The following is a 241,112-nucleotide window of genomic DNA, read 5'->3' on the forward strand; positions in this document are numbered from 1 at the left end:
CCTGATCTCTCTTTTGACGAACATATCAAGACTGTTTCAAGGACAGATTTTTTTCCATCTACGTAACATTGCAAAAATCAGAAACTTTCTGTCCAAAAATAATGCAGAAAAAATAATCCATGCTTTTGTTACTTCTAGGTTAGACTACTGCAATGCTCTACTTTCCGGCTACCCGGGATAAAGCACTAAATAAACTTCAGTTAGTGCTAAATATGGCTGCTAGAATCCTGACTAGAACCAATTTTTAAAATCATATTACTACAGTACTAGCCTCCCTACTCCTGTCAAGGCAAGGGCTGATTTCAATGTTTTACTGCTAACCTACAAAGCATTACATGGGCTTGCTCCTACCTATCTCTCTGATTTGGTCCTGCCGTACATACCTACACGTATGCTACGGTCACAAGACGCAGGCCTCCTAATTGTCCCTAGAATTTCTAAGCAAACAGCTGGAGGCAGGGATTTCTCCTATAGAGCTCCATTTTTATGGAATGGTCTGCCTACCCATGTGAGAGATGCAAACTTGGTCTCAACCTTTAAGTCTTTACTGAAGACCCATCTCTTCAGTGGGTCATATGATTGAGTGCAGTCTGGCCCAGGAGTGTGAAGGCTCTGGAGCAACGAACTGCCCTTGCTGTCTTTGCCTTGCCAGTTCCCCTCTTTCCACTGGGATTCTCTGCCTCTAACCCCTGTCTGGGTTGGCGCCCCCACCTTGGGTTGTGCCGTGGCGGAGATCTTTGTGGGCTATACTCGGCCATGTCTCAGGATGGTAAGTTGGTGGTTGAAGATATCCCTCTAGTGGTGTGGGGGCTGTGCTTTGGAAAAGTGGGTGGGGTTATATCCTTCCTGTTTGGCTCTGTCTGGGGGTATCATCAGATGGGGACACAGTGTCTCCTGACCCCTCCTGTCTCAGCCTCCAGTATTTATGCTGCAGTAGTTTATGTGTCGGGGGGCTAGTGTCAGTTTGTTATATCTGGAGTACTTCTCCTGTCTTATCCGGTGTCCAGTGTGAATTTAAGTATGCTCTCTCTAATTCTCTCTTTTTCTCTTTCTTTCTCTCTCTCGAAGGACCTGAGCCATAGGACCATGCCTCAGGACTACCTGGCATGATGACTCCTTGCTGTTCCCAGTCCACCTGGCCCTGCTGCTGCTCCAGTTTCAACTGTTCTGCCTGCGGCTATGGAATCCTGACCTGTTCACCGGACATGCTACCTGTCCCAGACCTATTATTTGACCATGCTGGTCATTTATGAACATTTTAACATCTTGGCCATGTTCTGTTATAATCTCCACCTGGCACAGCCAGAAGAGGACGGGCCACCCCCCATAGCCTGGTTCCTCTCTAGGTTTCTTCCGAGGTTTTGTCCTTTCAAGGGAGTTTTTCCTAGCCAACATGCTTCAACACCTGCATTGCTTGCTGTCTGGGGTTTTAGGCTGGGTTTCTGTACAGCACTTTGAGACATCAGCTGATGTACGAAGGGGTATATAAATACAATTGATTTCATTTGATTTGATTTGATTAGATGTTGATGTTGTTGTGGTCACTGTAGTAGTAGATGTTAATGTTGTTGATGTCAATGTATTGGTAGTTGTTTATGTTGTTGATGTCACTGTAGTAGTAGTTGTTGATGTCAATGTAGTAGTAATTGTTGATGTCACTGTACCAGTAGTAGTTGATGTTGATGTCACTGTACTAGTAGTTGATGTCACCCAAGTAGTCCTTGTTGATGTTATTGATGTCATTGTAGTAGTTGTTGTTGATGTTGGTGTCACTGTAGTAGTAGTAGTTGATGTTGATGTCACTGTAGTAGTAGTTGTTGATGTCACTGTAGTAGTAGTTGTTCATGTTACTGTAGTAGTAGATATTGATGTGACTGAACTAGTAGTTGATGTCACCCGAGTAGTCCTTGTTGATGTTATTGATGTCATTGTAGTAGTTGTTGTTGATGTTTATGTCACTGTAGTAGTAGTTGATGTCACTGTAGTAGTAGTTTATGTCACTGTAGTAGTAGCTGTTGATGTTGATGTCACTGTAGTAGTAGTTGTTGATGTTGTTGATGTCACTGTAGTGGTAGTTGTTGATGTTGTTAATGTCACTGTAGTGGTAGGTGTTGATATTTGTTGATGTCACTGAAGTAGTTTTTGAATTTGATGTCACTGTAGTAGTAATTTTTTATGTTGATGTCACTGTAGTAGTAGTAGTTGTTGTTGATGTTACTGTAGTAGTAGTTGTTGATGTTGATGTCACTGTAGTAGTAGTTGTTGTTGATGTTACTGTCGTAGTACATGTTGATGTCACTGTAGTAGTAGTTGTTGATTTCACTGTAGTAGTAGTAGTTGTTGTTGATGTTACTGTAGTAGTTGTTGTTGATGTTACTGTCGTAGTACATGTTGATGTCACTGTCGAAGGAGTTTTTGATGTTGATGTCACTGTAGAAGTAGTTGTTGATGTTGATGTCACTGTAGTAGTAGTTTGTTGATGTCACTGTAGTTGTAGTTGTTGTTCATGTTACTGAAGTAGTAGATGTTGATGTCACCCTAGTAGTCCTTGTTGATGTTACTGATGTCACTGTAGTAGTTGTTATTGATGTCACTGTAGTAAGAGTTGTTGATGTTGCTGATGTCACTATAGTAGTTGTTGTTGATGTTGTTGATGTCACTGTAGTAGTAGTTGATGTCACTGTAGTAAGAGTTGTTGATGTTGCTGATGTCACTATAGTAGTAGTTGTTGATGTTGTTGATGTCACTGTAGTAGTAGTTGTTGATGTTGTTGATGTCACTGTAGTAGTAGTTGTTGATGTTGTTGATGTCACTGTAGTAGTAGTTGTTGATGTTTTTGATGTCACTGTAGTAGTAGTTGTTGATGTTGTTTATGTCACTATAGTAGTGTTGATGTCACTGTAGTAGTAGTTCATGTTACTGCAGTACATTACATTACATTACATTTAAGTCATTTAGCAGACGCTCTTATCCAGAGCGACTTACAAATTGGTGCATTCACCTTATTACATCCAGTGGAACAGCCACTTTACAATAGTGCATCTAAATCTTTTAAGGGGGGTGAGAAGGATTACTTTATCCTATCCTAGGTATTCCTTAAAGAGGTGGGGTTTCAGGTGTCTCCGGAAGGTGGTGATTGACTCCGCTGTCCTGGCGTCGTGAGGGAGTTTGTTCCACCATTGGGGGCCAGAGCAGCGAACAGTTTTGACTGGGCTGAGCGGGAACTGTACTTCCTCAGTGGTAGGGAGGCGAGCAGGCCAGAGGTGGATGAACGCAGTGCCCTTGTTTGGGTGTAGGGCCTGATCAGAGCCTGGAGGTATTGAGGTGCCGTTCCCCTCACAGCTCCGTGGCGAGCACCATGGTCTTGTAGCGGATGCGAGCTTCAACTGGAAGCCAGTGGAGAGAGCGGAGGAGCGGGGTGACGTGAGAGAACTTGGGAAGGTTGAACACCAGACGGGCTGCGGCGTTCTGGATGAGTTGTAGGGGTTTAATGGCACATGCAGGGAGCCCAGCCAACAGCGAGTTGCAGTAATCCAGACGGGAGATGACAAGTGCCTGGATTAGGACCTGCGCCGCTTCCTGTGTGAGGCAGTGTCGTATCACGGCAGTAGTTGTTGATGTCACTGTAGTAGCAGTTGTTGATGTCACTGTAGTAGTATTTGTTCATGTTGTTGATGTCACTGTAGTATTAGGTGTAGATGTTGTTGATGTCACTGTAGTGGTAGTTGTTGATGTCACTGAAGTAGTCTTTGATGTTGATGTCACTGTTGTAGTAGTTGTTGATGTTGATGTCACTGCAGTAATAGTAGTTGATGTTGATGTCACTGCAGTAGTTGTTGACGTTACTGTAGTGGTAGTTGTTGATGTCACAGTAGTAGTAGTTGTTGATGTCACTTTAGTAGTAGTTGATGTCACTGTAGTAAGAGTTGTTGATGTTGCTGATGTCACTGTCGTATTATGTGTAGATGTTGTTGATGTCACTGTAGTAGTAGTTGTTGTTGATGTTACTGTAGTAGTAGTTGTTGATGTTACTGTAGTAGTAGTTGTTGATGTCACTGTAGTAGTAGTTGATGTCACCCTAGTAGTAGTTGTTGTTGATGTTTATGTCACTGTAGTAGTAATTGATGTCACTGTTGTAGTGTTGATGTCACTGTAGTAGTAGTTCATGTCACTGCAGTAGTAGTTCATGTCACTGTAGTAAGAGTTGTTGATGTTGTTGATGTCACTGTAGTAGTAGTTGATGTCACCCTAGTAGTAGTTGTTGATGTTACTGTAGTAGTAGTTGATGTCACCCTAGTAGTAGTTGTTGTTGATGTTTATGTCACTGTAGTAGTAGTTGATATCACTGTAGTAGCAGTTGTTGATGTTGTTGATGTCACTGTAGTAGTATTTGTTCATGTTGTTGATGTCACTGTAGTATTAGGTGTAGATGTTGTTGATGTCACTGTAGTGGTAGTTGTTGATGTTGTTGATGTCACTGTAGTATTAGGTGTAGATGTTGTTGATGTCACTATAGTGGTAGTTGTTGATGTTGTTGATGTCACTGTAGTAAGAGTTGTTGATGTTGCTGATGTCACTATACTAGTAGTTGTTGATGTTGTTGATGTCACTGTAGTAGTAGTTGTTGATGTTGATGTCACTGTTGTAGTAGTAGTTGATGTTGATGTCACTGTAGTAGTTGTTGACATTACTGTAGTAGTAGTTGTTGATGTCACTGTAGTAGCAGTAGTAGACATTGATGTTGTTGATGTCACTGTAGTAGTAGTTGATATCACTGTTGTAGTGTTGATGTCACTGTAGTAGTAGTTCATGTCACTGCAGTAGTTGTTGATGTCACTGTAGTAGCAGTTGTTGATGTCACTGTAGTAGTATTTGTTCATGTTGTTGATGTCACTGTAGTATTAGGTGTAGATGTTGTTGATGTCACTGTAGTGGTAGTTGTTGATGTTGTTGATGTCACTGAAGTGGTCTTTGATGTTGATGTCACTGTTGTAGTAGTTGATGTTACTGTAGTAGTAGTTGTTGATGTTACTGTAGTAGTAGTTGTTGATGTCACTGTAGTAGCAGTAGTAGTTGTTGATGTTGTTGATGTCACTGTATTAGTAGTTGATGTCACCCTAGTAGTAGTTGTTGTTGATGTTTATGTCACTGTAGTAGTAGTTGATGTCACTGTTGTAGTGTTGATGTCACTGTAGTAGTAGTTCATGTCACTGCAGTAGTAGTTGATGTCACTGTAGTAGCAGTTGTTGATGTCACTGTAGTAGTATTTGTTCATGTTGTTGATGTCACTGTAGTGGTAGTTGTTGATGTTACTGTAGTAGTAGTTGTTGATGTCACTGTAGTAGCAGTAGTAGTTGTTGATGTTGTTGATGTCACTGTATTAGTAGTTGATGTCACCCTAGTAGTAGTTGTTGTTGATGTTTATGTCACTGTAGTAGTAGTTGATGTCACTGTTGTAGTGTTGATGTCACTGTAGTAGTAGTTCATGTCACTGCAGTAGTAGTTGATGTCACTGTAGTAGCAGTTGTTGATGTCACTGTAGTAGTGTTTGTTCATGTTGTTGATGTCACTGTAGTGGTAGTTGTTGATGTTGTTGATGTCACTGAAGTAGTCTTTGATGTTGATGTCACTGCAGTAGTTGTTGACGTTACTGTAATGGTAGTTGTTGATGTCACAGTACTAGTAGTTGTTGATGTCACTTTAGTAAGAGTTGTTGATGATGCTGATGTCACTGTCGTATTATGTGTAGATGTTGTTGATGTCACTGTAGTAGTAGTTGTTGTTGATGTTACTGTAGTAGTAGTTGTTGATGTCACTGTAGTAGCAGTAGTAGACGTTGATGTTGTTGATGTCACTGTAGTAGTAGTTGATGTCACCCTAGTAGTAGTTGTTGTTGATGTTTGTGTCACTGTAGTAGTAGTTGTTGTTGATGTTTATGTCACTGTAGTAGTAGTTGATGTCACTGTAGTAGTGTTGATGTCACTGTAGTAGTAGTTGATATCACTGCAGTAGTTGTTGATGTCACTGTAGTAGCAGTTGTTGATGTCACTGTAATAGTATTTGTTCATGTTGTTGATGTCACTGTAGTATTAGGTGTAGATGTTGTTGATGTCACTGTAGTAGTAGTTGATGTCACTGTAAAAGAGTTGTTGATGTTGTTGATGTCACTGAAGTAGTCTTTGATGTTGATGTCACTGTTGTAGTAGTTGTTGATGTTGATGTCACTGCAGTAGTAGTAGTTGTTGTTGATGTCACAGTAGTGGTAGTTGATGTCACTGTAGTAAGAGTTGTTGATGTTGTTGATGTCACTGTAGTAGTATTTGTTCATGTTGTTGGTGTCACTGTAGTATTAGATGTAGATGTTGTTGATGTCACTGTAGTAGTAGTTGATGTCACTGTAGTAAGAGTTGTTGATGTTGCTGATGTCACTATACTAGTAGTTGTTGATGTTGTTGATGTCACTGTAGTAGTAGTTGTTGATGTTGTTGATGTCACTGTAGTAGTAGTCGTTGATGTCACTGTAGTAGTTGTTGATGTTACTGTAGTAGTTGTTGACGTTACTGTAATAGTAGTTGTTGATGTCACTGTAGTAGTAGTAGTTGATGTTGATGTCAATGTAAATGACTTAAATGTAAATGTAAATGTAGTTGTTGATGTTGATGTCACTGTTGTAGTAGTAGTTGATGTTGATGTCACTGTAGTAGTAGTTGATGTCACCCTAGTAGTAGTTGTTGTTGATGTTTGTGTCACTGTAGTAGTAGTTGATGTCACTGTAGTAGTGTTGATGTCACTGTAGTAGTAGTTGATGTCACTGCAGTAGTAGTTGATGTCACTGTAGTAGTAGTTGATATCACTGCACTGTTGATGTCACTGTAGTAGCAGTTGTTGATGTTGTTGATGTCACTGTAGTAGTAGTTGTTGATGTCACTGTAGTAGCAGTTGTTGATGTCACTGTAGTATTTGTTCATGTTGTTGATGTCACTGTAGTGGTAGTTGTTGATGTTGTTGATGTCGCTGAAGTAGTCTTTGATGTTGATGTCACTGTAGTAGCAGTTGTTGATGTCACTGTAGTATTTGTTCATGTTGTTGATGTCACTGTAGTATTAGGTGTAGATGTTGTTGATGTCACTGTAGTATTAGGTGTAGATGTTGTTGATGTCACTGTAGTGGTAGTTGTTGATGTTGTTGATGTCGCTGAAGTAGTCTTTGATGTTGATGTCACTGTTGTAGTAGTTGTTGATGTTGATGTCACTGCAGTAATAGTAGTTGATGTTACTGTAGTAGTAGTTGTTGTTGATGTTACTGTAGTAGTAGTTGGTGTCACTGTAGTAAGAGTTGTTGATGTTGTTGATGTCACTGTAGTAGTAGTTGTTGATGTTACTGTAGTAGTAGTTGTTGTTGATGTTACTGTAGTAGTTGTTGTTGATGTCACTGTAGTAGCAGTAGTAGTTGTTGATGTTGTTGATGTCACTGTAGTAGTAGTTGATGTCACCCTAGTAGTAGTTGTTGTTGATGTTTATGTCACTGTAGTAGTAGTTGATGTCACTGTTGTAGTGTTGATGTCACTGTAGTAGTAGTTCATGACACTGCAGTAGTAGTTTATGTCACTGTAGTAGTAGTTGATATCACTGCAGTAGTTGTTGATGTCACTGTAGTAGCAGTTGTTGATGTTGTTGATGTCAATGCAGTATTAGGTGTAGATGTTGTTGATGTCACTGTAGTGGTAGTTGTTGATGTTGTTGATGTCACTGTAGTAGTAGTTGTTGATGTCACTGTAGTAGTTGTTGATGTCACTGTAGTATTAGGTGTAGATGTTGTTGATGTCACTGTAGTGGTAGTTGTTGATGTTGTTGATGTCGCTGAAGTAGTCTTTGATGTTGATGTCACTGTAGTAGTAGTTGTTGATGTCACTGTAGTGGTAGTTGTTGATGTTGTTGATGTCGCTGAAGTAGTCTTTGATGTTGATGTCACTGTAGTAGCAGTTGTTGATGTCACTGTAGTATTTGTTCATGTTGTTGATGTCACTGTAGTATTAGGTGTAGATGTTGTTGATGTCACTGTAGTGGTAGTTGTTGATGTTGTTGATGTCGCTGAAGTAGTCTTTGATGTTGATGTCACTGTTGTAGTAGTTGTTGATGTTGATGTCACTGCAGTAGTATTAGTTGATGTTGATGTCACAGTAGTAGTAGTTGTTGATGTCACTTTAGTAGTAGTTGGTGTCACTGTAGTAAGAGTTGTTGATGTTGTTGATGTCACTGTAGTAGTAGTTGTTGATGTTACTGTAGTAGTAGTTGTTGTTGATGTTACTGTAGTAGTTGTTGTTGATGTCACTGTAGTAGCAGTAGTAGTTGTTGATGTTGTTGATGTCACTGTAGTAGTAGTTGATGTCACCCTAGTAGTAGTTGTTGTTGATGTTTATGTCACTGTAGTAGTAGTTGATGTCACTGTTGTAGTGTTGATGTCACTGTAGTAGTAGTTCATGACACTGCAGTAGTAGTTTATGTCACTGTAGTAGTAGTTGATATCACTGCAGTAGTTGTTGATGTCACTGTAGTAGCAGTTGTTGATGTTGTTGATGTCAATGCAGTATTAGGTGTAGATGTTGTTGATGTCACTGTAGTGGTAGTTGTTGATGTTGTTGATGTCACTGTAGTAGTAGTTGTTGATGTCACTGTAGTAGTTGTTGATGTCACTGTAGTATTAGGTGTAGATGTTGATGTCACTGCAGTAGTAGTAGTTGTTGTTGATGTCACAGTAGTGGTAGTTGATGTCACTGTAGTAAGAGTTGTTGATGTTGTTGATGTCACTGTAGTAGTATTTGTTCATGTTGTTGGTGTCACTGTAGTATTAGGTGTAGATGTTGTTGATGTCACTGTAGTAGTAGTTGATGTCACTGTAGTAAGAGTTGTTGATGTTGCTGATGTCACTATACTAGTAGTTGTTGATGTTGTTGATGTCACTGTAGTAGTAGTTGTTGATGTTGTTGATGTCACTGTAGTAGTAGTTGTTGATGTCACTGTAGTAGTTGTTGATGTTACTGTAGTAGTTGTTGACGTTACTGTAATAGTAGTTGTTGATGTCACTGTAGTAGTAGTAGTTGATGTTGATGTCAATGTAAATGACTTAAATGTAAATGTAAATGTAGTTGTTGATGTTGATGTCACTGTTGTAGTAGTAGTTGATGTTGATGTCACTGTAGTAGTAGTTGATGTCACCCTAGTAGTAGTTGTTGTTGATGTTTGTGTCACTGTAGTAGTAGTTGATGTCACTGTAGTAGTGTTGATGTCACTGTAGTAGTAGTTGATGTCACTGCAGTAGTAGTTGATGTCACTGTAGTAGTAGTTGATATCACTGCACTGTTGATGTCACTGTAGTAGTAGTTGTTGATGTCACTGTAGTAGTTGTTGATGTCACTGTAGTATTAGGTGTAGATGTTGTTGATGTCACTGTAGTGGTAGTTGTTGATGTTGTTGATGTCTCTGAAGTAGTCTTTGATGTTGATGTCACTGTAGTAGTAGTTGTTGATGTCACTGTAGTGGTAGTTGTTGATGTTGTTGATGTCGCTGAAGTAGTCTTTGATGTTGATGTCACTGTTGTAGTAGTTGTTGATGTTGATGTCACTGCAGTAGTAGTAGTTGATGTTGATGTCACAGTAGTAGTAGTTGTTGATGTCACTTTAGTAGTAGTTGATGTCACTGTAGTAAGAGTTGTTAATGTTGTTGATGTCACTGTAGTAGTAGTTGTTGATGTTACTGTAGTAGTTGTTGTTGTTGATGTTACTGTAGTAGTTGTTGATGTTGTTGATGTCACTGTAGTAGTAGTTGATGTCACCCTAGTAGTAGTTGTTGTTGATGTTTATGTCACTGTAGTAGTAGTTGATGTCACTGTTGTAGTGTTGATGTCACTGTAGTAGTAGTTCATGACACTGCAGTAGTAGTTTATGTCACTGTAGTAGTAGTTGATATCACTGCAGTAGTTGTTGATGTCACTGTAGTAGCAGTTGTTGATGTTGTTGATGTCAATGCAGTATTAGGTGTAGATGTTGTTGATGTCACTGTAGTGGTAGTTGTTGATGTTGTTGATGTCACTGTAGTAGTAGTTGTTGATGTCACTGTAGTAGTTGTTGATGTCACTGTAGTAGTACTTGTTCATGTTGTTGATGTCACTGTAGTATTAGGTGTAGATGTTGTTGATGTCACTGTAGTGGTAGTTGTTGATGTCGCTGAAGTAGTCTTTGATGTTGATGTCACTGTTGTAGTAGTTGTTGATGTTGATGTCACTGCAGTAGTAGTAGTTGATGTCACAGTAGTAGTAGTTGTTGATGTCACTTTAGTAGTAGTTGGTGTCACTGTAGTAAGAGTTGTTGATGTTGTTGATGTCACTGCAGTAATAGTAGTTGATGTTACTGTAGTAGTAGTTGTTGTTGATGTTACTGTAGTAGTTGTTGTTGATGTCACTGTAGTAGCAGTAGTAGTTGTTGATGTTGTTGATGTCACTGTAGTAGTAGTTGATGTCACTGTAGTAGTTGTTGTTGATGTCACTGTAGTAGCAGTAGTAGTTGTTGATGTTGTTGATGTCACTGTAGTAGTAGTTGATGTTACTGTAGTAGTTGTTGTTGATGTCACTGTAGTAGCAGTAGTAGTTGTTGATGTTGTTGATGTCACTGTAGTAGTAGTTGATGTCACCCTAGTAGTAGTTGTTGTTGATGTTTATGTCACTGTAGTAGTAGTTGATGTCACTGTTGTAGTGTTGATGTCACTGTAGTAGTAGTTCATGTCACTGCAGTAGTAGTTTATGTCACTGTAGTAGTAGTTGATATCACTGCAGTAGTTGTTGATGTCACTGTAGTAGCAGTTGTTGATGTTGTTGATGTCAATGCAGTATTAGGTGTAGATGTTGTTGATGTCACTGTAGTGGTAGTTGTTGATGTTGTTGATGTCACTGTAGTAGTAGTTGTTGATGTCACTGTAGTAGTTGTTGATGTCACTGTAGTATTAGGTGTAGATGTTGTTGATGTCACTGTAGTGGTAGTTGTTGATGTCGCTGAAGTAGTCTTTGATGTTGATGTCACTGTTGTAGTAGTTGTTGATGTTGATGTCACTGCAGTAGTAGTAGTTGTTGTTGATGTCACAGTAGTGGTAGTTGATGTCACTGTAGTAAGAGTTGTTGATGTTGTTGATGTCACTGTAGTAGTATTTGTTCATGTTGTTGGTGTCACTGTAGTATTAGGTGTAGATGTTGTTGATGTCACTGTAGTAGTAGTTGATGTCACTGTAGTAAGAGTTGTTGATGTTGCTGATGTCACTATACTAGTAGTTGTTGATGTTGTTGATGTCACTGTAGTAGTAGTTGTTGATGTTGTTGATGTCACTGTAGTAGTAGTTGTTGATGTCACTGTAGTAGTTGTTGATGTTACTGTAGTAGTTGTTGACGTTACTGTAATAGTAGTTGTTGATGTCACTGTAGTAGTAGTAGTTGATGTTGATGTCAATGTAAATGACTTAAATGTAAATGTAAATGTAGTTGTTGATGTTGATGTCACTGTTGTAGTAGTAGTTGATGTTGATGTCACTGTAGTAGTAGTTGATGTCACCCTAGTAGTAGTTGTTGTTGATGTTTGTGTCACTGTAGTAGTAGTTGATGTCACTGTAGTAGTGTTGATGTCACTGTAGTAGTAGTTGATGTCACTGCAGTAGTAGTTGATGTCACTGTAGTAGTAGTTGATATCACTGCACTGTTGATGTCACTGTAGTAGTAGTTGTTGATGTCACTGTAGTAGTTGTTGATGTCACTGTAGTATTAGGTGTAGATGTTGTTGATGTCACTGTAGTGGTAGTTGTTGATGTTGTTGATGTCGCTGAAGTAGTCTTTGATGTTGATGTCACTGTAGTAGTAGTTGTTGATGTCACTGTAGTGGTAGTTGTTGATGTTGTTGATGTCGCTGAAGTAGTCTTTGATGTTGATGTCACTGTTGTAGTAGTTGTTGATGTTGATGTCACTGCAGTAGTAGTAGTTGATGTTGATGTCACAGTAGTAGTAGTTGTTGATGTCACTTTAGTAGTAGTTGATGTCACTGTAGTAAGAGTTGTTAATGTTGTTGATGTCACTGTAGTAGTAGTTGTTGATGTTACTGTAGTAGTTGTTGTTGTTGATGTTACTGTAGTAGTTGTTGATGTTGTTGATGTCACTGTAGTAGTAGTTGATGTCACCTAGTAGTAGTTGTTGTTGATGTTTATGTCACTGTAGTAGTAGTTGATGTCACTGTTGTAGTGTTGATGTCACTGTAGTAGTAGTTCATGACACTGCAGTAGTAGTTTATGTCACTGTAGTAGTAGTTGATATCACTGCAGTAGTTGTTGATGTCACTGTAGTAGCAGTTGTTGATGTTGTTGATGTCAATGCAGTATTAGGTGTAGATGTTGTTGATGTCACTGTAGTGGTAGTTGTTGATGTTGTTGATGTCACTGTAGTAGTAGTTGTTGATGTCACTGTAGTAGTTGTTGATGTCACTGTAGTAGTACTTGTTCATGTTGTTGATGTCACTGTAGTATTAGGTGTAGATGTTGTTGATGTCACTGTAGTGGTAGTTGTTGATGTCGCTGAAGTAGTCTTTGATGTTGATGTCACTGTTGTAGTAGTTGTTGATGTTGATGTCACTGCAGTAGTAGTAGTTGATGTCACAGTAGTAGTAGTTGTTGATGTCACTTTAGTAGTAGTTGGTGTCACTGTAGTAAGAGTTGTTGATGTTGTTGATGTCACTGTAGTAGTAGTTGTTGATGTTACTGTAGTAGTAGTTGTTGTTGATGTTACTGTAGTAGTTGTTGTTGATGTCACTGTAGTAGCAGTAGTAGTTGTTGATGTTGTTGATGTCACTGTAGTAGTAGTTGATGTCACTGTAGTAGTTGTTGTTGATGTCACTGTAGTAGCAGTAGTAGTTGTTGATGTTGTTGATGTCACTGTAGTAGTAGTTGATGTTACTGTAGTAGTTGTTGTTGATGTCACTGTAGTAGCAGTAGTAGTTGTTGATGTTGTTGATGTCACTGTAGTAGTAGTTGATGTCACCCTAGTAGTAGTTGTTGTTGATGTTTATGTCACTGTAGTAGTAGTTGATGTCACTGTTGTAGTGTTGATGTCACTGTAGTAGTAGTTCATGTCACTGCAGTAGTAGTTTATGTCACTGTAGTAGTAGTTGATATCACTGCAGTAGTTGTTGATGTCACTGTAGTAGCAGTTGTTGATGTTGTTGATGTCAATGCAGTATTAGGTGTAGATGTTGTTGATGTCACTGTAGTGGTAGTTGTTGATGTTGTTGATGTCACTGTAGTAGTAGTTGTTGATGTCACTGTAGTAGTTGTTGATGTCACTGTAGTAGTTGTTGACGTTACTGTAATAGTAGTTGTTGATGTCACTGTAGTAGTAGTTGTTGATGTTGATGTCACTGTTGTAGTAGTAGTTGATGTTGATGTCACTGTAGTAGTTGTTGACGTTACTGTAGTGGTAGTTGTTGATGTCACAGTAGAAGTAGTTGTTGATGTCACTGTAGTTGTAGTTGATGTCACTGTAGTAAGAGTTGTTGATGTTGCTGATGTCACTATAGTAGTAGTTGTTGATGTTGTTGTTGTCACTGTAGTAGTAGTTGTTGATGTTGTTGATGTCACTGTAGTAGTAGTTTTTGATGTTGTTGATGTCACTATAGTAGTAGTTGTTTATGTCACTGTTGTAGTAGTTGTTGATGTTGCTGATGTCACTATAGTAGTAGTTGTTGATGTTGTTGATGTCACTGTAGGAGTAGTTGTTGATGTCACTGTAGTAGTTGTTGTTGTCACTGTAGTAGCAGTTGTTGATGTTGTTGATGTCACTGTTGTAGTAGTTGTTGATGTTGTTGATGTTACTGTAGTAGTAGTTGTTGTTGATGTTACTGTAGTAGTAGTTGTTGATGTTGTTGATGTTACTGTAGTAGTAGTTGTTGATGTTGTTGATGTTACTATAGTAGTAGTTGTTGATGTTACTGTAGTAGTAGTTGTTGATGTTGTTGATGTTACTGTAGTAGTAGTTGTTGATGTTGTTGATGTTACTATAGTAGTAGTTGTTGATGTTACTGTAGTAGTAGTTGTTGTTGATGTTACTGTAGTAGTAGTTGTTGATGTCACTGTAGTAGTTGTTGACATTACTGTAGTAGTAGTTGTTGATGTCACTGTAGTAGCAGTAGTAGACGTTGATGTTGTTGATGTCACTGTAGTAGTAGTTGATGTCACCCTAGTAGTAGTTGTTGTTGATGTTTATGTCACTGTAGTAGTAGTTGATGTCACTGTAGTAGTGTTGATGTCACTGTAGTAGTAGTACTAGTAGTTGATGTCACCCTAGTAGTAGTTGTTGTTGATGTTTATGTCACTGTAGTAGTAGTTGATGTCACTGTAGTAGTGTTGATGTCACTGTAGTAGTAGTTCATGTCACTGCAGTAGTAGTTGATGTCACTGTAGTAGTAGTTTTTGATGTTGTTGATGTCACTATAGTAGTAGTTGTTTATGTCACTGTTGTAGTAGTTGTTGATGTTGCTGATGTCACTATAGTAGTAGTTGTTGATGTTGTTGATGTCACTGTAGGAGTAGTTGTTGATGTCACTGTAGTAGTTGTTGTTGTCACTGTAGTAGCAGTTGTTGATGTTGTTGATGTCACTGTTGTAGTAGTTGTTGATGTTGTTGATGTTACTGTAGTAGTAGTTGTTGTTGATGTTACTGTAGTAGTAGTTGTTGATGTTGTTGATGTTACTGTAGTAGTAGTTGTTGATGTTGTTGATGTTACTATAGTAGTAGTTGTTGATGTTACTGTAGTAGTAGTTGTTGATGTTGTTGATGTTACTGTAGTAGTAGTTGTTGATGTTGTTGATGTTACTATAGTAGTAGTTGTTGATGTTACTGTAGTAGTAGTTGTTGTTGATGTTACTGTAGTAGTAGTTGTTGATGTCACTGTAGTAGTTGTTGACATTACTGTAGTAGTAGTTGTTGATGTCACTGTAGTAGCAGTAGTAGACGTTGATGTTGTTGATGTCACTGTAGTAGTAGTTGATGTCACCCTAGTAGTAGTTGTTGTTGATGTTTATGTCACTGTAGTAGTAGTTGATGTCACTGTAGTAGTGTTGATGTCACTGTAGTAGTAGTACTAGTAGTTGATGTCACCCTAGTAGTAGTTGTTGTTGATGTTTATGTCACTGTAGTAGTAGTTGATGTCACTGTAGTAGTGTTGATGTCACTGTAGTAGTAGTTCATGTCACTGCAGTAGTAGTTGATGTCACTGTAGTAGTAGTTGATATCACTGCAGTAGTTGTTGATGTCACTGTAGTAGCAGTTGTTGATGTTGTTGATGTCACTGTAGTAGTATTTGTTCATGTTGTTGATGTCACTGTAGTATTAGGTGTAGATGTTGTTGATGTCACTGTAGTAGCAGTTGTTGATGTTGCTGATGTCACTATAGTAGTAGTTGTTGATGTTGTTGATGTCACTGTACTAGTAGTAGTTGATGTTGATGTCACTGTAGTAGTAGTAGTTGATGTTGATGTCACTGTAGTGGTAGTTGTTGATGTCACAGTAGTAGTAGTTGTTGATGTCACTTTAGTAGTAGCTGATGTCACTGTAGTAAGAGTTGTTGATGTTGCTGATGTCACTCTAGTAGTAGTTGTTGATGTTGTTGATGTCACTGTAGTAGTAGTTGTTGATGTTGTTGATGTCACTGTAGTAGTAGTTGTTGATGTTGTTGATGTCACTATAGTAGTAGTTGTTTATGTCACTGTAGTAGTATTTGTTCATGTTGTTGATGTCACTGTAGTATTAGGTGTAGATGTTGTTGATGTCACTGTAGTAGCAGTTGTTGATGTTGCTGATGTCACTATAGTAGTAGTTGTTGATGTTGTTGATGTCACTGTACTAGTAGTAGTTGATGTTGATGTCACTGTAGTAGTAGTAGTTGATGTTGATGTCACCGTAGTAGTTGTTGACGTTACTGTAGTGGTAGTTGTTGATGTTGTTGATGTCACTGTACTAGTAGTAGTTGATGTTGATGTCACTATAGTAGTAGTTGTTGATGTTGTTGATGTCACTGTAGTAGTAGTTGTTGATGTTGTTGATGTCACTTTAGTAGTAGTTGTTGATGTTGTTGATGTCACTGTAGTAGTAGTAGTTGATGTTGATGTCACTATAGTAGTAGTTGTTGATGTTGTTGATGTCACTGTAGTAGTAGTTGTTGATGTCACTGTCGTAGTAGTTGTTGATGTTGTTGATGTCACTGTAGTAGTAGTTGTTGATGTTGTTGATGTCACTGTAGTAAGAGTTGTTGATGTTGCTGATGTCACTATAGTAGTAGTTGTTGATGTCACTGTCGTAGTAGTTGTTGATGTTGTTGATGTCACTGTACTAGTAGTAGTTGATGTTGATGTCACCGTAGTAGTTGTTGACGTTACTGTAGTGGTAGTTGTTGATGTCACAGTAGTAGTAGTTGTTGATGTCACTTTAGTAGTAGTTGTTGATGTCACTGTAGTAAGAGTTGTTGATGTTGCTGATGTCACTATAGTAGTAGTTGTTGATGTCACTGTCGTAGTAGTTGTTGATGTTGTTGATGTCACTATAGTAGTAGTTGGTGATGTCACTGTAGTAAGAGTCGTTAATGTTGCTGATGTCACTATAGTAGTAGTTGTTGATGTTGTTGATGTCACTGTAGTAGTAGTTGTTGATGTCACTGTCGTAGTAGTTGTTGATGTTGCTGATGTCACTATAGTAGTAGTTGATGTCACTGTAGTAAGAGTTGTTGATGTTGTTGATGTCACTGTAGTAGTAGTTGTTGATGTTGCTGATGTCACTATAGTGGTAGTTGTTGATGTCACTGTAGTAGTAGTTGTTTATGTTGCTGATGTCACTATAGTGGTAGTTGTTGATGTTGGTGATGTCACTGTAGTAGTAGTTGTTGATGTCACTGTAGTAGTAGTTGATGATGTTGTTGATGTCACTGTAGTAGTAGTTGTTGATGTTGCTGATGTCACTATAGTGGTAGTTGTTGATGTCACTGTAGTAGTAGTTGTTTATGTTGCTGATGTCACTATAGTGGTAGTTGTTGATGTTGGTGATGTCACTGTAGTAGTAGTTGTTGATGTCACTGTAGTAGTAGTTGATGATGTTGTTGATGTCACTGTAGTAGTAGTTGTTGATGTTGTTGATGTCACTGTAGAAGTAGTAGTAGTTGTTGATGTCACTGTAGTAGTAGTTGTTGATGTTGTTGATGTCACTGTAGTAGTAGTAGTAGTTGTTGATGTCACTGTAGTAGTGGTAGTAGTTGTTGATGTCAGTGTAGTAGTAGTAGTAGTTGTTGATGTTGTTGATGTCACTGTAGTAGTAGTTGTTGATGTTGTTGATGTCACTTTAGTAGTAGTTGTTGATGTTGTTGATGTCACTGTAGTAGTAGTTGTTGATGTCACTGTCGTAGTAGTTGTTGATGTTGCTGATGTCACTATAGTAGTAGTTGATGTCACTGTAGTAGTAGTTGTTGATGTTGTTGATGTCACTGTAGTGGTAGTTGTTGATGTTGCTGATGTCACTATAGTGGTAGTTGTTGATGTCACTGTAGTAGTAGTTGTTGATGTTGCTGATGTCACTATAGTGGTAGTTGTTGATGTCACTGTAGTAGTAGTTGTTTATGTTGCTGATGTCACTATAGTGGTAGTTGTTGATGTTGGTGATGTCACTGTAGTAGTACTTGTTGATGTTGTTGATGTCACTGTAGTAGTAGTTGATGTCACTGTAGTAAGAGTTATTGATGTTGCTGATGTCACTATAGTAGTAGTTGTTGATGTTGTTGATGTCACTTTAGTAGTAGTTGTTGATGTTGTTGATGTCACTGTAGTAGTAGTTGTTGATGTCACTGTCGTAGTAGTTGTTGTTGATGTTACTGTAGTAGTTGTTGATGTCACTGTAGTAAGAGTTATTGATGTTGCTGATGTCACTATAGTAGTAGTTGATGTCACTGTAGTAGTAGTTGATGTCACTGTAGTAAGAGTTATTGATGTTGCTGATGTCACTATAGTAGTAGTTGATGTCACTGTAGTAAGAGTTATTGATGTTGCTGATGTCACTATAGTAGTAGTTGATGTCACTGTAGTAGTAGTTATTGATGTTGCTGATGTCACTATAGTAGTACTTGTTGATGTTGTTGATGTCACTGTAGTAGTAGTTGATGTCACTGTAGTAAGAGTTATTGATGTTGCTGATGTCACTATAGTAGTAGTTGTTGATGTTGTTGATGTCACTTTAGTAGTAGTTGTTGATGTTGTTGATGTCACTGTAGTAGTAGTAGTAGTAGTTGTTGATGTCACTGTAGTAGTAGTAGTAGTTGTTGATGTCACTGTAGTAGTAGTAGTAGTTGTTGATGTCACTGTAGTAGTAGTAGTAGTTGTTGATGTCACTGTCGTAGTAGTTGTTGATGTTGTTGATGTCACTGTAGTAGTAGTAGTAGTAGTTGTTGATGTCACTGTAGTAGTAGTAGTAGTTGTTGATGTCACTGTCGTAGTAGTAGTAGTTGTTGATGTCACTGTAGTAATTTTAGTCGTAGTTGTTGATGTTGTTGATGTCACTATAGTAGTAGTTGTTGATGTCACTGTAGTAATTTTAGTCGTAGTTGTTGATGTTGTTGATGTCACTGTAGTAGTAGTAGTAGTTGTTGTTGATGTCACTGTAGTAGTAGTAGTAGTTGTTGTTGTGGTTGTCTGGACTTCGCTTTGAACAGCCCAGGCAGGATTTCCAGAGAGAGAGACAGAGAGACTTACACGTGTCTGTTTGAATCCCCTTCTCGGGCGTCTCATTTCAGGAGCACTGTAACTAGATGCCTCCTGGTCGTGGAACACAAAGTACTTGACTGAGGGCCAGAGCTGCATCTCATCTCCTTCTCCCCCATGCTCTCCCCCCTCCATCCCTCCATCCCCCCACCTGACTGTTTCAGGTTACACCTCATCCCCTCCCTCACTGTTTCCCTGAGAAGTGGGAGGCAGGTAAGTTACTCTCAGGTGTGTGTGTGAGTGTATGTGTTCGCTTGTATCTGTGTATGTGTGTGTGTGTGTGTGTGTGTGTGTGTGTGTGTGTGTGTGTGTGTGTGTGTGTGTGTGTGTGTGTGTGTGTGTGTGTGTGTGTGTGTGTGTGTGTGTGTGTGTGTGTGTGTGTGTGTGTGTGTGTGTGTGTGTGTGTGTGTGTGTGTATAGGAGGGAGTATGTGAGTCAGACAGGTGAGCTACTCTCAGGTGTATGTGGGCTGGGCTCGCAGTGTATTCTGATTGGGTGAGCTGAGGTGTGGAGGAGGCTGCCTTTCAACCACTGATCGCCAGAAGTACTCATCTGATAAAGCCCTGCCTGCCTGCCTGCCTGCCTGCCCATCTCTAGCTCCACGGCTGCCAGGGTCACTCCACCCCACCCTGGAGGTCAAATGGTTAGTTACAGACCCCCTTAGACACAATGCTGTGGGCAGGGCAGGAGGAGGAAGAGAGGGAGCCACGGAGTTCTGTGTGCAGGGTAGAGGAGGTGGAGTGGTGCTGGCATCTCTAGTTTTCATCACTCACTCACTCGCAAGTCAGTCACACTCTAACTATAGCCCCCAGGCTCACCCAAGCTGTCTCTGCCTCCCTCCCTCCCATTCTCTCTCTCTCTCTCAATTAAATTCTTTGGGTTTTATTGGTATGGGAAACATATGTTTAAATTGACAAAACAAGTGAAATAGATAATAAGCCAAAGTAAAATAAACAATAAAAGATTAACAATAAACATTACACTCCCAAAAGTTCCAAAGGAATAAAGACATTTCAAATGTCATTTTATGTCTATATACAGTGTTGTAACGATATGCAAATAGTTAAAGTACAAAAGGGAAAATAATTAAACATAAATATGGGTTGTATTTACAATGGGGTTTGTTCTCCACTGGTTGCCCTTTTCTTGCGGCAACAGGTCACACATCTTGTGATGGCACACTGCGGTATTTCACCCAATAGATATGGGAGTTTATCAAAATTGGACTTGTTTTCAAATTATTTGTGGGTCTGTGTAATCTGAGGGAAATATGTGTCTCTAATATGGTCATACATTCGGCAGGAGGTTAGGAAGTGCAGCTCAGTTTCCACCTCATTTTGTGGGCAGTGTGCAGATAGCCTGTCTTCTCTTGAGAGCCATGTCTGCCTACGGTGGCACCTCTCAACAGCAAGGCTGTGCTCATTGAGTCTGTACATCAAAGCTATCCTTCATCTTGGTTACACACAGTGGTCAGCTATTCTGACACTGTGTACTCTCTGTTAAGGGCCAAATAGGATTCTAGTTTGCTTTGTATTTTTGTTCATTCTTCTTCCCATGTGTCAAGTAATTATCTTTTTGTTTTCTCATGATTTGGTTTGGTCTAATTGTGATGCAGGCCCCGAAGCAAGCTGGTCCTGGGGCTCTGTTCACAAACACAGACCCACAGAACCCCAGGACCAGCTTGCTTAGGGGCCTCTTCTCCAGGTTCATCTCTCTGTAGGTGATTGCTTTGTTAAGGAAGGTTTGGGAATCGCTTCCTTTTAGGTGGTTGTAGAATTTAACAGCTCTTTTCTGTATTTTGATCATTAGCGGATATCGGCATGCATTATTTGGTGTTTAAAGTTGTACACAGAGGATATTTTTACAGAATTATGCATGAAGAGTCTCAATTTGGTGTTTGTCCTATTTTGTGAATTCTTGGTTGGTAAGTGGTTCAGTACTCAGAACCATAAATGGCAAGGGGTTCTATAACTGATTCAAGTATTTTTTGCCAGATCCTAATTTGGTTTGTTGAATTTTATGTTTGTTTTGATTGCATAGAAGGCCCTTCTTGCCTTGTCTTGCCTTGTCTCTCAGATCGTTCACAGCTTTGTGGAAGTTACCTGTGGCGCTGATCTCTCTCTCTCTCTCTCTTTCGCTCTCTCTCTCTCTCTCTTGCTTTCTCTCTCTCTCTCTCTCTCTCTCTCTCTCTCTCTCTCTCTCTCTCTCTCTCTCTCTCTCTCTCTCTCTCTCTCTCTCTCTCTCTCTCTCTCTCTCTCTCTCTCTCTCTCTCTCTCTCTCTCTCTCTCTCTCTCTCTCTCTTTCTCCCTCTCTCTCTCTCTCTTCTCCCTCTTTCTCTCTCTTTCTCTTTCTCTTTCTCCCTCTCGTTCTCTCTCTCCTTCTCCCTCTCCTTCTCTCTCTCCTTCTCCCTCTCTCTCTCTTTCTCCTTCTCCCTCTCTTTCTCTCTCTTTCTCTCTCTTTCTCTCTCTTTCTCTCTCTCTTTCTTCCTATTTCTCTATCTCTGCCTCTGTCTTTATTTCTATCTTCTTTCAACCTCTCACTGTCTTCCTTTCCCCCCAGATTGCCTTCAATCCTCACAACCCTCACCTTGCACCACTCGGAGGATCAACACATTATTCTGTCCCCCCTGGAATTGTTGACCAGGCCAATCCCGGTTCCCCCCAGGGTGTGTTCTAAGTACAGGACCCTGGACCCAGTAACATTTCCACTGAGCTGACCTTTGCTGCGGCCATTGACTGAGGACTGACACGCTTGAAGAAAGTGCTGCTCACTGTGCCACACACTTAGAGAGGAGCAAACACACTGATGCACACTTTGAAGGAACAGACTCTCTCAAACACACACATACGCATGCAGGCACTCAAGCACACACGCGCACACGTGCGCACGCACACACACGCACGCACACACACACACACACACACACACACACACACACACACACACACACACACACACACACACACACACACACACACACACACACACACACACACACACACACACACACACACACACACACACACACACACACACACACACACACACACACACACACACACAAATCAGAGAGTGAAGCAAAGGCCACATCATCAAGGCCATAAAACAACATCAAACTCCGGTGAATAGGTAAGCATTGGTCAGGTACAGTCCACTGTGATAATAACATGGTAAGAGCCCACCCTAAGCCAGGTCAATCAACCTCTCTACCTCCACACTCTGTGTGACACCTGTTCCAAATAAAGATAATTGGTCAATTTAGCATAATTGAGTTCTGCTACGCTCTCTGAAATCAAGACATTGTGGTCAGCCATTGGGTGTAAATTTGTTGATGGGCTTCTTACTTTGTTTTGTCCCAAGTAGAACACTGATTTTCTCTATAACCTGACCCCAGGTCATCTCATTTAGCAGCATGTTGAACTCCTTTTGAACGTGGCATGATGAAATGTACTTATTTCACCCCTGCTTTGTTTTCATCTTTATTCTGTTAGACCTGCTTCTGACTTGCATCATACTTGATTAGTTTCTGTCTGCAGGCTGTTTGTTTGGCTCTCAAAGAAAACAATGTTACTTATTCTGAGCACAGAGCAACTAGCTCCCAGGGACAACTCTCTGTCATCAGATAGACTCACAATACTCATATAGACAAACAAACACACTCCTGAGCCTCATTTACAGAAATACTGACTCAGCTCTGATAACTCCTAAATCCCAGTGTGTGTGCGAGAGAGAGAGAGAGAAAGAGAGAGAGAGAGAGAGAGAGAGTGAGAATCTACTGCACTGCATCGCCAATGAACTGTAGAATCAGAAATCATTTGAGAGAGACAGAGAGTTAAAAGTAGCACAGTTCATAGTTCCCAGTGTACAATGTAAACAAACATGGGTAGAGGACAGTAAGTAGGCAGTAGTAACCAACCCAAGGTCCATATAAAACACCAACCCGTGGTGTCACTGCAACAACAGAATTACCCCATGGGTTAACGTTTTAATTACGCCATATGGTTCCGTATCTTAGCTGTCAGTCAAACTCCACAAATGTGAAACTAAAACTTCATTCATTACGGTTAGGGTTAAGGTTAGGGTTAAGGTTAAGGTTAAGGTTAGGGTTAAGGTTAAGTTTAGGATTAAGGTTAGGGTTAAGGTTAAGGATAAGGTTAAGGTTAAGGTTAGGGTTAGGATTAAGGTTAGGGTTAAGGTTAAGTTTAAGGTTAGGGTTAGGGTTAGGGTTAGGGTTAGGGTTAGGGTTAGGGTTAAGGTTAGGGTTAGGGTTAGGGTTAGGGTTAGGGTTAGGGTTAGGGTTAGGGTTAGGGTTAGGGTTAGGGTTAAGGTTAGGATTAAGGTTAAGGTTAAGGTTAGGGTTAAGGTTAGGGCTAGGGTTAGGGTTAAGGTTAGGGTTAAGGTTAAGGTTAGGGTTAGGGTTAGGGTTAAGGTTAGGGTTAAGGTTAAGGTTAGGGTTAGGGTTAGGGTTAGGGTTAAGGTTAGGGTTAAGGTTAGGGTTAGGGTTAGGGTTAGGGTTAAGGTTAGGGTTAAGGTTAGGGTTAAGGTTAGGGTTAGGATTAAGGTTAGGGTTAAGGTTAAGGTTAAGGTTAGGGTTAAGGTTAGGGTTAAGGTTAAGGTTAAGGTTAGGGTTAAGGTTAAGGTTAAGGTTAGGGTTAAGGTTAAGGTTAGGGTTAAGGTTAAGGTTAAGGTTAGGGTTAGGATTAAGGTTAGGGTTAAGGTTAAGGTTAAGGTTAGGGTTAAGGTTAGGGTTAAGGTTAGGGTTAGGGTTAGGGTTAAGGTTAGGGTTAGGGTTATGTTAGGGATTGGGTAAAAAAACAATAACAACAAAAATGAGTGCATGGCACTGGGATTGAACACAGACCCTTGAAGCCAGTGTCTTCGGCTTAACTCCCACCCACAACTGCTAGCAAGCAGCAAGCCTACTAGATGGTAATAGGTGTTGACGTTGCCTCTAGTGGACGGTATGGCCTACACATTTAGCCAGGTCCAAAACTAGTCTGGTACCTGCAGAATTGACACCTCCTGACGCATTCCATAAGAAAATGGGCTTGCAACAGAGGCTTGTTGTGGTTTTACCACCGGCTCTTATCACCTTCTCCCTGTCTATCTGCTATCCCTCCGACCATCATGCCAGTGTTCCAAAAGGAGCATGGCCATGCATGTGAGTGCTCCTGAGAGTGGCGGGAGGACCTAACACTGAACTAACCATCAAGCCTGCCCTCCTGATTCCTCCATCCTCCTCTGCCACCCTCCCTCTTTTTTATCAGAACTATTATCTCTGAACAGGAAGCCAAACCGCCAGCGGCTCAGGTGTTACCTGTTTTGGTTCTGATCCGTTACCCTGGTCACCTGTTACCTCTCTCTGACTACACACACACACACACACACACACACACACACACACACACACACACACACACACACACACACACACACACACACACACACACACACACACACACACACACACACACACACACACACGTATGTACATACGTACATACATACATACATACATACATACATACATACATACATACATACATACATACATACATACATACATACATACATACATACATACATACATACACAACACAAACAAACAAACAAACATACAGCTTTGTTCACTGATCCTGGCAGTCTGATGGATAGGTCTGATGAAGTCATATCACACATGACTAGGAGAAGGGAGGTGAAACTGTAGACTGTGCTAATTAGCTGACTGGATGAAGAGAGATAGCGATAGAGGGAGAAAGAGAGAGGGATAAGTCACGGAAGGAGAAGGAGAGAGGGATAAGAGATAGAAGGAGAAAGAGAGAGGGATAAGAGATGGAAGGAGAAGGAGAGAGGGATAAGAGATAGAAGGAGAAAGAGAGAGGGATAAGAGATAGAAGGAGAAAGAGAGAGGGATAAGTCACGGAAGGAGAAGGAGAGAGGGATAAGAGATGGAAGGAGAAAGAGAGAGGGATAAGTCACGGAAGGAGAAGGAGAGAGGGATAAGAGATGGAAGGAGAAGGAGAGAGGGATAAGAGATGGAAGGAGAAGGAGAGAGGGATAAGAGATGGAAGGAGAAGGAGTGAGGGTTAAGACATGGAAGGAGAGAGGGATGAGGAAAGATTGCAAATCAAAAGTAGGGAAGCTTTATTGACAGTGTTGGTTATTTATTCTCATGAAGGGTGATGGGAAATTGAAGAATAACATACTCTTTTGCCAAGAGCTAACACCACACACACACACACACACACACACACACACACACACACACACACACACACACACACACACACACACACACACACACACACACACACACACACACACACACACACACACACACACACATCGGTCCAGATATTCTAGTGTTTAAGGCCAAACCCTGTCGGATGGAGGTAAGTCAATCCCGGAGGGGGGGGTAAGTCTAGCCTATGGTGGGATAGGTGAGAGAGTGGGGATTGTTTTTCAGGCTCCTGGGGACTTTGTGATTGGCATGGCACCACACTGCCCACCCAACTTCAACAGTCTCAGGTAACCACACTCTCATGGGCCACATAATCACCCTGCTCTGTCTCTCTGTCTGCCTCCACAGGGACCATCTGGAGGAGAGAGAAAGAGAAATAGGTAGACACACAACTCTCTTATGTCCACCCGATCATACATTTTCTTCCACACCCAAAAACAAACACAGGCAGACACATTATACACACCTATCCTGATGACATAAATCCTTTGAGAAGGCAAGGTAACACACAAACACACACATATCTGAGGATCCCCGCTCTTTGTTGCCATAGTGACATTGTGATTGACACCCTAATCTCTGTGATTATCAGCTCACTGTGGTAACAGAGACACCTCTAATCCCATAATAATCTTTCAGTCAGCACAAGAGTATCCAGACCTTTGACTCTATAGGACTATAGGTACTAATGAGCACTCTGAAAAATCTCCAACTCTTTGGGTCCATTGAAGACAACCAGAATAATCAGCATGATTTCATCAAAATTACCAATGATACTTGTGACGTGTCCATGTATTTTCAGTTGGAGGTTTGAATTTTCTAAGAGCTTTGTTATTGTGTTAATTGATTGGTACTGTAGAGAAGCATTGGTCAACAGTCTCCCCCATTGATTATGATCAATATCAGTCTGAAAGGTAATTCCCCTCCACTATAATATGCTTTATTGATTGTTTAATTCATTGGATGGGCATGAGAGTGATGCTCATGTCTTGTTCTTACTATTGTCCACTCTTGTCACCCCAGAGGAAATTAGACTGGTTTTACTGTTGTGTACTCATCCATCCATCCGTCCGTCCATACGTTCATCCGTTCATCCGTCCGTCTGTCCATCCACCCCCTTTCACCTCTCCTCAACCAGGGCAACTCCAGGCTTAGGTTTCTAGTTAAAAGCTGTTCTTTTTCTACGAGGAACTCGGGGTCTTTTGTTGGTGAAGTGACAACTGTCTCCCTCCGAATAACTGCAGTGAGATGTGCCCAGCAGGGGTCCCAGCCCAGGAAGACAATGGATGTCACGACTTCCCCGAAAAAGACACTGGTTCTTGCACTCTGAATTTAACCCATTTTTGAGTGGCACAATTTGCCATTGTAAAGTGGAATAGATTATGTGTGATTTCTTTGTTGAGGAGAAGGCTCACCACTGAGAGTTGGCATCCAATGCAAAAATGAAATAGTGGTCAACATGGGGTGGAATATACTGTATAGCACCTACACTCAAAAGGCGAACCGCAGTCCGGATCTGGACCCAGAACGGAGTCGTTGCGGGCCGCAGGTTCCAACTAAACAGTTATTTATTTTTATTTAGGAACTGTCAGCCTCGAACCCTGGTATCATATGAAAAGACATAAGACGTGGCAAAATATCTAGAATTAGCTGATATATATACAGAGTGACTTGCAGAGCAATTAGCATTTATTGCCTTGTTCAAGTGCACATCTGAAGTTTTTTCACCCAAAACCTTTCAATTACTGGCACAACGCTCTTAACCACCAGGCTACCTGCATGTATCCCAGGAATGTAGTTCTACAGAGCAGCTCTTTTTGTCTATGTGTGTGTTTGAGTGCTTGCCTGAATCAGACATCTCTGTATCTTTGTCTCTGGTAGAGAAAGGGAAGCTACAATTCACTCTTATTAAGGGACCTATGCAGCCTTGGGCAGACAGAGAGGCCTGTCGCTCTCCTTTTGTTTTCAGGGGGAAATAATCAAGCCCAGAGTTTTAGCCTTCCCTTTGTGTAGAAACCAGAGAGCCAGAGAACTTGTCTCCTGCATATGAAGAGTTTCGTTCCAAAATGCTACATCCGCCAATTTCTCATATTTGTGTTTTTTCTTCAGAAATGATTGCAAAATTGTTTAGCTGGAATGGACTGTTCATATTTGACTGTACTATGTGGTTGTCACACCTAGCTATCTTAATCTTCAGAGGAATTTGTAACTGTAAATCACTGTGGATAAGACAATCTCCTAATTGACTCAAATGTACATTTTTTCCATACAGATCTCATATTACTGTATTGATTCATAATGTTGTATACATATATACAATACCAGTCAAAAGTTGGGACGCACCTCAAAGCGTGGACCAACTGTCAGGTGTCTTCATCGACATGTTCAACCTCTCCCTGACCCAGGCTGTAATACCTACATGTTTCAAGCAGACCACCATAGACCCTGTGCCCAAGGAAGCGAAAGTAACCTGCCTAAATAATTACCGCCCAGTAGCACTGATGTCGGTAGCCATGAAGTGCTTTGAAAGGCTGGTCATGGCTCACATCAACAGCATCCTGCCGGACACCCTATAGCCATCCCTATTCGCATACCGCCCCAACAGATCCACAGATGACGCAATCTCAATCGCACTCCACACTGCCCTTTCTCACCTGGACAAACGGAACACCTATGTCAGAATGCTGTTCATCGACTACAGCTCAGCGTTCAACACCATAGTGCCCACGAAGCTCATCACTAAGCTAAGGACTCTGGGACTCTCTTTGCAACTGGATCCTGGACTTCCTGACGGGCCGCCCCCAGGTAGTAAGAGTAGGCAATAACATGTCTGCCACGCTGATCCTTAACACTGGGGCCCCTCAGGAGTGTGTACTTAGTCCCCTCCTGCATTCCCTGTTCACCCACGACTGCATGGCCAAACACAACTCCAACACCATCATTAAGTTTGCTGACGACACAACAGTGATAGATAGGCCTGATCACCGACAACGATGAGACAGCCTATAGGGAGGAGGTCAGAGACCTGGACGTGTGGTGCAAGGACAACAATCTCTCCCTCAATGTGAGCAAGACAAAGGAGCTGATCGTAGACTACAGGAAAAGGCGTGCCGAACAGGCCCCCATTAACATCAACGGGACAGTCGTGAAGAGGGCACGACAAAACCTTTTCCCCCTCAGGAGACTGAAAAGATTTGGCATGGGCCCCCAGATCCTCAAAAGGTTCTACAGCTGCACCATCGAGAGCATCCTGACCGGATGCATCACCGCCTGTTATGGAAACTGCTCTGTATCTGACCGTAAGGTGCTACAGAGGGTAGTGCGAACGGCCCAGTAAATGGGGCCAAGCTTCCTGCATCCAGGACCTATATAACGGTACCGTTGTCTAGGACCAAAAGGCTCCTCAACAGCTTCTACCACCAAGCCATTAGACTGCTGAACAAATAATAAAAATTGCCACCGTTCAATTTACATTGACCCCCCTTGTATACTGTTGCTACTCACTGTTTGTTTGTTACCTATGCACAGACACTTCTCCCCCACCTACATGTACAGATTACCTCAACTAGCCTGTACCTGCACACTGACTCGGTACCGGTGCCCCCTGTATATAGCCTTGTTATTGTGTTACTTTTTATCCTTACTTTTTGTTTTAGCCTACCTGGTAAATATTGTCTTCTTCTTGAGCTGCACTGTTGGTTAATGGCTTGTAAGTAAGCATTTCTACACTTGTTGTATTCGGCACATCTGGCAAATAAAGTTTGATTTGATTTGACCTACTCATTCAAGGGTTTTCTTTATTTGTACTATTTTCTACATTGAAGAATAATAGTGAAGACATCCAAACAATGAAATAACATATGGAATCATGTAGTAACCAAAAAAGTGTTCAACAAATCAAAATGTATTTTACATTTTAATTTCTTCAAAGTAGCCACCCTTTGCCTTGATGACTGCTTTGCATACTCTTGTAATTCTCTCAACCAGCTTCACCTGGAATGCTTTTCCAACAGCCTTGAAGGAGTTCCCACATATGCTGAGCACTTCACTTCTTTTCCTTCACTCTGCGGTCCAACTCATCCCAAACCATCTCAATTGACTTGAGTTCAGGTCATCTGCAGCAGCACTCCATCACTTTCCTTCTTGGTCAAATAGCCCTTACACCGCCTGGAGGTGTGATGGGTCATTGTCCTGTTGAAAACAAATGAAAGTACCCCTAAGCGCAAACCAGATGGTATAACATATCGCTGCAGAATGCCGTGGTAGCCATGCTGGTTAAGCGTGTATTGAATTCACCAGCAAAGCACCCCCACCCCATCACACCTCCTCCTCCATGCTTCACGGTGGGAACCACACATGCAGAGATCATCCATTCACCTTCTCTGCTTCTCACAAATACACAGCGGGTTGGAACCAAAAATGTCAAATTTGGATTGCCTGACCTTCATGTCTTAAAGTAATGGTAGACTGCCTGCCATTTCTCTTTGCTTATTTGAGCTGTTCTTACCATAATATAGACATTTATCAAATAGAGGTATTTTCTGTATAACACCCCCACCTTGTCACAACACAACTGATTGGCTTAAACGCATTAAGAAAGTTCCACAAAAACTTACACAAATGAACTTTTAACAAGGCACACCTGTTAATTGAAATGCATTCCAGGTGACTACCTCATGGAGCTGGTTGAGAGAATGCCAAGAGTGTGCAAAGCTGTTATCAAAGCAAAGGGTGGCTACTTAAAAAATATGAAATATTAAATCTATAAATATAAAATATTTTCATTAGTTGAACACTTTATATATATATATATATATATATATATACAATACCAGTCAAAAGTTTGGACACACCTACTCATTCAAGCTTATTTCTTTAATTTTACTATGTTCTACATTGTAGAATACTATGAAAGCTTGTGGGACAAGTGTTACTTTTTGAAACAGGTGTGCCAAGCTTGTAGCGTCATAACCAAGACTCGAGGCTGTAATCGCTGACAAAGGTGCTTCAACAAAGTACTGAATAAAGGGTCTGAATACGTACATAAATGTGATATTTCAGTTTTTTATTTAATACATTTGCAAACATTTCTAAAAACCTGTTCTTGCTTTGTCGTTATGGGGTATTTTGTGTAGATTGATGAGGGAAAAAACACAGTTTAATTCATTTTAGGATAAGGCTGTAACCTAACAAAATGTGGAAAAATTCAAGTGGTCTGAATACTTTCTGAATGCACTGTATGTGAGTGTGTGCAGTATTTGTCTGTTATGATGCCTGTTCAATTGACATGGCGTGATGTTAACACCGGTATAATTCTCCAGGTTATACAGGTTGTATCAGGTTCCAGTCTTCTCCACTTACAATATGTTGCCCAGAGGACGGCACAGTGCATGGTTTCATATTCAACTCTATCAATCACAGGTAATTATGTTCTCACAAGCACGCACACACACATACACACACACGCACGCGCACACACACGGGTCAGGCATGAAAACAGAAGGTGCATGTCAACCCTCTGCTTTCTCCACACTGTTGTACTTGTTCACACTTCCTGTCACAAACTTTCTTACACAGAACTTGTTTAAAAGCAAAAGTTCTGCCGTGTTATTTCGAAGTACCTGAGTGTAAGGATAAGGTGAGTGAACGTGAATTAAGGAAATATAATTACAATCCTCTGTACCCTCCTGCCATTGTGTCAAATCTTAAGAGGTTTTAATTGTTCTGTCTCCACCACAAAGACAGTGTGGCTACAACAAGTCTGAGAGGGAAAGGCGCTGTACTCCGTCTTGTTGTTGAATAAATTGAGCAAAAGATGAAATGAATAGACAGACAGAGCAATATCAAGAGTAGGGATGTCTGGTTCTCATGTATTCGTATATCTACTCAGTGTACAGATATTGAAGGTGGATATGAAGAGTTTTATTCAAAAATGCAATATATACATTTTCAGAAGTTTTGGAAAATTTGCACTATCAACTGTGGGACCTTATATAGACAGGTTTGTGCCTTTCCAAATCATGTCCAATCAATTGAATTTACCACAGGTGGACTCCAATCAAGTTGTATAAACATCTCAAGGATGATCAATGGGAACAGGATGCACCTGAGCTCAATTTCGAGTCTCATAGCAAAGGCTCTGAATACTTATGTAAATAAGGTATTTCTGTTTTTTATTTTTAATAAATTAGCAAACATTTCTAAAAATCTGTTTTCGTTTTGTCATTATGGGATATTGTGTGTAGATTGATGAATATTTTTATTTATTTAATCAATTTTAGAACAAGGCTGTAATGTAAGAAAATGAGGAAAATTTAAGGGGTCTGAATACTTTCTGAATGCACCATAGATACATAAACAAAAGCACATATGCAAATACGCATGTATATGACCAGATCTGATGGACATCAAGACATTCTCTCCTGTTCAGAACTCAAGGATAATTTACTTTGGACTCAAATGTACAGGACCACTCACTGAGACTCTCTGCTCCTCTCCTAGGGGGTTTTCTGAGAAACAGGACTAGCTGATCTTAGATCAGCACTGCACACTCAGATAAAAAGACAGATGTGGGAAGAAATTGAAATGCTTCAAAGCCAAGCATCTGCTGAGGGGAAAGATTCCTCGCTTTTTATAAGACTCAGATCTTCACAACTCATCCCCTCTCATTCATCCCCTGCATCATTTCCAAGACAGATTTATTCACCCTTCACCCCCCATTGTGTGTGTGTGTGTGTGTGTGTGTGTGTGTGTGTGTGTGTGTGTGTGTGTGTGTGTGTGTGTGTGTGTGTGTGTGTGTGTGTGTGTGTGTGTGTGTGTGTGTGTGTGTGTGTGTGTGTGTGTGTGTGTGTGTGTGTGCGTGTGCGTGTGAGTGTGTTACGGGGTAGTGGCTGTCACCCTTGATAAGGGGAGGCGGAAAATCAATCACCTCAATTGACAGCCATGTAAGTGATACTAGAAGACTGTCATTGGCAATCTCTCTCTCTCTCTGTCTTTCTGTCTTTCTCTCTCTCTCTCTCTGTCTTTCTCTCCCTCTCTGTCTCTCTCTCTCTCTCTCTCTCTCTCTCTCTCTCTCTCTCTCTCTCTCTCTCTCTCTCTCTCTCTCTCTCTCTCTCTCTCTCTCTCTCTCTCTCTCTCTCTGTCTCTCTCTCTCTCTCTGTCTCTCTCTCTCTGTCTTTCTCTCTGTCTTTCTCTCTGTCTCTCTCTCTCTGTCTTTCTCTCTCTCTCTGTATCTCTGTCTTTCTCTCTGTCTCTCTCTCTGTCTTTCTCTCTCTGTCTCTCTCTCTGTCTTTCTCTCTCTGTCTTTCTCTCTCTCTGTCTCTGTCTTTCTCTCTGTCTCTCTCTCTCTCTCTGTCTTTCTCTCTCTCTCTGTCTCTCTATCTTTCTCTCTGTCTCTCTCTCTATCTCTCTCTCTGTCTTTCTCTCTCTCTCTCTCTCTCTGTCTTTCTCTCTCTCTCTGTCTCTCTGTCTTTCTCTCTGTCTCTCTCTGTCTCTCTCTCTGTCTTTATCTCTCTCTCTCTCTCTCTGTCTTTCTCTCTCTCTCTCTCTGTCTTTCTCTCTCTCTCTGTCTCTCTGTCTTTCTCTCTGTCTCTCTCTCTGTCTCTCTCTGTCTTTCTCTCTCTCTCTCTCTCTCTGTCTCTCTCTCTCTCTCTGTCTCTCTCTCTCTCTCTCTCTCTCTCTCTGTCTCTCTCTCTGTCTCTCTCTCTGTCTTTCTCTCTCTCTCTGTCTTTCTTTCTCTGTCTACCTTTGTCTTTCTCTCTGTCTCTCTTTGTCTTCCTCTGTCTCTCTCTCTCTCTGTCTCTGTCACTCTGTCTCTGTCTCTCTCTCTGTCTGTCTTTCTCTCTCTGTCTTTCTCTCTGTCTTTCTCTCTCTGTCTCTGTCTTTCCCTCTGTCTCTGTCTCTGTCTCTGTCGTCTCTCTCTCTCTCTCTCTCTCTCTCTCTCTCTCTCTCTCTCTCTCTCTCTCTCTGTCTGCCATTGGCTCTTATATCTGTCACCAGCTGTATGTGACGCTAACACACAAACGCATGCACAGACGCACAGTCGCTCACACACACACGCACACGCACACGGCACCTGCTATAGACCCGGCAGGATTAGCGTGTTGTATAAGTTGTTTATGTCACAGTGTCCTTCTCATTATGCTACCAAGCATGTGTGTGCGTGAATGCATGTGCGTGTTGGAAGGGTGAGGGGGGCACCAAAGCCGTAGAGAGTACTTGGCAGAGTCTCCCTCTCGCTTCATCGCTCCTTCCCAAATCCTATTTGGCAGTGCCAGGCATTCTCTCCCTGGGATCTCCACAGCTCCGGTCTCCAAACGCAGCTTTAAGCCCCTCTCCTGGCTCCCACACTGGGCTTGGAGAGGAGAGAGACGGGGCGCCCAGAACCACCGCCAACGACACAGACACACACCTATTATCATTACGCTGCTACATGCTCTTTCCATGTACACTTACACATGACCTCATTCACATAATCACTAAGTTTCACAAAGTGTCTAAAACCCACATTCATAAAGTCACTCGCTCAATCACAAAGTCAACAAGGTTCGCGCACATACATGTACACTCACTCGCTCATTCACATCTCTTTTGTTTATTTTAAATACAGTCATTTGATTCGGCTCGACAGTTTATGTGTGCCACGGCTGAGTATTTTGTTCTGATGGATGTTTACTGACTTTCAACACTGCTGGATCCACGATAAGGAGCGATGAATTAGAAAATCTGAAGGGTGCATGTTCAACAACACACCACTAGATGACGGCACACACTCATATTTCATCCTGAACGATTCCTCTAATGCAGGGATCATCCACTCGATTCATGCGTGGGCCGATTTTTTCTTGTGGGGATGGTCAGGGGGCAGGTACAGGCCAGGTCGACAGGTAGCCTAGCAGTTATGAGCGTCAGGCCACCAGTCCGCTAAAATGACAAGATTGTAAAAATAATTACAAATATTTTGTGGAGTGCAAACAGATATAATGTATGACTGAAACATGATCATATCAAACCTGGCTTACATTTGTACATGATCACATGTCTCTCTAGTACACTTGGAAACATATTTCTTGAATTAAAATCAGATTTCCTGGTGTTTTTACAGTCGATTATGCCCAACAATTGTTACTTTTTAAAAAACTTGGTCAACCGCAGAACATCATTGGCTGAAGTGCTATCCCTCTGTCCTCCTGTGACAATCTACCTTTCTGGCCCTAAACTGTCTGGTAACACAAGTGAGTCCCTGCATGCTCTTTTACCAAGGCCACTGTCCACAGTGTTTATTCATCATCCTCAGCCAGATATGCTCCCTGGGGTGGTGGAAGTAGACCTACACCTGTCACTACTCTCTAATGAACTGATATTAAACTACCCCAGGCTACATTTAGTACCAGTGGAAAACGCGCAGCACAGGAAAAATCGTTTTAGATCCCACTACCATCTTATTTCCACTGTGAATCAAAACAATGTATGGTTGGGCTAGTGACCTAGTGGCTTAGCCTACATGTTGGGAATAAGCTAAAACACTGATACAGCGTCAGATATATTTCAATTTCCCTAGATTAAGGTTTGGATTGGGGTTAGGTTAATCTGATGTTAGATCTGTTATACAAAACAGCTTCTATCACTGTTGCCTTCACATTTCCTCTCTCTCAGATAGATTCAGTCATGGGAAAGTAAACACCAATCTGAAATGTAGGAGTGAAGCAGACCAGAGTAACCTACCCTGAACTACCCACAGCAGCCACTGCTCCACCAGAACAGAGTAACCTACCCTGAACTACCCACAGCAGCCACTGCTCTACCAGACCAGAGTAACCTACCCTGAACTACCCACAGAAGCCACTGCTCCACCAGACCAGAGTAACCTACCCTGAACTACCCACAGAAGCCACTGCTCCACCAGACCAGAGTAACCTACCCTGAACTACCCACAGAAGCCACTGCTCCACCAGACCAGAGTAACCTACCCTGAACTACCCACAGCAGCCACTGCTCCACCAGAACAGAGTAACCTACCCTGAACTACCCACAGCAGCCACTGCTCTACCAGAACAGAGTAACCTACCCTGAACTACCCACAGAAGCCACTGCTCCACCAGACCAGAGTAACCTACCCTGAACTACCCACAGAAGCCACTGCTCCACCAGACCAGAGTAACCTACCCTGAACTACCCACAGAAGCCACTGCTCCACCAGACCAGAGTAACCTACCCTGAACTACCCACAGAAGCCACTGCTCCACCAGACCAGAGTAACCTACCCTGAACTACCCACAGAAGCCACTGCTCCACCAGACCAGAGTAACCTACCCTGAACTACCCACAGCAGCCACTGCTCCACCAGACCAGAGTAACCTACCCTGAACTACCCACAGAAGCCACTGCTCCACCAGACCAGAGTAACCTACCCTGAACTACCCACAGAAGCCACTGCTCCACCAGACCAGAGTAACCTACCCTGAACTACCCACAGCAGCCACTGCTACACCAGACCAGAGTAACCTACCCTGAACTACCCACAGAAGCCACTGCTCCACCAGACCAGAGTAACCTACCCTGAACTACCCACAGAAGCCACTGCTCCACCAGACCATAGTAACCTACCCTGAACTACCCACAGAAGCCACTGCTCCACCAGACCAGAGTAACCTACCCTGAACTACCCACAGAAGCCACTGCTCCACCAGACCAGAGTAACCTACCCTGAACTACCCACAGAAGCCATTGCTCCACCAGACCAGAGTAACCTACCCTGAACTACCCACAGAAGCCATTGCTATCACTTCCTGTGATGTTGGTTACCCAGTGGCCTATTTACTGCTGGTCTCTCATGCGCTGTGACCTGCACCCCCTCAATTAGACAGCTAGCGGGCAGAGGAGCATTAGCGCTGACCCATTTCCTCCAGTCAACTGGAGCTATGGTGAGCAGTCATCTATGAGATAACCAAGGCAACAACCAAAAGTACAAACACTCCTCCTTGCTATTCATTGGGCCAAACATGAGACCAAACCATTCCATTCTATCTGGCCACCTTGCAGTCCAAACCTAGAACTCAGTTGGGGAACTGGTTTTAGCATGAGTTAATCTTGGTGCTCTGGGGACAAATGAATGAATGGTAACCCGCCCTCAGTTATACATTCAACACAAAACAATGGCAGCAATACATTTCAAAACCACAACACAACATAGCCTATGTGACTTGTAATACTCGATTAATACTCGATTAATAATTAACAGCGACAGCCAGTGCTAGCACATAAGCGCTGGAAGTGCTGGATCCCTATGCATTATTAATAGCATCGATGCTAATTGAAAGTCTTAACTCCACAAATGAAATGTCTGGAGCAGACAATCAGACACCCTGGTATTCTGCAGCCAATGAATCTTATTCTGATGGGAGAAGAGGCTATTTTTAATTTGTCTTTCCATATGCTCAGCTCAACAAATACATAGTCATGGGAGTAAGGTGAGAATTGAGTTCTTGTTTACACTCTGAGTAATCCTGGCAAGCAATGTGTTATGTCAGGCTGTACGCTAGACTAGAGCAATTCAAATGTACTATCTCAATGACAGGCCTAATACATGCATTGTTATGTTTACTTATGGATGAAATAATGCGTGATAGCCTCTCTTCCTCTCTTACACTTAAGGCCATAATTGTTTTGTCTGTTGATGTGAGAGCTCTCTCTCTCTCTCTCTCTCTCTCTCTCTCTCTCTCTCTCTCTCAGTCTTGAAATTATTAACATTTAAGTTGCCAACAATTACCACATTTGCAGTGTATTGCATATTATTGTAAATCTATCGATGGGGTGAAATCATAGGGGACTTTTTGCCAAACATTAGTGTCCACGAGGCTGGGGTTTAAAGAGCGTGGGGGTAGGGGAATCTTCATTTTCAAAACAGCAGTGGAGGAAAAAGTACCTCATTTTCAAACTGGAGTAAAAGTAAAGATCCCTTAAAAGAAAATGACTCAAGTAAAAGTGAAAGTTATCCAGTAAAATACTTATTGGGGTAAAAGTATAAAATTATTTTTTTCTAAATATACTTATGTATCAAAAGTAGAAGTATACATTTAAAATGTATTATATTAAGCAAATCAGATACCACAATTTTTTGTTTTTTAAAATTACGGCCAGCCATGGGCACAGTTCAACACTCAGACATAATTTACAAACTAAGCATTTGTGTTTAGTGAGTCTGCCAGATCAGAGGCAGTAGGGATGACCGGGGATGTTCTCTTGATAAGTGCATGAATTAGACCATTTTCCTGTCCTGCTAAGCATTCAAAATGTAACAAGTACTTTTTGGTTTCAGGGAAAAGGAGTAAAAAGTACATTATTTTCTTTCGGAATGTAGTGGAGTAAAAGTGAAAGTAGTCAAATATATAAATAGTAAAGTAAAGCACAGACACCCCCAAAAAACGACTTAAGTAGTACTTCAAAATATTTGTACTTATGTACTTTACACCACTGGAAAGCAGGTTACGGAAGCATGTGGTAGTACACAGGGGAATGTCTCCTAAAATTACACAATTTTTTACACAAACTTCAGCTGAAGGGAAACCAACCCAGCCAGCAAAATGCTAATTCATATCATAAAAAATGTATGTAGACTAAACCTGAAAGAGATGGATTTTAGGCCTATATCAATTATTGATAAAAAATCTTCAAATAGAATATGACTATGAGACCGCAGCCGGCAGATTGAAAATCACTGCATGAATTCCCTTTCCCAGAAATGGAAAGGGGTTTAGGCTATATCAAAGACTGTACTGTATTTCTAACAATGTCCTCAATGTTTGAAGGCAGGCGCAATCAGGTGGGACCATTCTAGCCAATGAGAGGGCAGATACGTGTGTGAACAACAGGCACAACTAATATCTCTTTCATACACAGACCAAAATCCTACTAATGAATATATCTGAAAGGGGTAGAGGCGTAAAAAACATGGAGAAATAAAAGACACCTACAGACCTAATCACTCAGAATATCAAAATACAGGTATCAGGTCTGTGCGAATGGGTTTTTCATTAACACGTGTAATGTTTAACACTTCCTGAATTTGAACTGGAAACAGCCCCCATGGTTTAACAACATCCCCCACCTCCCTCCAGATTTGCCAGTTACCACTGATACAGATCCCTTGCCTTTTTAATCTAAAATACCCCATAATGACAAAGCGAAAACAGGTTTTTATAATTTTTTGCAAATGTATATACAAAAAAAAACAGAAATACCTTCTTCACATACAATAAGTATTCAGACCCTTTGCTATGAGACTGGAAGTTGAGCTCAGGTGCATCTGGTTTCCATTGATCATCCTTGAGGTCCCTATCTACATACCGTCCTCTACAACTGAGGACGGGACAGCAGTGGAGAAGGTGGAAAGTTCCTCCGCGTACACATCACAGACAAACTGAAATGGTCCACCCACACAGCCAGTCTGGTGAAGAAGGCACAACAGCAGGTGAAGAAGGCACAACAGGCGCAACAGTGCCTCTTCAACATCAGGAGTCTGAAGAAATTTGTCTTGTCACCTAAAACCCTCACAAACGTACAATTCAGAGCATCCTATCGGGCTGTATCACCGCCTGGTACGGCAACTGCACCGCCCACAACCGAAAGACTCTCCTTTCCCCCGCATCACCGGGGGAAAACTACGTGCCCTCCAGGACACCTACAGCACCCGATGTCACAGGAAGGCCAAAAAGATCATCAAGGACAACAACCACCCGAGCCACTGCCTGTTCACACCGCTACCATCCAGAAGGCGAGGTCAGTACAGGTGCATCAAAGCTGGGACCGAGAGACTGATAAACAGCTTCTATCTCAAGGCTGTTAAACAGCCATTACTAACACAAAGAGGCTGCTGCCTACATACACTCGAAATCATTGGCCACTTTAATAAATGGATCACTAGTCACTTTAATAATGTTTACATTTCTTGCATAACTCATCTCATATGTATATACTGTATTCTATACCATCTATTGCATCTTGCCAATGTCGCTTGGTCATCGCTTATCCATATATTTATATGTACATATTCTTATTCCATCCCTTTACTTAGATTTGTGTGTATTAGGTAGTTGTTGTGGAATTGTTAGATTACTTGTTAGATATTACTGCACTATCGGAAATAGAAGCACAAGCATTTCGCTACACTCGCATTAACATCTGCTACCAGTAAAATTAGATTTGATTTGATTTTATATCTCCCTCCTTCTCCCCTCAGTCTCTTTTACATTCATCTCATCTCCCTTTCACTTTCCATTCTTCCTTGTCCTCCCTATCTCTTCCTCTCTCTCTTCCCTTCATCTACACAGAACAATACATTATTAAGCCTTCAGGGCTTTTACATTGGGTGTGGTTGGCAGCAGGTGTATCAGTTGATGATTCCCACCAGGAGCAAAGACACATACGTAGAAATATAATATTAGTATCCTGGTCACTTCAACAACAAAAACACTTATTCTCACACATACACGCACACACACACACACACACACACACACACACACACACACACACACACACACACACACACACACACACACACACACACACACACACACACACACACACACACACACACACACACACACACATGGGTCGGACACAGGGGACAGTAGAGAGAGAAATTGGGGAGAAGGAGAGAAAGACGGAGCGAGGGAGGAGCCAGAGACAGTGGAGCAACAGGGGGAGGAGATAGAGACAGGGTTGCGACAGGGGCCAAGGAAAGAAGAAAATGAAACAAAGCAAGGGGGAAGTGGGTGTGTGTTTCAGGATGTTAACATTGAAAGACTTCAAAGTATACATACATCATGTATAGTATTGTACCTGTAGATGATATGTTTGAGAGTGAGAGACAGTGGCTTTGGGAAAACAACAGCAGATGTGAAATACATTCACCAAACAGAGAACCATAAAACATGTGTAGACTCCATTTAAAGCTCTAAAACATTTCTCTTAGCCAGTCAAACACCAGATATATAATCCTATTCATCCTTGACTCTAGGAAGCCATGCTAACTCTCTATGCTGTATATATGAAAGGGGTAAACCTGCAAGAAAGTGGTAAATAGGGGGCTGTTTGAAAGGGGTCATTATAAACATTGCTGTTTGAAAGGGGTCATATAAACATTGCTGTTTGAAAGGGGTAATTATAAACATTGCTGTTTGAAAGGGGTCATTATAAACATTGCTGTTTGAAAGGGGTCATTATAAACATTGCCTTGTATTTTTTACAGGTAATATACCACATCTTCTGAAATGGGTATAGGTTGTTTTTTCCTGAAGTTGCCAGAATGCCAGGGGCGTTACTAGGATTTGAAAACATTCAGGGATTAGCCCAAATCCAGTAGGGGCATTTTCGACCAAATGTCAACAGCTAAATGCATGAATTTGGTGCACCATGAGATGAACATTGAGCGATTAGAACATTGAGAGATGAGATTTTTGGGAGGTAACTTGCACCTTCCCACCTGCCACAGCAGACACTGCCAGTACTCAATTAAAGTTGTAATTGTGGGTCTCTATACTCTGGAACACTCTCTACTCTGGAACACTCTCTACTCTGGAACACTCTAAACTTTGGAACACTTTCTACTCTGGAAAACTCTATACTCTGGAAACCTCTCTACTCTGGAAACCTCTACTTTGGAACACACTCTACTCTGGAACACACTCTACTCTGGAACACTCTCTACTCTGGAACACTCTAAACTTTGGAACACTTTCTACTCTGGAAAACTCTATACTCTGGAACCCTCTCTACTCTGGAACACTCTAAACTCTGGAACACTCTCTACTCTGGAAAACTCTAAACTCTGGAACACTCTCTACTCTGGAACACTCTCCACTCTGGAACACTCTCTACTCTGGAACTGTGACGAATTCTGCCGAAGCCAGGCTTTCTTATTTTTTATATTTGATTTTTATTTTACCCCTTTTTCTCCCCAATTTCGTGGTATCCAATTGTTTTTAGTATCTACTATCTTGTCTCATCGCTACAACTCCCGTACGGGCTTGGGAGAGACGAAGGTTGAAAGTCATGCGTCCTCCGATACACAACCCAACCAAGCCGCACTGCTTCTTAACACAGCGCGCATCCAACCCGCACCAATGTGTCGGAGGAAACACTGTGCACCTGGCAACCTTGGTTAGCGCGCACTGCACCCGGCCCGCCACAGGAGTCGCTGGTGTGCGTCGCCCCACGGACCTCCCGGTTGCGGCCGGTTACGACAGAGCCTGGGCGCGAACCCAGAGTCTCTGATGGCACAGCTGGAGCTGCAGTACAGCACCCTAAACCACTGCGCCACCCGCGAGACCTCACGTCACCGGCTTTCTAGCTACCGCCGATCCACTTTCATTTTCCATTTGTTTCGTCTTTGTTTCACTCACCTGTTTACAATCCCACAATCACCTGTTCATTATTTAACCCTCTGTTCCCCTCATGGTTTTTGTGAGTGATTGTTTATTTTGTATTTTCGGTCTGTCATGATGTGCGTGTATTTGTTACTTTGTATATTCTCATTTTTGAGGAAAGTATGTTTGATTACTCATATCTGCTGTCCTGTACCTGGCTCTCTTCAGCAGTTACACCTAGGAACCATTGCAGGAACACTCTCTAGTCTGGAACACTCTCTACTCTGGAACACTCTCTACTCTGGAACACTCTCTACTCTGAAATAGTCTGAAATTACAATGCAAAAAATAAATCCTATGTGTAGCACCTTTAACATCTCGAAAATGCAACAACAATAGGAAGTAAGTAGCTAAGTGAATAACAAGAGTAATAAACATGAAAAATTGAAAGAAAAGCACATTTTTTTGTCCATTAAAATAACATCAAATTGATCAGAAATACAGTGTAGACATTGCTAATGTTGTAAATGACTATCGTAGCTGGAAACGGAATAATATATTTAATGGTGTCACGCCTTGGTCATTGTATTTTGTGTTTTCGTTATATATTTGGTCAGGCCAGGGTGTGACATGGGTTTATGTTATTGTATTTTCGTATTGGGGTTTGTAGTATTTGGGATCGCGGCTGATTAGGGGTGTTGTATAGGCTTGGCTGCCTGAGGCGGTTCTCAATCAGAGTCAGGTGATTCTCGTTGTCTCTGATTGGGAACCGTATTTAGGTAGCCTGGTTTCGCTTTGTATTTCGTGGGTGATTGTTCCTGTCTCTGTGTAGTTTCACCAGATAGGCTGTAATTAGATTTCACGTTCCGTTTGTTGTTTTGTATTTTGTAATTAGTTTTTTCATGTGTCGCTTTTGTCATTAAAGTCATGAGTAACCACCACGCTGCATTTTGGTCCGACTCTCTTTCTACAAACGAAGAACGCCGCTACAAATGGAATATCTACATAGGCGTACAGAGGCCCATTATCAGCAACCATCATACCTTTGTTCCAATGACACGTTGTGTTAGCTAATCCAAGATTACCATTTTAAAAGGCTAAACAATCATTAGAAAATCATGTTGCACAGCTGAAAACTGTTGTTCCTAATAAAGAAGCAATAAAACTGGCCTTCTTGAGACTAGTTGAGTATCTGGACCATCAGCATTTGTGGGTTCGATTACAAACTCAAAATTGCCAGAAACAAATAACTTTCTACTGAAACTCTGCAGTCTTCCACTAACCTCATTGCAACTCCCCTCCAAGTCTCCGACCACTACCTTGTATCCTTTTCCCTCTCGCTCTCATCCAACACTTCCCACACTGCCCCTACTCGGATGGTATCGCGCCGTCCCAATCTTCGCTCTCTCTCCCCCGCTACTCTCTCCTCTTCCATCCTATCTTCTCTTCCCTCTGCTCAAACTTTCTCCAACCTATCTCCTGATTCTGCCTCCTCAACCCTCCTCTCCTCCCTTACTGCATCCTTTGACTCCCTATGTCCCCTATCCTCCAGGCCGGCTCGGTCCTCCCCTCCCGCTCCGTGGCTCGACGACTCATTGCGAGCTCACAGAACAGGGCTCCGGGCAGCCGAGCGGAAATGGAGGAAAACTCGCCTCCCTGCGGACCTGGCATCCTTTCACTCCCTCCTCTCTACATTTTCCTCCTCTGTCTCTGCTGCTAAAGCCACTTTCTACCATTCTAAATTCCAAGCATCTGCCTCTAACCCTAGGAAGCTCTTTGCCACCTTCTCCTCCCTCCTGAATCCTCCCCCCTCCCTCCTCCCTCTCTGCAGATGACTTCGTCAACCATTTTGAAAAGAAGGTCGATGACATCCGATCCTCGTTTGCTAAGTCAAACGACACCGCTGGTTCTGCTCACACTGCCCTACCCTATGCTCTGACCTCTTTCTCCCCTCTCTCTCCAGATGAAATCTCGCGTCTTGTGACGGCCGGCCGCCCAACAACCTGCCCGCTTGACCCTATCCCCTCCTCTCTTCTCCAGACCATTTCCGGAGACCTTCTCCCTTACCTTACCTCGCTCATCAACTCATCCCTGACCGCTGGCTACGTCCCTCCCGTCTTCAAGAGAGCGAGAGTTGCACCCCTTCTGAAAAAACCTACACTCGATCCCTCCGATGTCAACAACTACAGACCAGTATCCCTTCTCTCTTTTCTCTCCAAAACTCTTGAGCGTGCCGTCCTTGGCCAGCTCTACCGCTATCTCTCTCAGAATGACCTTCTTGATCCAAATCAGTCAGGTTTCAAGACTAGTCATTCAACTGAGACTGCTCTTCTCTGTATCACGGAGGCGCTCCGCACTGCTAAAGCTAACTCTCTCTCCTCTGCTCTCATCCTTCTAGACCTATCGGCTGCCTTCGATACTGTGAACCATCAGATCCTCCTCTCCACCCTCTCCGAGTTGGGCATCTCCGGCGCGGCCCACGCTTGGATTGCGTCCTACCTGACAGGTCGCTCCTACCAGGTGGCGTGGCGAGAATCTGTCTCCTCACCACGCGCTCTCACCACTGGTGTCCCCCAGGGCTCTGTTCTAGGCCCTCTCTTATTCTCGCTATACACCAAGTCACTTGGCTCTGTCATAACCTCACATGGTCTCTCCTATCATTGCTATGCAGACGACACACAATTAATCTTCTCCTTTCCCCTTCTGATGACCAGGTGGCGAATCGCATCTCTGCATGTCTGGCAGACATATCAGTGTGGATGACGGATCACCACCTCAAGCTGAACCTCAGCAAGACGGAGCTCCTCTTCCTCCCGGGGAAGGACTGCCCGTTCCATGATCTCGCCATCACGGTTGACAACTCCATTGTGTCCTCCTCCCAGAGCGCTAAGAACCTTGGCGTGATCCTGGACAACACCCTGACGTTCTCAACTAACATCAAGGCGGTGTCCCGTTCCTGTAGGTTCATGCTCTACAACATCCGCAGAGTACGACCCTGCCTCACACAGGAAGCGGCGCAGGTCCTAATCCAGGCACTTGTCATCTCCCGTCTTGATTACTGCAACTCGCTGTTGGCTGGGCTCCCTGCCTGTGCCATTAAACCCCTACAACTCATCCAGAACGCCGCAGCCTGTCTGGTGTTCAACCTTCCCAAGTTCTCTCACGTCACCCCGCTCCTCCGCTCTCTCCACTGGCTTCCAGTTGAAGCTCGCATCCGCTACAAGACCATGGTGCTCGCCTACGGAGCTGTGAGGGGAACGGCACCTCAGTACCTCCAGGCTCTGATCAGGCCCTACACCCAAACAAGGGCACTGCGTTCATCCACCTCTGGCCTGCTCGCCTCCCTACCACTGAGGAAGTACAGTTCCCGCTCAGCCCAGTCAAAACTGTTCGCTGCTCTGGCCCCCCAATGGTGGAACAAACTCCCTCACGACGCCAGGACAGCGGAGTCAATCACCACCTTCCGGAGACACCTGAAACCCCACCTCTTCAAGGAATACCTAGGATAGGGTAAGTAAGGGTAAGTAATCCTTCTCACCCCCCCCAACAAGATTTAGATGCAAGTGGCTGTTCCACTGGTTGTCATAAGGTGTATGCACCAATTTGTAAGTCGCTCTGGATAAGAGCGTCTGCTAAATGACGTAAATGTAAATGAAATGTAAATGTCTATTCTTGTGCTGAGAAATGAAGGCTATTCCATGCGAGAAATTGCCAAGAAACTGAACATCTTATACAACGCTGTGTACTACTCCCTTACAGAACAGCGCAAACTGGCTCTAACCAGAATATAAATAGGAGTAGGAAGCCCCGGTGCACAACTGAGCAAGAGGACATTAGAGTGTCTAGTTAGAGTGTCTACATTAGAGTGTCTAGTTTGAGAAACAGACGCCTCACAATTCCTCAACTAGCAGCTTCATTAAATAGTACCCGCAAAACACCTGTCTCAATGTCAACAGTGAAGCGACGACTCCGGGATGCTGGCCTTCTAGGCAGAGTTGCAAAAAAAAAGACATATCTCAGACTGGCCAATAAAAATAAAATATTAAAATGGGCAAAAGAACACAGACACTGGACAGAGGAACTCTGTCTAGAAGGCCAGAATCCCGGAGTCGCCCCTTCACGGTTGATGTTGAGACTGGTGTTTTGCGGGTACTATTTAATGAAGCTCAACAGTTTCCCGAGTGTATCAAGAATGGTCCTCCACCCAAAGGACATCCAGCCAACTTGACACAACTGTGGGAAGCTGGAGTCAACATGGGCCAGAATCCCTGTGGAATGCTTTTGACACCTCGTAGAGTCCATGCCCCAATGAATTGAGGGTGCAACTCAATATTAGGAAGGTGAGAGAGAGAGCCTCAAATATCACATTAATTTCTACATATCCACTGTATACATGAAATGGGGCAAAGTTTGTTCCTGTTTTAGCAATGTCTTTGGTCATATTCGTGTGGGTCAAACAAACCTCCCTAATGGTTGGTTGACAGTAGAACATCCCACAATGCAGGTGATGGCAGTATGAAGTTGGTGCAGAGCAAGTGCAGAAACTTGCAGTCGACTGAAGTCAAAACGTCTTGACCTTTAATCTCCCAAGTGGCGCAGCAGTCTAAGGCACTGCATCACAGTGTTAGAGGTGTCAATACAGACCCTGGTTCAATCCTGGGCTGTATCAAAACTGTGATCGGGAGTCTCATAGGGAGGCGTACAATTGGTCCAACATTATCCATCTTAGGGGAGGGTGGTCATTGTAAATACAAATGTATTCTTAACTGACTTGCCTAGTTAAATAAAGGTGAAACAATCACATGATTTTTGTAAAGTTCATGCAGTCAACATCTAGGCACAAATCAAATAATTGTATCCACATAATGCAACACATTTTGGAAGGCTGTGGGTGACCAAACAGTGATACACTTGAACATGCCCATTGACAAACAAAAGTACTGTAAGGGGTCGAAGGGTCAAGGGACTTGAGTGGTCCACTGAGTTGTAAAATCTCGACCAATCACAGCAGGCACTACATCACTCCAGGTGCTTCTTGCAGTGACTGCTATTGCCTAGCGCAGTATACTGTATTGTTTAAATTATTGCACAGCGCAAGTGATGTGTGGTTATGGAAACTCATCAGACTGAAATGTAATAAAATAAAATAAAATCTATAAAATAAATGTTGACCATCAAAAGGTATGGGGATGGATCAAAAACACCTGGGGCTAATGCCCTGGGAGCCCAGACCTAACGACACCAATGAATAATGCCACGTGCATCCACTTTTTTGTAACAGCCTAAACATTACGAAACTTCTATTTCGATCACATAAGCCTCACATAATTCGACACGATAGACCATACAAAAAAGGTCTTATCTCACGCGAACAGATTTTGGGTGGAGTAAATTGCCTCTTCCTCTCTCGAATAAACCGTTATGTCGCATACAGATTCATTTTCATTGAAATCAGCATGGGGTGAAAGAAATTGCACTACGCAGGCGCAGTATTCTGACGTATGGAGGCAAACAGCTATTCGTATGTGCACCATAACAGAGCAAAAAGAGAGCGGGACTGGAGGGAAAGACATATGAAAATATATTTATAGTAAGGAAAAGATGAAGAAAAAACACAAAGGGTAACCAGTGAAAATAAGCTCTTCAAGCATTTTCAATTATCAGTTTAGGAAACTTTTATTCGTTGTGAAAAAAGGGACATTCCCGAAAACGATTGCCGCGTTCATGTGCTAGTCGGAACTTGTTAACTGGCTGTATTTCTACATGTGCACGTTCAACCAGGTTGCAAGTCGAAAATGTCAGAGTTTCCCAGTTCCGACTAACGCGTGAACGCAGCATAAGCAGCAAGAATAGCTGCATCACATTACTCCGTTGCATGGCTGTCCAAAATGACATGAAAATCAAAACAGCCAACTGAAAGACCGCTGCTTTCTCGCGCTCATATAGATGGATAGACAGAGCGCTCGTGAGCGATGGATGAGTGGATAGAGATGAACATTGGGTAGCGTCGGTAAAGATCCAAGGAGACTGGAAAGTGGACAGTAAATAATTGCAAACGGGGAGCTGTCAAAATAATGGATTTTAACGTGCTACGGAATCTCATCAGCAGATACGTAAGTAGAGGATCGATCAACGCCGCAATGTTACATTGTATTCCGGTAACATCTGCAGCTAACGTTCTGTTACATATTCGTTACATATTAACTAACATCACAACACTGTTCACTTTTTGAAACACAGACGTGGGTTGTTTAGGCCGGAAAACATGTGATCAAAGGTTTGTCACAGCAAAACGGCAGTGGAAATGGACTCCCGCCAGGCTTCGGTACTTTGTTTTCGAGCTGAATTTCGGCAGTGCCAGAAAGGTCCAGATGTATTGGAAGAGTGTGAGGAATTGAGATCAACTTGGCTGGTCGTTTTCTTTCCCAGAGGCCAGAAACAACACACCTGATATAATTGTCTAATCAACTTACTCTTTATGTAAACCAGGTGTGTTGGTGCAGGGCAAGAAAGAAACCATTCAAGTAATTTATCAGTTCAAGAGGCTTTATTGGCATGGGAACATATACATTGCCAACACAAATGAAACAATATACAAAAGTGAAATAAACTATCAAAATGAACAGTAACTAGACTAAAGACATTACAAATGTCATATTATGTATATATACACAGTGTTGTAATGATGAGCACATGGCTAAAGTACAAAAGGGAAAATAAATATATACATATGGGTTGTATTTACAATGGTGTTTGTTCACTGGTTGCCCTTTTCTTGTGGCAACAGGTCACAAATCCTGCTACTGTGATTGCACACTTAGCTATTTCACCCAATAGATATGAGTTGATCAAAATCAGGATTGTTTAAGAATTCTTTGTGGATCTGAGGGAAACATGTGTCTCCAATATGGTCATACATTTGGCAGGAGGTTAGGAAGTGCAGCTCAGTTTCCACCTCGTTTTGTTCTTGAGAGTCAGGTCTGCCTATGGTGGCCTTTGTCAATAGCAAGGCTATGCTCACTGAGTCTGTACAGACAGTAGTCAAAGCTTTCCTTAAGTCAAATTAAATTTTATTTGTCACATACACATGGTTAGCAGATGTTAATGCGAGTGTCGCGAAATGCTTGTACCTCTAGTTCCAACCATGCAGTAATATCTAACAAGTAATCTAACCTAACAATTTCACAATAACTACCTTATATACACAAGTGTAAAGGAATGAATAAGAATATATACATAAAAATATATGAATGAGTGTTGGCCGAACGGCATAGGCAAGATGCAGTAGATGGTATAGAGTACAGTATATACATATGAGATGAGTAATGTAGGGTATGTAAATATTATATAAAGCGGCATTGTTTAAAGTGACTAGTGATACATTTATTACATCAATTTTTCCATTATTAAAGTGGCTAGAGTTGAGTCAGTATGTTGGCAGCAGCCACTCAATGTTAGTGATGGCTGTTTAACAGTCTGATGGCCTTGAGATAGAAGCTGTTTTTCAGTCTCTCGGTCCCCGCTTTCATGCACCTGTACTGACCTCGCCTTCTGGATGATAGCGGGGTGAACAGGCAGTGGCTCGGGTGGTTGTGGTCCTCTATGATCTTTTTGGCCTTCCTGTGACATCGGATAGTGTAGGTGTCCTGGGGGGCAGGTAGTTTGCCCCCGGTGATGCATTGTGCAGACCTCACTACCCTCTGGAGAGCCTTATGGTTATGGATGCAGCAATTGCCGTACCAGGCGGTGATACAGCCCGACAGGATGCTCTCGATTGTGCATCTGTAAAAGTTTGTGAGTGTTTTTGGGTCAAACTGTGAGTCAGTTTGGGTCAGTCACAGTGGTCAGGTATTTCTGCCGCTGTGTACTCTCTGTTTAGGGCCAAATAGCATTCTAGTTTACTCTGTTTTTTTTGTTTTGTTAATTCTTTCCAATATGTCAAGTAATTCTCTTTTTTTTCTCATGATTTGGTGATTTGGTTGGGTCTAATTGTGTTGTTGTCTTGGGGCTCAGTGGGATCTGTTTGTGTTTGTGAACAGAGCCCCAGGACCAGCTTACTTAGGGGACTCTTCTCCAGGTTCATCTCTCTGTATAGGTGATTGCTTTTTTATGGAAGGTTTGGGAATCGCTTCCTTTTTAGGTGGTTGTAGAATTTAACAACTCTTTTCTGGATTTTGATAATTAGCGGGTATCGGCCTAATTCTGCTCTGCGTGCATTATTTGGTGTTTTGCGTCATACACAGAGGATATTTTTGCAGAATCTTGCATGCGGTCTCAATTTGGTGTTTGTCCTGTTTTGTGAATTCTTGGTTGGTGAGCAGACATCACAACCACAAAGGGCAATTGGTTCTAGAACTGATTCAATAATTTTTAGCCAGATCCTAATTGGTACTTCAAATGTTATGTTCCTTTTGATGGCATAGAAGGTCCAGGTGTGAGAATCTTTGCAGAAGATCTAGGTGCTGCTGTAGGTCCTCCTTGGTTGGTGACAGAAGCACCAGATCATCAGTAGACATTTGACTTCAGATTCTAGTCGGGTGAGGCCGGGTGCTGCAGACTGTTCTAGTGCCCTCACCAATTCGCTGATATATATATGTTGAAGACATATGGCCCTGTGGGAAGACATGTTTTTTTTGCAAATTTTAACCACACACTTGGTGTTTGTGTACATGGATTTTATAATGTCGTATGCTTTTTCCCCAACACCATTTTCCATCAATTTGTATAGCAGACCCTCATGCCAAATTGAGTCTAAGCTTTTTTGAAATCAACAAAGCATGAGAAGACTTTGCTTTTGTTTTGGTTTGTTTGTTGGTCAATTAGGGTGTGCAGGGTGAATACGTGGTCTGTCGTACGATAATTTGGTGAAAAGACAATTTGACATTTGCTCAGTACATTGTTTTCACTGATCAAATGTACAAGTCTGCTGTTAATAAAAATGCAGAGGATTTTCCCAAGGTTGTTGTTGGCGCATATCCCACGGTAGTTATTGGGGTCAAATTTGTCTCAACTTTTGTGGTTTGGGGTGATCAGTCCTTGGTTCCAAATATTGGGGAAGATGCCAGAGCTAAAGATGATGTTAGTTTTTTTTAGTATAGCCAATTGTAATTTGTTGTCTGTATATTTGATCATTTCATTGAGGATACCATCAACACAACAGTCATTTTTGGGATGGAGGGTTTTTATTTTGTCCTGTAGTTCATTCAAGGTAATTGGAGAATCCATTGGGTTCTGGTAATCTTTATCTCTCTCTTGCTCTCCTTCACATACACACACACACATGCACAATTTTGACATGGAAACAGACAGTTACCAAAGAGACCAACTAAAAGAGTGAGCATGATTAAAGGCCAACTGCTCTGCTTTTAAATGGCCTATGAGGCATCAATATGAGTCAGAAACAAACATTTTAGTGTCAAAATTGACTACAAAGTGTTTTGTCCAAAACTGAGTTTTGTGAGTTCGTCACAATTTACTGGAGGGTTTGGTACAACAGGGTTCTGCAACCTTTTCTTGTCCAGGGACCCCCTCCCAGGAAAACTGGTGACACAGCTAACCCCATCATACGTTAGCAAAAATATTTGTTTCTTGTCTTGTGTTATCATTAGGTGAATGATAATGGCAAGTAGAAGTAATCATTATTTTAAAATGAATAGATTTGGTTGATAGTTTTTCACTATTTGGAAGAGGAATTGAAAACTCTAACATTAGCTAGAAAGGTAACTCCAAACACATGTTCACTATGAGCAGCTGTTTAGTTTAGGTTAGCCATGTTTTGGCAAAAACTTACCAGCGGCACTTGCCGCACTGGTAGCCTTTTCACTGGTGCTTTTCCAAAGCCTATGTCAGATACTTGAGTGAGTGTGATTGGCTCAATTGAAATAAAACATATTTTTCCACTTTTTAAAAATGATTATCTTTGCTCCAAGAGTATGTTTTTTCTTCCACTCTGGTCGTTGTGGGGGAGCGCAGGGGCTGATTGGGGGCTGATAAGCAACCTTGGTTGCTGGGTGGGATTGGAAGGGGTGGGAGGTGTGTGTCCCCCCCCCCTCCCCACCCAGGCAGGTGGGAAACATGGTTTCTGGGTGGAGAGGTAGGATGTGGGTGGGTGGATGGGGTCTAAGGAGGGGGGGCTGTAATGGATTATCTTTGTATACATTTCTTTGATTGTTTTTGTACCTGTAACCCCCTCGCCCCCTATGAGTTTCTCTCTTGAGAAAGTAAATCAAAAGTTGGTCACCAAGAAATAAAACTCAGTTGTATCCCAACTGCTACTTGTCAGTATTCAAAAACCCATTCGCGAGCAACTCATGCCCCACCGTGACCTGTTTTGTAGCATGATTCCTTATGAAACACTGCCAGACAGATGCACACTAGATAGTGAGAAAGTTGTCAAAATCTTAACAGCACTGAAGCACACACGTTGCCACTCGCCGGTGACTTGATAAGATGACTGCAGCCTGGCTGCTCAATGTGCTTGCTAGCTACTACTTGCTAGCTTCACTGACAAACACAGAGTTGGAAATTAGCTAGCTAACAAGTGATTTTGGGCACTGATAAACAGTGTGTAGCTTGTGATTTATTTTTTATAGTTTGACAGCTTGCAGATGATGACGTTTTAGACATGTTATTGTTCTCAGGAATCAGTCCTGAGCACGCAGCCAGACTTTCCTGACTCAGTAGACTATATGCAGTGCACTGAATAGTTTTTCATCCACATTTTTTTACTTGAGATAATACTACACCAAACATCTTAGCTGGATTTAGAATTGCAACACTAAGACCTCAGCATAAACGTCTAAATCTATTACAGATTTCTTGATTTGTATTACATTAATTCAGATTATTTTACTGTGTTGTTGCTAAGGTGACTCAGGAGGGACAAACAACTGTACTTGTCGGGGTACAATATACAAACATAACACACCCAAGACAATATATATATATATATATGCCATTTAGCTGACGCTTTTATCCAAAGCGACTTACAGTCATGTGTGCATACATTCTACGTATGGGTGGTCCCGGGAATTGAACCCACTACCCTGGCGTTACAAGCGCCATGCTCTACCAACTGAGCCACAGAAGGAAGACAACTCTTGTGTTTAGCTTCAGTCATGGACCCTAGCATTTCTTAATGAGCAATCCTTAAAACAAGGCCAAATCAGGAAGTGCAGTCACCCTTTTGTGTGTGTGAGAGAGAGGCAGATATCAGGAAGGAAAGTCACACAGAAAATTACATCAATTTGATGTATAATCAATGGGCTGAACAGGAGCAGAGCAGGAAATGGCTGTGCTGAGTGTTGATGACCATGAGTTACAGTATTACCGGTAAGAGCACTAATGTCACTGTCATTAACACAGTCTGCTATCTGCACAGAAAGGAAGCAGCTGGACGCTAATGAGAGAGGGTAACCGTGATACGAAGCAGGCCGCTGACTTTGTCTCAAATTATAACCTACACAGTACACTACCTTTTTTTAAATGACATTTTCTTACAGAGTTCAAAGATAAAATAGTAATCATATAGTGCATCTACTTCTGACCAGAGCCATGCAGTAGCCTATGCGGTGAACTATAGGGCATAGGGTTTAGACTAGATATTAGAGGTTGTACGATTAATCGGTATGGTCGGTTAATTAGGGCCGATTTAAAGTTTTCATAACAATCGGAAATTGGTATTTTTGGGCGCCAATTTTGCTGATTAAAAAATATATATATATATATATACAGTGGGGCAAAAAAAGTATTTAGTCAGCCACCAATTGTGCAAGTTCTCCCACTTAAAAAGATGAGAGAGGCCTGTAATTTTCATCATAGGTACACTTCAACTATGACAGACAAAATGAGAAAATAAATCCAGAAAATCACATTGTAGAATTTTCTATGAATTTATTTGCAAATTATGGTGGAAAATGAGTATTTGGTCACCTACAAACAAGCAAGATTTCTGTCTCTCACAGACCTGTAACTTCTTCTTTAAGAGGCTCCTCTGTCCTCCACTCGTTACCTATATTAATGGCACCTGTTTGAACTTGTTATCAGTATAAAAGACACCTGTCCACAACCTCAAACAGTCACACTCCAAACTCCACTATGGCCAAGACCAAAGAGCTGTCAAAGGACACCAGAAACAAAATTGTAGACCTACACCAGGCTGGGAAGACTGAATCTGCAATAGGTAAGCAGCTTGGTTTGAAGAAATCAACTGTGGGAGCAATTATTAGGAAATGGAAGACATACAAGACCACTGATAATCTCCCTCGATCTGGGGCTAAACGCAAGATCTCACCCCGTGGGGTCAAAAGGATCACAAGAATGGTGAGCAAAAATCCCAGAACCACACGGGGGGACCTAGTGAATGACCTGCAGAGAGCTGGGACCAAAGTAACAAAGCCTACCATCAGTAACACACTACGCTGCCAGGGACTCAAATCCTGCAGTGCCAGACGTGTCCCCCTGTTTAAGCCAGTATATGTCCAGGCCTGTCTGAAGTTTGCTAGATAGCATTTGGATGATCCAGAAGAAGATTGCACAATTGGTGGCTGACTAAATACTTTTTTGCCCCACTGTATATATATATTTTAAATAACTTTATTTAACGAGGCATGTCAGTTAAGAACACATTCTTATTTTCAATTACGGCCTAGGAACGGTGGGTTAACTACCTTGTTCAGGGGCAGAACGACAGATTTTCAACTTGTCAGCACGGTGGATCCAATCTTGGAACCTTACAGTTAACTAGTCTAACGCACTAACCACCTGATTACATTGCACTCCACGAGGAGCCTGCCTGTTACGCGAATGCAGTAGAAGCCAAGGTAAGTTGCTAGCTAGCATTAAACTTAGCTTATAAAAAACAATCAATCAATCATAATCACTAGTTATAACTACAAATGGTTGATGATATTACTAGTTTATCTAGCGTGTCCTGCATTGCATATAATCAATGCAATGCTGGGGGATGATTTAACAAAAGCGCATTTGCGAAAAAAAGCACAATCGTTGGACGACTGTACCTAACCATTATTAACACCAATGCCTTTTTAAAATCAATACACAGAAGTATATATTTTTAAACCTGCATATTTAGCTAAAACGAAATCCAGGTTAGCAGGCAATATTGACCAGGTGAAATTGTGTCACTTCTCTTGCGTTCATTGCACGCAGAGTCAGGGTATAGGCAAACTGAATTGGTCCACTCACACAGACAGCATCGTGAAGAAGGCGCAGCAGCGCCTCTTCAACCTCAGGAGGCTGAAGAAATTCGGCTTGTCACCAAAAGCACTCACAAACTTCTACAGATGCACAATCGAGAGCATCCTGGCGGGCTGTATCGCCGCCTGGTACGGCAACTGCTCCGCCCACAACAGTAAGGCTCTCCAGAGGGTAGTGAGGTCTGCACAATGCATCACCGGGGGCAAACTACCTGCCCTCCAGGACACCTACACCACCCGATGTTACAGGAAGGCCATAAAAATCATCAAGGACAACAACCACCCAAGCCACTGCCTGTTCACCCCGCTATCATCCAGAAGGCGAGGTCAGTACAGGTGCATCAAAGCTGGGACCGAGAGACTGAAAAACAGCTTCTATCTCAAGGCCTTCAGACTGTTAAACAGCCACCACTAACATTGAGTGGCTGCTGCCAACTCACTGACACTGACTCAACTCCAGCTACTTTAATAATGGGAATTGATGGGAAATTATGTAGAATATATCACTAGCCACTTTAAACAATGCTACCTAATATAATGTTTACATACCCTACATTATTCATCTCATATGCATACGTATATACTGTACTCTATATCATCTACTGCATCCTTATGTAATACATGTATCATTAGTCACTTTAACTATGCCACTTTGTTTACATACTCATCTCATATGTATATACTGTAGTCGATACCATCTACTGTATCTTGCCTATGCTGCTCTGTACCATCACTCATTCATATATCTTTATGTACATATTCTTTATCCCCTTACACTGTGTATAAGACAGTAGTTTTGGAATTGTTAGTTAGATTACTTGTTGGTTATTACTGCATTGTCGGAACTAGAAGCACAAGCATTTCGCTACACTCGCATTAACATCTGCTAACCATGTGTATGTGACAAATAAAATTTGATTTGATTTGAGTTTGGGCAGCCTGGCTCATTGCGAACAAATTCGGCAGAATTTTACGTAATTATGACATAACATTGAAGGTTGTGCAATGTAACAGCAATATTTAGACTTAGGGATGCCACCCGTTAGATGAAATATGGAATGGTTCCGTGTTTCACTGAAAGAAAAAAAAAATTGTTTTCGAAATGATAGTTTCCGTATTTCACCATATTAATGACCTAAGGTTTGTATTTCTGTGTGCTATGTTATAATTAAGTCTATGATTTGATAGAGCAGTCTGACTGAGCGATGGTAGGCAGCAGCAGGCTCGTAAGCATTCATTCAAACAGCACTTGTTGTGCATTTTGCCAGCAGCTCTTCGCAAGCACAGCGCTGTTTTTGACTTCAAGCCTAATGGCTGGTGTAACCGATGTGAAATGGCTAGCTAGTTAGCGGGGTGCGCGCTAATAGTGTTTCAAACGTCACTCGCTCTGAGACTTGGAGTAGTTATTCCCGTTGCTCTGCAAGGGCCGCGGCTTTTGTGGAGCGGTTGGTAACGCTGCTTCGAGTGTGGCTGTTGTCAATGTGTTCCTGGTTCGAGCCCAGGTAGGAGCAAGGAGCGGGACGGAAGCTATACTGTTACACTGACAATACTAAAGTGCCTATAAGAACATCCAATAGTCAAAGGTATATGAAATAAAAATGGTATAGAGATAAATATTCCTATAAATACTATATTAACTACAACCAAAAACCTCTTACATTGGAATATTGAAGTCTCATGTTAAAAGGAACCACCAACTTTCATATGTTCTCATGTTCTGAGCAAGGAACTCAAACGTTAGCACTTTTACTTTTCCAACACTTTGTTTTTGCATTATTTAAACCAAATTGAATATGTTTCATTATTTATTTGAGGCTAAATAGATTTTTATTGATGTATTATATTAAGTTAAAATAAGTGTTCATTCAGTATTCTTGTAATTGTCATTATTACAAATAAATAAATAAAAATCGGCAGCGGCTTTTTTGGTCCTCCAATAATCGGTATCGGTATCGGCGTTGAAAAATCATAATCGGTCGACCTCTACTAGATATGGTCCTAATGAGAGAAGGGAACAGTGATAGGAGGCTGACCTCTCAGGCTCTCTGAACATACAGTGCAACCTCCATTAAAACCTGCCTACACTGGGTGTCTATCTTTGTTTTGTAGAGTGTGTGTGTGGACGGCAGCTTGACTGATGCCCTGCTGGGTGTGATGTCAGGGGAAATAAGATTCACTAGTGAGAGGAGGTCACAGAGCTCACCTCTCATCCCTCACTTCATCCCTCACCCTGCCCCCTCTCCCTCTCTTCAGTTTTATATCACCATGGCAACATGAAGTTGAAGTGGTGATCCATCCATCCATTCTTCTCTTAGCTTGTTCTCCTAGGCTACAGGTATACACTCTAGGTAGGTGTTAATAACTTCTTATGGCTGCAGGGGCAGTATTGAGTAGCTTGGATGAAAGGTGCCCAGAGGTGCCCAGAGTAAACTGCCTGCTCCTCAGTCCCAGTTGCTAATATATGCATATTATTATTCATTTTGGATAGAAAACACTCTGAAGTTTCTAAAATGACTTAAATGTAAATGTAAATGTAAAACTGTTTGAATGATGTCTGTGAGTATACAGAACTCATATGGCAGGCAAAACCTGAGAAGAAATCCAAACAGGAAGTGGGAAATCTGAGGTTGGTCGATTTTCAGCCCATCACCTATTGAATACACAGTGGGATATTGGTTATGTTGCACTTCCTAAGGCTTCCACTAGATGTCAATCGTCTTTAGAAACTTCTTTGAGGATTGTATTGTGAAGTAGGACAGAATGAGAGAGAGGAATGAGTCAGAGGTCTGCCAGCAGTCATGCGCTGGTCACGTGCATTTCACATGAGAGGTATCTCCCGTTCCTTTGCCTTTCTGAACACAAAGGAATTCTCCGGTTGGAATATTATTGAAGTTTTATGTTAAAAACATCCTAAAGATTGATTCCATACATCGTTTGACATGTTTCTACAAACTTTTTGACATTTCGTCTGCAACTAGGGAACGCGCTTCATGACTATGGATTTGTTTACCAAACGTGCTAACAAAAGTAGCTCTTTGGACATAAATGATGGACATTATCGAACTAAATCAAACATTTAATGTGGAACTGGGATTCCTGGGAGTGCATTCTGATGAAGATCTATAATGAATATGTATAATGCTATTTATGACTAATGTTGACTACCCAAAATGGTGGATATCTTTTTGGCTGCTTTGTTGTCTGAAAGCTGTACTCAGATTATTGCATGGTTTGCTTTTTCCGTAAAAAAAAAAGAAATCTGACACAGCGGTTGCATTAAGGAGAAGTTTATCTCTAATTCCATGTACAACAGTTGTATTGTCATTAACATTTATAATGAGTATTTCTGTAAATAGATGTGGCTCTCTGCACAATCACCGGATATTTGTGAACTTGTGAACAACGCGCCAATGTATACTGAGATTGTTTTATATAAATATGCACTTTATCAAACAAAACATATATGTATTGTGTAACATGAACGGTGACCTAACAATCCTATTTGAAATCGGACACTTTGGTAGGATTAACAACAAAATTACCTTTAAAATGCTATAAGATACATGAATGTTTGAGGAATTTTAATTATGAGATTTCTGTTGTTTGAATTTGGCGCTCTGGTCTTTCATATGCTGTTGTCATATCAATCCCGTTAATGGGATTGCAGCCCTAAGAAGATTTAAAGGTCAACTAGAGACTGTACGGCTAGTTGTTTACTATGTCTTGTTAACTTATTGATGTTTTACATTATTGTCATGTAGCAGATGCTCTTACCCAGAGCTGTCACGCCTTGGTCATAGTGTTTTGTGTTTTCGTTATATATTTGGTCAGGCCAGGGTGTGACATGGGTTTAATGCTGTGTTTCGTATTGGGGGTTTTGTAGGTATTGGGATTGCGGCTGAGTAGGGGTGTAGCATAGGTTGGCTGCCTGAGGCGGTTCTCAATCAGAGTCAGGTGATTCTCGTTGTCTCTGATTGGGAACCGTATTTAGGTAGCCTGGGTTTCGCTTTGTATTTCGTGGGTGATTGTTCCTGTCTCTGTGTAGTGTTCACCAGATAGGCTGTAATAGGTTTCACGTTCCGTTTGTTGTTTTTGTATTTATTAGTTATTTCATGTATCGTTCCGTTTTTCTTCATTAAAGACATGAGTAACCACCATTTCGGTCCGACTCTCTTTCTACAAACGAAGAACGCCGTTACAAGAGCAACTTACAGGAGTAATCAGGGTTAAGTGCCTTGCTCAAGGCCGCATCATCAGATGTTTTTCACGAGGTTGGCTCGGGGATTCAAAACCAGTGAACTTTCGGTTACTGGCCCAATGCTCTTAACGACTTGGCTCCCTGCCACTGTAGTTTTGGGCATTTCCATGTAAAAGGACCCATGAGCACCAACATGATTTTTATAGGAGCATATCAAATTGGGTGTCAAATGAAAGCTAAGAGTCTAAACAGATGGAAAAGGGGTCTTAGGAAACATCGACCAGGAAAAAGTTTTAAAAGGTACCAGAAATAGGGTTGCACATTTTGGGGAATATTCAGAGGTGGAAATATATGGGAATTAACGGGAATATATGGGAAATATATGCAAATGAATATTAATACCATTTTTAAATGTAGATGTTTTTTGCATTGGATATATTTACTATATCATATGGAGTCGGAAACATAAACCTTTTAACTTATCATAAGTAGACATAATTGCAAAGGATGAAATCCTTCCAATAGAAATCAAAAATACAATTTAGTTATGAATTGAACTTTAATTAAATGAGTTGACTCTTCACATGGGATGATTTCACTGAACAACAAAAGAAAGGCAATATTGAATGATCCCCAATGATCCATCGCATCTCCCCAAAACATTTTCAACATAGATCTGTAAAATGATAGTCTATAAATTAAAGCTTTGGTGGTCTTCCTCTCAGGCTTCAATGTCTTCTCTCTGGACCTCCTCAATGTCCACCTCTTGAACATCAGACTGAGGCCTCATCTTCACTGTCACTTTCCAACCTTGTTGAGGATGGCTTGTTGTCAGGCTCAAAAAGCGGCGGCTGATGATGGTGGGATTTGGAGGATGATGGAGGCAACAGGGGAAAGAGCCTCAGATCCACAAAGTCCCTTCCACCTGGTGGCTGATGAGTTGTGTTGGCACGACTGCCATATTGCATCTCCATCCCAAATCCCTTGCTTGGATGTGTACTTCTCCAGACTGCCAAGAACCTTGCCCTCATCCAGGCCAAGGTGGCGAGACACTGTAGTGAGTGATGAAACCATAGGCCTTGTTGATCTCTGACCCAGACAGGATGCTCTTGCTAGCATACTTGGGGTCCAACATGTACGCTGTGGCGTGTATGGGCTTCAGTCAGAAGTCTTCATGCTCTTTGATGTATTTCAGAACTGCAGTTTCCTCTGCTTGGAGCAACAGTGAAGTGGCCAGGGCAGTACAGATTTCTTCTCTTACATCTACAAGCAGAGTCTGAACATCAGACAGGATGTCATTGTCTCCCTCAATCCTTGCAATGGCTACTGCTATAGGTTTCAGGAGTTTCAAGCTGTTTACCACTCTCTCCCAAAATATATCATCCTGGAGGATCCTCTTGATGGGGCTGTCCATATCGGCAGACTGATATGGCCATTTCTTGGAGAGAATCTTTCCCCTCCAGGAGACTGTCAAACATGATGACAACACCACCCCAACGGGTGTTGCTGGGCGGAGCGTATCCACTGTTTTCAGTGCCATGATATCCTTGAGGAGCAGCTTAATGCATGAGCAGCACAGCCAATGGGTGTGATGTGAGGGTAGGACTCCTCCACTTTAGACCAAGCAGCCTTCATGTTCGCAGCATTGTCTTTCACCAGTGCAAATGCCTTCTATAAGTTTATGAAACATTGCATTGTGCCTTGTAATTCTGTTACCATAACTCCACTTAGGTGTAAGATATTTTCTAACATCTCTCCCTCATGAGGGAGGACAATACAAGTTAATAGAAGTAACAATTAATGGTAGACCTACCAATTAGTTATTTTGATTTTACTGATGTCAATTTTGTTTACTAATTATTAAGTGATTAAAACTTGGAATTCCATTACAAAATTGGTAACCAAAAAATCTGTAACGGAATTACTGAATCTGAATTGGCTACAATGGGAAATCATAAAAATCACTCACCACAGTCACCTGCTAGTGTCCTCCCTTCCACTGGCATACTGTTATGTTCAGCTCATAACTGTTTTCTTTGTCTTTCTGTTGTCTGGTGGTCAAACCAAGACAGTTGACGGTGAATCCCAATCACCCCTCCTCGCCCCTACGTGTTGCTGACAAAACGCAGAGGGTGACTTCAGAGTGGCAATTGTGCATATGGCAGAGGTGTGCGTGAACGTGCAAATGGAGGGGCGAGGGGAAGGGAGTGATTTGGGATTCACTCTGTCTGGACAACCCCTCCCTATCTCTCCCTCTTTCCATCTCTCTTTCTTGGCCTTTCTCTCTCTCTCTCTCTCTACAGTCGTGGCCAAGTTTTGAGAATGACACAAATATTAATTTCCACCAAGTTTGCTGCTTCAGTGTATAGATATTTTTGTCAGATGTTACTATGGAATACGGAAGTATATTTACAAGCATTTCAATGTGTGTCAAAGGCTTTTATTGACAATTACATGAAGTTGATGCAGAGTTAATATTTGCAGTGTTGACCCTTCTTTTTCAAGACCTCTGCAATCTGCCCTGGCATGCTGTCAATTAACTTCTGGGCCATTCTTGCATAATCAATGCTTGGAGTTTGTCAGAATTTGTGGGTTTTTGTTTGTCCACCCGCCTCTTGGGGATTGACCACAAGTTCTCAATGGGATTAAGGTCTGGGGAGTTTCCTGGCCATGGACCCAAAATATCGATGTTTTGTTCCCCGAGCCACTTAGTTATCACTTTTGCCTTATGTCAAGGTGCGCCATCACCAAACTGTTCCTGGATGGTTGGGAGAAGTTGCTATCAGAGGATGTGTTGGTACCATTCTTTATTCATGGCTGTGTTTTAAGGAAAATTGTGAGTGAGCCCACTCCCTTGGCTGAGAAGCAACCCCACATATGAATGGTCTTAGGGTGCTTTACTGTTGGCATGACACAGGACTGATGGTAGCGCTCACTTTTTTCCGGATGTCCTAAACAATCGGAAAGGGGATTCATTTGAGAATTATTTTACCCCAGTCCTCAGTAGTCCAATCCCTGTACCTTTTGCAGAATATCAGTCTGTCCCTGATGTTTTTCCTGGAGAGAAGTGGCTTCTTTGCTGCCCTTCTTGACACCTGGCCATCCTCCAAAAGTCTTCACCTCACTGTGTGTGCAGATGCACTCACTCCTGCCTGCTGCCATTCCTGAGCAAGCTTTGTACTGGTGGTGCCCCGATCCCGCAGCTAAACCAACTTTAAGAGACGGTCCTCGCGATTGCTGGATTTTCGTGGGCGCCCTGAAGCCTTCTTCACAACAATTGAACCGCTCTCCTTGAAGTTCTTGATGATCCGGTAAATGGTTGATTTAGGTGCAATCTTACTGGCAGCAATATCCTTGCCTGTGAAGCCCTTTTTGTGCAAAGCAATCATGACGGCACGTGTTTCCTTGCAGGTAACCATGGTTGACAGAGGAAGAACAATGATTCCAAGCACCACCCTCCTTTTGAAGCTTTCAGTCTGTTATTCGAACTCAATCAGCATGACAGAGTGATCTCCAGCCTTGTCCTCGTCAACACTCACACTTGTGTTAACGAGAGAATCACTGACATGATGTCAGCTGGTCCTTTTGTGGCAGGGCTGAAATGCAGTGGAAATGTTTTTTTTGGGGTTCACTTAATTTGCATGGCAAAGAGGGACTTTGCAATTAATAGCAATTCATCCGATCACTCTCCATAATATTCTGGAGCATATGCAAATTGCCATCATACAAACTGAGGCAGCAGACTTTGTGAAAATTAATATTTGTGTCATTCTCTAAACTTTTGGCAATGACTGTAGTTAATGTCATCTCTCCCAGCTCTTACTGACACCTACCCATGAGCCCCCTCTCTTTCAATTTACTGTAACCAGCATCCTCATCCACTGAGCTCCGACCGACTCTGGACGTCCATGGACATTGAAAGTAGAGGTCGACCGATTAATCGGGGTGGCCGATTAATTAGGGCCGATTTCAAGTTTTCATAACAATCGGAAATCGGTAATTTTGGACGCCGATTCTTTTATTTATATATCTTAATTTTTTTACACCTTTTATTTCATCTTTATTTAAATAGGCAAGTCAGTTAAGAACACATTCTTATTTTCAATGACGGCCTAGGAACGGTGGGTTAACTGCCTTGTTCAGGGGCAGAACGACAGATTTTTACCTTGTCAGCTCAGGGATTCAATCTTGCAACCTTACGGTTAACTAGTCCAACACTCTAACCACCTGCCTCACGAGGTGCCTGCCTGTTACGCGAATGAAGTAAGAAGTCAAGGTAAGTTGCTAGCTAGCATTAAACTTAATCAATCATAATCACTAGTTATAACTACACATGGTTGATGATATCACTAGTTTATCTAGCATGTCCTGCGTTGCATATAATCGATGCAGTGCGCATTTGCAAAAAAGGACTGTCGTTGCTCCAACGTGTACCTAACCATAAACATCAATGCCTTTCTTAAAATCAATACACAGAAGTATATATTTTTAAACCTGCATATTTAGCTCAAAGAAATCCAGGTTAGCAGGCAATGTTATACAGGTGTAATTGTGTCACTTCTCTTGCGTTCATTGCATGCAGAGTCAGGGTATATGCAACAGTTTGGGCCATCTGGCTCATTGCAAACTAATTTGCCAGAATTTTACATAATTATGACATAACATTGAAGGTTGTGCAATGTAACCGGAATATTTAGACTGATGGATGCCACCCGTTAGATAAAATACGGTATTTCACTGAAAGAATAAATGTTTTGTTTTCGAGATGATAGTTTCTGGATTCGACCATATTAATGACCTAAGGCTCATATTTCTCTGTGTTATTATGTTATAATTAAGTCTATGATTTGATAGAACAGTCTGACTGAGCGATGGTGGGCACCAGCAGGCTCATAAGCATTCATTCAAACAGCACTTTCGTGTGTTTTGCCAGCAGCTCTGCTGTTTATGAAATCAAGCTTATCAACCCCCGAGATTAGGCTGGTGTAACCGATGTGAAATGGCTAGCTAGTTAGTGGGGTGCGCCCTAATAGCTTTTCAAACGTCACTCACTCTGAGACTTGGAGTAGTTGTTCCCCTTGCTCTGCATGGGTAACGCTGCTTCGAGGGTGGCTGTTGTTGATGTGTTCCTGGTTCGAGCCCAGGTAGGAGCGAGGAGAGGGACGGAAGCAATACTGTTACACTGGCAATACTAAAGTGCCTATAAGAACATCCAATCATCAAAGGTCAATGAAATACAAATGGTATGGAGAGTGATAGTCCTTTAATAACTACAACCTAAAACTTCTTACCTGGGAATATTGAAGACTCATGTTAAAAGGAACCACCAGCTTTCATATGTTCTCATGTTCTGAGCAAGGAACTTAAACGTTAGCTTACATGGCATATATTGCACTTTTACTTTCTTTTCCAACACTTTGTTTTTGCATTATTTAAACCAAATTGAACATGTTTCATTATTTATTTGAGGCAAATGTTATTTTTATTGATGTACTATATTAAGTTAAAATAAGTGTTCATCCAGTATTGTTGTAAAATGTATTACAAATACATCGGCATTGGCTTTTATTGCCCCCCCCTCGGTATCGGTATCGGCGTTGAAAAATCATAATCGGTCAACCTCTAGGAAATATAGTCAAGACTTTGACAAGGTTATAAATAATGTAAAAGAATCCTCCATTTGCAGCAATTACAGCCTTGCAGACCTTTGGCATTCTAGTTGTCAATTTGTTGAGGTAATCTGAAGAGATTTCACCCCATGCTTCCTGAAGCACCTCCCACAAGTTGCATTGGCTTGATGGGCACTTCTTACATACCATGCGGTCAAGCTGCTTCCACAACAGCTCAATAGGGTTGCGATCCGGTGACTGTGCTGGCTACTCCATTACAGACAGAATACCAGCTGACTGCTTCTTCCCTAAATAGTTCTTACGTAGTTTGGAGCTGTGCTTTGGGCCATTGTCCTGTTGTAGGAGGATATTGCCTCCAATTAAGCGCCGTCCACAGGGCATGGCGTTGCAAAATGGAGTGATAGCCTTCCTTCTTCAAGATCCCTTCTACCCTGTACAAATCTCAAAATGTACCACCACCAAAGCACAACAATGTCTACACTGTATTTCTGATCAATGATGTCATTTTAAAATGGACCCAAAAAAACTGGACATTTCTAAGTGACCCCAAACTTTTGAATGGTAGTCTAGAATAGGTTCCGACTTGGTCCAGTCCAGTCCGTCTGTGGACGTTAACATCAAGGCCGGGGTGGACTGACCAAATTTCAACTACTTTCAAGTATGTTTTCATGGAAAACAAGGACATTTCTAAGTGATTCCAAACTGTTAAACGGTAGTGTACGTTTCACAAGTTTGGATAGTACAGTCAATACAATACTGTGGTACAGTAAAGTATTGTACTGTACTATACTGTACTGAACTCGCTTGTACTCTACTGTATTACACTGTACTGAACTCTGTCCTGCTCTGCTCTTCTGTGCTGGTCTGTATTGTACTGTACTGCACTCTACTGTGCTCTGCCCTGTGATGTCCAAACGTGTAAAACATGAGACATTCATATCCATAATTATGCATTTATGTGTAGTACAGATCAGGGAACCATTATGTAATTTTGTTACCGGGTGTAAATCCACTTCAATTACTTTAGTTCAGTAACCAGTGGAGGAGAGGAGTGCAGAAGCTTTATAGAGGCTTGGTTGGGTTTAGTGTGACATTTATTCACTTTATTCCAGGTGCCAGGCTGTGGTCAGGCGTTAGCGGCAGCTAGTGATGAAAGGGAAATTTCAGCTCTGTGTTAGCGCCAATGCTAACCTGGCAGAGGGCTAAAGGCAATCTATTCCTGTCTCTGCTCCCTCTCCCTGGGGCTGAGCCCCTGTGAAGAGAGGGGGTGGTGTAAAACCTAGCTGCCATTCTTTAGGGGCAGAGTGTATGTGAGGGGGCAGTGTGGGATTAAGTGTTTTATTCATCTAGACTTTACAGTTAAAACAAAGGACTTGATGTTTGCCTCTTTGCAGTTCTGTCCATCTAAGTCATGCCTGGTGTTTATAGCAGGTCTACATTGATATTGATGTTATGTGCTGTTTCCTTTCTGTCTGTTTGCCATTAGTGAGTCTTGTTTCTCATTCCTTCACCTCCTGTAATAGAAATGGACCTCCTTTGATGTAGAAAGAATATCAGGTCCTGTCCTACCTTTTACTACACTCGCTCTTTGTAAGGCTCAACTCTTTCTCTCTCCTCTGTTCCTCTCTGGTGGACCCATGCTGTGTTGCCATGACGATGAATGATATATCAGTGGTGGCAGCGTGAGTGTGACTGCAGAGAGATCGGACTGCGTGGTGGTATAGCTGCTCAGACAGACAGACATGTCTGAGCGGTGCTGCTCATCTCTCCCAGTTTTCTATAGAAGACATTGACCAACTTTGAGCGTTCCATTTGTCTTTGAGCATTTCATTTTTTGTATTTTTAAAATTTTATTTCACCTTTATTTAACCAGGTAGGCAAGTTGAGAACAAGTTCTCATTTACAATTGCGACCTGGCCAAGATAAAGCAAAGCAGTTCGACACAAACAACGACACAGTTACATATGGAGTAAAACAAACATACAGTCAATAATACAGTATAAACAAGTCTATATACGATGTGAGCAAATGAGGTGAGATAAGGGAGATAAAGGCAAAAAAGGCCATGGTGGCAAAGTAAATACAAAATAGCAAGTAAAACACTGGAATGGTAGATTTGCAGTGGAAGAATGTGCAAAGTAGAAATAAAAATAATGGGGTGCAAAGGAGCAAAATAAATAAATAAATACATTAAATACAGTAGGGAAAGAGGTAGTTGTTTGGGCTAAATTATAGGTGGGCTAGGTACAGGTGCAGTAATCTTTGAGCTGCTCTGACAGTTGGTGCTTTAAGCTAGTGAGGGAGATAAGTGTTTCCAGTTTCAGAGATTTTTGTAGTTCCTTCCAATCATTGGCAGCAGAGAACTGGAAGGAGAGGCGGCCAAAGAAATAATTGGTTTTGGGGGTGACTAGAGAGATATACCTGCTGGAGCGTGTGCTACAGGTGGGAGATGCTATGGTGACCAGCGAGCTGAGATAAGGGGGGACTTTACCTAGCAGGGTCTTGTAGATGACATGGAGCCAGTGGGTTTGGCGACGAGTATGAAGCGAGGGCCAGCCAACGAGAGCGTACATGTCGCAATGGTGGGTAGCATATGGGGCTTTGGTGACAAAATGGATTGCACTGTGATAGACTTCATCCAATTTGTTGAGTAGGGTATTGGAGGCTATTTTGTAAATGACATCGCAGAAGTTGAGGATTGGTAGGATGGTCAGTTTTACAAGGGTATGCTTGGCAGCATGAGTGAAGGATGCTTTGTTGCGAAAAAGGAAGCCAATTCTAGATTTAACTTTGGATTGGAGATGTTTGATATGGGTCTGGAAGGAGAGTTTACAGTCTAACCAGACACCTAAGTATTTGTAGTTGTCCACGTATTCTAAGTCAGAGCCGTCCAGAGTAGTGATGTTGGACTGGCGGGCAGGTGCAGGTAGCGATCGGTTGAAGAGCATGCATTTAGTTTTACTTGTATTTAAGAGCAATTGGAGGCCACGGAAGGAGAGTTGTATATGGCATTGAAGCTATCAGAGAAGTAGTTGGTGAACCAGGCGAGGCAATCATTTGAGAAACCAAGGCTGTCGAGTCTGCCGATGAGGATGTAGTGATTGACAGAGTCGAAAGCCTTGGCCAGATCAATGAATACGGCTGCACAGTAATGTTTCTTATCGATGGCTGTTAAGATATCGTTTAGGACTTTGAGCGTGGCTGAGGTGCACCCATGACCAGCTCTGAAACCAGATTGCATAGCAGAGAAGGTATGGTGAGATTCGAAATGTTCGGTAATCTGTTTGTTGACTTGGCTTTCGAAGACCTTAGAAAGGCATGGTAGGATAGATATAGGTCTGTAACAGTTTGGGTCAAGAGTGTCCCCCCCTTTGAAGAGGGGGATGACTGCAGCTGCTTTCCAATCTTTGGGAATCTCAGACGACACGAAAGAGAGGTTGAACAGGCTAGTAATAGGGGTGGCAACAATTTCGGCAGATAATTTTAGAAAGAAAGGGTCCAGATTGTCTAGTCCGGCTGATTTATAGGGGTCCAGATTTTGCAGCTCTTTCAGAACATCAGCTGAACTGATTTGGGAGAAGGAGAAATGGGGAAGGCTTGGGCGAGTTGCTGTGAGGGTGCAGTGCTGTTGACCGGGGTAGGAGTAGCCAGGTGGAAAGCATGGTCAGCCGTAGAAAAATGCTTATTGAAATTCTCAATTATGGTGGATTTATCAGTGGTGACAGTTTTTTTGAGCATTCCATTTGCTGTTCTCTGTTTGTTTGTTTCATTCCGTGTCTGATATTCTACATCCTGATTGCATATTTGTGTGCGTCTAAACATATATGTGTGTGCCTGCGTGGTTGTGCGTTTGCATTTGCCGTGTGTTTGTGTGCGAAATAACACTGGTCTGTAATAAAAGTCCTTAGTTAAGGTGAGGCTCAGAACAGAGTGGTGGATATTTAATCTGGATGTTAATGGGGGATACCTGCTCAACAATTTCTGTGGTGCTGCAGGGCAGCACTGGGATAGCGGAGGACGACTGATCAATTAAAGGGAATACTTCAGAGGAGCTCGGCGATACCATTTGTATGTCTCTCTGTCCAGTAAGAAGGAAGTTAGAGGTAGTTTCGTGAGCCAATGTTTCTAGCAGACACCCATAGACTTCCAGTAATTGTGCTAATGCTAGTTATCAATTGCGCTAGCGTTAGCTAGCTACTTCCTTCAAACTGCATTCAGAGACACGAAGATGGTTTCCACGAGTTCATCTGACTCTGGGGAAGAAGATTAAGGGCCTTTTATTACACACTATAACATCTTTAGTGTCTGGAAGCCCTGCTGGGGGCAATGTAGAGGAGGTTCCTGTTGACGCTGATCTAAGGTCAGTTTAGTGTTTTAATGATTAAGGTTAAGAGGATTTGAGGAAGGGGAAGCTGATCCTACAGTAGATCTGATCCTAGGAGGGGAGCTGTGAGTCGGGGTCTTATTTGATCTCTTATGGATGATCCCATCCATGTCACGTCAGATTATGACGACATGACTTGTGGTGGGATACAGCGTTGATGTAACACCATCTTTATATAGAGACGGACCTCTTTAGTTTGATTAATAATACACGTCAAAACAATATGGCCGACCGGCCAACACACTCTCTCTGTCCGTAGGTCTCTTCTCATCAGCATAGAAAGTTGTAGAACGTGGCTGTTTGACACGGATCAGAACGGATTACTGATCAGACTGTAAAGCTATTATTCTCTCCCTCTCTTCCTCTCCCACAGTCACATTTGCAGAATGTGACAGGAAGGAGATGGAGAGGAGAGAATGGGATAGGAATGGAGGAGAGGAAATGGAGGATAATATTATTGTATGGACGCTGGATCTGAACTTAAATACAGCACACACTGCACTGCACTAGTCCTTCATACACAGAGGTGGTGTTACAGCCAACCTCTATATTATTCAACTCACACAAACACACCCACTGGGGAGTTATAGCCAGCATGTGGTTTTGAAGTTATTTTCTAATATCCCACCACATGTTGCCTTACTCGGGATGCGCGCACACACACACACATGCACACACACACACACACACACACACACACACACACACACACACACACACACACACACACACACACACACACACACACACACACACACACACACACACACACACACACACACACACACACTCTCTTTTGCGCTCTCTCTCTCTCTCTTTTTCCTCTCTCTTTTGCGCTCTCTCTCTCTTTCTTTTGCGCTCTCTCTCTCTCTTTCCCCTCTCTCTCTTTTGCACTCTCTCTCTCTCTCTTTCACCTCTCTCTCTTTTGCGCTCTCTCTCTCTTTCCTCTCTCTGGTGCTCTCTCTCTCTTTTGCGCTCTCTCTCTCTTTTGCGCTCTCTCTCTTTCGCCTCTCTCTTTTGAGCTCTCTCTCTTTTGCGCTCTCTCTCTTGCGCTCTCGTTCTCTTTTGCGCTCTCTCTCTTTTGCCTCTCTCTCTTGTGCACTCACTCTCTCTCTCTCTTTTGCACACTCTCTTGCTCTCTTGCCTCTCCTTCTCTGGGTCATGCCTCTCTTCTTGGGTTGCGCTCTCTCTCTCTCTTTCGCTCTTGCGCTCTCTCTTTTGCGCTCTCTCTTTTGCCTCTCTCTCTTTTGCTCTCTCTCTCTCTTGCACTCTCTCTTTTGCGCTCTCTCTCTTGCGCTCTCTCTCTTTGCGCTCTCTCTCTATTTTGCACTCTCTCTCTCTCTTTTGCGCTCTCTCTCTTTTGCTCTCTCTCTCTCTTTTGCGCTCTCTCTCTTTTGCGCTCTCTCTCTTTTGCGCTCTCTCTCTCTCTCTTTCCTCTCTCTCTGGTGCGCTCTCTCTCTCTTTTGCGCTCTCTCTCTCTTTTGCGCTCTCTCTCTTTCGCCTCTCTCTCTTTTGAGCTCTCTCTTTTGCGCTCTCTCTCTTGCGCTCTCGTTCTCTTTTGCGCTCTCTCTCTTTTGCCTCTCTCTCTTGTGCACTCACTCTCTCTCTCTCTCTTTTGCACACTCTCTTGCTCTCTTGCCTCTCCTTCTCTGGGTCATGCCTCTCTTCTTGGGTTGCGCTCTCTCTCTCTCTTTCGCTCTTTTGCGCTCTCTCTTTTGCGCTCTCTCTTTTGCCTCTCTCTCTTTTGCTCTCTCTCTCTCTTGCACTCTCTCTTTTGCGCTCTCTCTCTTGCGCTCTCTCTCTTTTGCACTCTCTCTCTATTTTGCACTCTCTCTCTCTCTTTTGCGCTCTCTCTCTCTTTTGCGCTCTCTCTTTTTTGCGCTCTCTCTCTCTTTTGCTCACTCTCTCTCTCTTTTGCACTCTCTCTCTTTTGCGCTCTCTCTTTTGCCTCTCTCTCTTGTGCACTCACTCTCTCTCTCTCTTTTGCACACTCTCTTGCTCTCTTGCCTCTCCTTCTCTGGGTCATGCCTCTCTTCTTGGGTTGCGCGCTCTCTCTCTCTTTCGCTCTTTTGCGCTCTCTCTTTTGCTCTCTCTCTCTCTTGCACTCTCTCTTTTGCGCTCTCTCTCTTGCGCTCTCTCTCTTTTGCGCTCTCTCTCTATTTTGCACTCTCTCTCTCTCTTTTGCGCTCTCTCTCTCTTTTGCTCTCTCTCTCTCTTTTGCGCTCTCTCTCTTTTGCGCTCTCTCTCTTTTGCGCTCTCTCTCTCTCTCTTTCCTCTCTCTCTGGTGCGCTCTCTCTCTCTTTTGCGCTCTCTCTCTCTTTTGCGCTTTCTCTCTTTCGCCTCTCTCTCTTTTGAGCTCTCTCTCTTTTGCGCTCTCTCTCTTGCGCTCTCGTTCTCTTTTGCGCTCTCTCTCTTTTGCCTCTCTCTTGTGCACTCACTCTCTCTCTCTCTTTTTGCACACTCTCTTGCTCTCTTGCCTCTCCTTCTCTGGGTCATGCCTCTCTTCTTGGGTTGCGCTCTCTCTCTCTCTTTCGCTCTTGCGCTCTCTCTTTTGCACTCTCTCTTTTGCCTCTCTCTCTTTTGCTCTCTCTCTCTCTTGCACTCTCTCTTTTGCGCTCTCTCTCTTGCGCTCTCTCTCTTTGCGCTCTCTCTCTATTTTGCACTCTCTCTCTCTCTTTTGCGCTCTCTTTCTCTTTTGCGCTCTCTCTTTTTTTTTGCGCTCTCTCTCTCTTTTTGCTCTCTCTCTCTCTCTTTTGCGCTCTCTCTTTTTGCGCTCTCTCTTTGCCTCTCTCTCTTGTGCACTCACTCAAACTCTCTCTCTTTTGCACACTCTCTTGCTCTCTTGCCTCTCCTTCTCTGGGTCATGCCTCTCTTCTTGGGTTGCGCGCTCTCTCTCTCTTTCGCTCTTTTGCGCTCTCTCTTTTGCTCTCTCTCTCTCTTGCACTCTCTCTTTTGCGCTCTCTCTCTTGCGCTCTCTCTCTTTTGCGCTCTCTCTCTATTTTGCACTCTCTCTCTCTCTTTTGCGCTCTCTCTCTCTTTTGCGCTCTCTCTTTTGCGCTCTCTCTCTTTTTGCTCTCTCTTTTGCGCTCTCTCTCTTTTGCGCTCTCTCTCTTGCACTCTCTCTCTCTCTTGCGCTCTCTCTCTCTTTTGCGCTCTCTCTCTTTTGCGCTCTCTCTCTTGCACTCTCTCTCTCTCTTGCGCTCTCTCTCTCTTTTGCGCTCTCTCTCTCTTTTGCGCTCTCTCTCTTTTGCACTCTCTCCCTCTTTTGCGCTCTCTCTCTCTCTTTTGCCTCTCCTTCTTTTGCGCTCTCTCTCTTTTGCGCTGCTCTCTCTCTTTTCTCTCTCTCTCTTGTGCACTCACTCTCTCTCTCTCTTTTGCACACTCTCTCTTGCTCTCTTGCCTCTCCTTCTCTGGGTCATGCCTCTCTTCTTGGGTTTTGGAGCGGCCGTCTGCTGACACTCTCTGTTGGCTAAGTGTCTATTTATAACCAGATGCCAAATGCCTGGTCTGGGCAGTGGTCTGGGCAGTGGTCTGGGCAGTGGGCTGGGCAGTGGGCTGGGCAGTGGGCTGGGCAGTGGGCTGGGCTGGTCTGCGGCATCATGTAATGGACTCTACCACTGGGATACACACAGCTCAGAGGCAGCGATGGTATCAAAAGTTTAAAACATATCAACCTATTATGGTCTCATTCATAGATCAGACCATAGAATTATAATTTTATTGTTGAATGTAATCTATGGCAGAGAAATGTGAGTTCTCACTGTGCTTTCTTTTGGTCGATCAGATCAGCTGGTTTATATTAGTCATTACAGTCAAGATGTTGTGAGAATCAGTGAGCATGGATAATGTAATTGGTTTCAGATAACTAAAGTCACTGAGATGCTTGTTCTAGTATTTGTTATTGGATAGTTGAAGGGTTATTGGGCTCCCGAGTGGTGTAGCAAGTGTTTCAGAGCCACCCAGTGTGCAGGGCTCTGCCTAACCAGGGAGGAAGCTCCCTGTGTGGGAGAGATCAGAGTATGGGCTGCTGCACAATGGGCACTACACCAAGACACAATCTGTCTCTCTCAATTCAATTTAAGAGCTTTATTGGCATGAAAAACATATGTTTACATTGCCAAAGCAAGTGAAATATATAATAAACTAAAGTGAAATAAACTTACATTTAACAGTAAACATTACACTCACAAAAGTTCCAAAATAATAAAGACATTTCAAATGTCATTATGTCTATATACAGTGTTGTAATGATGTGCAAATAGTTAAAGTACAAAGGAGAAATAAATAAACATAAATATGGGTTGTATTTACAATGGTGTTTGTTCTTTACTGGTTGCCCTTTTCTTGGGGCAACAGGTCACACATCTTGCTGCTGTGATGGCACACATTGGTATTTCACCCAGTAGATATGGGAGTTTATCAAAATCGGGGTTTGTTTTCGAATTCTTTGGGTCTGTGTAATCTGAGGGAAATATGTGTCTCTAATATGGTCATACATTGGGCAGAAGGTTAGGAAGTGCAGCTCAGTTTCCACCTTATTTTGTGGGCTGTGTGGATATAGCCTGTCTTATTTTGAGCGGCCGCCATAGGCAGATATGGCTTTCTCAACAACAAGGCTATGCTCACTGAGTCTGCACATAGTCAAAGATTTCCTTCATTTTGGGTCAGTCACAGTGGTCAGGTATTCTGCCACTGTGTAGTCTCTGTTTAGAGCCAAATAGCATTCTACATTTGCTCTGTGTTTTTGCTAATTCTTTCCAATGTGGCAAGTAATTATCTTTTTGTTTTCTCATGATTTGGTTTGGTCTAATTGTGTTGCTGTCCTGGGGCTCTGTGGGGTCTGTTTGTGTTTGTGAATAGAGCCCCAGGACCAGTTTGCTTAGGGAACTCTTCTCCAGGTTAATTTCTCTGTAGGTGATTGCTTTGTTATGGAAGGTTTGGGAATTGCTTCCTTTTAGGTGATTGTAGAATTTAACAGCTCTTTTCTGGATTTTGATAATTAGTGGGTATCGGCCTAATTCTGTTGTGCATGCATTATTTGGTGTTTTACGTTGTACACAGAGGATATTTTAGAAGAAATCTGCATGCAGAGTCTCAATTTGATGTTTATCCCATTTTGTGAATTCTTGGTTGGTGAGCGGACCCCAGACCTCACAGCCATAAATGGCAATGGGTTCTATAACTGATTCAAGTATTTTTAGCCAGATCCTAATTGATATTTCAAATGTTATGTTCCTTTTGATGGCATAGAAGGCCCTTCTTGCCTTGTCTTTCAGATCGTTCACAGCTTTGTGGAAGTTACTTGTGGCGCTGATGTTTAGGCAGGGGTATGTATAGTTTTTGTGTGCTCTAGGGAATTTGTATTCGTGGTCCTGGCAACTGGATATTTTTTGGAACACCATTATTTTTGTCTTACTTTCTTAGGTTGTCTGCTTGCAATTTTTAGACTTGATAGGGAAGCTGAGAGATAAAATATACTGTTTAGGTTTTCTACTGCCAAGTTTACACCTTCACTATTACAGTGAAACCTTTTGTTCAGGAAATTGTCTAGAAGGTATTTCATTTGTTGTCTAATTGTGTAGATTTCCACACTATTTTCCATCTACAGCATTTCTTAATATTATTCAGTTCCTTTGGCTTTGATGCCTCATGCTTGAGCGTAACTCTGTGCAAGTAGAGTGTGATTTTGCTGTGATCTGATAAGGGTGTCAGTGGACTGACTGTGAACGCGAGACTCTGGGTTGAGGTCAGTGATAAAGTAGTCTACAGTACTACTGCCAAGAGATGAGCTATAGGTGTACCTACCATAGGAGTCCCCTCAAAGCCTACCATTGACTATGTACATACCCGGCGTCCGACACAGCTGCAGGAGTTGTGACCCGTTTTTGTTGGTTATCTTGTGGTAGTTGTGTCTAGAGGGACATATGTGGGAGGGAATGCTGTCACCTCCAGGTAGGTGTTTGTCCCTCTGTGTGCTGAGGGTGTCGGGTTCTGGCATTTAGGTACATGTCCCTGAGTCTGGAAATTGTTGATCTCCCCTTCAAGGATGTAGAAGCTGGGATTCTATTGGGGGGATGTAAACTCAGCAAAAAAAAAAAGAAATGTCCCTTTTACAGGACCCTGTCAAAGATCATTTGTAAAAATCCAAATAACTTCACAGATCTTCATTGTAAAGGGTTTAAACACTGTTTCCCATAATTGTTCAATGAACAATGAACAATTAATATACATGCACATGTGGAAAGGTTGTTAAGACACTAACAGCTTACAGACGGTAGGTAATTAACTTGTTGCGTCGTGAATACAGCCTCAAGCTCATTACCATAACGCAACGTTAACTATTCATGAAAATCGCAAATGAAATGAAATTAATCTATTTGCTCTCAAGCTTAGCCTTTTGTTAACAACACTGTCATCTCAGATTTTCAAAATATGCTTATAATATAATATAATATATGCCTACAAATACGTCACAATGCTGCAGACAACTTGGAGAAACGATAGAAAGGCAGGCTCATTCGTGGCACTTTCACAGCCATATAAGGAGACAATGGAAAACAGAGCCTCAAAAATCCTGCTCATTTCCTGTTTGAGGTTGCATCTTGGTTTCGCCTGTAAGATCAGTTCTGGGGCACCCACAGATAATATCATTGCAGTTTTGAAAACGTCAGAGTGTTTTCTTTCCAAAGCTGTCAATTATATGCATAGTCGAGCATCTTTTTGTGACAAAATATTGCGCTTAAAACGGGCACGTTTTTTTATCCAATAATGAAATTAGCGCCCCCCTAGCTTCAACTGGTTAAGGTCACAGTTAAGAAAACTTAGGACACTAAAGGGGCCTTTCTACCAACTCTGAGAAACACCAAAAGAAAGATGCCCAGGGTCCCTGCTCATCTGCATGAATGTGCCTTAGGCATGCTGCAAGGAGGCATGAGGACTGCATATGTGGCCAGAGCGATAAATTGCATTGTCTGTACTGTGAGACGCCTAAGACAGCGCTACAGGGAGACAGGACGGACAGCTGATCATCCTCGCAGTGGCAGACCACGTGTAACACCTGCACAGGATTGGTAAATCCGAACAATAAATCCGAACAATCCCTCCATCAATGCTCAGACTGTCCGCAATAGACTGAGAGAGGCTGGACTGAGGGCTTGTAGGCCTGTTGTAAGGCAGGTCCTCACCAGACATCACCGGCAACAATGTCGCCTATGGGCACAAACCCACCGTTATTGAACCAGACAGGACTGGCAAAAGTGCTCTTCACTGACGAGTTGCGGTTTTGTCTCACCAGGGGTGATGGTCGGATTCGCGTTTATTGTCGAAGGAATGAGCATTACACCGAAGCCTGTACTCTGGAGTGGGATCGATTTGGAGGTGGAGGGTCTGTCATGGTCTTGGGCGGTGTGTCACAGCATCATCGGACTGAGCTTGTTTCAGGGTGAAAGTATTTTCATGGTAGCAGGATGGCAATAACCACTTGTGTGTTGGGGAAAGAGGAATACGCTTTTTCAATCATGCCTTTAGTGCTGTGGCCACTCTTTCCTTATGGGCACTCAGGGAATTTGTGCCTGTGTGAATTAAGATGTGACTGGAGTACCCTAGTCTGTCCTCTGACAACAGCTCCAGGGCATGCCTAGTGTTTGTCCTCTGACAACAGCTCCAGGGCATGCCTAGTGTTTGTCCTCTGACAACAGCTCCAGGGCATGCCTAGTGTTTGTCTACTGACAACAGCTCCAGGACATGCCTAGTGTTTGTCCTCTGACAACAGCTCCAGGGCATGCCTAGTGTTTGTCCTCTGACAACAGCTCCAGGGCATGCCTAGTGTTTGTCTACTGACAACAGCTCCAGGGCATGCCTAGTGTTTGTCCTCTGACAACAGCTCCAGGGCATGCCTAGTGTTTGTCTACTGACAACAGCTCCAGGGCATGCCTAGTGTTTGGCCTCTGACAACAGCTCCAGGACATGCCTAGTGTTTGTCTACTGACAACAGCTCCAGGACATGCCTAGTGTTTGTCCTCTGACAACAGCTCCAGGGCATGCCTAGTGTTTGTCTACTGACAACAGCTCCAGGGCATGCCTAGTGTTTGTCCTCTGACAACAGCTCCAGGGCATGCCTAGTGTTTGTCTACTGACAACAGCTCCAGGGCATGCCTAGTGTTTGTCTACTGACAACAGCTCCAGGGCATGCCTAGTGTTTGTCTACTGACAACAGCTCCAGGGCATGCCTAGTGTTTGTCTACTGACAACAGCTCCAGGGCATGCCTAGTGTTTGTCTACTGACAACAGCTCCAGGGCATGCCTAGTGTTTGTCTACTGACAACAGCTCCAGGGCATGCCTAGTGTTTGTCTACTGACAACAGCTCCAGGGCATGCCTAGTGTTTGTCTACTGACAACAGCTCCAGGGCATGTCTAGTGTTTGTCTACTGACAACAGCTCCAGGGCATGCCTAGTGTTTGTCCTCTGACAACAGCTCCAGGGCATGCCTAGTGTTTGTCCTCTGATAACAGCTCCAGGGCATGCCTAGTGTTTGTCCTCTGATAACAGCTCCAGGGCATGCCTAGTGTTTGTCCTCTGATAACAGCTCCAGGGCATGCCTAGTGTTTGTCTACTGACAACAGCTCCAGGGCATGCCTAGTGTTTGTCATCTGATAACAGCTCCAGGGCATGCCTAGTGTTTGTCCTCTGATAACAGCTCCAGGGCATGTCTAGTGTTTGTCTACTGACAACAGCTCCAGGGCATGCCTAGTGTTTGTCCTCTGATAACAGCTCCAGGGCATGCCTAGTGTTTGTCTACTGACAACAGCTCCAGGGCATGCCTAGTGTTTGTCTTCTGATAACAGCTCCAGGGCATGCCTAGTGTTTGTCCTCTGATAACAGCTCCAGGGCATGCCTAGTGTTTGTCCTCTGACAACAGCTCCAGGGCATGCCTAGTGTTTGTCTACTGACAACAGCTCCGGGGCATGCCTAGTGTTTGTCTACTGACAACAGCTCCAGGGCATGCCTAGTGTTTGTCCTCTGATAACAGCTCCAGGGCATGCCTAGTGTTTGTCCTCTGATAACAGCTCCAGGGCATGCCTAGTGTTTGTCTACTGACAACAGCTCCAGGACATGCCTAGTCTTTGTCTACTGACAACAGCTCCAGGGCATGCCTAGTGTTTGTCTACTGACAACAGCTCCAGGACATGCCTAGTGTTTGTCTACTGACAACAGCTCCAGGGCATGCCTAGTGTTTGTCTACTGACAACAGCTCCAGGGCATGCCTAGTGTTTGTCTACTGACAACAGCTCCAGGGCATGCCTAGTGTTTGTCTACTGACAACAGCTCCAGGGCATGCCTAGTGTTTCTCTACTGACAACAGCTCCAGGGCATGCCTAGTGTTTGTCTACTGACAACAGCTCCAGGGCATGCCTAGTGTTTGTCCTCTGACAACAGCTCCAGGGCATGCCTAGTGTTTGTCTACTGACAACAGCTCCAGGGCATGCCTAGTGTTTATCCTCTGATAACAGCTCCAGGGCATGCCTAGTGTTTGTCCTCTGACAACAGCTCCAGGGCATGCCTAGTGTTTGTCTACTGACAACAGCTCCAGGGCATGCCTAGTGTTTATCCTCTGATAACAGCTCCAGGGCATGCCTAGTGTTTGTCCTCTGACAACAGCTCCAGGGCATGCCTAGTGTTTGTCTACTGACAACAGCTCCGGGGCATGCCTAGTGTTTGTCTTCTGACAACAGCTCCAGGGCATGCCTAGTGTTTGTCCTCTGATAACAGCTCCAGGGCATGCCTAGTGTTTGTCCTCTGATAACAGCTCCAGGGCATGCCTAGTGTTTGTCCTCTGATAACAGCTCCAGGGCATGCCTAGTGTTTGTCCTCTGATAACAGCTCCAGGGCATGCCTAGTGTTTGTCCTCTGATAACAGCTCCAGGGCATGCCTAGTGTTTGTCCTCTGATAACAGCTCCAGGGCATGCCTAGTGTTTGTCCTCTGATAACAGCTCCAGGGCATGCCTAGTGTTTGTCCTCTGATAACAGCTCCAGGGCATGCCTAGTGTTTGTCCTCTGATAACAGCTCCAGGGCATGCCTAGTGTTTGTCTACTGACAACAGCTCCAGGGCATGCCTAATGTTTGTCTACTGACAACAGCTCCAGGGCATGCCTAGTGTTTGTCTACTGACAACAGCTCCAGGGCATGCCTAGTGTTTGTCTACTGACAACAGCTCCAGGGCATGCCTAGTGTTTGTCTACTGACAACAGCTCCAGGGCATGCCTAGTGTTTGTCTACTGACAACAGCTCCAGGGCATGCCTAGTGTTTCTCTACTGACAACAGCTCCAGGGCATGCCTAGTGTTTGTCTACTGACAACAGCTCCAGGGCATGCCTAGTGTTTGTCCTCTGACAACAGCTCCAGGGCATGCCTAGTGTTTGTCTACTGACAACAGCTCCAGGGCATGCCTAGTGTTTATCCTCTGATAACAGCTCCAGGGCATGCCTAGTGTTTGTCCTCTGACAACAGCTCCAGGGCATGCCTAGTGTTTGTCCTCTGATAACAGCTCCAGGGCATGCCTAGTGTTTGTCTACTGACAACAGCTCCAGGGCATGCCTAGTGTTTGTCTACTGACAACAGCTCCAGGGCATGCCTAGTGTTTGTCCTCTGATAACAGCTCCAGGGCATGCCTAGTGTTTGTCCTCTGATAACAGCTCCAGGGCATGCCTAGTGTTTGTCCTCTGATAACAGCTCCAGGGCATGCCTAGTGTTTGTCCTCTGATAACAGCTCCAGGGCATGCCTAGTGTTTGTCCTCTGATAACAGCTCCAGGGCATGCCTAGTGTTTGTCCTCTGATAACAGCTCCAGGGCATGCCTAGTGTTTGTCCTCTGATAACAGCTCCAGGGCATGCCTAGTGTTTGTCCTCTGATAACAGCTCCAGGGCATGCCTAGTGTTTGTCCTCTGACAACAGCTCCAGGGCATGCCTAGTGTTTGTCCTCTGACAACAGCTCCAGGGCATGCCTAGTGTTTGTCTACTGACAACAGCTCCAGGGCATGCCTAGTGTTTGTCCTCTGACAACAGCTCCAGGGCATGCCTAGTGTTTGTCCTCTGACAACAGCTCCAGGACATGCCTAGTGTTTGTCCTCTGACAACAGCTCCAGGGCATGCCTAGTGTTTGTCTACTGACAACAGCTCCAGGGCATGCCTAGTGTTTGTCCTCTGACAACAGCTCCAGGGCATGCCTAGTGTTTGTCTACTGACAACAGCTCCAGGGCATGCCTAGTGTTTGTCTACTGACAACAGCTCCAGGGCATGCCTAGTGTTTGTCCTCTGATAACAGCTCCAGGGCATGCCTAGTGTTTGTCTACTGACAACAGCTCCAGGGCATGCCTAGTGTTTGTCTACTGACAACAGCTCCAGGGCATGCCTAGTGTTTGTCTACTGACAACAGCTCCAGGGCATGCCTAGTGTTTGTCCTCTGATAACAGCTCCAGGGCATGCCTAGTGTTTGTCCTCTGATAACAGCTCCAGGGCATGCCTAGTGTTTGTCCTCTGACAACAGCTCCAGGACATGCCTAGTGTTTGTCCTCTGATAACAGCTCCAGGGCATGCCTAGTGTTTGTCCTCTGATAACAGCTCCAGGGCATGCCTAGTGTTTGTCCTCTGATAACAGCTCCAGGGCATGCCTAGTGTTTGTCTACTGACAACAGCTCCAGGACATGCCTAGTGTTTGTCTACTGACAACAGCTCCAGGGCATGCCTAGTGTTTGTCTACTGACAACAGCTCCAGGGCATGCCTAGTGTTTGTCTACTGACAACAGCTCCAGGGCATGCCTAGTGTTTGCCTACTGACAACAGCTCCAGGGCATGCCTAGTGTTTCTCTACTGACAACAGCTCCAGGGCATGCCTAGTGTTTGTCTACTGACAACAGCTCCAGGGCATGCCTAGTGTTTGTCCTCTGACAACAGCTCCAGGGCATGCCTAGTGTTTGTCTACTGACAACAGCTCCAGGGCATGCCTAGTGTTTATCCTCTGATAACAGCTCCAGGGCATGCCTAGTGTTTGTCCTCTGACAACAGCTCCAGGGCATGCCTAGTGTTTGTCTACTGACAACAGCTCCAGGGCATGCCTAGTGTTTATCCTCTGATAACAGCTCCAGGGCATGCCTAGTGTTTATCCTCTGACAACAGCTCCAGGGCATGCCTAGTGTTTGTCTACTGACAACAGCTCCAGGGCATGCCTAGTGTTTGTCCTCTGACAACAGCTCCAGGGCATGCCTAGTGTTTGTCCTCTGACAACAGCTCCAGGGCATGCCTAGTGTTTGTCCTCTGACAACAGCTCCAGGGCATGCCTAGTGTTTGTCCTCTGACAACAGCTCCAGGGCATGCCTAGTGTTTGTCCTCTGATAACAGCTCCAGGGCATGCCTAGTGTTTGTCCTCTGATAACAGCTCCAGGGCATGCCTAGTGTTTGTCCTCTGACAACAGCTCCAGGGCATGCCTAGTGTTTGTCCTCTGATAACAGCTCCAGGGCATGCCTAGTGTTTGTCCTCTGATAACAGCTCCAGGGCATGCCTAGTGTTTGTCCTCTGACAACAGCTCCAGGGCATGCCTAGTGTTTGTCCTCTGACAACAGCTCCAGGGCATGCCTAGTGTTTGTCTACTGACAACAGCTCCAGGGCATGCCTAGTGTTTGTCCTCTGATAACAGCTCCAGGGCATGCCTAGTGTTTGTCCTCTGACAACAGCTCCAGGGCATGCCTAGTGTTTGTCCTCTGACAACAGCTCCAGGGCATGCCTAGTGTTTGTCTACTGACAACAGCTCCAGGGCATGCCTAGTGTTTGTCCTCTGACAACAGCTCCAGGGCATGCCTAGTGTTTGTCTACTGACAACAGCTCCAGGGCATGCCTAGTGTTTGTCTACTGACAACAGCTCCAGGGCATGCCTAGTGTTTGTCTACTGACAACAGCTCCAGGGCATGCCTAGTGTTTGTCCTCTGATAACAGCTCCAGGGCATGCCTAGTGTTTGTCTACTGACAACAGCTCCAGGGCATGCCTAGTGTTTGTCTACTGACAACAGCTCCAGGGCATGCCTAGTGTTTGTCTACTGACAACAGCTCCAGGGCATGCCTAGTGTTTGTCCTCTGATAACAGCTCCAGGACATGCCTAGTGTTTGTCCTCTGATAACAGTTCCAGGACATGCCTAGTGTTTGTGCACCAGAGTTTGGCCACTTAGTGTTTGGGCAAAAAGTTTATCCTTTTGAATGCATTTGCCATTTGAGTCAATGAGGAGCACAATCTCTGGCTCGGTGGATGGGGGGAGATTGTCGTCAGGAGGGCTATTGGGGGAGCTGACAGGGGGGCTGTTGGGGGTCTGTTGGGTTGGTGAGTCCTGTGTTGTCTGTCCAGTTGAGGTGGGCTGTTCTGCTGGCTTGTCTTGGGGAGTGTCCTGCTCTCTGTCACATCTCAGCTTTGTCACCTCCTTCAGTGCCATGTGTGCCTCTTTAAGCTCTCTCAGACAGCCGTCCTTCTCCACCTTCTGCCCTCCGGGTCTTGTTGGTGGGTGGAGGGGTGTTGTACTGGTCCATTTCATGGTTTTGTTCTGCCTGGATTGTGTGGACTAGCTCTCTGAGCTCCACCATGTCTCTCTCCACCTCTGTGAATTTGTCCCTCAGTGATGGAGGTGCAGTGCAGTTGTAGGACCTTGTGTTCAGTGATGGGGGGGGCGGGGGGGGGGTGACTATCCTCGTCTGCAGGACAGTTTGGAGAGGTGTGATCAGACTCACTCAGGATGGGGGAGTCGTCACGTAGCTTCAGACTAAATATTACTGTTGTGTGTTGGATGGTGTTTTTTCTCTTGATAGTCCTTGGTAGAACATGTCCAGTATGGAAATATTGTCCAAAATTTAACATTTCAGAGTAAAAAAATCACAGTATGAAAACTCAAACCAACTTTATTCTTCCTAGAGGATCAATACAGATGCATCAGACAACGACATTTCACACAAGCACTGAATCTCCTCCTACTCATCTGAACAAACATAGTATCTTTGTTGCTAGGCAGGAAACAAAGTGATACGGGCCATAAACTTTCTCCCTTAACATGACCTGACCTCAACCCCCTTCATCACTAATCCATGTCTCTCTCCCCTGACCAATGCCTGCCACGGGATCACTTCCCTACACTCAGCACAATTCAAGCTTTATTGCACACAATATATACCTCCTTCCTACAGATAACCATTAACTTCTGGTGTAGACCCTCTAAACCTAAACACTCAATAGGATACCTGATAATGAACCCTATCCCAAGTTTAGGAGTTAGTATCCATCAGTCCCCCGTTTTTGAACATTTCACTCCATACTGTTCAACATTACATTAAACTTATAAATGGACAAACATGAACAAAATATAAAACATAATTAACATTCACAGTGAGGTTTACAAACTCTGAGACTCATGGCCTCTTCTATGATCACACGAGTCTTTCCATTTCTCAGAACACTGAAAATAACATGTCCACTGGAGCTGTTGACTTCTTCCTCTTTCTCCTTCTGGTTCCTAAGAGAGTGATAGCACAAGATTGTAAAAGCAACGCCAAACACAAAACATAACAGTATGAACAATGTGGTAAGCTATGCATCATTATATATGAATGAAAACCTAAAGATTGATAACATGACAATTCCCACTCTCTACTCACCTGACTATGCCTTCAGGATACTTTTCTGCTGAGTTTGTGCCAAAAAATGATAGCCCTAAAAAGCCTCCTCATGCTTTCGCCCTGTCTTCCCTGTCTGACCACAGGATCCAAGAGGTGTTCCCAAGCCAGGTCATCCTCACTTTGCTCCCCATCTCCTTCTTTGTCACTTGATAGGCAGGCCACCTGATAGGCAGGTCACCTGATAGGCAAGTGCGTATCCCTAATCTACACTACATCCTCTTGAGGTAACTCAGCACTGTATATGCTTTCACATCGATGCCTCCAGAATGTTGTCCAGAGTACAATTACCCCAACATCTATCCTTTCATATGATGCATTAACCAATAAAGCCCGACCTAACTTTGATGTTTAAAGTTCCCAAACCCAACCCATCTGCATGTCTACAGTGGAATCTAGTGTCGCTCTCTCTAGCTCTGCTTCCTCTGTCATGGCGTCTTCAAGCTCACCCATTATGCACCTGGACCTCACTTCACGTGAGACCTATGCACCCACCGAGGAGAGACATGACGATCTTTACCGCTGCAGGTGCTGTAAGCAGTACTCTGTGTGGAACAGACCAACATTGTCCCAACACCCCAGCCTGGTGTATCTTGATGTACACTCAATCTCCAGAATTCAGTCACGCCCTCTGTTATCTCCTGCTCCTCATGTGCCGCTTCCACCTGGGAATATACACATTGCAACGTATGGGTCATTTCCTGACAACAGACTCTCCCCTTAGCCCAGATCACTAATCAGTGGCGTGAATAACAGCCCCCGGTATTCCCAGCGTTCGCCCAGTTACCAAGCCATGTGGCAGGAGTCCTCATAAAATATGCCAACAATGCTACTAAAGTAACCCCTGCTACTACTAACAAGACTATAGCCTCCTTCAATTACTGTCCCTACAGCGACGGCCGTGAGAATAACTACTGCATGGAATCTGTCAAGTGTTCGCCGGCTGTTAGAAATTGGCAAAGAGGTGAATGAGTTTGAAGAATATCCGAGTCACAGGTTTCTTGAAAGTTCACCATAGTGTCTGAAATGCCAATACAATCTCTGCTACTCTCACCACGATCTGGGTACTCTCACCGCGTTCAATTTAACTTCATAATAGTCCCTATATTGTGCAGTTAGCTGTCCTCCCTACAAGCCATCTCCTGTAACAATATACCTAGTCTCTGAGAATGATACCGTTCTATCAACACAACCTTAGTTTATGAGCACCCACAGATCTCCACCCCAGTCACATTGGATCACACTTAACAGCCCTATGCAAACATTTTCTCAAACACAGACCTCGTGCACCTCGCCTCCTGCTACAGATACATTTGCACATATCATTCCATCTAACCCATAACACACTAGTCACTGCTCTTAATGCACCTCTACAGTTATAAACCCACTAAAACATTCTCAAATCAATTAGTCAATATACATCAGTCCCTCCTCTGGAACAATGATCACTTATGTTCCACAAAACCTAAAAACATATTGACTTGAAAATGAAAGAGATAAAGTACATGTTTAATGATTTCACACCACCCTTGATGCGACTAAAACTGGGGAAAGCAGCGTCCATCCGCTCTGTTCTATACCCATGTGATGCTGGTCTCCCTGCGGTCTCCTCATATTCATCATTGGGTGTTAACGCAAAACACAGACTAATGCAATTAATTGTACCGTATCATATAAAAATTCTGATGACATGGTAAAATAAAAAACCTTCATGGTTGACCTATCATCCAGTGAGTTCTCTAATAACCTCCCTGTTGGAGGACACTTAAAGATAAGGTTTCTAAAGCCCCCCTAGGCCTAATACATTTGAGCAGTGCACCCACCCCTCAACGTTTGAGAGCAACTCTCTCTCGCTGTATCCAATTCATAACTAAAACATTTGATCAATTATCCAACCCAAATTTAGAATGACAGTCTTAAATACTTTACTTTGAGTCTGACTCGAAGTCAAGTCTCTCATCCTAGCACACCTCATCCCGGTTAGAATGTACATTTATAAATGGGACCTTTTTAGTGCCGGTAATAACTCTTCTCATTACACAGCCTGTTTTCAGATCAGTATCTCAATGCATACTTAGTCGAAATTGTTTGCAGTGTGTAGACCTTATTACATTCCACATTTTTTTAGCATCTAAGACAAATGTCAACAAGCATAACAACATACTGTTAAACCCATTTTCAAACTTAGTTCAATCTCCCTAATTTTACTGGCGACCTCTCAGAAGAGTTACCAGATCAGGGAGTTAGTACCCTAACCCATCAGGGAATCCCAACACTCCAGTAGACCCAATCTGGTGAAATTTCTATCGCAAGAAAAACAAAAATGTTATCAGCGAAACACATATCACAATCCATTTGGAGTAACTGTCATCCCTTATTAACATTGTTACGTAAGCCTCTAGGAAGAGGGAACTCAATTCAGTAAATAAAGACAGTAAATACTACGGGTTATGTATGCCCGCAGGCCTCTTGCCTAAGCACCCCCTAGGTGTCTTCGCCTTCCCCCCTGGGAAGAATACAAACTACTTCACAACAAAAACTGAGAAAAAACAAACTCAGGACATTAAAGAAGCTCTCTCTCTCCGAGCAACAAACTAACACAGAACATAACAATCAGCTCTCTCAGCAACAACTAACATAGTACATATCAAATGTCTTTCTGAGAACCAACCAACATGATATAACCCTCAGCTCTCTTCTGAGCAACAGAACACTGGCTTACATAGCTGGAGAAGAGGTCTAATGGGATACAGCTGTATCCTGACATGGGGGGGGGGGGTCACCTCCAATTAGCAATGTGGCCAACCAATCAGCTGCTTGGAGGGAATTTCAGGAAGCCATTTTCCTGAAACACACACATACAAACAAAACCACAACACAGGAACTGGGGAACTTAACAACATATATTTTTCCTTTTTATATACAGACTGAACAAAATACATTTATATATTTACCCAAAGACCAGGGCCCTCTCTTATTGCTACCGTTACTACAGACGTATCTTGTTCAAACATTCATACACACACACTCGTGCACACACACCCCGCGGCCTCACTGTGACTGGGCTTCCAACCTCTTTACGGGTCTGGCCAATACACCATTACACTAGGGTTTTACCCTCTACAGCAGGGGTGTCAAAGTCAAATGGACGGAGGGCCAAATAAAAAATTTAGCTACAAGCCGAGGGCCGGACTGTTCGAATGTTCATTGAAAAAATTTTAAATGACGCATATAGTCTAGTGAACCTAATTGAACCTACTGAAAACCTAACAAATATATTCCAATATGATCAGATAAATAAAGCAATATTTTCTTATGGCTCTGTCAGTAATCTTTAATTTTCAACAGACACAAAAGACAAATTTCCTTTATATAAAAATCCCCATAACATGAACATTAAATGAAAGAAACCGGTATTCAAGGCACCATCAGTAGCCTATATTTTCTATTTTAGCAAAAGTGGGCTAAATTTACTTCAAAGAAAAAAACAATAATAGCAATTTTCTATCATCCACTCAACTGAAATATTTTTAAAATATAATTGGATTGAAATACAATAAAATAAAGTGCAAAAATCTATTAATCAAAAACAACACTTTGTTTAAGGAGAAGTAACATGCAGTGAAAACAAATATTAAACTTTAAAACTTGAACTGAGTAAAAACTCTAAATATGTGATTGCACAGTAATGTTCACTTGTTTGAGGTTGAGGGTGATACTTGGTGGTGTCCCATCTTTTCCACAAGTTCATCAATGTTCGGGGTAAGGCTCTGAGCTGAGGAAATCCTCAGAATTGAGTGGAGGTGTTCAGCAGTAAGTCGACTTCTGTGTGATGTTTTGTTCAAGTTCATCAAAGAAAACAGTTGTTCACACAGGTATGTGCTGCCAAACATAGACAACGTTTGAGCAGCCTGGATGCGCAGCTGGGGCATTGTGTCGGGAGGAAACGGGCGAACTCCGCAGCACCCACTGCCGCATATTTTGCCCTCAGTGCATCATTGCATTGGAGGTCAATCAACTCCATTTGGAGGTTTGGTGGTGAGCTTTCCACGTCAACAGCAAATGGGTTACCGAGCAGTTCCAACCTGCTTTTTTGTGCTTCAAAGTCAGCAAATCGGCGTCGAAAGTCAGCGGCAAGCATACCTATTTTATCAGCCAACTGTGCGCTCGGGAACGCACTGGTAGAGAGCTTCTCTTTCATGGTCTGGCAGCTGGGAAAGTGGCTCAAATTTTCTTTCCGCATCTGCGTCTCCCACAGAGTCAGTTTGGTTTTAAATGCCTTCACTGTACTGTACATATCAGAGATGACACGATCCCGACCCTGCAGCTGCAAGTTCATTGCATTCAGATGACTCGTAATGTCACACAGAAAAGCCATTTCACACAGAAACATTTCGTCTCGGAGTTGTGTTGTGTCTTTCCCTTTGCTGTCCAAGAACAGACAAATCTCCTCACGAAGCTCGAAACATCTTTGAAGCACCTTTCCCTGGCTTAGCCATCGCACCTCTGTGTGATAAGGCAAATCACCATGCTCCGTTTCTAACTCCGTCAGAAATGCCTTGAACTGGCGGTGATTCAAACCTTTGGCTCTGATAAAGTTAACTGTGCGCGTGATGATGCTCATTACATGCTCCATTTTCAAGGCTTTACCGCACAACGCTTCCTGGTGTATGATACAATGATAAGCTGTCAGCTCACCTGTCGCGTTTTCCTCTTGCATCTTTTCCCGTATCTTCGCCACCAGTCCGCTCCTGTGTCCACACATCGAAGGTGCTCCGTCGGTTGTCAAACCCACGAGTTTTTCCCAAGGCAGCTCCATCTCATTTACACATCTTGACACCTCTTCATACAAATCATGCCCCGTAGTTGTGCCATGCATAGGACGTAAAGCCAAAAACTCCTCTGTCACGCTTAGGCTGGAGTCCACTCCGCGGATGAAAATTGACAACTGGGCAATGTCAGAAATGTCGGTGCTCTCATCCACAGCCAAGGAATATGCAATGAAATCTTTTCCCTTTTTCACAAGCTGCTCTTTTAGATTGATGGACAACTGGTCTACTCTCTCGGCAATGGTGTTTCTGCTCAGACTCACATTTAAAAAGAGTTGCCTTTTTTCTGGGCAAACTTCGTCACAAACTTTAATCATGCAGTTTTTGATGAAATCCCCCTCCGTAAATGGCCGGGCTGATTTAGCGATCTCTTCTGCCAAAATAAAACTGGCCTTGACAGCAGCCTGGCCTTGTGATTTGGCTTTTTTGAACAGAGCCTGTCGAGATTTGAGGCCTCGTTTTAATTCCTCTGCCTTTTGTAGCCTTTGTTCCATGTCCATATTCTTGTTTTTGTCCGCGTGTTTCGTTTCATAATGTCGTCTCAGATTATACTCTTTCAGTACCGCCACACTTTCTCCACACAGAAGACACACAGGTTTTCCAGCTACCTCCGTGAACAAATACTCCGACTCCCACCTTGTTTGAAACCCCGGTTCTCAGTGTCCACCTTCCGTTTTGCCATTTTTGATGGGTATCTGAAAGTTAATTTTACTGTGATGCTGACAACTGCTGTGCCAATAAATATTGAAATGAAGCAGCCTACTGCTCGGTGCGTCACCGTTGCATTGTGGGAAATGTAGTATTGGTGCGTGTAAAAGATCTGCGGGCTGCCGGCTTGCTGCGGTCTGCGGGCCGGTTCTAATAATAAATCAAGATCATCCCAGGGGCCGTAAAAAACCTTCTCGCGGGCCGGATGTGGCCCGCGGGCCTTGACTCTGACATATGTGCTCTACAGGAACTATCCTGCTCTGGACTTACTCTGGTTCTAAGAGATTTAGGTATGGAATTTTGATTTGATTTTAATGTTGAGGTTAGTATCCTGTATAAACTTGCATTTTGTTCGCAAGGACTTATCTATCTAATTATTTTTTTGCAGAAGATCTCTTGAGCTCACTCTCACTCTCACTCTCACTCACCCTGTGTATTCTATAGAATCACAGTGGTAAAGGCACAGCTGCTATCTGAAGCAACTTTTTCACTTCTGTTTCTTGAGAATCTTGTGGGAGGTAGTTTAATTCAGGGTAGCTCAACTTCCTTATAAAACCTGGATCATGTGTTCTGTAGGAAATGTTTTTACTGACACTACTGCTGAACATGAACTTGTTCAATAAGAATGTACATTTTAAATCAAAACATTTGCTACAATTTTGCTACAACGTGTTATTCCCTCTTATTGTCTCTCCTCACTTTCTGTCTCTCTCTCTCACGCTCTGTTTCTCTCCTCACTTTCTGTCTCTCTCTCTCTCTCGCTCTCTGTGTCTCTCCTCACTTTCTGTCTCTCTCTCTCTCGCTCTCTGTGTCTCTCCTCACTTTCTGTCTCTCTCTCTCTCTCGCTCTCTGTGTCTCTCCTCACTTTCTGTCTCTCTCTCTCACGCTCTGTGTCTCTCCTCACTTTCTGTCTCTCTCTCTCTCTCTCTCGCTCTCTGTGTCTCTCCTCACTTTCTGTCTCTCTCTCTCTCGCTCTCTGTGTCTCCTCACTTTCTGTCTCTCTCTCTCTCGCTCTCTGTGTCTCTCCTCACTTTCTGTCTCTCGCTCTCTGTGTCTCTCCTCACTTTCTGTCTCTCTCTCTCTTGCTCTCTGTGTCTCTCCTCACTTTCTGTCTCTCTCTCGCTCTCTGTGTCTCTCCTCACTTTCTGTCTCTCTCTCTCTCTCTCGCTCTCTGTGTCTCTCCTCACTTTCTGTCTCTCTCTCGCTCTCTGTGTCTCTCCTCACTTTCTGTCTCTCTCTCTTGCTCTCTGTGTCTCTCCTCACTTTCTGTCTCTCTCTCTTGCTCTCTGTGTCTCTCCTCACTTTCTGTCTCTCTCTCTTGCTGTCTGTGTCTCTCCTCACTTTCTGTCTCTCTCTCTCTCTTGCTCTCTGTTTCTCGCTCTCTGTGTCCCCCCCTTTCTCTCTAACAGTGTGCGGGGGAGGAGTATTGGGTGGACAGTCGTACGGTTTACATCTGTCACAAAGAACCCCCACCGGCGGCCGAGGCCTACATCCCTCAACGTTACCCTGACAACCGCATCGTCTCCTCCAAGGTGAGCAGGTGTCATGGCAACCAAGCCGTCAGCACAACAACCACGTCATTTAGCCCTTACAACCAAGCATGTTGTGCTCTTGTGACAGTATGTCATCTATGATTAGCAACCTCTTAATGTGGGTGACAACCATAGATATCTGCTACTGCTCGAGGTTCGTTAGCAGTTTCTATGAGGAACTGTCATTGTTGACATCAATTTTGGATTCATTTAAGAAAGAAAAGACACACACTGGTTTAAAGTGTTATCCCTTCTCTTTAGAAAACATGTTGATAATGTGGGTAATGTCAGTGGAAGCTGCTGAGGGGAGGACGGCTCATTATAATATCTGGAACGGCGCGAATGGCATCAAACACCTGGAAACCATGTATTTGGTGTATTTGATTGAATTCCTCTGATTCCGCTTCAGCCATTACCACAAGCCCGTCCTCCCCAATTAAGGTGCCACCAACCTCCTATGGTGTGTGTTCTCTCTACCAGTACACCTTATGGAACTTTATCCCCAAGAACCTGTTTGAACAGTTCAGAAGAATCGCCAACTTCTACTTTCTGCTAATCTTCCTGGTCCAGGTGAGAATATGCCATCTCTCTGTTTGATCTGAACACCAGGGCCGTTTTATTATACATAATGTTTCATATTATCTATTATACATATGGTGTTTCATATTATCAGTTAAACACGTAGTCTATGTGAAGTGAATGGTAGTTAATTGTTTGGCTTGGAATGGCTTATGGTCATGGTCCACGTTGGATATGATAGGAGCCTTCCAGTCCCATCCAGTAGCCGGAGGAGATGATGAACAGTAAGAGGAGGGGACTGGTTGGCGGTGGTCCATCTCTGTACCACAGAGAACCTGAATGACTGATAATCAGCTGGTTCTCTTCCTCTCTCCTCAGCTCATCATAGACACGCCCACCAGCCCTGTCACCAGCGGACTGCCTCTCTTCTTTGTCATCACTGTCACCGCCATTAAACAGGTAGGCGAGACACAGACACACACACATCCTCTGGTCATTGGTGTTGGTAAATCTAGGGAAGCCTTCCTCCACTGTGTTCCGGTAGTGACAGCAGATGTGATGATAGCAGTGATGCATGAACCACACCTGGCTTATAAAGCCCAGGCCTTATACAATCATTATTCTAAAACATGACATGTTATGTAGAGGCCATGGAAACAGGTCACCATGCTGACGGAATATACCACTAATTAGATACCAGCGATGACCGTATCTCTCTCTCTGTGTGCTCCATTTTTCTCTCTGTGTGTGTGCTCCATTTCTCCCCACAATCCCGCATGCCCTTTCCTCCTTGTATCTCTCAACCCACTCTGTCCTCCCCTTCTCTCCTCCAGGGTTATGAAGACTGGCTGAGACACAAGGCAGACTGCAGTATAAATGAGTGTCCTGTGGACATGGTGCAGCAGGGGACGGTGGTGAGGACACAGAGCTCCAAGCTACGGGTACTACTACCCTATTAATGGCTCTTCTACTCTCCAGTCTACTACACATTATTATGACGCCTTTGGGCCTCATTGGCTGGTGTTTCTCTATTCTGACCAAGCATTTTCATTCATGTTCAGATAAGAGCCTTTAGCTGTAATAGCTGTAGTATGTGAGTATAATGGCTAGTATGAGAGCTCATCCTTCTTCATTATATTATTATTCATGTAACAAAATGAACAGTGATTATTTTGTATACTGAATAATACCCCTAGTTATATAACATTTGAACATTTATATCATAGCCACGGCTATCATCTTTGATCATATTGAAATGAAATCCGTTCCTGAGACCTTTTTAAGGCCGTTCTCTATGGGAACGTGCGTGCGTTCGTCTGCAATGCCATAGCTAGCGTCCCAGAGAAGATCAACGTTCCCCCTACAGTACCATCCCAAACATTCCTGTTGTGATTACTCTGGTCCCATACAGAGAAAAGGATTTGCCTTTCCAGACAGAGATTAAATATCAATATGACTGATATGCCGGGTCGCTATTACCCTGTTGTCTTCTGTGATGTCAGGCTGGACTAGGGTCAGAACCACTATATTACCATAGAATTAGGAATTCGAATTGAATAGGATTTGTATGGGTGTTACTGTAATATCCATAGTTGTATTTGAGTGTATGTCGGCACGTGTTGCCATAGCCATACTGTCCACTGAAACGTGTCCTGACTATGAAAGACATTCCTCATCCACACACACACACATACAGTTGAAGTTGGAAGTTTACATACACTTAGGTTGGAGTTATTAAAACTCGTTTTTCAACCGCTCCACAAATTTCTTGTTCACAATCTATAGTTTTGGCAAGGTGTTTAGGACTTCTACTTTGTGCATGACACAAGTAATATTTCCTAAAATTGTTTACAGACAGATTATTTCACTTATAATTCACTGTTTCACAATTCCAGTGGGTCAGAAGTTTACATACACTAAGTTGACTGTGCCTTTAAACAGCTTGGAAGTTTCCAGAAAATGATGTCATGGCTTTAGACGCTTCTGATAGGCTAATTGACATAATTTGATTCAATTGGAGGTGTACCTGTGAATATATTTCAAGGCCTACCTTCAAACTCAGTGCCTCTTTGCTTGACATCATGGGAAAATCAAAAGAAATCAGTCAAGACCTCAGAAAAAAAATGTAGACCTCCACAAGTTGGGTTCATCCTTGGGAGCAATTTCCAAACACCTGAAGGTACCACGTTCATCTGTACAATTAATAGTACGCAAATATAAACACCATGGGACCACACAGCTGTCATAACGCTCAGGAAGGAGACACATTCAGTCTCCTAGAGATGAACATACTTTGGTGCGAAAAGTGCAAATCAATCCCAGAACAACAGTAAAGGACCTTGTGAAGATGCTGGAGGAAACCGGTAAATAAGTATCTATATCCACAGTAAAACGAGTCCTATATCAACGTAACATGAAAGTCCGCTCTGCAGGGAAGAAACCATGGCTCCAAAACCGCCATAAAAAAGCTAGGCTACGGTTTGCAACTGCACATGGGGACAAAGATGGTACTTTTTGGAGAAATGTCCTCTGGTCTGATGAAACAAAAATAGAACTGTTTTGCCATAATGACCATTGCTATGTTTGGAGGAAAAAGGGGGAGGCTTGCAAGCCGAATATTTTATTTTACCTTTATTTAACTAGGCAAGTCAGTTAAGAACAAATTCTTATTTTCAATGACGGTCTAGGAACAGTGGGTTAACTGCCTTGTTCAGGGGCAGAACGACAGATTTTTACCTTGTTGGTTCGGGGATTCGATCTTGCAACATTCCAGTTACTAGTCCAACTCCTCCCCCCCAAGAACACCATCCCGACCGTGAAGCACGGATGGCAGCATCATTTTGTGGAGGTGCTTTGCTGCAGGAGGGACTGGTGTACTTCACAAGATGGCGTCATGAGGCAGAAGAATTATGTGGATATATTCACGTAACATCTCAAGACATCAGTCAGCTAGTTAAAGCTTGGTCACGAATGGGTCTTCCAAATGGACAATTACTCCAAGCATACTTTCAAAGTTGTGGCAAAATGGCTTAAGGGACAACAAAGTCAAGGTATTGGAGTGGCCATCACAATGCCCTGACCTCAATCCCATAGATCATTTGTGGGCAGAACTGATAAAGCCTGCGCGTGAGGCCTACAAACCTGACTCAGTTACACCAGCTCTGTCAGAAGGAATGGGCTAAAATTCACCCAACTTATTGTGGGAAGCTTGTGGAAGGCTACCCAAAACGTTTGACCCAAGTTAAACAATTTAAAGGCAATGCTACTCAATACTAATTGAGTGTATGTAAACTTCTGAACCACTGGGAATGTGATGAAAGAAATAAAAGCTGAAATAAATCATTCTCTCTACTATTATTCTGACATTTCACATTCTTAAAATAAAGTGGTGATCCTAACTGATCTAAGACAGGGAATTCTAACCAGGATTAAATGTCAGGAATTGTGAAACACCTTTGCCAACTACATTTAAACTCAGTTTATGTAAACCTCCGACTTCAACTGTACATGCACATTCTACCGATGTTCCTCACCGATGGTCCCCTGACTCAAACAGAGTGGATTGTGGGGAAAAGAGGAATAGTAAAGAAGATATTAATCGTAGCTATAGAGAGTGTATGTGCAGTACAGTGGTGTGTACGGTCACCGTAGAGATGGGATTTATAGGCAGTTCAGCTGCTCCACTTGCATAATCCCACTGTTACGCAACAACTCAATCCCCAGGAAGAAAGGAGTGGGAAAAATCTGAAAGTGTGATTGTGCGCGAGGCATGTGTGTTTCCTGTAGGAGAACTGCTAATTATTTCTGGCTCTACAGCAGCACCTCTGTGTTTGTTTACAATGGCATGGTGTTTATCACATTTAAATTATATCCCATCCCCCAAATAGTGCAAACATTTGCACTATTTGGCCCACCCACTGGGTAGTCTGGCTCACCCACTCAGATTGAGCAATTTTTTTTTATTAAAAGTGTTCCAAACGGGACATTATTTGTCTTTTTACCTAAACATGCAAACACCATCAGATTGAATTCCTTGCAAGCAGTTAGTCAGATTTTATTAAATTTAACAGAACAGATGAACTGGAATGACATTCACTCTCACGGGATGGGTTGACAAAAAGAACTAACTAAACCACACAAAAAAAATTCTCTGCACATTTTTTCAAAATGTGTAAAATTGCAGGAAGTTAGCCGCTCTAGCCCCACCCACACCAAAAAAAAGCCCACCCACCAATGAATTTGGCTATATCACTGGGTAGTCCACTCCATTTAGATCAGGTCAACAGTAGTGAACAAGGGAATAGTGTGTGATTTTAGGACCCAGCCTGTATTTCTTGAGTCTAAACTGATGATGTGGTTGACCTGTCAGGTGGGGGACGTTGTCATGGTGAGGGAGGACGAGACGTTCCCCTGTGACCTCATCCTCCTTTCATCCAGCCGCGGTGACGGAACCTGCTACGTCACCACTACCAGCCTTGATGGAGAGTCTAGCCACAAGGTATGTGCACACACACACTCACATACTGTTACGCACACACACACGTACACTGCTGGGATTCACCCCTGAATTATTCTAGCATGCTCTCTGATCAAACATGACTTCTAAGTGATTCATCTCTCTCCCCCCTACTATGCTGTGTCAGACCTACTATGCTGTACCAGACACCATGGCCTTTAAGACAGAGCAGGAGGTGGACTCTCTACATGCGACTATTGAATGTGAACAACCACAACCTGACCTCTACAAGTGAGTGACACTCAATGTGTGACACACACAGAATCATTGAGTGACCTGTTTGTTTGTTGAAAATTGCATACATTTTATTTTTCCCATTTAGATTTGTGGGGCGCATCAATATCTATAAGGAAAGAGAGGATCCCATAGCCAGGTAAGACCAGCACCCCCCTCTTTCATTCCTAAATAATCTTTGCCATGGATAGTAAAGCTTTTTCTTTTTGACTTTTTATCTTGTTTCTTTTCTCATTTTAGACCGCTGGGAGCTGAGAACCTTCTCCTCAGAGGAGCTACCCTGAAGAACACAGGACATATTTATGGTAACACACACACTGTTCTGTGTTTGAAGTTATATCTATGGTTATATTTGTGTGTGAGTCGGCACGTGTTGCAATAGCCATACCGTCCACCGAAACGTGTCCTCCTGACTATGAAATACATTCTTCACACACACACACACACACACACACACACACACACACACACACACACACACACACACACACACACACACACACACACACACACACACACACACACACACACACACACGCGCACACACACACACACACACACACACACTGTTCTGCGTCTGTAGTGATGGTAACCCCTGGTTGTTGTTCCCTCAGCTGTAGCCATTTACACAGGCATGGACACCAAGATGGCGCTTAACTACCAGTCCAAATCCCAGAAACGCTCAGCTGTGGAAAAGTAAGATCTATTCCCATACCTTCCCCTCTTTGTGTCTGGTTGCTCTGGTGTGGCTAGAACTACCTGTCTGATGAAGGATAGCAGGAGTTAGAATAGTAGCAGGACTTAGAATAGTAGCAGGACTTAGAATAGTAGCAGGAATAGTAGACTCTGTTATTACATAAAGTCTGCTTGATTAAATTCCATTTGATCTCATTCAAAGCCATTTGATCTCATGTGTGTGTGTGTGTGTGTGTGTGTGTGTGTGTGTGTGTGTGTGTGTGTGTGTGTGTGTGTGTGTGTGTGTGTGTGTGTGTGTGTGTGTGTGTGTGTGTGTGTGTGTGTGTGTGTGTGTGTGTGTGTGTGTGTGTGTGTGTGTGTGTGTGTGTGTGTGTGTGATGCTCTATTGACAATTATTTTACATACAGTTCTGGAGAATCGATCTGCATTTAGCTCCTCTAAACCTCTCCTCCCTCTACCTCCCTCCAGGTCTATGAATGCGTTCCTAATCGTGTATCTGTGCATCCTGATCAGTAAAGCGGTCATTAACACGGTTCTGAAGTATGCGTGGCAGTGGTCTGCTGACCACGATGAACCCTGGTACAACCACAGGACCGAGATCGACAGAGAACGCCATGTGGTTAGTCCCCCAAACCACTACACTACCCACAAAGCAAGCTGTCATAGCAAAATTAATAATCAGGTCACTCCCTATTTAATGTTTACTGACTCTGATAAAGCCTCTTCTCTGTCTCTAACTATCCTTTCGTTCTCGTTCTCCCCTTCTCTCTCTTCCTACATCCTCCTCCTCCCTGCCTCTACCCCTCCCTCCATCTTCTCTGTCTCTAACTATCCTTTCGTTCTCGTTCTCCCCTTCTCTCTCTTCCTACATCCTCCTCCTCCCTGCCTCTACCCCTCCCTCCATCTTCTCTGCTCTCTCTCAGGTGATCAGGGCGTTCACAGACTTCCTGGCCTTCATGGTGTTGTTTAACTACATCATCCCAGTCTCCATGTACGTTACCGTGGAGATGCAGAAGTTCCTGGGTTCTTACTTCATAGTCTGGGACAAGGATATGTATGATGAGGAGCTGGGGGTGGGGGCTCAGGTCAACACATCTGACCTCAACGAAGAGCTTGGACAGGTACACACACTCACACATCTTCTGAACATCTAGATATACTAGACTCACTTGTGTCCACACACACGCACACACACATTTATACTGCAGGTAGAGTACACAAATACACACACTCCAAAAACTGAGTTTAGGGCTTGTATCCATAAAGCATCTCAGAAAATATATTTTAAATCCTGTAAACCTGTTTTTAAGACAACAACAAAAACTCCCAGCTTTTAGGATGAAACACTGTTCAGACGAACTCTGAGCCAGGAGTCAAATCAACTCAGAAACGTTTATCTCAGCTGGTAGTCACAACAGTTTGAGGTACCGCAAAGGAAAGATACTGATGATACTTATTAACATTGTTGCAAATGACGGGGAATAACCAATCATGAGGAAGCCTCGCCAGGTGTAAACTCTATAGCACGCTTCAGGCTTTGTTTTTACCAATTCTGATGGTTGTTAAAATTTGAATTTTGACAATATGACCGTTATATCAACACACACGTCACTCCCGTTTAACAACTCTAAATCACTTTGGCACAGTCAGCCCCAAGCCACTCACCGGTAATGTTGCATACAATGTTTGAAAGGTCTGTCATTTTCATCAAAGACAATCAAAGTTAATATAAGGCCTAGATGTCTTCAACTACCCAATGTATAGGTATGCCTAATTTAGGCTTCTTTTTTCATGTGATATTGCACTCCAAAGGGATAACTTAAAATAACAGCATAATGTAGTTAGTTAAATAATTGAAAGGAAAACATATGAAATAGGTCTTATGTGAAATCATTGTCAAAGGCACAAATGATGCTGTTTCATGTAGATCTAGATTATTTGTGGATTGATTCTTTAGAATTATCAAAACATTCTTTCGACAACTCCAAAGCTATTGCATGTGGTGCAGGAACCACTGACTCGCTGCATTTTTCCATTATTAAGACACCTGCTGGTAACTCTTAACTGGTTAGGACAGCTCATGAAGTCTCCTAAATATCTGTCGACTCTGTGTGACTATTATGAATAAAGGGGCTTCGTGCATAGCTTTTGTTTTTTCCCGTAGGAGTAAAATGTCTCTTCTCACAACGGATGACCAATTTTCTACTCTGAGACGCTTTGTGAATACGGGCCTAGGTCAGCATCTAAAGAGAACTTCTGCTTCTGTCTGTGTGTGCAGGTAGAGTATGTGTTTACTGATAAGACGGGAACGTTGACGGAGAACAACATGGAGTTTATAGAGTGCTGTGTGGACGGGCACGTGTATATCCCCCACGTCATCTGTAACGGACAGATCCTCAGTGCTGCTTCCAGCATAGACATGATCGACTCTTCTCCTGGAGGATACCGCAGGGTAAGACTGTGTGTACCAGTGTGTACCAGTGTGTAGCAGTGTGTACCAGTGTGTAATAGTGTGTCTGTGTTCCTGTGTGTGTCAGGAGCACGAGGACCTGTTCTTCCGGGCTCTGTGTCTGTGCCACACGGTGCAGGTGAAGGAGGAGGAGACAGTGGACAGCATCAAGAGAGGGATCCACCTGGGAAAGCCCACCTCCTTCTACATATCATCCTCTCCTGATGAGGTGGCTCTGGTGGAGGGCATGAAGAGGTAACACACAAACCAGTGGTGGTTGGTGCCGTTTAAGATGAGGGAGGATATTGGGTGACTGTCATTCATATGCCATTCACTCAGTTCAATGTAACATTGCTAGGTTTAGTCTACTAGGTAATACTACAATTTTCACTGTACCCATTATAAGGTTGCTATAACCTAGACTATGAATGAATGTTTACAACGTTGGGCCACAGGTCGAGATGATAATTTTGAGTGCATCTAGCTGATCTAGGGTGGAATCATTAGTCCAACAGTTGCAAATTAGAGTTTTTATTGGGCAAATGCAGGTATGTTTATCCCAGTTTCTTTTCATTTAAGATTTTTTTTTCAAGAGAATCGGTGGAATTAATACACCCCTGATCACACGCAAACAGTTCAGTTTCATAGCAGTCACATACAAACAGCATCATCACTTTGCTTGTTGTACAGTGTATATATAATTCCTTCGTGCAACTCTCTATGTGCTCTCCTCTCACCTTTTCCCTTCACTTGTGGATTTCAGTGCACAACACATAAGCTGTCTGGGATCAGGCGAAAAAAATCTTTCCAAGCCAAACCTTCATATCATGACCGCTAACCACTACACACAGCCTACATCGTTGTCACGTCATAGTCTACGAGAACTAACACGTTAGTAAACCCACTACGTTCATGCAGTATAGTGTACAGTCAGAAAGCAGTTTAGCAGTTACACCGGCGGGCCCCAGTGGTGTTGGGTGGTCCTTTGCATGGGGTGACGTAAGTTTCCTTTAACAATCAGTCTTCCAGATAGATGACACAGGAACCTTGGTATAAAACTCTTTAGTAATAAAATGCAATTGCAGACAGAGTTTCACATACAGAATACCTCAGTAGTCTATAGTAAAGATCTGTTTGGTGAAACGAGATAAAGCTCATTATACTAGTGGGTGTGACAACCTACCATCAATCATACCTTAGCATTGTTGCACTGGATTAGCTGCAAAGTAACTAAGATGAGAAAAGCATGTCTAGACTGTGGTTTCTCACTCTGCTATTTCGGCCTTGAGGCTGTGTGACAATCAGCAGGTGCAGACAATTCTCAGCCTGAGAACTAAAGCAGTACATCTCCATTTACTCAGTACAATTCCATCATTGAGCATTGCAAGCATACAAAGGTTATCATATATATATATATATACATACATACATACATACATACATACATACATACATACATACATACATACATACATACAGTGGGGCAAAAAAAGTATTTAGTCAGCCACCAATTGTGCAAGTTCTCCCACTTAAAAAGATGAGAGAGGCCTGTAATTTTCATCATAGGTACACTTCAACTATGACAGACAAAATGAGGGAAACAATTCCAGAAAATCACATTGTAGGATTTTTTATTAATTCATTTGCAAATTATGGTGGAAAATAAGTATTTGGTCAATAACAAAAGTTTCTCAATACTTTGTTATATACCCTTTGGTGGCAATGACAGAGGTCAAACGTTTTCTGTAAGTCTTCACAAGGTTTTCACACACTGTTGCTGGTATCTTGGCCCATTCCTCCATGCAGATCTCCTCTAGAGCAGTGATGTTTTGGGGCTGTTGCTGGGCAACGCGGACTTTCAACTCCCTCCAAAGATTTTCTATGGGGTTGAGATCTGGAGACTGGCTAGGCCACTCCAGGACCTTGAAATGCTTCTTACGAAGCCACTCCTTCGTTGCCCGAGCGGTGTGTTTGGGATCATTGTCATGCTGAAAGACCCAGCCACGTTTCATCTTCAATGCCCTTGCTGATGGAAGGAGGTTTTCACTCAAAATCTCACGATACATGGCCCTATTCATTCTTTGCTTTACAGGGATCAGTCTCCTTGTCCCTTTGCAGAAAAACAGCCCCAAAGCATGATGTTTCCACCCCCATGCTTCACAGTAGGTATGGTGTTCTTTGGATGCAACTCAGCATTCTTTGTCCTCCAAACACGACGAGTTGAGCTTTTACCAAAAAGTTATATTTTGGTTTCATCTGACCATATGACATTCTCCCAATCTTTTTCTGGATCATCCAAATGCTCTCTAGCAAACTTCAGACGGGCCTGGACATGTACTGGCTTAAGCAGGGGTACACATCTGGCACTGCAGGATTTGAGTCCCTGGTGGTGTAGTGTGTTACTGATGGTAGGCTTTGTTACTTTGGTCCCAGCTCTCTGCAGGTCATTCACTAGGTCCCCCTGTGTGGTTCTGGTATTTTTGCTCACCGTTCTTGTGATAATTTTGAACCCCACAGGGTGAAATCTTGCGTGGAGCCCCAGATCGAGGGAGATTATCAGTGGTCTTGTATGTCTTCCATTTCCTAATAATTGCTCCCACAGTTGATTTCTTCAAACCAAGCTGCTTACCTATTGCAGATTCAGTCTTCCCAGCCTGGTGCAGGTCAACAATTTTGTTTCTGGTGTCCTTTGACAGCTCTTTGGTCTTGGCCATAGTGGAGTTTGGAGTGTGACCGTTTGAGGTTGTGGACAGGTGCCATTAATACAGGTAACAAGTGGAGGACAGAGGAGCCTCTTAAAGAAGAAGTTACAGGTCTGTGAGAGCCAGAAATCTTGCTTGTTTGTAGGTGACCAAATACTTATTTTCCACCATAATTTGCAAATAAATTCATTAAAAATCCTACAATGTGATTTTCTGGATTTTTTTTTCTAATTTTGTCTGTCATAGTTCAAGTGTACCTATGATGAAAATTACAAAAATTGCCTCTCTCATCTATTTTAGTGGGAGAACTTGCACAATTGGTGGCTGACTAAATACTTTTTTGCCCCACTGTATGTATATATATATACAGTAATCAAGGCATTGGTGTAATGTACTCAGAGGAGGACAGATGTCCTCCAGCTGCACAATGGTGCTAACTTACAGAGTGTAGACTTTCATTGCAAAACAGTGTTTTTAATCAATTATTTGGTGACGTACATATATTTAGTTTTATCTAAAAAGGATAACCTTTTTAAATTTTTGTTTCACTTTTTATTTTTATGAAATTCACTGAGGAGGATAGTTCTCCCCTTCCTCTAAGGAGCCTCAATTGACACACACACACACACACACACACACACACACACACACACACTGAAGGACACATACACACACACACACAATACATGCACACATATAACAATACACATACACTTAGTTATACACAGACTAGTCCAGGGTTGTCACCAACTATTTTTGCACTGCAGGGCGCATTCAGACCTCACAATGTTCTTTGCACTTAAAATTGATTAAATTCCAAAATCGCTTTTGGAATTTCCAATTCTCCATGACTGTCTAGCTTTCGTTTCAATGACTTTTAGCAAGCTGGACAGAGTGACACCCTGCACTAGGCAATACACACATAGCGATAAACAAGAACGCAAATAGTCATTATTTTTCTCACACCCATTCACGCATGTACACACACACTGTACACACGCACTTAGTCATGCTCTTTCTATCTCACATGTAAGAACACATGCTCACATTTACAACTCCATGGTCTCTGGTCATGGTGGTGGGTCTGTTTAGGGTGCAGCTGATCACGCTATTGTACTGGACTCTGTTATAGTGGCCCTGTTGTAACGACCTCAATGCTGTACTGGATGGGTGTCTACTGTCAAGCTGATATACACTACCAATAATATAATAATAATAATAATATAATAATATAATAATAATAATAATTATAATAATATATGCCATTTAGCTGACGCTTTTATCCAAAGCGACTTACAGTCATGTGTGCATACATTCTACGTATGGGTGGTCCCGGGAATCGAACCCACTACCCTGGCGTTACAAGCGCCATGCTCTACCAACTGAGCCACAGAAGGACCACCAGTCAAAAGTTTGGACACACCTACTAATTCCAGGGTTTTTCTTTACTTTTACTATTGTCTACGTTGTAGAATAATAGTGAATACATCAAAACTACGAAATAACACATGGAATCATGTAGTAACCAAAAAAGTGTTAAAACGCATCTAAATATGATTTATATTTGAGAATCTTCAAAGTAGCCACCCTTTGCCTTGATGACAGCTTTGCAGACACTTGGCATTCTCTCAACCAGCTTCATGAGGTAGTCACCTGGAATGCATTTCAATTAACAGGTGTGCCTTGTTAAATGTTCATTTGCGGAATTTCTTTCCATCTTACTGCGTTTGAGCAAATCAGTTGTGTTGTGACAAGGTAGAGGGGTATACAGAAGATAGCACTATTTGGTAAAAGACCAAGTCCGTATTATGGCAAGAACAGTTCAAATAAGCAAAGAGAAACGACAGTCCATCATTACTTTAAGACATGAAGGTCAGTCAATCCAGAAAATGTTAAGAACTTTGAAAGCTTCTTCAAGTGCAGTCACAAAAACCATCAAGCGCTATGATGAAACTGGCTCTCATGAGGACCGCCACAGAAAAGGAAGACACCGAGTTACCTCTGCTGCAGAGGAAAAGTTCATCAGTTACCAGCCTCAGAGATTGCAGCCCAAATAAACTCTTCACTGAGTTCAAGTAACAAACACATCTCAACATGGTCGAATTGCTGCAAAGGAACCACCACTAAAGAACACCAATAAGAAGAAGATACTTGCTGGGCCAAAAAACACGAGCAACGGACATTAGACCGGTGGAAATCTGTCCTTTGGTCTGATGAGTCCAAATTTGAGATTTTTGATTCCAACCACCGTGTCTTTGTGAGACGCACAGTGGGTGAACGGATGGTTTCCGCATGTGTAGTTTCCACTGGGACGCATGGAGGAAGAGGTGTCATGGTGTGTGGGTCCTTTGCTGGTGACACTGTCAGTGATTTATTTAGAATATTTTGGTTACTACATGTTTCCATATGTGTTATTTCATAGTGTTGATGTCTTCACTATTATTCTACAATGTAGAAAATAGTAAAAATAGCCAAAAACCCTTGAATGAGTAGATGTGTCCAAACTTTTGACTGGTACAAAGAGTGTGTGTGTGTATCTCCTTCTAACCTACAGAACATTCTCTTCCCTCTCTACATTTTCACGCATACACACATTCTCTCTCAGGTTGGGGTACACCTATCTGAGACTCAAAGACAGTCATATGGAAATACTCAATAAGGACGATGAGATTGAAAGGTAGGGCTTTGCTCAGAACATAATTCCTGATTGTTCCATCTTTTATTTTGGAGTTGCGTATTTCACAGCTTCCTATGAAACCATAGAGTATTCATGTTTAAGTTATGCATGCATAACCCAAGTTATTAATTGATTCCACATAATTGAAGTTCATTCTGACCATATTGCTGGCAATTGGCAAATCCTATGTGCTTTGGCTTGTGTGCAGGATGTCTGTAAACATTTTAGCAAGAATTCAACTTCCTTATACTAAGACACCACTGCCAAGAAAAATGCATGTGAAACCCCAGTGAAAAGACACAGAGGTGTGTGGGAACAGAAGACTCCAGAATTGGTGGATTTATCAAGGGTTTAATTAGCCGGTCCCACAGGGACCACTTATATAATATCAGTATCGACATCCCTCTCTGCAGTGGGCCGTCTATGAAATGTCAATTTTAAGAGAGAACGAAGGAGGAAGAAAGAGAGGGAGATGCAAAGTAATGGGAGGGAAAGAGGAGGATGATTCATCTACTATAATGACTTTTAATTTGACTATTCTGTTTTTGTCACTAGCCCCTCTTATTGCTGTGTACATTATTAGAGAATGTCCTGTGTATTATGTCTGGTACTAAGGGAGTTGTCTCCACCTGTGTGTGTTCCAGGTTTGAGCTGCTTCACGTGCTCAACTTTGACTCTGTCAGGAGGAGAATGAGCGTCATTGTCAAGTCTAGCTCTGGTAACACACACTCTTACAAACACCATCTTATTTACATAATAATGGATAGAAACTCAGATTCAGATGTATACAATTAAACCTACAGTTGAAGTCGGAAGTTTTTACATACACCTTAGCCAATTACATTTAAACTCAGTTTTTCACAATTCCTGACATTTAATCCTAGTACAAATTCCGTGTCTTAGGTCAGTTAGGATCACCACTTTATTTTAAGAATGTGAAATGTTAGAATAATAGTAGAGAGAATGATTTATTTCAGCTTTTATTTATTTAATTACATTCCCAGTAGGTCAGAAGTGTACATACACTCAATTAGTATTTGGTAGCATTGCCTTTAAATTGTTTAACTTGGGTCAAACATTTCAGGTAGCCTTCCACAAGCTTCCCACAATAAGTTGGGTGAATTTTGGCCCATTCCTTCTGACAGAGCTGGTATAACTGAGTCAGGTTTGCTCGCACATGCTTTTTCAGTTCTGCCCACACATTTTCTATGGGATTGAGGTCAGGGCTTTGTGATGGCCACTCCAAAACCTTGACTTTGTTGTCCTTAAGGGGTCAATGTCCATTTGGAAGACCCATTGCGACCAAGGTTTAACTTCCTGACTGATGTCCTGAGATGTTGCTTCAATATATCCACATAATTGTCCTTCTCATGATGCCATCTATTTTGTGAAGTGCACCAATCCCTCCTGCAGCAAAGCACATCCATAACATGAGGCTGCCACCCCCGTGCTTCACGGTTGGGATGGTGTTCTTCGGCTTGCAAGCCTCCCCCTTTTTCCTCCAAACATAACGATGGTCATTATGGCCGAACAGTTCTATTTTTGTTTCATCAGACTATAGGACATTTCTCCAATAAGTACAATCTTTGTCCCCATGTGCAGTTGCAAACCGTAGTCTAGCTTTTTTATGGTGGTTTTGTAGCAGTGGCTTCTTCCTTGCCGAGCAGCCTTTCAGGTTATGTCGATATAGGACTCGTTTTACTGTGGATATAGACACTTTTGTACCTGTTTCCTCCAGCATCTTCAAAAGGTCCTTTGCTGTTGTTCTGGGATTGATTTGTACTTTTTGCACCAAAGTACATTCATCTCTGGGAGACAGAACGAGTCTCCTTCCTGAGCGGTATGACGGCTGCGTGGTCCCATGGTGTTTATACTTGTGTACTATTGTTTGTACAAATGAACGTGGTACCTTCAGGCGTTTGGAAATTGCTGCCAATTGATGAACCAGACTTGTGGAGGTCTACAATTTTTTTTCTGATGTCTTGGCTGAATTCTTTTGATTTTCCCATGATGGCAAGCATAGGCACTTAGTTTGAAGGTAGGCCTTTGAAATACATCCACAGGTACACCTCCAATTGACTCAAATTATGTCAATTAGCCTATCAGAAGCTTCTAAAGCCATGACATAATTTTCTGGAATTCTGACCCACTGAAATTGTGATACAGTGTATTATTAGTGAAATAATCTGTCTGTAAACAATTGTTGTAAAAATGACTTGTGTCATGCACAAAGTAGATGTCCTAACCGACTTGCCAAAACTATAGTTTGTTGACAAGACATTTTTGGAGTGGTTGAAAAGCGAGCTTTAATGACTCCAACCTAAGTGTATGTAAACTTCCGACTTCAACTGTGTGTGTTTATGTGTCCTCAGGGGAGTACCTGTTGTTCTGTAAAGGGGCAGACACCTCCATCTTTCCCAGGGTGGTGTCAGGGAAGGTGGAGCAGGTGAGGGCACGGGTGGAGCAGAATGCTGTGGTAAGTCTATACACAAGTGTACACACACACACACACACACACACACACACACACACACACACACACACACACACACACACACACACACACACACACACACACACACACACACACACACACACACACGCAGTCTCTATATAGCATCTTTTCTTTATACTGAGCAAAAATATAAACAGAACATGAAACAAACACTTTACATGAGCTGAAATAAAAGATCCCAGAAATGTTCCATATGCACAAAAAACTTATTTCTCTCAGACTTTGTGCAAAAATGTGTTTACACCCGTTAGTGAGCATTTCTCCAAGATAATCCATCCACCTGACAGATGTGGAATATTAAGAAGCTGATTAAACAGCATGATCATTTAAGAGGTGCCCCTCTAAAATGTGCTGTTTTGTCACACAAAACAATGCCACAGATGTCTCAAGTTTTGAGGGAGCATGCAATTGGCATGCTGACTGCAGGAACACCACCAGATAATTTAATGTTCATTTCTCGACCATAAACTCCAATGTATTTTTAGAGAATTTGGCAGTACGTCCAACCGGCCTCGCAACTGCAAACCATGTGTAACCACACCAGCCCAGGACCTCCACATCCGGGTTCTTCACCTGTGGAATTGTCTGAGACAGCTGATGAAACTGTGTGTTTGCACAACTGAAGAATTTCTGCACAAACTGTCAGAAACAGTCTCTGTGAAGCTCATCTGCGTGCTTGTCGTCCTCACCAGGGTCTTGACCAGACTGCAGTTTGGCGTCGTAACCGTCTTCAGTGGGTAAATTCTCACCTTCGATGGCCACAGGCTCACTGGAGAAGTGTGCTCTTCACGGATAAATCCCCGTTTCAAACATACTGGCCAGTGTGGGTCGTGTGGGCGAGCGGTTTGCTTTTGTCAATGTTGTGAACAGGGTACCTCATGGTGGCGGGGGGTCATGGTATGGGCAGGCATAAGCTACGGACAATGAACACAATTGCATTTTATCAATAGTCATTTCAATGCACAGAGATACCGTGATGAAATTCCACCGCCATCACGTTTCAGCATGATAATGCCCAGCCACATGTCACAAGGATCTGTACACAACTCCTGGAAGCTGAAAATGTCCCACTTCTTCCATAGCCTGCATACTCACAAGACATGTCACACATTGAGCATGTTTGGGATGCTCTGGATCGACGTGTATGACAGCATCTTCCAATTCCCACCAATATCCAGCAACTTTGCACAGCCATTGAAGAGGATTGGGACAACATTCCACTGGCCACAATCAGCAACCTGATCAAATCTATGCGAAGATGTGTGGCGCTGCATGAGGCAAATGGTAGTCACACCTATCTGTGACCAACAGATGCGTATCTGTATTCCAAATCATGTGAAATCCATAGATTGGAACCAAATGAATGTATTTAAATTAACTTATACGAACTGTAAATCAGTCAAATCTTTGAAATTGTTGCATGTATATTTTTGTTAAGACACCAAAACCCTTAATCGCACACCGTAGCCCTAATACTTCTAATATGCCTATACCGTAACCAAAACTCCAGATATATATCTTGAGTCTCACAACCTTAAATCATATATCTGCTATGGTCATAGTAATGTGGCTGCTATTACCTTCAAGGGGCAATTCACTGTTGAAGCAATAGAATTGCACTCAAAGCCAATAGTTTTCATAAAAAGCTGAGGGATGGGGCTGGAGAAATGTAACCACTCTCAAATTCATAAACCGCCGTGGATGCAAGGACTGACTATGATATGAAAGTACAGCTTTATTTATTGTTTTGTGGCTATACAGTATGTTTACATTTACTTTGTTTACAAACATTGGAGTAAAACAAGCTTATGTTGGGTTCTGATGGGGTATGACAGTTGAACTTAGCTCATGAGGCATTTATAAGCGGTGGTGGGAAAAGTACCACATTTGTCATACTTGAGTAAAAGTGAAGATGCCTTAATAGATGGCTCAAGTGAATGTGAAAGTCACCCAGTAAAATACTACTTGAGTCAAAGTTTTAAAGTATTTGGTTTTAAATATACTTGAGTATCATAAGTAAAATTCCTTATGTTCAGCAAACCAGTCTACACCAATTAAAATAAAATAAAATGAACATGTATGGGAACATGTATGGTGTAAAAAGTCCATTCTTTTCTTTCGGAATGTAGTGAAGTAAAAGTTGTCAAAACCATAAATAGTAGAGGAAAGTACAGATACCCAAAAAACAACTTAGATATAAACAATGGTGTAAAGTACATAAGTTATGCTGTTCAAGAATAGGTCCAGAAATGGATGTAGCAACTGCAGATTGCCCCTTATAACAGGTATAATCTTAATTTCTTTCACTCAACTGAGTCTCTTGTTTACCTCTGTCAGGAGGGCTTACGGACCCTGTGTGTGGCCTACAGAAGTCTGTCCCCAGCGGAGTACGAGGAGGCATGTCATCAGCTGAGCGACGCCAAGCTGGCCCTGAAGGACAGGGAGCAACGGCTGGCGCAAGCCTATGACCTCATTGAGAGGGACTTCACCCTGCTGGGGGCTACGGCCGTGGAGGACAGGTAGGGGGGGGTTGGAGATACGAGTTGGTGAGAGAGGGAGGATGGGGAAGGAATGAGAGGAAGATGGAAAGCAGGAGTTGTGAAGAAAAAGGGAGCGGGAGAGAGGGAAAGGAGATGGAGATTCAGGGAAAAACAGCAGGAGGGGAGAGGGGGAAAGAGTGGGCAAAAGTAAGAGAGTGGGTAAAAGAAGTGAGAGAGAGGAGAGAGGGAAAGAGTGGGTAAAAGTAAGAGAGTAGGTAAACGAAGTGAGAGAGAGGAGTGAGGGAAAGAGTGGGCAAAAGTAAGAGAGTGGGTAAAAGAAGTGAGAGAGAGGAGAGAGGGAAAGAGTGGGTAAAAGTAAGAGAGTAGGTAAAAGAAGTGAGAGAGAGGAGTGAGGGAAAGAGTGGGCAAAAGTAAGAGAGTGGGTAAAAGAAGTGAGAGAGAGGAGAGAGGGAAAGAGTGGGTAAAAGTAAGAGAGTAGGTAAAAGAAGTGAGAGAGAGGAGAGAGGGAAAGAGTGGGTGAAAGTAAGAGAGTGGGTAAAAGAAGTGAGAGAGAGGAGAGAGGGAAAGAGTGGGTAAAATAAGTGAGAGAGAGGAGAGAGGGAAAGAGTGGGTAAAAGTAAGAGAGTGGGTGAAAGAAGTGAGAGAGAGGAGAGAGGGAAAGAGTGGGTAAAAGTAAGAGAGTGGGTAAAAGAAGTGAGAGAGAGGAGTGAGGGAAAGAGTGGGTAAAAGTAAGAGAGTGGGTAAAAGAAGTGAGAGAGGAGAGAGGGAAACAGTGGGTAAAAGTAAGAGAGTAGGTAAAAGAAGTGAGAGAGAGGAGAGAGGGAAAGAGTGGGTGAAAGTAAGAGAGTGGGTGAAAGAAGTGAGAGAGAGGAGAGAGGGAAAGAGTGGGTAAAAGTAAGAGAGTGGGTAAAAGAAGTGAGAGAGAGGAGAGAGGGAAAGAGTGGGTAAAAGTAAGAGAGTGGGTAAAAGAAGTGAGAGAGAGGAGTGAGGGAAAGAGTGGGTAAAAGTAAGAGAGTGGGTAAAAGAAGTGAGAGAGAGGAGAGAGGGAAAGAGTGGGTAAAAGAAGTAAGAGAGAGGAGAGAGGGAAAGAGTGGGTAAAAGTAAGAGAGTAGGTAAAAGAAGTGAGAGAGAGGAGAGAGGGAAAGAGTGGGTAAAAGTAAGAGAGTGGGTGAAAGAAGTGAGAGAGAGGAGAGAGGGAAAGAGTGGGTAAAAGTAAGAGAGTGGATAAAAGAAGTGAGAGAGAGGAGTGAGGGAAAGAGTGGGTAAAAGTAAGAGAGTAGGTAAAAGAAGTGAGAGAGAGGAGAGAGGAAAAGAGTGGGTAAAAGAAGTGAGTGGATAAAAGTAAGAGAGTGGGTAAAAGTAAGAGAGTGGGTAAAAGTAAGAGAGTGGGTAAAAGAAGTGAGAGAGAGGAGAGAGGGAAAGAGTGGGTAAAAGAAGTAAGAGAGAGGAGAGAGGGAAAGAGTGGGTAAAAGTAAGAGAGTAGGTAAAAGAAGTGAGAGAGAGGAGAGAGGGAAAGAGTGGGTAAAAGTAAGAGAGTGGGTGAAAGAAGTGAGAGAGAGGAGAGAGGGAAAGAGTGGGTAAAAGTAAGAGAGTGGGTAAAAGAAGTGAGAGAGAGGAGTGAGGGAAAGAGTGGGTAAAAGTAAGAGAGTAGGTAAAAGAAGTGAGAGAGAGGAGAGAGGGAAAGAGTGGGTAAAAGTAAGAGAGTGGGTAAAAGAAGTGAGAGAGAGGAGAGAGGGAAAGAGTGGGTGAAAGTAAGAGAGTGGGTAAAAGAAGTGAGAGAGAGGAGAGAGGGAAAGAGTGGGTAAAAGAAGTGAGAGAGAGGAGAGAGGGAAAGAGTGGGTAAAAGAAGTGAGAGAGAGGAGAGAGGGAAAGAGTGGGTAAAAGTAAGAGAGTGGGTGAAAGAAGTGAGAGAGAGGAGAGAGGGAAAGAGTGGGTAAAAGTAAGAGAGTGGGTAAAAGAAGTGAGAGAGAGGAGTGAGGGAAAGAGTGGGTAAAAGTAAGAGAGTGGGTAAAAGAAGTGAGAGAGGAGAGAGGGAAACAGTGGGTAAAAGTAAGAGAGTAGGTAAAAGAAGTGAGAGAGAGGAGAGAGGGAAAGAGTGGGTGAAAGTAAGAGAGTGGGTAAAAGAAGTGAGAGAGAGGAGTGAGGGAAAGAGTGGGTAAAAGTAAGAGAGTAGGTAAAAGAAGTGAGAGAGAGGAGAGAGGGAAAGAGTGGGTAAAAGTAAGAGAGTGGGTAAAAGAAGTGAGAGAGAGGAGAGAGGGAAAGAGTGGGTGAAAGTAAGAGAGTGGGTAAAAGAAGTGAGAGAGAGGAGAGAGGGAAAGAGTGGGTAAAAGAAGTGAGAGAGAGGAGAGAGGGAAAGAGTGGGTAAAAGTAAGAGAGTGGGTGAAAGAAGTGAGAGAGAGGAGAGAGGGAAAGAGTGGGTAAAAGTAAGAGAGTGGGTAAAAGAAGTGAGAGAGAGGAGAGAGGGAAAGAGTGGGTGAAAGTAAGAGAGTGGGTAAAAGAAGTGAGAGAGAGGAGAGAGGGAAAGAGTGGGTAAAAGAAGTTAGAGAGAGGAGAGAGGGAAAGAGTGGGTAAAAGTAAGAGAGTGGGTGAAAGAAGTGAGAGAGAGGAGAGAGGGAAAGAGTGGGTAAAAGTAAGAGAGTGGGTAAAAGAAGTGAGAGAGAGGAGTGAGGGAAAGAGTGGGTAAAAGTAAGAGAGTGGGTAAAAGAAGTGAGAGAGGAGAGAGGGAAACAGTGGGTAAAAGTAAGAGAGTAGGTAAAAGAAGTGAGAGAGAGGAGAGAGGGAAAGAGTGGGTGAAAGTAAGAGAGTGGGTAAAAGAAGTGAGAGAGAGGAGTGAGGGAAAGAGTGGGTAAAAGTAAGAGAGTGGGTAAAAGAAGTGAGAGAGAGGAGAGAGGGAAAGAGTGGGTAAAATAAGTAAGAGAGAGGAGAGAGGGAAAGAGTGGGTAAAAGTAAGAGAGTAGGTAAAATAAGTGAGAGAGAGGAGAGAGGGAAAGAGTGGGTAAAAGTAAGAGAGTAGGTAAAAGAAGTGAGAGAGAGGAGAGAGGGAAAGAGTGGGTAAAAGTAAGAGAGTGGGTGAAAGAAGTGAGAGAGAGGAGAGAGGGAAAGAGTGGGTAAAAGTAAGAGAGTGGGTAAAAGAAGTGAGAGAGAGGAGTGAGGGAAAGAGTGGGTAAAAGTAAGAGAGTAGGTAAAAGAAGTGAGAGAGAGGAGAGAGGAAAAGAGTGGGTAAAAGAAGTGAGTGGATAAAAGTAAGAGAGTGGGTAAAAGTAAGAGAGTGGGTAAAAGTAAGAGAGTGGGTAAAAGAAGCGAGAGATGTAAAAGGGAGATTTATCATCATGGATTTCCTGATTGATGACCACTTGTTTTCCTAATCGACTAGCCCTGATGTATGATACACATTGACCTGGCCTTGTATAGATTAGTCATCAATAACCGGACTGAGTTGATCATTGTGTTAACTGGCCGAGGAGACTTATTGACTACAGTAGTTCTCAATGACCACAAAGGAAATACTCTAACTCCTTCTCGGCCTTGATTGTTTTTACAATGGTGTGGAATCAATGTACAATTTTTAATCAGGAGGTTTTCTCTTGAATTGATATAGCTATATGTTATATTTTTAAATAATAAATATAAAGCGAATAGGGTGAAAACGAATATTGTTGATCAATAATGTCATAATGTCTATCTTGCGTACTTTGAAACGTCCATACAGCCTATTGTGACGTGTAATTCTACCAACCTATTGACTGCTGTGCAGGCTCCAGGAGAAGGCAGCAGACACCATCGAGTCTCTCCAAAAGGCTGGGATGAAGGTATGGGTGCTGACGGGGGACAAGATGGAGACCGCGGCAGCTACGTGCTACGCTAGCAAGCTGTTCCGCCGCTCCACACAGATACTGGAGCTGACCAAGAAACGCACCGAGGAACAGAGTCTACATGACGTTCTGTTTGACCTGAGCAGGACTGTACTCAGACAACGCTCCCTGTCAGGGTAGGCTGCACATTTTGTGTTCCTATGTTTTGTTTGTGTATATTCACGGTATGTCTGTGTCTCTGTGTGTTATCGTCTGTATCTGTGTGTATTTCCCCAGGCTGTCTGTGGAATGTCAGGACTATGGTCTGATCATCGACGGGGCCACCCTGTCTGCTGTGCTGAAGCCCAGTCCAGAGAGCTCTGGCTCGGGGAACTACAGAGAGATCTTCCTGGAGATCTCTAGGAACTGCAGTGCCGTGCTCTGCTGCCGCATGGCGCCCCTACAGAAAGCACAGGTTGGTCTAATGTCACTTCCTGTTTCACATGGGAAACCAGTGAGAGAGAGTGGTTAGTTAGTTAGCCTGTTGAGTCATTGTGGAAAAAATGGTCTTCTACTATAATGACATGGTTAGGCAAGAGGTGAACTGTCAAGCGATTTTTAAAATGCATCTTAGTCTGTACCATATAGCAGTATTATTTTGGTATTTAATGAGTTGTGGTATGACTGTTGTCTGTCCAGATTGTGAAGCTTATCAAAGCATCTAAGGAGCACCCCATCACTCTGGCTATTGGTGACGGAGCCAACGATGTCAGCATGATTCTCGAGGCACACGTGGGCATCGGTGAGCTCATCTCTCTGATTGGCAAGCTCTTGGGTCTACTCTGATTGGTGGGAACCATCAGCTAGCACTCATTTATATTCTATGATTGGTGGGAGTCATTAGGTCCCAGACATCTCATTGGTGTCAAAACAGACACTAGATATTTAACAAAGACCTATTAGTATGAATGTTTTCCATCAATCAATAAATCCCTTTCTGTCTTCTAAGGCATCATGGGTAAGGAGGGTCGCCAGGCGGCGAGGAACAGTGACTACGCCATCCCAAAGTTCAAACACCTGAAGAAGATGCTGTTGGTGCACGGACACTTCTACTACATCCGCATCGCTGAGCTGGTGCAGTACTTCTTCTACAAGGTGAGCTTTACTACAAACACCAATCCTGGGCATTTACTGGGCACACAGTTCAATTGTTTAGTATTGAATGACACAACCTGGGACTTTGACACGAACTCAGCCTGGTACCTGTCCCAGAAGAGAGAGCCATTGGTTAGCCAAATGTCAAGGCACGAAGCTGCAAGCAGCTGAATGAGGATACAATGCTTAGTCCTCCCTTTCTCACTTTGTTTCTCCCACTCTCTCGCTCTCCAGAATGTGTGCTTCATCTTCCCTCAGTTCCTCTATCAGTTCTTCTGTGGATTCTCTCAGCAGGTAGGTGCTCAGAATCATCCAAAATGACGGTTGCCTGTAACGGTTGCCCGTCATGGTTGCCTGTTTTGTCATGTGTGGTCTGTATCTTTCTGACTGTGCTCTTTGTGTCCCTGTGCAGCCACTGTACGACACAGCCTACCTGACGCTGTACAACATCAGCTTCACCTCGCTGCCCATCCTCCTCTACAGCCTCATAGAGAAACACATCAGCATAGAGATGCTCAAGAGAGATCCCACTCTGTACAGGTCAGAGGAACATCCCACTAAAACTGTTTTGAAAGACAAGATAATTCCCACACAGAAAAAAAGGTTTGAACCAATTATATTGTTTTTGTTTGAAACATTCCTCTTTATCCCCCCCTCCCATCTCCCGCTCTCTTTCCGTCTCAGGGACGTAGCTAAGAACGCTCTGCTGCGCTGGCCCGTGTTCCTCTACTGGACGTGCCTGGGCTTGTTCAACGCCTGTATCTTCTTCTTTGGTGCCTACTTCCTGTTCGACAACACCACCTTCACCAGTAACGGACAGGTGAGCCCTGGCAACCGTCTCCCCTGCAACCGGGGCAGAGCGCCGTTGTCAAGGACCAGTTGACATGTTGCCCTTAACCACAGATCGAGGATCAGATGACCAAACCCCAAATCATAAGCATTGACCATTAGCTGGGTGGCATTTTGAGATTCACTCACAGTGATGGTTGATAGAACACCCATCCATCTACATGTGATTGTCCCATAACACCAGACGTTGAAACGGGAGTAATACAATGTGGTCAGGTTCAGGTTATCTATGGGTAAGTTAAGGTCAGGTTGTGGTTCATTTGTGTTCGGAGTGCAGACGGAATCTCAGTGGTCTTCTTTAGCTTGACAACCATCAGGACTCCATTCATATGGACACTGCAATAGCATCTTTCTCTGTACTGTTGATTTATGTCATATTAACTGTTGGTCCTGTTTTTAAGTTGAAACATCCTGGAATCCATTTACTCTTTGTCCTGATTATTTTCTCTTCTTCTTCCTCCTCTCTGCTTCTACTTTATTTGACTTTTCTTCCTGTTCCTCAGCTTATGACCACCAACACACAGATGGTAAGCCTGTCTCTCTCCCTCTCTCTCTCTCTGTCTCTCTTATCTATCGTGTTCTTTAAGCTTCTGTTGGTTTTTAGTTATGAGTTTAGCTTTGAGCTTTACCGTTTCATTCCGAAACATCCGTCCATCCCCACCTCCGACATCCACCTCATTCTGCCTGTAGTTGTTTAGTTCCACATCTCTAGAGCGCATCTACCCAGTCCAACACCTGACCTCACTAGCTCCACTCTACTAATATAGATACACTAGTCACTCCCCCACATTATCCTTTATCTGTTGGTAGTATATTTAATTGTGTGTGTGTGTGTGTGTGTGTGTGTGTGTGTGTGTGTGTGTGTGTGTGTGTGTGTGTGTGTGTGTGTGTGTGTGTGTGTGTGTGTGTGTGTGTGTGTGTGTGTGTGTGTGTGTGTGTGTGTGTGTGTGTGTGTGTGTGTGTGTGTGTGTGTGTGTGAGTGCATATGTGCTCAGTAGTTGTACGTCATAGACGATGCATTTTGTCAAAAAAGCAGACACTCTGCTGTTCATTCTAGCTGCACTGTCTTGGAAGGTGCCCTCTTTCACCCAAGCAATGTATGTTCACATTGTCTAGTATTTGTAGAAGATATATTTATTGTACAGAGATACATTTCTAGTTGTCAAGCTCCTTGGGTAGGGACATGATTATGTTGATTAGGCAAGTGAGAGGAGGAGGAGGGGATAGTCAGGGATGACAATATGGGGGTTCCAACTCCTCCACTATGCTAATGAAACACATCCTTTCTCACTCTACCTCTTCCTACATCTCTCTTGATCTCTCTGATTACGTCTCGCTCCATCTCTTTCTCTATGGCGTTCTCCTTCTCTCCAAACTCTCCCTCTTGCTCTCCCTCTCTTCATCTGACTCTCCCTCAATCCATCTTGCTCTCCTGTCTCCCGCACTCTTCCTCCTGATCCTTCCCGATGGCAGCTTTGACAGTCATCTGTGTGGAGAGACCACACACACAGAGAGGGGGATGACTAAGGAACAAATGCGTTGGTTTACTCTATTTTTAGCACTATATTTTGCATCCTGCTTTTGCTTTCAAGGTTATTTACCATAATTGGTCTCATTATGCATACAGTGCCTTGGGAAAGTATTCAGACCCCTTGACGTTTTCCAAATTTTGTTATGTTACAGCCTTATTCTAAAATGGATTAAATAAATAAAAATATCAGCAATCTACACAATTACCCCATAACGACAAAGCGAAAACAGATGTGTAAAAATTGATTTAAAAAATGGATAATATTCAGACCCTTTGCTATGAGACTCAAAATTGATCTGGGGAAGGGTACCAAAACATTTCTGCAGCATTGAAGATCCCTAAGAACACAGTGGCCTCCATCATTCTTAAATGGAAGTTTGGAACCACCAAGACTCTTCCGAGAGCTGACCGCCCGGCCAAACTGAGCAATCACGCTGATAGAGCGCTAGATAACCAACTCTGCAGCACTCCACCAATCAGGCCTTCATGGTAGACGTAAGCCACTCCTCAGTAACAGGCACATGACAGCCCGCTTTGAGTTTGCTAAAAGGCACCTAAAGAGTCTCAGACCATGAGAAACAAGATTCTCTGGTCTGATGAAACCAAGATTGAACTCTTTGGCCTGAATGCCAAGCGTCACGTCTGGAGGAAACCTGGCACCATCCCTACGGTGAAGCATGGTGGTGGAAGCATCATGCTGTGGGTGTTTTCTTCAGTGGCAGGGACTGGGGGACTGGGAGACTACTCAGGATCGAGGGAAAGATGAACTGCGTAAAGTACAGAGATCTTTGATGAGAACCTGCTCCAGAGCACTCAGGACAATCAGACTGGGGTGAAGGTTAACTTTCCAACAGGACAACAACCTTAAGCACACAGCCAAGACAGCGCGGGAGTGGATTCAGGATAAGTCTCAATATCCTTGAGTGGCCCAGCCAGAGCCCGGACTTGAACCCGATCGAACATGTCTGGAGAGACCTGAAAATAGCTGTGCAGCAGTGCTCCCCATCCAACCTTACAGAGCTTGAGAGGATCTGCAGAGAAGAATGGGAGAAACTCCCCAAATACAGGTGTGCCAAGCTTGTAGAATCATACCCAAGAAGACTTGACTCTGTAATCGCTGTTTTCAAAGGTGCTTCAACAAAGTACTGAGTAAAGGGTCTGAAATAGTTATGTAAATGTGATATTTCAGTTTTTTTCTTCATAATTGGGTATTGTGTGTAGTTTAAAGGAAAACAACAATTTAATCCATTTTAGAAAAGGCTGTAACGTAACAAGATGTGGACGAAGTCACAAGAAGAACACACATGTTCTATAGGATTGAGGTCAGGGCTTTGTGATTGCCACTCCAATACCTTGACTTTGTTGTCCTTAAGCCATTTTCCACAACTTTGCAAGTATGCTTGGGGTCATTGTACATTTGGAAGACCCATTTGCGAACAAGGTTTAACTTCCTCTTGAGATGTTGCTTCAATATATCCACATCATTTTCCTGCCTCATGATGCCATCTATTTTGTGAAGTACACCAGACCCTCCTGCAGCAAAACACCCCCACAACATGATGCTGCCACCCCCGTGCTTCACGGTTGGGATGGTGTTCTTCGGCTTGCAAGCTTCCCCCTTTTTCCTCCAAACATAACAATGGTCTTTATGGCCAAACAGTTCGATTTTTGTTTCATCAGACCAGAGGATATTTCTCCAAAAAGTTAAATCTTTGTCCCCATGTGCAGTTGCAAACCGTAGTCTAGCTTTTTTATGGCAGTTTTTGAGCAGTGGCTTCTTCCTTGCTGAGTGGACTTTCAGGTTATGTCGATATAGGACTCGTTTTACTGTGGATATAGACACTTTTGTACCTGTTTCCTCCAGCATCTTCACAAGGTCCATTGCTGGGATTGATTTGCACTTTTCGCACCAAAGTATGTTCATCTCTAGGAGACTGAATGCGTCTCCTTCCTGAACGGTATGACGGCTGCGTTGTCCCATGGTGTTTATACTTGTGTACTATTGTTTGTACGGATGAACGTGGTACCTTCAGGCGTTTGGAAATTGCTCCCAAGGATGAACCCAACTTGTGGAGGTCTACAACTTTTTTTCTGAGGTCTTGGCTGATTTCTTTTGATTTTCCCATGATGTCAAGCAAAGAGGCACTGAGTTTGAAGGTAGGCCTTGAAATACATCCAGAGGTACACCTCCAATTGACTCAAATTATGTCAATTAGCCTATCAGAAGCTTCTAAAGCCATGACATACTTTTCTGGAATTTTCCAAGCTGTTTAAAGGCACAGTCAACTTAGTGTATGTAAACTCCCGACCCAGTGGAAATGTGATACAGTGAATTATAAGTGAAATAATCTGTCTGTAAACAATTGTTGCAAAAATTACATGCACAAAGTAGATGTCCTCAGTGACTTGCCAAAACTATAGTTTGTTAACAAGAAATTTGTGGAGTGGTTGAAAAACGACTTTTAATGAAGCCAACCTAAGTGTATGTAAACTTCAGACTTCAACTGTGTGTGTGTGTATATATATATATACATATATATATCGTCCAAAATAATAATTATATGCGTGCGTGCATACTGCACCAGTCAGAAGTTTGGACACATACTCATTCAAGGGTTTTTGTCTATTTTTACTATTGTCTACGTTGTAGAATAATAGTGAAGACATCAAAACTTTGAAATAACACATGGAATCATGTAGTAACCAAAAAAGTGTTAAACAAATCAAAATATATTTTAGATTCTTCAAAGTAGCCACCCTTTGCCTTGATGACAGCTTTGCACACTCTTGGCATTCTCTCCACCAACTTCACCAGGAATAATTTTTCAATTTTTTTTTTCAATTTTTCATTTTTCAACAGTCTTGAAGGAGTTCCTACATATGCTGAGCATATGCTGCTTTTACTTCACTCTGCGGTCCAACTCATCCCAAACCATCTCAACCGGGTTGAGGTCCGGTGATTGTGGAGGCCAGGTCATCTGTTGCAGCACTCAATTACTTTCAATCTTGGTCAAACAGCCCTTGCACAGCCTGGAGGTGTGTTGGGTCATTGTCGTGTTGAAAAACAAATGCTAGTCCCACTAAGCTCAAACCAGATGGCATGGCGTATCGCTGCAGAATGCTGTGATAGCCATGCTGGTTACGTGTTCCTTGAATTGTAAATAAATCACCGACAGTGTCACCAGCAAAGCACCATCACAACATCTCCATGCGTCACGGTGGGAACTACACATGCTGAGATCATTCCTTCAACTTCCCTGCATCTCACAAAGACACGGAGGTTGGAACCAAAAATCTCAAATTTGGACTCATCAGACCAAAGAACAGATTTCCACCGGTCTAATGTCTGTTGCTCGTGTTTTTTGGCCCAGCAAGTATCTTCTTCTTATTGGTGTTCTTTAGTGGTGGTTTCTTTGCAGCAATTCGACCATGTTGAGATGTGTCTGTTACTTGAACTCAGTAAAGCATTTATTTGGGCTGCAATTTCTGAGGCTGGTAACTCTAATGACCTTATCCTCTGCAGCAGAAGTAACTCTAGGTCTTCCTTTCCTGTGGCGGTCCTCATGAGAGCCAGTTTCATCATAGCGCTTGATGGTTTTTGCGACTGCACTTGAAGAAACTTTAAAAGTTGTTAATGTTCCGGATTGACTGACCTTCAGGCTATCTTCTGTTTACCAACCTTACCTTGTCACAACACAACTGATTGACTCAAACAAATTCATTTGTGGAATTTATTTATTTATTAACTTTTAACAAAGCACACCTGTTAATTGAAATGCATTCCAGGTGACTACCTCGTGAAGCTGGTTGAGAGAATACCAAGAGTGTGCAAAGCTGTCATCAAAACAAAAGGTGGCTACTTATAAAAATATAAAATATTATAATTGAACACTTTTTTTGATTAATACATTATTCCATGTGTTAATTCATAGTTTTGGTGTCTTCACTATTATTGTACAATGTAGAAAATAGTCAAAATAAAATAAAAACCTTGAATGAGTAGGTGTGTCCAAACTTTTGAGTGTGTGTGTATGTTTATATGCATGTTTTCGTTGTTTTGCCTTGTAGCGTAAAATAGCAATAGTCTGCTGTACCGGTATTTTTCATCCTATGGCTTGTTCTCCATCTTTTAAATAATGAGCCAACATGTTTTCAGCACTGTTATTCCCATAACTAATCCCAACAGATGTTCTCATGCTTTCTCTTGTCTCTCTGCAGCAGACAGAGCAATATGTTTGGAACATCAAATCGCAAAATAAAATTGCATTATCGAATCACAATATATACAGTGGATATCATAAGTATTCACTTCCCTTGAATTCTTTTGTTGCGTTACAAAGTGGGATTGAAATGGATTTAATTGTGATGTTTTGTCACTGATCTACACAAAATAGTCAATGTCAAATTAATCAAATAGGACACATTTTTTTGTTGCATAAGTATTCACCACTGTCACGTTCTGTCCATTGTTCGTATGTGTTTTCCTTGTTTTAGTGTTGGTCAGGACGTGAGCTGGGTGGCATTCTATATTGTGTGTCTGGTTTGTCTATTTCTATGTTTGGCCTGATATGGTTCTCAATCAGAGGCAGGTGTTAGTCATTGTCTCTGATTGGGAACCATATTTAGGTAGCCTGTTTTGTGTTGGGTTTTGTGGGTGATTGTTCCTGTCTCTGTGTTTTGCACCAGATGGGGCTGTTTTTGGTTTTCCACGTTTATTGTTTTGTAGTGTTCATGTTTATCCGTTTTTATTAAACATGAGTCAATATAACCACGCTGCGTTTTGGTCCTCCTCTACTTCACCACAGGAAAACCCTGACAACCACCTTAAATGGCCTAAAATAGGTGCAGTAATAAAAACGTGCTTAACAAATCACATAATAAATTGCATTGGCTCACACTGTGTGCAATAATAGGGGTTAAAATGTTTTAATGACTACACCATCTCTGTACCCCACACAATCTATTAATTACACTTTGGATGGTGTATCAATACACCCAGTCACTACAAAGATACAGGAGTCCTTCCTTAACTGAGTTGCCGGAGAGAACGGAAACCGGTCAGGGTTTTCATTAGGAGGCCAATGGGGCAAAGAAATTAACTTTTTATCCTAAATACCAAGTGTTATGTTTGGGGCAATTCCTACATATCGCGCTAGGTTTCACTCTCCACATTTTCAAGCATGGGGGAAGGGAAAGGAGATACCTAGTCAGTTGCACAACTGAATGCATTCAACCGCAATGTGTTTTCTGCAATCCAACTCCTCTGAATCGGAGAGATGCGGGGGGCTGCCTTAATTAACGTCCATGTCGTCGTTGCCTGGGGAGAAGTTGTTGGGGGTTAATTGCCTAGCTCAAGGGCAGAACAGCATATTTTTCTACCTTGCCGCCTCTATTAATGGCCCAACGCTCTTAACCACTAGGCTACCTGCCCCCCTGTTGGTGACTGCATCATGTTATGGCTATGCTTGTCATTGGCAAGGACTGGAGTTTTTCAGGATAAAATGAAACCAAATGGAGCTAAGCACAGGAAAACCTGGTTGTCTGCTTTCCACCAAACAATGGAAGAATAATTCACCTTTCAGCAGGACAATAACGTACAACACAAGGCCAACTATCAATCAATCTATCAAATTGTTTTACAAATCCCTTTTTACATCAGCAGATGTCATAAAGTGCTATACAGAAACCCAGCCTAAAATCCTAAACAGCAAGCAATGCCGATGTAGAAGCGCGGTGGCTAGGAAAAACTCCATAGAAAGGCGGGAACCAAGTAAGAAAACTAAAGAGGAACCAGCCCTGAGGGGTGGCCAGTCCTCTTCTGGCTGTGCCGGGTGGAGATTTATAAGACTACATGGCCATTTAATGCCAGATCGTTCTTCAAGATGTTCAAACCATCATAGATGACCAGCAGGGTCAAATAATAAACAGTGGTTGTAGAGGGTGTAACAGGTCAGCACCTCGGGAGTGAATGTCAGTTGGCTTTTAATAGTCGAGCACTGAGGTTGAGACAGCCGGTGCAGTCGAGAGAGAGTCAAACAGTAGGCCCTGGACAAGGTAGGACGTCCGGTGAACAGGTCAGGGTTCCCTAGCCGCAGGCAGAACTGTTGAAACTGGAGCAGCAGCACGACCAGGTGGACTGGGGAAAGCCAGGAGTCGTCAGGCATTATCCTAGGGCTCCGGTCCTCTAGGAGGGGGAGAGAATTAGAGGGAGCATACTTAAATTCACAAAGGACACCAGATAAAACAGGAGAATTACACCAGATATAACAGACTGATCCCGGCACAGGCTATGGCAGCATAGATGCTGGAGATTGAGACCGGTGGGTCGGGGGACACTGTGGCCTGTCCGACGATACCCCAGGACAGGGCCAACCAGGCATGATATAACCCCAGCCACTTTGCCAAAGCACAGCCCCCACACCACTAGAGGGATATCAACAGACCACCAACTTACTATCCTGAGACAAGGCTGAGTATAGCCCACAAAGATCTCCACCGCACGAGACCAAGAAGGCACAAAACTGGACAGAAAGATCACGTCTGTGACTCAACCCACTCAAGTGACGCACCCCTCCTAGGGACGGCATGGAAGAGCACTAGTAAGCTAGTGACTCAGCCCCCGTAATAGGGTCAGAGGCAGAGAATCCCAGTGGAGAGAGAGGAGCCGGCCAGGCAGATACAGCAAGGAAAATATATACTGCAGTTGCTTACCAAGAAGATTGTGAATGTTCCTGAGTGACCGAGTTACAGTTTGTTCTTGAATCTGCTTCAAAATATATGGCTAGAAAATGGCAGTCTAGCAATGATTAATGACCAATTTGACAGAGCTGGAATAATTTTGAAAAGAATAATGGGCAAATATTGTACAATTCAGGTGTGCAAAGCTCTTAGAGACTTACCCAGAAAGTCCGTTGCTAGTCCCAGCACCAAAATGCAGGTGAAATTGACATTGCTTGTTTAAGTGTCAAACGTTACAGGGTTTAGGGTTGTAATACAGTAATTATAGATGGTGCTCTGTGTTGAATAATGGTTTTAAAGAAGTCAATGGTTTCAACCGATGTCTCCCTGCAAAACAGATATTTTATCTCAATGGGATTCTGTATGTAGATAAAGGATGAAATGCAGCGTGATGATGTACTGTAGCAGACTGTTCCTCCTCTCTCTGTTCTCTAGATGTTTGGAAACTGGACCTTCGGGACTCTCGTCTTCACTGTGCTGGTGTTTACTGTCACGCTCAAGGTGGGTTAGTGTATGTGAGTGTTTTGTGAATCTGATAATAGTGGATTCCATAATCCCTTTGCACGTGTGAATAGCCTATGTGTGAGAGAAAATTGATCCATTAGACTTGCTCATCGGTCGTTAGAGCCGTGTGCCCTGCAGGCATGGCGATTGATAATGTGTGTGTGCCCTGCAGACGTGGCGATTGATAATGTGTGTGTATCCTGTGTGCCCTGCAGGCGTGGCGATTGATAATGTGTGTGTATCCTGTGTGTTACAGCTTGCCTTGGACACACACCACTGGACCTGGATCAACCACTTTGTCATCTGGGGCTCCCTGCTTTTCTATGTCATCTTCTCACTGCTCTGGGGAGGCATCATCTGGTACGCCTCTCATTCTTACAACTAACTGATTCTTACGCTGTACATTATTAGTATCACTTAAACAGAAATAAAATAACTAGATGTCCTCTCTCCCTCTAGGCCCTTCCTGAACTACCAGAGAATGTACTATGTGTTCATGCAGATGTTGTCCAGCGGTCCGGCCTGGCTCGGCATCATCCTTCTCATCACGATCAGCCTGCTGCCTGATGTGGTCAAGAAGGTCCTCTGCAGGACCCTGTGGCCCACCGCCACCGAACGCGCACAGGTAGGAAGGACCGCAACTTGACCACATAAATAGGAGTGTACCAGTGAATTAAAGGGTTATTCGTCTTCAGAAACAATATGTTCAGTAGATAAGTACTGTAGGCCTACCTGTAAAATCACCTAAATGTATCCAGGTATAGCTCCCTCTGATATGCCAGACAACTCATGGTACTAAAACTCTAATTTCAAAGATTTTACTGAGTTACATATAAGAAAATCATTCAATTGAAATTAATTTATTATGCCCTAATCTATGGATTTCACATGACTGGGAATACAGATATGCATCTGTTGGTCACAGATAACTTAAAATAAAGTTAGACTGATTTTCTGTTCCACTTCCTATCTGGTGTGACCACTATTTGGCTCCTGCAGCGCAACACATCTCCTTAGCATTGAGTTGATCAGGCGTTTTATTGTGGCCTGTGGATTGTTATCCCACTTCTCTTCAATGTCTATGCGAGGTTGTTGGATATTGGCGGGAACTAGAACACACTGTCATACACGTCGATCCAGCGCATTCCAAACACGTTTCAGGGTGACATGTCTGGTGAGTATGCAGGCCATGGAAGAACTGGGACATTTTCACCTTCCAGGAATTGTGTACAGATCCTTGCGACATGGGGCTGTGCATCATCATGCTGAAACATGAGGTGATGGCGGCAGATGAATGGCACGACAATGGGCCTCAGGATCTCGTCACGGTATCTCTGTGCATTCAAATTGCCATTGATAAAATGCAATTATGTTCATTGTCCGTAGCTTATGCTTGTCTATACCATAGTCCCACCGCCACCATAGGGCACTCTGTTTAAAACGTTGACATCAGCAAACCGCTCACTCACATGACGCCGTACACGCTGTCTGCCATCTGCCCACTACAGTTGAAACCGGGATTCATCTGTGAAGACTTCTCCAGCATGCCAGTGGCCATCGGAGTTGAGCATTTGCCCACTGAAGTTGGTTAGGATGCCGAACTACAGTCAGGTCAAGACCCTGATGAGAATGACCAGCACGCAGATGAGCTTCCCTTTCTGACAGTTTGTGCAGAAATTCAGTTGTCCAAAGTGTAATCAGCTGTCCGGGTGGCTGGTCTCAGACAATCCCACAGTTGAAGAAGCCAGATGTGAAACTCCTGGTCTGGCTTAGTTACACGTGGTCTGCGGTTGTGAGGCTGGTTAAATGTTCTGCCAAATTCTCTAAAACCATGTTAGAGGCAGCTTATGGTAGAGAAATGAACATGCAATTTTCTGGCAACAGCTCTGGTGGACATTCCTGCAGTCAGCATGCCAATTGCATGCTCCCTTAAAACTTGAGACGTCTGTGGCATTGTGGTGTTTGACAAAACTGCACATTTTAAAGGGCCTTTTATTGTCCCCAGCACAAGGTGCACCTATGTAATGATCATGCTGCTTAATCAGTTTCTTGATATGCCACACCTGCCAGGTGGATGGATTATCTTGACAAAGGAGAAATGCTCACTAATAGGGATGTAAACACATTTTTGCATAAAATCTGAGAGAAATCAGGTTTCTGTGTGTTTAGAAAATGTGTATTTCAGGTCATTAAACATGGGACCAACACTTTACATGTTGCGTTTATATTTTTGTTCAGTGTAGATTGACCCTCTGTTAACCCACACTGTATTGCTAAAACTCCTCCACCTTTCACCACCTATTATTACTACTTCCTGTCACAATTGCATAGATGTGAGAAATGTGGCAAAGATTCCACCAAGCCTATCAGAAGGCAAGGTGAAGCAAATATCACATTGCTTATACCTATCCAATGCTTTCAGATCTGTAGCTAAATCTGACTGATTCCTTTCTACTTTTCTCTTCCCTCTCTGCCTCTGCCTTGCTTCCTAATCGCCCCCCTTCAATCTCTCCTGTCTGTCTCTATCTTTCTCCTCACCCCACCCCTCCCTCTGTCTCCCTCCGCCCTCTGACCCCATCACCCTGGGCAATGGCAGTCCAATCGCTCGTGCCTTACCGTGGAGCTATCCACCATCTTCGTGCTCACTCAGTCCGACAGCAGATTGAGTTTCTGATTGGCCGAGAGACTGCAGAAGAGGAGGAGGTGACTCTTTTTAAACACTTTCGTCAATGTCACGTCAGTGTTCCACCGTCATTGAGTTACATCAGTTTCAACATTTAGCTCCCAACTTTCCAACGTCAATCACAATAGTGTTCCCATCCAGGGCTTCCATTTCTATGTCAAACAATTGAACTCAAGTGCCAGACAATACTGACATTCATACGGCTAAATATGCTACTGCTGATCAAGCTGATAACAAGCTCTAATCACTGATTTCATAACCTTATTAACCTATCACTAGCCTTCTGTTAGCATCTCGCTAGCTTTACAACCTCACCCAATACCATACTCAGCCTGTCATTCTCATCATGTTCCCCTATGGATGCTATTCAAATGTAGCACAGTATGTATTGTATATGCATGTGTAAAATGTACGTTGATGTGTTATTCCATCCAAATGCTAACTTGCTAGCATGTGTGGCACACCGACGCTAGACTAATCGTCCGTGATAACAGACAGATTATTGCTAGCAGTACGCTGGGAAGGGCTATCATCATGATAGTTACAGTGTAGTGGATCACCGCATGTCTTCTATTCGGAGCCGCCTCCTGGTTCCTGACCCCTTCTCACCCTTACTGTTTGCCCACAGAGGGTGAGGGCTGATGGCGTGCACGAGGGGAGTGTGTCCCCGGCCACGGGCCCGGACCCCAGTCCTGTTGCTGGTGGTGGAGGCAGTGAGAGTGACATGCTTTGCCCTGCTAGGACCTGTGAGGGGGAAAGAGGAGGTGAAGGCGTGCGAGCTGCCAGGACTTATGACTCCATGATGTCACACAACCCTAACTACCTTCTCAGCCAGCCCCTAGACCACGCCCCCTCAGATGGTGAGGGCTGTTACGGTAACTGTGGGGTACATCTTGGTGGGTGATGGTTTACGCTTTGTGATTGGGGACATTTCATTTCCTGGTAGAGGCTCTTCACTGCTAGCTGGTTTTGGACAAATCACAACCATGGAATTAAACGCATGGGGCCTTCTGGGTGGTTTCTGTGTGATGATTCTCTTCGAGTGCTTTAGAGTGGTTAGCCTGGAAGATCAGGGTGACTGGCTTGGGCTGGTACTGTATTGTAAACTCACTTGGGATACAGAGGCATTTTCTGGCTTTCCTTCTGTCTTGCTGAGAGATGCTCTTTGGTAGCCTAATTTGCTCTTAACTGACTTGCCTCGTTAAATAAAGATTAAATAAATAAATAATAATAATAATAAAAGGTACATTTATTTTTATTGGATCACTCACATGCTGTCTGCATCAACACAGGTTTCAGAGGCAATGCCACACATGCATTTTGTGCAAATAAATACATTTGGTATCTTAAACATGGAGATAAGGTTAAATACCATCAACTGGTATTAACATCACTGAAAACAGTGGCATTGATGATTATTATTGAATACATTTGATTGAATAAAATCCCCAGGGCACATCAGTGTACTTTTGACCTCTGGTGTTGGAAGATGGTACAGCATGTATGTTAATCTTTCATTTTTATTGCATGCTAATCACCTGAATGTGAATTGAACATGAAACAGACCAGGGTATTTTCAGCAGGTCTTACCACTTCCTCTCTCTATCCCCTCCTTCCCTCTCTCCAGGACATTGACAAGCTGTTGCAGAGCAGTGTAGCAGAGTTGACCCCCGTGTCCTCTCGCCCTTCTGGCCCCTCCTCCAAACGGAAGAGCACTGACACCTCCCACCTTCACCTTGGGGTTCCAGGGCCCGAACACTCCACAGGTCTGAGTTCTTCCCCCACAAACTGGTATTGTTCCACTGGGCTGATGGGGGTGGGGCAGACCTCCGCACCCTCAGCCTCTACGTGCCCCGTAAACTCAGGCTGGCTTTGCCTACTACCCACCAGGGCCAGAGACCTCTGTGTGACACAGACAGACACACACACAAACACAGGCTGATGTGTGAGCATACACAACGATGTGCACACACACAGAGACCAAAATGTGACCTAAACCTACAAATAATATGGATTTGTGTTCCACTCATAAACAATGCATACACAAACGCTCACTAATTCTCACATACTCCTCGAACATGAAACATTTACCATGTGCATTGTCAGCCATTCGGAAGCGGATACGATTTGAGGCTTCCACATGCTTCAATTCGGCTGGCGCCTTGCCGAGAATGTAACGAGTGCGCTTGCATACTCCCTTAAGACTTTCACTTGAAAAATCAATACAAAATGTATGTCCATTTTGAGATGCCGTAGCCAGCATACAATTCCTCAAAATAGTCAGAATTAATCTAAGAACTCGTGAAATTTTGACGCTTTTGCCAATGAGATCTTAGTTGCCAATTTACATCTAACTAAGATGTTTGGTGCAGTATTTATCAATGGAAAAAATGTGCATGAAAATTAGTTGTCACGTTGAATGACAACAAAGACTTTATTGAAGAATCCCTACTGGTGACCAATCACCGAACTTCGGCTACCGACTTCGGCTTGTGTCCCTGAACAGCTGCAAAAACTCTTCCCGAAGTCCAAAAGGATAAAAATGTCAGAAAATGTCATTGTAATATATGCACAAACTCTTACGAACTGTTTCGGCTGGGAAGCATGCGGACGCCTTTGACCTCCAAGTTGCCTCCAATTGGTCCTGTCATAGTTCTATTTCAGTCTGGTCCTGATCCCAGTCCACACCACTACTCTACTACTCTGCTATTCTATTCTACTACTTTACTACCCTATTCTACTCTACTACACTACTCTATTACTCTACTCTTCTGCTACTTTATTCTACTCTACTACTCTATACTCTATTCTACTCTACTATACTCTATTCTACTACTCTATTCTTCTACTCTGCTACTATACTCTATTATACTACTGCTATACTCTATTCTTCTACTCTACTGCTATACTCTATTCTTCTACTCTAATAGTATACTCTATACTAATCTACTCTATTCTTCTACTCTACTACTATACTCTATTCTACTCTACTACTATACTCTATTCTACTCTACTACTATACTAATCTACTCTATTCTTCTACTCTACTACTATACTCTATTCTTCTACTCTAATAGTATACTCTATTCTACTCTACTACTATACTAATCTACTCTATTCTTTTACTCTACTACTCTTCTTCTACTCTACTAATTTACTCTACTCTACTAATCTACTCTATTCTACTACTATACTGTATTCTACTCTACTAATCTACTCTATTATACTACTATACTGTATTCTACTCTACTACTCTACGGATCTACTCTACTCTACGAATCAATTCTACTCTACTAATCTACTCTATTCTGCTCTACTAATCTACTCTACTCTATTCTACTACTATACTCTATTCTACTCTACTACTATACTCTATTCTACTCAACTACTCTGTTAATCTACTCTAATAATCTACTCTAGTCTACTCTTCTTTACTATGATAATCTATTCTACCCCACCACCCTACTTTATACTACTCTACTCTTCATGTGAAAATAGTTGAATCGAAAAGGTAAACTCTCACTGAACAAAATGAGAAATTCTGTATTTGAATGTCCGTCTCTTCTACACATTGAAATCGTACTTTGTCACTATATCAAATTGACCTTTTCTGTTTCTATTTTATTTACTGTGTTTCTCTTCTTTTTAACTTTCTTTACTGTTTCTCCATTTTTCTCCTTTTGTTGAAATAACTGGTGTTGCTTTGCAAAATGTTCTGGGGAGAAAGACCTTTGTTATTCTGTTCGTGTGTGTGTCACGGTTTCCATTAGCCGGCAATTGCCAAGCTTTTGACCCAAAATTTTTTTCAAGAAAAGCCCATAAGTTAATAAAGCTGTTCCAAGCAAAAATGAGCAGGATTTTAAAAAATCACATTGCAAAATAATGCTTTTTAATCATTGACGTTAATACCGGTTGATGGAAATACATTTGATCATCATGCGTATTGGTCTATAGGTTAATTTGTATAATATAGTGGAATTAAATTCACCTGTGTATTTTTGTTAGTCATCATGTATCATTTATCCAACACAACTATCACATGTGCACAGCATACAGAGCCTATTTTGAGGGGGATTTGTCCTGCAGCTCCTCAGCTGGTTGCTGCTGCAGTAAAACATGTGCTTTTATAAACCCATTCATTGCACAACAATTCTAAATGAAATCATATGTTGGAAAAAAAAGAAAGAGCTACTATTTTTATTTCTCAACTGGTAATTGAAGCGCGACTCCCATTCACCATTCAAGTGCAGGCAACATGCTATCAGCGCATCACCCACCACTTTACAATGTGAGCTTGGAGGCAGTATGCATTTTGAAAACATACTTCATTGTTTGAAACCTGAATATTTTATTTCATTTTCAGAGGCATGTCTTACCTTGCTTCAAAGTAGCCTGTAGGCAAAATCCAAACATGGTAACATGGAGGAAATTAAGTTATCCTATTAATTTATCCTACAATTTCTACAGTTCTGCATACCAGTTATGCTTTTTATGTAAGTATTTTCATGGAACAGGATAACTTAAAACCTTGTTGTTTTTCAAAATCATTTTCACATGGTTAATCATAAAAATGTAAATTAAAATTATCTAAAAGTCATAATGGAAGACCACTAGCCTGGACACATTGATACGCCGTGATTAGCGACTAAAGAAATGAGCAAATGGAACTCATAGCCTATAGGCCAAAGCAGCAGTAGGCCTTTAAACTTCCATTGCTCTTTCACACGAAGATTGGTGATTATCGAGGCGGCGACTGTTGGAAACACTTTTCAAAAAGTTTACTGTGAGGAACTATAGTTTTAATATATCATTATTTTCATTACATGTTAAAAAAAACATTTCCTACATTTCCTGCACAGCAGGCCTGGTACTTCTATGTACAGAGAAACCAGAAACCAGACTCCCTCAACATTATCAGGACAGAGAAACCAGACACATGCTCAGGCGCGTGCTCCCTCAACATTATCAGGACAGAGAAACCAGACACATGCTCAGGCGCGTGCTCCCTCAACATTATCAGGACAGAGAAACCAGACACATGCTCAGGCGCGTGCTCCCTCAACATTATCAGGACAGAGAAACCAGACACATGCTCAGGAGTGTGCTCCCTCAACATTATCAGGACAGAGAAACCAGACACATGCTCATTGCGCACATGGAGCACTCCAAATAAACAACAATGCATATATTGACAAATCTCATAAATGATGGTTATGAAATAAACCAAAACTTGTTTCTCACAAGTATAGCAGGTTGTGAACTCTGCAAACAATGTTTCCACTCTGAGAATGAGAATGGTAAATGACTGTAAGTAATACAATCATTAACAGAAATTAATGTAAACCAATTATGAGGATTATCGGTACTTTTACTACTGGTGACATATGTAATGGGAAATGTAACAATTCACACAGTGAAACAATGAATGCTCAAGAATTGGCGGGAGACAGCTGAGCGATTCTGGAGAGAGACTCACCTATATCTTCGCCCCTTGTCTCAACATTTTAAATTATACTCAAGACACGATCTTCTCACATTTTATATGCTTTTGACTGACAGCTGCAACTCAATAATAATCAGCTAGGCCTATTTTCAAGTGTGCTGCCCAAATTGCCGGCTTCCCAAATAGGCGTAGTCTAGGCCTATGAGCTTGTGATCTGAAATAATCCACAGCAATTTTTTAAAAGAAGCTAATGTTTCCGGCACCACATTTTCCTAACAGAAACCAGGAACAACTCCCTAGGAAGAAGCCTAGAGAGGAACCAGGCTCTAAGGGTTGGCCAGTCCTCTTCTGGCTGTGCCGGGTGGAGATTATAACAGAGAGAGGGTCCAAAACAGCAGGTCCGGGACAATGTCGCACGTGTGGTGAACCGGTCATGGTTCTATAAAACCTTCCACATCTATCAGTATATTTATAACCCATTCATAATCTTCCATAATATCCCCTAGTCCGCAGTGCACCTGTGTACATTTGAAAGCATTGAAAAGGTGTATGTAGTATGGTGAAAATTCCACCAAGCCTTTCAAGGGACAAGATGGAGCTACTAGCATAGATGTACACAAGGGCCTAGGGGATGGGAGGTTAGTGGTCCATTTGGGATTGGGCAAGAGGGGATAGAAAAAGATCAGAAGAGTTATGTAGAATACAAGCCACCCTGCCTTAATCCACAATCTCTCATCTCACTGGTATAGATGTGCCGCCAACTGGAGCTGTGCAACTTGTTCAGTGGCCGGTGAGTGTGGGAACTGGCCTGACCTGTGTGTGTGATGGAGCATTTTCCATTTCTCCATGTGCCCTCACTCTTATTGTCAGTGTACTTTTCTTTCTCTTCATCGTTTATCTCTCTCACCCCCCCTGCATAGTGGAGGTGTCCTAATACCCATAAAACCTAGCGGTCAAATAGGGAAATGGTTCCAATCGTTTTTCCACCATTCATTTCTCCCATATGGGGACATATAGTCTTACCCTGGCATGATGTTTTGATAACCATGTAAATCTCTCTGACAGACAAGGTGACTTGTATCGATATATTTGGCTCCATTTACTTTGATTCGAAAATGCTAATTAGCATCAAAATAGGCATGTAAGACTATAAATCCCGACAAGCTCTTGCACGTCATCTCTAGCTGACACCTTTGCTAACAGGTTTTGTCCATTTAAAACTTGCACAAGACCGTTCACAGAATTGTCAATTTAATGAAATGTTGCCAATTTATTCATTACAAATTTAGTTAACATGAGGTAGTTAATCTACTTTGATTCAGTAGTCTTGTCCAGATCATCATGACATTGGTAGTTCTTTATGATAGCTGCTAATGTGGCTAACTAGTGTTTCATTTTTGGAGGTTAATTTACAGGCCAATATATTGATGTCACCTTGTCTGAGAGAGATTTACACAGTTATCAAAACATCCCGCCAGGGTAAGCCTACGCCAAACACAGCGCTTACTTGAAGTGTTTCTAAAATCCCCTATGGGAAAAATGATTGGAACCATTTCCTTGTTTGACCGCTAGGTTTTATGGGTATTATGAATCATACTGTAGTACTCTATAAACTCTTTCTACTCACTCAGGCCACCATGTGGCCATACACTGTAACAGCACTCTGTTTGGGTCAGACAGAAAGCTATGGTAGCTATGCCCTGCACACAGGCTGATGGGGTTATTTCATGGATGTTTCAATGACTGGTCAGTGTTGCTTGTGTTATGTTTGTTATGTTTGTTGTCTAAAGATGATGTATTCTCTGTTATGCAAAGGTTCTTGTCTGTATTCCTAGTATGATGTCTTTATCGCATTGTGTTATGACTATTTATACATGTTTGATTATCAAATTAGGTATTTTATATGGTATATTATGAATGTAGGTTGTTTATCATGTATGGATGTAAATTCAACTAATAGAGGTATCTATGTATAAATGGGGTATGGTTTGGAGGCTTGAATCGAAAAGCGGTGTCACAAACAAATCCATCTTTCTAGAATGTCATATAAATTATATAAATGACAGATAGTTTGCCACATCCTCTATATAGTAGATTGTAAGATTGTGATTTAATGAATATATTTTCCACATTTCTAACATGTAAAAGTATGAGGTGAAACGTCTGCCTTTGTCCAAAGCTCGTCTGTGGTGTAAGTGAGCGACTGAAATTCATTGGATCGTCAGCATCTTTGTATGTTTATATGTCTGCTGAGTGCTGATACACACACACACACACACACACACACACACACACACACACACACACACACACACACACACAAATATCTATAGGCCTGTATATCTTCTGTCACAACTCTCTCCTTTTGGGGATTTTGTTAAAGGTCAGAGTTCAGGTTTTTTGTTTGTTTGTGTTATGACTAGAAGCCTTCGGTTGGGCTTACTGACATGGATTGCAAAGGTGTTCTCGTGCATGTCATATAGCCACTGTAAAGAGTATTTGGTCATGTTTTTATGGAAGTCATGCATTGTCTGATGTTCTTATCATTACTACAGGCTAGCCAAAATACAATGTAGCTGGAACACTAAGGCACCTGGTTATGAGGAGAGTATTCACTGTTTCTTACTCATTGGATGAGAGGTCAAATCATCACGTTGTCACTTATTATTATTATTATTAGTAGTAGTATTATTACAATTATCCATGTTATTGAAAATATATATCAATCAAAATATATTCTATTGATACTTTTGTATCCAGGGGAGAAGATTCTATTTTAACTCTATTTATTTAGATATTGCTTTCGTTTTTGGAACAGACAAAATTAAAAAGTAGACCCACAGAATAAACACACTGAAGACTACAGCACTTTGTACACCTCAGATCCCTCAAAACAAGGTTTACTACTGTAAGTGCACTGAGTTTTATAAATCGGCTAGTCACCCACAGAGATTACATTTCTACAAGTCACTCAACTCCTAAACTCTTTCTATTTAACTTTTTTGTTTTAAATATCATAGTGAGAGTAAAAGTATGACCAACTTGATTAGTCAATGAAGATTTGGGACTTCTGTCTCTCTCTCTCTCTCTCTCTCTCTCATTGGTTAACCACACCAGCCTTGTGACTGTTGCTGACCAGAATGTCCACTGCTTTTATAAACGTTATTATCAGCACAACTTTAGGTGCTCTCACCATACTGCTCCTGGACTACTGTACTGTGCCCTCAAAGGCAAACGGTATTCTGCGTAACATACAAACCTACATTGTTTGTATCCGTGAGCAGTTTTCGAGCTTGTTTTTCTACAAAGATTGAAAATTAATTTTGTTTACATTTTGCCAGCCTATCTGTAGCGAATGAGGACAATGCTCTGTACTGTATTTCTGCTTGTAATAAATACATTGTTTAACACACCGGTTTATCAGACTCCATCCTGTCATCCTGTATGTCACAGTAGCTGCATTCTTATTGGAGGATATATATGACCTGGCTAGGTTGAGCGGGCCCAGTGTTCTGGCCCAGTGCACCACAGTAATGTGTTGTAATGGCACAGGATGGCCACATGGTTGTGATGGAGGACAGCTAATCTCAGAGCCCACATAGAAAACAACCACAAATAATGAATGATAACAGCAAGTGATAACCATCATGCTGTTAATGAGGATGAGGTAAACCTTAATGTTCTTCTCTTACATTTTCTCTACCCCTCCCCCCTCACTCTCTTCATCTATTGCAGTCATGTCCTTTCTCAGAGCTGCAGGTAGACTTTAAATCAAACTGACCTCTCCTTGTTGTGACTGCAGCCAAGCCTCAGTCCTATCAGTTGTGTGTGTGATGTGTATGAGTCTGCAAAAATCTGACTTGGCGGCAATCCCCCTCCTCTCCCCTCCTCTCTCGGTCTGCATTGTGTGTGTGCATGTTGAGAGTGCATGCAGTGCATCTGTGAGCCAGCCCCCTCTTTTCCTCCTCTCCAGTGCCAACATCCTCCACTCTGCATCTCTCTGTCACTGCAGCTGGGGACATCTGCTTCCATCGCAGCTTCAGCATCCTCCCCATCCCCTCTGTAGTCAGCATCCTATCTCTTCTCTAAAACATTACTCTCTTCTCTCCTTTATGCAGCACCCCTCTCTCCACTCACATCCTCCACACCATCTGTAGTGCGAGCCAGCCAGGCAAGCCCCCCCCACCCCCAATAGCATCCTTACCCTGGGCTAGTGACTGTGCAGTCTCCCCCCTCTTGCCTCTTCTCCCCTGGGATAAGCAGCTACGCCAGTCCCTCTCTCCCTCCACCACAGCATCGGCTGTCTGAAGTACCAGGGAGACAGGCAAGCAGTCTCAATCTCTCTCCAGCCACGGCGTCCCTTTTCTGGTTAACAGGACTCCCGTTCCCCCTCCTGAGGATGATCCTGTGGATGAAGACGGAGGAGATGGCTCTAGGAACGATGCTGGAGAGTCTCCGACTGGTCACCCAAAACATAGGTGTGTATCAACAGCATCGCTAACAATAGAAATCTGAGTAACATACAGGAGGTACTGTTGTTAAAAAAATATTTTTCTGAAATGTAAAGCCAAAACGTAGGTAACAAGAGCATGACCAGCCAAAACCTAGGTAACAAGAGCATGACCAGCCAAAACGTAGGTAACAAGAGCATGACCAGCCAAAACGTAGGTAACAAGAGCATGACCAGCCAAAACCTAGGTAACAAGAGCATGACCAGCCAAAACCTAGGTAACAAGAGCATGACCAGCCAAAACCTAGGTAACAAGAGCATGACCAGCCAAAACCTAGGTAACAAGAGCATGACCAGCCAAAACCTAGGTAACAAGAGCATGACCAGCCAAAACCTAGGTAACAAGAGCATGACCAGCCAAAACCTAGGTAACAAGAACATGCTCATTTTAAACACGTCTGAGAAGATAGTGTCGCCTTACCCAACAGTATGACTATTAAAACATTGCTATATGTGGCGTAGTTGTACACTAATTGGTTTGTATGTTATCCTTGTCAATGACCGACCCATCACTGGTATGGGAGGACACTTAGCTATGTTCTGTGAAGCTGTGTTTTGGAGCTGAAAGGTAACGTGTTTGTGTGTATGCAGTGTGGTATTGAGTCATCGGCACCTCTGCAGGGGGATGTAACTCTGGAATTGGCTTGGTTTTTCCTGCCTGTTGTCATGGGGTGACGTCATGTCTTTACATTTATTTGTTTTAGAGTGTCAGTACACGTGCAGCTCTAGAATACTTTGGTTGATAAGTTTAGATCAAATTATAGAAGATAGACACAGAGGATTTTCTCTAACATAACCACCACCATACCTGTTGTATTACATGGTTACTACTGTATTACAATAACCATGTCATATAGGACTCAAACATGGGTGTAAACAGAAGATTGTAATTCTGTTTCTTTCACCACTATCCTGAAGTTAACAGTAAATGTGTAGGTCTGTAACAGGAGACCAGGTGGCCCAGAACATGCTACTTCACGTCTATATCTCTCATCATCTCTCCTGACTTCGAGTTACACACAACATCTCCTCTGTCACTGACATTCCTTCCTACCGTAGCCATGTTTTTACTATATGTCATGTATGTGTAAAATGGTTTTGGTCATAATGTATATCCATCATACATTTCTACTGTCTTGGTGCAGGTTTACACACAGATTGCAAACATGAACTGTTGCTGTGAGTGTTCTACGCCTGGTTGTCATGGAGTTTTGTGAGTTTAAAAGGTGGTGGGCTATATCAGTTGTGCATTTTATGTGTATTATGGACAACATGTACTTACATATACATAATATCAGGTATTATCTATTAGATATGATCCTCCCTAGCCACAGGATATACTTATTAGATATGATCCTCCCTAGCCACAGGATATACTTATTAGATATGATCCTCCCTAGCCACAGGATATACTTATTAGACAGCCAATAATCCTCTCAATCCATCTCATCCTATTAATGTGACTCCTGCTGGACTGGCCTTCTATTGAGTTACACATCTATGGCTTGATCCCACACACGCACGCAAACAAAGGCGTCCTCTAACACACACACACACACACACACAGGCTCAATATCAGCTTTAGGCCCAGGGGGACTGCTCTCCAGTGTTGATATTGACCATATGGATTTTGGTCAGGCAGACTTAGAGAAGTGGTATATCAATCTGTAACTGTCAATATAGAAATAACAGTTACCAAGGCAACACCAGTGTCAATGTTTTGGCTGTCTGCTCTTTAGAATCATACAAGCTTTTGAGATATTATTCAGAGGGGCTGTAGTTTGTGTGTAGTAGCATGGGCATGAGTAATCTAGTACTACTCTAGTACTCGAACGGATGTCAAAGCTCCACCTATAAACAAAATCACATAGGCCTGTAGGCTACAACTATTTGGTGGAATGTTGCTTGCAGTGTTCAACGTGGAATTGTTCATGCATTTGGAAAAATCCAAAGAACAGGCAGCATAAACTAAATCAAACGTCAGTATATCAAAAACAACACATTTTGGTTTGTAACCCTGAAAGAATTGTCTTTCAACTCGCCAAAATGAGCCTCATTTCAAATGATCACTCTGTAAATAACTGTTCTAGGCATGAGATGTGCATGCATCACTTCTCACTGGCAACTTTTTTCATTTGGAAAAATATTCTGTCATGTTATATTACATGTTATTTTTACTATAAAATAGTTGTGTTGACTGTGGGCTCGGGAAATGTGTGTCTTTCTGCTAAATTAACAAAACAAAGCTATGACATTGCACAGCCATAGCTTTTACTAGAAAGCTCCACTGCTGAGGGTACTGCCTTTTTCAAGATTGCGTTCCACGATATAATATGACCAGTTGATATTACGGTTTCAATAAATGTCATCTTAAATAGTACTTAATTTATTTATGGACTGAATATACAGTACCAGTCAAAAGTTTGGACACACCTACTCATTCAAGGGTTTTTCTTTCTTTTTTATTATTTTCTACATTGTAGAATAATAGTGAATAGATCAAAACTATGAAATAACACATATGGAATCATGTAGTAACCAAAATAGTGTTAAACAAAATCAAAAAATATATTTATATTTAAGATTCTTCAAAGTAGCCACCCTTTGCCTTGACGAAGTGCTGAGCACTTGTTGGCTGCATTTCCTTCCAACTCATACCAAAACATCTCAACTGGGTTGAGGTCAGGTGATTGTGGAGGCCAGGTCTGATGCAGCACTCCATCACTCTCCTTCTTGGTCAAATAGCCCTTACACAGCCTGGAGGTGTGTTGGGTCATTGTCCTACTGAAAAACAAACGATAGTCCCACTAAGCCCGAACCAGATAGGAATGTGTATCGCTGCAGAATGCTGTGACAGCCATGCTGGTTAAGTGTGCCTTGAATTCTAAATAAATCACAGCATTGTCACCAGAAAAGCACCATCACACCTCTCCCTGCACGCTTCACAGTGGGAACCACACATGCGGAGATCATCCATTCACCTACTCTGCGTCTTGCAATGGCACGGTGGTTGGAAAATTTGGTCTGATGAGTCCAAATTTGATACAGCCTGGATTCGGACCAAGGTGTCTGTAGTGATGCCTCTAGCACTGAGATGCAGTACCTTAGAAGCTTAATGAAGTAGTCACCTGGACTGTGGTGTGTGTTGTATGGTGTTGGTGTGTGTGTGTTGTAGGGTGGGTGTGTGGGGGGGGTATGTGTGTGTGGGGGTATGTGTGTGGGGGGTGTGTGTGTGTGTGTGCTGTAAGGTGTGTGTGTGCTGTAAGGTGTGGGTGTGTGTGTGTTGTAAGGTGTGGGTGTGTGTGTGTTGTACGGTGTGGGTGTGTGTTGTGTTGGTGTGTGTTGTAGGGTGTGTGTGTGTGTTGTAGGGTGTGTGTGTTGTACAGTGTGTGGGTGTGTTGGAGGGTGTGTGTGTGTTTAGGTATAGTGTGTGTGTTTAGGTATTGTGTGTGTGTGTGTGTGTGTGTGTGTGTGTGTGTGTGTGTGTGTGTGTGTGTGTGTGTGTGTGTGTGTGTGTGTGTGTGTGTGTGTGTGATGGACATTATGGAACAAAACAATGATTTATTGTGGAACTAAGACTCCTTGCACTGCCTTCTGATGAAGATATTCAAAAGTAAGTGAATATTTATCGTGTTTTTTGTAGCTTCTGTTGACGCCAAAATGGCAGCTATTTCTTTGGGTTCTGAGCGCCGTTCTCAGATTATTCTTTTTCCGTAAAGTTTTTTTGAACTCTGACACAGCGGTTGCATAGAGGATACGTTTATCTTTAATTCTGTGAATAACACTTGCATCTTTTAGCAATATTTATTGTGAGTATTTCTGCAAAATCACAGAGTGTTTTGGAATCAAAACATTACCGCATGTATCGCGCCAATGTAAACTGAGATTTTTTATATATATATATATATATATATATGCACATTATTGAACAAAACACACAATACATGTATAACATGATGTCCTATGAGTGTCATCTGATGGAGATAATCAAAGGTTAGTGATTCATTTTATCTATGTTTATGCTTTTGTGACTGTGAAAAATCGCTGTGTGTTTTTGAATTTGGTGGTCATCTAACATAAATATATGTTGTGCTTTCTAAAGAATATTTTTTTCAGCTGAATGGGAGGGGGTGTTCCCTTTAGGGAACTCCTTGTGCCCCCTAGCCCCAAGTGACTAGTGATAAATGTATTACATCCCATTTTTAATTATTAAAGTGGCTAGAGATTTGAGCCAGTATGTAGGCATCAGCCACTCAATGTTAGTGAATAGCTGTTTTTCAGTCTCTTGGCCCCAGCTTTGATGCACCTGTACTGACCTCGCCTCATGGATGATAGCGGGGTGAACAGGCAGTGGCATGGGTGTATGTTGTCCTTGATGATCTTTTTGGCCTTCCTGTGACATTGGGTAGTGTAGGTATCCTGGAGGGCAGGTAGTTTGCCCTCAGTGATGCGTTGTGCAGACCTCACTACCCTCTGGAGAGCCTTACGGTTGTGGGTGGAGCAGTTGCCGTACCAGGTGGTGATACAGTCGGACAGGATGCTCTCGATTGTGCATCTGTAAAAGTTTGTGAGTGTATTTGGTGACAAGCCAAATTTCTTCAGCCTCCTGAGGTTGAAGAGGCGCTGCTGCGCCTTCTTCACGATGCTGTCTGTGTGGGTGGACCAATTCAGGTTGTCTGTGATGTGTACGCCGAGGAACTTAAAACTTACTACCCTCTCCACTACTGTCCCATCGATGTGGATAGGGGGGTGCTCCCTCTGCTGTTTCTTGAAATCCACAATCATCTCCTTAGTTTTGTTGACGTGGGTGTGAGGTTATTTTCCTGACACCACACTCCGAGGGCCCTCACCTCCTCCCTGTAGGCCGTCTCGTCGTTGTTGGTAATCAAGCCTACCACTGTAGTGTCGTCCGCAAACTTGATGATTGAGTTAGAGGCGTGCGTGGCCACGCAGTCGTGGGTGAACAGGGAGAACAGGAGAGGGCTCAGAACGCACCCTTGTGGGGCCCCAGTGTTGAGGATCAGCGGGGTGGAGATGTTATTACCTACCCTCACCACCTGGGGGCGGCCCGTCAGGAAGTCCAGTACCCAGTTGCACAGGGCGGGGTCAAGACCCAGGGTCTCGAGCTTGATGACGAGTTTGGAGGGTACTATGGTGTTAAATGCTGAGCTGTAGTCGATGAACAGTATTCTCACATAGGTATTCCTCTTGTCCAGGTGGGTTAGGGCAGTGTGCAGTGTGGTTGAGATTACATCGTCTGTGGACCTATTTGGGCGGTAAGCAAATTGGAGTGGGTCTAGGGTGTCAGGTAGGGTGGAGGTGATATGGTCATTGACTTGTCTCTCAAAGCACTTCATGATGACGGAAGTGAGTGCTACGGGGAGGTAGTCGTTTAGCTCATTTACCTTAGCTTTCTTGGGAACAGGAACAATGGTGGCCCTCTTGAAGCATGTGGGAACAGCAGACTGGGATAAGGATTGATTGAATATGTCCGTAAACACACCAGCCAGCTGGTCTGCGCATGCTCTGAGGGCGCGGCTGGGGATGCCGTCTGGGCCTGCAGCCTTGCGAGGGTTAACACGTTTAAATGTTTTACTCACGTCGGCTGCAGTGAAGGAGAGTCCGCATGGTTGGTAGTGGGCCGTGTCAGTGGCACTGTATTGTCTTCAAAGCGGGCAGAAAGGTTATTTAGTCTGGCTGGGAGCAAGACATCCTGGTCTGTGACAGGGCTGGTTTTCTTTTTGTAGTCCGTGATTGACTGTAGACCCTGCCACATACCTCTTGTGTCTGAGCTGTTGAATTGCGACTCTACTTTGTCTCTATACTGACGCTTAGCTTGTTTGATTGCCTTGCGGAGGGAATAGTTACACTGTTTGTATTCGGTCATGTTTCCGGTCACCTTGCCCTGATTAAAAGCAGTGGTTCGCACTTTCAGTTTCACGCGAATAGTGCCATCAATCCACGGTTTCTGGTTTGGGAATTGCAGGTTTGGGGATTGCGTTGTCTATGGACCTATTGGGGTGGCTGTGGGGAAGGAGAGCCCACAGGTTTTGGTAGCGGGCCGTGTCGGTGGCACTATATTGTCCTCAAAGCAAGCAAAGAAGTTGTTTAGTTTGTCTGGGAGCAAGACATCAGGGTTTTCTTTTTGTAGTCCATGATTGACTGAATACCCTGCCACATACCTCTCGTGAGCCGTTGAATTCCGACTCTACTTTGTCTCTATACTGACCCTTAGCTTGTTTGATTGCCTTGCGGAGGGAACAACTACGCTGTTTGTATTCGGTCATATTTCCAGTCACCTTGCCCTGATTAAAAATAGTCACCGTGGGTACAACATCACCAATGTACTTGCTAATAAATTCGCTCACTAAATCAGCATAAACATCCATGTTGTTGTTCCACGCTATCCGGAACATATCCCAGTCCACGTGATCGAAGCAATTTTGAAGTGTGGAATCAGATTGGTCGGACCTGAGCAGGGGGTTTCCGGTTTTAGTTTCTGTCTATAGGATGGGAGCAACAAAATGGAGTCGTGGTCGGATTTGCCGAAAGGAGGGCGGGGGAGGGCTTTGTATGCTGTTTGTGTGTGTGTGTGTGTGTGTGTGTGTGTGTGTGTGTGTGTGTGTGTGTGTGTGTGTGTGTGTGTGTGTGTGTGTGTGTGTGTGTGTGTGTGTGTGTGTGTGTGTGTGTGTGTGTGTGAGACTACAGTGCGAGGCTAGACTGCGTGTATAACCTTGCCTTGCTGTAATGTATTCAGTGTCTTGTATGCTCTGTGTGTGTGTGTGTTTTGTATGCTCTGTGTGTGTGTGTGTGTGTGTGTGTGTGTGTGTGTGTGTGTGTGTGTGTGTGTGTGTGTGTGTGTGTGTGTGTGTGTGTGTGTGTGTGTGTGTGTGTGTGTGTGTGTGTGTGTGTGTGTTTTATGCTCTGAGTGTGTGTTTTGTATTCTCTGTGTGTGTGTGTGTGTGGTTTTTATGCTCTGTGTGTGTGTTTTGTATTCATTTTTAGATTTTTTATTTGACCTTTTATTTAACTAGGCAAGTCCGTTAAGAACAAATTCTTATTTATAATGATGGCCAAGGAACAGTTGGTTAACTGCCTTGTTCAGGGGCACTATTGGTTAGAGCCTGTAAGTAAGCATTTCACTGTAAGGCCTACACCTGTTGTATTCGGCACACGTGAGAAATAAACTTTGATTTGATTTGAGAACAACAGATTTTTACGTTGTTAGCTCAGGGATTCGATCTTGCAACCTTTCGGTTACTTGTCCAACGCTAGGCTACCTGCCGCCCCAATTGTGCGTGTGTGTGTGTTTTGTATGCTCTGCGTGTGTTTTGTATGCTCTGCGTGTGTGTTTTGTGTGCTGTGGGTGTGTGTTTTGTATGGTGCGTGTGTTTTGTATGCCGTGTGTGTTTTGCATGCCGTGTGTGTGTGCTCTTTGTGTGTTTTGTGTGCTCTGTGTGTGCTGTGTGTGCTTTGTGTGTTTTGTGAGTTTTGTATGCCGTGTGTGTGTTTTGTATGCCGTGTGTGTTTTGTATGCCGTGTGTGTGTGCTCTGTGTGTGCTGTGGGTGTGTGTTTTGTATGGTGCGTGTGTTTTCTATGCCGTGTGTGTTTTGTATGCCGTGTGTGTTTTCTATGCCGTGTGTGTTTTCTATGCCGTGTGTGTTTTGTATGCCGTGTGTGTTTTCTATGCCGTGTGTGTTTTCTATGCCGTGTGTGTTTTCTATGCCGTGTGTGTTTTGTATGCCTTGTGTGTTTTCTATGCCGTGTGTGTTTTGTATGCCGTGTGTGTTTTGTATGGTGCGTGTGTTTTCTATGCCGTGTGTGTTTTCTATGCCGTGTGTGTTTTGTATGCCGTGTGTGTTTTGTATTCAGTGTGTGTGTGTGTGTGTGTGTGTGTGTGTGTGTGTGTGTGTGTGTGTGTGTGTGTGTGTGTGTGTGTGTGTTTTTTTTTATGCAGTGTGTGTGTGTTTTATATGCAGTGTGTGTGTGTGTGTTTTGTATGCCGTGTGTCTGTTTTGTATGCAGTATGTGTGTGTGTGTGTGTGTGTGTGTGTGTGTGTGTGTGTGTGTGTGTGTGTGTGTGTGTGTGTGTGTGTGTGTGTGTGTGTGTGTGTGTGTGTGTGTGTGTGTGTGTGTGTGTGTGTGTGTGTGTGTGTGTGTCTGTGATGTGATGGTAGATACTGAGGAATCAGTCATGGACAGGTGAGAGATTCACCCCTATTAGCCCCCAGGTTCTTCCATACCTTATTTCCTGGGCCAAGACTGGCTCACATAGAGGAATACTTGGCTGTGTGTTTCTCTAGGGTGGGCAATTCCAATCCTCGATGGCCTGATTGACTCCAAAAATCACCTAATCATGATCTTCAGTTTAGAATGACATGTGATTAATTAGCTGTGTTTGCTAGGGATGGAGAAGAAGTGTGACACCAATCAGGCCCTCGAGGACTGGAGTTGCCCACCCCTGTACTAGCTAGACAATTCACCTGTCTCTCTGGTTTTTGATGAGATGTCTTGTTTTTATCTCTCTTTTTGTGGTCTGTTGTTAGGGAGAATGTGACTTCCCTCTGGCCATCAGAGAGAAATCGTGCCAACATTCACAGAGAGTTGGGAGGGAGGGAGTGGGGGAGAGAGACCTACAGCAGCAACTAGATCTTCTGCACAGATTCTCAGACCTGGGCCCTGACAGTAAATCTCAGTAAGACAAAAATAATGGTCTTCCAAAAAAGGTCCAGTTGCCAGGACTACAAATGATATCTAGACACCATTGCCCTAGAGCACTCACAACTATACATACCTCAGCCTAAACATCAGAGCCACAGACAGACCTGGCTCTCAAGAGAATACAGGCTATGCGCCCACAAAATTAGCTGTAAACTGAGCTGCACTTCCTAACCTCCTGCCAAATGTATGACCATATCAGAGACATTTCCCTCAGATTACACAGATCCACAAAGAATTTGAAAACAAACAACATTTTTATAATCTCTCATATCTACTGGGTGAAATACCACAATGCAATCACAGCAGCAAGATTTGTGACCTGTTGCCACAAGAAAAGGGCAACCAGTCAAGAACAAACATCATTGTAAATACAACCCATATTTATGCTTATTTATTTTCCCTTTTGTACTTTAACTATTTGCACATAATGTGACATTTGAAATGTCTTTTATTCTTTTGGAACTTTTGTGAGTTATGTTTACTGTACATTTTTTTTGTTTATTTCACTTTTGTTTATCGTCTTCTTCACTTGCTTTGGCAATGTTAACATATGTTTCCCATGCCAATAAAGCCCCTTGAGTTATAATGTTGTAACATGATCTGAAACCAGTCAAGAATGTTGTAAACCCCATGAGCAGAACTATTAACTAGAATTACTAAGCGTTTCACTGTCATGCACAAAATCAACCATTATTCAGATGGACACCGTAATAAACCAGATTAGTGACCCTAATATAAAAAACAGACGAAACAGTGCCACCATGTCTATGGCCCACTATGTGTAGACTAAACTGCACAGTTCTCATATCACCCATTATGCCCATTGCTGCTAGAGGCTGGCAAACTGCTTATCCATCTGCCTGTACAGGCTTGTACAGACGGGCACCTTCTACCCAGAGCTTTGAGGGCAGCTGTGCTTCCTGTTGGATGGCACCAGGTAACTCCTCCTAAACCTGGGTAGAAATCCTAGCTCCGTTATAGCAGGCTTTACTACCGGTCTGTCGCTATAGGGCTATCCAAAGCTTCACACACACGCACCTACGGCGCATGCCCACTGGCCCACCTACGCACACGTATGCGTGCACGGGCGCTCGAACAATCACGCACAGCGATGCCACCTCTCTGTCTCATGATCTACACAGCATATTCCAATAGATAATGCCCAGTCAGTGTTTATGTGATCTAGATGTGTCAGTGTGGATGTGGATTGACTAGAAGTAGGTCAAATCAGCCAGTTAGGAAATCGAGGTGAGGACAGAAGTGATTGCTGCCCAACATCTCTGCCCCCTCTATGCTGATTACAACACTTTATATTCCTGATGAGCTGAGAGTCTATCTGCAGCGAGATGCAGTTTAGATCAGAAATCACATAAAGAGCAATCTGAGCTCAATCAGCAAGGTCAGTGCTGTCTGCAGCTTGAGTTGAATTGTACAGTGCAGAACACACAGTATCGCTCTCTCTCGCTCTCTGTCCCCCCTCCAACAGGGAGTGTCTTTGACAATCTTCCTGGTTTGCTGGTTGCATGATTTGAGCCAGCTTGAAAACCCAGCAAGGTCAGCTTTGACTCCTGTATCTGTGGTTTATGACCAGCAGGGATGCCAGGAGCCTATGCTTGTTTCAGATCAGTGTTTCTCAACTAATTCCTAGTTGACTGCCAGGGTGTGCATATTTTCATTCTAACCCGGGATTCTGTGTGTGCAGAAGAGAGACAGCAGATTTGAGGAGGTTGAGAATGAGGGGTGAAGCTCACCTACATGACAAACGAGGGCTGCGGGAGGGAGGGAAGAGGTGTATGGAGTAGAGGTGTGATGGAGAGACAACAGTGGTGGTGTCTTGTCTATCCTTCTCTACAATGTTCTCATCAGTATGGGAGAGAGGCACTCCTCTCACCTTTTCACAGCCTACAGTAGCAGCCACAGTCTGTTAACCTGCCTGCCTGTTGACTATCACCGCATCTCTGCACACTAACCTATTCCAAGCTTATATGCCTAAACGAGGTAGACACTAAACGGCTGCCATTTTTCCTCGTGATCTATTTACAGCAAGAGATGGAGAGTCTGCCAATATAAACCAGCTCCCTCACTCAATGACTAGCCACTACACTCATCTAGATTTAAATCCTCTAGCAGTCCAGAGCTTTCATTGAACTATTGAGCCATGTGTGATTGCTGGCATATCTGATTTGTGTTTGCATTTAAAAACGTTTAGAACGGTACACCATGGAACAAGGGATAGACTTGAGAGAGATTAGTGGTAGAAGCAATGGCTGATATAATTAGCCCCAGCAGAAGGGGATTTGTGCTTAAACGGCTGCCCTCTCTTTCTACCCCTCCTCTTCTCTCCTCCTCTCCCTCTGTTCTTCCCCCTCTCTCTCTCTCTCTTTCTCTCTCCTTTAAGTGTTTATGCTTCACTCTAGCTCGGTCGTGATGAGGAGTGTGTGAGCGTGTGTGTGTTCAGTGTCGGGCCCACTGCACTTTCTGAAATCAGTCTTGGCTGAGGCATGAGTGACAGACGAGGACTTGGGGCTCGGCTCTGCTTGGATTGAACTGGACTCCTGTTTCTGGCTGACTTATCTCTACACTATGCATTCACACCTCTACACACAGCCTGCATGTGAGTGTGTGCTGAATCACTCCTCTGAGTGATAGTACATTGCAACTGAATCGGACCAGAACCAGTAACTTACCTCTTGGAGTGTGTACCGGCGCGGTCTAACTGGGTCCGGGTCGGGGTACCTCTGGATGTGTGGGAGCAGCGCGGTCCATAATGTCTGTCCATGAGTTTCTGCGGGAGGGGGCAGGCGAGGTGCCCTCCCGGATCATGAACAGACTGAGTCAGATGATCCAGAGCCTGGACATCTCTGGACTTTCCTCCCCCTTCACCCCCGAAGCCAGCCGAAGGAACTCCTGGAGGGACTGGAACGGTAGGAGAGAATGTGTTGTGAGGGATGGAGGGGAAGGAATGTGGGGTGAGGTTAAGGCGGGGGTTGTTCCGTGGGTCCTTTCCTCTAGGGATGAGGTTCTGGAAGGATTTTTTTAGGGCAGTGAGCCCAGATCATCACACACAAGGTTTCCTGTGGGCTTCTCTGCTCCATACTGGGGGGTGTACACTCGCTCGTGCAGGCACAGAGTACAAACCCAAAAGTAACTCTGGGACCCATTTTAAAGGTATAAAAGAAGGCAGCCAAGCAGTAGTCTCATCAGATAGACAATACACAGTAGTCTCATCAGATGGACAATACACAGTAGTCTCATCAGATGGACAATACACAGTAGTCTCATCAGATAGACAATACACAGTAGTCTCATCAGATGGACAATACACAGTAGTCTCATTAGTTGGACAATACACAGTAGTCTCATCAGATGGACAATACACAGTAGTCTCATCAGATGGACAATACACAGTAGTCTCATCAGATGGACAATACACAGTAGTCTCATCAGATGGACAATACACAGTAGTCTCATCAGATGGACAATACACAGTAGTCTCATCAGATGGACAATACACAGTAGTCTCATCAGATGGACAATACACAGTAGTCTCATCAGATGGACAATACACAGTAGTCTCATCAGATGGACAAAACACAGTAGACTCATCAGATGGACAATACACAGTAGACTGAGCAGTTGCTGTAGTTGCAGCAGTAAAGGTTGTTGTAGCAGTGACTCAGAAGTGATACATCACAATTAGGGAGATCATTAGCATAGCACAGCACAGTGTTAGAAGCAATACAAGTAAGCTATTGTGAGGGCATTTTTATAGTAGTTGCACAGTGGGGGGTAGTTTATTAAAGTGCATGCTGTAGCGTTAGCAATAGCATCAGTAGAGGAACTCCAGAGTCTGGTCTTCAGACAGGGGGAGACATGCTGAGGAAGCCCGGGAGGAGCCCTCTGAGGTGGGGTAGCAGCAGTGTGGAAAAGCTACCTCTGGTGCCACTGAGATCGTGTGAGTCAGTCATTGGTTCAGCTCTGGGCTTAGGTGTGTGTGTGTGTGTGTGTGTGTGTGTGTGTGTGTGTGTGTGTGTGTGTGTGTGTGTGTGTGTGTGTGTGTGTGTGTGTGTGTGTGTGTGTGTGTGTGTGTGTGTGTGTGTGTGTGTGTGTGTGTGTGTGTGTGTGTGTGTGTGTGTGTGTGTGTGTGTGTGTGTGTGTGTGTGTGTGTGAGACTACAGTGCGAGGCTAGACTGCGTGTATAACCTTGCCTTGCTGTAATGTATTCAGCCTTGCTCCATGACTCTTGTTTATGTGTGCCAGTCTATTTCTCCATGAAGGTCTTGCAGACATTTAGCCCTAAGTGACTGAGTCTGGATCTCACTAAATGTCACTGTTCATTGCAACCTCTTGCTCTGCCTAGTACTCAACGTTATGGGCTGTATGAAATGGAAGGGGCTGATGTATGGCTAGTGTGTACTGTACTTCTGCATGTCTCCTATCTCTTCTAAAAAAATCTCCCCCACTCCCAGCAGCTCTGTTAAACCCATTATCTGGGAGTGAAAGCCAGACCTTATGTTTACCCCCTGAAATGGCTCCCTGGGTTTCTGAGCGCACTGTTGCAGGGTAAAGGGACAAATACTGTTGTCACCTCGCTTTCCTTCCAAGGTTCATCAACAAAGTAAGACTTTGCCCATAATGAGTCTCTCTCTCTCTCTTTATCGCTGACTAAAGGTTGTCAAATGTCAGGCTTTTCTACACAAGTATTGACAGGTATCTGTTGCAACCTCACTCCACACAAACTGTACTGATTGGTCTATTTGTATCCATCATTAAATACTCATATCACTCTTATTGAATAGTGCTGCATAAGTGTGGTATTCTTTCTCTCTCTCTCATTTTCTCCCTCCCTCTTCACCCTTCATTATTGACTCTTCATTATTGACTCTTCATTATTCATTACTTCATTATTCACTCGTCATTATTGACTCTTCATCATTCATTACTTCATTATTCACTCTTCATTATTCATTACTTCCTTATTCATTACTTCATTATTCACTCTTCATTACTTCATTATTCACTCTTCATTACTTCATTATTCACTCTTCATTACTTCATTATTCATTACTTCCTTATTCATTACTTCATTATTCACTCTTCATTACTTCATTATTCACTCTTCATTACTTCATTATTCATTACTTCCTTATTCATTACTTCATTATTCACTCTTTATTACTTCATTATTCACTCTTCATTATTCATTACTTCATTATTCACTCTTCATGATTCACTCTTCATTATTCACTCTTCATTACTTCATTATTCACTCTTCATTACTTCCTTATTCATTACTTCATCACTCTTCATTATTCACTCTTCATTACTTCATTATTCATTACTTCATCACTCTTCATTATTCACTCTTCATTATTCATTACTTCATTATTCACTCTTCATGATTCACTCTTCATTATTCACTCTTCATTATTCATTACTTCATTATTCACTCTTCATTACTTCATTATTCACTCTTCATTATTCATTACTTCATTATTCACTCTTCAATACTTCATTATTCATTACTTCATTATTCACTCTTCATTATTCACTCTTCATTATTCATTACTTCATTATTCACTCTTCAATACTTCATTACTTCATTATTCACTCTTCATTATTCATTACTTCATTATTCACTCTTCATTATTCACTCTTCATTATTCATTACTTCATTATTCACTCTTCAATACTTCATTACTTCATTATTCACTCTTCATTATTCATTACTTCATTATTCACTCTTCATTATTCATTTCTTCCTTATTCATTACTTCATTATTCACTCTTCATTACTTCATTATTCACGCTTCATTACATCATTATTCATTACTTCATTATTCACTCTTCATTATTCACTCTTCATTACTTCATTATTCATTACTTCATTACTTCATCATTCATTACTTCATTACTTCATTACTTCATCATGCATTACTTCATTATTCACTCTTCATTATTCACTCTTCATTATTCATTATTTCCTTATTAATTACTTCATTATTCACTCTTCATTACTTCATTATTCATGCTTCATTACTTCATTATTCATTACTTCATTATTCACTCTTCATTATTCACTCTTCATTACTTCATTATTCATTACTTCATTATTCACTCTTCATTACTTCATTATTCACACTTCATTACTTCATTATTCATTACTTCATTATTCACTCTTCATTATTCACTCTTCATTACTTCATTATTCATTACTTCATTACTTCATTATTCATTACTTCATTCCTTCATCATTCATTACTTCATTATTCACTCTTCATTATTCACTCTTCATTACTTCATTACTTCATTACTTCATTATTCACTCTTCATTATTCACACTTCATTACTTCATTCCAAAGCTTAAATACCTTCGTAGTCCACCACACTCCTCTTTCCTCTTCTCTCCCCTCTCTCTCTCCTCAGAAAGTGGAAGCATCTGAGCAGTATAACTCTTGTGGCATACATGTCTCTGGCTTTATGCCCAACACACTAATAACCTTAACCACCCTCAGGTCAGCGAAAGCAAACACACGCGTCTCACACACAAACATTCATATGGTTGTATAGCATTTGACACCTAACTGTTTTACTGCTACAGCACCTGTATATAGGGCCAGATAATAGTCTGATCATTGAAATAAAATGGGTAAGAATGGTCTAATTTGTGGTAGAATGGCATCATTCCACATGCCATCTATCAATAGGGTCAGAATAACTATATTTAGTCAGAACTGTCTCTGTCATTGAGAGGTAAACGTAAGAATCAGGTCTTTCAGTGGTTTTGTAAGAATGAAGTCTTTGAGTGAGATAGTGGAGATAGTTAGTTAGAATAGACTCTTTCTTTGAATGGTGCTGTTGGAATGCAGTGTGTGAATGGTTAACTGGTGAATGGTGCTGTTAGAATCCAGTGTGTGAATGGTTAAATGGTGAATGGTGCTGTTAGAATGCAGTGTGTGAATGGTTAACTGGTGAATGGTGCTGTTAGAATGCAGTGTGTGAATGGTTAACTGGTGAATGGTGCTGTTAGAATGCAGTGTGTGAATGGTTAAATGGTAAATGGTGCTGTTAGAATGCAGTGTGTGAATGGTTAACTGGTGAATGGTGCTGTTAGAATGCAGTGTGTGAATGGTTAACTGGTGAATGGTGCTGTTAGAATCCAGTGTGTGAATGGTTAAATGGTGAATGGTGCTGTTAGAATGCAGTGTGTGAATGGTTAACTGGTGAATGGTGCTGTTAGAATGCAGTGTGTGAATGGTTAACTGGTGAATGGTGCTGTTAGAATGCAGTGTGTGAATGGTTAACTGGTGAATGGTGCTGTTAGAATGCAGTGTGTGAATAGTTAAATGGGACTAGGGTTTTGAATAGAGTCTTTGTCCTGCTGGTCCTGATTAGCTGAGATAAGGTAGGACAGGACGGTAGGCAGGACAGGAGGAGAGGCCATGCTCTGTTAGTGCAGGTGAATGAGGACATAGAAATGAGCCCTGGGCCTTTATTCACAAAGTCTCAGAGTAAGAGTTCTGTTCTAGGATCAATTTGGCATTTCAGACCATAATGAATAAGATAATTGGGCCTGTTGCTAGATCCTAGCACTCCTACTCTAAGATACTTTGTAAATACAAGCCCAGAGCTGTGATCCCTGTGTACCTGCGCTGACTTGGGTAGGGGGACTAGTATACACATGTCCAGGTATGAGTGTTTCAGGCATATAACTACAATTACAAATACTATGTATATGGTTTCAGATGCAGAGGCAGACCCAGTTTAGCTCATGTAACAGATGACATGGAATGTCATATCCTGAGGTAAACACACATGAGTTACATGGGCAGGTATAGGAGAAAATGGTCATGAGCAGGGAGGGTCAGCTATTGTCCTGTAGTGTAGTGGTTAGAGGAGGTAACCTGAGGTGGGAAGAGGAAGTCAGGGCAGGGTAATGCCTGAGTGACATGCTGCAGGCTATAAATCACCGACAGCCTGAGAGCGAAGAGGGAGGGAGTGTGGGAATGAGAGCAGGAGGGCAGGGGTAAAGAGTGGTAGGGCGGAGGTAGAGATAGCGAGGGAGCGACACAGAGGGAATGCAGCAGTCCTGCCTGAACTGAGCTGCATGGAACTGGACCTAAAGGAGCGGAGACAGAGATTCTTGGAAGAGGGGAAGGGGAGTGGGGGAACTACAGGAGAGGACGGGAGAGAGGTGTCAGAACAAGGAGGAGAGGAGGAGGAAGAGTGTGAGGTAGAGTTGGACTCAGGACTGTGTGTAAAGGGGGAGTCAGAGCGGAGTGTAGGACAGATGGGGCTAGACTCAGGGGAACGAATAGAGGGACAGAAGGAGCAGGAGGATCATTGGCTTAACATGGAGGGACAGCTAGAGTGTTTACCTGGACGTCAGGGAGAGTTAGAGTTAGGTTTGGACTCAAGGTTGACAGGGGAGAGCATGGAGGAATCACACATGAAGGAACTATCAGATGTATATTCATGGGAAAAGATGAAGAGAGGGACAGAGATAGATAAAAGGGTAGAGGTAGAGGGGGAGAGGGAGAGGGTGGAAACTCTCATATGGAAGGGAGGAGAGACTGAGGACAAAAGTATGGAGGAAGAGTTGAAGTTGTGTTTAAGGCCGGTGATGGAGAAAAGAGGGATGTCTGTTCGTATTTCCCTGGAGGAGGTGGAGAGATACTACCGTTTCTCCCGTTGCTGCTACTGGCTACAAAGTGAGTGTTCGAGCATAGCTCTCTCTCTCTCTCTGATGCTCTCTCTCTCTCTCTTGCTCTCTTTCCCTCTCCCCATCTGTCTTACTTACCAATTCTCTTTCCCTATCTATCTTTCTTTCTCATCAACTAAATCTCTCTCCCTATCTGTCTCGATCCCTCTCTATTTCAGTCTTTTATGCGAGGGTTCTATCTTCTCTCCCCCATTTAATGTGAATCCCCCTCTACAGACTGGCTTGTTGGTCTGTATTGTAGATGATAATGAAATGGCCGGATGTATTTTCTATCCACTGTGGCCATTGAAATCCACTGTTGACATTCAACATTTCCTTTAGTATTATCTCAAAGTTTTCAATGGGCTGCATTTCAAATCAAGTTAAAGAAATATATATATATATTTTTTGTGCAAACAAATACTTTGAGTCATATATATATATATATAAATATATAATTGAAGTCGGAAGTTTACATACACTTAGGTTGTAGTCATTAAAACTAGTTTTTTAACCACTCCACAAATTTCTTGTTAACAAACTATAGTTTTGGCAAGTCGGTGCATGACACAAGTAATTCTTCCAACAATTGTTTACAGACAGATTATTTAACTTATAATTCACTGTATCACAATTCCAATGGGTCAGACGTTTACATACACTAAGTTGACTGTGCCTTTAAACAGCTTGGAAATTTCCAGAAAATGATGTCATGGTTTTAGAAGTTTCTGATAGGCTAATTGACATCATTTGAATCAATTGGAGGGATACCTGTGGATGTATTTCAAGGCCTACCTTCAAACTCAGTGCCTCTTTGCTTGACATCATGGGAAAATCAGAAGAAAATAATTGTAGACCTCCACAAGTCTGGTTCATCCTTGGGAGCAATTTCCAAACGTCTTAAGGTACCACATTCATCTGTACAAACAATAGTACGCAAGTATAAACACCATGGGACCACGTAGCCATCATACCGCTCAGGAAGGAGACACTTTCAGTCTCCTAAAAATGAATGTACTTTGGTGCGAAAAGTGCAAATCAATCCCAGAACAACAGCAAAGGACCTTGTGAAGATGCGGGAGGAAACAGGTACAAAAGTATCTATATCCACAGTCAAACAAGTCCTATATTGACATAACCTGAGAGGCCGCTCAGCAAGGAAGAAGCCACTGCTCCAAAACCACCATAAAAAAGCCAGACTACAGTTTGCAACTGCACTTGGGGACAAAGATCATAGGAGACATTTTGAGAAATGTCCTTTGGTCTGATGAAACAAAAATGTAACTGTTTGGCCACAATGACCATCGTTATGTTTGGAGGAAAAAGGGGGGGGGCTTGTAAGTTGAAGAACACCATGAAGCACGGGGGTGGCAGCATCATGTTGTAGGGGTGCTTTGCTGCAGGAGGGACTGGTGCACTTCACAAAATAGATGGCATCATGAGAAGGAATGGTATGTGGATATATTGAAGCAACATCTCAAGACATCAGTTACAAACTTGGTCACAAATGGGTCTTCCAAATGGACAATGACCCAAGCATACTTCTAAAGTTGTGGCAAAATAGCTTAAGGACAACAAAATCAAGGTATTGGAGTGGCCATCACAAAGCCCTGACCTCGATCCCATAGAACTTTTGTGGGCAGAACTGAAAAAGCATGTGCGAGCAAGGAGGCCTACAAACCTGACTCAGTTACACCAGCTCTGTCAGGAGGAATGGGCCAAAATTCACCCAACATATTGTGGGAATCTTGTGGAAGGCTACCTGCAACGTTTGACTCAAGTTAAACAATTTAAAGGCAATGCTACCAAATACTAATTGAGTGTATGTAAACTTCTGACCGACTGGGAATGTGGTGAAAGAAATAAAAGCGGAAATAAATAATTCGCTCTACTATTATTCTGACATTTTAGATTCTTAAAATAAAGTGGTGATCCCAACTGACCTAAAACAGGGAATTTTTACTAGGATTGAATGTCAGGAATTGTGAAAAACTGAGTTTAAATGTATTTGGCTAAGGGGTATGTAAATGTCTGACTTCAACTGTACCCCATTCCGAATAGGATGCATAGCTTTTGACCAGAGCCCTATAAGGGATCAAAAGTAGTGCACTATATGGGTGATAGTGTGTGAGAATAGGATTTTGAGACGGAGCCATGGTGCTGTAAAATATCTACACGAGGAAGCCAAAGAAAAAGGAACAGGATCAAGAGAACTGAATATGAATCAATTTGACTATACAGAAGAGGAACCAGATGCTGTGTTGGATGAGCTTCTCTATATCTTTGTCATCATATAGTGAGTTAGCATGGCTGCTCAGGGATTAGTAGGATGATGCCTTTGGTGTTGGACTGGCAAAGATAAATGTTTTAGAGCTTTAAATTGAGTTCACATGTTTTATGGCTCTCTGTTTGGTGGATGACCCCATAAGGACTGTATTTCACATCTGGTGTTTACCCAAGCTACTAGTATTTACTCTAGGTAATGAGTTTTTGGTGATGGTGTACAGTAAAAGGTTAAAGACTAACAGAAACGTGTCTTTCACTCTCAAATACATCATCTACAGATACAAGACGATACAGTGCATTCGGAAAGTATTCAGACCTCTTGACTTTTTCCATTTTTTTTTAAAGTTACAGCCTTATTCTGAAATATATATATTTTTATTGTCATTCTATACACAATACCTCATAATGACATAGCGGGGGACTTTTGGAAATTATTACAAATAAAAAACGGATGCTTTATTTACATAAGTATTCAGACCCTTTGCTATGAGACTAGAAAATTAGCTCAGGTGCATCCTGTTTCCATTGATTATCCTTGATGTATCTACAACTTGATTGGAGTCCACCTTTGGTAAATTCAATGGATTGGACATGATTTGGAAAGGCACACACCCGTCTATGTAAGGTCCCACAGTTGACAGTGGATGTCAGAACAAAAACAATCTGCGAGGTCAATGGAATTGTCCATAGAACTCTGAGACAGGATTGTGTCAAGACACAGATCTGAGGAAGGGTAATTTCTGCAGCATTGAAGGTCCCCAAGAACACAGTGGCCTTCATCATTCTTAAATGGAAGAAGTTTGGAACCACCAAGGCCCTTTCTAGAGCTGGCCGCCCGGCCAAACTGAGCAATCAGGGTAGTAGGGCCTTGGTCAGGGACTTGACCAAGAACCTGATGGTCACTCTGACAGAGCTCCAGAGTTCCTTCGTGGAGATGGGAGAACTTTGCTGAATGACAACCATCTCTGCAGCACTCCACCAATCAGGCCTTTATGGTAGAGTGGCCAGATGTAAGCCACTCCTCAGTCAAAGGCACATGACAGCCCGCTTGGAGTTTGTCAAAAGTCACCTAAAGACTCTCAGATCACGAGAAACAAGATTCTCTGGTCTGCTGGAACCAGTATTGAACTCTTTGGCCTGAATACCAAGCGTCACGTCTGGAGGAAACCTGGCACCATCCCTATGGTGAAGCATGGTGGTGGCAACATCATGCTGTGGGGATGTTTTTCAGTGGCAGAGACTGAGAGTCTAGTCAGGATCGAGGAAAGATGAACGAAGCAAAGTACAGCAATATCCTTGATGAAAACCTGCACCCATGACTGTGTGGCCACACAGGCCTCCAACTCAATCATTAAGTTTGCAGACGACACAACATTAGTAGGCCTGGTTACCAACAATGATGAGACAGCCTACAGGGAGGAGGTGAGGGCCCGGAGTGGTGCCAGGAAAGAAACCTCTCATGCGACGTCAACAAAACAAAAGAGCTGATCGTGGCCTTCAGGAAACAGCAGAGGGAGCACGAACGGCCCTATCCACATTGACAGGACCGCAGTGGAGAAGGTGGTAGGTTCAAGTTCCTCGGCATACACATCATTGACGATCTGAAATGGTCCACCCACACAGACGGTGTGGTGAAAAAGGCGCAGCAGCGCCTCTTCAACCTCAGGAGGCTGAAGAAATGTGTCTTGGCCCCTAAACCCTCACAAACTACCTGTACAGGTGCATCAAAGCTGGGACCGAGAGACTGAAAAACTGCTTCTACCCGGTTACGCAACCCTGCACTATAGAAGCTGCTGCCCTATATACATAGACTTGGAATCCCTGGCCACTTTAGTAAGGGATCACAAGTCACTTAATGTTTAAATAATGTTTACATACTGCTTTACTCATCTCATGTACTGTATTTTAGTCAATGCCACTCCGACATTGCTCAATCTAATATTTATATATTTCCATTATTTTACTTTAGATGTGTGTGTATTGTTGCGAATTGTTTTTAGATTACTACTGCCCTGTCGGAGCTAGGAACAGAAGCATTTCACTACACCCGCAGTAAGATCTGCCAAATGTTGTGTATGTGACCAATACAATTTGATTTGATTTTGAATGCTCAGGACCTCAGACTGGATCTAAAGTACACATTCTTACTTTAGACCCAGGACAACAACCCTAAGCACACAGCCAAGACAACGCAGTAGTGGCTTCGGGACATGTCTCTGAATGTCCTTGACTGGCCCAGCCAGAGCCTGGACTTGAACCCGATCGAACATCTCTGGAGATAGCAGTACAGCGATGCTCCCCATCCAACCTGACAGAGCTTGAGAGGATCTGCAGAGAAGAATGGGAGAAACTCCCAGCTTGTGCCAAGCTTGTAGTGTCATACCCAAGAAGACTCAAGGCTGTAATCACTGTTGAAGGTGCTTCAAAAAAGTACTGAGTAAAGGGTCTGAATACTTATGTAAATGTGATTTTTCAGTTTTTTTTATTTGTAATACATTTGTAAAATAAAATCCAAAAACCTGTTTTTGCTTTGTCATTATGGGGTATTGTGTGTAGATTGATGAGGGGGGAAACTATTTCATCCATTTTAGAATATGGCTGTAATGTAACAAAAATGTAAGGTTTCTGAATGCTTTCCGAATGCACTGTACATAATGTATTTACTGTAGCTCACAATACTTCTTATATATCCAAAGCGGCCTCAAAAACAGCATTTAGCAGAAATCCACTCTTTTTGCATCCCTTGCTATGTCATTGTGACATCATTACCGATATTGGCAGACGTTTCTAGAGGCAGAGAGAAAGATAGAGGTCCCAGATCTCTCTAATGGTTTCTGTATCCACAGATAGATAATATTTCTACGTATGTGTCTTTGCTCCTGGTGGGAATCATCAACTGATACACCTGCTGCCAACCACACCCATTGTAAAGGCCCTGAAGGCTTAGTAATGTATTGTTCTGTGTAGATGAAGGGAAGAGAGAGAGGAAGAGATAGGGAGGACAAGGAAGAAAGGGAGATGAGGTAAATGGGAAAAAAAGAGTGAGGGGAGGAGGAGGGAGAGATGATACCTCTGTGGGATCTGCCAGGGGTGTGATGGGTGTGTGTTGGTTATGTGAGAGGGTGCCATGCTCACTGTGTGAGTGCCCCTGAGCAGTCGGTGCATAAATGAAAGCTGTTACGTCTGTCTGTGTGATATTGTCAGCAGCTGCTTGACTAACGCTAAGACTGTCCAATCACCTCAGGGCATAAGTAACCAATATTGCCAGGGAAGAAACCCTATATCACAGAAAGTGACAATCACATGGGTGTATACAGTACTTAGTTAACGATTTTCAATCTTGTGAGTTTCCCGCATAACTTCTGTTGTTCCTGTTCCCCTAGTCTCTACTCTCCTCAGCTCAGGTTGCAGCTTTGAAGTCTCATGATGAAAGGAAGAAGCTTACGTCTCTCTCCAATGATCAATCGCTTAATACCATCAACATCTGTTAGCAGCCACTGAGCCACACAGTGGACAGAGTCACCTGTCTGGGTGGGGTGATCGGCTCATATAGCAGCAACAGGAACCCTGCTTTAGATCAATAGTCATTTACATGTACCCAGTAGAATTGACCCAGAGAAAAAGTAGCTCTGACCTCTCAGCTCTGCTTCCTGTTGGGATAGTGAGATGGAGTGTCTAGACCGAACAGTAGTAGGTGATGGTTCTAGTGGGATCTGTACGGTGTGAGAGAGGTTATAGGTCTCTGATCTCTACTTATCGTTCCTATGTGTTAGTGTGTTTGGGGTGCTGTGTAGATTAATGTGCTATAGATTAGTATAATCTCTGTGGGTCGACTGGCCTGCAGTCACCTGCCACCCTAAACACGGGCATATGTGCTGCTCTCTCTGTAATGTCACAAAGCATTATGTGCACATGCACATACAGTACCTTTGTGATGTCACTGAACAGGCTTTTTTTAATCTCCACTCAGCGCATAACTGAATACAATTGCACTAGAATTGTTTATTTTTTTAATTATTTTATTATTCTATTGATATTTTTTGTATGTTTTAGCCTTTTCTTGTTGATACCTGTGTTTTGTGAGACATGTTTGATGTAGCAATGTAAGTTGTGGATTTTCGTATTATGAATAAAAATGTATTAAAAAATAAATAATTGATCTTCACTTTTCATTATGTCACAGACCTGTTTACCGGTAACCATGCGCTGTTCTCTTTGTGATATCACCTATCTTATATTTTCAGCATGGGACTCTGCTCTTCTGTGACATCACAAACCTTTCACATTCTTAACCAAAGCATTCAACTGTCTTTATGGTGTCACTTTGTTTACATTTGCATCTAAACGTTTACATTATAATGGCGACATAGTGTTGATGTCTTCACTATTATTAGACAAAGTAGAAAATAGTCCAAAATAAAGAGAAACCCTTGAATGAGTAGGTGTGTCCAAACATTTGACTGGTACTGTATGTGCATGTGGACCTATGCATGACAAATAGACACTCAGCCCAGCTAATCGATGGCCTGCGCCACACAAAAGACACAAGGCGTACACTATAACACAACCAGCATGCTAGATTGTCTATATGTTTCAATATTTTGCTTAATATTTCAATATATACTGTGTGCGAGTGTTTGCATGTGTGTGTGCATGTGTGCATGTGTGTATGAAAGAGAGCTCTGTGCAGTGCTGCCCAGAGGCCAAGGCTGTCACTTGAAAGGTCCCCTCATGGCCAAACAAAGAGCCCTGTTGGGAAAGGGGGGAATGAGAATCTCCACAGCAGAGCTTCAATATTTGTGGTGTTTGTATGTAAGGGGAGTGTCTGTAGAGACAGAGTGTGAAACAGACAGTGACAGACATGACAGTGTGTGTTTTAGGATAAGGCTGAAACGACCGTCTACACTATCAGTAGTACCTAGAGGAGGTGAGCCTGGCTCAGCATGGCCCTGAACCAAGTGTCCCTGCTCTGTCACGACGTCAGCAACCTGTGGCTGAAGCTCCAGCACAGGACAGGTACTGGTTGGTCTTAATGTCTGTCTTTCGGTTGGTTGGTTGTCTGTCTCTGTCTACCAGTGTACATGTTACTTACAGTAGACAATGGACATTGTTGAAGTGACATGCTGTTTTGGTGCTGTAATAATATTGACGTAGACTGTCTGTGCTGTACTAATGCTGACCTGACACTACTGGTTTTGTTTTTGTGAATAATGTAACATGTCAGTTTGGGGCATGTCTGCTCTAACCACTAAGCTACCTGCCACCCCTAGCATGTAGGATGGTCATCTGAATCAGGGTTCATTTGGCAGCTGGGGTAAAAGAGGAGCGATTACGATAGAGGAAACCAAGTCAAGATGTAACTTTAACACAGTTAAAGTCAGATGTTTACATGCACCTTAGCCAAATACATTTAAACTCAGTTTATCACAATTCCTGACATTTAATTAGAGTAAAACGTCCCTGTCTTCGGTCAGTTAGGATCACCACTTTATTTTAAGAATGTGAAATGTCAGAATAATAGTTGAGAGAATCATTTATTTTGTTGTGGCTATTTTGCCACAACTTTGGAAGTATGCTTTTGGTCATTGTCCATTTGGAAGACCCATTTGCAACCAAGCTGTAACTTCCTGACTGATGTCTTGAGATGTTGCTTCAATATATCCACATAATTTTCCTTCCTCGTGATGCCATCTATTTTGTGAAGTGCACCAGCCCCTCCTGCAGCAAAGCACCCCCACAACATGATACTGCCACCCCTGTGCTTCACGGTTGGGATGGTGTTCTTCAGCTTACAAGCTTCCCCTTTTTCCTCCAAACATAACGATGGTCATTATGGCCAAACAGTTCTATTTTTGTTTCATCAGACCAGAGGACATTTCTCAAAAAAGTACGATCTTTGTCCCCATGTGCGGGTGCAAACCGTAGCCTGGCATTTTTAGGGCGGTTTTGGAGCTGTGGTGTCTTCCCTGCAGAGTGGCCTTTCATGTTACGTTGATATAGGACTCGTTTTACTGTGGATATAGATACATTTGTACCTGTTTCCTCCAGCATCTTCACGAGGTCCTTTGCTGTTGTTCTGGGATTGATTTGCACTTTTCGCACCAAAGTACGTTCATCTCTAGGAGACAAAACGCGTATCCCTCCTGAGAGGTATGACGGCTACATGGTCCCGTGGTGTTTAAACTTGCGTACTATTGTATGTACAGATGAACGTGGTACCGTCAGGCGTTTGGAAATTGCTCCCAAGGATGAACCAAACTTGTGGAGGTCTACAAATGTTTTCCTCAGATCTTGGCAGATTTATTTTCAATACACCTCCAATTAACTCAAATTATGTAAATTAGAATTTTCCAAGCTGTTTAAAGCCACAGTCAACTTAGTGTATGTAAACTTCTGACCCACTGGAATTGTGAAACAGTGAATTATAAGTGAAATAATCTGTCTGTAAACAATTGTTGGAAATTACTTGTCATGCACAAAGTAGATGTCCTAACCAACTTGCCAAAACTATAGTTTGTTAACAAGAAATGTGTGGAGTGGTTGAAAAATTAGTTTTAAAGACTCCAACCTAAGTGTATGTAAACTTCCGACTTCAACTGTATCAAAGCCACAGGCTGAGAGAAGGACAGTGTACCATCTAGCCATACTCCCAAGTACGAGGTGACTACCTCAAGCTCTAAACCCTCAGAGGTAGTAATCACACCTGTGGGGAGAGGGGCATTATTCTTACCAAACCACATTACCTTTGTTTTGGAGGTGTTCAGAGCAAGGTTAAGGGTAGAGAAAGCTTGTTGGACACTAAGAAAGCTTTGTTGTAGATCATTTAACACAAAATACGGGGAGGGGCCAGCTGAGTATAAGACTGTAACGTCTGCATATAAATGAATGAGAGAGCTTCCTACTGCCTGAGCTATATTGTTGATGTAAATTGCTAACCTCTTTGAGAGAGGTGGTTAGCAAACCAGGCCAAAGACCCCTCAGAGACACCAATACTCCTTAGCTGCCCCACAAGACGTATCAAAAGCTTTGGCCGAGTTAATAAATATAGCAGCACAACATTGCCTAGAATCAAGAGCAATGGTGACATCATTGAGGACCTTCAAAGGTTACAGTGACACATCCATAACCTGAGCAGAGACCAGATTGCATACCAGAGAGAATACTATAGACATCAAGAAAGCCAGTCAGTAGACTATTGACAAGTTTTTCCAACACTTTTGATCAACAGGGCAAAATAGAAATAGGCCTAAAGCAGTTAGGATCAGCTTGATCTCCCCCTTTAAATAAAGAATGAACCGTGGCTGCCTTCCAAGCAATGGGAACCTCCACAGAGAGGAGAGACAGGTTAACAAGGTCAGAGAGAGGCTTGGTGATGATAGGAGCAGCAACCTTAAAGAAAAAAGGGTCTAAAATCTGACCCAGATGTTTTTTGGGGGTCAAGTTTAAGGAGCTCCTTTAGCACCTCGGACTCAGTGACCGCCTGCAGAGAGAAACTTTGTAGTGGGGCAGTGGAAAAGAGGGAGAAGCTCCGCGGATAGTCACATTAGAAGGGGTGGGAGATGAGGAAATGTTGGATAGGCAAGGAGGCATGGCTGAGTCAAATGGGAATCCTGACTTAATAAAGTGGTGATTAAAGAGCTCAGCCATTTGCTTCTTGTCAGTAACAACCACATCGTCAACTTTAAGGGACGTGGGCAGCTGTGAGGAGGAGGGTTTGTGTTGACATAGTGTTGAAGTGACAGGAACACACCCAGGAAGCTCAGAGAAAAGTGAATATTACTCTCTGTAGATCATCCCTTTAGCTCATTGGGGAAGAAGGGATGTGATGAAGGGAGATGGAGAGACAGACATGCTCCTAGACATTCTCTACCTCAGAACATTTTACTGTGAGAGTGTTGCGTAACAGCAGTGCTCCTTTACGTTGAAACTGATGTCCTGTCCCGAAAGGAAGGCTTGGCCACTGAATAATTCAAGAGAGGAGAGAGTGGTTATCTCTGGTTAGTGGTCTGACATGACATCCGTGAGATAAACAGTGTTGTGGCCCTAGGAAGTCTGCCAGGTTCGTTTCTAACGTTACATTTACATTTGAGTCATTTAAGAGTTAGCGTCTGCTAAATATCTTTCTATCTGTGTCTGTGGTCTGTGTGTGTGTAATATAATCCTATAGTTTGTAGAGCATCACTGTGGCTTTCTGTTCCATCGATCTGTTGTGCTCTGTACTGTTAGGCCCTCAGTCTCAACAGTAGGACTTTTGCCAGACTCCCACTGTATTGGCACTACCTGCATAAAGAGAACTGCTTGATCCCACTGTATAACTAACTATCTGTAGCTGTTTAGAAATGGATGCAGACAAACCTATTTTTGTGACTGGCTGTGAGCATGGGAGTATAGTATGTTCTGTATGTAACCATCTTGTTTGAGTTCCTACGATCCATGCTATTAATGTATGTCATCCAGGGACAGGATGTGAACACACATACGCACAGGCACACTTTATTGTAATACTCTTATCAATGATTTATTTATACATTATACAGTTGCAACCTACTAGCATACCAAACTAGAGCTATTTGTACACAGTTACAGAGACTAGAGACTCCTGGTCAATAGTTCAGCTCAACTGCTCTTCTGGTAAATCATTGATACCGATTCAACCCCAAACCCCTCACAGCAAAGTCAGCACAAGTACGGTATAATCCTCAGAGTGAGGTGGATTATACTGTATAATATAGAAATAAATCATTGATAGAGTATTATGCTACCAGATCTCCTTATTATTACAAATGGACAACAGAAATATTAGCCCACATCCTGTGAACTGGACATATACCGCATATTAGTTATAGAGGCAGTACACACCTTCAGGTACTACAGAACAATAACGATACCAGTGGCGGCTGCTGATGGGAGGACGGCTCATAATATTGTCTGGAACGGAGTAAATGGAATGGCACCATGTGTTTTGTATTTGATACCACTCCACTGATGCCGCTCCAGCCATTACCACGAGCCTGTCCTCCCCAATTAAGCTGCCACCAACCTCCTGTGATTGAAAGAAGTCTGTTCCGCTTTTAGGAAATTGCATTTCTAGGTAGAAATATGCTGACTGAAGAATGGGCGATTTGGGGTTGCGTCAGTGTCTCTGAGCTACTTTTGTTCCTGTGTACCAGCAATGATTACGAACCTACTGTAGCCATTCCCTCCCTGCTGACCTGGGCCTCTGAGTCAAAGCAGCATGTCTTGTCACCCCATCTCCACCTTCACTGCCCGGCTGGGGCTTCCTGGCTGGGGCTGCCTGGCTGGGGCTGCCTGGCTGGGTCTGCCTGGCTGGGGCTGCCTGGCTGGGGCTGCCTGGCTGGGTCTGCCTGGCTGGGTCTGCCTGGCTGGGGCTGCCTGGCTGGGGCTGCCTGGCTGGGTCTGCCTGGCTGGGTCTGCCTGGCTGGGGCTGCCTGGCTGGGGCTGCCTGGCTGGGGCTGCCCTGGATGGGTCTGCCTGGCTTTGGCTACCTGTCCGGGGCTACCGGGCTACCTAGCTGGGGCTATGCTGAGCCCTGCAAGGGAGGCCCATTATCAAATGATTTGAATACCAATGATGGGAGTTCGTGGGGGGATAGAGCTGGGAAGGCAGTGAATGGCTGTGGCTTTTATCTGAAAACTTGTTTCATTAATGGTGGGTCAGGACCCAAAGCATTTGTAGCATTCTGCTCTCTGGTCTGCGTTTCAGATTATTATTTGTTCACTATTCTGCACGTCTGTACTCCTCATAACGTCTATACAGGCTGTAATAACTTAAGGTTCTGTTTTTGTGTGAGTATGTCTAGCTCTTTCATACTTTTGCGATGGTTCTTTCATTCAATGCGATATGTTTTGTCCTGACTGTGACTCTGACTGTGTTGTTGCTCTGCTGCTCCTCCAGATGAGATCATGCAGCAGGAGAGCAGTCCCCTCTGTGCCATCGACATCACCCCTGACCTCAGGAAGCAGTTTGCCTACCTCTCAGGTAACACTTCCTGTCTATGTCTCTGCCTGTCTGCTTGCCATAATACAGATGTCTGCTATAACAGGACTGTACTGTTCTTCTACCTGATATAGTTCAGATGAACTGTCTGCTTCACCCCTCAGATTTGCCATTCAAATTTCTTCTCTCCTGTTTTCCTGCTCAACATTTTTTTCATCCGTTTTAGTCCAGCTAAGTCCAACACTGGGGCTCATTTTCTTCACGACTCTGTGTTTGTTTAGTGTGTATTTACATACGTGTTTATCAGTTTCTGTTGCGTATGAGCCAAATATAGAGTTTCTGTTTTTCCAGTTGTCTTGTCAATTCAGTGTGTCTGTACTGCATGCATACTAGAAGCTTTACGGAAATCAACTAGGCTTGTGAGCAGACTTCCACAAATGTTACTTAATTGAAAAACAAAATGGATAATATAACGGATATTATTTTGGCATTGATTCCTTCACCACTGCATTCACCTCATTGAATAGATTACCCCCCCCCCCCACCCCCAACACACACACACTTTCCCCCCTCTCTGTCCCCCTCTATGTTCTGCATGGAAGGTCACCTTGGGGACTGTTCTCTGCCTGTCGGCATCCATTTTGCGGAAAGGTTGCCTCTTCTCAGATGCAGGAGAGTCAAAACAGACAGTGAAACGATGACCGAGCATTTGCTGTTGCTATGGTGATAATAGAAGAGGGAAAAGCAGACATTGATATTCTCATCACATGGGCTAATAGTACAGCTGCTCACAGGCATGTGTGTTTGTGTGGCTATTTCCCCCATTTTCGAGGTGTATGTCGGTGTGTGTTTAAATACTGCAGAAGATACCCGTCTTTCTCGCCCTCCTCTCTCTCTTTTTGCCGTGTGTTGTGTTCTTTCTTTCTCACTTGAACCTATCGCCTTATCAAAACAGTCTGGTTTGCCAGTTCCACTGGCGCCCTCTTGTGGTAATCATTGTTGAAGTCGTGTCAAGCCAATTACAAAGGAATGTGACTGAGTCTTCTCAGTTCCAGTGAACTCTCTGTTCTTAACTCTTCTATGTCTCTTTCCCAGGGGGCCGAGGGCAGAACGGCAGCCCCATCATTGTGTTCCCAGAGTTTCCTGCATTCGGAGAAATCCAGGAGAGGGAGTTCCACAACGTGCTCACATACCTGACCAGCATCCCCAGGTGAGATTCTACATACCACATACACACCATTGCTTCTTCAGACACTTCCTGAGTCCGAGCTCCCTACATGTATTATTCCCATGGTAACCAGTCAGATCAGTCTATTTTACAGGAAGGGAATTAAGGAGAGGCAGATGAATATTGAACATGCTAGGAGGAATTTAGGAGAAATCAGATGAATGTAGAATTTGGTAACATCTACTGCAGCTTAAACTTATTTTTGTGTGTGTAAGATTATAAATGCTTTATTAGCAATATAAACCATTATATAGACAATAGATAGACACACACACAAATCGATGGCATCAGACCTGCTCAGACCTACGTTCCCACCGCTTCCATTTACAGTGCTTGTAAGACTACTTCATATGACCTCAAATTGCGCTGTTTTGTTTCTCTCTGTAGCCCATATTTTTTTCAATATTTAAATAATAACGCATTTGATTCATCCACAAATTTGGTGTCATGTATAATAAATTCTGAACATAGTTTGTATTTGATGAAGCGTAGATGTTCGTTAACTGTCGTTCATTATGTTTCAACACTCCCTCCTTCTTGTGGCAATAAAGAGTTCTTTTTTGGTCTTGGTTCCGAACGTTTTTTTTTTTTCTAAGAGATTGTCAGTTGGTTAGGCTTTCTGCAAGGTTTTTATATCTTAGCTATCATATGAGTATCATTTTCTGAATTCCCTCAACATTGCTCTGATGTCCAAAAGATTTCAGATGGAAATTTTGTGATTTAAAACTTTTAAGTTACATGTATTTGAACATGTCTACATTGTCATATTGTTATAGGGTTCTTAACTATGAAGTGAATGGTATTAAATCAAATCAAAGTTTATTTGTCACGTGTGCCGAATACTAACAGTGAAATGCTTACTTACAGGCTCTAACCAATAGTGCAAAAAAGGTGTTAGGTGAACAATAGGTAAATAAAGAAATAAAACAACAGTAAAAAGACAGGCTATATACAGTAGCGAGGCTATAAAAGTAGCGAGGCTACATACAGTCACCGGTTAGTCAGGCTGATTGAGGTTGTATGTACATGTAGACATGGTTAAAGTGACTATGCATATATGATGAACAGAGAGTAGCAGTAGCGTAAAAAGAGAGGTTGGCGGATGGTGGGACACAATGCAGATAGCCCGGTTAGCCAATGTGCGGGAGCACTGGTTGGTCGGGCCAATTGAGGTAGTATGTACATGAATGTATAGTTAAAGTGACTATGCATATATTATAAACAGAGAGTAGCAGCAGCGTAAAAAGAGGGTCTGGGGGGAGGTGGGCACACAATGCAAATAGTCCGGGTAACCATTTGATTACCTGTTCAGGAGTCTTATGGCTTGGGGGTAAAAACTGTTGAGAAGCCCTTTGGTCCTTGACTTGGTGTTCCGGTACCACTTGCCATGCTTTAGTAGAGAGAACAGTCTGACTGGGGTGGCTGGGGTCTTTGACAATTTTTGGGGCCTTCCTCTGACACCGCCTGGTGTAGAGGTCCTGGATGGCAGAGCTTAGCCCGAGTGATGTACTGGGCCGTACGCACTACCCTCTGTAGTGCCTTGCGGTCAGAGGCCGAGCAATTGCCATACCAGGCAGTGATGCAACCAGCCAGGATGCTCTCAATGTTGCAGCTGTAGAACCTTTTGAGGATCTCAGGACCCATGCCATATCTTTTTAGTTTCCTGAGGGGGAAAATGCTTTGTCGTGCCCTCTTCACGACTGTCTTGGTTTGTTTGGACCATTCTAGTTTGTTGTTGATGTGGACACCGAGGAACTTTAAACTCTCAACCTGCTCCACTACAGCCCCGTTGATGAGAATGGGGGTGTGCTTGGTCCTCCTTTTCCTGTAGTCCACAATCATCTCCTTAGTCTTGGCTACGTTGAGGGATAGGTTGTTATTCTGGTACCACACGGCCAGGTCTCTGACCTCCTCCCTATAGGCTGTCTCAGTGTTGTCGGTGATCAGGCCTACCACAGTTGTGTCGTCTGCAAACTTAATGATGGTGTTGGAGTCGTGTTTGGCCATGCAGTCGTGGGGGAACAGGGAGTACAGGAGGGGACTGAGCACGCACCCCTGTGGAGCTCCAGTGTTGAGGATCAGCGTGGCAGATGTGTTGCTACTTACCCTCACCACCTGGGGGCGGCCCGTCAGGAAGTCCAGGATCCAGTTGCAGAGGGAGGTATTTAGTCCCAGGATCCTTAGCTTAGTGATGAGCTTTGAGGGGACTATGGTGTTGAACGCTGAAAACAGACACGTTAAAAGATTCTGGGACCATAAACTTCCTTGTTCACCATACAACAGGGAGTAGGACACCCTGTTGCTGGAGTGCTGCAGACACTTCATGTTTTAACTGACCTGGAAGAACAATTGTGTTGAATTTAGGCAATCCCTGAACTGATCACTTGGCTCAGTTGGTCAGGTTTGGCGCCTAGTTGGAACAAAATCATGCAGTACTGCAGCACTCCAGGAACAGGGTTTCCTACCCCTGCCATACAACATTGTTTATATTGAAGGTTCAGCTCATGGTATACCACATATTTTCAGTGCAAACCAAGAGTGTTATCCTCAGCTCTTATTGACTGCTGTATAGATATAGCCAGCAGGTGTCACTGGAGGGTCATATGCACTGCATGCTGCTTGTAGAACCCTTTAACCACTGATCTCCCCCAATCCTAACCTCAACCATTGGGAGGTATTGTCTTCTTAGTCTTGTGTTTAGTGTGTCAGTGAGAGTGTTATGTAAATGGAGGGGTCTGGGCTGTCCCCTGTAGCGTAGCCTAGTGGTTAGAGCGTTGGACTAGTAACCGGAAGGTTGCAAGTTCAAACCCCCGAGCTGACATGGTACAAATCTGTCGTTCTGCCCCTGAACAGGCAGTTAACCCACTGTTCCTAGGCCGTCATTGAAAATAAGAATTTGTTCTTAACTGACTTGCCTAGTTAAATAAAGGTAAAATAAATAAAATAAAAATGTAAAAAGAGAAGGAGGAGAAGAGATCTCAATGCATTCCCCTAATTAGCTGGCCAATGCAATAACCCCAGCCTGTAATCATATTACTGCAGAATGTCTTTGTGTACTGAGAGACTGGTGATGGGGGAGGGGGGGAGAATAAATGACCCCCCCCCCATCTTCTCAATATCCTCCTCACAGGGATTTCTGTCATCCCCTCCCTCTTTTTTCCCCCGTCTTCCTTTTCTCTTCTCATCCTTTGCCCCATTCTCTCTGTTTCTCCAGATACCCTTCCTTCCTTGTATAGCTATTTTCTCACTCATTCTTCTCTTCCTCACTCCATCCTTGTCTGTTGAGGCATGTAGTGGGTCTAAAATAGAAACTGCAGTGGTCCTGACTGTTTAAGTTTGAATAACGCATGCAGACAGCTGAGCTGCAGTACATGCGTGTGAATACACCAGCCAACAGAGAAGCTCTTACACCTACTCCTGCACCTAATCGTGGCGTACAGGGTTGAAACCACTTACACACCTGGTTCACCTATTCACATACAGGGTTGAAACCACTTACACACCAGGTTCACATATTCACATACAGGGTTGAAACCACTTACACACCTGGTTCACATATTCACATACAGGTTTGAAACCACTTACACACCTGGTCCACATATTCACATCACATTCTAAACTGGTGTAGAAGAGCTGTGTTGCAACCCCTGCATGGCTTCCTTCCTGTGACTCTTTGAGGTCACTGCTGACATCACAACCTTACAAAAAGTCAAAGTTGAGCTGATAGAAAGGGCCTGAGGCTAAAGCTGCTCAGAGCAGACGGACAGATGGCCAGGAATTCCTCAGGGCGGTTTTGTGTGTGTGTGTGTCTTGACCTTGAATACAGAACTATTCAATATGTTCCACTTCAATTTCAACCAGAATACATTTTGATAAATATATATATTCATGAAAATCATTTAAAATTAAGGTTTTTGGAGGGGGACTGCGGGTGCATAAAATTCCACAGTTTCAAATTCCTTTTGAAGGCATTCCCAATTTTGAGTTAATTTTCCTGGAGGCATGGAATTTATCCGTATCCTAATCCCTTTTTCGCCTCCGGTGGGAAAAGCCTGTTTACGCTGCGAATCGCCAAACACTCACTAAATTAATTAGCAGCCTGTGTCCTTGGGCAGACCAGGTTTCTCTCTCGCTCTTGCTCTCTCCAATCCTCTATCTGGGTCTAGTTCAGAGTGGCTGCAGGTTGAGGTAGAACCTTGACAGGAGGATTTGAGAGTGACTGAAACTTGAAGAGCTCTTTTAAGAGCTTTTTTTAATCTGTTTTTAATTTGATTTACAGCCTGCCTGGCTTCAGGCAGTTAGAAGGGGTGGAGTATGGCATAGAGGGGGAGCGTAGGGTGTGTGTGTGTGTGTGTGTGTGTGTGTGTGTGTGTGTGTGTGTGTGTGTGTGTGTGTGTGTGTGTGTGTGTGTGTGTGTGTGTGTGTGTGTGTGTGTGTGTGTGTGTGTGTGTGTGTGTGTGTGTGTGTGTGTGTGTGTGTGTGTGTGTGTGTGTGTGCTTGTGCGCGCCCGTGCAGAAATGGTGTTTTAAGCAATCCCATTCCACAACACAGCTAGCAGGGGTTCCACCAGCATCAGACAACCGCCGCAAGAAATCAAATTATTTAGACTCCTTCACAAATCAATTATAAACTCCACCATGAATATTTAAATTAATCTAATTTCACATTCATTATTGCTCAATATGTTTCTGTGTCCATTCAGCTGTGCGAGTGTGTGTTGCAGAAACTGCTTGTATGGCAGAAACAATCATATCCTAGAAGTGGTGAATTAATTCCTCTGTATATAGATCACCCTTTCTGGCAGTTTTTTAAATCTGAACCCTGAAATTGTACATACTTTTGATTAGTGAATGTGGACACCCCTTCAAATTAGTGGATCGGCTATTACCGCCACACCTGTTGCCGACAGGTGTATAAAATCGAGGACACCGCCATGCAATCTCCATCGACAAACACTGGCAGTAGAATGGCCTTACTGAAGAGCTCAGTGACAACATGGCAGCGTCATAGGATGCCACCTTTACAACAAGTTTGTTTGTCAAATGTCTGCCCTGCTAGAGCTGCCCCGGTCAACTGTAGGTGCTGTTATTGTGAAGTGGAAACGTCTAGAAGCAACAACGGCTCAGCCGAGAAGTCGTTGTCAGGTGAAAATTGTCAGTCCTCGGTTCCAACAGTCACTACCAAGTTCCAAACTGCTTCTGGAAGCAACGTCAGTACAATAACTGTTATCAGGAGCATCATGAAATGGGTTTCCATGGCCGAGCAGTCGCACACAAGCCTAAGATCACCATGCACAATGCCAAGCATTGGCTGGAGTGGTGTAAAGCTCGCCGCCATTAGTAGCCGAAGCACGTTCTCTGGGAATTATTATTATCTATTATTTATTGAACCTTTATTTAACTAGGCAAGTCAGTTAAAGAACAAATTCTTATTTATAATGACGGCCTACCCCAGCCAAACCCGGAAGATGCTGGGCCAATTGTGTGCCGCCCTATGGGACTCCCAAATATGGCCAGATGTGATACAGCCTGGATACAAGCCAGAGACTGTAGTGACGCCTCTTGAACTGAGATGCAGTGCCTTAGACCGCTGCGCCACTCGGGTTGGTAACGCTACCTGCCCCAATACATAGTACCAACTGTCAAGTTTGGTGGAGGAGGAATAATGGTTTGGGGCTGTTTTTCATGGTTCAGGCTAGGCCCTTTAGTTCCAGTCAAGGGAAATCTTAATGCTACAGCATACAATGATATTCTAGACAATTCTGTGCTTCCAACTTTGTGGCAACAGTTTTTGGAAGGCCCTTTCCTGTTTCAGCATGACAATGCCCCCGTGCACAAAGCAAGGTCCATACATAAGTGGTTTGTCGAGAACGGTGTGGAAGAACTTGACTGGCCTGCACAGAGCCCTGACCTCAACCCCACCGACTGCGAGCCAGGCCTAATCGCTCAACATCAGTGCCCGACCTCACTAATGCTCTTGTGGCTGAATAGAAGCAAGTCCCCTCAGCAATGTTCCAACATCTAGTGGAAAGCCTTCCCAGAAGAGTGGAGATTGTTATAGCAGGGAAGGGGAGGCCAATTCCATATTAATGCCCATAATTTTGGAATGAGATGTTCGACGAGCAGGTGTCCATGTACTTTTGGCCATACTTGTGTATGTGATTCTTTGTGTTCTGAGACTAAGTAGCAAGCCTAGTTTATTACAATCTATACTCTCTCTCTATGCCCGACTTTCCCTCCTCTCTCTCTCTCTCCCCCTCTCTTCCTCTCATACTGTCTTTCAGTATTAATCACTAAACCAGTTCAGTCCTCATAAAGGTCCCAGTACTAGACCATCTCTCTTCCTTTTCTCTCTCCTTCTTTTTCATCCTTCCCTCCTCCTCCATCCCTCTCTCTCCCCTCCTCCTTCTCTGCTGCTAAAAAAGAACCGGTCTGCTCTTTTGAACGCTTGAGCAGGTGGGAGGGAGGGAGAGAATGCAGCCCCCCTCCTCTCCATCAGCTCATCCCCTCCCTCACATCCCCAGGTCTGCTGACTGGCCCCCGGGGCTGTCTGTCACCTCTTGGCCAAGCTAGGATTGGCTAGTGGCATGGCAGTTCCTGGCACATCATTGGTTGATCAGTGCAGTGGCAGTGGCTGGTTTCTGTGACTGTCTTGCTCTCCCTCCAACACAACACAGGCAGATCTGACTCTCAGGCATCTATTTTCCTCTCTTCTCTCCAGTTTCAATATGGAATTATTTATCCCTTTTTCTTTATTGGAGGATTTGGAATAGCAGAGTTGTTGTCGTGTGAGTAGGAGTGGAGACATTCTGTTCATCAGTTTGCTGTGACCAGGCAGTGTGTGTGTGTTTTGCTGCTGAGGTGTGAGTATTTGTGTCACCTCTAGAAGGTGTGTGTATAGTTGATTCTTCTGACTGGCTACATGTGGGATTGACTTTGATTCCTCTACCTGAACCCCTCTCATAAGACTACAGCGGTTTTAGGACGCTGGTCTTACAACTCTTTATCTGTGTGGATTGGACCAGTATCTTGAAGGTGTGTATAGTTGAACTAACCATAGGACAGGGTTTTTAAAGCAGCTTTACCTTGCCTGTACATAAGTGCACCAAGCTGAGGGTAGGTCTTTACTCAGGCCCGACTGATAGATACATTTTTACATTTAACATTTTAATATTTATTAGATGCTCTTTTCCGGAGACAGTAGATTGTATACATTTCATACTTGTCCCCCAGTGGGAATTGAACCCACAACCCTGTCATTGCAAGCGCCATGCTCTACCAACTGAGCAGCATGGGACATCCAGTACTAGACATACTAGTGACACTCATCTCTATCCTCTCTCACCATTGTGGTTCCCTGTTCATTTATTCTCTGGTCATGTCCAGTCCCTGTGGTCCTACTGAACCTTTATTCCCCTCTCTCCAGTCTCCATCTGCGGTCTTGTTATGGTCATGTGTGCAGTGGGGTCAGGTATTAGTGGTTGTGTTGACCGGGATCCCATCTCTTTTTTCCAGTCTGTCTGCGGCAGGAGTGGGTTTTATCCTGGTCATTGACCGGCGGCAGGACCGATGGGCGGCCGTCAAGGGGACCCTGCTCCGCATTGCAGTAAGTAAACGAGCGTGTGTGTGTGTCTGGCTCTATAAGGGGGAGTCTGTCTTTTGTGTCTATGCATCTGTGTGTGTGAAATACATTTCTTTAATCATGTGTTGAGTGGAGCACCAGTTTTGTGAGGCCTCATCCTTACACTGTCAGCCCGAGGGCAGAGGGGGTTTGGCAGACAAGAGGTGTCAGAACAACCCCTCCTCTTCTCAGAGCTCCACATCTGTGCCACAAAGTAGGGATTAATATCACAACTGCCCTAGGGGGCAGATATGAATTATCCCCCCACCCCCACCTACACATACACATAAACACACACAGGCACCAGCCTATTCAGCCCACCAGCCTATACTCCCCTGCCGTAGGGGCAGAACAAACAGCCAAAACAAAGAGGACAAGAGAGCAATGAGAGAAGTGTTCTCCCCACATTACAACAAAGCATGCTGGAAGGATATGACAATGAGTGTCTTTTCAGTTTCACACTGGAAACCATGTTTTGATGAATACTGTATAGAACATTTGTAGACTTTAATGGATAAAGATGGAAAGAAATATTAGGTCTGTGTGTTTCCCATGCTGTGGTAGTGATGAGGTAGCTGTTGTATCTCTCTCCAACCCACTAAACTCTCTCTCCTCATTTCACACTCTTTATTTCAGCTACTATCTCTTTGTTCACATCTTCCTTCATCCCTTCTCTCTCTCTCTTCATTTATGTCACTTTACAACGATAGTTTCTCTTAATTCGACCAGTTTCTCAGAGCTGGAAAAAAATCCTGCAGCAACAAAAATGTGAATTATTATGTGGATTGTAAATAAAGAGCGACAGCCTTTCGTTATTTAGTCTCGTGCTAGTGACCATAACTGATTTCAAATGTGAGTTGGTATCGGGGTGTGGTTTGATGTGGGTGTCTTGTGTGTTCACAGGTGGTAAGAGTTAGCCAAAATATTTAGGCAATTAGTTTCAGCCGGCTGGTGTGGCAAAGTTGGTTTGTCTTTGGATAGCCTATCTCTGGGTATAGTTAGGGACAGTCAATAAATAACACAATGTAAATGGTACAATATGTTCATGTTGCACATATTTTAGTTGTCTCATTAAATGCTTTCAATATTTGTATATGAATTTCTACAATTTATAGTTGGTTTGAGGTTTTTAAGTCATTTAAATTTGGAGCTATTGACCTTTTAAAATATTGTCCCATATACATTATTTAATTTACTGATGGTCCCTAACTAGCCCCATAGGGAAATCAAATGTCACACGAAATTGACCATGGGCATTACAATCGGGGCATGTGCAGCTACTCACCGAATTGATTGGGTGCTGCCAGGTGTGGGTGCTGCCAGGTGTGGGTGCTGCCAGGTATGGGCATGTGGGCAGGATTAAAATATTCCCAACCTAGGAAAACTGTTATGGTACCCTTCATTCTGTTACGGGAACCTTTCATTCTGTTACGGGAACCCTTCATTCTGTTACGGGAACCCTTCATTCTGTTATGGGAACCCTTCATTCTGTTATGGTACCCTTCATTCTGTTACGGGAACCCTTCATTCTGTTACGGGAACCCTTCATTCTGTTATGGGAACCCTTCATTCTGTTACGGTACTCTTCATTCTGTTACGGGAACCCTTCATTCTGTTACGGGAACCCTTCATTCTGTTACGGGAACCCTTCATTCTGTTACGGGAACCCTTCATTCTGTTACGGGAACCCTTCATTCTGTTATGGGAACCCTTCATTCTGTTACGGGAACCCTTCATTCTGTTACGGGAACCCTTCATTCTGTTATGGGAACCCTTCATTCTGTTACGGGAACCCTTCATTCTGTTACGGGAACCCTTCATTCTGTTACGGGAACCCTTCATTCTGTTACGGTGCCCTTCATTCTGTTACGGGAACCCTTCATTCTGTTACGGGAACCCTTCATTCTGTTACGGGAACCCTTCATTCTGTTACGGGAACCCTTCATTCTGTTACGGGCGCCCTTCATTCTGTTACGGTACCCTTCATTCTGTTACGGGAACCCTTCATTCTGTTACGGGAACCCTTCATTCTGTTACGGGAACCCTTCATTCTGTTACGGGAACCCTTCATTCTGTTACGGTACCCTTCATTCTGTTACGGGAACCCTTCATTCTGTTACGGAACCCTTCATTCTGTTACGGGAACCCTTCATTCTGTTACGGGAACCCTTCATTCTGTTACGGGAACCCTTCATTCTGTTACGGTACCCTTCATTCTGTTACGGTACCCTTCATTCTGTTACGGGAACTCTTCATTCTGTTACGGGAACCCTTCATTCTGTTACGGGAACCCTTCATTCTGTTACGGTACCCTTCATTCTGTTACGGGAACCCTTCAATTCTGTTACGGGAACCCTTCATTCTGTTACGGGAAGCCTTCATTCTGTTACGGGAACCCTTCATTCTGTTACGGGAACCCTTCATTCTGTTACGGGAACCCTTCATTCTGTTACGGGAACCCTTCATTCTGTTACGGTACCCTTCATTCTGTTACGGGAACCCTTCATTCTGTTACGGGAACCCTTCATTCTGTTATGGGTACCCTTCATTCTGTTACGGTACCCTTCATGCTGTTACGGGAACCCTTCATTCTGTTATGGGTACCCTTCATTCTGTTACGGGAACCCTTCATTCTGTTATGGGTACCCTTCATTCTGTTACGGGAACCCTTCATTCTGTTACGGTACCCTTCATTCTGTTACATACCTTTTTTTCCTATCATCTCGTAAATCACAGTTTTGAGTGAGACTGACTGACCAAAATTATCCTATTCGAACTTTGTAGTCAATTTTGACATTAGAATAAATGTTTGACTTATATTGATGCAACAGCCTGTTTTCAAAAAGAGAAGTTGCTTTTTAGGGGCGGTCGCTCTTTAATGGACATTTGTGTAGGGGTTGTTACGATAAATCAAGTCTGACATTTTAAAGAGGAAATGACCAACTTTAGAAGCCTTTTTAAACCTCGAATACACTACATTTAGCATTTTGCTAAATTCTTTGTGACAACAGAGTGATCAAACTAAGATCGACGTGTTGGTAGTTTAGCAACAAAACCAACGTGTGTGGCAATGCAGACAGGGTTGGCTTAGATTGTTCATAACAGGTCAACTATATTTCGTCTCCAAATGTTTGTTGAAAACAAACACATTTGCACAATGATCACTTGTCACTCAAATACATCGTTACAGTTGTTGGTTAGCTAACTAGCACATTTTTGCCATATTAGCATAGACTTGGCATCAGTTAAACACCTCAAAACAAGACAAGACATCAATAACAAAATACAAGGAGCTGAAACGAGCCACCTACGATTCCCCACGTCATCTTCTTGTCATTGTTGCCAGATATGACTGTTCAGAATCATACCAACTCACGCCTTGCAGCCACATCAACGCGTGCGCATATAGCAGATCTGTATATCACCCCTTATCTTTCCATTGCTCTATCCCTTAGGCCTTTGTGGTTCAGAATGAGGAGAATGTGTAAAAGGAGGATAAAAAAATGAAAAGATGATCGAGGGAGTCTTTTCTCTCTTTCTCTTCCTCTTAGAAAACACTGCCTGTTGTTTCCTCTCCAGTCACAACTCACTGTTTCCTGCTTGATGAATACAGTGTGTGAGCTGTGAGGGATATTCTCTCTGCTTTGGTGATTAGCTTTCAAAGTGTGTTTGTTTATTTGTGCTGAGTTGATACATGGTTTGAGCACTTTCTGGTTCGTCCATTAATAGCACAGGATTTCCAATGGCTTTATCTTTGAATCATTGATTTGAATCAATACCTATATCCTAAGTGCTGTTTAACCCCTGCAGCGTAGCCTAGTGGTTAGAGCTTTGGACTAGTAACCGGAAGGTTGCGAGTTCAAACCCCCGAGCTGACAAGGTACAAATCTGTCGTTCTGCCCCTGACCAGGCAGTTAACCCACTGTTCCCAGGCCGTCATTGAAAATAAGAATGTGTTCTTAACTGAATAAATAAAGGTAAAATAAATAAAAAATAAAAATTTAATTTAATTAAATATGGCTGCATTCTTGGTTTCAGCACCACAGTTATGTGGACAGCTGTCCACACAGCTGTCTCACACACACAGAGGGGAAATAAGTAGAGGTCTATGGGTTCTCAGTTATTGACACGAAAGCCTCATCATAGAGTTTCACTGAACTGAAGAGAATGTGTGGGAGACAGATGATTTCCTAGACAGAGGAAGATATATAGAGAGATGAATATGAACCCCCAGACTCCACTGGGACCTGGAATGCTCCCTCCCTCATTTCAAATTGAATCAAGCTTTATTAATCCCACAAGGGGGGGACATTACAGCCTGACAGACTGGTAATGGGAGGCACTCAGTCACCGCCAGAACAGTCGCCTGTTCGGGATAGTTTCACCGCGCTGCTAAATGCCGCACACACAGGCCGTGTAATGAACAGTAGTGAATGCTGGCATGAGTTGAGCCGGTACTATCACAACTATTGAAGACCTAATGATAAATCATATGAAGATAAACAACACAAATGTGTGTTAACAGGTACTGAGTTGGAGCCTGGACTGTGAAGGGGGGGTTGTCTCACATTAGTCATTGTATAGCCTCAACTATCATTCACCTCTTTGTTGTGGCTTTGTGGGTATATGTACAGTGAGGGAAAAAATTATTTGATCCCCTGCTTATTTTGTAGGTTTGCCCACTGACAAAAAATGATCAGTCTATAATTTTAATGGTAGGTTTATTTGAACAGTGAGAGACAGAATAGCAACAAATAAATCCAGAAAAACGCATGTCAAAAATGTTATAAATTGATTTGCATTTTAATGAGGCAAATAAGTATTTGACCCCCCCAATCAAAGAGATTTCTGGCTCCAAGGTGTCTTTTATACAGGTAACGAGCTGAGATTAGGAGCACACTCTTAAAGGGAGTGCTCCTAATCTCAGTTTGTTACCTGTATAAAAGACACCTGTCCACAGAAGCAATCAATCAGATTCCAAACTCTCCACCATGGCCAAGACCTTTGAGCTCTCCAAGGATGTCAGGGACAAGATTGTAGACCTACACAAGACTGGAATGGGCTACAAGACCATCGCCAAGCAGCTTGGTGAGAAGGTGACAACAGTTGATGGTCCTTCTGTAGCTCAGTTGGTAGAGCATGGCGCTTGTAACGCCAGGGTAGTGGGTAGAGCATGGCGCTTGTAACGCCAGGGTAGTGGGTTCGATCCCCGGGACCACCCATACGTAGAATGTATGCACACATGACTGTAAGTCGCTTTGGATAAAAGTGTCTGCTAAATGGCATATATATATATTGATGCGATTATTCGCAAATGGAAGAAACACAAAAGAACTGTCAATCTCCCTCGGCCTGGGGCTCCATGCAAGATCTCACCTCGTGGAGATGCAATGATCATGAGAACAGTGAGGAATCAGCCTAGAACTACACGGGAGGATCTTGTCAATGATCTCAAGGCAGCTGGGACCATAGTCACCAAGAAAACGATTGGTAACACACGACGCCGTGGCGGACTGAAATCCTGCAGCGCCTGCAAGGTCCCCCTGCTCAAGAAAGCACATACAGTGGGGCAAAAAAGTATTTAGTCAGCCACCAATTGTGCAAGTTCTCCCACTTAAAAAGATGAGATGCCTGTCATTTTCATCATAGGTACACTTCAACTATGACAGACAAAATGTATACTTATTTTCCACCATAATTTGAAAATAAATTCATAAAAAATCCTACAATGTGATTTTCTGGATTTTTTTTCTCAATTTGTCTATGATGACAATTACAGGCCAATTACAGAACTTGCACAATTGGTGGCTGACTAAATACTTTTTTGCCCCACTGTACATGCCCGTCTGAAGTTTGCCAATGAACATCTGAATGATTCAGAGGACAACTGGGTGAAAGTGTTGTGGTCAGATGAGATCAAAATGGAGCTCTTTGGCATCACCAACTCGCCGAATTTGGAGGAGGAGGAATGCTGCCTATGACCCCAAGAACACCATCCTCACCGTCAAACATGGAGGTGGAGACATTATGCTTTGGGGTGTTTTTCTGCTAAAGGGACAGGACAACTTCACCGCATCAAAGGGACGATGGACGGGGCCATGTACTGTCAAATCTTGGGTGAGAACCTCCTTCCCTCAGCCAGGGCATTGAAAATGTGTCATGGATGGGTATTCCAGCATGACAATGACTCAAAGACACACGGCCAAGGCAACAAAGGAGTGGCTCAGGAAGAAGCACATTAAGGTCCTGGAGTGGCCTAGCCAGTCTCCAGACTTTAATCCCATAGAAAATCTGTGGAGTGAGCTGAAGGTTTGAGTTGCCAAACGTCAGCCTCGAAACCTTAATGATCTGCAAAGAGGAGTGGGACAAAATCCCTCCTGAGATGTGTGCAAACCTTGGTGGCCAACTACAAGAAACATCTGACTCTGATTGCCAAACAAGGGTTTTGCCACCAAGTACTAAGTCATGTTTTGCAGAGGGGTCAAATACTTATTTCCCTCATTAAAATGCAAATAAATTTATAGCATTTTTGACATGCGCTTTTCTGGATTTTTTTGTTGCTATCCTGTCTCTCACTGTTCAAATAAACCTACCATTAAAAGTATAGACTGATCATTTCTTTGTCAGTGGGCAAACATACAAAATCAGCAGAGGATCAAATACTTTTTTTCCTCACTGTATCCAATGTTTTTGTTTGCGTGTGTGTGGGTGTGTACATCTTTGTGTATACTGTGGTTTTCAGACTGGGGGAGAAAGCAGCAGTTGTTTATGGTGTGGTCCCTAATTAAAAACCTATAGAGTTACTGTGGTTTCACTCACTCCCAAGAGACATACTGTCTACACTGTGTGTGTGTGTGTGTGTGTGTGTGTGTGTGTGTGTGTGTGTGTGTGTGTGTGTGTGTGTGTCTGTCTGTCTGTCTGTCTGTCTGTCTGTCTGTCTGTCTGTCTGTCTGTCTGTCTGTCTGTCTGTCTGTCTGTCTGTCTGTCTGTCTGTCTGTCTGTCTGTCTGTCTGTCTGTCTGTCTGTCTGTCTGTCTGTCTGTCTGTCTGTCTGTCTACTGTTTTCGACCAGAACCCGTGGGCTATGACCACAAGTCCAGTCAGAAGGTTACGGTCGAACGGTTACAACTCTCATCTGGGAGTCAGACTTGTTCCTTATATATACTGTCTCCAAAATCCACCCAACCACCTTTTACGAACCAACTTCTACTGATTTCCATTACATTAATTTCTTCCTCTTCCTTGCTTGTCTCCATTGGATGTTTGGGTTTTGAAGGGTATGTTGCTAGTGAATGGCCAGTCCCTTTCATAGTGACTGTCCTGCAATGTCAGAGGTCATTAAGAGCTCTCTCTAGTTGGGCTGCAGAGAGGAACAGTTTATTGATTCATTAATTCCATTAAGTTTGTGTATTCCCTACTGGTTGTTTGTTAATGAGGCAGATTCTTAGATCTGTCATTTCTGCTTAGGCCAGCGTTCTGTCTCTCTCCAATCAATCAAACCTGTGTGTGCGTGTGTGTGCACTACATTAGCTTACGCATTAATTCAGTAATGGGAGTTTGTTTCCACCGCCGGCTAAAGCCATAATATTGATCTTGATGTGTCTTTATGTGTACAGTTTGAGTCTTACCTCACCAGAACTAGCTTCAGGGATGTACACTGTATGCTAATTTAGCTCCTGATTATAATGTCTGGGGGTCTGCGTTTTAATAGTCCCTGTCTGTCAGCTTTATTCTACCCTTAAAGTGTGTGTGTGTGTGTGTGTGTGTGTGTGTGTGTGTGTGTGTGTGTGTGTGTGTGTGTGTGTGTGTGTGTGTGTGTGTGTACAGGATGTCTCTTGCTAGTGGGTTGTCTAGACTGAGAGCTATGGTGGTTGCTGTCTGCTCCTGTATTTTTGAAGTCCTCCCAGTTCTCTCTTGAAGTCCATCCATCCTTCTCTTCTCCCCTCTCCCCTACCTTTCCTCCCCTCTCACTGTGTGTAGGGTTCGTTCCCAGGGAACCTGCAGTTAGTTCTGGTATTGAGGCCCACCACCTTATTCCAGAGGACACTCTCAGACATCTTGTTCAAGTTCAACAAGGATGAGTTCAAGATGAAGGTGCCGGTAGGTACAGACAGCAGTCTACAGACGCGCACATATTCATAGACTGACTTTTGTATTATTGTCATTACTTCACTGTTACGTTTTTCTATCCTAAATTGTTGCGTGTGTAGATGATTATGCTGAGTTCTGTGACTGAGCTCCACTCCTACATAGACCGGACACAACTGACTACTGAGCTGGGAGGAACCCAGGAGTACTGCCACGAGAAGTGGATCTCACACCGCACCGTGAGTATACACAAACACACACACACACACACACACACACACACACACACACACACACACACACACACACACACACACACACACACACACACACACACACACACACACACACACACACACACACACACACACAGTGCACACTGCAACAAATGCTGCAACAATGGCGCTGAAAGAGATGGTCGCCTCGCTTCAGGTTCTTAGGAACCTGTGCAGTAATTTGTTTTTTGAATGCATTATTTCTTACATTGTTTGCCCAGAAAATCTCAAGTGTTATTACATACAGCCGGGAAGAACTACTGGATATAAAAGCGACGTCAATTTACCAACATTACGACCAGGAATACAACTGTCCCGAAACGGATCCTGTGTTCAGACCTCCAGCCTGGACATGGGATCTTATCCCAGAGGCCGACGGAGCGGCCTACTGGTCAGACTTAGAAGGCGACATCCACAGCTTCCAAGCATATTACTCGCCAATGTCCAATCTCTAGACAACAAGGAGGATGAGATTAGGGATGGAGTTGCCTTCCAGAGAGTCATCAGAGATTGTAACATTCTCTGTTTCACGGAAACATGGCTCACTTGGGATATGTTGTCAGTCGGTACAGCCACCCGGTTTCTTCACACATCTCACCGACACCTAAAAGCATCTCTCTGGTAAGAAGGGTGGGGGTGTATGCCTTATGATTAACGACTCATAGTGTAATCATAACAACATACAGGAACTCAAGTCCTTTTATTTTTATTTATTTAGTATTTTTTCAACTTTATTTAACCAGGTAGGCCAGTTGAGAACAAATTCTCATTTACAAATGTGACCTGGCCAATAAAGCAAAGCAGTGCGACAAAAACAACAACACAGAGTTACACATGAACAAACAAACTTTTGTTCACCTGACCTAGAATTCCTTACAATCAAATGCCGACCGCATTATCTACCAAGAGAATTCTCTTTGATTATAGTCACAGATGTGTATATCCCCCCCAACCTGAAAGAACTTCACTGGACTCTATGTAGACTGGAAACCATATATCCTGAGGCAGCATTTATTGTAGCTGGAGATTTTAAAAAAATATTTAAAAAAGCTAATCTGAGAACAAGGCTTCCTAAATTCTATCAGCATATCAAATGCGCGACACGAGCTGGTAGCATTCTGGATCATTGCTACTCTAACTTCCGCGATGCATACAAAGCCCTCCCCTGTCCTCCCTTCGGCAAATCTGACCATGACTCAATTTTGTTGCTCCCAGCCTATAGACAGAAACTAAAACAGGAAACGGCCGTGTTCAGGTCTATCCAACGCTGGTCTGACGAATCGGATTCCACGCTTCTAGATTGCTTCGATCACGTGGACTGGGATATGTTCCGGGTAGCCTCAGACAACAACATTGACGTCTACGCTGACTCAGTGAGCGAGTTTATTAGCAAGTGCATCAGTGATGTTGTACCCACTGTGACTATTAATACCTTCCCTAACCAGAAACCATGGATTGATGGCAGCATTCGCGCAAAACTGAAAGTGTGAACCACCACTTTTAATCATGGCGAGGTGACTGGAAACATGAATGAATACAAACAGTGTAGCTATTCCCTCTGCAAGGCAATCAAGCAAGCAAAGCGTCAGTATAGAGACAAAGTAGAGACACAATTCAAACGTATGTGGCAGGGTCTAGGGTCAATCACGGATTACAAAATGAAAACCAGTCCCGTCACGGATATCAACGTCTTGCTCACAGACAAATTAAACAACTTCTTTGCTCGCTTTGAGGACAATACAGTGCCACTGACACGGCCCACTACCAAAGCCTGTGGGCTCTCCATCAACGTGGCTAACATGAGTAAAACATTTAAACGTGTTAACCCTCGCAAGGCTGCCGGCCCAGCTGGCTGGTGTGTTTACGGACATATTCAATCAATCCCTATCCCCGTCTACTCTGCCCACATGCTTGAAGATGGCCACTATTGTTCCTTTTACCGAGAAAGCTAAGGTAACTGAGCTAAATGACTATCGCCCCATAGCACTCACTTCTGTCATCATGAAGTGCGTTGAGAGAATAGTCAAGGATCATATTACCTCCACCCTACCTGATACCCTAGACCCACTCCAATTTGCTTACCACCCCAATAGGTCCACAGACGACGCCATCACACTGCACACTGCCCTATCCTATCTCGACAAGAGGAATACCTATGTAAGAATGCTGTTCATTGACTACAGCTGAGCTGTGCAACTGGGTCCTGGACTTTCTGACAGGCCGCCCCCAGGTGGTAAGGGTAGGAAACAACATCTCCACCCCGCTGATCCTCAACACATGGGGCCCCACAAGGGTGTGTTCTCAGCCCTCTCCTGTAACCATGACTGACTGCGTGGCCATGCACGCTTCCAACTCAATCATCAAGTTTGCAGACGACACTACAGTGGTAGTGATTACCAACAACGGTGAGACGGCCAACAGGGAGGAGGTGAGGGCCGTCTGAGTGTGGAGTCAGGAAAGTAATCTATCACTCAACATCAACAAAACAAAACAAAGGAGATGATCGTGGACTTCAGGAATCAGCAGAGGGAGCATCCCCCTCATCCACATTGACGGGACAGTAGTGGAGAAGGTGGAAAGTTTTAAGTTCATCGGCATACACATCACGGACAAACTGAAATGGTCCACCCACACAGACAGTGTGGTGACGAAGGTGCAACAGCGCCTCTTCAACCTCAGGAGGCTGAAGAAATTTGGCTTGTCACCTAAAACACTCACAAACTTTTACAGATACACAATCGAGAGCATCCTGTCGGGCTGTATCACCACCTGGTACGACAACTGCTCCACCCGCCACGGCAAGGCTCTCCAGAGGGTGGTGCGGTCTGCACAACGCATCACCAGAGGCAGACTACCTGGCCTCCAGGACAGTTACAGCACCTGATGTCACAGGAAGGCCAAAAAGATCATCAAGGACAACAACCACCTGAGCCACTGCCTGTCCACCCCGCTACCATCCAGAAGGCGAGGTCAGTACAGGTGCATCAAAGCGGGGACCGAGAGACTGAAAAACAGATATCTCAAGGCCATCAGACTGTTAAACAGCCATCACTAAGATAGTGGCTGCTGCCAACATACAGACTCAAATCTCTGGCCACTTTAATAAATGGATTTAATAACGATATCACTAGTCACTTTAAATAACGCCACTTTAATAATGTCTACATATCCTACATTTTTTAAAGAACATTTTATTTCACCTTTATTTAACCAGGTAGGCTAATTGAGAAATAGTTCGCATTTACAACTGCAACCTGGCCAAGATAAAGCACAGCAGTTCAACACATACAACAACATTACTCATCTCATATGTATATACTGTATTCTATACCATCTACTACATCTTGCCTATGCCGCACGGCCATCTCTCATCTATATATTTATATATACATACTCTTATTCATCCCTTTATGTTTGTGTGATTTAAGGTGGTTATTGTGAACTTGTTAGATATTACAGCACTGTCGGAACTAGAAGCACAAGCATTTCACTACACTCGCATTAACAACTGCTAACCATGTGTATGTGACCAATAAAATGTGATTTGATTTGCAAAGAAGACCTAGTTAAGCTCCAGCTGGCCCAGAACAGAGTCGCACCTCTTCCTTTTCATTGTAATCAGAGGGTTAGTATTAATTATATGCATGCCAGTCTCTCTTGGCTAAGAGTTGAGGAAGACTGACTGAGTCAGTCAGTTGAGGAAGACTGACTACACACACACACACACACACACACACACACACACACACACACACACACACACACACACACACACACACACACACACACACACACACACACACACACACACACACACACACACACACACACACACACACACACACACACACACACACACAGACACACACACACACACACACACTACATGTTTTTAAATGTAAATTGTAAAGTATTTTGTCTGTAATGTATGTTTCGTTATGTGTCGGACCCCAGTAAGACTAGCTGTTGCCATTGACGTTGGCCAGCGCATGTGAGCGGAGATGAGTGGTTGTAAAATCCCGCTCATCGTTAATGGAGAGGTGCAGCACACCGCTCTGGCCCTCCATGTCCTTTCCTACCACTCCGCTAAAAACCGCTCCGCTCACATGAAGAAAAAATTCCCTCTCCAAATTCGCTCCATTCATTAAAATCACAATTGAACCAACAACCATCTATTTTTGTGACTACCTGGATCTACCATTTTGTGTTTAAGTATTGAAACCAAACCATATGGATAAGAATGTTTATTTGAATATACATGAAAAGGTGAATGTAAGAAGTGAGCATCATTTCAAATAGGCGACATGTCATATTAAACAGCATATTAATAGGTCAGGAGCCAGACAGGGAGCCTAAAATAATTATTTCGGCTAAATTGTTTCAATTATTTCAAGGCTTACAAATAAATCAATTGTGCATTTGCAAGTGCGACACAATAGGCTGGTAGGGACATAATGCGCTCAGCATTTAAACATTTAGTTGTATTAAACAATTCTCTAAATGCTCATATATGCTGTGACCTACTTAGAATTAAATACAAATTAAAACAAAAAATGACTTATTAGTGCCTTTGAATACATTTTTAGAAAGTTTGGCCAGTCTGTGGTGTCAGGCTCATGCGATGGTGCCTGGAGAGTCAGCCAGCAGAGGAGAATATCCTCTTCACACTTGCAGAGCCACTGGGGATGATAAACACCCTTTTGGCCAATCTTGCCAGGCTGGGCAGAGATGCAGAGTCGTTTTATTTTTCTTAGGTATTCTTTAGGTATTTTTCTAAAGGTTTTTAGGCAAAATAACCTAATCAAAACGGAAAGCTCCTTGAACATGGGAAAATGCCAGGCCTATTGGGCCTAAATCAATTATGGCTTATTGTATGGATAATATAACAAAAATGAGCAAAACATTTAAGAGATCAGATTTTTTGTTTAGAAATACTTTGCTACTATGACACAGTTATCTACCCACCTCGTTCCTTTCTTTTAGCATGTGCACATAGTATGTAGACCGTCATCAAATCAAATCACATTTGTTTATATAGACCTTCTTACATCAGCTGATATCTCAAAGTGCTGTACAGAAACCCAGCCTAAAACTGCAAACAGCAAGCAATGCAGGTGTAGAAGCACGGTGGCTAGGAAAAACTCCCTAGAAAGGCCAAAACCTAGGAATAAACCTAGAGAGGAACCAGGCCACGAGGGGTGGCCAGTCCTTTTCTGGCTATGCCGGGTAGAGATTATCACAGAACATGGCCAAGATGTTAAAATGTTCATAAATGACCAGCATGGTCAAATAATAATAATCACAGTAGTTGTCGAGGGTGCAGCAAGTCATCACCTCAGGAGTAAATGTCAGTTCGATTTTCATAGCCGATCATTAAGAGTATCTCTACCGCTCCTGCTTTCTCTAGAGAGTTGAAAACAGCAGGTCTGGGACAGGTAGCACGTCCGGTGAACAGGTCAGGGTTCCATAGCCGCAGGCAGAACAGTTGAAACTGGAGCAGCAGCACGGCCAGTCATCATGCCAGGTAGTCTTGAGGCATGGTCCTAGGGCTCAGGTCCTCCGAGAGAGAGAAAGAAAGAGAGAAAGAGAGAATTAGAGAGAGCATACTTAAATTCACACAGGACACCGGATAAGACAGGAGAAGTACTCCAGATAACAAACTGACCCTCGCCCCCCGACACATAAACTACTGCAGCATAAATACTGGAGGCTGAGACAGGAGGGGTCAGGAGACACTGTGGTCCCATCCGATGATACCCCCGGACAGGGCCAAACAGTAAGGATATAACTCCACCCACTTTTCCAAAGCACAGCCCCCACACCACTAGAGGGATATCTTCAACCACCAACTTACCATCCTGAGACAAGGCTGAGTATAGCCCTCAAAGATCTCCGCCACAACACAACCCAAGGGGGGGTGCCAACCCAGAAAGGAAGATCACGTCAGTGACTCAACCCACTCAAGTGACGCACCCCTCCTAGGGATGGCATGGAAGAGCACCAGTAAGTCAGTGACTCAGCCCCTGTAATAGGGTTAGAGGCAGAGAATCCCAACGGAGAGAGGGGAACCGTCCAGGCAGAGACAGCAAGGGCGGTTCGTTGCTCCAGTGCCTTTCCATTCACCTTCACACTCCTGGGCTAGACTACACTCAATCGTATGACCCACTGAAGAGATGAGTCTTCACTAAAGACTTAAAGGTTTAGACCGAGTCTGCATCTCTCACATTGGTTGGCAGACCATTCCATAAAAATGGAGCTCTATAGGAGAAAGCCCTGCCTCCCGCTGTTTGCTTAGAAATTCTAGGGACAATTAGGAGGCCTGCATCTTGTGACCGTAGCGTACGTGTAGGTATGCACGGCAGGACCAAATCAGAGAGATAGGTAGGAGCAAGCCCATGTAATGCTTTGTAGGTTAGCAGTAAAACCTTGAAATCAGCCCTTGCCTTAACAGGAAGCCAGTGTAGGGAGGCTAGCACTGGAGTAATATGATAAAATTTTGGGGTTCTAGTCAGGATTCTAGCAGCCGTATTTAGCATTAACGGAAGTTTATTTAGTGCTTTATCCGGGTAGTCGGGAAGTAGAGCATTGCAGTAGTCTAACCTAGAAGTGACAAAAGCATGGATTAATTTTTCTGCAACATTCTCGGACAGAAAGTTTCTGATTTTTGCAATGTTACGTAGATGGAAAAAAGCTGTCCTTGAAACAGTCTTGATATGTTCGTCAAAAGAGAGATCAGGGTCCAGAGTAACGCAGAGGTCCTTCACAGTTTTATTTGAGACGACTGTACAACCATCCAGATTAATTGTCAGATTCAACAAGATTCAACAGAAGATCTCTTTGTTTCTAGGGACCTAAAACAAGCATCTCTGTTTTGTCCGTTTAAAAGTAGAAAGTTTGCAGCCATCCACTTCCTTATGTCTGAAACACAGGCTTCTAGCGAGTGCAATTTTGGGGCTTCACCATGTTTCATTGAAATGTATAGCTGTGTGTCGTCCGCATAGCAGTGAAAGTTACATTATGTTACATACATTATGTTTTCGAATGACATCAAAAAACAGTCATGGTTTTTTGGGATAAGTGTCTTTTCAGATTCCACAATGATTCTTTAGTTGTGGACATTAAATCACCACACTCCCTCTCTTGCTCTTGGTCCTCATCTTTGTAAGTCACCTTGATTTAGCAACTGGGTGTTTAATCAGTTTCTTTATGAAAATATTTAGTGAACTCTATGACAGTAGCTAAAGGACGGGGCTATAGCAGCACACAAATAGACTACAAATGCATGCTGAGGCGGGCATGCCCTGAGCTCATGAAGTGTGTGCGCTACTCAAGTGAAATTGGAGCTGGACAAGAAGGCCAAAACTCCCCGCTCCGTTCCAGCTCCGCTCACATACTCTGGCGTCGACTAATGGGGATCCTAATAAATGAAACACACAGAGGTAACCATCCAGCAAACACACAGTGAATACACAGCATAAACACCAGAACCATGGCCCAGTTTCCTAGTGTTGGACTAATATCCTTTTTCCCAGTCAAGCTATGCATGTTACTTTCTAACAATGTACTATATTCATCTGTGTGAAGGCCATTGAGGGCTTTGCTCTGATGGTAAAGAGAACAGCTCAGATCCTGCAGTCGTTTGGGACAGAGCTAGCAGAGACCGAACTACCCAATGACATCCAGGCTACCAGCAACCTACTGGGGACACACATCAACAAGAAGAGCAAGATGAAGGTACAGAGCAGGCACACACGCACACACGCACACACACGCACACACACGCACGCACACGCACGCACACGCACGTACACACACACACGCATGCACGCACACGCGCGCACACACACGCATGCGCACGCATATACATGCACGCACACGCGCGTACACGCACACGCGCGGACACACGCACACACACACACGCGCGCACGCACACACACCTCCAGAAAGATGAATACACAAAATAACATGATGGGTTAAATCTAAGTAAATCATTGTCTTGTCCCACACCACTGATATCAGAGTGCTGGTGTTGGCGTGTGTATTTGATTCCCCTGATGTGTTTGTGTCTCCAGGAGGATCTGCTGGTGGCTTTAGGACAGGGCAGCAGACTGTTGGAGAGTATTAATGAGCCAGTGGTCAGAGACCCAGACCACAACATGAACCAGGACGAACTGGAGAACCTGGCCACCGTACAGAGGTTAGAACACACACTGGGAACCTTGAACATAAGGGTTAGAAGACGCACTGGGAAACTTGAACATAAGGGTTAGAACACACACTGGGAAACTTGAACATAAGGGTTAGAACACACACTGGGAAACTTGAACATAAGGGTTAGAACACACACTGGGAAACTTGAACATAAGGGTTAGAACACACACTGGGAACCTAGAACATAAGGGTTAGAAGACACACTGGGAACCTAGAACACTGGGGTTAGAATACACACTGGGAACCTAGAACACTGGGGTTAGAATACACACTGGGAACCTAGAACACTGGGGTTAGAATACACACTGGGAACCTAGAACACTGAGGTAGAACACCCACTGGGAACCTAGAACATTGGGTTTAGAACACACTCAGGGCACCTAGAACACTTGGTTCATAGATGCACAGGAAATATAGAACACTGGAGGACTTGATGAATGCAAGAGGTGAGAACACATAACAGCTTTTGCTCCTCACCATGATAAGGACTGGCAGTGTTTGGTCCTCTGAGGTCAGAAGGAATATTTTGGAGAACACTGCTGACAGAGAAGACAAAACAGGCTGGCATCTTTCACATTCAACTCAGTAGAGTGAGCAAAACACACAGAGGAATAGAAGAAAATGTCTCATGTCTCCTCTTTTCTAATATTCTCTCCCTCTTTATCTCAATCTTTCCCTATCCATTCAACCCATCTCTCTCTTTCACCCCCTCTGCTCCATCTCTCCCTCTCTCTCTCTCTCTCTTACCCTTTCACCATCTTTCCCTCCCCATCTCTCTCCTCCCCTCTCCTCTATCCATCTTCTCTCCTCTCCCTCCACCCCCTCTCCTCTTCCTCCACCCCCTCTCCTCTCCCTCTATCCCTCTCCTCAATCAGACTGCTTTCCCAGTTGAATGAGACAGAACGGGCTTTTGATGAGTTCTGGGAGAGACATAAGACCAAGCTGGAGCAATGTCTGCTACTCCGTCACTTTGAACACAACTACAGAGAGGTGAGTGGGACATCACATGACTCCACACACCTGACTTCTGTACACCATGGGTAACATACACTAGTTACAGTACCTGAGAGCAATACGCCAGAGAGCAACATACACCTTACAAACTAAGTAGATCTCTGAAGCAATTACACCCCTGATCCTGGTACACCTATGGGGCATTGACACGGCCACCTGTGTGTGTGTGTGTGTGTGTGTGTGTGTGTGTGTGTGTGTGTGTGTGTGTGTGTGTGTGTGTGTGTGTGTGTGTGTGTGTGTGTGTGTGTGTGTGTGTGTGTGTGTGTGTGTGTGTGTGTGTGTGTGTGTGTGTGTGTGTGTGTGTGTGTGTGTGTGTGTGTGCATGTCACACCTGATCTTTGTACACCATGTCTGTGTGTGCATCTACAACCAGATCTGAGTATACATTGTGTGTATGTCATACCAAATGTCATTACATTGGTCTGTATGTGTCCAACCTGTGTGTGTTCTAACTGCTGTCCTACTGTTCCAGGTAAGGTGTCTGCTGGACCAGGTGGCACAGAGATTGACAGCTTTCTCGGAGGTGGGGATAAGCCCCGCCCACGCTGATCACATCTTCCGCGAGCTGAGCAGCCACGAGGAGAGAGTCTGTGTAAGTAAACAAACACACTGATAGACATGTATTATCCAGAGTACGTATATAAATCAATAATGTTGCATCTCTCTTTTATCTTTCCATCTCTCTCTCTCCCTCGTACCCCATTCTCTTCCTTTCTCTCTCTCTCCCCCTTTCCCTCTGTAGGAGGTACTGGACCGAGCCCAGGCTCTGGCCCGTGAGGGTGACGAGTTGATTCAGAACACCCACTATGCTGAGGACTCCATCCAGCCCAAATGCATTGAGCTCCGAACCGTGAACGAGGAACTGAGCACTTACCTGAGAGCAAAGAAAGACCACTTACTCAGAGCTATAGAGCTGCACCACAGCCTGGAGAGGGTGAGAGGGACATAAACACACACACATACAACTACCGTTCAAATGTCCTTGTTTTTGAAAGATTATTTTTTTCTTAACCATTAAAAATAACATCAAATTGATCAGAAATACAGTGTAGACATTGTTAATGTTGTAAATTACTATTGTAGCTGGAAACGGCTGATTTTTTATGGAATATCTACATAGGCGTACAGAGGCCCATTATCAGCAACCATCACTCCTGTGTTCCAACGGCACGTTGTGCTAGCTAATCCAAGTTTATCATTTAAAAATGCAAATTGATCATTAGAAAACCCTTTTGCAATTATGTTAGCACAGCTGAAAACTGTTGTCCTGATTAAAGAAGCAATAAAACTGGCCTTCTTTAGACTAGTTGAGTATCTGGAGCATCAGCATTTATGGGTTTGATTACAGGCTCAAAATGTCCAGAAACAAAAAACTTTATTCCGAAACTCGTCAGTCTATTCTTGTTCTGAAAAATGAAGGCTATTCCATGCGAGAAATTGCCAGGAAACTGAAGATCTCGTACAACACTGTGTACTGCTCCCTTCACAGAACAGCATAAACTGGCTCTAACCAGAATAGAAAGAGGAGTGGGATGCCCCGGTGCACAACTGAGCAAAAGGACAAGTACATTAGAGTGTCTAGTTTGAGAAACAGACTCCTTACAAGTCCTCAACTAGCAGCTTCATTAAATAGTACCCGCAAAACACAAGTCTCAACAGTGAAGAGGTGATGCATGATGCTGGCCTTCTAGGCAGAGTTGCAAAGAAAAATAAATATCTCCAACTGGCCAACAAAAATAAAAGATTAAGATGGGCAAAAAAACCCACACTGGACAGAGGAACTCTTCCTAGAGCACCAGAATCCCAGAGTCACATCTTCAGTGTTGACGTTGAGACTGGTGTTTTGTAGGTACTTTTTAATGAAGCTGCCCGTTGAGGACTTGTGAGGCGTCTGTTTCTCAAACTAGACACTCTAATGTACTTGTCCTTTTGCTCAGTTGTGCACCGGGGCCTCCCAATCCTCTTTCAATTCTGGTTAGAGCCAGTTTGCACAGTTCTGTGAAGGGAGTAGTACACAGCGTTGTACGAGATCTTCAGTTTTTTGGCAATTCCTTGCATGGAATAGCCTTAATTTCTCAGAACAAGAAAATACTGTTTGTTTGTTTGTTTCTAGCCATTTTGAGCCTGTAATCGATCCCACAAATGCAGAAGGCCAGTTTTATTGCGTCTTTAATCCGAACAGTTTTCAGCTGTGCTAACATGATTGCAAAAAGGGTTTTCGAATGATCAATTAGCCTTCTAAAATTATAAACTTGGATTAGTTAACACAACGTGCCATTGGAACACATGGTTGCTGATAATGGGCCTCTGTACGCCTATGTAGATATTCCATTAAAATTCAGCCGTTTCCAGCTGCGACTCACATTAACGATGTCTACACTGTGTTTCTGATCAATGTTCTGTTATTTTAATGGACAGAAAATTTGCTATTCTTTCAAAAACAAGGAAATGTCTAAGTGACCCCAAACTTTTGAACGGTAGTGTAGATATATACACACATACACACAAAGTCAAAAAAAGTAAATCAAATGCATGTAGAAACACACACACACACCACCCCATAAACCCCTAAAAACACACACTCAACCCCCCTCTCTCCCAGGCTGCTAAGTGGTGTGATGATGGCATCTACCTGCTGGCCTCTCAGCCCGTGGACAAGTGTCAGTCACATGACGGGGCGGAGTCAGCGCTGCAGGAGATTGAGCGTTACCTGGATACAGCAGGACAGAACAAACTGACTGATCCTAGTGCCATCTGCAGGGACTACGAAACAGTGCTCAACCTGGAGTTCAGAGTAAGGGGATCCAATTTTATGACTCGGACCTGGATTCATGTCATTAAAATGTCATCATAATGTGATCAATTAAATGTAAAGAAAAGATGACACAGCAAACAAACAGCTATCAAACACTTAGGGTTCCAGGGTGTAATTCTGCTCCCTGCTCCTCTTCCTCTTCTCCTTCTCTCCTCTCCTCCTCTCTCATCCTTCTCTCATCCTCTCTCATCCTTCTCTCCTCTCCTCCTCTCTCATCCTTCTCTCCTCTCCTCCCTCAGGACCAAGTGGAGAAGGTGTTCCAGAAGCAGGTCTCCATGCAGGAGATGTTTGAGAAGAGGAGGGTCAGTCTGAAGAAGCTGGCAGCCAAACACACCAGGCCAGTCCAGCCTGTGGCCCCAAGGCCTGAAGCCATCAAGTCCCCACTGTCCTCGCCAGGTGAGTCCTTATAAACCACCTGTCCTGAAGTACTCTACCAGTCATTATGTACCATTATGTCCTTGTATACATATCATCAGCACCCTGTCATCACACATGCAGTCCTGTCATAGGGTTAATGTTCTTTTAACTAGATCGGTCAATGTATATTTAGATATGTGTATCGTTAATATCCCACCTCAGCCCCTCCACTCTCTCATTCTCTCCCCCATAGCAAAGAGAGTGCTGGAGAAGAGCTGCACAGAGGGAGACACTGTGAATAGGGTCAGCTGTAGAAAAGTAAGTGGAGGTCCCTCTTGTGTTTTACTGTGGGGTAGAAATGATCATACCTGCAGTATGCATGTCAAATAAGACACTAGCTCCAGTAGTTTCAGTAGACACTCATCCTGTGGTGTGTTCTCAGGTGGAGGGCCAGCTACAGAGCAACAGAAGTGCCTCTATGTCAGAGGAGGACGAGAACCTGGCCATCCTCAGAAAGTAAGTTTGGTCCGTGTTTTGTCCGTTGTTATATCTGACTGCATATCTGTGAGTCTGTGGTGTTTCTCTGACTTCTGTGTGTAGCGTTTCACCCATAGAGATTAATAACGATTATCCTCTGGTGTCTGTATCATGTAAGCCTGAACTGTCTACATTATGTCTGACTGTGCTCTCTCTATGGAGACATGTAATGAATGAGCTGCTGGAGACAGAGAGGGCATACGTGGAGGAACTGCTCTGTGTTCTACAGGTGTGTATCTCTATCCCTCTCCCCTGGACCATCTGAAACCTCTTCGTCCTCCTCTCACACTTGCGTATCGGTCTTAACTGTGTTCATCCTATTGGGTGTTTCAGGGCTATGCCTCAGAGATGGACAACCCATCCATGGCCAGTCTTATGCCCATTCCTCTGCAAAACAAGAAAGATGTGCTGTTTGGCAACATGCCAGAGATCTACCACTTCCACAAGAGGTAAATGAGCACTCCCTAGCGGTTATTAATGGTGCTTACACAGTGATAGGACTACCCAGGCATTGTACTGACTAATTGATCATCTCTTTCTCTCTGCATCACTCTTCTTTATGATCTTCCAGGACCTTTCTGAGGGAGTTGGAAGAGTACGAAGACTGCCCGGAACTTGTGGGTCGGTGTTTTCTGGAGAGGGTGAGTGTTTGGAGATTGAACTGGAATATGTTGTGTCTAAATCACTACTCTGATTGTAGTGAAGTGTTTGTGATGCAGGGGTATTTCTCTCTTTTCTTTATTCTCTCTCTCTATCTCATAGATGACAGACCTGCAGATCTATGAGAAGTATTGTCAGAATAAACCTCGCTCTGAGAGCTTGTGGAGACAGTGCTCCGACTGCTCCTTCTTCCAGGTACACATCATATACACACACCCCCCCCTAAGGTACACACCATATACACACCTCCCCTAAGGTACACACACACAACAGCTTCAGGCTTAAGTGGTTGTTATCCCCTACTGATGTATTCTCCCTGTTCTGGTCTGGAACAGGAGTGTCAGAAGAAGCTGGAACATAAACTGGGCTTGGACTCCTATCTCCTGAAACCGGTCCAGAGGATCACCAAATACCAGCTCCTGTTGAAGGTAGGACCAGTATTTACATTGTCTCATGATTCACAAGAGCATTCTGTTCCACTCCTTTATTTTCAGAATGTGTCATTGCTGATCAACATAACTCAATATGTGCATGTGTGTGTTGTAGGAGCTGCTGAAGTACAGTAAGGGCTGTGAGGGGTCAGAAGACCTGCAGGAGGCGCTCACCTCCATCCTGGGCATCCTGAAGGCCGTCAACGACTCCATGCACCTCATCGCTATCACTGGATACGATGTGAGTTCATCATCGATCAACTTCACATTCTCTGAAATATATTGCATATTCCTTTCATGGCATCAACATCACATTATTTTAGAGATTGTGTCATGTCAAAATTACATAAGGCTGCAGCACCATAGCTTCTGATGAGTCATGAACTTTCTCCTGACCTGTGACCCTTCTTCTGATAGGGTAACATGGGCGACCTGGGACGGCTGCTGATGCAGGGGTCATTCAGTGTGTGGACAGAACACAAGAAAGGTCATGCCAAGGTCAAGGACCTGGCCCGCTTTAAGCCCATGCAGAGACACCTGTTCCTGCATGAGAAGGCCCTGCTCTTCTGTAAGAGACGGGAGGAGAACGGGGAGGGCTACGAGAAAGCCCCCTCCTACAGCTTCAAACAGTCCCTCAACGTGAGTCTGTCTGTCTGTCCATATGTCTGCCTGCCTGCCCGTGTGTCTGTCTGTCTGTAGTAGGTCTAACAGTGTTTGATATTACAAGTGAGTTCACATTGAGCTTTTAGAAGGTAACAGCTTCCAAAATGTATGCCCTCTATCAGATGAGTGCTGTGGGCATCACTGAGAACGCCAAAGGTGACAACAAGAAGTTTGAGGTCTGGTGCAACTCACGGGAGGAGGTGTACATTGTTCAGGTGAGTGGTTTTTCCCAAACAACAGCTACAGACTACATGTCTAAAGTGTATTTTACAATGATACAGAAATCATATCAGACTCTATTTAGATAACACAAAACTGAGAGGTTTCACCATTGTATTTCAGGCCTCAACGTCTGAGGTAAAAACAATGTGGGTGAAGGAGATCCGGAAGGTTCTGACAACGCAGCTGGAAGCCTACAGAGGTAGGCAGGGTATCTGTCTGTGGCAGACCTGATGTCAAATAGTATTAGTTGTATTTCTAATACTTTGAGTGTATTGTAATTACATTGAGTATTACATTCACTGATCATGATGTAGTGGGACTGTAGTTGATCTCCCTGCGTGTCTTCCAGAAGCCAGTCAACAGAGGCCGTCAGACGGACTGTTCCAGTTCCCCTCTTGTGCTGGAGCACCTGTCAGCCTCAGGTCAGTCATCTGACCCATACTGACCTATTAGAGAGTCAGAGCCTCTCATTCACAAATGAGAAGTAATCAAAGACCCCTCTTGAATGTTATGCGCGGTATATTACATGGAATAATGGGGTCTGTTTAGGGGGATGTAAGAGAAGGTTCAGGCAGAAATGTATCATGTAGAACAGATATGATTGTCTGTCTGATAGAATATGTAATCGTGTCCGCTCAATTAAATTCTGTTTCTATCGGCAATGTTCAGAAACCTGAATACAACATGTTGTCTTACCAAAGTCAAATCTAATTTGTATTTGTCACATGCGCCAAATAAAACGAGTGTAGACCTTACCGTGAAATGCTTACTAACAATCCCTTAAGAAAAGACTGTGAATAAAGTGAAATTTAAAACATTATACATACATACATACAAATATATATATATTTTTTAATTTCATAATATATATATATATATATATACAGTTGAAGTTGGAAGTTTACATACACCTTAGCCAAATACATTTAAACTCTGTTTTTCATCATTCCTGACATTTAATCCTTCTAAAAATTCCCTGTTTTAGGTCAGTTAGCATCACCACTTTATTTTAAGAATGTGAAATGTCAGAATAATAGACAGTGAATTCTAACTAGGATTCAATGTCAGGAATTGTGAAAATTTGGCTAAAGTATGTAAACTATGTGTGTGTGTGTGTGTATGTGTATGTGTATGTGTATGTGTGTGTGTGTGTGTGTGTGTGTGTGTGTGTGTGTATATATATATATATATATAAATATTTTTTAAACATTTTTTATGTATGTATGTATGTATGTATGTATGTATGTATGTATGTATGTATGTATGTATGTATGTATGTAATGAACAGTAACACAAGAAAATTACATAACAATAACGAGGCTATATACAGGGGGTACCGGTACCGAGTCAATGTGCGGGGGTACAGGTTAGTCGAGGTAATTTGTAAAGTGATTATGCATAGATAATAAACAGAAAGTAGCAGCAGTGTAAACATGTGTTGCAGTGTGAGTTTCTGACAGACCTGTTTCATCCTCCTGTCTCCTCAGTCCATTTAGAAGAGGGGAGAGGAGCATGAAGGAGAAGGGAGAACCCAGCAGCCCTGACGCTAACTCCTGCTCCTTCCCAAAGACCAAAGGTGTGCAGAGAGTGAGAGAGGGGAGGAGGATACTGTCTTATAACATAAAGAACGCTCAGACACCACCACCTTTTAACTGGGTCCAATGCTAAATTCACAGCTATTTTTTACTCTCAACAGTATTTAATAGTTATCACTTTCCTAAAGCATTTCTTGTTTCACCTAAACAACACTGAACTATACTATGTTCTGACTTTTACTCTTAACTAAATGTTGCTTCTCTCTCTGTGATGAGATGACTAATCTTTCTCCTCTCTTCCCCCCGTTTGCCGATGTCGTCACTTCTCTTTCTGTCTCTTTCTATTTCTCATCACTGCACTTTCCTTCTCTCCATCCCTTCCTTCTTTTATGCCTCCCACACCTCTCCCTGTCGCTCTCCTCTCTCTCATCCCACTCGCATCTCCCTCCTTCCTTCTCTCCCCTGTTCCGCTCCTTCTCCTGGCCCAGAAGAAGCAGCGACTAGTCCTACCTCAGACAGAGCAGCTGTGGCTAAAAAGCGTTTTACCTTGCAGGGCTTCAGCAACTTCAACAAAGGTAACAGCCCTAGCTGGTCACCAGGGGTTGCCATAATAATCATATACATTGTTACTATATGTCAGCACTGTAGCCTACTACTACTACTACTACAGTATAAAACATGGCATGCTTCCTTCCACAGACCTCTCGCCTCCTGACAATAAAAGCTTAACTTTACCCAGGATTCCCTTCTCTCCATCAGGTACCTGAAAATGTAGCTAAAGTGACCATAGATTAGAATCTAGAGAGGTAATTTAGTCCCATAGCTTAAGTCAGTGTTTCCCAACTCCAGTCCTCGGGTACCCCTACAGTACGGATTTTTATCGTAGACCCAGAGCACAGCTGATTCAACTTGTCAACTAATCATCAAGCCCTTGATGAGTTGAATGAGGTGTGTTTGTCCGGGGCTACAACGAGCACCGTTGGGGGTACTTGAGGACCAGAGTTGGGAAACGCTTGCTAAAGTGACGACCAATTAGAGTTGTACTGCAGCTGATAGTGAATAGACCACTTCAGGGACCCTGTATGTGTCTTTCACCCCTGTAGTCTGTCTGAGTAGCTGTAGGATGACAATGTTCGTACAGAGAACAACATGCAGTTAGAACATACAGTTTGTGGTGCTCCTTTCTTTCAATGTCCTCTGCTCTCTTCATTATTTGTCTGCGCTTACTTTAACTTCCACTTCCAAGATATGTTACTACTAATATTTGTCTTATTTGAGGGTTTTGCTTCTCCTCTTCACTCTCTTCCTCTTCTTCTCCTTTATTCCTGTCTTCCTGTGATGGCTAGGATCTCCCACAAGCCCTGACCATAAAACCAAACGTCATGAGATAAAGAGTGATCCTACTCCGTTCGGCTTTAAAGGTACGTCTTCCCATAATGACCCTAGTCGCTGTATCTGTGGTCGACCACGGTCGCTGCATTCGATCATTTCATCCGTGGTTGGTCAGGGTGTATTGATTTACAGACAGCGGAGAAATGTGGTTCATCACGGAATGTATAATACGCTGTGTTGACTGACAGGCAACCGGAGTCACAGTTACCATGGTCGGTCATTCATTGTGGTTGAGCACGTTTGCCTGCGGTCAATCTCTTTGACCATGTTTCAAAAGGGTCGTAATGTATCTTTCTCTCAGACCCAGGCCCTCACGCTCACCTCCACCTGGGCGTCAGGTGGTTCAGCACCTCGAGTCTCTTACAGGCCAAGAGGAGAGGTACCGTACAGCACTCAACTGGACTGGACTGGTTTAGTCTGGATTAAGATGTGTGGTGATCACAAAATGGCTGCCGAATTTCACTGAGAGATTTTCCCCTCTCACTCCCTGCACACTGTGTTCCCTTGCCTGAGTGTGTGGATACACATGACCACCTAAATGCTTATGTTGGTATATTTATCAAAAAAAACGTCATGCTCCTTATTTCTGAGTAGTGTTGTGGTTCTGAATGGTCCACACGATTACTGTAGTTTCACTCCATTCGACTTGGTCCTGTTCCTTCTGATTGCGGTCCACCCTGTCACTGACAGTGTCTGGTCTAACAGAGGTTGCTGAAATGCATACTCTCAATGTCTCCCGGTCCCCCTCCGTGTGTGCGCGCGACTGAGCGAGTGTGTGTTTCAGGCTACACAAGACACCAAATTCTTATGTACCCTTCCTCCCTCCTCTAGGATGGACCAAGGGCTCTCTCTCATTGGACGCCAATGAGGAGAATGATGGCTACTCTAGCCCCGAAGAGCCCCTGAACTCAGACCCTGAGGACGAGGAGGGAAAGAAACTAGTGAGTGTGCGGGTGTGAGGATACTTATCCACTCCAAGCTGGGATGTGGCTCCATGTAGAAACAGTTTTTAAAAATGGTTTACAATCATACATACAATCTAACACCATATCTTGACTGTGCACAGTGTGCAGGGAAGTACACAGTGGTGTCTGACTATGAGAAGGGAGAAGGCCAGGACCTGTCAGTCAAGAGTGGTGAAACGGTGCAGCTGATCAAGGAGGGAGATGATGGACAGTGGTGAGAATATTACCTTGACACCCTTACACTTGATTGGTTTCACACTTTAACAGTCAGAACCTATTCCAACACAGTCATATTCTATAGGGAAAACCATAGTGCAGGTCTCTCCAACCCTGTTCTTGGAGATCTACCCTCCCCTAGGTTTTTGCTCCCAACGCCAGCTAATTATTAGAATCAGGTGTGCTAAGTTAGTCAGAGTGAAAACCTACAAGACTGTAGCTCTCCAGGAACAAGGTTGGAGAGACCTGCCATAGTAAAATGTAACACAACATTTCGAAACAGGAAACAAAAATAAGCTATTCTTATCAGACAATTTTGGGTAACCCGTCCCTGTTGCAGTCCCTTTTTTCTGTGCCTTATGAATATGATGCACTATTCAAATCTGAGTGTTGAGTTGGGGCGAGGTGGTGGTCAAGGGGTTGTGTGTGTTTCTGTGTTGGTGCAGGTTTGTGAAGAACTTGAAGACCAAGCAGGAGGGCTGGGTGGCTGCAGCCAACATTCTCACCCTGATTGGAGAGTCCAAGTCCTGCCAGTCTCTCACCAGCTCCGGTAAAACCCCCTCTCCATGTAGAATTGTGTGTGTGTGTGTCTCTCCTTAACCATCTCCTCTAACCTCTGGTCTCCCTGTGTATGTCTGTGTGTATTCCAGAGGGCAGTGGCTCAGGGAACCTCAGCACTTCATCCAGCTGCTGTGAGACTTACACCAGCTTCTCTGACATCAAGCCCTGAACCCTGCACCCTTCACTGGCCCCATCACGCCACCCCAGACCCTTTCTCTCCAGATCCCAACCCAACAGCACCAGCTGGTGGCTCCCCCAGCAAGACAGCACTTTCTCCCCCCACCCTAAACACAACTTCACCCACCTTACCCAGAGGCAAGCCCATCTATTAGGATACTGGTCAGAAGCTTCAAGAAGATGCCAACAATAGACTTCATCAGATATCATTGACTAGAGAATGGGCTCCAGCGCCCTTGTGTAGTTGAAGAGATGTAGTGTAGGTGGGCAGCAGCTACCCATAGACACTAATCTTAGGTCAGTTTGGCACTTTTGCATGTATCCTTCATAAAATTGTCAAGGTTAGGATTGGGGATTACCACAGTATTAGTAGCACTATTAGTAGCACTAACAGACAAAATGCTATGGACAAGATGGAACCTGACATAACCCATAGAAATATAATACCATTTTGTTATGAATTCTAATTCAAGGTTAACCTAATCAGGTGTCACTGATATAGCGACCCCATCTGGCATAGATTGGTGGATATGGATCTGGTTGAGCCCTTTTTGTTGTACTGTAAGCCTATAAGTAAGTTACTGTAAGTTACAATGCTGTTGGTCTGCATCATGGTCCCCTTGATTGTCTACAAATAGACAAGACTGTATTTTTTTTAAATATAAAATTATTGTAAATAAGAAAGATTATGATTGAAAAGTATACCATGTGTAGCTTTTCAGATTGTTGCTCTAAGTTCTACCAGTCACCTCAACTGGTGGCCATATAAGTAACCAATATGACCTTTTGTAGGCCTGTGACTATCTTATTGCCTCTTGGAGAGTGAGGAGTTACTGTTTATTTGAAAACAGAGGGAAGGGAATGACTCTTGTTATGTACTTTGATAAAGATGTTATTCTATGTCTGTCTATCTCTATAATGTAATCTCTCTCTCTCTCCCTCCTTCTTGTTCTCATAGCCTACCCTGTCCTGCAGCATTAGTTTTGTATATGGTTCAGACAGAGCAGTCACAGTATCACTGTTTCCTCTGTCCTCGTCAAATGACTTTATTATGAGATCCCCTTTCCATCCATTTAACATGACTTTAGTCATTGCAGGTGTCTTCTCCATGTGTACTGTGAACTTTCCTAGTTTTGTGAATAACTCAGTGTATAGTCATAACTTATTTATTGTAAAGCAATCATATTTTTTTATGTAGATATTGTTTATTAACTCACTTTTCTTTATGAAATCAGAAATTCTCTGTCAGCAGTTGTGAATCTGTTTTTTTATATTAAAGGACTTGTGGTACAGGTAATTATCTCTCTCTCTGTGTGTGTGTGTGTGAATTTCCTGTATCGGGTTGGGTAGCATAATAAAATAATATCTTGTATTGTTTGTAAATGTCATTTCAGACTTGCCTATGGGAGAAGCCTGCCTACATTGGGGTGGCAGGTAGCCTAGTGGTTAGAGGGCCAGTAACCGAAAGGTTGCTAGATCAAATCCCCGAGCTGACAAGGTAAACATCTGTCGTTCTGCCCCTGAACAAGGCAGTTAACCCAGTGTTCCTAGGCCGTCATTGTAAATAAGAATGTGTTCTTAATTAAAAATTAAAAGCTCTCAGTTATTTGCTATAGTGCAGCTAGGCAGCAGAACCGAAACACCTGCACTAGGGTCAGACAGGCAGAGCCATCTCTGAAAACATAAGAAGAAATGTGTTGTACTCAAAATTGTCCCATTATCCCAACTGTTACACCAAGAAGATCTCTGTGTAACAGTCAATTTATTGAGGCATTTCTCATCCCTGGACTAGTTTGGGTAACCCTGTCTTAACCTACACAAAGTCTGTCTGACCCTAGTCATAGATCCGCAGCTGTAGCCTAAGCAAGCGGGTGGATTTGCTGGCTAAATTTCAGTCTGCCTATACCCAACTAGCTATCACAGGTTGTGCACAGACAGTGACATCGACTAGGCCTACCCAAAGCAACAACCTCTATACCCGCACAACCAGATTTAAGATAGAGGGAAAAATGGAAAGCAAAAAGCATACCACGGAAAATCAGAATTTGACCCAAAAAATTCAAAGTAGGGAGCTCAGAATCGTGAAAAACCGGGCAAATGTCAAATCAAATGTATGGAATCATTTTGGAGTAATCGTTAACGCTGACAAACAACTTGTGGATGGATTCGCAGCATGCAAAAAGTGCAAGCGGGTGTTAGCCTATGACAGTCAAAGAACGGGCAGCTTGAAAAAACACATTGGGAGATGCACGGTAAGACGGATATTGATTGACTGCCCAGTTGCCGACTGTAGTGCAGAACAAGGAGCCCAGTACCCTATGAAAGACAAGGATAGTTCACTCGGGTCAAGATGCGATTCGGGTTGGGGTAGCACTATTTCCTAATGGCGGTTTGCAGTCGGGTCCCGATAGATCCGTTTGTGGAGAATTATGCAAAAATTGACTCTGGCGTGTGGCAGACATAGTGTTTATGTACGATGTGAGAATTAAAATATGTGGGCTATTGTGAAGTGAAATAGTTTATTTTATAGTCACATTGTGCATTTCTAAACTGTCTGCTATGTCGAGTGGTGAAGACTTTCGTCTTTAATCGTCGCGCATGCGCAAGTAAATAGTCTAGATCCCAGACTGCTAGCTAGATACAGTACGTTCAGGCGAAGTAGCGCAAAATATCATTCCATTAGCGAATTACATAGTGAGGCTGTAGTTGCGAGATATGGAAAGTAGAAGCAGAGACCGTAAAAAAAGTCACACCTGGAAATATTTCAATGAAATTTCGTCCGAAAGTGTGACATGTAAGCTGTGTGCGGCTGTTCTGAAGCGGACGAGTGGGAGCACAACATCCATGTTAAACCATTTAGAAAGGATCCATCATCTGTCGTTAAGACATATCAAAACTCAGCGAGAGTTGATGGCTGCCGTTAGAGGTAAGACTCCTGTAAGTGTTTTATTTAACTCTTAGCCGACTACCAAAGAAAATTCGTGTAAAAGTGTGATATCTGGACTGGTCCCCCTCTGCAAGTTTCTCGGGTAGCTCAGCTTGTACCCTATGTATTCTTCACAAGGTTGCCATTTCTACGCGTGCCTCATTTGTTTTAACCCCAAATGCAGTTAATAAGGTAAATTTCCTATATTTTGTCAGAGCAGAGGATCGCTGACAACTCTTTTGGCGAGGAACCAGGCTACTCTGGTCAGTTTTAAGATTCTCTGGTGTGGTTGTCCATTGGTTCCATTCATTCACAAAATGTCAACACCAATTTCACGCAGCGTTGGTTCAGCTGTGTAGCGCAGCTTCGACAGAATAAGAAGCTTGTCAGGCTAAATGTAAACACTGCGACCGGAATATCAGATGTAAAGGACGTTGCACCAGTGGTATGAAAAGGCATTTAGTCTCTGCATCAGGTAAACTTGACCTCCGAAACGGCTCTAGTTAAACAAATAATTCGAGACCTCCACAGACAAAAGCAATGGGGCTATATATGTTGAAGCGTCAGAGACGGGTATTAAAACGAGTGAGAACAAAATACAAACTTCATGGCGTTCCTACATTTGAGCGACAATCAATAAAGAACCGAGTTAGGCTACATGTATTTACGATTGAATGCGCACATTTAGCTAAACCGATTCGTGATTTCCGTTTATTATGCTACCCGGAAAATTCTGTTTCGGTTAGCAGTTATGTACATTTTGAATTAAATGTCTTGTCTCAAATAGCCGCCTGTCCCATTTTGATAGCCAGGCATCGGCACACATTTCAGCAAATAAACGCCTGTTTCAAATAAACTCTCAATCTAAATTAATTGTTTACGAGGTTACCATGTGATGTGATATACTTTTTTGTTTTTAAATCTGTCATGTTGCTTGCCATGGCGCCACCAAGAAGAAAATACGAAATCAAATTCAAGCTAGCAGTGATTAAATTCACAGAGCAAAATTCGGGCGAGGCAACAGCCAGGCATTTTGGAATTGATCCAAAACGAGTGAGAGAATGGCGAAGTCAAAAAGTCCAACATCAACGTTTGTCTGAGGTGGATCAGAAGAGGGCGAGACTGCAAGGTGGGGGGAGGAAAAAGGTTAGCGAGTAGCTGGATGGAGGCCAGTCTTTGCAAGTCTGAGGCGTATTCATTATGCCAATTCTGTTGCAAAACGGAACGAAACTGGGCGGGACATGCTGGATTTTGTCCAATAGAAACTCGTTTTAGTTCCAACAAAGGTTCCGTTTAGCAACTGCTGGACTAATGATTACACCCCTGATCTGATACGGATTCATGTTTATACTGGTCACAACAGTGTGTGATAGTCTTTAAAAAATGTATTGATCAAAATATGTGTACATTAAGGAAATAGACATTTGGCTCCAATAGAGGCCAGTCTCTAATAAGCGCCGGTTGTGTTGCTTTATCGTTTGATGTTATGGGGTGCATGCATTAGTCGCAGACCATTGCAAAACGTTTCGCAACGAAACCCGTTCAGCGTTAACTCTCGGAAGCAAACGTAAGGAAACGTGAAGTGATCTACCTTAAATAGTTTTTCCTTGCAAAGTGTTTTCCTTTTGAAGTAAATTGTTTTCGTTGAGTAACGTAACAGGCCAACACGCCTTTGATGAAACAAAACGTTTTTATTAGCAGTATTATCAAACTTGTAGTTTGCTAATTTGGCTAGTCCAGCATAGATCTGAAGGAAAAGGCTTTGACTGTAGAGAGCATAGAGCATAAATAGGAAGAGATGCGCTAAAAGTAGCACGGTTTGAAATATTTCACCAGAAAGGGTGTTGATACATGTTTTATTTTTTATTTATTTTTTATTTCACCTTTATTTAACCAGGTAGGCTAGTTGAGAACAAGTTCTCATTTGCAACTGCGACCTGGCCAAGATAAAGCATAGCAGTGTGAACAGACAACAGAGTTACACATGGAGTAAACAATTAACAAGTCAATAACACAGTAGAAAAAAAGGGGAGTCTATATACAATGTGTGCAAAAGGCATGAGGAGGTAGGCGAATAATTACAATATTGCAGATTAACACTGGAGTGAGAAATGATCAGATGGTCATGTACAGGTAGAGATATTGGTGTGCAAAAGAGCAGAAAAGTAACTAAATAAAAACTGTGGGGATGAGGTAGGTGAAAATGGGTGAGCTATTTACCTATAGACTATGTACAGCTGCAGCGATCGGTTAGCTGCTCAGATAGCTGATGTTTGAAGTTGGTGAGGGAGATAAGTCTCCAACTTCAGCGATTTTTGCAATTCGTTCCAGTCACAGGCAGCAGAGTACTGGAACGAAAGGCGGCCGAATGAGGTGTTGGCTTTAGGGATGATCAGTGAGATACACCTGCTGGAGCGCGTGCTACGGATGGGTGTTGCCATGGTGACCAGTGAACTGAGATAAGGCGGGGCTTTACCTAGCATGGCCTTGTAGATGACCTGGAGCCAGTGGGTCTGGCGACGAATATGTAGCGAGGGCCAGCCGACTAGAGCATACAAGTCGCAGTGGTGGGTAGTATAAGGTGCTTTAGTGACAAAACGGATGGCACTGTGATAAACTGCATCCAGTTTGCTGAGTAGAGTGTTGGAAGCGATTTTTGTAGATGACATCGCCGAAGTCGAGGATCGGTAGGATAGTCAGTTTTACTAGGGTAAGCTTGGCAGCGTGAGTGAAGGAGGCTTTGTTGCGGAATAGAAAGCCAACTCTTGATTTGATTTTCGATTGGAGATGTTTGATATGGGTCTGGAAGGAGAGTTTGCAGTCTAGCCAGACACCTAGGTACTTATAGGTGTCCACATATTCAAGGTCGGAACCATCCAGTGTGGTGATGCTAGTCGGGCATGCGGGTGCAGGCAGCGATCGGTTGAAAAGCATGCATTTGGTTTTACTAGCGTTTTAAGAGCAGTTGGAGGCCACGGAAGGAGTGTTGTATGGCATTGAAGCTCGATTGGAGGTTAGATAGCACAGTGTCCAATGACGGGCCGAAAGTATATAGAATGGTGTCGTCTACGTAGAGGTGGATCAGGGAATCGCCCGCTGCAAGAGCAACATCATTGATATATACAGAGAAAAGAGTCGGCCCGAGAATTGAACCCTGTGACATCCCCATAGAGACTGCCAGAGGACCGGACAGCATGTCGGCTATGCAAAGCAGTACTCAAATACAACAACGGCAGAACTGACAGCATGTTAAACCACATCAAATACAAGCACCCAGCCATCACAGTGCCAGCTCTAGATGGTAAATCAGAAACCACCACCAGGGTAAAGTAGAGGGCCGTTATTATTACTACATGTTATTTTGTCCATCGAATATTAATACTGTTAATGACAGTCTAGTCTATAAAACTACCAAACAAATAGACTACTACAGGGGCAACATGTCAAATGTAAAGATTCAATGAAAAAAAAAAAAATAGCAGCTCCACCACTTGTTTTGGTATACATCTGGTGGAGGAAATATTATGTCCTGCATAAATTCACAAGGTTAATGGAAATTGCACATCTTATTGAAATGTGACATCATGTTTTTTTGAATGGTTTTGTGGTATGAATTGTTTTTCTTCAGACATTAAAGTTAAAAAGAGAAGCTGCAATAAAGGCAGAGAAGACCATGTCTAAGAGCACATATGAAGAAGAGGAGGAGGATGAGCATCTCCCCAAGACTGGGATATCAAAGTGGGTATCATGTATATTGGAAGATAACATTGGTAACACTTTTATATAGGCCCACTGTAGGGCTGGGCAATATGAAGATATATATTGTGTGACGATAGAAAAAAGAATATCGCTTCATATTATGCTCTATCGTTGATTTCGTTGTCGCAAATCACACTGCAATATTTTTTGTCAATTTGGGTGACGCTGTGTGGAGGGAAATTTGCAACATAAACAAACATGCAGGAGAGTGAACGTGGCATGGAGACACAGAGCTCGTACCTAAAAGAAGGGCTACTTCGGTCGCATGGATTTGGTTTGGGTATAAAAAGTCTGACACGGACCAGAAAAACGTGCTCAGCAAATTAAGCCGCAGGCCGGTCCAGACAACAGGCTCAAACACCACTAACCTCTTTTACCACCTACGCAAGAATCATGTGAAACAGAGAGAGTCTACGGATGAGATCCAAAAAAGTACAGTCGAGTGCTCAAAACAAATCCCAGACTCAGACGTTGCAAGAGGCTTTTGCCCGCGTCACACCATATGGCAAAGAATCACGGAGATGGAAGGAGACAACAGCTGCCATTACAACCTACGTCTGCAAAGACATGGCCCCAATTTACATGGTCGAGAAACAGGGGTTTCGTGAGTTTGTGCTAATACTCGACCCAAGGTATCAAATGCAAATTGATATGTGACACATATTAATGCCAAAATAACGGCTTTAGAAGCTTATGATAGGCTAATTAACATAATTTGAGTCAATTAGAGGTGTACCTGTGGATGTATTTCAAGGCCTACCTTCAAACTCAGTGCCTCTTTGCTTGACATCATGGGAAAATCTAAAGAAATCAGTCAAGACCTCAGAATTGTTTTTTGCAGACCTCTACAAGCCTGGTTCATACTTGGGAGCAATCTCCAAACACCTGACGGTACCACGTTCATCTGTACAAACAATAGCACACATTTATAAACACCATGGGACCATGTAGCCGTCATACCGCTCAGGAAGGAGACGCGTTCTGTCTCCTAGAGATGAACGTACTTTGGTGCGAAAAGTGCAAATCATTCCCATAATAACAGCAAAGCACCTTGTGAAGATGCAGGAGGAAACGGGTACAAAAGTATCTATATCCACAGTAAAACGAGTTCTATTTCAACATAACCTGAAAGGCAGCTCAGCAAGGAAGAAGCCACTGCTCCAAAACCGCCATAAAAAAGCCAGACTACGGTTTGCAACTGTGCATGGGGACAAAGATCGTACTTTTTGCAAGCCGAAGAACACTATCCCAACCGTGAAGCACGGGGGTGGCAGCATCAGGGTGCTTTGCTGCAGGAGGGACTGGTGCATTTTACAAAATAAATGGCATCATAGGGCCTCCTGGGTGGCGCAGTGGTTAAGGGCGATGTACTGAAGCGCCAGCTGTGCCACCAGAGACTCTGGGTTCGCGCCCAGGCTCTGTCGCAACCTGCCGCGACCTGGAGGTCCGTGGGGCGATGCACAATTGGCCTAGCGTCGTCCGGGTTAGGGAGGGTTTGGCCGGTAGGGATATCCTCGTCTCATCGCGCATCAGCGACTCCTGTGGCGGGCCGGGCGCAGTGCACGCTAACCAAGGTTGCCAGGTGCACAGTGTTTCCTTCCTCCGGGTTGGTTGGATGCGCGCTGTGTTTACGAAGCAGTGTTGGGTGGTGTATCGGAGGACGCAAGACTTTCAACCTTCGTCTCTCCCGAGCCCGTACGGGAGTTGTAGCGATGAGACAAGATAGTAGCTACTAACAATTGGATACCACGAAATTGGGGAGAAAAGGGGGTACATTTTTTTTTTTTATTAAAAAAAAATAGATGGCATCATGAGGAAAGAAAATTATGTGGATATATTGAAGCAACATCTCAAGACATCAGGAAGTTGAAGCTTCGTCTCAAATGGGTCTTCCAAATGGACAATGACCCCAAGCATACTTCCAAAGTTGTGGCAAAATGGCTTAAGGACAACAAAGTCAAGGTATTGGAGTGGCCATCACAAAGCCCAATCCTATAGGAAATGTGTGTGCAAGCAAGGAGGCCTACAAACCTGACTTAGTTACACCAGCTCTGTCAGGAGGCATGGGCCAAAATTCACCTAACTTGTTGGCTACCCAAAACAATTTTAAGGTAATGCTACCAAATACTAATTGAGTGTATGTAAACTTCTGAACCACTGGGAAGGTGATGAAAGAAATAAAAGCTGAAATCATTCGCTCTACTATTATTCTGACATTTCACATTCTTAAAATAAAGTGGTGATCGAAACTGACCTAAGACAGGGAAGTTTTACTAGGATTAAATGTCAGGAATTGTGAAAAACTGAGTTTTAAATGAATTTGGCTAAGGTGTATGTAAAAACTTCTGACTTCAACTGTAGGTTTAATTGTATACATTTGAATCTCTGAGTTTCTTCAACTACATTAGGCCTATAACTGCACATTTTAGGCCTATTATTTTGTTTGCAACTATAGTTGAACCTTTTAGATTTTATTAATATTTTATTGCAAACTTAAATTGAAAATTTGCACAAAGTTTCTAAATAAACAGAGAAATAATAAATATTGAGTAAGTACCTTTTATTTGTTGAGTATAATTCAAAATGTAATAAGAAACAGGCCTTTACATGTGGTCATTTTATATAAACTATTAATTGAATTTACAGAATGTGCTATATCGTGATGTGTATTGTTATCGGGATATGAGATTTTAGCCATATCGCCCAGCCCTAGCCCACTGTATTAGATAACATTAGAGCCCAGAACCAAACTGTGTCTTATGACAGACTATAGGTCATATGTCATATAAAAGTTAACTTTTTTCCAGAAAATATGTCCAAGCCTTTGCAAGACTGTTCTTCAGTGTTCTAATGGCTTGTTAACATTGTATTTCTGTGTTTCTAACTTCCCCTAGGCAAGATCCCAATACTTCAGAGGTAGCCATGACAGAAGGTTGTTTTTGTTGTATCAGTTTCAATCCAAGATGTCCTGTATCGTCACTTATGTCAACTTTCAGATGGTCTCATAGGATGAACCCTGTGGTTATGACACTCCCAATATTCCTGTGTTTATGCTGTAGATGGGACTGCGGAGCAGTTTGAGTTTCAGTATGAACTGGAGGGACCAACATTTAAGAATGAGAATGGGGAGGTGAGTTGGCACTTAACGCAAATTAGTGATCGAATGAGCAGGTTGTTTTTTGCTGTCTCCTACCTCTTTCACTCTTGTAGTTAGCGACAGTACCTTTGCTCTTTTCTTCTACTCAAAACCATTTTTCTCTGTGCAGTGTTCCAAGAGCCATCTGTCCATCATCAAAGTGGAACAACTGGACCCCCTTCTCCCTGAACAAAACAGTATGTTTGTGTGCATGTCTATTATAACAGAAGAATAAAGGACTGTCATATTAGGAGGTGTGTTTGGACTGGGATAGGTCAACCTGTCTACATATCCAATGTGCACTTATCAGGAGTCAACTCAATTCTTTCCCCAGACTCCAGCTGTGGGTCTGGGTCACCTGGGGATCCTGGGCCTCCTGGTTCGTCTGGTTTTGGGTCCAGTATGAGTCCAGCTGCACAGTTCTTCAGGAAGTGCCACCAGGCAGGCTGCACACAGTTCATCTTCTCTGAGTTTGCCTCCCGCCTCAACACTATCACTGAGAGGATTTCATCCCAGCAGGCCAGCGAAGAAGGTGAGACAGAATAATACAATAGACTACTATTAAATACATTGGATGGGGACTGTAGTGTTGGCTAACTAAACCGGTGCATGCAATTATGAAGAGCATTTGCAAACAATGTTATTGAATTGGGACTGGAGAACTGTTGGCACTTTTTCAAAGTGCACTTGTCAACTGTACCGTTGTCCATTGTGAAACTGAGCTTGTAATATTATTTTTTTAATTTTTTAAAAACATTTTTGCCAGTATAGATATTAACAAAATATCCTGTGTCCACAGATTTCAACCTCACCCTGAAAGTGCTGGAGGCCTCTGGGATGCTGCCAGAGATCTTTGCAAAGAGAGACCAAGGTAAAGTATTTAAACATCCACATAAAGAACAGAATACACTCTTTGTGGTGCATGGAATAAAGTCCCCATAAGTTAGTTCCTCGTATAGGAATTCTGGTTCGGAAGCATGAGTAACCTTGCCTGACACCAGAAGACCTACGGAGCTAATGCTTAGGCTTAAGCTCAGTGGGCTAACACAGTTATGTGGAATGCAGAAGACCTGTCGTGCTCTGATCTGTAACACCCGCATGCATTATGACCTCAGCACTGACTAGACAGTCAGTGCCCAGAGAATTAATTTCACCCTAATGCCCTGTTTCTTTTCCTTTGTTCAGAAATGGAGAAGAGACTGAAGGATCTGCAGAGAGAGATTGAAGCGGTGAGGACTGCCAGGTCTGCAATGAGAGATGCCTGTGTCATGAACTTCACCCCATCATGACGGATCACTGCTGAAGATAAAAGCGGTTTCATAAGACGTTATAACTAGGGCCTGGAGTTTTCCCTGACCGGACTAGGAATGTATAGGACCTGAATTTTTCCTGGTCCGATCATGTGGACAGGAAAAACCTCACACCCCAGTTTTAGTAGAATGGAAATATTTGAAACCTTTTATATTTGCCATATTTTTCTACCTTCGTGTTCAAACATTTTAACTCTGATATTTGATAACAGTTTGTTGTACCCTGGCTACTGAGATGGGTGATATTATACTTGAAGTGAGCAATAGGCGATATAATCTTGTGACATATATTGGTTCTGGGTTCCAAGGTTATTGGTGTTGTATTGATGTTAGTAGGTGATCTTTTGTGTCCATCTGTGCTATGTACTTTGTGCTTACTAACCCTTCAGGTTAAATATGTCCTTATACAGTATGTGTGAACCACTGTATGGTTACTGTAAGACATTCATTTGGAATACACTGTAATATAGCATACTTGAGGACAGTTGAACGCATTAAACTTCTTATGTAAATGAGTCATGTGATGACATTATTTCAGATCTGAAATGTCCTGTAAACAAACTTTTTCTATTACAGTCATTTCTAAAGTAACTGCTCTGCTTTCAGATGACAGTGGAATGGGAGGTGTATGTAGGCAGTAAACAAGGGAAGGTATGAGATGGGGACATTTAAACAAATCCTAAATGCCATAATTCTTTGTTTATGGATTTTTAAATGGGAATATCAGTTCACGTCCAGAATTGACTGAATTGAAATGGTACATTAGTTTGACAGCAATTAGTCTAGTAGCAAATATTGTAGTTGTAGCAGCGTTTGAGATATTACTTTGGTTGGCACAACGCCCTCTTACACCCAAGTATACTGAAACTAGCCCCAGCCCAGACTTGTCAGAGCACACCATGCAATAGCAATCAGTCGGTATAATCGAGAACTATCATCAAATCAACATTTCATATCGTGGTGTAGATTTACTGTATTGACAATGACATTAACGCGAGATCACATTTCCAGCATGGCCGACAAGAGGACCTTCGTTGACCGAGGACGCAAAATGGCAATTAAGAAATAAATGAGCATTGCATTTGCAGCTCATAAATGAATTAAAACAATTAAAACAATTTTAAATGTTAAATTACCTCTGAACGAGCTCCGGCAACTAGTGTTCAGCCGGCTAGCTTGACTGACATTGCTCGCGGATTCCAGCTGGATTTAATTGCCTCTTAATTTATGGGTGTACTACAACGCTTGGATAGTTAACATAACAGTTTAGCATAATTGGTTCAGATGATTTATTGGCCTCTACATGTATTTTTTACAAATCCAAAATCACTATTGCAGGCTGACCAACGGTTCCTGACCGAGGTAAAGCCAGTTTCAGGTTGGATATTCGCCTTTAGTTGTCTTTTATGTCCACCAACAGCAGATAGTGAGCTAGTGAGGTAGGCTGCAGTGGGTTTGCTGGTCAATACATATACTGAACATGTAACCACAGTAATAGTGGCCAGTAAATCAATGAATAAAAATGTAATATTGACAAATTAAACAAAAATTGTAGATCTTTAATCTTTTCCAACATGTCAACAGATACAACTTCAATTAAGTATGAAGCATTTCACAGTGTTAACTTTGTCTTTATCCCTGGTTGATGTACATTTCAGAGCCTCTTCAGTGTGGATGGGGTATAGCATACATTTACAACAAAGACAGCACTGACAGTTTGTGTTTTTTACTCTGTTGAACTCTTGTGTCTTCATTCCTAGGCACAGCACATGGAACCACCGTTGGCATGTAAAACATTCAATCAAAACAAAACAAAGCGTAACATGTTATAAATAATATCAAATATCATTGCAGTATGACGAATGACAAATTAGCTGTCCATTGTGTTATATCATAAATGGTCACTGTTGTCAAAAGATTATAAACATGTTAAATAATGTTACTAACCCAGTCAGTCTTTGGGCCACATCCAGGTTCTTTATCAGTGGCACTCATGAAGCAGTTGTTGGCTTTGTTGAACTCTGAAATCATATGGCTGTCCCACACAACTACATACAAATAAAGAATTTACATTTACTTTCAATTAAATGTCATTACATACCAGACATTTTTAGTATATCCTCAGCCATTTCTTTTTGCAGTTGCTCCATATGTTTTTGAAGGTTCCATATGAATTTGAGAAGGGATGTTGGGGAAGTTCTGTGCAACTTCCTTGGCCATCTACACCAAAAAATAAAATAGAGTTTTTGACCTAATTGTCACATAACAGCTAACCATTCATTATTGAAAATATAACTATCAAACCTGCATTACAAAGACCCAGCAGCTGAAGGTGTCCTGCTGCATGGTGTGAGTTATTTCCTTTCCACTTTATGTCCACACAGTCATCTTTTCCATGGCAGGATCTTCTCATTTTGAAGTGTTCTCTTTTTTTTATGTAAAAATAATGGAATTATGATTAGTTAAAGGCAAATTAATACACAAGCCAAATTTGTATGCTGTTTTCCTTATCACTATAATCTAGTAGTAATTTATTATTAGTGGTAATTTCCTTTATGTCCCATTCTACACACAGCTTAAATTATAGGCACTGAACCATTTACAGGACAATAATAAAAGTAGCATATAGAATCCAACCCTATCACAGAGTGAATAAATGTAGAGCGTTTGTAGACTTTAAGAAAAAACATTAAGTGACAGTTTCATCAGTACTAAAAGAAAGTCATATCACAAAGATCACAGATGACAGTGCCCACCAAATCTATGACAATAGAGAATGAATTGTAAGCACCAAAGTGTGTTTGTCCAAATAATATCTGAAAATGTCAGTTGTTGAACATAATACTTCTATTTGCATTAGCAATTTATGATCTATGCCGTTGAGGAATATTCCAATGTCCAACACTACATGTAGGACGGACATAAGACATTCTCACATACAGTATTATTTTATTTCACCTTTATTCAACCAGGTAGGCCAGTTGAGAACAAGTTCTCATTTACAACTGCAACCTGGCCAAGATAAAGCAAAGCAGTGTGACACAAACAACAACACCGAGTTACACATGGAATAGACAAACGTACAGTCAATAACACAATACAAAAGTCTATACAGTGTGTGCAAATGAAGTAAGATTAGGGAGATAAGGCAATATATAGGCCGTAGTGGCAAAATAATTATTACAGTTTCGCAAATAAACACTGGAGTGAGATGTGCAGAAGATGCATGTGCAAGTAGCGATACTGTGGTGCAAAGGAGCAAAAAATAATAATAATAAATAAATAACAATATGGGGATGAGGTAGTAGGATGGGCTATTTACAGATGGGCTATGTAGAGGTGCAATGATCTGTAAGCTGCTCTGATAGCTGATGCTTAAAGATAGTGAGGGAGATATGAGTCTCCAGCTTCAGTGATTTTTGCAATTCGTTCCAGTCATTGGCAGCAGATAATTGGAAGGAAAGGCGGTCAAAGGAGGAATTAGCTTTGGGGGTGACCAGTGAAGTATACCTGCTGGAGCGTGTGCTAGGGGTGGGTGCTGCTTTGGCGACCAGTGAGCTGAGATAAGGCGGGGCTTTACCTAGCAAGGCCTTATAGATAACCTGAAGCCAGTGGGTTTGGCGACGAATATGAAGCGAGGGCCAGCCAACGAGAGCATACAGGTCGCAGTGGTGGGTAGTATATGGGGCTTTGGTGACGAAACGGATGGTACTGTGATAGACTGCATCCAATTTGCTGAGTAGAGTGTTGGAGGCTATTTTTTTAAATGACATTGCCGAAGTCAAGGATCGGTAGGATAGTCAGTTTTACGAGGGTATGTTTGGCAGCATGAGTGAAAGATGCTTAATTGTGAAATAGGAAGCCGATTCTAGATTTAATTTTGGATTGGAGATGCTTAATATGAGTCTGGAAGGAGTGTTTACAGTCTAACCAGACACCTAGATATTTGCCCACATATTCTAAGTCAGAACCGTCTAGAGTAGTCATGCTAGGCGGGTGGGCAGATGTGGGCAGCGATCGGTTGAAGAGCATGCATTTAGTTTTACTTGCATTTAAGAGCAGTTGGAGGCCACGGAAGGAGAGTTTTATGGCATTGAAGCTTGTATGGAGGTTAGTTAACACAGTGTCCAAAGAAGGGCCAGAAGTATACAGAATGGTATACAGAGAATCACCAGCCGCAAGAGCGACATCATTGACGTATACAGAGAAAAGAGTCGGCCCGAGAATTGAACCCTGTGGCACCCCCATAGAGACTGGCAGAGGTCCAGACAACAGGCCCTCCCATTTGACACTCTGAACTCTATCTGATAAGTAGGTGGTGAACCAGGCGAGGCAGTCATTTAAGAAACCAAGGCTGTTGAGTCTGTCGATAAGAATGCGGTGATTGACAGAGTCGAAAGCCAGGTTGATGGATACGGCTGCACAGTATTGTCTTTTATCGATGACGATTATGATATCGTTTAGGACCTTGAATATTCCAATGTCCAACACTACATGTAGGACGGAAACCAGATTGCATAGCGGAGAAGGTACCGTGGGATTCGAAATGGTCGGTGATCTGTTTGTTAACTTGGCTTTCGAAGACCTTAGAAAGGCAGGGTAGGATAGATATAGGTCTGTAACAGTTTGCGTCAATGTAACGGTATAATTTTAAACCGTCCCCTCGCCCATACCCGGGCGCGAACCAGGGACCCTCTGCACACATCGACAACAGTCACCCTCGAAGCATCGTTACCCATCGCTCCACAAAAGCCACGGCCCTTGCAGAGCAAGAGGAACTACTACTTCAAGGTCTCAGAGCAAGTGACGTAACCGATTGAAACGCTATTTAGCGCACACCGCTAACTAAGCTAGCCGTTTCACATCCGTTACATCAAGAGTGTCTCCCCCTTTGAAGAGGGGGATGACCGCAGCAGCTTGTCTATCTTTGGGGATCTCAGACGATACGAAAGAGAGGTTGAACAGGCTAGTAATAGGGGTTGCAGCAATTGCGGCATATAATTTTAGAAAGAGAGGGTCCAGATTGTCTAGACCAGCTGATTTGTAGTGGTCCAGATTTTGCAGCTCTTTCAGAACATCAGCTATCTGGATTTGGGTGAAGGAGAAATGGGGGAAGCTTGTGCAAGTTGCTGTGGGGGGTGCAGAGCTGTTGACCGGGGTAGGGATAGCCAGATGGAAAGCAAGGCCAGCCGTAGAAAAATGCTTATTGAAATTCTCGATAATCGTAGATTTATCGGTGGTGACAGTGTTTCCTAGCCTCAGTGCAGTGGGCAGCTGGGAGGAAGTGCTCTTATTCTCCATGGACTTTACAGTGTCCCAGAACTTTTTGGAGTTTGTGCTACAGGATGCAAATTTCTGTTTGAAAAAGCTAGCCTTGAGGGATCACGTGACCCTTGAACGAGATGGTCGCGTGAACTAAGAGCTCCGTACAAGTAGTTTCCAATTCATAATCTTACCTCCACTTCAAGTTTAAACTCCTTTAGCTTTAGTAAAAAAAGTAATGGCGGCTACAAAAAGCGACACTACAGGTGACATTTTTACCCGGACTCGAGCATTAGCGACGGAAAAAGCCTCCAAGAAGAAGCTAGCTTCAGAAAAAGCTAGCACCATTAGCCAGGAGCAAGAGGACCCATTCCCCCCCCCGAGGCCCAACGAATGTCAAACTCACACTCTGTCGAAGACATTCTTTCTGAGTTGAGATTCCAACATACAGAACTCAACATTAAATTGGATGCCATTAACTCTCAGCTCAGTGCGATAGGGGGCAAGGTGACAATCCTGGAAAACGCTTTGCCTGACATCAACAACAAGATAACCATAAACGCGGGACGCCTGGACGAGGCAGAGGGGCGAATCCTATCCATGGAAAACTTATTGACAGTTTTCATGGAAACAATAGCATATGCTAAAAATAAAATAGAGCATCTGGAAGAGAAAACAGAGGACCTGGAAAACGGGGCGAAGGAATAATGTTAAATCTGGGCAAAAAAAAGAGGGAAACATGCCACTGATCCGCTACCTGCAAGACAAACTTCCCGAGTGGCTCCACCTATCCACCGACAGGCCCATAGAACTCGAGAGAGCTCACCGAGCACTGAGGCCCCCACCAGCAGCCAGACAACCACCGCGCCCAATCAGTATACGTTTCCTGAGATTCACCGACAAGGAACGAGTCCTACAGGCGGCGAAAATCAACACCATCACAGTGGGAAACGCCAAACTCACTTTACACCAGGACCTGTCCGCTGGAATATTTATTTTTATTTTTATTTCACCTTTATTTAACCAGGTAGGCTAGTTGAGAACAAGTTCTCATTTGCAACTGCGACCTGGCCAAGATAAAGCATAGCAGTGTGAACAGACAACACAGAGTTACACATGGAGTAAACAATTAGCAAGTCAATAACACAGTAGAAAAAAAAAAAAATGGGCAGTCTATATACAATGTGTGCAAAAGGCATGAGGAGGTAGGCGAATAATACAATTTTGCAGATTAACACTGGAGTGATAAATGATCAGATGGGCATGTACAGGTAGAGATATTGGTGTGCAAAAGAGCAGAAAAGTAAATAAATAAAAACAGTATAAAAACAGTATGGGAATGAGGTAGGTGAAAAAGGGTGAGCTATTTACCTATAGACTATGTACAACTGCAGCGATCGGTTAGCTGCTCGGATAGCTGATGTTTGAAGTTGGTGAGGGAGATAAAAGTCTCCAACTTCAAAGATTTTTGCAATTCGTTCCAGTCACAGGCAGCAGAGTACTGGAACGAAAGGCGGCCAAATGAGGTGTTGGCTTTAGGGATGATCAGTGAGATACACCTGCTGGAGCGCGTGCTACGGATGGGTGTTGCCATCGTGACCAGTGAACTGAGATAAGGCGGAGCTTTACCTAGCATGGACTTGTAAATGACCTGGAGCCAGTGGGTCTGGCGACGAATATGTAGTGAGGGCCAGCCGACTAGAGCATACAAGTCGCAGTGGTGGGTGGTATAAGGTGCTTTAGTGACAAAACGGATGGCACTGTGATAGACTGCATCCAGTTTGCTGAGTAGAGTGTTGGAAGCCATTTTGTAGATGACATCGCCGAAGTCGAGGATCGGTAGGATAGTCAGAATAGGATAGTCAGAATATGCCGAAAGCGCCGAGAGTTTGACGAGGTGAAGAAATACTCCATTGACCGAGGCATCTTCGGGGGATTCAAATACCCAAACGAGCTCAGGATTCTTCACCAAGGAGCCCTGCAACACTTCAAAACTCCCGAAGAGGCAAAACGTTTTTTGAAAGACAATCGATGGTCGATGAAAAACGGACCAATGACCAAATGTGATAAATGCTATTACTAAAGGAGGTAAGGCAACATATAGCCAATATCCAAAGACCCACTCGCCCCGCTAAATGTCATTATAACAGTACAATCTATATTTATTTTCCTTTAGCTGAGAGGGTTAGGCTCTATAGCCTTGCTATTGAGAAAGGCCGCCGTAGGCAGACATGGCTCTCAAGAGAAGACAGGCTATGTGCTCACTGCCCACAAAATGAGGTGGAAACTGAGCTGCACTTCCTAACCTCCTGCCCAATGTATGACCATATTAGAGGTACATATTTCCCCCAGATCACACAGATCCACAAAGAATTTGAAAACAAATCCAATTTTGAAAAACTCCCATATCTACTGGGTGAAATTCCACAGTGTGCCATCACAGCAGCAAGATTTGTGACCTGTTGCCACGAGAAAAGGGCAACCAGTGAAGAACAAACACCATTGTAAATACAACCCATATTTATGCTTATTTATTTTATCTTGTGTCCTTTAACTATTTGTAAATTGTATATATATATATATATATATATATATATATATGTATATATATATATATATATAATATGACATTTGTAATGTCTTTACTGTTTTGAAACTTCTGTATGTGTAATGTTTACTGTTCATTTTTGTTGTTTTTCACCTTATATATTCACTTTGTATGTTGTCTACCTCACTTGCTTTGGCAATGTTAACACATGTTTCCCATGCCAATAAAGCCCTTGAATTGAATTGAATTGAATTATAGCCCTTGGTTCATTCCAGACCTGACTGCCCTTGACCAGCACAAAAACATCCTGTGGCGTACTGCATTAACATTGAATAGCCCCCGCTGTCACGCCTTGACCGTAGAGATCATTTTATGTCTCTATTTTGGTTTGGTCAGGGTGTGATTTGGGTGGGCAGTCTATGTTCTATGATTTTCTATTTCTATGTGTTTGGCCGGTTGTGGTTCTCAATCAGAGGCAGCTGTCTATAGTGGTCTCTGATTGATAACCATACTTAGGTACCCTTTTCCCCCACCTGTTTTGTGGGAAGTTAACTTTGTCTTTGTTCAGGGCACATAGCGCAAAGCTTCACGGTTTGGTTTTTGTTCTTCGTTTTGTCAGTGTCATTTTTTAATAAAGAAAGAATGTACGCTTACCATGCTGCACCTTGGTCCAGTCCTTCAGCCAGCCGTGACAGAACTTCCCACCACCAACGGACCAAGCAGCATGGTAAGGTGGACTCCTGGAGATGGGGGGAAGTTCTGGACAGCAAGTCCAGAGTCTACACATGGGAGAAGATCGTGGCGGGAAGGGATTGCCTTCCATGGGAACAGGTGGAGGCAGCTAGGCGAGCAGAGGCAGCCGGAGAAAGGAACCGGCGGTATATGGGAACACGGCTGGCAAGGAAGCCCGAGAGGCAGCCCCCAAAAATGTTTGGGGGAGGCACATGGGGAGTGTGGCAGAGTCAGGAAGCAGACCTGAGCAAACTCCCCGTGCTTACCGTGGAGAGCACGGGACTGGTCAGGCCCCATGCTATGGGGTGATGCTCACGGTGTCGAGGCGGAGCATTCACAGGCCGGTGTGCTCGGTGCCAGCGTCCCACATTTGCCGGGTGGAATCTGGCGTCCAGCCAGAACGGGTGGGGCCAGTGCACCTCCACGTTCTAGTGTATCCGGTGCCTCGGCCAAGGAAGAGGCCTCCTGGATGTCTCCCCAGCCCGGTGAGTCCTGTGCCTGCTCCCAGAGCCAGGTCTCCTGTGTGTCTCCCCAGCCCAATGAGTCCTGAGTCTCCCTCCTGTCCGGAGCTGCCAGGGTCTCCCTCCTGTCCGAGGAGCTGCCAGGGTCTCCCTCCTGTCCGGAGGAGTTGTCAGGGTCTCCCTCCTGTCCGGAGGAGGTGCCAGGGTCTCCCTCCTGTCCGGAGGAGGTGCCAGGGTCTCCCTCCTGTCCGGAGGAGGTGCCAGGGTCTCCCTCCTGTCCGGAGGAGGTGCCAGGGTCTCCCTCCTGTCCGGAGGAGGTGCCAGGGTCTCCCTCCTGTCCGGAGGAGGTGCTAGGGTCTCCCTCCTGTCCGGAGGAGGTGCCAGGGCCTCCCTCCTGTCCGGAGCTGCCAGAGCCTCCCTCCTGTCCGGAGCTGCCAGAGCCTCCCTCCTGTCCGGAGCTGCCAGAGCCTCCCGCCTGTCCGGCGCTGCCAGAGTCGCCCGCTGCAAGGGTTCCCAGTCCAAGGTCGCCGCTCCTAAGGCGTCACGTAAGTGGGCCAAGACTATGGCTGAGTGGGGTTCACGTCCCGCGCCAGAGCCGCCACTGCGGACAGATGCCCACACAGAATTGCCATACTGAGCAATTGTGTCTAAAATGGGAGGGATTTCTCAGGGTTGGATATGTAGAGCAAGACATCATCAGCGTAAAGCGAAATCTTGTGCTGCAGGCCGACCTGCAGAAACACGCATAATACTTGGATTGCTCCTTATCAACTCTGCCAGAGGCTCCGCCCCCAACAAGTAAAGCAGGGGGGACAGCGAGCACCCTTGTCTTGTGTCCCGTTCCAGAGGGAATCTGTCAGAGTTCAGTCCGTTAGTAGTTACCATGGCATTTGGATGAGAGTATAGTGATTTGATCCATTTAATAAAATGTATGCCCATATTGAAATTTCTAAGACTGAAAACAGAAAGCTCTACTCCATCCTGTCAAACGCCTTCTCAGCATCCAGTGAAGCCAGCAGGACAGGCGTCTTCTGTGCGTTTACTTGATCTATAATATCAAAAAGACGGCGAATGTTATCAGACGAGTATCTCTCTCTAATAAATCCAGTTTGGTCCGCTTTTATTATTTTAGGAAGAAGAGTGTTTAGTCTTTTGGCGAGCAATTTGGTAATTATTTTGTAGTCGAAGTCCAACAAGCTTATGGGCCGGAAGGACGAGCAGGATAGAGGGTCCTTGTCTTTTTTGAGCAACACTGTAATGCGAACTTTGTGCATTGAGTCTGGGATAACTTTGTTTTTGCAAAAATCATTAAATTCATTAAAAAACCTACAATGTGATTTTCTGGATTTTTTTCTCATTTTGTCTGTCATAGTTGACAACGTAGCCCATGTCCAGACCACATTAAAAGAGTGAGAAAATAAAATCAATAGCCCAGTCTACATATACCTCCCCCAAGGCACATAGGAGACCACAAGTAATAATAGCAGCAAAAAGTAGGCTGAAACATTAGTAGGCCTAGGTTAGGCTATGCTCACTGAGTCTGTACATAGTCAAAGCTTTCCTTAATTTTGGGTCAGTCACATTGGTCAGGTATTCTGCCGCTGTGTACTCTCTGTGTAGGGCCAAATAGCATTCTAGTTTGCTCTGTTTTTTTGTAAATTCTTTCCAATGTGTCAAGTAATTATCTTTTTGATTTTTCATGATTTGGTTGGGTTTAATTATGTTGCTGTCCTCAAGCTCTGTGGGGTCTATTTATGTTTGTGAACAGAGTCCCAGGACCAGCTTGATTAGGGGGCTCTTCTCCAGGTTAATTTCTCTGTCAGTGATGGCGTTGTTAAGGAAGGTTTGGGAATCTATTATTTTTAGGTGGTTGTAGAATTTAACGCCTGTTTTCTGGATTTTGATAATTAGCGGGCATTGGCCTAATTCTGATCTGCATGCATTATTTGGTATTTTACATTGTACACTGAGGATATTTTAAAAGAATTCTGCTTGCAGAGTCTCAATTTGGTGTTTGTCCCATTTTGTGAATTTGTGGTTGGTGAGCGGACCCCAGACCTCACAGCCATAAAGGGCAATAGGTTCTATAACTGATTCAAGTATTTTTAGCCAGATCCTAATTGGTATTTCAAATTTTATGTTCCCTTTGATGTCATACAAGGACCTTCTTGCCTTGTCTCTCAGATCTGTGGAAGTTAACTGTGGCATTGATGTTTAGGACGAGGTATGTATAGTTGAAAGTTGGTTGAAGGTTGAAAGTCTTGTGGCTTAGCAGTGCAGGAGGCTCTAAGCCTTGTGAGCTAAGGAGCTGTGGGCTGACTATGTCGAGAGACTGCAAGCCTAGTACAATGAACATGGAGCCTAGTAAGGCAGGAGGCTCTAAACCTGGTGGTATAGGCAACTGCCTAACAACTAACGCAGGGGGCTGGGATCGGAGTAGGGCAGGAGATTGCAGACGGGGCAGGGGGCTAGCATGGCAGGGGGCTCTAAGCCTGGCGGGCTAGGATGCTGCATACCCAATAGGAAGGGATCTGCGGTTCATGCAGGGCAGGACACACTGGACCTACTTGAAGGTCAGGACATACTTGGACTACTGGCCACTCTGACCTTACAGGGAAGGAGGGGAACTTTAAACCTACCAAGGAGGCTGGATACAGCCCCCTGCCACGTCTGAAGCTTGGACACTTTACACCTGCCAGGTAGGCCAAAAACTGTAACTCTAACCCTCCGGGGTGAGAAGGGAACTCTTTCCCTACCAGGAAGGAAGGGAACTCTGACCCTACTGGGAAGAAAGGGAGCTCTGACCCTGCCAGGAAAGAAGGGAACTGTACAGCTAGGTCAGGGGAGACATCAGGGATGACTTCTGGTGGGTCACCCGAGGTGATGTCTTGCAGGTCCACTGAGGAGAGGTCTGGAGGTAGCGGGACCCTCGGGCCTTGAACTATCATAGTGCTAGCAGGTGGGGCCGGCAGGCACTCCAGGCTGTCACTGAATATGCCCCAACGTCTGGGCTGTACTTGACGTCAGCAGTAACCACAGGCTGTGGCTCCATCCAAGGAGAAGGCGACGAATTCAGCGCAGGCTTGGGCTCTGGGCCAGGGGCAGTGAGGGGCTCCTGAGGGAGAGTAGGTGGAGTATTGAGGCTGAAGGTTCCAGGGTAACAGACAGTCGAACCTCGGGCACCCAAGCGTCTGCCTCGACTAGCAGGGGATCCGCACTGGGAGGAGAGGACGACTCTGCAATGGCAACCAGAACAGGCCCAATGGCAGCCGCTGGCTGTGGCTCCATGACTGGAGCGGGAGTCGAGGAGCTGGCTGAGGAGGGTGCAGACCTTGGTGTTGTGGACTGTGCACTCTGGAGTCTTTATCTGCTTGGGAGCTAGACCGCTCTGGGGAGTAGAAGTGGTCCCAACGCTCCAGTACCTCTAGCCGGTGGGTCCTAGAGTGATGTCGGTCGGAAGAGAGGTTGGACTACCTCAGGGGGAGGTGGTGCTCCTGATGCTCTGGCAGATACGACGTAGGGTCCAGCCGGGTAGGCCTGAAGCGACGAAGATCTGTTGAATAGCTGGGCCACGTCGGGACATAGTGGGGGTCCCAATGGTCCTGTGGAGGTGGTGAACACTCAGGCCGGGAGGGCCTGGAGTAGTGTCTCTCAGGGGAGCAGCCGGTCCGGCTCAGAGATTACCGGCAGTTATGGCGCTCCCGTGGCGGTGACGATGGCTCTTGCCGGGGAGGCCTAGAGCGGTGGTGCTCAGGAGATTAGTGCCGGCACCAGTGCTCCCGCGGCATTGACTCAGGTGAGAAGGGCCTAGAGTATGCCCTCCTGATCTCTTGCTGCTCATGACACAGGTACACGTATTCCCTCATCAGCTCCCAACTGGTGAGGCTGTGGTCACTCCCTGACCACTGAGGCGTGGTCGCTAAAACCATTGATCACTTAATCCGGAAAAATGACGGACCATGTTAGCACCATCTATCATTCCTTCACTTCTGACCAGTTTACCAGTCCCTGCCGATGAAAAACATCCCCACAGCATGATGCTGCCACCACCATGCTTCACTGTGGGGATGGTTATCTCGGGGTGATGGAGGTGTTGGATTTGCACCAGACATAGCGTTTTCCTTGATGGCCAAAAGGTTCCATGTTAGTTTCATCTGAACAAAATACCTTCTTCCATATGTTTGGGGAGTCTCTCACATGCCTTTTGGCGAACACCAAACGTGTTTTCTTATTTATTTCTGTAAGCAATGGCTTTTTTCCTGGCCACTCTTCCATAAAGCCCAGCTCTGTGGAGTGTACGGCTTAAAGTGATACTATGGACAGATACTCCAATCTCCACTGTGGAGCTTTGCAGCTCTTTCCGGGTTGTCTTTGGTCTCTTTTGTTGCCTCTCTGATTAATGCCCTCGTTGCATGTTCTGTGAGTTTTGGTGGGCGGCCCTCTCTTGGCAGGTTTGTTGTGGTGCCATTTTCTTTCCATTTTTTAATAATGGTGCTCCGTGGGATGTTCAAAGTTTCAGATATTTTTTTATAACCCAAACCTAATCTGTACTTCTCCACAACTTTGTCCCTGACCTGTTTGGGGTGCTCCTTGGACTTCATGGTACCACTTGCTTGGTGGTGCCCCTTGCTTAAAGGTGTTGCAGACTCTGGGACCTTTCAGAACATACTGAGATCATGTGACAGATCATGTGACACTTAAATAAAGTCCACCTGTGTGCAATCTCACTAATTAATGTGACTTCTGAAGGTAATTGGTTGCACCAGATCTTATTTAGGGGCTTCATAGCAAAGGGGTTGAATACATATGCACGCACCAATTTTCCGTTTTGTATTTTTTTAGGATTTTTGGAAACATTTCAAAAAATAAAAATCATTTCACTTTGTCACACCCTGACCATAGTTTGCTTTGTATGTTTCTATGTTTCGGTTGGTCAGGGTGTGAGCTGAGTGGGCATTCTATGTTACATGTCTAGTTTGTCTAGTTCTATGTTTGGCCTGATATGGTTCTCAATCAGAGGCAGGTGTTCGTCATTGTCTCTGACTGGGAACCATATTTAGGCAGCCTATTTGGTGTTGGGTTTTGTGGGTGATTGTCCTTATTCTGTCTGTGTTACTTAGCACCAGTATTAGGCTGTTTCGGTTTTCGTGTTACGTTTATTGTTGTTTGTATTTGATTCATGTTTATTTTGTTTTCATTAAACATGGATCGCAATAGCCACGCCACATTTTGGTCTGACTCTCTTTCACCTAAAGAGAACCCTTACAGAATCAACCACCTTAACAGGACCAAGCGGCGTGGTAACGGGCAACAGCAACAGCGGCGCAAAGAGGAATGGACATGGGACGATGTATTGGACGGCAAGGGTTGCTACACCTGGGAGGAGATCCTGGCGGGAAAGGATCACCTTCCATGGGAACAGGTGGAGGCAGCTAGGAGAGCAGAGGCAGCCGGAGAGAGGAGCCGGCGATATGAGGGAACACGGCTGGCAAGGAAGCCCGAGAGTCAGCCCCAAAAATATATTGGGGGGGGCTCACAGGAAGTATGGCGAAGCCAGGTAGGAGACCTGCGTCAACTTCCTGTGGTTACTTGGGGGCTGGATAGACCGGGCAGGCACTGTGTTATGCTGTGAAGCGCACGGTGTCCCCAGTGCGGGTGCATAGCCCGGTGCGGTACATTCCAGCTCCGCGTATCGGCCGGGCTAGAGTGGGCATCGAGCCAAGTGCCATGAAGCCGGCTCTACGCAGCTGGTCTCCAGTGCGTCTCCTTGGGCCGGCTTACATGGCACCAGCCTTGCGCACGGTGTCCCCGGTTCGACTCCATAGCCCAGTGCGGGCTATTCCACCTCGCCGCACTGGCAGGTGACCGGGACCATTCAACCGGGTAAGGTTGGGCAGGCTCGGTGCTCAAGAGCTCCAGTGCGCCTGCACGGTCCGGTCTATCCGTCACCACCTCCACGCACCAGCCCTCCGGTGGCAGCCCCCCGCACCAGGCTGTCTCTCCGGCTCATCCTTACAGGTGGTCCCGCCTGTCCTGCACTGCTAGAGCCTTCCTCCTCTCCAGCGCAACCGGAGTCTCCCGCCTGTTTGGCGCTACCAGAGCTCCCGCCCCTCCTTCTAGAGGCACCAGAGCTACTCAGTCCAGTGCTGCCAGAGACTTCCTGTCCAACGTTGCCAGAGCTTCCCGTCTGCCCAGCGCCGCCTGAGCCACCCGTCTGCCCAGCGTTGCCTGAGCCACCCGTCTGCCCAGCGCCGCCTGAGCCACCCCTCTGCCCAGCGCCGCCTGAGCCGCAAGTCTGCCAGTCTGCCAGGGGCCGCCAGTCAGCCAGGGGCCGCCAGTGCCGCCAATCAGCCAGGGGCCGCCAGTGCCGCCAGGGCCACCAGAGCCCCTCTGTTCCGAGCAGCTGCCCCTCTGTTCCGAGCAGCCGCCCTTCTGTCCCGAGCAGCCGCCCCTCTGTCCCGAGCTGCCGCCCCTCTGTCCCGAGCTGCCGCCCCTCTGTCCCGAGCTGCCGCCCCTCTGTCCCGAGCTGCCGCCCCTCTGTCCCGAGCTGCCGCCCCTCTGTCCCGTGCTGCCGCCCCTCTGTCCCGAGCTGCCCCTCTGTCCAGTGGGGTCATTAAGTAGGGTCGCCGTGGCTAGGAGGCCACGGAAGAGGACAAGGTGGGGGACTAAGACTACGGTGAAGTGGGGGCCACGTCCAGCACCAGAGCCGCCACCGCGGACAGATGCCCACCCAGACCCTCCCCGATAGGTTCAGGTTTTGCGGCCGGAGTCCGCACCTTGGGGGGGGTACTGTCACACCCTGACCATAGTTTGCTTTGTATGTTTCTATGTTTTGGTTGGTCAGGGTGTGAGCTGAGTGGGCATTCTATGTTACATGTCTAGTTTGTCTAGTTCTATGTTTGGCCTGATATGGTTCTCAATCAGAGGCAGGTGTTCGTCATTGTCTCTGATTGGGAACCATATTTAGGTAGCCTGTTTGGTGTTGGGTTTTGTGGGTGATTGTCCTTGTTTCTGTGTTTGCACCAGATAGGACTGTTTAGGTGTTCGCACATTTATTGTTTTGTTAGTTACTTCACGTCTAGTTCCTTTATTAAAGAACATGAATAACCACCACGCTGCATTTTGGTCCGCTTCTCCTTCACCACAGGAAAACCCTTACACACTTCACCAATTTGGACTATTTTATGTATGTCGATTACATGAAATCTAAATAAAAATCTATTTAAATTACAGGTTGTAATGCAACAAAATAGGAAAAACGGCAAGGGAGATGAATACTTTTGCAAGGCACTGTATCTCCCGGCATATTACATAATTTATGCAGCAGCATACAATATTTTTGGACCTTGTTGTGCTCACTTGAACAGGAAGATGGAGCGGTGATCCTTCGTGGGCAAATTGTGTCAAAGTCTGGCATTCTCTGGGTTTATTGTGCTTTCAAGACAACTGGGAACTCTGGAGCTCTAGAAAGACTAGACTCTAGACTCAGAATTCAGAGTTGGATGACCGTTCAAAACTAATTTTCCCAGTCAGAGCAATTTTTTTCTCCAGAGTTCCCAATTGTCTTGAACTCACTGAAGTCTCACTGAAGAGAACTTGTTCTCAACTGGCCTACCTGGTTAAAACATTTATTTTTTTTAAAAACTCACTCAAGTCTGAGATTTCCCAGTTCCATGTTTCCAGTTTTGAAAGCAGCAGAGGTCATGCTGGATTGACAGCATGGCCAATGTTGAATGTTTATCCTTTTAAGGTTGGAAAAGAGACCCTTACACCCAGAGTTGGACTACACATCCACTCACCTGAATAGCAGGCTAGTGATTTTTTTTCAATACTTGCAGTTAGCCACTGATTCCGTTATAACCACTCATTGTTGAATATTCGATTTACATCTCGTGTAATGTTTATGTCCAAATGTCGATGAGCACCGATACGTTTTATCTATAATTTCTCTTCATAATTTCTCTTCATATGACAAGGATTGAAAAGGATTTGCCAGTAGATTGTCATCTTGATTGATGATGATGATTGCTAACTTGCTAGCTAAGATTTTGAAAGTATGATCAGTCCAATCAAAGCTACTGTAGATATAACGTGATTTGATGTCATTTTATCTGTGGCCAATGACCTTGAGCCTTCTTGGATGGGCACTTCTAATGCATCTCTATGGCAGGACCCTAGGGGCTGTAATTTTCTAGCTCTCCCCATATATTTTGTGGTGAAGTAGTGTCCCCATGAGTGACAGAACACAGACAATCACTGCGCAACTAGAGAACATTATACCAACCCTTACGCTCCGTATTTTCCTCTTGCTGCCCCACCACCACAGAAAGCACTGAGCTAGGCTGAAACATCTGCATTTTGGAGCTGCCTTACTCAAGAAAGTAAAAGAGACCATGTTTGTATGCAGCTTTATTAACTCAGTGATACAATTTATTTTTAAATAATTGTTTGCAAACTGATGTGACACGTATGTTATGTTTGCTTCTTATATAATGACAAACCGGGGCGTAGGTTTAACTACTTTTAATGAACATATACTTCAGCTAGAAAACTCCATGTTTAGCCATGCAAGGCATTCTTTAACCATCTGCCTAGCCTGCTGGGTAAACGTAGTCTAAATGTTATTAACACATAACACCACAACGTATTCATGTCAAAATAACACACACACACACACACACACACACACACACACACACACACACAGAAAGTATTTAGACCCCTTTTTCCGCATTATGTTACGTTACAGCCTTATTCTAAAATGGATTCAATCGTTTTTTCCCTCATCATTCTACAAACAATACCCCATAATGACAAAGCAAAAACAGGTTGTTTTTAGAGATGTTTACAAATGTATTAAAAATAAAAATAAAAACATATCACAGATTGACACACCTGTATTTGGGGAGTTTATCCCATTCTTCTCTGCAGGTTCTCTCAAGCTCTGTCAGGTTGGATGGGGAGTGTTGCTGCACAGCTATTTTCAGGTCTCTTTAGAGAATCGGGTTCAAGTCCAGGCTCTGGCTGGGTCACTCAAGGACATTCAGAGACTTGTCCCGAAGCGACTTCTGTGTTGTCTTGGCTGTGTGCTTAGGTTTGTTGTCCTGTTGGAAGGAGAACCTTCACCACAGTCTGAGGTCCCGAGCACTCTGGAGCAGGTTTTCATCAAGGTTCTCTCTGTACTTTGCTCCATTCATCTTTGCCTCGATCCATCATCCCCACAGCATGATGCTGCCACCACGCTTCACTGTAGGGATGGTGCCAGGTTTCCTCCTGACGTGATGCTTGACAGTCAGGCAAACTGTTCAATCTTGGATTCATCAGACCAGAGAATCTTGTTTCTCATGGTCAGAGACTTTAGGTACCTTTTGGCAAACTCCAAGCGGGCTTTTACTGAGGAGTGGCTTCCATCTGGCCACTCTACCATAAAGGCCTGATTGGTGGAGTGCTGCAGAGATGGTTGTCCTTCTGGAAGGTTCTCCCATCTCCACAGAGGAACTCTAGAGCTCTGTCAGAGTGACCATCGGGTTCTTGGTCACCTCCCTGACCAAGGCCCTTCTCCCCAGATTGCGCAGTTTGGCCAGGTAGCCAGCTCTAGGAAGAGTGTTGGCAGTTCCAAACTTCTTCCATTTAAGAATGATGGAGGCCACTGCATTCTTGGGAACCTTCAATGCTGTAGAAATGTTTTAGTACCCTTCCCCAGATCTGTCCCTCGACACAATCTCAGCGTTCTACGGACAATTCATTCAACCTCATGGCTTGGTTTTTGCTCTGACATGGACCTTATATAGACAGGTGTGTGCCTTTCCAAATCATGTCCAATCAATTTAATTTACCACAGGTGGACTCCAATCAAGTTGTAGAAACATCTCAAGGATGATCAATGGAAACAGGATGCACCTGACCTCAATTTCGTGTCTCATAGCAAAGTCTGAATACTTATGTAAATATATATATATTTTTTTTAATACATTTGCAAAAATTTATAAAAAACCTGTTTTCGCTTTTACATTATGGGGTAGTGTATAGATTGCTGAGGATTTTTTTATTTATTTATTGAATCAATTTTAGCATAAAACTAACATAACAGAATGTGGAAAAGGTCAAGGGGTCTGAATACTTTCCGAAGACACTAATGTAGGCACACACACACACACACACACACACACACACACACACACACACACACACACACACAAACACATATATACACACACATACATATATATATATACACATACTTTATTTATTTTTTTAACTGAATGACTGGTCGCCACTGTTCAACTTACACAGAACCCAAACCGGCTGCACGCGTGCGCCATCGTGCATACATTTATTTTGTCCCCCTACACCAAACGCTATCACGACACACAGGTTAAAATATCAAAACAAACTCTGAACCAATGACATTAATTTGGGGACAGGTCGAAAAGCATCAAACATTTATGGCAATTTAGCTATTTAGCTTGCTAGCTAATTTGTCCTATTTAGCTAGCTTGCTGTTGCTAGCTAATTTGTCCTGGGATATAAACATTAGGTTGTTATTTTACCTGAAACGCACAAGGTCCTCTACTCCGACAATTAATCCACACATAAAAGCAGTCAACCAAATCGTTTCTAGTCATCTCTCCTCCTTCCAGGCTTTTTCATCGTTGAACTTATATGGTGATGGCATCTACACTTTTATAGTATTACCACAACAACCGGCAACACAGTTCGTATTTCAATCACCCACTTGGGTATAACAAATGAGGAGATGGCATGTGGGTACCTGCTTCTATAAACCAATGAGGAGATGGGAGAGGTAGGACTTGCAGCGCGATCTGCATCAGAAATAGGAATGACTTCTATATTATCCCTTGGCAACGCAGACGCTCGTTGACACGTGCGAGCAGTGTGGGTGCAATAATTGAATAACATGGATTTCTACATATATTTTGCAACGCTTGCGCACTCGACGCGAGCAGTGTGGTCAGGGTATTACATTTCAATGAAAATACTTATTTTCCACCATAATTTGCAAATAAATTCATTAAAAATCCTACAATGTGATTTTCTGGATTTTTTTTCTTCTCATTTTGTCTGTCATAGTTGAAGTGTACCTATGATGAAAATTACAGGCCTCTCTCATCTTTTTAAGTGGGAGAACTTGCACAATTGGTGGCTGACTAAATACTTTTTTGCCCCACTGTATGCTAAAAGGTTTAAAAACCTGTATTGACTAGCCCCAATACATTGGGACAAATATGACGGAGACAACATCCTAAAAAAGTTATTTACTTTTCAAGCAGAGTAGTCAACTGAGCGTTCGTGTCATCAGTGATTGACGGGGACATCACCTCAGATCTAGAAAATGTTATACAAATATATGAAAAATATAAAATATTTTAAAAAAATATAACAGTATGAAAGCATCTCCACTAAAACTAACCAGTTAGGAAGGCAACATCCATTTGAGTGTAGATTTGAGTGTAGATTTGAGTGTGGAGTGGATTATGCAGTGTGAAGTGTTGGCACGCATGTCAGAAGTCTTCATGTAAAATAGATTAAGCAGGGGAGAGGGGCACTCATTCTCTGGGATATGTAGTGGAAAGGGGCAGGTAAGAGCAGGAGGTGGTGATAAGAGTATAAAGAAACTCACGTTCTGACCTTAGTTCCTTTGTTTTGTCTTTGTTTTAGTATGGTCAGGGCGTGAGTTGGGGTGGGCAGTCTGTTCTTTTTTCTATGATTTGGGATTTCTGTGTTTGGCCTGGTATGGTTCTCAATCAGAGGCAGCTGTCAATCGTTGTCCCTGATTGAGAACCATACTTAGGTAGCCTGTTTTCACCCTTGAGTTGTGGGTGATTATTTTCTGTCTGCACAAGACAGAACTGTTTCGGCTTAATTTCGTTCTCTTTGTTGTTTTATTCTTTAGTGTTCTGAGTTATAATAAATATCATGAACACTTACCACGCTGCGCATTGGTCCTCCGATCCTTCCTACTACTCCTCCTCGTTACAGTAACAGGTAACAGATAACCTGAAAGGCCGCTCAGCAAGGATGAAGCCACTGCTCCAAAAACATCATAGCTGTTGCTATGCAAATGGCGGACGGAAGACAGGGTGGTGCGGCAGGTGCCGCTTCTCATTCGAATGCTGTAATTTTATCTAAACCATCAGGTGTACGCCGATCCCAGTTAAGTAACTCATGGAAAGAGTTACAACGCATTATTGCGCTTTATCTCCAGTACTCTGCCATGATTGTCAGTTATGTAGCTGCTCTACTGATAAACTCAGTGCGTCTTTGCTGGGTTGACACAATCAGTCTACTACCGGAGAATAACACCAAACACATTGGTTCACCGTTCCACGGGAGCGGACAGTACACAGCATACCATAATGTTCTGAATAATGGCCAAGTCTACCTCGCTCCTTATTCTACTGAACCGCTTAGGCGTAACAAACACAAGTCCAACATTTATCGGAAACTGTTAAACTACCTGTTCACTACCCTCCTGCTCTCCGGGGATGTACAACTCAATCCTGGGCCCAATATCACCGAGCCAGTGATACGCACCGGAGTGGAGAGCGGTGGAAGGCCTCGTCCACTGGTCGTCGCCGCTGTGGAGGTGGGTGAGTGCTATGGTCCTATGGTTTCTCTCGACTCACCCGGCTCCAGGATAGATTTTGACTCTTCAAACATACCAGAGTCGCTATATGCGATCCCTGACTCTGCTTCTGGTACGCAAGCTATTTTAATTAGTTCCCCGCATCCAGTGCAGGCGGGAGGGATTGTTAATTGCGCTACCGAACTGCCCCTAATCAAAACGAAACAAAACGGACTAAACCCAGCCATCAGAAAACACAGAAAATGTAACTTTTTTCAATGTGTCAATCACTCTCGAGTAATCTGGGACCCACGAGCTAAACCCAAGGGACTACTAGGGGGGCACTTGAACATTCGTAGTGTCATTCCAAAAAGTGATCAAATTCAACATCTACTCACAGACTCCAACCTTGACTTTCTCTGCCTCTCAGAGACATGGCTCCATAAACACTCTCCATATGCTGCTTTGATTGTGCCTGGCTACAATGTTTTCAGGAGAGACAGGATTGAAGGAAGAGGAGGGAGGGGGTGTGATGATTTACATTAAAGAACATATCTGATGTAAACAAATTGAGTGGTCATGTGATAATGAACTAGAATGTATCGGCCTGAACGTTACACTGTCTCCCCAAATGTATTTTACCCTCATTGGAATGTATAGGCCACCTTCCACCAAAAGTGTGTTTTTTGATCAGTTTAATACCATGCTTAGGGAATGTGATTTTGGGAAAGAGGTCATCTTAATGGGAGATTTTAACATTAATTATGAAGACAAGTGTTGTAGGAAAACCCTCAAACGGATCACTAATACCTTTGACCTTACACAGCTAGTTAAAGGGCCAACCAGGGTGACTTGTTGCTCTAAAACACAGATTGATTTGGTGTTCAGTAATAAACCAGAGAGTGACTAAATCATTCAATATGGTTACTGGGCTGTCTGATCATAATCTGACACTTATAGCCAGAAAGCTGTCTAAGAGCAGGTTTAACCTCTCTACTGTTAGAAAGCCGGATCAACTCAGAATACCTAAGAGTGAATTAAACTATTTTTAAAAAGCAATTAAGGGAATAAACTGGAATGATCTCTTGTCCTATACAGACGTGGAAGCTGATAGTCAGGTTTTTCTATCCACAATCCAGACAATAAATGGCTTCCTAAAGAAAATCAAATCCAAACCTGGCCAAAAGAGCACTCTTCCTTGGCTAAATGGAGAAATCTGGAAATTGATGAAAGAACGAGATTATGCTCTAAAAACAGCCCTAAAATCTAAATTAGAGCATGACAGACGTAGGTTTACCATGTTGAGAAATAAGGTCATAAAAGAAATCAGACAGGCCAAGGCAAACTTTTTTATTAACATAATTGGTGAAGCAAAGGGAAATTCTAAATTGATATGGGAGAATCTAAAAAAGTTAACAGGGAAAGACCATAGTAACACTGCAAAAAGACTAGAAATCATGGTGAATAACAATCTAACACAGGATGCAGTTGAAATAGCAACAGCCTTCAATTCCTACTTTATTGACTCTGTCAGGTTACTGACACAGAACCCCTCCACTGATTTCTTGGGCTCAGTGCTAGTGAATGACACTCAACCTGTCTTCATCATAAGGGAGGTTTCTGAGTCAAAGGTGAACAAGGTGATTAGCTCACTAAAGAACTCTAAAGCCAAAGATGTGTTTGGGATGGACTCTACCTTTCTTAAAAACTACAAAGAGTCACTCATTGGCCCCATTACTAAGGTCACCAACACATCTATTGGTCTCGTGTGTTTCCAAGAGTATGGAAGTCGGCCATAATAACGGCCATCTTTAAATCAGGCGACCCTGCTGACGTGAGTAACTACAGGCCCATTAGTATACTACCTGTGGTGTCAAAGGTTGTTAAAGTGTGTAGCAGAACAACTGATTGCCCACCTCAACAACAGCCCCTTCACATTACACTCCATGCAGTTTGGCTTCAGAGCGAAACACTCCACAGAAACGGCCAACTGCTTTCTTCTGGAAAATGTGAAGTCCAAGATGCACAAAGGGGGTGCTGTTGGGGCTGTGTTTCTGGACCTAAGGAAGGCTTTTGATACTGTTAACCATTAGATTCTCATCACAAAATTGTCCAAGTTCAACTTTTCCCCTGATGCCTTGAGATGGATGAAATCATACCTTGAAGGCAGAACTCAGTGTGTCAGAGTGAGCAATGAGCTGTCGCCCACTCGTAGCAATGATGTGGGCGTGCCCCAAGGGTCAATACTGGGGCCCCTCCTGTTCAGCCTGTACATTAATGATCTGCCTTCTGTCTGTACTGGGTCTGAAGTTCAAATGTATGCAGATGATACAGTGATATATGTGCATGCAAAGAGCAAACAACAAGCTGCACAAGAACTCACTACTGTAATGGTCCAGGTTACAAAGTGGCTCAGTGACTCGTGTTTGCATCTCAATGTGAAAAAAACTGTTTGCATGTTCTTCACAAAGAGGGCAACAGATGCTACTGAGCCAGATGTCTGTGTCAGGGGAGAAGCTCCAGGTGGTATCCGATTTTAAGTACCTTGGCATCATACTTGATTCCAACCTCTCTTTTAAAAAGCATGTGAAAAAGGTCATTCAAATAACTAAATTCAATCTAGCTAATTTCCGATTTATATGAAATTGTTTGACTACAGAGGTAGCAAAACTGTACTTCAAATCCATGATACTCCCCCACTTAACATACTGCTTGACGAGTTGGGCCCAAGCTTGCTGTACAACATTAAAACCTATTCAGTCTGTCTACAAACAGGCTCTCAAAGTGCTTGATAGGAAGCCCAATAGCCATCATCATTGTCACATCCTTAGAAAACATGAGCTCTTGAGTTGGGAAAATCTTGTGCAATACACCGACGCATGTCTTGTATTCAAGATCCTTAATGGCCTGGCTCCCCCTCCACTCAATATTTTTCATGCACATTTGTGGCCTGCTGGAGGTCATTTTGCAGGGCTCTGGCAGTGCTCCTCCTTGCACAAAGGCAGAGGTAGCGGTCCTGCTGCTGGGTTGTTGCCCTCCTACGGCCTCCTCCACGTCTCCTGATGTACTGGCCTGTCTCCTGGTAGTGCCTCCATGCTCTGGACACTACGCTGACAGACACCGCAAACCTTCTTGCCACAGCTCACATTGATGTGCCATCCTGGATGAGCTGCACTACCTGAGCCACTTGTGTGGGTTGTAGACTCCGTCTCATGCTACCACTAGAGTGGAAGCACCGCCAGCATTCAAAAGTGACCAAAACCTCAGCCAGGAAGCATAGGAACTGAGAAGTGGTCTGTGGTCACCACCTGCAGAACCACTCCTTTATTGGGGGTGTCTTGCTAATTGCCTATAATTTACACCTGTTGTCTATTCCATTTGCACAACAGCATGTGAAATTTATTGTCAATCAGTGTTGCTTCCTAAGTGGAGAGTTTGATTTCACAGAAGTGTGATTGACTTGGAGTTACATTATGTTGTTTAAGTGTTCCCTTTATTTTTTTGAGCAGTGTATAAACAAAAATGATGAGCAAAACACATGGAATCTAACCTGGAATGCTGTTTAGCAGCACCATGAACTCCTCTTTTGCCTCGGTTTCCTCCTTCAGGACCTTCTGCCGACAGAGTTCTATTGCCGGTGCTCTAACATATGAAGGTGAACATACATTTCATATATATATATTTTTTTTTAATCTGCGTTTTTTTTTTTTTGCTAAATGATATCAACACAATCCTGAACAATGGGTCATCTCAATACTTCCCTGATTTCCAGTTCTACATGTATACCTTGCTTCTCGCTGACCCTGGCTGTGTAGTAGAGGAGGGCATCAGTGAGGCTGTCAACACAATGAGATGGTGTCATCTCTTTTGTGATCTTCCCACATTTTTAAAAGGTAGGACCATAACCTCTCCATCTGTTCTCCGTCAGCAAGCCCACTACCAGTCACATACCTGGTACCATCAGTGGCCTGAAATGTAAAGTACAATCAGAAAACATAATGAGCATTACAATGGATGATGATGATTAATTAAGGGACTAGAACAAATTACAACTAGCTGTTTCTTAATACTGTCAGGGTAACTGTCTACAACTACAAAGAAGTGGTGTTTAACCGAATAAATGATAAAGAAAAAAATATTTGTTACCTGATAGTCAGCATCATGAGCATAGGCATGAAAGGCTGGCACTGCAAATATGGTGTCTACCATCAGATTGGGACTGTTTTTCAAAATGTCAAATTAATTTAGTGTACGAGCAGTTCTTTTGTGCATTTTTGTGTAAAACATTACTTATGATTACAAAGCAGATACAAGTCAAACAGAAGAGGGCTAGTGAAACTAACTGATTGCGAGATACATCCCATTCTTCAAAATCCAGTATACCTCAGTTGGTGTGTCGGATGCTCTTCCTACAAAGCAGTTGACTTTGTCTTAGTCACAAAATAACTGCCCAGCATGTTTGGGACCCTCAATGCTGGTCCCAGATGATATTTTCCTGGCAAGCCCAAATAGGGCATCAGTTGCAATAATTTGATGAATGCAAATAATAAATTATACAATATTATTAGGGATACAGGGAAGGGACATTTGCAAGGGCGTTACTTAAACCCTTTTGCTCTTTGGGAAGAATAGGTCATTTACTCTGTAGTTTCTTCGTGAATGTATCTGTAATCTGTAGTAACCACTAAGCAAGTGATTGGTCCACCAAGCTTTACCAAAGCCCCGTTATCCAGCATGTTGTGGATCCAGACAGGCCTTCATGGCAACCGTAACGACCTGGGTGGCACAGCCACCCACACAACTTTGCTCTGTCTGGCAATCCTGTACTGTTTCCACCTTCCACAACTTGGATGAGGTGGTGGGTTTTTGAGAGGCTTGCAATGGTATTGCCTTATAACATTACAACTGTTTGGAAATGATAGAATATATATATATATATATATATATATATATAGCAAAGACAACTGAGGTTGGGTATATTTCCCCTTATCAATGATGAACAACACTGAATTCAAATAAGAATCCTACCATACTGGATTTATGGAAAGCCAAGGTAATCCCCCTCAAAGACACCTCACACACAGCTGCAGGACTGCAAACTGGCGCAGGAGGTCCACTGAAA

The 241,112-nt window shown here is 43.4% G+C and overlaps 4 protein-coding genes and 2 long non-coding RNA genes across 29 annotated transcripts; 3 read left to right on the plus strand and 3 right to left on the minus strand.

The window, feature by feature from the left end:
• Window positions 1-12,525: 12,525 nt before the first annotated feature.
• LOC127931270 (uncharacterized) lies at window positions 12,526-13,044 on the minus strand (the record flags this gene model as incomplete). The annotated part of the gene is made up of 1 exon (XM_052523315.1): window positions 12,526-13,044. A coding segment is annotated over one exon (519 nt), but the record flags the coding sequence as incomplete, so codon positions are not given.
• A 33,894-nt stretch (window positions 13,045-46,938) lies between these two features.
• LOC118371184 (phospholipid-transporting ATPase IH) lies at window positions 46,939-135,540 on the plus strand. 5 transcript variants are annotated; one of them, XM_052522219.1, is made up of 31 exons: window positions 46,939-47,535; window positions 90,503-90,625; window positions 91,106-91,195; window positions 91,523-91,603; window positions 91,978-92,085; window positions 95,514-95,642; window positions 95,788-95,891; window positions 95,983-96,033; window positions 96,135-96,199; window positions 96,509-96,590; window positions 97,059-97,209; window positions 97,514-97,711; window positions 98,869-99,042; window positions 99,128-99,294; window positions 104,347-104,418; window positions 105,063-105,136; window positions 106,791-106,894; window positions 109,271-109,452; window positions 113,189-113,422; window positions 113,523-113,700; window positions 113,925-114,027; window positions 114,235-114,380; window positions 114,615-114,674; window positions 114,793-114,920; window positions 115,065-115,200; window positions 115,733-115,756; window positions 123,934-123,999; window positions 124,259-124,362; window positions 124,462-124,627; window positions 126,599-126,705; window positions 127,314-127,450. In XM_052522219.1, the coding sequence occupies exons 1-30, from the start codon at window positions 47,497-47,499 to the stop codon at window positions 126,674-126,676; spliced, it is 3,417 nt and encodes a 1,138-aa protein (XP_052378179.1). In that variant the 5' UTR covers window positions 46,939-47,496; the 3' UTR covers window positions 126,677-126,705; window positions 127,314-127,450. The 5 variants fall into 5 exon arrangements, with proteins under 5 accessions (XP_052378179.1, XP_052378175.1, XP_052378177.1 ...); XM_052522215.1 differs by lacking the exon at window positions 126,599-126,705 and adding an exon at window positions 128,313-135,540 and having other exon boundaries at window positions 46,940-47,535; window positions 127,314-127,560; XM_052522217.1 differs by lacking the exon at window positions 126,599-126,705 and adding an exon at window positions 128,313-135,540 and having other exon boundaries at window positions 46,940-47,535; window positions 127,314-127,545.
• On the minus strand, window positions 82,771-84,867 carry LOC127931081 (uncharacterized). The gene is made up of 2 exons (XR_008139736.1): window positions 84,052-84,867; window positions 82,771-83,396 (listed from the first exon to the last, which is right to left on the minus strand). It is a non-coding gene; the product is annotated as an uncharacterized LOC127931081 (long non-coding RNA).
• A 589-nt stretch (window positions 135,541-136,129) lies between the features above and the next one.
• LOC118371185 (guanine nucleotide exchange factor DBS) lies at window positions 136,130-204,567 on the plus strand. 8 transcript variants are annotated; one of them, XM_052522228.1, is made up of 33 exons: window positions 136,130-136,606; window positions 166,263-166,346; window positions 167,400-167,514; window positions 175,047-175,137; window positions 183,132-183,251; window positions 183,362-183,478; window positions 191,099-191,248; window positions 191,587-191,711; window positions 192,601-192,715; window positions 193,212-193,331; window positions 193,482-193,673; window positions 195,342-195,533; window positions 195,794-195,950; window positions 196,165-196,229; window positions 196,354-196,427; window positions 196,611-196,677; window positions 196,782-196,897; window positions 197,020-197,089; window positions 197,211-197,303; window positions 197,444-197,536; window positions 197,655-197,780; window positions 197,957-198,178; window positions 198,325-198,417; window positions 198,545-198,623; window positions 198,774-198,846; window positions 199,912-200,000; window positions 200,448-200,534; window positions 200,659-200,718; window positions 201,306-201,380; window positions 202,183-202,292; window positions 202,418-202,530; window positions 202,979-203,082; window positions 203,183-204,567. In XM_052522228.1, exons 1-33 carry the CDS (start codon window positions 136,528-136,530, stop codon window positions 203,260-203,262), a joined length of 3,546 nt encoding a protein of 1,181 aa, XP_052378188.1. In that variant the 5' UTR covers window positions 136,130-136,527; the 3' UTR covers window positions 203,263-204,567. The 8 variants fall into 8 exon arrangements, with proteins under 8 accessions (XP_052378188.1, XP_052378186.1, XP_052378183.1 ...); XM_052522223.1 differs by lacking the exon at window positions 136,130-136,606 and adding an exon at window positions 153,459-154,071 and having other exon boundaries at window positions 200,451-200,534; XM_052522221.1 differs by lacking the exon at window positions 136,130-136,606 and adding an exon at window positions 153,462-154,071.
• Window positions 204,568-205,244: 677 nt separating this feature from the next.
• LOC118371173 (uncharacterized) lies at window positions 205,245-214,940 on the plus strand. 13 transcript variants are annotated; one of them, XM_035756508.2, is made up of 9 exons: window positions 205,590-206,196; window positions 209,368-209,520; window positions 209,825-209,934; window positions 212,850-212,887; window positions 213,015-213,085; window positions 213,222-213,288; window positions 213,426-213,623; window positions 213,891-213,962; window positions 214,277-214,940. In XM_035756508.2, exons 2-9 carry the CDS (start codon window positions 209,443-209,445, stop codon window positions 214,378-214,380), a joined length of 738 nt encoding a protein of 245 aa, XP_035612401.1. In that variant the 5' UTR covers window positions 205,590-206,196; window positions 209,368-209,442; the 3' UTR covers window positions 214,381-214,940. The 13 variants fall into 13 exon arrangements, with proteins under 13 accessions (XP_035612410.1, XP_035612401.1, XP_035612400.1 ...); XM_035756509.2 differs by lacking the exon at window positions 205,590-206,196 and adding an exon at window positions 206,701-207,763; XM_035756507.1 differs by lacking the exon at window positions 209,368-209,520 and having other exon boundaries at window positions 205,592-206,207.
• A 1,043-nt stretch (window positions 214,941-215,983) lies between these two features.
• LOC118371183 (uncharacterized) lies at window positions 215,984-217,032 on the minus strand. The gene is made up of 3 exons (XR_004822945.2): window positions 216,706-217,032; window positions 216,349-216,621; window positions 215,984-216,157 (listed from the first exon to the last, which is right to left on the minus strand). It is a non-coding gene; the product is annotated as an uncharacterized LOC118371183 (long non-coding RNA).
• Window positions 217,033-241,112: the final 24,080 nt, after the last annotated feature.

This window comes from Oncorhynchus keta, chromosome 7, assembly GCF_023373465.1.
Source record: "Oncorhynchus keta strain PuntledgeMale-10-30-2019 chromosome 7, Oket_V2, whole genome shotgun sequence".
Classification (NCBI taxonomy): Eukaryota; Metazoa; Chordata; class Actinopteri; order Salmoniformes; family Salmonidae; genus Oncorhynchus; species Oncorhynchus keta.

Bases quoted from the DNA above. Each gene is read 5' to 3' on its own strand.
- LOC118371185 (XM_052522221.1), top strand. From the start codon at position 153,468: ATGGAACTGGACCTAAAGGAGCGGAGACAGAGATTCTTGGAAGAGGGG. The intron at 197,304-197,443 runs GTACACATCATA...GGTCTGGAACAG, and splicing joins CCGACTGCTCCTTCTTCCAG to GAGTGTCAGAAGAAGCTGGA. The intron at 201,381-202,182 runs GTACGTCTTCCC...TCCCTCCTCTAG, and splicing joins TACTCCGTTCGGCTTTAAAG to GATGGACCAAGGGCTCTCTC.
- LOC118371173 (XM_035756507.1), top strand. From the start codon at position 205,986: ATGGAAAGTAGAAGCAGAGACCGTAAAAAAAGTCACACCTGGAAATAT. The intron at 209,935-212,849 runs GTGGGTATCATG...AACTTCCCCTAG, and splicing joins CCCAAGACTGGGATATCAAA to GCAAGATCCCAATACTTCAG. The intron at 212,888-213,014 runs GTTGTTTTTGTT...TTTATGCTGTAG, and splicing joins AGAGGTAGCCATGACAGAAG to ATGGGACTGCGGAGCAGTTT.
- LOC118371184 (XM_052522215.1), top strand. From the start codon at position 47,497: ATGGATTTTAACGTGCTACGGAATCTCATCAGCAGATAC. The intron at 114,028-114,234 runs GTGAGCTCATCT...CTGTCTTCTAAG, and splicing joins CGAGGCACACGTGGGCATCG to GCATCATGGGTAAGGAGGGT. The intron at 115,201-115,732 runs GTGAGCCCTGGC...CCTGTTCCTCAG, and splicing joins CCTTCACCAGTAACGGACAG to CTTATGACCACCAACACACA.